The 288,358-nt window shown below is 39.9% G+C and overlaps 1 pseudogene; it reads left to right on the top strand.

The window, feature by feature from the left end:
* The first annotated feature begins 102,564 nt into the window (after positions 1-102,564).
* Positions 102,565-102,683, top strand: LOC148543188 (5S ribosomal RNA; annotated as a pseudogene).
* The last annotated feature ends 185,675 nt before the right edge of the window (positions 102,684-288,358 follow it).

Raw genomic sequence — 288,358 nt, 5'->3', positions numbered from 1 at the left:
ACCCTGCCCTTTACAAGCACCTGTGTTATGCAATTAAGCTGATCTGAGCAACTACCATTTCTTTTGCAAGTTTGGAGAGGCATGATGGCTATCAGCATTAGGAGGATGTGCTGATGCTTATAGTGCCATGTGGAGGTTTTTTGGGGTACCTCCAAGGTAAGTTAGCTCCCAGCTTTTATATGTACTGTTATCATGCAGTACATCAATTGTAATTATATGACCCAGAGTGGGTGCTACGATTATGTAGCAATAATTATTTTGGGGTGAGCATTTGGGAGTGGGGCCCCATGGGGTTCTGACTGGGCCTTTCTCATGGCATCACCACTTAATTCACATAGAATACTTTTAGAACTTTTCTATTTGTTTGTATATTTTTTATGTCATTTTAATTCTTTCTCATTTCATTAACACTTATTGATTTATACTTACACATCTTTTCTTTATACTTCACTATCACCTTTTTCCCTTTTTCGTGTGATGCCCTGGGGATGGCCCTTGGTTGGAATTTTTTTCGGGTGCCTTGCTTCTCGGACGTGAACCCCTTAATGCTAGGGACACCAGTATTGAGGAGCCTTGATGATTGGCCTGGCGCTTATTCATATATTTGCAAATGTATGTAACTAATACCTCTGAATCGCTATTATCATGTAGGATTTAAGTATTGTTTTTGCTGCAGTGTGCTGGGGGGCAAATCTCTTTTTTTTCTGTGTTCAGAGTAAACCCCGCCCTTTACAAGCACCTGTGTTATGCAATTAAGCTGATCTGAGCAACTACCATTTCTTTTGCAAGTTTGGAGAGGCATGAAGGCAGTCAGCATTAGGAGGATGTGCTGATGCTTATAGTGCCATGTGGAGGTTTTTTGGGGTACCTCCAAGGTAAGTTAGCTCTCAGCTTTTATATGTACTGTTATCATGCAGTACATCAATTGTAATTATATGACCCAGAGTGGGTGCTACTATTATGTAGCAATAATTATTTTGGGGTGAGCGTTTGGGAGTGGGGCCCCATGGGGTTCTGACTGGGCCTTTCTCATGGCATCACCACTTAATTCACATAGAATACTTTTATCACTTTTCTATTTGTTTGTATATTATTTATGTCATTTTAATTCTTTCTCATTTCATTAACACTTATTGATTTATACTTACACATCTTTTCTTTATACTTCACTATCACCTTTTTCCCTTTTTCGTGTGATGCCCTGGGGATGGCCCTTGGTTGGAATTTTTTTCTTGTGCCTTGCTTCTCGGACGTGAACCCCTTAATGCTAGGGACGCCAGTATAGAGGAGCCTTGATGATTGGCCTGGCGCTTATTCATATATTTGCAAATGTATGTAACTAATACCTCTGAATCGCTATTATCATGTAGGATTTAAGTATTGTTTTTGCTGCAGTGTGCTGGGGGGCAAATCTCTTTTTTTCTGTGTTCAGAGTAAACCCCGCCCTTTACAAGCACCTGTGTTATGCAATTAAGCTGATCTGAGCAACTACCATTTCTTTTGCAAGTTTGGAGAGGCATGAAGGCAGTCAGCATTAGGAGGATGTGCTGATGCTTATAGTGCCATGTGGAGGTTTTTTGGGGTACCTCCAAGGTAAGTTAGCTCTCAGCTTTTATATGTACTGTTATCATGCAGTACATCAATTGTAATTATATGACCCAGAGTGGGTGCTACTATTATGTAGCAATAATTATTTTGGGGTGAGCGTTTGGGAGTGGGGCCCCATGGGGTTCTGACTGGGCCTTTCTCATGGCATCACCACTTAATTCACATAGAATACTTTTATCACTTTTCTATTTGTTTGTATATTATTTATGTCATTTTAATTCTTTCTCATTTCATTAACACTTATTGATTTATACTTACACATCTTTTCTTTATACTTCACTATCACCTTTTTCCCTTTTTCGTGTGATGCCCTGGGGATGGCCCTTGGTTGGAATTTTTTTCTTGTGCCTTGCTTCTCGGACGTGAACCCCTTAATGCTAGGGACGCCAGTATAGAGGAGCCTTGATGATTGGCCTGGCGCTTATTCATATATTTGCAAATGTATGTAACTAATACCTCTGAATCGCTATTATCATGTAGGATTTAAGTATTGTTTTTGCTGCAGTGTGCTGGGGGGCAAATCTCTTTTTTTCTGTGTTCAGAGTAAACCCCGCCCTTTACAAGCACCTGTGTTATGCAATTAAGCTGATCTGAGCAACTACCATTTCTTTTGCAAGTTTGGAGAGGCATGAAGGCAGTCAGCATTAGGAGGATGTGCTGATGCTTATAGTGCCATGTGGAGGTTTTTAGGGGTACCTCCAAGGTAAGTTAGCTCTCAGCTTTTATATGTACTGTTATCATGCAGTACATCAATTGTAATTATATGACCTAGAGTGGGTGCTACTATTATGTAGCAATAATTATTTTGGGGTGAGCGTTTGGGAGTGGGGCCCCATGGGGTTCTGACTGGGCCTTTCTCATGGCATCACCACTTAATTCACATAGAATACTTTTATCACTTTTCTATTTGTTTGTATATTATTTATGTCATTTTAATTCTTTCTCATTTCATTAACACTTATTGATTTATACTTACACATCTTTTCTTTATACTTCACTATCACCTTTTTCCCTTTTTCGTGTGATGCCCTGGGGATGGCCCTTGGTTGGAATTTTTTTCGGGTGCCTTGCTTCTCGGACGTGAACCCCTTAATGCTAGGGACGCCAGTATAGAGGAGCCTTGATGATTGGCCTGGCGCTTATTCATATATTTGCAAATGTATGTAACTAATACCTCTGAATCGCTATTATCATGTAGGATTTAAGTATTGTTTTTGCTGCAGTGTGCTGGGGGGCAAATCTCTTTTTTTTCTGTGTTCAGAGTAAACCCCGCCCTTTACAAGCACCTGTGTTATGCAATTAAGCTGATCTGAGCAACTACCATTTCTTTTGCAAGTTTGGAGAGGCATGAAGGCAGTCAGCATTAGGAGGATGTGCTGATGCTTATAGTGCCATGTGGAGGTTTTATGGGGTACCTCCAAGGTAAGTTAGCTCTCAGCGTTTATATGTACTGTTATCATGCAGTACATCAATTGTAATTATATGACCCAGAGTGGGTGCTACTATTATGTAGCAATAATTATTTTGGGGTGAGCGTTTGGGAGTGGGGCCCCATGGGGTTCTGACTGGGCCTTTCTCATGGCATCACCACTTAATTCACATAGAATACTTTTATCACTTTTCTATTTGTTTGTCTATTATTTATGTCATTTTAATTCTTTCTCATTTCATTAACACTTATTGATTTATACTTACACATCATTTCTTTATACTTCACTATCACCTTTTTCCCTTTTTCGTGTGATGCCCTGGGGATGGCCCTTGGTTGGAATTTTTTTCGGGTGCCTTGCTTCTCGGACGTGAACCCCTTAATGCTAGGGACGCCAGTATAGAGGAGCCTTGACGATTGGCATGGCGCTTATTCACATATTTGCAAATGTATGTAACTAATACCTCTGAATCGCTATTATCATGTAGGATTTAAGTATTGTTTTTGCTGCAGTGTGCTGGGGGGCAAATCTCTTTTTTTTCTGTGTTCAGAGTAAACCCTGCCCTTTACAAGCACCTGTGTTATGCAATTAAGCTGATCTGAGCAACTACCATTTCTTTTGCAAGTTTGGAGAGGCATGATGGCTATCAGCATTAGGAGGATGTGCTGATGCTTATAGTGCCATGTGGAGGTTTTTTGGGGTACCTCCAAGGTAAGTTAGCTCCCAGCTTTTATATGTACTGTTATCATGCAGTACATCAATTGTAATTATATGACCCAGAGTGGGTGCTACGATTATGTAGCAATAATTATTTTGGGGTGAGCATTTGGGAGTGGGGCCCCATGGGGTTCTGACTGGGCCTTTCTCATGGCATCACCACTTAATTCACATAGAATACTTTTAGAACTTTTCTATTTGTTTGTATATTTTTTATGTCATTTTAATTCTTTCTCATTTCATTAACACTTATTGATTTATACTTACACATCTTTTCTTTATACTTCACTATCACCTTTTTCCCTTTTTCGTGTGATGCCCTGGGGATGGCCCTTGGTTGGAATTTTTTTCGGGTGCCTTGCTTCTCGGACGTGAACCCCTTAATGCTAGGGACACCAGTATTGAGGAGCCTTGATGATTGGCCTGGCGCTTATTCATATATTTGCAAATGTATGTAACTAATACCTCTGAATCGCTATTATCATGTAGGATTTAAGTATTGTTTTTGCTGCAGTGTGCTGGGGGGCAAATCTCTTTTTTTTCTGTGTTCAGAGTAAACCCCGCCCTTTACAAGCACCTGTGTTATGCAATTAAGCTGATCTGAGCAACTACCATTTCTTTTGCAAGTTTGGAGAGGCATGAAGGCAGTCAGCATTAGGAGGATGTGCTGATGCTTATAGTGCCATGTGGAGGTTTTTTGGGGTACCTCCAAGGTAAGTTAGCTCTCAGCTTTTATATGTACTGTTATCATGCAGTACATCAATTGTAATTATATGACCCAGAGTGGGTGCTACTATTATGTAGCAATAATTATTTTGGGGTGAGCGTTTGGGAGTGGGGCCCCATGGGGTTCTGACTGGGCCTTTCTCATGGCATCACCACTTAATTCACATAGAATACTTTTATCACTTTTCTATTTGTTTGTATATTATTTATGTCATTTTAATTCTTTCTCATTTCATTAACACTTATTGATTTATACTTACACATCTTTTCTTTATACTTCACTATCACCTTTTTCCCTTTTTCGTGTGATGCCCTGGGGATGGCCCTTGGTTGGAATTTTTTTCTTGTGCCTTGCTTCTCGGACGTGAACCCCTTAATGCTAGGGACGCCAGTATAGAGGAGCCTTGATGATTGGCCTGGCGCTTATTCATATATTTGCAAATGTATGTAACTAATACCTCTGAATCGCTATTATCATGTAGGATTTAAGTATTGTTTTTGCTGCAGTGTGCTGGGGGGCAAATCTCTTTTTTTCTGTGTTCAGAGTAAACCCCGCCCTTTACAAGCACCTGTGTTATGCAATTAAGCTGATCTGAGCAACTACCATTTCTTTTGCAAGTTTGGAGAGGCATGAAGGCAGTCAGCATTAGGAGGATGTGCTGATGCTTATAGTGCCATGTGGAGGTTTTTAGGGGTACCTCCAAGGTAAGTTAGCTCTCAGCTTTTATATGTACTGTTATCATGCAGTACATCAATTGTAATTATATGACCTAGAGTGGGTGCTACTATTATGTAGCAATAATTATTTTGGGGTGAGCGTTTGGGAGTGGGGCCCCATGGGGTTCTGACTGGGCCTTTCTCATGGCATCACCACTTAATTCACATAGAATACTTTTATCACTTTTCTATTTGTTTGTATATTATTTATGTCATTTTAATTCTTTCTCATTTCATTAACACTTATTGATTTATACTTACACATCTTTTCTTTATACTTCACTATCACCTTTTTCCCTTTTTCGTGTGATGCCCTGGGGATGGCCCTTGGTTGGAATTTTTTTCGGGTGCCTTGCTTCTCGGACGTGAACCCCTTAATGCTAGGGACGCCAGTATAGAGGAGCCTTGATGATTGGCCTGGCGCTTATTCATATATTTGCAAATGTATGTAACTAATACCTCTGAATCGCTATTATCATGTAGGATTTAAGTATTGTTTTTGCTGCAGTGTGCTGGGGGGCAAATCTCTTTTTTTTCTGTGTTCAGAGTAAACCCCGCCCTTTACAAGCACCTGTGTTATGCAATTAAGCTGATCTGAGCAACTACCATTTCTTTTGCAAGTTTGGAGAGGCATGAAGGCAGTCAGCATTAGGAGGATGTGCTGATGCTTATAGTGCCATGTGGAGGTTTTATGGGGTACCTCCAAGGTAAGTTAGCTCTCAGCGTTTATATGTACTGTTATCATGCAGTACATCAATTGTAATTATATGACCCAGAGTGGGTGCTACTATTATGTAGCAATAATTATTTTGGGGTGAGCGTTTGGGAGTGGGGCCCCATGGGGTTCTGACTGGGCCTTTCTCATGGCATCACCACTTAATTCACATAGAATACTTTTATCACTTTTCTATTTGTTTGTCTATTATTTATGTCATTTTAATTCTTTCTCATTTCATTAACACTTATTGATTTATACTTACACATCATTTCTTTATACTTCACTATCACCTTTTTCCCTTTTTCGTGTGATGCCCTGGGGATGGCCCTTGGTTGGAATTTTTTTCGGGTGCCTTGCTTCTCGGACGTGAACCCCTTAATGCTAGGGACGCCAGTATAGAGGAGCCTTGACGATTGGCATGGCGCTTATTCACATATTTGCAAATGTATGTAACTAATACCTCTGAATCGCTATTATCATGTAGGATTTAAGTATTGTTTTTGCTGCAGTGTGCTGGGGGGGAAATCTCTTTTTTTTCTGTGTTCAGAGTAAACCCTGCCCTTTACAAGCACCTGTGTTATGCAATTAAGCTGATCTGAGCAACTACCATTTCTTTTGCAAGTTTGGAGAGGCATGATGGCTATCAGCATTAGGAGGATGTGCTGATGCTTATAGTGCCATGTGGAGGTTTTTTGGGGTACCTCCAAGGTAAGTTAGCTCCCAGCTTTTATATGTACTGTTATCATGCAGTACATCAATTGTAATTATATGACCCAGAGTGGGTGCTACGATTATGTAGCAATAATTATTTTGGGGTGAGCATTTGGGAGTGGGGCCCCATGGGGTTCTGACTGGGCCTTTCTCATGGCATCACCACTTAATTCACATAGAATACTTTTAGAACTTTTCTATTTGTTTGTATATTTTTTATGTCATTTTAATTCTTTCTCATTTCATTAACACTTATTGATTTATACTTACACATCTTTTCTTTATACTTCACTATCACCTTTTTCCCTTTTTCGTGTGATGCCCTGGGGATGGCCCTTGGTTGGAATTTTTTTCGGGTGCCTTGCTTCTCGGACGTGAACCCCTTAATGCTAGGGACACCAGTATTGAGGAGCCTTGATGATTGGCCTGGCGCTTATTCATATATTTGCAAATGTATGTAACTAATACCTCTGAATCGCTATTATCATGTAGGATTTAAGTATTGTTTTTGCTGCAGTGTGCTGGGGGGCAAATCTCTTTTTTTTCTGTGTTCAGAGTAAACCCCGCCCTTTACAAGCACCTGTGTTATGCAATTAAGCTGATCTGAGCAACTACCATTTCTTTTGCAAGTTTGGAGAGGCATGAAGGCAGTCAGCATTAGGAGGATGTGCTGATGCTTATAGTGCCATGTGGAGGTTTTTTGGGGTACCTCCAAGGTAAGTTAGCTCTCAGCTTTTATATGTACTGTTATCATGCAGTACATCAATTGTAATTATATGACCCAGAGTGGGTGCTACTATTATGTAGCAATAATTATTTTGGGGTGAGCGTTTCGGAGTGGGGCCCCATGGGGTTCTGACTGGGCCTTTCTCATGGCATCACCACTTAATTCACATAGAATACTTTTATCACTTTTCTATTTGTTTGTATATTATTTATGTCATTTTAATTCTTTCTCATTTCATTAACACTTATTGATTTATACTTACACATCTTTTCTTTATACTTCACTATCACCTTTTTCCCTTTTTCGTGTGATGCCCTGGGGATGGCCCTTGGTTGGAATTTTTTTCTTGTGCCTTGCTTCTCGGACGTGAACCCCTTAATGCTAGGGACGCCAGTATAGAGGAGCCTTGATGATTGGCCTGGCGCTTATTCATATATTTGCAAATGTATGTAACTAATACCTCTGAATCGCTATTATCATGTAGGATTTAAGTATTGTTTTTGCTGCAGTGTGCTGGGGGGCAAATCTCTTTTTTTCTGTGTTCAGAGTAAACCCCGCCCTTTACAAGCACCTGTGTTATGCAATTAAGCTGATCTGAGCAACTACCATTTCTTTTGCAAGTTTGGAGAGGCATGAAGGCAGTCAGCATTAGGAGGATGTGCTGATGCTTATAGTGCCATGTGGAGGTTTTTAGGGGTACCTCCAAGGTAAGTTAGCTCTCAGCTTTTATATGTACTGTTATCATGCAGTACATCAATTGTAATTATATGACCTATAGTGGGTGCTACTATTATGTAGCAATAATTATTTTGGGGTGAGCGTTTGGGAGTGGGGCCCCATGGGGTTCTGACTGGGCCTTTCTCATGGCATCACCACTTAATTCACATAGAATACTTTTATCACTTTTCTATTTGTTTGCATATTATTTATGTCATTTTAATTCTTTCTCATTTCATTAACACTTATTGATTTATACTTACACATCTTTTCTTTATACTTCACTATCACCTTTTTCCCTTTTTCGTGTGATGCCCTGGGGATGGCCCTTGGTTGGAATTTTTTTCGGGTGCCTTGCTTCTCGGACGTGAACCCCTTAATGCTAGGGACGCCAGTATAGAGGAGCCTTGATGATTGGCCTGGCGCTTATTCATATATTTGCAAATGTATGTAACTAATACCTCTGAATCGCTATTATCATGTAGGATTTAAGTATTGTTTTTGCTGCAGTGTGCTGGGGGGCAAATCTCTTTTTTTTCTGTGTTCAGAGTAAACCCCGCCCTTTACAAGCACCTGTGTTATGCAATTAAGCTGATCTGAGCAACTACCATTTCTTTTGCAAGTTTGGAGAGGCATGAAGGCAGTCAGCATTAGGAGGATGTGCTGATGCTTATAGTGCCATGTGGAGGTTTTATGGGGTACCTCCAAGGTAAGTTAGCTCTCAGCGTTTATATGTACTGTTATCATGCAGTACATCAATTGTAATTATATGACCCAGAGTGGGTGCTACTATTATGTAGCAATAATTATTTTGGGGTGAGCGTTTGGGAGTGGGGCCCCATGGGGTTCTGACTGGGCCTTTCTCATGGCATCACCACTTAATTCACATAGAATACTTTTATCACTTTTCTATTTGTTTGTCTATTATTTATGTCATTTTAATTCTTTCTCATTTCATTAACACTTATTGATTTATACTTACACATCATTTCTTTATACTTCACTATCACCTTTTTCCCTTTTTCGTGTGATGCCCTGGGGATGGCCCTTGGTTGGAATTTTTTTCGGGTGCCTTGCTTCTCGGACGTGAACCCCTTAATGCTAGGGACGCCAGTATAGAGGAGCCTTGACGATTGGCCTGGCGCTTATTCATATATTTGCAAATGTATGTAACTAATACCTCTGAATCGCTATTATCATGTAGGATTTAAGTATTGTTTTTGCTGCAGTGTGCTGGGGGGCAAATCTCTTTTTTTTCTGTGTTCAGAGTAAACCCCGCCCTTTACAAGCACCTGTGTTATGCAATTAAGCTGATCTGAGCAACTACCATTTCTTTTGCAAGTTTGGAGAGGCATGAAGGCAGTCAGCATTAGGAGGATGTGCTGATGCTTATAGTGCCATGTGGAGGTTTTATGGGGTACCTCCAAGGTAAGTTAGCTCTCAGCGTTTATATGTACTGTTATCATGCAGTACATCAATTGTAATTATATGACCCAGAGTGGGTGCTACTATTATGTAGCAATAATTATTTTGGGGTGAGCGTTTGGGAGTGGGGCCCCATGGGGTTCTGACTGGGCCTTTCTCATGGCATCACCACTTAATTCACATAGAATACTTTTATCACTTTTCTATTTGTTTGTCTATTATTTATGTCATTTTAATTCTTTCTCATTTCATTAACACTTATTGATTTATACTTACACATCATTTCTTTATACTTCACTATCACCTTTTTCCCTTTTTCGTGTGATGCCCTGGGGATGGCCCTTGGTTGGAATTTTTTTCGGGTGCCTTGCTTCTCGGACGTGAACCCCTTAATGCTAGGGACGCCAGTATAGAGGAGCCTTGACGATTGGCCTGGCGCTTATTCATATATTTGCAAATGTATGTAACTAATACCTCTGAATCGCTATTATCATGTAGGATTTAAGTATTGTTTTTGCTGCAGTGTGCTGGGGGGCAAATCTCTTTTTTTTCTGTGTTCAGAGTAAACCCCGCCCTTTACAAGCACCTGTGTTATGCAATTAAGCTGATCTGAGCAACTACCATTTCTTTTGCAAGTTTGGAGAGGCATGAAGGCAGTCAGCATTAGGAGGATGTGCTGATGCTTATAGTGCCATGTGGAGGTTTTTTGGGGTACCTCCAAGGTAAGTTAGCTCTCAGCTTTTATATGTACTGTTATCATGCAGTACATCAATTGTAATTATATGACCCAGAGTGGGTGCTACTATTATGTAGCAATAATTATTTTGGGGTGAGCGTTTGGGAGTGGGGCCCCATGGGGTTCTGACTGGGCCTTTCTCATGGCATCACCACTTAATTCACATAGAATACTTTTATCACTTTTCTATTTGTTTGTATATTATTTATGTCATTTTAATTCTTTCTCATTTCATTAACACTTATTGATTTATACTTACACATCATTTCTTTATACTTCACTATCACCTTTTTCCCTTTTTCGTGTGATGCCCTGGGGATGGCCCTTGGTTGGAATTTTTTTCGGGTGCCTTGCTTCTCGGACGTGAACCCCTTAATGCTAGGGACGCCAGTATAGAGGAGCCTTGACGATTGGCATGGCGCTTATTCACATATTTGCAAATGTATGTAACTAATACCTCTGAATCGCTATTATCATGTAGGATTTAAGTATTGTTTTTGCTGCAGTGTGCTGGGGGGCAAATCTCTTTTTTTTCTGTGTTCAGAGTAAACCCTGCCCTTTACAAGCACCTGTGTTATGCAATTAAGCTGATCTGAGCAACTACCATTTCTTTTGCAAGTTTGGAGAGGCATGATGGCTATCAGCATTAGGAGGATGTGCTGATGCTTATAGTGCCATGTGGAGGTTTTTTGGGGTACCTCCAAGGTAAGTTAGCTCCCAGCTTTTATATGTACTGTTATCATGCAGTACATCAATTGTAATTATATGACCCAGAGTGGGTGCTACTATTATGTAGCAATAATTATTTTGGGGTGAGCATTTGGGAGTGGGGCCCCATGGGGTTCTGAATGGGCCTTTCTCATGGCATCACCACTTAATTCACATAGAATACTTTTAGAACTTTTCTATTTGTTTGTATATTTTTTATGTCATTTTAATTCTTTCTCATTTCATTAACACTTATTGATTTATACTTACACATCTTTTCTTTATACTTCACTATCACCTTTTTCCCTTTTTCGTGTGATGCCCTGGGGATGGCCCTTGGTTGGAATTTTTTTCGGGTGCCTTGCTTCTCGGACGTGAACCCCTTAATGCTAGGGACACCAGTATTGAGGAGCCTTGATGATTGGCCTGGCGCTTATTCATATATTTGCAAATGTATGTAACTAATACCTCTGAATCGCTATTATCATGTAGGATTTAAGTATTGTTTTTGCTGCAGTGTGCTGGGGGGCAAATCTCTTTTTTTTCTGTGGTTCAGAGTAAACCCCGCCCTTTACAAGCACCTGTGTTATGCAATTAAGCTGATCTGAGCAACTACCATTTCTTTTGCAAGTTTGGAGAGGCATGAAGGCAGTCAGCATTAGGAGGATGTGCTGATGCTTATAGTGCCATGTGGAGGTTTTTTGGGGTACCTCCAAGGTAAGTTAGCTCTCAGCTTTTATATGTACTGTTATCATGCAGTACATCAATTGTAATTATATGACCCAGAGTGGGTGCTACTATTATGTAGCAATAATTATTTTGGGGTGAGCGTTTGGGAGTGGGGCCCCATGGGGTTCTGACTGGGCCTTTCTCATGGCATCACCACTTAATTCACATAGAATACTTTTATCACTTTTCTATTTGTTTGTATATTATTTATGTCATTTTAATTCTTTCTCATTTCATTAACACTTATTGATTTATACTTACACATCTTTTCTTTATACTTCACTATCACCTTTTTCCCTTTTTCGTGTGATGCCCTGGGGATGGCCCTTGGTTGGAATTTTTTTCGGGTCCCTTGCTTCTCGGACATGAACCCCTTAATGCTAGGGACGCCAGTATAGAGGAGCCTTGATGATTGGCCTGGCGCTTATTCATATATTTGCAAATGTATGTAACTAATACCTCTGAATCGCTATTATCATGTAGGATTTAAGTATTGTTTTTGCTGCAGTGTGCTGGGGGGCAAATCTCTTTTTTTCTGTGTTCAGAGTAAACCCCGCCCTTTACAAGCACCTGTGTTATGCAATTAAGCTGATCTGAGCAACTACCATTTCTTTTGCAAGTTTGGAGAGGCATGAAGGCAGTCAGCATTAGGAGGATGTGCTGATGCTTATAGTGCCATGTGGAGGTTTTTAGGGGTACCTCCAAGGTAAGTTAGCTCTCAGCTTTTATATGTACTGTTATCATGCAGTACATCAATTGTAATTATATGACCTAGAGTGGGTGCTACTATTATGTAGCAATAATTATTTTGGGGTGAGCGTTTGGGAGTGGGGCCCCATGGGGTTCTGACTGGGCCTTTCTCATGGCATCACCACTTAATTCACATAGAATACTTTTATCACTTTTCTATTTGTTTGTATATTATTTATGTCATTTTAATTCTTTCTCATTTCATTAACACTTATTGATTTATACTTACACATCTTTTCTTTATACTTCACTATCACCTTTTTCCCTTTTTCGTGTGATGCCCTGGGGATGGCCCTTGGTTGGAATTTTTTTCGGGTGCCTTGCTTCTCGGACGTGAACCCCTTAATGCTAGGGACGCCAGTATAGAGGAGCCTTGATGATTGGCATGGCGCTTATTCATATATTTGCAAATGTATGTAACTAATACCTCTGAATCGCTATTATCATGTAGGATTTAAGTATTGTTTTTGCTGCAGTGTGCTGGGGGGCAAATCTCTTTTTTTTCTGTGTTCAGAGTAAACCCCGCCCTTTACAAGCACCTGTGTTATGCAATTAAGCTGATCTGAGCAACTACCATTTCTTTTGCAAGTTTGGAGAGGCATGAAGGCAGTCAGCATTAGGAGGATGTGCTGATGCTTATAGTGCCATGTGGAGGTTTTATGGGGTACCTCCAAGGTAAGTTAGCTCTCAGCGTTTATATGTACTGTTATCATGCAGTACATCAATTGTAATTATATGACCCAGAGTGGGTGCTACTATTATGTAGCAATAATTATTTTGGGGTGAGCGTTTGGGAGTGGGGCCCCATGGGGTTCTGACTGGGCCTTTCTCATGGCATCACCACTTAATTCACATAGAATACTTTTATCACTTTTCTATTTGTTTGTCTATTATTTATGTCATTTTAATTCTTTCTCATTTCATTAACACTTATTGATTTATACTTACACATCATTTCTTTATACTTCACTATCACCTTTTTCCATTTTTCGTGTGATGCCCTGGGGATGGCCCTTGGTTGGAATTTTTTTGGGGTGCCTTGCTTCTCGGACGTGAACCCCTTAATGCTAGGGACGCCAGTATAGAGGAGCCTTGACGATTGGCCTGGCGCTTATTCATATATTTGCCAATGTATGTAACTAATACCTCTGAATCGCTATTATCATGTAGGATTTAAGTATTGTTTTTGCTGCAGTGTGCTGGGGGGCAAATCTCTTTTTTTCTGTGTTCAGAGTAAACCCCTCCCTTTACAAGCACCTGTGTTATGCAATTAAGCTGATCTGAGCAACTACCATTTCTTTTGCAAGTTTGGAGAGGCATGAAGGCAGTCAGCATTAGGAGGATGTGCTGATGCTTATAGTGCCATGTGGAGGTTTTTTGGGGTACCTCCAAGGTAAGTTAGCTCTCAGCTTTTATATGTACTGTTATCATGCAGTACATCAATTGTAATTATATGACCCAGAGTGGGTGCTACTATTATGTAGCAATAATTATTTTGGGGTGAGCGTTTGGGAGTGGGGCCCCATGGGGTTCTGACTGGGCCTTTCTCATGGCATCACCACTTAATTCATATAGAATACTTTTATCACTTTTCTATTTGTTTGTATATTATTTGTCATTTTAATTCTTTCTCATTTCATTAACACTTATTGATTTATACTTACACATCTTTTCTTTATACTTCACAATCACCTTTTTCCCTTTTTCGTGTGATGCCCTGGGGATGGCCCTTGGTTGGAATTTTTTTCGGGTGCCTTGCTTCTCGGACGTGAACCCCTTAATGCTAGGGACGCCTGTATAGAGGAGCCTTGACGATTGGCCTGGCGCTTATTCATATATTTGCAAATGTATGTAACTAATACCTCTGAATCGCTATTATCATGTAGGATTTAAGTATTGTTTTTGCTGCAGTGTGCTGGGGGGCAAATCTCTTTTTTTCTGTGTTCAGAGTAAACCCCGCCCTTTACAAGCACCTGTGTTATGCAATTAAGCTGATCTGAGCAACTACCATTTCTTTTGCAAGTTTGGAGAGGCATGAAGGCAGTCAGCATTAGGAGGATGTGCTGATGCTTATAGTGCCATGTGGAGGTTTTATGGGGTACCTCCAAGGTAAGTTAGCTCTCAGCGTTTATATGTACTGTTATCATGCAGTACATCAATTGTAATTATATGACCCAGAGTGGGTGCTACTATTATGTAGCAATAATTATTTTGGGGTGAGCGTTTGGGAGTGGGGCCCCATGGGGTTCTGACTGGGCCTTTCTCATGGCATCACCACTTAATTCACATAGAATACTTTTATCACTTTTCTATTTGTTTGTCTATTATTTATGTCATTTTAATTCTTTCTCATTTCATTAACACTTATTGATTTATACTTACACATCATTTCTTTATACTTCACTATCACCTTTTTCCATTTTTCGTGTGATGCCCTGGGGATGGCCCTTGGTTGGAATTTTTTTGGGGTGCCTTGCTTCTCGGACGTGAACCCCTTAATGCTAGGGACGCCAGTATAGAGGAGCCTTGACGATTGGCCTGGCGCTTATTCATATATTTGCCAATGTATGTAACTAATACCTCTGAATCGCTATTATCATGTAGGATTTAAGTATTGTTTTTGCTGCAGTGTGCTGGGGGGCAAATCTCTTTTTTTCTGTGTTCAGAGTAAACCCCTCCCTTTACAAGCACCTGTGTTATGCAATTAAGCTGATCTGAGCAACTACCATTTCTTTTGCAAGTTTGGAGAGGCATGAAGGCAGTCAGCATTAGGAGGATGTGCTGATGCTTATAGTGCCATGTGGAGGTTTTTTGGGGTACCTCCAAGGTAAGTTAGCTCTCAGCTTTTATATGTACTGTTATCATGCAGTACATCAATTGTAATTATATGACCCAGAGTGGGTGCTACTATTATGTAGCAATAATTATCTTGGGGTGAGCGTTTGGGAGTGGGGCCCCATGGGGTTCTGACTGGGCCTTTCTCATGGTATCACCACTTAATTCATATAGAATACTTTTATCACTTTTCTATTTGTTTGTATATTATTTGTCATTTTAATTCTTTCTCATTTCATTAACACTTATTGATTTATACTTACACATCTTTTCTTTATACTTCACTATCACCTTTTTCCCTTTTTCGTGTGATGCCCTGGGGATGGCCCTTGGTTGGAATTTTTTTCGGGTGCCTTGCTTCTCGGACGTGAACCCCTTAATGCTAGGGACGCCAGTATAGAGGAGCCTTGATGATTGGCCTGGCGCTTATTCATATATTTGCAAATGTATGTAACTAATACCTCTGAATCGCTATTATCATGTAGGATTTAAGTATTGTTTTTGCTGCAGTGTGCTGGGGGGCAAATCTCTTTTTTTTCTGTGTTCAGAGTAAACCCCGCCCTTTACAAGCACCTGTGTTATGCAATTAAGCTGATCTGAGCAACTACCATTTCTTTTGCAAGTTTGGAGAGGCATGAAGGCAGTCAGCATTAGGAGGATGTGCTGATGCTTATAGTGCCATGTGGAGGTTTTATGGGGTACCTCCAAGGTAAGTTAGCTCTCAGCGTTTATATGTACTGTTATCATGCAGTACATCAATTGTAATTATATGACCCAGAGTGGGTGCTACTATTATGTAGCAATAATTATTTTGGGGTGAGCGTTTGGGAGTGGGGCCCCATGGGGTTCTGACTGGGCCTTTCTCATGGCATCACCACTTAATTCACATAGAATACTTTTATCACTTTTCTATTTGTTTATATATTATTTATGTCATTTTAATTCTTTCTCATTTCATTAACACTTATTGATTTATACTTACACATCTTTTCTTTATACTTCACTATCACCTTTTTCCCTTTTTCGTGTGATGCCCTGGGGATGGCCCTTGGTTGGAATTTTTTTCGGGTGCCTTGCTTCACGGACGTGTACCCCTTAATGCTAGGGAACGCCAGTATAGAGGAGCCTTGACGATTGGCCTGGCGCTTATTCATATATTTGCAAATGTATGTAACTAATACCTCTGAATCGCTATTATCATGTAGGATTTAAGTATTGTTTTTGCTGCCGTGTGCTGGGGGGCAAATCTCTTTTTTTTCTGTGTTCAGAGTAAACCCCGCCCTTTACAAGCACCTGTGTTATGCAATTAAGCTGATCTGAGCAACTACCATTTCTTTTGCAATTTTGGAGAGGCATGAAGGCAGTCAGCATTAGGAGGATGTGCTGATGCTTATAGTGCCATGTGGAGGTTTTTTGGGGTACCTCCAAGGTAAGTTAGCTCTCAGCTTTTATATGTACTGTTATCATGCAGTACATCAATTATAATTATATGACCCAGAGTGGGTGCTACTATTATGTAGCAATAATTATTTTGGGGTGAGCGTTTGGGAGTGGGGCCCCATGGGGTTCTGACTGGGCCTTTCTCATGGCATCACCACTTAATTCACATAGAATACTTTTATCACTTTTCTATTTGTTTGTATATTATTTGTCATTTTAATTCTTTCTCATTTCATTAACACTTATTGATTTATACTTACACATCTTTTCTTTATACTTCACTATCACCTTTTTCCCTTTTTCGTGTGATGCCCTGGGGATGGCCCTTGGTTGGAATTTTTTTCGGGTGCCTTGCTTCTCGGACGTGAACCCCTTAATGCTAGGGACGCCAGTATAGAGGAGCCTTGATGATTGGCCTGGCGCTTATTCATATATTTGCAAATGTATGTAACTAATACCTCTGAATCGCTATTATCATGTACGATTTAAGTATTGTTTTTGCTGCAGTGTGCTGGGGGGCAAATCTCTTTTTTTTCTGTGTTCAGAGTAAACCCCGCCCTTTACAAGCACCTGTGTTATGCAATTAAGCTGATCTGAGCAACTACCATTTCTTTTGCAAGTTTGGAGAGGCATGAAGGCAGTCAGCATTAGGAGGATGTGCTGATGCTTATAGTGCCATGTGGAGGTTTTTTGGGGTACCTCCAAGGTAAGTTAGCTCTCAGCTTTTATATGTACTGTTATCATGCAGTACATCAATTGTAATTATATGACCCAGAGTGGGTGCTACTATTATGTAGCAATAATTATTTTGGGGTGAGCGTTTGGGAGTGGGGCCCCATGGGGTTCTGACTGGGCCTTTCTCATGGCATCACCACTTAATTCACATAGAATACTTTTATCACTTTTCTATTTGTTTGTATATTATTTATGTCATTTTAATTCTTTCTCATTTCATTAACACTTATTGATTTATACTTACACATCTTTTCTTTATACTTCACTATCACCTTTTTCCCTTTTTCGTGTGATGCCCTGGGGATGGCCCTTGGTTGGAATTTTTTTCTTGTGCCTTGCTTCTCGGACGTGAACCCCTTAATGCTAGGGACGCCAGTATAGAGGAGCCTTGATGATTGGCCTGGCGCTTATTCATATATTTGCAAATGTATGTAACTAATACCTCTGAATCGCTATTATCATGTAGGATTTAAGTATTGTTTTTGCTGCAGTGTGCTGGGGGGCAAATCTCTTTTTTTCTGTGTTCAGAGTAAACCCCGCCCTTTACAAGCACCTGTGTTATGCAATTAAGCTGATCTGAGCAACTACCATTTCTTTTGCAAGTTTGGAGAGGCATGAAGGCAGTCAGCATTAGGAGGATGTGCTGATGCTTATAGTGCCATGTGGAGGTTTTTAGGGGTACCTCCAAGGTAAGTTAGCTCTCAGCTTTTATATGTACTGTTATCATGCAGTACATCAATTGTAATTATATGACCTAGAGTGGGTGCTACTATTATGTAGCAATAATTATTTTGGGGTGAGCGTTTGGGAGTGGGGCCCCATGGGGTTCTGACTGGGCCTTTCTCATGGCATCACCACTTAATTCACATAGAATACTTTTATCACTTTTCTATTTGTTTGTATATTATTTATGTCATTTTAATTCTTTCTCATTTCATTAACACTTATTGATTTATACTTACACATCTTTTCTTTATACTTCACTATCACCTTTTTCCCTTTTTCGTGTGATGCCCTGGGGATGGCCCTTGGTTGGAATTTTTTTCGGGTGCCTTGCTTCTCGGACGTGAACCCCTTAATGCTAGGGACGCCAGTATAGAGGAGCCTTGATGATTGGCCTGGCGCTTATTCATATATTTGCAAATGTATGTAACTAATACCTCTGAATCGCTATTATCATGTAGGATTTAAGTATTGTTTTTGCTGCAGTGTGCTGGGGGGCAAATCTCTTTTTTTTCTGTGTTCAGAGTAAACCCCGCCCTTTACAAGCACCTGTGTTATGCAATTAAGCTGATCTGAGCAACTACCATTTCTTTTGCAAGTTTGGAGAGGCATGAAGGCAGTCAGCATTAGGAGGATGTGCTGATGCTTATAGTGCCATGTGGAGGTTTTATGGGGTACCTCCAAGGTAAGTTAGCTCTCAGCGTTTATATGTACTGTTATCATGCAGTACATCAATTGTAATTATATGACCCAGAGTGGGTGCTACTATTATGTAGCAATAATTATTTTGGGGTGAGCGTTTGGGAGTGGGGCCCCATGGGGTTCTGACTGGGCCTTTCTCATGGCATCACCACTTAATTCACATAGAATACTTTTATCACTTTTCTATTTGTTTGTCTATTATTTATGTCATTTTAATTCTTTCTCATTTCATTAACACTTATTGATTTATACTTACACATCATTTCTTTATACTTCACTATCACCTTTTTCCCTTTTTCGTGTGATGCCCTGGGGATGGCCCTTGGTTGGAATTTTTTTCGGGTGCCTTGCTTCTCGGACGTGAACCCCTTAATGCTAGGGACGCCAGTATAGAGGAGCCTTGACGATTGGCCTGGCGCTTATTCATATATTTGCAAATGTATGTAACTAATACCTCTGAATCGCTATTATCATGTAGGATTTAAGTATTGTTTTTGCTGCAGTGTGCTGGGGGGCAAATCTCTTTTTTTTCTGTGTTCAGAGTAAACCCCGCCCTTTACAAGCACCTGTGTTATGCAATTAAGCTGATCTGAGCAACTACCATTTCTTTTGCAAGTTTGGAGAGGCATGAAGGCAGTCAGCATTAGGAGGATGTGCTGATGCTTATAGTGCCATGTGGAGGTTTTTTGGGGTACCTCCAAGGTAAGTTAGCTCTCAGCTTTTATATGTACTGTTATCATGCAGTACATCAATTGTAATTATATGACCCAGAGTGGGTGCTACTATTATGTAGCAATAATTATTTTGGGGTGAGCGTTTGGGAGTGGGGCCCCATGGGGTTCTGACTGGGCCTTTCTCATGGCATCACCACTTAATTCACATAGAATACTTTTATCACTTTTCTATTTGTTTGTATATTATTTATGTCATTTTAATTCTTTCTCATTTCATTAACACTAATTGATTTATACTTACACATCTTTTCTTTATATTTCACTATCACCTTTTTCCCTTTTTCGTGTGATGCCCTGGGGATGGCCCTTGGTTGGAATTTTTTTCGGGTGCCTTGCTTCTCGGACGTGAACCCCTTAATGCTAGGGACGCCAGTATAGAGGAGCCTTGACGATTGGCCTGGCGCTTATTCATATATTTGTAAATGTATGTAACTAATACCTCTGAATCGCTATTATCATGTACGATTTAAGTATTGTTTTTGCTGCAGTGTGCTGGGGGGCAAATCTCTTTTTTTTCTGTGTTCAGAGTAAACCCCGCCCTTTACAAGCACCTGTGTTATGCAATTAAGCTGATCTGAGCAACTACCATTTCTTTTGCAAGTTTGGAGAGGCATGAAGGCAGTCAGCATTAAGAGGATGTGCTGATGCTTATAGTGCCATGTGGAGGTTTTTTGGGGTACCTCCAAGGTAAGTTAGCTCTTCACTTTTATATGTACTGTTATCATGCTGTACATCAATTGTAATTATATGACCCAGAGTGGGTGATACTATTATGTAGCAATAATTATTTTGGGGTGAGCATTTGGGAGTGGGGCCCCATGGGGTTCTGACTGGGCCTTTCTCATGGCATCACCACTTAATTCACATAGAATACTTTTATCACTTTTCTATTTGTTTGTATATTATTTATGTCATTTTAATTCTTTCTCATTTCATTAACACTTATTGATTTATACTTACACATCTTTTCTTTATACTTCACTATCACCTTTTTCCCTTTTTTGTGTGATGCCCTGGGGATGGCCCTTGGTTGGAATTTTTTTCGGGTGCCTTGCTTCTCGGACGTGAACCCCTTAATGCTAGGGACGCCAGTATAGAGGAGCCTTGATGATTGGCCTGGCGCTTATTCATATATTTGTAAATGTATGTAACTAATACCTCTGAATCGCTATTATCATGTAGGATTTAAGTATTGTTTTTGCTGCAGTGTGCTGGGGGGCAAATCTCTTTTTTTTCTGTGTTCAGAGTAAACCCCGCCCTTTACAAGCACCTGTGTTATGCAATTAAGCTGATCTGAGCAACTACCATTTCTTTTGCAAGTTTGGAGAGGCATGAAGGCAGTCAGCATTAGGAGGATGTGCTGATGCCTATAGTGCCATGTGGATGTTTTTTGGGGTACCTCCAAGGTAAGTTAGCTCTTCACTTTTATATGTACTGTTATCATGCAGTACATCAATTGTAATTATATGACCCAGAGTGGGTGCTACTATTATGTAGCAATAATTATTTTGGGGTGAGCGTTTGGGAGTGGGGCCCCATGGGGTTCTGACTGGCCCTTTCTCATGGCATCACCACTTAATTCACATAGAATACTTTTATCACTTTTCTATTTGTTTGTATATTATTTATGTCATTTTAATTCTTTCTCATTTCATTAACACTAATTGATTTATACTTACACATCTTTTCTTTATATTTCACTATCACCTTTTTCCCTTTTTCGTGTGATGCCCTGGGGATGGCCCTTGGTTGGAATTTTTTTCGGGTGCCTTGCTTCTCGGACGTGAACCCCTTAATGCTAGGGACGCCAGTATAGAGGAGCCTTGACGATTGGCATGGCGCTTATTCATATATTTGCAAATGTATGTAACTAATACCTCTGAATCGCTATTATCATGTAGGATTTAAGTATTGTTTTTGCTGCAGTGTGCTGGGGGGCAAATCTCTTTTTTTTCTGTGGTTCAGAGTAAACCCCGCCCTTTACAAGCACCTGTGTTATGCAATTAAGCTGATCTGAGCAACTACCATTTCTTTTGCAAGTTTGGAGAGGCATGAAGGCAGTCAGCATTAGGAGGATGTGCTGATGCTTATAGTGCCATGTGGAGGTTTTTAGGGGTACCTCCAAGGTAAGTTAGCTCTCAGCTTTTATATGTACTGTTATCATGCAGTACATCAATTGTAATTATATGACCTAGAGTGGGTGCTACTATTATGTAGCAATAATTATTTTGGGGTGAGCGTTTGGGAGTGGGGCCCCATGGGGTTCTGACTGGGCCTTTCTCATGGCATCACCACTTATTTCACATAGAATACTTTTATCACTTTTCTATTTGTTTGTATATTATTTATGTCATTTTAATTCTTTCTCATTTCATTAACACTTATTGATTTATACTTACACATCTTTTCTTTATACTTCACTATCACCTTTTTCCCTTTTTCGTGTGATGCCCTGGGGATGGCCCTTGGTTGGAATTTTTTTCGGGTGCCTTGCTTCTCGGACGTGAACCCCTTAATGCTAGGGACGCCAGTATAGAGGAGCCTTGATGATTGGCATGGCGCTTATTCATATATTTGCAAATGTATGTAACTAATACCTCTGAATCGCTATTATCATGTAGGATTTAAGTATTGTTTTTGCTGCAGTGTGCTGGGGGGCAAATCTCTTTTTTTTCTGTGTTCAGAGTAAACCCCGCCCTTTACAAGCACCTGTGTTATGCAATTAAGCTGATCTGAGCAACTACCATTTCTTTTGCAAGTTTGGAGAGGCATGAAGGCAGTCAGCATTAGGAGGATGTGCTGATGCTTATAGTGCCATGTGGAGGTTTTATGGGGTACCTCCAAGGTAAGTTAGCTCTCAGCGTTTATATGTACTGTTATCATGCAGTACATCAATTGTAATTATATGACCCAGAGTGGGTGCTACTATTATGTAGCAATAATTATTTTGGGGTGAGCGTTTGGGAGTGGGGCCCCATGGGGTTCTGACTGGGCCTTTCTCATGGCATCACCACTTAATTCACATAGAATACTTTTATCACTTTTCTATTTGTTTGTCTATTATTTATGTCATTTTAATTCTTTCTCATTTCATTAACACTTATTGATTTATACTTACACATCATTTCTTTATACTTCACTATCACCATTTTCCATTTTTCGTGTGATGCCCTGGGGATGGCCCTTGGTTGGAATTTTTTTGGGGTGCCTTGCTTCTCGGACGTGAACCCCTTAATGCTAGGGACGCCAGTATAGAGGAGCCTTGACGATTGGCCTGGCGCTTATTCATATATTTGCCAATGTATGTAACTAATACCTCTGAATCGCTATTATCATGTAGGATTTAAGTATTGTTTTTGCTGCAGTGTGCTGGGGGGCAAATCTCTTTTTTTCTGTGTTCAGAGTAAACCCCTCCCTTTACAAGCACCTGTGTTATGCAATTAAGCTGATCTGAGCAACTACCATTTCTTTTGCAAGTTTGGAGAGGCATGAAGGCAGTCAGCATTAGGAGGATGTGCTGATGCTTATAGTGCCATGTGGAGGTTTTTTGGGGTACCTCCAAGGTAAGTTAGCTCTCAGCTTTTATATGTACTGTTATCATGCAGTACATCAATTGTAATTATATGACCCAGAGTGGGTGCTACTATTATGTAGCAATAATTATTTTGGGGTGAGCGTTTGGGAGTGGGGCCCCATGGGGTTCTGACTGGGCCTTTCTCATGGCATCACCACTTAATTCATATAGAATACTTTTATCACTTTTCTATTTGTTTGTATATTATTTGTCATTTTAATTCTTTCTCATTTCATTAACACTTATTGATTTATACTTACACATCTTTTCTTTATACTTCACAATCACCTTTTTCCCTTTTTCGTGTGATGCCCTGGGGATGGCCCTTGGTTGGAATTTTTTTCGGGTGCCTTGCTTCTCGGACGTGAACCCCTTAATGCTAGGGACGCCTGTATAGAGGAGCCTTGACGATTGGCCTGGCGCTTATTCATATATTTGCAAATGTATGTAACTAATACCTCTGAATCGCTATTATCATGTAGGATTTAAGTATTGTTTTTGCTGCAGTGTGCTGGGGGGCAAATCTCTTTTTTTCTGTGTTCAGAGTAAACCCCGCCCTTTACAAGCACCTGTGTTATGCAATTAAGCTGATCTGAGCAACTACCATTTCTTTTGCAAGTTTGGAGAGGCATGAAGGCAGTCAGCATTAGGAGGATGTGCTGATGCTTATAGTGCCATGTGGAGGTTTTATGGGGTACCTCCAAGGTAAGTTAGCTCTCAGCTTTTATATGTACTGTTATCATGCAGTACATCAATTGTAATTATATGACCCAGAGTGGGTGCTACTATTATGTAGCAATAATTATTTTGGGGTGAGCGTTTGGGAGTGGGGCCCCATGGGGTTCTGACTGGGCCTTTCTCATGGCATCACCACTTAATTCACATAGAATACTTTTATCACTTTTCTATTTGTTTGTCTATTATTTATGTCATTTTAATTCTTTCTCATTTCATTAACACTTATTGATTTATACTTACACATCATTTCTTTATACTTCACTATCACCTTTTTCCATTTTTCGTGTGATGCCCTGGGGATGGCCCTTGGTTGGAATTTTTTTGGGGTGCCTTGCTTCTCGGACGTGAACCCCTTAATGCTAGGGACGCCAGTATAGAGGAGCCTTGACGATTGGCCTGGCGCTTATTCATATATTTGCCAATGTATGTAACTAATACCTCTGAATCGCTATTATCATGTAGGATTTAAGTATTGTTTTTGCTGCAGTGTGCTGGGGGGCAAATCTCTTTTTTTCTGTGTTCAGAGTAAACCCCGCCCTTTACAAGCACCTGTGTTATGCAATTAAGCTGATCTGAGCAACTACCATTTCTTTTGCAAGTTTGGAGAGGCATGAAGGCAGTCAGCATTAGGAGGATGTGCTGATGCTTATAGTGCCATGTGGAGGTTTTTTGGGGTACCTCCAAGGTAAGTTAGCTCTCAGCTTTTATATGTACTGTTATCATGCAGTACATCAATTGTAATTATATGACCCAGAGTGGGTGCTACTATTATGTAGCAATAATTATTTTGGGGTGAGCATTTGGGAGTGGGGCCCCATGGGGTTCTGACTGGGCCTTTCTCATGGCATCACCACTTAATTCACATAGAATACTTTTATCACTTTTCTATTTGTTTGTATATTATTTGTCATTTTAATTCTTTCTCATTTCATTAACACTTATTGATTTATACTTACACATCTTTTCTTTATACTTCACAATCACCTTTTTCCCTTTTTCGTGTGATGCCCTGGGGATGGCCCTTGGTTGGAATTTTTTTCGGGTGCCTTGCTTCTCGGACGTGAACCCCTTAATGCTAGGGACGCCAGTATAGAGGAGCCTTGACGATTGGCCTGGCGCTTATTCATATATTTGCAAATGTATGTAACTAATACCTCTGAATCGCTATTATCATGTAGGATTTAAGTATTGTTTTTGCTGCAGTGTGCTGGGGGGCAAATCTCTTTTTTTCTGTGTTCAGAGTAAACCCCGCCCTTTACAAGCACCTGTGTTATGCAATTAAGCTGATCTGAGCAACTACCATTTCTTTTGCAAGTTTGGAGAGGCATGAAGGCAGTCAGCATTAGGAGGATGTGCTGATGCTTATAGTGCCATGTGGAGGTTTTTTGGGGTACCTCCAAGGTAAGTTAGCTCTCAGCTTTTATATGTACTGTTATCATGCAGCACATCAATTGTAATTATATGACCCAGAGTGGGTGCTACTATTATGTAGCAATAATTATTTTGGGGTGAGCGTTTGGGAGTGGGGCCCCATGGGGTTCTGACTGGGCCTTTCACATGGCATCACCACTTAATTCACATAGAATACTTTTATCACTTTTCTATTTGTTTGTAAATTATTTATGTCATTTTAATTCTTTCTCATTTCATTAACACTTATTGATTTATACTTACACATCTTTTCTTTATACTTCACTATCACCTTTTTCCCTTTTTCGTGTGATGCCCTGGGGATGGCCCTTGGTTGGAATTTTTTTGGGGTGCCTTGCTTCTCAGGCGTGAACCCCTTAATGCTAGGGACGCCAGTATAGAGGAGCCTTGACGATTGGCCTGGCGCTTATTCATATATTTGCAAATGTATGTAACTAATACCTCTGAATCGCTATTATCATGTAGGATTTAAGTATTGTTATTGCTGCAGTGTGCTGGGGGCAAATCTCTTTTTTTTCTGTGTTCAGAGTAAACCCCGCCCTTTACAAGCACCTGTGTTATGCAATTAAGCTGATCTGAGCAACTACCATTTCTTTTGCAAGTTTGGAGAGGCATGAAGGCAGTCAGCATTAGGAGGATGTGCTGATGCTTATAGTGCCATGTGGAGGTTTTTTGGGGTACCTCCAAGGTAAGTTAGCTCTCAGCTTTTATATGTACTGTTATCATGCAGTACATCAATTATAATTATATGACCCAGAGTGGGTGCTACTATTATGTAGCAATAATTATTTTGGAGTGAGCGTTTGGGAGTGGGGCCCCATGGGGTTCTGACTGGGCCTTTCTCATGGCATCACCACTTAATTCACATAGAATACTTTTATCACTTTTCTATTTGTTTGTCTATTATTTATGTCATTTTAATTATTTCTCATTTCATTAACACTTATTGATTTATACTTACACATCTTTTCTTTATACTTCACTATCACCTTTTTCCCTTTTTCGTGTGATGCCCTGGGGATGGCTCTTGGTTGGAATTTTTTCGGGTGCCTTGCTTCTCGGACGTGAACCCCTTAATGCTAGGGACGCCAGTATAGAGGAGCCTTGATGATTGGCCTGGCGCTTATTCATATATTTGCAAATGTATGTAACTAATACCTCTGAATCGCTATTATCATGTAGGATTTAAGTATTGTTTTTGCTGCAGTGTGCTGGGGGGCAAATCTCTTTTTTTCTGTGTTCAGAGTAAACCCCGCCCTTTACAAGCACCTGTGTTATGCAATTAAGCTGATCTGAGCAACTACCATTTCTTTTGCAAGTTTGTAGAGGCATGAAGGCAGTCAGCATTAGGAGGATGTGCTGATGCTTATAGTGCCATGTGGAGGTTTTTTGGGGTACCTCCAAGGTAAGTTAGCTCTCAGCTTTTATATGTACTGTTATCATGCAGTACATCAATTGTAATTATATGACCCAGAGTGGGTGCTACTATTATGTAGCAATAATTATTTTGGGGTGAGCGTTTGGGAGTGGGGCCCCATGGGGTTCTGACTGGGCCTTTCTCATGGCATCACCACTTAATTCACATAGAATACTTTTATCACTTTTCTATTTGTTTGTATATTATTTATGTCATTTTAATTCTTTCTCATTTCATTAACACTTATTGATTTATACTTACACATCTTTTCTTTATACTTCACTATCACCTTTTTCCCTTTTTCGTGTGATGCCCTGGGGATGGCCCTTGGTTGGAATTTTTTTGGGGTGCCTTGCTTCTCAGGCGTGAACCCCTTAATGCTAGGGACGCCAGTATAGAGGAGCCTTGACGATTGGCCTGGCGCTTATTCATATATTTGCAAATGTATGTAACTAATACCTCTGAATCGCTATTATCATGTAGGATTTAAGTATTGTTTTTGCTGCAGTGTGCTGGGGGGCAAATCTCTTTTTTTTCTGTGTTCAGAGTAAACCCCGCCCTTTACAAGCACCTGTGTTATGCAATTAAGCTGATCTGAGCAACTACCATTTCTTGTGCAAGTTTGGAGAGGCATGAAGGCAGTCAGCATTAGGAGGATGTGCTGATGCTTATAGTGCCATGTGGAGGTTTTTTGGGGTACCTCCAAGGTAAGTTAGCTCTCAGCTTTTATATGTACTGTTATCATGCAGTACATCAATTGTAATTATATGACCCAGAGTTGGTGCTACTATTATGTAGCAATAATTATTTTGGGGTGAGCGTTTGGGAGTGGGGCCCCATGGGGTTCTGACTGGGCCTTTCTCATGGCATCACCACTTAATTCACATAGAATACTTTTAGAACTTTTCTATTTGTTTGTATATTATTTATGTCATTTTAATTCTTTCTCATTTCATTAACACTTATTGATTTATACTTACACATCTTTTCTTTATACTTCACTATCACATTTTTCCCTTTTTCGTGTGATGCCCTGGGGATGGCTCTTGGTTGGAATTTTTTTTGGGTGCCTTGCTTCTCGGATGTGAACCCCTTAATGCTAGGGACGCCAGTATAGAGGAGCCTTGACGATTGGCCTGGCGCTTATTCATATATTTGCAAATGTATGTAACTAATACCTCTGAATCGCTATTATCATGTAGGATTTAAGTATTGTTTTTGCTGCAGTGTGCTGGGGGGCAAATCTCTTTTTTTCTGTGTTCAGAGTAAACCCCGCCCTTTACAAGCACCTGTGTTATGCAATTAAGCTGATCTGAGCAACTACCATTTCTTTTGCAAGTTTGGAGAGGCATGAAGGCAGTCAGCATTAGGAGGATGTGCTGATGCTTACAGTGCCATGTGGAGGTTTTTTGGGGTACCTCCAAGGTAAGTTAGCTCTCAGCTTTTATATGTACTGTTATCATGCAGTACATCAATTGTAATTATATGACCCAGAGTGGGTGCTACTATCATGTAGCAATAATTATTTTGGGGTGAGCGTTTGGGAGTGGGGCCCCATGGGGTTCTGACTGGGCCTTTCTCATGGCATCACCACTTAATTCACATAGAATACTTTTAGAACTTTTCTATTTGTTTGTATATTATTTATGTCATTTTAATTCTTTCTCATTTCATTAACACTTATTGATTTATACTTACACATCTTTTCTTTATACTTCACTATCACCTATTTCCCTTTTTCGTGTGATGCCCTGGGGATGGCTCTTGGTTGGAATTTTTTTTGGGTGCCTTGCTTCTCGGATGTGAACCCCTTAATGCTAGGGACGCCAGTATAGAGGAGCCTTGACGATTGGCCTGGCGCTTATTCATATATTTGCAAATGTATGTAACTAATACCTCTGAATCGCTATTATCATGTAGGATTTAAGTATTGTTTTTGCTGCAGTGTGCTGGGGGGCAAATCTCTTTTTTTCTGTGTTCAGAGTAAACCCCTCCCTTTACAAGCACCTGTGTTATGCAATTAAGCTGATCTGAGCAACTACCATTTCTTTTGCAAGTTTGGAGAGGCATGAAGGCAGTCAGCATTAGGAGGATGTGCTGATGCTTATAGTGCCTTGTGGAGGTTTTTTGGGGTACCTCCAAGGTAAGTTAGCTCTCAGCTTTTATATGTACTGTTATCATGCAGTACATCAATTATAATTATATGACCCAGAGTGGGTGCTACTATTATGTAGCAATAATTATTTTGGAGTGAGCGTTTGGGAGTGGGGCCCCATGGGGTTCTGACTGGGCCTTTCTCATGGCATCACCACTTAATTCACATAGAATACTTTTATCACTTTTCTATTTGTTTGTATATTATTTATGTCATTTTAATTCTTTCTCATTTCATTAACACTTATTGATTTATACTTACACATCTTTTCTTTATACTTCACTATCACCTTTTTCCCTTTTTCGTGTGATGCCCTGGGGATGGCCCTTGGTTGGAATTTTTTTGGGGTGCCTTGCTTCTCGGACGTGAACCCCTTAATGCTAGGGACGCCAGTATAGAGGAGCCTTGATGATTGGCCTGGCGCTTATTCATATATTTGCAAATGTATGTAACTAATACCTCTGAATCGCTATTATCATGTAGGATTTAAGTATTGTTTTTGCTGCAGTGTGCTGGGGGGCAAATCTCTTTTTTTTCTGTGTTCAGAGTAAACCCCGCCCTTTACAAGCACCTGTGTTATGCAATTAAGCTGATCTGAGCAACTACCATTTCTTTTGCAATTTTGGAGAGGCATGAAGGCAGTCAGCATTAGGAGGATGTGCTGATGCTTATAGTGCCATGTGGAGGTTTTTTGGGGTACCTCCAAGGTAAGTTAGCTCTCCACTTTTATATGTACTGTTATCATGCAGTACATCAATTGTAATTATATGACCCAGAGTGGGTGCTACTATTATGTAGCAATAATTATTTTGGGGTGAGCGTTTGGGAGTGGGGCCCCATGGGGTTCTGACTGGGCCTTTCTCATGGCATCACCACTTAATTCACATAGAATACTTTTATCACTTTTCTATTTGTTTGTATATTATTTATGTCATTTTAATTCTTTCTCATTTCATTAACACTTATTGATTTATACTTACACATCTTTTCTTTATACTTCACTATCACCTTTTTCCCTTTTTCGTGTGATGCCCTGGGGATGGCCCTTGGTTGGAATTTTTTTCGGGGGCCTTGCTTCTCGGACGTGAACCCCTTAATGCTAAGGACGCCAGTATAGAGGAGCCTTGACGATTGGCCTGGCGCTTATTCATATATTTGCAAATGTATGTAACTAATACCTCTGAATCGCTATTATCATGTAGGATTTAAGTATTGTTTTTGCTGCCGTGTGCTGGGGGGCAAATCTCTTTTTTTTCTGTGTTCAGAGTAAACCCCGCCCTTTACAAGCACCTGTGTTATGCAATTAAGCTGATCTGAGCAACTACCATTTCTTTTGCAATTTTGGAGAGGCATGAAGGCAGTCAGCATTAGGAGGATGTGCTGATGCTTATAGTGCCATGTGGAGGTTTTTTGGGGTACCTCCATGGTAAGTTAGCTCCCAGCTTTTATATGTACTGTTATCATGCAGTACATCAATTGTAATTATATGACCCAGAGTGGGTGCTACTATTATGTAGCAATAATTATTTTGGGGTGAGCGTTTGGGAGTGGGGCCCCATGGGGTTCTGACTGGGCCTTTCTCATGGCATCACCACTTAATTCACATAGAATACTTTTATCACTTTTCTATTTGTTTGTATATTATTTATGTCATTTTAATTCTTTCTCATTTCATTAACACTTATTGATTTATACTTACACATCTTTTCTTTATACTTCACTATCACCTTTTTCCCTTTTTCGTGTGATGCCCTGGGGATGGCCCTTGGTTGGAATTTTTTTCGGGTGCCTTGCTTCTCGGACGTGAACCCCTTAATGCTAGGGACGCCAGTATAGAGGAGCCTTGATGATTGGCCTGGCGCTTATTCATATATTTGCAAATGTATGTAACTAATACCTCTGAATCGCTATTATCATGTAGGATTTAAGTATTGTTTTTGCTGCAGTGTGCTGGGGGGCAAATCTCTTTTTTTTCTGTGTTCAGAGTAAACCCCGCCCTTTACAAGCACCTGTGTTATGCAATTAAGCTGATCTGAGCAACTACCATTTCTTTTGCAAGTTTGGAGAGGCATGAAGGCAGTCAGCATTAGGAGGATGTGCTGATGCTTATAGTGCCATGTGGAGGTTTTATGGGGTACCTCCAAGGTAAGTTAGCTCTCAGCTTTTATATGTACTGTTATCATGCAGTACATCAATTGTAATTATATGACCCAGAGTGGGTGCTACTATTATGTAGCAATAATTATTTTGGGGTGAGCGTTTGGGAGTGGGGCCCCATGGGGTTCTGACTGGGCCTTTCTCATGGCATCACCACTTAATTCACATAGAATACTTTTATCACTTTTCTATTTGTTTGTATATTATTTATGTCATTTTAATTCTTTCTCATTTCATTAACACTTATTGATTTATACTTACACATCTTTTCTTTATACTTCACTATCACCTTTTTCCCTTTTTCGTGTGATGCCCTGGGGATGGCTCTTGGTTGGAATTTTTTCGGGTGCCTTGCTTCTCGGACGTGAACCCCTTAATGCTAGGGACGCCAGTATAGAGGAGCCTTGATGATTGGCCTGGCGCTTATTCATATATTTGCAAATGTATGGAACTAATACCTCTGAATCGCTATTATCATGTAGGATTTAAGTATTGTTTTTGCTGCAGTGTGCTGGGGGGCAAATCTCTTTTTTTCTGTGTTCAGAGTAAACCCCGCCCTTTACAAGCACCTGTGTTATGCAATTAAGCTGATCTGAGCAACTACCATTTCTTTTGCAAGTTTGGAGAGGCATGAAGGCAGTCAGCATTAGGAGGATGTGCTGATGCTTATAGTGCCATGTGGAGGTTTTTTGGGGTACCTCCAAGGTAAGTTAGCTCTCAGCTTTTATATGTACTGTTATCATGCAGTACATCAATTGTAATTATATGACCCAGAGTGGGTGCTACTATTATGTAGCAATAATTATTTTGGGGTGAGCGTTTGGGAGTGGGGCCCCATGGGGTTCTGACTGGGCCTTTCTCATGGCATCACCACTTAATTCATATAGAATACTTTTATCACTTTTCTATTTGTTTGTATATTATTTATGTCATTTTAATTCTTTCTCATTTCATTAACACTTATTGATTTATACTTACACATCTTTTCTTTATACTTCACTATCACCTTTTTCCCTTTTTCGTGTGATGCCCTGGGGATGGCCCTTGGTTGGAATTTTTTTCGGGTGCCTTGCTTCTCGGACGTGAACGCCTTAATGCTAGGGATGCCAGTATAGAAGAGCCTTGACGATTGGCCTGGCGCTTATTCATATATTTGCAAATGTATGTAACTAATACCTCTGAATCGCTATTATCATGTAGGATTTAAGTATTGTTTTTGCTGCCGTGTGCTGGGGGGCAAATCTCTTTTTTTCTGTGTTCAGAGTAAACCCCTCCCTTTACAAGCAACTGTGTTATGCAATTAAGCTGATCTGAGCAACTACCATTTCTTTTGCAAGTTTGGAGAGGCATGAAGGCAGTCAGCATTAGGAGGATGTGCTGATGCTTATAGTGCCATGTGGAGGTTTTTTGGGGTACCTCCAAGGTAAGTTAGCTCTCAGCTTTTATATGTACTGTTATCATGCAGTACATCAATTGTAATTATATGACCCAGAGTGGGTGCTACTATTATGTAGCAATAATTATTTTGGGGTGAGCGTTTGGGAGTGGGGCCCCATGGGGTTCTGACTGGGCCTTTCTCATGGCATCACCACTTAATTCATATAGAATACTTTTATCACTTTTCTATTTGTTTGTATATTATTTATGTCATTTTAATTCTTTCTCATTTCATTAACACTTATTGATTTATACTTACACATCTTTTCTTTATACTTCACTATCACCTTTTTCCCTTTTTCGTGTGATGCCCTGGGGATGGCCCTTGGTTGGAATTTTCTTCGGGTGCCTTGCTTCACGGACGTGAACCCCTTAATGCTAGGGAACGCCAGTATAGAGGAGCCTTGACGATTGGCCTGGCGCTTATTCATATATTTGCAAATGTATGTAACTAATACCTCTGAATCGCTATTATCATGTAGGATTTAAGTATTGTTTTTGCTGCCGTGTGCTGGGGGGCAAATCTCTTTTTTTTCTGTGTTCAGAGTAAACCCCGCCCTTTACAAGCACCTGTGTTATGCAATTAAGCTGATCTGAGCAACTACCATTTCTTTTGCAATTTTGGAGAGGCATGAAGGCAGTCAGCATTAGGAGGATGTGCTGATGCTTATAGTGCCATGTGGAGGTTTTTTGGGGTACCTCCAAGGTAAGTTAGCTCTCAGCTTTTATATGTACTGTTATCATGCAGTACATCAATTATAATTATATGACCCAGAGTGGGTGCTACTATTATGTAGCAATAATTATTTTGGGGTGAGCGTTTGGGAGTGGGGCCCCATGGGGTTCTGACTGGGCCTTTCTCATGGCATCACCACTTAATTCACATAGAATACTTTTATCACTTTTCTATTTGTTTGTATATTATTTATGTCATTTTAATTCTTTCTCATTTCATTAACACTTATTGATTTATACTTACACATCTTTTCTTTATACTTCACTATCACCTTTTTCCCTTTTTCGTGTGATGCTCTGGGGATGGCTCTTGGTTGGAATTTTTTTTGGGTGCCTTGCTTCTCGGATGTGAACCCCTTAATGCTAGGGACACCAGTATAGAGGAGCCTTGACGATTGGCCTGGCGCTTATTCATATATTTGCAAATGTATGTAACTAATACCTCTGAATCGCTATTATCATGTAGGATTTAAGTATTGTTTTTGCTGCAGTGTGCTGGGGGGCAAATCTCTTTTTTTCTGTGTTCAGAGTAAACCCCGCCCTTTACAAGCACCTGTGTTATGCAATTAAGCTGATCTGAGCAACTACCATTTCTTTTGCAAGTTTGGAGAGGCATGAAGGCAGTCAGCATTAGGAGGATGTGCTGATGCTTACAGTGCCATGTGGAGGTTTTTTGGGGTACCTCCAAGGTAAGTTAGCTCTCAGCTTTTATATGTACTGTTATCATGCAGTACATCAATTATAATTATATGACCCAGAGTGGGTGCTACTATTATGTAGCAATAATTATTTTGGAGTGAGCGTTTGGGAGTGGGGCCCCATGGGGTTCTGACTGGGCCTTTCTCATGGCATCACCACTTAATTCACATAGAATACTTTTATCACTTTTCTATTTGTTTGTATATTATTTATGTCATTTTAATTCTTTCTCATTTCATTAACACTTATTGATTTATACTTACACATCTTTTCTTTATACTTCACTATCACCTTTTTCCCTTTTTCGTGTGATGCCCTGGGGATGGCCCTTGGTTGGAATTTTTTTGGGGTGCCTTGCTTCTCGGACGTGAACCCCTTAATGCTAGGGACGCCAGTATAGAGGAGCCTTGATGATTGGCCTGGCGCTTATTCATATATTTGCAAATGTATGTAACTAATACCTCTGAATCGCTATTATCATGTAGGATTTAAGTATTGTTTTTGCTGCAGTGTGCTGGGGGGCAAATCTCTTTTTTTTCTGTGTTCAGAGTAAACCCCGCCCTTTACAAGCACCTGTGTTATGCAATTAAGCTGATCTGAGCAACTACCATTTCTTTTGCAAGTTTGGAGAGGCATGAAGGCAGTCAGCATTAGGAGGATGTGCTGATGCTTATAGTGCCATGTGGAGGTTTTTTGGGGTACCTCCAAGGTAAGTTAGCTCTTCACTTTTATATGTACTGTTATCATGCAGTACATCAATTGTAATTATATGACCCAGAGTGGGTGCTACTTTTATGTAGCAATAATTATTTTGGGGTGAGCGTTTGGGAGTGGGGCCCCATGGGGTTCTGACTGGGCCTTTCTCATGGCATCACCACTTAATTCACATAGAATACTTTTATCACTTTTCTATTTGTTTGTATATTATTTATGTCATTTTAATTCTTTCTCATTTCATTAACACTTATTGATTTATACTTACACATCTTTTCTTTATACTTCACTATCACCTTTTTCCCTTTTTCGTGTGATGCCCTGGGGATGGCCCTTGGTTGGAATTTTTTTTGGGTGCCTTTCTTCTCGGACGTGAACCACTTAATGCTAGGGACGCCAGTATAGAGGAGCCTTGATGATTGGCCTGGCGCTTATTCATATATTTGCAAATGTATGTAACTAATACCTCTGAATCGCTATTATCATGTAGGATTTAAGTATTGTTTTTGCTGCAGTGTGCTGGGGGGCAAATCTCTTTTTTTTCTGTGTTCAGAGTAAACCCCGCCCTTTACAAGCACCTGTGTTATGCAATTAAGCTGATCTGAGCAACTACCATTTCTTTTGCAAGTTTGGAGAGGCATGAAGGCAGTCAGCATTAGGAGGATGTGCTGATGCTTATAGTGCCATGTGGAGGTTTTTTGGGGTACCTCCAAGGTAAGTTAGCTCTTCACTTTTATATGTACTGTTATCATGCAGTACATCAATTGTAATTATATGACCCAGAGTGGGTGCTACTATTATGTAGCAATAATTATTTTGGGGTGAGCGTTTGGGAGTGGGGCCCCATGGGGTTCTGACTGGGCCTTTCTCATGGCATCACCACTTAATTCACATAGAATACTTTTATCACTTTTCTATTTGTTTGTATATTATTTATGTCATTTTAATTCTTTCTCATTTCATTAACACTTATTGATTTATACTTACACATCTTTTCTTTATACTTCACTATCACCTTTTTCCCTTTTTCGTGTGATGCTCTGGGGATGGCTCTTGGTTGGAATTTTTTTTGGGTGCCTTGCTTCTCGGATGTGAACCCCTTAATGCTAGGGACACCAGTATAGAGGAGCCTTGACGATTGGCCTGGCGCTTATTCATATATTTGCAAATGTATGTAACTAATACCTCTGAATCGCTATTATCATGTAGGATTTAAGTATTGTTTTTGCTGCAGTGTGCTGGGGGGCAAATCTCTTTTTTTCTGTGTTCAGAGTAAACCCCGCCCTTTACAAGCACCTGTGTTATGCAATTAAGCTGATCTGAGCAACTACCATTTCTTTTGCAAGCTTGTGAGACCAGAAAGTCTGGGTGCACCCATACAGACTCTGTCCTCGACCCTCCTGGAAAATGGGGGCAACACACCCCTGTTTCTGGGAACGCTGACAGGGAACATCCCCGATCCACCTCCAAAACACCACAACCTGTCAATCAGGCTGTGTCCGGGAGACACTGCAAGCGGACTCGCAGTCAGAGAGCTGCACATGCTCAGTACACCTCCTGTGCATGTGCAGTCCTCCCACCATCAGAGATGTGCGCTCACCATCGGGTTAGCGTACATCTCTTAATCAGGCCCAAAGAGACCCATTTTGAGGGAGTGATATATGTGGGACTATACATACTGTAAGCCTCCATAAAATAAACATAAAATAAGCATGATTTCAGAAGTTTATTGGTGTTTTATATGTTTAAGCATCTACAAGGACAGTAGTTTCCTTTAAAAATTGGAAAAATTGGTTAACATCAGTTAACATTGATGTTTCAGAAGATATGTTTAGGTCTAAACAATGTTTTGTAATTAATGTTAAAAACATTGGTACAGTGCTTTCAATGTGGTCTTCTTATGTCCTATCCTTAGTGCACACACTCCTAGCAGCTCTTCCCCTCCCCACATCCCTGATAACAGCATCACTGGCTTTGTGTGCCCCCCTCCCCCACCCACAGCAGTGTAACAGCAGCAGCTCACCTCCTCCTCCTACTTTCCCCTCTATGAAGACAGCAGTGGTGGCTCTGTGTGCCAACCTCACCCAGGGCCAAATTAAGGTCTGTGGGGGCCCCTGGGCAACAAACGTGTGGGGGCCCATATCAATACATTTTTTATATTTATATCTCCCTGCCTGCCCTGGATCCCTCACCCAAGGCAAAAACTTGCGATCCCACTGTCGGGTTGTGAGGTTTTGTATTGAGCAGGCTCTTAGCCAATCAGTATTAAGCCCATTTAATATGCACACAGGAATCAAAAGAAGATGGCACCCACCATCCCCGCTGCCTGACACCACCTGCACCCCCTGCTGCTTACACCACTGGCACCTCAACTGACAGCATGCCCAGCTGCCGACACCACCACTGCCAACACTGCTGGCTCCCCTGCACTACTGCCCCACATACTGAGGACACCGTCAGTGACCCCCACATTGCCAACACTGCTGGAAAACCCACAATGAGGACACCACAAGCACCCCTGTACTGCTAACACTGTCAGCACACATGCACTGAGGACACTGCTGGCAACTCTGCTCTGCCGATATCACCGGCACCCTGCATGGAGAACACCCCTGCACTACCAACACAGTCAGCTAACCTGCACTGAGAACACTGCTGTCACCCCCTCATTGCCGACATCGCTGGTACCCTTCACTTAGGATACAGCCAGCACCGCAGCACTGCCATTCCATGTACTGAGGACACCATCAGCAACCCCTGCACTGCAGACACAGCCAGCAAACCAGCACTAAAGACACCACTGGCATCGCTAACATCACCAGTACCTTACACTGAGGACACTGCCAGCACTGCAGCACTGCCATTCCATGTACTGAGGACAGCGCCAGCAACCCTGCACTGCTGACACAGCCAGCAAACCTGAACTAAAGACACTGCTGGCACCCCCGCTCTGCTTACACCGCCATTACCCTGCACTGAGGATACTGCCAGCACCACAGCACTGCCATTCCATATACTGAGGACAAGTTCAGCATCCTGCTCTGCCGACACTGCTGTCATAGTAAGAGCACTATTGGTGTATCCAACCCACAATATATAACACACTGTATCAATGTTGGAAATTGGAAGCTGAACTGCCACATGTTAGTGCCACCCACTGTGTCACTTAGCTTAGTCAGCCAGCTAGCTGCATGCAACCTGTTGGTCTCAACTAGATGAAAAAAATAATATTGTGAGGTGGTCAAGAATTGATTGGAAATGACTGTAAATAAATGTTATTGAGGTTAATAATACTGTAGGAACAAAAACAGGCCCATTTTATGTGATTTTAACTGTATGATATTTTAAGAAAAAAATCCAGATCCGAAACCAAAACATGAGAGTTGGCACACATCTCTACTATCTCTCTGTATATATATATATATATATATATATATATATATATATATATATATATATATACAGAGAGAGAGAGAGAGAGAGAGAGAGAGAGAGAGAGAGAGAGAGCACACTGACATACTGTGTCTAGCTATATTACTGGTCAAATAATGTACAGTGTAACTATGGAAAATGAGTACTATTTTGGGAAGAAGGGATGGGCCAAATGTACAAAAGTGTGTCAATACAAAAAGGGCAACATTAATGAGTAGTAACAAAACATAGGGGGAGGACTAATGAAAACTTGATTTGTTGTCTGTGGAAAATGGGCAGCCTTTACAAATGAATTCCTCCTCCCCTCTGTGTTAAGACAAGCAATGGGTTAATCTGAAAAAGGACATTAACATACTGTAAATTACTGATGGCCAGTTTTTGAAATATTTTCAGGGGAAAATTTCTACACTAAGAAATCACAACACACAAATGCCATCCTCACTGACTCTGATCCCCACATAGTGTACACGGTGTTCACAGCCTCTAGATGAAATATGATATTATTCTAAAAAGTTTTATTGTTATTACAATAATATTATTGATATGATTATATTATTGAATTACAAAAATTTATTTTTGGAGCAAAAAAAAAAATGTTTACACTGGAATTCAAACTCTAACTGGTAAGTGTGATTGATGTGCAGTGACTTTACCACTACACCACAATACCAGTGGATGGGAAGTACAGAATCAGTCTTTTGAGGAACTGATGACAGTTTCCTAGTGACATTTTTTTTGGTGCTAGTACAGTGATTCAGCGGTTAGTACAGTGATTTAGCTGCAAATGCATATTGCACCTTAACATAAACACTCCTCAAAACTCCTTATTTGCCCTCTATTAAAATCCACTACTGTATCTTTGCTACATAGGTTGAACACTATTAAGTGCTACATTACATTATACACTGGCTACCCAGTGGTGAAAGTGTTAATTGCACCTTTGCTGCACCACATATAGCATGGCACAACAACATATGATAATTGATGTCATGCCAAATTGAGAGCCATGCCACAATTTTCAGAAAGGTGTATGTGGACACATCTGTACAATGTGAGTTGAATAGCCAAATGGTTTAAAGTGGGTGTAAATAGTTACAGGACATCAAAAGGATCTCATAATTTCAATCATGAACACAGTATCACCATATATAATGAACTCTAACATACATAAAGAAAGAACAGTATTGAAAACATCATAAAATAAAACAGATGAATATAAATTTTCAAAGGTTAGAAAATGTCTTTTTTGCAATATAATCTTTTATGAATGAGGGTATTCTGTTATAAATGACACATTCATTTCCCATCCTTTTTATTTATCTCTTTCTGATTTCTGTAACTTAATAAACTCTGAATGTCCATGTACTTTATCTATATTTAGGTCTTGATCTACCACCCTTTATGAACTCTTTGTAGGAAAGTAGCACATAGTTTACAAACTAATTCTTTTCTCATACAGATTCTCCTAATCCTTCCAAATGAGTTATTATTCTTCCAGTCTCTTAAGTGACAACTCAATTGATCTTTATAGCTATAACTAGCCAAGGTATGTCAAGGAATAGGTCCAGAAATGTTATCCTTTCTTTATCTGTTTAAAATTAAATTGTAATCATTAATAATAATTTATGAAATTAAGATTCATATTTCATCCTGATTACCATTCCAAATAATACAAATATTATTTATATATCTGCATAGTACTATATTCCTAGGTGTATTTTATTTATCCAACTACACTTCTATAAATTTGCATAACTGGATGCAAGGGAACCATCCATAGTTGTACAACATACTTAAATATTAAAATTTGTATACATACTGTACACACACTCTGTTGTAATTCCCAATATAATATGCCATCTGGGTAATTTACAACATCTCCAGAAGCTAGTAAATTTGTGGACATTGTTGTTATTTTACATAAAATGAATTCTAATTTTATTATTTTTTTCTATATTTAGTGGTACTTGATTGATCTTTTTAGGTTGATCTTGTGATTTTTCTATCATTGGTATCTCACTCCAAGTGATAAGTGAATTGGTATCCATTATTTATAAAGTTTATTTTAGAATACCTAATAAAAGCTCGTAATCATCCTAAGGTTCATATATTGTGGGCTACTTTATATAAAATTCCACTGTTTTAGGTCTGTATTCCAGGGGCAGAGAAAAACTCATATTTCTTGCTGCAACATTTGGGACTATTTGGAAATGTTCTTAAATATCATAGGCTGTAGGATATGTATATATCATCTCATAAGAAAATAAGAATACCCTATTATGAAAATCACTCTTGGGGCACCAGTCAGAACACCCCCCAGCATAACTTCTGATTTACCTTGGTTAATCAATATTTAAGAAAATCTTTATACATTGTTTATAGAAATCCATGTTTGAGCAATGGCCATTTGTATATGAAAATCCACTTACCCAAATAGCCTAAAGTTCTTATTCACATATTTCATCTGTCAAGTAATATGATCCCCAGTAAATTATCTGCTGGTTTAATAATTGAATCCTCATTGGAGACTAATTTATTGACGTTCTTTCCTACTATTTCACTATTTCACATTTAATATGTTATACATTGTGGCAGGTGAACAGTTATCATTTTAATAAGTAAATGAGTGTACAAGGATACACTACAAAAGGTGCTTAAAAAATCTGTCAAATTAAAAAACAACAATATCTACTTTTGACTTTATCCTACACACACACTGACATCATCGCGGCCAAAAGGAGAGAGGGCAAGACTCAGTCAAGTAAAGACTTTCGTGTATAAACATGTTTTTTCTGAGACATACGGGTATTAGAATCATTATGATAGTCCACCACTGGATCCTATACACAGTGTTCAGTGCACAATAAGGATGTTTGAGCTCGAATATGCACCTTCCTTCTGATATTGGGGATTTGTATACATTGTTTCTATTCCCCATTCACTAAGATAAATTGGAACCTAAACAAGACATTTTTTGCCACATGTCAAGATAACTTGATACATTTCTCATATTTCTACCAAACACTGTCTACAAACTGAATTTTGTGGCTGCAAGCCAGAATGACTGGATAACCAGCTTTTTTATAATACTCTTAAAACACGAGGAAACATTCCTCTGAACATTGATGGCTTGTGTGAGGGTATAAGTATCTGAGCTTAAGATCCCGGACTCTAATTTTCAGTGTATAACATGGACACATGATTACATATATCTTTTTAATGCTGGATAGCTTAAAATATATTGCATTTTGAATTGAGATTTGCTGCTACATGCCAGAATGACTGGATAGATGTGTGTTATTCCTCTTTTATACACAAGAATACATTGTCTTCATAAGTAAATTGTATTATTGTACACCAGGATACTCTGTTTTAATGTGTAAGATCCAGAATCCAGAATCTTGGATTGTATCTAATTTTTATTTTTCACTTTTTTTTTCTTGACCATATCTGTGATATATGCTAATTAGCTATTTAAAAATAAAGCATATTGTTTTTTATATATAATTTAATACTTTTTCATTATGACATATTAGACTTTGTAGCACTTCTCTTAATATTTTAATATATAATATTTTTTAATAAACTATTGTACCTCTGCAAAATGTTGTGGTTAGTAGCAATTACCAATAAAAATAGAAAATGGGTTATGTGTGTATATTAGTAAGCAGAAACCTACAGTAACTAGTGACTACCTCAGGTAATAATGATAGTTATATACATCTGCTGATGTGAAAATGCACTGTAAAACACCACTCCTTATTTTAAAAGGTAGCCACTAGCCAGTACTACATAACACCTAACATGACAAAAGTTGAATAATGTATTTTTTCTTGATGACCTGCAACTTTTGACCTGCCAGTGTGATTGCGCTGTCCTCATAGATCAAGACTTAATACACCACAGAGCGCGGCTTACCTGGCATGAGTGAGCTACCAGGTCCTGCACTACTCTTCAAGTGTTGGCCATCTTTTCAATTGAAAATACATCTAAGTTGCAATGCGATGTGTCTTGAAAGCACCAGCAGTCTGTGCTGATTAATTTGATATGCTACACTTGTATATCTGTGTGCAACTAGATGTATGTATGTATGTATGTATGTGTATAAGTATGTATGTATATGAACCACAATGTAACTTGGAATGATAAAAGCTGGGGCTGCTACATTGTAGCACTTCATATACAGATTCAGAGGCTCAGCTGCACAGAAATATAGAAGTGTTGCATATTAAATTAATGAGCATAGTCTTCTGGTGTGTCCTAGTTACATCACATTGTGACTTAGATGCATTTTTGGCATTTGCAGAGTCCCACATGCAGCAGGTCAGGCATACAGTCACACATGCAGTGTCACACATACAGTAGATCATACATGCACACAGACATTGAGACACTTACACACACATAATGTACCTACTGGATGGTTAAACTCTCTTACCTTTCAGGCAAGGTACTAGTTGTTCAAATTGCCTGTCAATAAGGAGTTGGGAGTGGAACTCTAGCAGCTCTGCCCTCCTATCTCCCATGATGCCAGCAGCAGGCAGTGGACTGTACAATGTTCCAATTAGGCCTAATCCTTTATAGGAATATGACCCCAATCTAACCTCCTGCTTAGAGCACCACAATGTTTATTAATGATTGAGGGGAGGTCCTGAATAAAAGGGGCCTAGGTCCAGAGCCGGCTCTATGCATAGGCAAACTAAGCAAATGCCAAGAAAATTTGGAATGCCTAGGGGCATCCAAGCCTGTCTATGGCATGCTGAGGTTTGGGGCAGGCACAGCTGGGGCACCTGTTGCGGGTTGAGTAGAGACTCTGGCAGCTGCTACTGCCACAGTGCAGCATTCATGATCATAGCTTACCTGACACCTCCAATTAGGCCCAGCAGCAACAAACAGTGGGGGTTATTCAGACCCACTCGCGAGTGGCAGTATGCTCACAAGTGGGTCGATGTTCACCACTGCGCATGCGCACAATGGAGGGAGCTCTGTCATGCGCATGCGCGAGACCCGGGGAGCGATGGGCTTCCCATCGCTCCGGGTCTCGCACCAAAGGGGGCATGCTGTCGATGTTGATTGACAGCACGCCCCCTTTGATGGGCGTGCCTGGGGCGTGCCTTCCAGACAGAGGCATTCCCATGGGAACGCCTACTGTCTGAAGCCGGCCCCACTGACATCACTAGTGATGTCAGTGGGAGTGATTTTGGCTCTGATAGAGCCAAAATCACTCCAGGGCATGTGGCAGGGAGACTCTACCGCAGGGTCTCTGTCGCAAGTCCGATGGTCATGATGGTCAATACCATCGTGACCATCTTTTTGGACGCTCGTATATGCTGTGGGTGGTGACCCACAGCTATACGAGCGTCCAGGAGGACGCTCCATTTTCATGGAGGAGGGCCCTGATTCAGAGCGAGTGCTCTGGTCAGAGCTTCCAGCTCTAAATCAGGCCCAGTGAGCGGGTAGCAGCAGTGGTTTGAGGGGGCAGGGCACCTGGATGATGACTAGTGGTTAATGCAAGTGCTGTGCTGGGAGAGGGGTGATGGGTGCTGTGATTTGTGCTGAGCTGGGTGAGGGGTGCTGTTATATCTGCTGTGCTGGGATGGAGGTGCTGGGTGAGGGGTACTATGCTGTGATCTGTGCTGGGAGAGGGGTGCTGTGCTCTGTGATGGGCGCTGTGATGGGTGAGGTATGCTGGGAGAGGTGTGCTGGGAGCATAGTACAAAGGGGGAAGGGCCACAGCAAGTGAGATCATGCAACTTCAGTAAGGCTACACCCCTTTTTTAGGGTGACAGGAGGGAGGGCATCACCCAAAATCTTGCCTAGCATACTAATTTGGCTAGGGCCGGCTATGCCTTGGACACTTGCCTCTCTGTGCCTTTACCCTTATGGTTTGATATTATCCTTACTCAATTTTGGAATTTTGGTATCGCCTCCCCTCCCTGTCCTCCTTCTGCCCCTCTTGCATGCTCCATATTTCCACCTACTTTCATATACTCTATCCCCACTTCAGTAAATGAGTTGATCTTGAAGGGCATACACAAAGGAAATGGGGGATAGGAGTATGAATTTATAATCTGTTTAAGCATCTGTTTGTGATGCCTCTGGGCAAATGGTGAGTGAGCATCTTACAGTTCTAATGATAAAATCTTAATATATAATAAATAAATAGATGGTTTTATTGCAGCTGAATCAATGTATATACACAACTTAAAAACAATATATATGTTAGAACCATTCCTTGTGCAATCTATCAAATTATGAACTTCATGTATGGAAAAAATGAACAGGTACCTAAAAAATCAAATATATCAGATTTTGAAAAAAATGAAAAGTGTATAAAAAATATATATACAGTAATATTAGAAAAATGAGAATAAAGACTAAAACATAAAAATAAAAATAGAGATTGTTTAGCAATATGTATGTGTGGTAGAGGAAGGTTGATGTTTGTGCTCTGAGAGGGCTACAAACAGCGCATCCAATGTTGTTGATGGCAATAATGTTTCAGTCCAATTTAAATTGTGTATAAACAGTCTGCTGTTTTAGTGACTTTTTTTTTCCATTTCAATGGTTGTGCTTGATTTGAGAGTCTGTGATGAATCTTCTTAAAAAATTTGCATGATTCATATATTGCAATATTGCAAAAAAAGTAAATTCAAGAGGTGCTCGCAGGAATCTGCAGTGGGTCACGGGTGGGTGGGGGTCAGGGCCAATTGTTGATGCTCCTGCTGTGTGTATGTTAATCAGTGCTCAATCCTATGAACTGGTCAGAGCTCCTTCTCTGGGTGTTGGTGGGTGTAAAGGGTTCAGGCTATATGCGCTAATTAGCACTCGGTCCTGTACACTTGCTGGAGCTCCATCTATAGGTGGTGATGCATCCACTGAGTCCGGGCAGCATACATACACTAGTTAGCCTTGCCGGCAGAGCTTATTCCTACAGAGCTGAGTTTGCACAATGTCCCAGTGTATGCTGCTTCTTCTCGGTTCACTGCATTCTGTGACAAGTGTAGAATGCAGTGGGTGTACCCTACGCGTTTTTCCCAGTCGGGTCTTGTCAGGGACAATAGTGGTCTTACTTTTGTGCATACTACTAAGTGATCAAGATGAGGATCACACTGGGATGTGGAAGCCACAAAACTAGTGCCCCCCCACTCGACCTCCCTCCCCCCCATAAAATAGCGTGGGTATAACTCCATTTTATATCCTATCACCATTTCATCTAGCTCTCTTTCACTTCAACTGTTTAGTTTGCATCTTATCTGCTACACACCAGGACCAATTAGTGTCTTTTTAATGTGTTTTTGATGTCCTTTTAGCTGCTATTTTTATCATTAGCACCTCACTCTAAAATGTAAGCTCTCAAGACAGGGTCCTCTACTAGATGTATCCTGTCTGTTCATCTCTGTTATCGTGTTTGTCACTGTCACGTCTAAAGCTGGGTACACACTATGTGATCTGTCATACGATACACTGTATTGTTCTGTAGTGGAATCAGAATGCTATATTGTGTAAATTGTTTAGTGTGTATGCCTGATCAGGCATGCATAGTGGTCGGTCACCATATCGTCCCATATGCTGTGCTGCTCAGCAGAAGGGAAGATGGAATGAACAATGTCATGCTGATAAATTCAGCATGGAATGATATAGTATGTCATACAGGCAAACACTGCATGTAGATTGAATGGCACATGCATTATATATTGTTCATTTGTGTCATGCCATTGGTAGGTACACACATATTATAATGTTTACCCAGCTTTACTGTATTCTGATTTATTCCTGTATTTGTTCGTTTAACCGCATCAATACATTTATTATACAATCCTGTACCCATGTTCATGTTATTATGTTTCTGTTTTAATGTATGTTATTATGGAATCAATTGTGCCATACAAATAAATGATGAGAGTGGTGAGTCATAGTGATATGATATGTGTATTTTATTAGCTGTTTGGTCTATATATGTGGTCCATAATAAAAGGTTTATTTTAAAAGAGTCTTGAAAAAAGTATTGACATTGTCTATGTTAGAAGATATATTATGGGAGAGTTTCTGATTCTAAAATCTTTAGACTCAGAGTCACTTGGTTCTGCAGGCAAATCCCAATGATCATAACTCAGAAGTATTCTCCTCACACTGTTTGTGCTTTCTAAAGCACTGAGCACAGAAATAGTTTTTAAGTGCTGTGGTTAGATTACTGGGCTCATCAATTCCACACACACAGCCTGATTCAGCGGTGGACACAATTGCATCTGCGATCCCAGGACTGTGACTGAGGTCGCAGCCTGGGATCACTATCTTGACCATCGGTTGTAATGTTGGATGGTGCTGGCTAGCTGAGTAGACCTGAGCTTATGCAGAATGGTCGGCAGTATATGAATTGTCCATGGGTGCAGACCCTGGCCTACGCACTCCAAGAAAATGGGGGCATTATGCCACCATGTCAGGGAACACAGGCTGTCCCTGACCCTGCCCCACCCTATAAATGCCTCTGCCTGTCCATCAGGTAGAGGCATAAGAGGGGCTGTAAGTGATCTCGCAGAATGCATTCTGCACATGCGCAGGTGCATTTTCCCTATAATTGGGAATCAGAATCCAACAATAGTTTATCCTCTGATGAATCAGGCACATAGAACTTAAACCCTGACTAAGTAATGATTAGTACACTAAGGGGTCTATTCATCATCACATAATTTCTACAAAAGCAGGAGATATCACAGATACCTACTGCTTTCTTTTCTCTCCCGGAATAGCCTGCGGTCCCCATACACTAGTATGGGGACAGAATTCATCAACCTCTGAAAATACAATATTTTCAGAGCTTGACTGTGGGATTATTTGCTATCTTCAGATGGCGTTTACTCACAGGTTGTCCCGGGTTGTTAAGAGGGTCCCTTTTGGCTTCTTCTGCCGGATGCAGAGGCTTTTGTGTGCATGCATTGACCTGTAGGTGGCGCATGCGCTCCAGTTTCACTGCTCCGAAAGGAGCAGTGAAGTGCTTCTGGGAAACAGCTGATTTTTATATCAGCTGTCTCTGCACCGGAGCAATGATGAATTGCTTTGGCGCTTGCAATATTAATTATTGTGGTCCGTTCTGACCCATATAATCAACATAATGAAGAGACCCCTAAGTCCTACAACAGAGGGACTGAGAGTATTATGGCAATAGACTAAATAGGATTTCAAGTATGAAATAAGAAAGCTTTTAGTGATTACAATTACATCCCGCTGTCATCAAATGCTAAAATTATAGATCTGATGTAACAAAATGTGTTATACTCATTTTTCATGTTCAGACATAAATATATGCACTTTTTAAAAATGAATACCTGTTCTGCATTCATTTGTTTCGTTACATTAAATCATATGAAATAAATTATATTACATTTTGAAAGCAGACTGGGGATAAGGAATGCCCACAGCAAAATGGCAAATGTTATACACAAATTGTGAACAATTGATGGAAAATTATCAACAGCATATACAGTTATTTATTTCTAAGGTCTCTGATCTGTATATCCAAAAATCAAAGATGTACACAGATGTGACATTTTTAGTAAGGATCTGTGATATCTATGAAATGATCTCTCTGATACTATTCAACTAATGGATTACAGCTGAAGTTAGATGCATAATAGCTGTGTGTCCAGTCCCTATTAGAAGGAAAGAAATTATATATCCAGGGGAAAATTATTTATTATTCTTTTATACTTAGTAGCACCCATGGGGCTACTAATATAGTAGTTTTAACTCCAGTGGATGAAAGGATGGATGTTTAGAATGGCATAGGACACATTCCACAGAAGTCTCTGGGAGAGAGGGGGAGATCTAAGAGGGCCTACAAAATTAATGCCCTCATTCAGAGCCATACGCTCTGAGCAGAGCGCACGCTCTGAATGAGGGCCGCCCTCCATAAAAATGGAGCGTCCTCCTGGACACTCGTATAGCTGTGGGTCACCACCCACAGCCTATACGAGCGTGCAGTTTGATGGCCGCGATGGTCGTGACCATCGCGACCATCGAAACTGCGAGCCGGAGCCTGCGGTTGAGGTTTTCAACCGCAAGCCGCAGAGTGATTTTGGCTCTATCAGAGCCATAATCACTCCCACTGACATCACTAGTGATGTCAGTGGGCCGGCTTCTGACGGGAGGCGTTCCCGTGGGAACGCCCCCATCAGGGAGGCACTCCCCCGGCACGCCCACAAAAGGGGTCGTGCTGTTGATGTTGATTGACAGCACTCCCCCTTTGGTGGGCGTGCCTCCCTGATGGGGGCGTTCCCATGGGAACGCCTCCCGTCAGAAGCCGGCCCACTGACATCACTAGTGATGTCAGTGGGAGTGATTTTGGCTCTGATAGAGCCAAAATCACTCCGGGGCTTTGATCAGACACAACGAGCGAAGGAAAGTCCTTCGCTCATCGCGTCTGGCGCATGCGCATGACGGAGCTCCCGCCGTCGTGCGCATGCGCAGAGCACAACATCGACCCACTTGCGAGCGGACAGCCGCTTGCGAGTGGGTCTGAATCCGGCCCTAAGTTCACAAATAAAAATGGATAACAGATGACAATTGTTTGTTTAAATCATTGTTGCATCCATAGGGCATGTGGAGTTATTCAAAGCAGAGAGTTAGCTACAAGTGCTAGCCTAACCATCATTGCAAGGAGAGTTTATAAAATTCTGTTTTATGCTTACAAGACATATAAAGGACAGAGACAATTCATCTAAGTTTTCTAATTATTTTGAGAGACTACAAGGATTGTTGGGACCAAGATACCCTGAGCAGTACTAGTCAAAAATACATGAGCTCTACCGCAAAGTGCACTATGTATACTGAATGGTCATTTAAGTGCTGCTGGTGTGTGGCTGTTATTATATATAAATTGCAAAGTGTCTATATTTACTGCTATAGTGAGATATTTCCAGTCTATTAGGAGAAGCTAAAGTGCCAGCTGGTACAGTATATTGTCAAGTGAAAAATTGTTATAACTTATTATCTGTATTGCCAGTCTATGCCAATTGATTATCCCATACTGAAGGATATTGCTGATAGTAATATTGCTTCTACCATTATTACTGTGTTACATGACAATAAAAACACTCTGATTTGAGGGGCTATTGGCTTTATATATAAATCCAGAAAAGATGCAAGTCAATTTTTTAAATAAAAGTGCCAGGGTGGCTTCTGCAGTACATATTCTATCAGAGTGTTATAGTGGTTGGCATGGGGTAACCCGGATATCCTCCTGGTGTTCATTGTCCTGGACTCTTCCCAGAAGAGAAAAGCCAGAATTCGGGTGGAGTTAATGAATAAGATTAAAAGGTGAGAAATCCTTGCATTATTCCATCTCCATACAGCTTTACACTGCAAGTCACAGTAAGGGGATGTTCCAATAATTTCAACAGTTTTTTTGTGAAGTGACATCAATAATTTGTTTTTCTGTTTTGTATTTATTTATGACATTATTATTGTCAAGCATCTGGTACCATGTATAACATGGGCAGAGTATGGGCATATTTATTTCATGTCTTTGTTGAATAAAATTAAATGCTTAGATTTTTTGGCGCCCTGAGCAGTGATGATACAGAAAAATAATGCAGTATAATAACTCCCCAGCTGTAGATGTAGGAAAGCACTGGTGAAGGTGCACCAGCAGTGGGATTTGTCAATCAGAACAGATGTGCACAAGCCATGGAGCCGGCAGTTTAGATTACTAGCTGAAGGAATAGAAAGAATGTTGCTTGTAGTGTATATGCACCAAATATCAGTGGTGGGTTCAAATCCCAGATATGACAGTATTTTAAAATCCACAGAGGAGAATGATCATAAACAGAAAATTGACAGGTGCAAGCAAACATTGCCCTCTACCCTCCAGGGCCCTGTGCTGTGGCACATGTCACACCACCCTAGTTTCACCCCTGGCTTGTTAGGTTATATTACACTGCATTTGGGGCCTGATTCATTAAGGACCACAATTGCAAAGCTGCCTGTGTGCAGCTTTTTAATTACAAACCTTTCATTCATGGAAATGCAGCAGGAGGCATCATGCTTCCTGCTGCATTATGTATCTGAGCTTTGTTGTCCAACGCAGCATCGGATACTCTGCGGACCATCAGCTGGCTGGATGATCCATGGCTACCCCCCATATGTACTTCTTAAATTTCCCCCATCTCCATGCCTTTCTGTTTCCCCCATCCACACTGCTTTGTCTCCTCCCCATCTACAACACTCTTATCTCATCTGCACAACTCTATATTTTGCTGAGACCTCAGTTGCATAGACTACATTTGTATATTCCAATTGGCACACAATTTTGTGAATTAGCAGTTTCACCATTTTGTGAGTGACAGCAATCTCACTCTGTGAGAGTGCTGAATCTGCAGTTAACCACAGGGTATGATGGCACATCATATCTGTATTGTGCTAGGAACATGTCAATTAAGGCATCAGCCTTAATGATTGGAATTTCATTGCTTATGTAAGATTGACTGGCAGAAATTCAGTAGGTTTTGTGAAATTTCAGGTCATGTCTAAGAAGCCTTAATGGGACATGTAAAACTGTAAGGTTTTTTATCTATGGAATTTCATTGTATTTTTATAATTTATTAACCATCAAGAATGGGAGCAGAAAACTGGGCCACCTGCTGGATCGAAGGACAACAAAATGGTACACTGGTGCTGGTGGTGGTGGGAACTGCACACAGGAGGTGTTTTGGGGGTGCTGAGGGAGACACGACTGTGGGGGCAGGCTGCAAACATGTGGGGCAGTGGCAGCAGTGGGGCAGTGCTGAGGTAGCAGTGGGGGTGCAGAGCAATGGCAGCAGTGGGGCAGTGCACCACACAGTAGTAGGGATTGGGGAAGATAGAGCAGCATGGAGGTGTATAGGGGGAGAAAGTGTACATGCATAGACAAAGTATAATAGTTTTAGTAATTAGGGAGCTAAATGTGTATTCTGAATAAGATGGATGAATGGAGTGAGAAGGATGTTGGAACCCAGTGATATTGTTGTGGTGACCAAATTGGGATATTGTGGGCACTAAGTGGTATGTGGGTGCCACATAGCTGCTCAGACCTCAGTTGCATAGACTGCATGTGTGTATTCCAATTAGCACACAATTCTATGATTTACCAGTTCCACCATTTTGTGAGTGGCTCTGTGAGAGTGTTGAATCTGCAGTTGACCACAGGGTGTGATGGCATACCATATCTTTATTGCGCAAGGAACACGTCCATTAAGTCATCAGTCTTAATGAATGGAATTTCATTGCTTATTTAAGTTTGAGTGGCAGAAATTCAGTAGGTTTTGAGAAATTTTAGATAGTGTCTAAGAAGCCTAAATGGGACATGTAAAACTGTAAGGTTTTTTGCCTATGGAATTTCTTTGCTTTTTTATAATGTATTAACCATCAGGAATAGGAGCAGCAAACCAGGCCACCTGCAGGGTCAAAGGACAACAAATTGGTACACTAGTGCTGGTGGTGGTGGAAACAGCACAGAGGAGGTATTTTGGGGGTGCTGAGGGAGAGATGGCTGTGGGGCAGGCTGCAGGAATGTGGGGCAGTGGCAGCAGCAGGGCAGTGCACAGAGGCAGCAGTGGGGGTGCGGAGCAGTGGCAACAGTGGGGCAGTGAAAAGGGGCAGCAGCAGGGGACAGAGGAGCTCACTGGCACTGATGGTCCCAGCATTGAACTGCTTCTTAAGGCCCGTACATGTGGAACAATGTGCTCACAATGCAATATCATGAACAATTAACTTTGAACTCTCCCCGTAACTTCAGGACAATATATGATGCTTAAATAACACATTTTGACATAAGAACTATCAGACAAGATCTAAAGATAGCTGACTGCATGCACAGATCAGTGAAAACTGTTGTGTAGGCATCTGTGTAAAAAATTATTCTGAGATGCACACACAGATCAGTGTAATCTGTGCGGCATGCATTTAAGGAAAACAAAAATCAATAAGACACAGATGGATGGATGGATCAGTAAGATCCATCTATGCAACTTTGTTAAAAAAGATTATAAAAAGTGAATAAAAAAAAAAAATGTCATTCCCCCCAAAAGCACAATGAGCCCTGGGCTTTACACAGATGGTCCTGGTTGTGAAAATGCATGTAGCACTATCAACACCTGCCTTTTCAGAGCCAGTCCTGCTTGTCAAAATACAGGGGACTAAAGACATAGGGGTCCTCTTTATTTAGCACAACCAGCACTGGTCTCAGCTTAGCCAGTCCTGGTTTTGGTAATACAGAGGACAAAAAGCATAGAGGCCAGGGCCATAGGGAGGGTGGTGCTGCCGGTGCCTCCGCACAGGGCGGAAGCTGCCAGTGTCACCAGCCACACACACTTCCTGGCATCGGAGGTCTGAAGGAAGAGACCTCCGGCAGTGGTGAGCTATGCAGAAGAACAACGGTGGAAGATCCCGCCCACCCTCCATCACCTGGATGGCAAGGTAGGTGCTCATGGGGAGTAGGGGGGTGGGGGGAGTGAGAGGGGTGGCAGTGCTGCACAGGGTGCACTGCTGTCCAGATATGGCACTGATAGAGGCCCAATGTATTAACCATAACCAGCTCAAGACCCTTTCTAGTGGGGAATAATGCCATAGCCAGGAAAACCCTTTTACCAGTTCCCCCAGCCAAAGCATTACCCCTGACCACTAGTCAGCCCAGGATGGGGATCCCTGGGGAGGTTAGGACCCCTCCAAATAAAGGGGTCCCAATCTCCAGGGCACCCCAGGCCTATGCAGATAGCACAGGGCTATCCACAGCACTCCTGGGCAGTGGGTGCCAGGTTGATTGTGTAAAGTGTAGTGTAGAATTAGAAAAATATTGTCATGCAGTAGAACTACAGGTCCCAGCAAGCCACCCCTCCATGCTGGTACATGAAGAACCACAAGTACCAGCATCAGGGCATTACTGGTCTGTTGGCACCTGTAGTTCACCTGCAAAATAAATATTCTAGTGGGCTTCAGGTGTCTTTACCTGGGGTGGCAGCACCCTTTAAGCTCTTTTTACATGGCCGCCACCATACCGCCTCACCAGGGCTTCTAGACTTCTTTCTTCAGGAGCTCTTCATGCTCCTTTCCCACAGGTGGACTGCCCACTGCTGCCTCGCTCTCGATTATATAAGCCAGCTGAGGTGGCAGTGCAATGACTTCATGAGCCATGATTGGCTCACAATGGCCATTTCGAATTTCAAAAATGGTGCTGAGGCATAATTTTTTAAATTGTCACCTCTGCCATACCCTGCAGAAAGGCTGGCAGGGACTGGATCCTCTAGGAGCAGGCCTGCTGTCTTGGCAGCTACCTTTGCCAGGTCCCACCACCAATGCATGCTATATCCATTTGGTGTACTGCTGCCGCCATGCCTGCTACCTCCGCCGGGCCCGCCACTGCAAGTGCCCGCACTACCGTTGGGTCCCCGCCATTGCTAATGCCTGGCACTACTGCCGGGTTCCACCACTGCTGCGAATGCCCCCTACCACTGCTGCTAATGCCAGCCATGTAAGTGCACCCAGGTGAAGCCACTGTACAGCCCCTGCAGGAGGCACCTACTAACCATGTGCAGCAAGTTGACATTCCCTGTCTATATTATGGGGCATTTGTGGGCTAATACTAAAGAAACTGTAACTTTCTCAATTAGCTGAACCCCAAAAGCCCCTACACTGGAAAAAAAGCTACCTAATAGATCAAACCGCAAATCCTAATTCATCCTCTGCCCTGAGTTATGACTTCCCAAAAATCCCCCATAGACTAAATCAGAAAAGTGGTCCTAGCTGAAAGTTGCAGAAAAACTGACCGTTAAACTTTACATTGTTCCCAAATACAAATTTATTATTTTTCTGCCCTAAAATTTTGCAAGCAGCACTGAGCAACAGTTCTACCCATCCATGCCAAATTCCAGCTCAGTACATTCAATAACCTTTATAATATATCAACATGAAAAATGCTGTCTTAGTAGAGGGTGTAGAAAGTATCACTTGCATTGCATCATGTTTAACAGTTATATAGTGTTTGTAGTTGATTTAAATTATTTACCATTTATACCAGACTATCAGAGCTTTAATAGGTCATATAACCAAGCACTGACGCAAAAGGACCCACCCAGCCACTTGTATGTGCTCATGTACTGTAGATGCAATGCACATAAGCAATGCACTGTACGTAAGTAAAACAAAGCAGTTCAACAGACTTGCCTGAAAACACTTTATTAACATTCCCTACACTAATACATGGAAAAAAAGTGGGAATCCTAATTACAAAATTACAAGAGGTGCTACCATGCTGTTACCTGTAGTTCTAATGCAGAAAAAAATTGGGGGAGGTTGTTGCACTCTCTAAGTACTAAGAATAATAAATCTCAATAATTTATATAATAAACTTTCAATAAACATGGTTTTATATAGAGGTTCTTGGTACATGTTTGGCAAAGATGTTTGGCCACCTACCACTTCATGGTTACCTCATCAGGTGGGTCCCTAACATCCCTAATACTGACACATTGTATAAATTTATCTAGGACTTACCTGAAATAGTGCCCACTACATGTGTGTACTGCAATGCTCTGGACCAATACTAATTAAAATCACCTGGGGCAGGTAGACGGACTGCTAGCCCTGAAGGGCTCTCACACCTTCAAGTGTACCTTAAATACACAAATACATGGACAAAAGGGGGGATGGGCTGCACATACTAATTACAACATTATAAGAGGTGCTACCATGTTGAGACCTGTAGATCTAATGCAGTAAAAAAGGAGGGGAAGCTGATACATACTCTAAGTAATAAGAATAATAAATCTCAAAAATATATATAATAAACTTTCAATAAACATGGTTTTATATAGAGGTTCTTGGTACATGTTTGGCCAAAGATGTTTGTCCACCTACCACTTCACGGTGACCTCATCAGGTAGGTCCCCTTTTTTTTGCATTATTCCTTACTCTAGTCAGAAAACCAGCATCATGGAGGTTTCTTGTACTCATATTAACCAAAACTTACGATGGCAAACTATGATTGTTTGTATCATCGGAAAACTATAAATGTAATATGTAACCCCATAGAGAAACTTTAACATAAACACAGTTTCATACACATTCCACACCATCTTGACTAGAGAATCATTATTAGAAAGACTGCAGTAGAGTTTAACAAATATTTAGGGCCCTATTTATCAATCATCTTTTTAATTTTCACCTATATGTATGACAGGGCAATCGAAGTAGTTTTACTTGTAATAGGAAATGTGATCTGCTTTAAATGTAGTAAAGTGAATTGTAAAAAAATACCTGGGGGAGCCCTGCGATGATAACTCCATCGTGCACATGCACGAGACCCGGATAGCGATGGGCAAGCCGTCGCTCCGGGTCTCACACCAAAGGGGGTGTGCTGTCGATGTTGAGTGACAGCATGCCCCCTCTGGTGGGCGGGCAGGGGGGGTGGCAGCCCATATGGAGGCGTTCCCATGAGAATGCCTACTGTCTGGGGGCGGCCCATAAAAAAAAAAAAAAAGACATCATGATTCAGAGCGAGCGCTCTGTCAGGGCGTCCGGCTCTGAATCAGGGCTAGAGTTCCAAACTGCTGGAAGATCCAAACCGTAACTATGTCCGACTTTGACTCGGAACCCTTAAATTCAGTTTTTATTGGTTCTCTGGAATACAAACCCACACATCTCTGATATCTATATAGCATGTGACTAGACCTACGTGTCCACTGCATTTTCTGGGTCGCAACATTTTTACAGTCCACAGAAACGTGTTCTGTATGTACAGTTTTAAAAAGAAAAAAATAAGTACAAGAACATTTTGGAAAACATTTTTTTTTAAAGTTTAAAGATTTTCATTTTAATTAATTTTTATTTGAAAGCCTGCCACTTCTGCAGTATACTGAATCGCAAAATAAACATGATAATTTATTACAAGTCCTTATACACTTCATTAGTGGATATTTAGCTTGTTTCTTTCTGGGGTGTTTTTTATCAGAATGTCTGGAATTTGCAAAAGAATAGTGCAATGATTGTTTTTATGCTATACTATAGTGTGTAATTGGTTTGTACAGTATGTCTTGTTGAGCAAAGTGTTGTTATCAGTAGGTGAGCTGCTTATTAGTTTTAATGAGTGCTATGCTAACAGTGGAAGATTTCTGAATTGGTAGTTCTGTCACCCCTGGACTACATGTGTTGGGAGCACTGCTTGTTTTATTTGTATAATATGGTTTAATTTGCAAAATACAACTGAAGTGATTCATAGTTCTGGCTGCAGTTATCTAACAGAGATTCCATAATTCTGTCCATTGTCTTTAGAATGTATTTTTTTTTGTCAGCAACACTTCCAGGGGTATTCAATATGGGAGCAATAACATCGTTTTTGCGTTAATATTGCACTTTTGACATAATTATCGCAGGTTTGACTTTTACACCGTATTCAATTTCAAAGACTTATCGCAGTTTTGAAAAGTCTTTGATAAAAAACGGGGATAACTTTTCAACATTGAATAGGTGTCAAAAAAAAGTGCAGAATTGGGGTTTAGGGGTGCAGGCTTAAAAAAAATAGCCTGCACCCCTGGGAATGACATTTAAAAAAGAACTGTGTCAAAAAAAGTAAAAAAAAATAATAGGGACACCCCAAAAAAATAATGTAAAAATTGGGGTGAAAAAAAAATGGGAAAAAATTGTTTAAGAACAGGGAAATAGGTTCAGGGCTATTCTGCAAGTATGCGGCAGGTGTTTTGAAGAATAGAATTATAGCGGCAGGTGCACAAATGCAGAATTTTTAAAAACTTACTTTAGGGACAAAAAAATATGCTAGTACCCATTTTCATGTACGCCAAATTTGATGGGACCACTTAAAAAATTAAAAAAATAACCTAAGTGCTCTTCTGCATCACTTCTTCAATGTCGGGAAAAAAACACCTGCTGCGGCTATTTAAATCCCCGACTTTAAATTAAAGGCTAAAACGGGGGTACCAATAGTGGTCCCCCATGTTTTTACTACTTTATGGGGGTCTTACAATTTTTTTAAGGCAAAATTCGTAACTTTACGCAAATCCAACTTCGGAGTTTCCTGTTTTCATTAATTTTATATTGAATAGAGGTATAAGCCCGATACTTTAACGCAGGTAAAAACTCCGATATGAAACGTTAACTTCGATAGTGAAGTTAACGTTTCATATTGAATACCCCTGTTCATCTCATGTCTTCTCAGTTTCAAAATAATTGAGGCTGCAACAACCTGGATAAAATGTGTCATCGTAGCAGCACAAAGCACTTAATGAGATTAGTATGCTGATTTTGTGTGAGAGCAGTGTGGGATTGGGGCCTGGAGGGCCCACAAGGGGAATACAATAGTAGGGCCAATGAGATAACATGTTTGCCAGAGCAGCATGGCCAGCCAGGGCCATAACAAAAGAATATATACTGTCCCAGTCACCTTTACTTGTGTGATCTTTCTTCTTTTTTGGAATAGTGTCAGAAGCAAAAAAATTTACTCTGGTGACCGGAAAGTAATTCTTCATTCCTTCCAACATACTGCATGAATATATGGTGGGCTGAGACAGGACAGTGACCCAAAATCAGTAATATCCTACCGCAATCAGAACAGCTGCCAGACTGTGCAGCTTTCTCCTACCAGTTCATGCAGCTTCCACTAACTGATTCTGGTGTATTAAGCTCAGCTGCTGCTTGTCTGGATTGTGGAATGTTGGGGGCTTATTTGACAATGGGATAGGTAAATTAAGAGCTTTATGTATACAGCAGAGAAAATAGTGGATAAGCTGCCCATAGCAACCAATTGTCACACCCTGGTGTTTAAGCGCTTCTATAGTTGGAACACAGACTGGGGGGCCAAGGGCAGTGGATGATAGGAAATGAGAAGGCAATATATAAGTCCTCTTTATACATCTCTCACAGGTGTTGTGAGACCTACCCCAAGATGCAGAGTCTAGTCCACCTGATGGTCTTTACCATTGACCCTTCCAATCAAGATGTGGGTTTTGCTGAACCAAGTAAACAGAATGCAGCCCATGGGATAGGTACCTGGAGAAAACACGGATATATATATATATATATATATATATATATATATATATATATATGGGAGGACTATATAAGCACTGACAATGTTGGAAGAATAGTTATAATAGATCTCGAAACCAATGTGCAGAGATAGGTACTTTGGAAATTGATATGCTAGTAGGTAGGATAACCAGTACTTGATATTAGATGCTGAATAGCAATGGTAAGCTGTTCCTGATATGAGATACTGAATGACAATGGTAAGCTGTTCTTAATATGAACACTGAACAATAATGATAGCCAGTACTTGATATGAGATGTAGATTAGCAATGGTAAGCTGCACTTGCTAGGAAACATTGGGTAACAATGGTAAGCTGTATTTAATATGAATACTGAATAACAATGATAGCCAGTACTTGATATGAGATGTTGATTAGCAATGGTAAGCTGCGCTTGATATGAAACACTGGGTAGTGATGGTAAGCTGTAGTTGATATGAACATTGAATAATGATGAGAACCAGCTTTGGATGTGAGGCACAGAGTAGCGGTGATAACCAGCACTTGATTTGAGACTCTGAGTAGCGGTGATAACCAGCACTTGATGTGAGATGCTGAGTAGCAGTGATAACCAGCACTTGATGTGAGACACTGATTAGCGGTGATAACCAGCACTTGATGTGAGACACTGATTAGCGGTGATAACCAGCACTTGATGTGAGATGCTGAGTAGCGGTGATAACCAGCACTTAATGTGAGACACTGATTAGCAGTGATAACCAGCACTTGATGTGAGATGCTGAGTAGTGGTGATAACCAGCACTTGTTTTGAGACACTGATTAGCGGTGATAACCAGCACTTGATGTGAGACACTGATTAGCGGTGATAACCAGCACTTGATGTGAGAGGCTGAGTAGCGGTAATAACCTGCACTTGATGTGAGATGCTGAGTAGCAGTAATAACAGGCACTTGATGTGAGAGGCTGAGTACCGGTGACAACCAGCACTTGATATGAGAAGCTGAGTAGTGGTATTAACCAGCACTTGATGTGAGATGCTAAATGGCAGTAATAACCAGCACTTGATATTACATGCAGAGTAGCGGTGAATACCAGCACTTGATGTGAGATGCTGAGTAATGATGATGAATGCATACATGAGAGAGTACTCAGGAAAGGTACACTGTGGAGCCTGGGATGCAGACACAATCGAAAACCACTATAGGAGCGAAGTTGTACAGGCAACTTTCTATTGCAGGAAGTGCCCTAAAATACCCCTTGATAGCTGGTCATTCTCCAGTGACAGCAGCTGACTGACTGCAGAACTACCATAGGAGAATACTGATTAGATGATGCAAACCAACATGGCCGCACCCAGGGCCAACACGGCAATGAGGATGCACACCAGAAGACTCTAGCAGACCCTGGGCAGAATACTCAGCCATCACTTGTCTCTACAGCTGACATCCGGACTCTTTAAGAGCCCAAAGATGCCATCGCAGACATGAGTAACTGATGATCCCAGGCTGCATCCTGACACCAATCAGCTTCTATCTATAATTTTATAGAATATACATGATCAATGCTACCTGGAAACTGGTTGATTGCTACTGTATGGGTATATTCTCCACTGGTCCACTTCTTCATTCTATGTACAGCTTGATACATCAACCCCAAATTATGGAAAGCCAAGTACCTCATTTGGGTAGGGTACGGGATGTTGGCAATCAGGATCCCAGCAGTTTGAATTTGCAATGCTGGCATTCCAACAGGGTTAGGATACCAACACCTGTAGGTAAGTATCCTACCCCTACCCCTAAACCTAACCCTCCATTCTTATAGCCAAAACTTAACCCTTCCCTCACAGCCTAAACCTAACCCTCCCCCCCATAAACTTACTCTAACTTGCCCCCTATTGCCTAACTGTAACTCCTAACCCTAACCCTCCCCCTAACCCAAATACTTACCATCAGGGTGCCTGTGGTCAGGATGCTGGTATCAGGACTCTGACTGGTGTCAGCATTCCAGCATCATCATTCTGAATGCCGGCATCCCAACAGCTGGGATTTAAACTATATCCCTTTAATTTACTTCCTCCTCAATACTGTCAGCAAGTTAAAGGCTAGTAATAGAGTAATAGGTATTGGTATGGCAGAATGATGTAATCATGCCACGTTAATTACTAAACAATAGCACAACATTTAATAAAAACAAATCACACAACAAATAACAATAAGATTTATCACATAAATATCAATATATATATATATATATATATATATATATATATATATATATACAGAAAACCCAGCACTCACCATGTTTAAACACTCACAATGATGTATAAATAAGTAAGTAAAGCTGTCTTTTTGGTAGTGTGATAGAAGCTATGTCAGGTGCCTTCCCTTTAAAAGCCATTAGCTGGCAGGTGAGCTTTAAACCAGGTAACATTTTTTCAGTCTAAACTATGTGATAGCAGCTAACAGGTTTCCATCAGTGTGACGGATAGTGTAGGACCTGCAGAAAGTGGGGTCCCGTGATGAGGGCTGCGGGCTTAAATGCATTGATGAATCCATGAACTAAATCCCCATTATTTGTTTACTTATTTATACATCATTGTGAGTGTTTAAACATGGTGAGTGCTGGGTTTTCTGTTTTTATTTATTTAGGCAATGTGGTCACAGGCCACTTGCACCCCAGTCCTGGGAATGGCGAGTGCAGGTCTGCACCCCAGATCTAGGAGTGGCGAGTGCAGTGGATTTCTGAAGTTGTTTATGCGGTTAATTTTTATTAACCTTTTGTGATCATAGCTTTCTCATGCACCCCATGTGCATACTCGTTTATATTAACCTGTGTCAGCTGTCTTTTTGGTAGTGTGATAGAAGCTATGTCAGGTGACTGCCTTACCTTTAAAAGCCATTAGCTGGCAGGTGAGCTTTAAACCAGGTAAAATTTTTTCTGAATAAACTATGTGATAGCAGCTAACAGGTTTCCATCAGTGTGACGGATAGTGTAGGACCTGCAGAAAGTGGGGTCCCGTGATGTGGGCTGCGGGCTTAAATGCATTGATCAATCCATGAACTAAATCCCCATTATTTATTTACTTATTTATACATCATTGTGAGTGTTTAAACATGGTGAGTGCTGGGTTTTCTGTTTTTATTTATTTAAGCAATGTGGTCACAGGCCACTTGCACCCCAGTCCTGGGAATGGCGAGTGCAGGTCTGCACCCCAGATCTAGGAGTGGCGAGTGCAGTGGATTTCTGACTTTGTTTATGCGGTTAATTTTTATTAACCTTTTGTGATTATAGCTTTCTCATGCACCCCATGTGTATACTCATTTATATTAACCTGTGTCAGCTGTCTTTTTGGTAGTGTGATAGAAGCTATGTCAGGTGACTGCCATACCTTTAAAAGCCATTAGCTGGCAGGTGAGCTTTAAACCAGGTAACATTTTTTCAGTCTAAACTATGTGATAGCATCTAACAGGTTTCCATCAGTGTGACGGATAGTGTAGGACCTGCAGAAAGTGGGGTCCCGTGATGTGGGCTGCGGGCTTAAATGCATTGATGAATCCATGAACTAAATCCCCATTATTTATTTACTTATTTGTACATCATTGTGAGTGTTTATACATGGTGAGTGCTGGGTTTTCTGTTTTTATTTATTTAAGCAATGTGGTCACAGGCCACTTGCACCCCAATCCTGGGAATGGCGAGTGCAGGTCTGCACCCCAGATCTAGGAGTGGCGAGTGCAGTGGATTTCTGACTTTGTGTGTGTGTATATATATATATATATATATATATATATATATATATATATATATAAAATAAGAAAGGTATTCTATAAATTGCTGTTTAAAAATAATCAGATCAGTAAATGGAATCTCTGTCTTTATACTCAATAAAGGCTGTCCTTATACCTGCCACACGTGATAAATTAATCAAGTCTTAAAGTTGCTTAATGGTTAAATATGCTCCAAAATGGTGTACTTGTATAAGTCTCATATTACCATATTATAATATCCAGCTTGTATGAAGATGGTTCTGTAGTAGGAATCCAAGCAGTGCACAATCTCTGCACCTGCACCCCCTAAGGAAATAGATTGTCTTGTAGCGAGCTCACAAACCAGTAGCAGAATCCAAACAAGTAGCAACAGGCTGTTCTCTGGGTCCAGTGTATAGTATGGAGATGGTACAAAAGGACCAAATAACAGATGAAGTAGTCATCTCACTAGTTTCACCTCTAGGGAGTTTTTATGTTGGGGGTGTGGCATCAGCTTTTGGAGGGCTGTGATATCATATTAGGAACTTGTGAAGGGGCTGATGACATACAAATAGCATGTGGGGGGAGCAAAGCAAACAAGGTACAAGTGTAGGAGTTTGATGGCTTATAAGGGGCATGTCACTGAGTAACCAGATTTCCACAATTTACCACAGAGTGATAAACCTAAATCTGGTTTGGTCAAAGTAGGGAAAATGTGCTCAGAAGGCATTCTGGTAGGAAAACAAGCAAGATCAGTGCTAGTGATTATAAAGAAAGATAAGTAGAGATCAGAATGGCTTTCACCTCATCATCCAACCTACTGTATTTAGATTTAAGAAAAGCATAATGTGTGACATACATTTGCACAATTGTATGAAATGCAAAGCAACAGCTGTTTACAGACCCCCAGGGACACAACCTCACAAAATATAACTACACTATATAATATATTTTCTAAATCTGTTTAAGTTGTATTTAGTAGTTATGGTAAAAAAGAACATAATTAGACAACTTGATGCAGCTGCAATTCAGCAAGTATATAAAAGTATAAACAACAAAAATCTGTCCAATTAACAGCACCTGAGAAGTATAATTCACCACTTTCCAACCTACAAAGGGAAAAAAATTATACTGTGAAGAAAAGTTATATTTATTGAAGGCTTAGAAAAGAAGTGATGAAAAACTTTCAGTGTTAAGAATGCTATCAATTAGAAAAATAAAAGTCAAACATTATATAAAAGGCCAGATGCCATTGCAGGCCTAATAACAAGAAAATGATGACAATAGAAGTGCATAGTACAGTACAGTATGTTCCCAAATGGTCATTCAATTTTGCCTGATACCAAATATCTTTTGGGAGAAGCATGCAAACATTGGTAAAACCATTTTTTATACTTTAAAAAATAAAAATGCGCACATTAATTGATGTCATAATATCTGTTGAAAGTCAAATATTGCTTGTAAGAATTCCATGGTATTATTCCAAGCTAGCTATGGTTATTGCTGCCAAGTATGCTGGAAAATGAGGCAGATGGCAAAAACATTGCAGGACACATTTGAGAGCACTCTCCCTAAATGTTTACTTAGCAAAATCATGTTTTAAAAAATTACACCTTTCAAGTATTAGTTACTTTTACTGAACCAAAGATTTTAGCTGATTTATAAAAATGGACAGGGTGCTTCAAATCTAGAACCTTGCAAATTCAAGCAAATTAATGAAACATGAAATTTGCAAGCAAAATAATATTTCTACTATTATTATTATTATTATTATTATTATTATTATTATTATTATTATTATTATTATTATTATTATTATTATTATTATGTTGTTGACCCTGGGATATGCCTGGCAATGCTATCCTGCCCTCCACTTTGTCAGATACCACCCTTCTCTCTCTCTGCTCTTCTTACTCCCAATAACCTTGTTTCCAGCTTCCTCAATTCAAAAGTCTTTTCCATATCTCTCACAGTGGGAGCTATTGGAGTTTGCACCCATTCTACCACTGTTTGTGCATTGAGGAGATGGGGCAGACTTCACACTATTATTATATAGATTATTATGTAGATTATTATGTAGATTATTATTATATTTTTTTCACTTATATTATTCTCGTTGCACTAAAATAATGTTGTGTTAAACAAAAAATACTTTTTTTTAGTAAATTAGTATCAAATAATTTTATAATATTAACAATGCATTATTCTGAATAATAATTTGGGTAATCTGAGTTACAGGAGGGCTCTATGTCATTCTACATGTTTGCAATCTAAATAAATTAATTTATAATTTATAAATCCTCAAAAAGTATAAAATATAAATTTACATTAATAATCAGTAGAGTTTAATACACACTACTACTACTACTACTACTACTACTACTACTACTACTACTACTACTACTACTACTACTAATAAAAATAATAATAATAATAATAATTAATAGGTCCTATTTTTCTTTATTATTTTCTGATGTTCACTCTGTCAACCCATAAAATCCATTAACATAGCTGAAAAGCAGAACATAAAGTTAATATTTTTTAGAGTATTTTATTTTCCTTTATCTTTTACTTTACCTTGGCCTCCACTTTTGTCAATATCTTCAAGTGCAATATTGACTGGAACACCTTGCTTTAACCTTTTTACCACTTGCTCTAAATGATTATATCACAATGTGTGACTGTGTAATGTACCACCTCAAGGCAAAGCAATTTTCACAGAGAACTGAATTTGTTAAAAGGAAATTACTGATAGAAAATGTTCTCTTTAGAGGCTAACAATTTGTCATATCAGGTTTGACAAATCATCTTAAGAGTGATAATGTACTAATTGTCTACTTTAACTTTTCTACTTAGATAACTATTTCATACTTTGTAGTATTGACTTGTTATGTATAGGTTAAGAAGTATGTGTACGTATAGTTTTAAAGTGCACACTACTTCTATTGAATTTGAAATTATTGAATAATGGAGGATAAACGTTTTGGTATGCTTTGGATTTTGTTGGTTTGCTCAAATCAACATCTAAAACAAATAGTAGCATCTTTACCCACAAGGAAATATTAAAGCTAATTAGGTAAATAACTAAAATTGCTAAGCATTGTAGTTTGAAATAAAACATTTAGATGGTAAGCTCACATTAGCCCAGCCATCATGTGCTTTTCCTCACTTAAACCATATTTACATTCCCTCCAATATCCAAATATCCAATATAATGTGCGATCAAGCTATCCATAAAAAGGCTATCCAGTGTTCTGGGAGCTCCTTCTATGCACAGTTCACAACCTACCTATGTGAAAATTGCTGAGGCTAATGAGGGATTTTGGAGGAGTAACCAGGATCTGATAACTGCATACTGCTATTAAAGTGCTTTTCTAGTATGCATATTGAAATCCAGGGCCAATCCCACCACTTGGAATCCCCGTGTGGAATCTCAGATAACCTTTAAAGATTTTATATTTGGTATGCACATTTATTTATTGAGCATGTGCACTTAGTTTGAATCTACTACACTATCAGGCACATGTTCTTTCCAACCCCCCTATCTATACAGATCACATTTATCCGCCTGCTACATGGAAACACGGAATGACTGCCACCACCTCTACCTGTAGTACTTATGTGTTTTAATTTACACACTTGAATTCAAGTATTACATTACGCTATTAGCGCAGAAAAAATACTTGGAACTAGAAATTGTGGGCCATCCCAAAACCTCCATCTCCGCATATATATATATATATATATATATAAACAAATTCCAGGGATCCAGCACATTCTTTTTCAAACAAATTGTTTGACCTGGTTGCCTGCTAATTTGCTGCACACCTGTTATGCTACGCTGTATGTATACATGCAGTCAGAAGCGACACTCAGGGGATTTAAAAAATATATACACAATGTCTCAGACGGTCAATGTTTCAATGTTGATACATTTTGTAAGGACAGAAATAAAATGCTATACTCACCCAGAATTTAAGTGCTCCCCCACACCATGCAGGCACACCTCCTTCCTCTGGTCCCACTGGTGGGTGCGCTGCTGGTGACATCACCACTGTGCACCCATCACCATGGTCACTGAACAAACTGAGTTACAATAAACTTACTAAAATAAATAAACTCTAACAATTTTAGTACAAATTAGCCTCCGCAAATCAACAGGTAATGGAAAAACATGGGCAATATAAAACAAGCACATTTTGTTAAAGAGAAGCAATCAGTATTTGAAACCTCAAACAAACCAATATTGAGGAAGACAAAAGCTATGATTGGCTAAATAATCTGGAGACTTAGATCATAAAATACAAAGGCAATTTAATTAAATATAAATTAGAGAAGTTGGCCAAAGTTAACTAAGACTACGAGACCCATAACATCTATGGTTGGTTGAAAGGGGGAAATAAAAGTGATCAGCCCTGAACTGTATATAGAATACATTTTAAGAAGGACCGATTTGATACATTGGCTAAATCAGGCACTTTGGCTAGCGAGACAGAGCAGTCTCAATGCAGCACCATTAAAACAAATTGATTTACCCCTATAGGGATTACTACTTGTGCCAAAAAAACAACAGCATGCAGGCGCACCTCTTACCACTGGTCCCACCGGTGGGCAAGCTTCCAATGATGTCACCACTGTGCACCCATCATCACGGTCACTGAACAAACTGAGTTACAATAAAGTTGACTCAAACATTTACAGTACAAATTAACCTCCTCAAGGCAATAGGTACAGTGCCTAAGGGAAAAACATGGGCAATATAAAACAAGCAAATTTGGTTACAGAGATGCTGTCAATATTTGAAGCCTCTATCAGACCCATATTTGAGGAAGACAAAAGCTATGATTGGCTAAATAATCTGGAGACTCAGATCACAAAATACAAAATCAATTTAATTAAATATAAATGAGAGAATTTGGCCAAAGTTAACCAAGACTATGAGACCCATAATGTCTACAGGGGGAAATAAAATTTTTCAGCACTGAACTGTATATAGAACATGTTTTAAGAAGGATCAATTTGATATACTGGCTGAATAAGGCATTTCAACAAGCGAGACAGAACACCCCTTTAGGGGTTACTACTCCTGCCAAAAAAAAAACACAGCAGGTGCAAATACACCAGGAGAGTGGGGCAGTTGAGGAGCAAAATCCACAAAGAAACCAACACTTCCCAGGAAGTAATTTTTAATCTGTCCTCAACTCCATTAACTGACAGTGAAACCAAAGTTTTACAAAAAGGTTTAATGTTTAAGTTTTACCTTTTTTTGTGGAAGACATAAACCTTTAAATTAAATCATCAACTTAAATTACAATATTTTTATGAGGCTCATCCAACTATATATATATATATATATATATATATATATATGTATATATATATATATATGTATATAAACAAAAGGCATTGTTCCACTGCACTAACCAGTCCTAGATCTAGTGTACATGATCACATTGTCTGAATAAAAATCATACAGGCTTTGCACTTACTGTACCATGCTTTTTATATGGAGTGCTTGCTAATATTCTTGGCGGAAGTCTTACCTTGAAATGCCTTTGTGCTGGTGAGCTTCAAAACAGGAAGCATATGTAATGTAGTAGCAATTGCCATGTTTATAATTAATAATATTTGTTGTGTTTTTGTTTTGGCAAAACCACCCTTAAGTGTTTTGGTTCAGATTTAGTTTAGGCTTTGGATCTTTTTAAATGTTTATAAAACAGCTAAAATCATGTAACTTGGACATGTTCTTGTTCCTTTAGTAATACTGTATTAACATCAATAACATTAATTTTCAGCCATTTCCAGTCAATTTTAAATTTCTCACAGCACCTGCAATCATGAGGGAGGGACTTAAGTGCATTCCAAAACACACAAGATCCTTTTTTTAAATCCAAGTTCCAAATTACGAGAAGACTTGCCTAGGGTCTCAATTCCGAACTGGCACATGATTTGAATTTTTTAAGTTTGTGTGTGTTTTTTTTCCTCAAAAATACACATCTCTAATAAAAATATAATGTAAATCTCCATGCTTTATGCTGATAACTGCAGAGTCGCTATCTCTCTCTCTCTTTCTATATATATATATATATATATATATATATATATATATATAATGAATGATGTAGCCAGTGCCACAGTGCAACAGTCTTTATCACACAATTTAGCAGAACTCAGTCATAGTTGACACTCCCACTGGATATATTGGGCATCAGCTTAACCGTAAGTAAAAATAGGTGATGGTATGTAGCCAATATTAACAATTGGCACTACTAAAAATAGGGTGACAGCGACTTCTGGTGTCCCAAACACATAAAATTATGACTGAGAAGTGTGTTTAAATATAACATTAGTTTTATTTAGTAGAAACAAATCAGGCATAAAATATATTCCATAAAATATCACTGCAAAAGTAGGCTTGAAATAGGCAGAAAGATAAAACAGCACTAAAATCAGACACTGTTGCTCTGGTAGTCAAATAAAGCAGTCCTTTTAGAAAAGAAAAATATATTTTGTTTAAAGATAAAAAACATAAGTAGTAAAATATGGAGTAAGATGCTAATCTTTCAGGATAGGTACACTCTGGGAAGGCCAAAACATTTTGTCAGATAGACTATATCAAGGGTGTGCTTGTGTGAGGGGGACAGATCTCATCTTTATACCTAGATCAATTTGTTAGGTAATTGTGATATCATTTTCTGTTTGTTGAATGTGTGAAATGGATTCTGTATAAAAACAGTGGTAAAATACAGGCAAAGATTGGAGTATATTAATAAAGTCCTGATGAATTAAAAATAAAGTGAATATTTGTATATGAACATATAAAAAAGACGACTTCCTGTCCTCAATTTCAGGAAGCTGTATTTATCATTCGGACAGTGCGGCTCTAGTGGCAGTGGCCATCTTGGTGAAGTCTACAGTCAGAGCCAGCTTTTCTAAAAGTACTTATCTTGCTAGTGGCATTCCTTGGGCATCCCTCAATAGTGAAAGTGGGCTCCCAGCAATATATGTAATATAGAAAACAAAGTACTAGAAAACAACAGTGGAATAAGGCTAGCCATTATATTTATATATATATATATATATATATATATATATAAACTACTTCAGAGTATTATCCATCACCTGGGATTCCCAGGTGGTCTTCCATCCAAGTACTTACCAGTCCCAGCACTGCTTAGCTTCCAAGATCAGATGAGGTGGGGCATAACCAGGTAAAGCTACACATGAGTAACAGCAAAACATGACTAAACTTAGGCTCTACTCTTAAAGCTATAGAAAGGGAGCTATTTCAAAGCTTTCATTGAACTCATTTGGATGCAGTGTCTTTAATTCATTCATGGATAGATCACCTCCTCATTCCCTATGGGTCACCATTTCAATTCCTTTGAAGGACAGTTCTTCTGGATCTGAGTTGTGGTGTGACAAAAAATGTTTGGACACTGCATGTTCTTGGATCTGTAATTTGAGTGGTATTTTAGTCTTGCCTGTGTACTTTAGCTTACAAGGGCATTCAAGCAAATAAATAATGGAGAATGTGTTGTTTATAAATTGTTTAATCTTATATTCCTTGGTTTGATCACTTTTGTAAAACATCTCCCTGACAGGGTGTAGAAACCTGCAGACATGTCATTTGTGCACTTTGTTAGAAAAGCTGACTGTTCCAGAATGGTTTTGATCACACTGGGTGACAAAATATGTTCAAAGTTCATGATTTTCCTAAATATAATTTGTGGTTGTTCTGGGAGCGAGTTTTTCAGAACAGGATCCATTTGTAGGATGTTCCAATGGTCTTGAAGGGATTTCCTAATGCTATGTTTATGCCAATTGTATGTGGTGACAAATTTAATACATTCTTCTGTCTCCTCCTTCCCCTATAGTTCAGCAGCTCAGATCTATCTAATTGCCAGGTTTTGTTAATAGTTCCATTTAGTACATGGGTAGGGTAACCTTTCTCTTTAAATCTATATGTGTATACTTGCAGTTGTTATTCACAGTACTCAGATTTCTTACAGTTTCTCTTTATCTGGTGAAACTGTGACTATGGGATATTTTGTTTCCATTTCTTGAGATGATTTCTCTTGTAGTGCATGTAGCTGTTCATGTCAACTTTTTTAATGATATTTTTTGTGGTCACCTTTTTCCCAGATCTCATGAGTACAAGATCCAGGAAATCTATGGATTCAGTGCTTGTGTTTGAGGTAAAAACTAGGTTCATGTTGTTGTCCACAATATATATTAAAAATTGATTAAAAGAATCGGGCATGCATTCCCAAATTATTAAAATATCATCGATATATTGTCTGTAAAAAAATATATCTTTCTTTAAAGGATGATCATTGTAAATGTGTGCATTCTCCCAATAGCCCATAAAAGGACAGCAAAACTGTGTGCAAAAATAGTCCCCATCGCTGTTCCACAAGTATGAAGATAAAATTGATCCAAAAACTTAAAAAAATTATTTTTAAGAATAAATAACATAAGATCACATATAAAATATGTATGGGCTTCTGACATAGTAGCATCATCACCAAGGTAATTCATGCAGGCTTCTACCCCTTTTGAATGTTCAATGCATGTGTACAGCAATTCAACATCTATTGTGGCCCAGATATCTGTGTCTTTCCAAGTCAAATTTTCACTCAAGTTCAGTACTGTTGTGGTGTCTTTGAGACAGGAGGGTAGACAAGTGATGTATTTATTTAGGTAAATGTCCATGTATTCAGAAAGATGTGATGTCAAATAATCTATTCCAGCTATATATATATTTATATTATATATATATATATATATATATATATATATATAGTGTGTGTGTGTAATAGATATACCACACTCCTAGATGTGTGATCATGCTCTAATATACACATGCCTTTGTGTGCGTTGTGGCCATATATCAGAGAGCAACTCCACACCCAAGAGTGTTCTCTGTGTGCAACTGCACACCTAAAAATGTTCCCTGCTGTAATAACGTAGTTCTACTTGGAGAATGATGTATGGTGAAACAGATTCAGAATAGGAGGAGAAAATAGTTCAGAATAGGCTGTTTAATTTGAATATTAATGTAAGTGAATAAAACAGTTGAATATTAATGAATAATGTTAATTGGTTAATTTTGGAAAGAAAGCTGTGTTGTATAGTGAATTGTACTGGCATGGAGTGCTTAATGCTTTTTCAGGTGCAAGGCTGGCATGCCTACTCACTGTTCACTGTGTAGGATTTTGAAGTGGCTGCTCAGTTATGTCCTGTTCAAATTCTTTGGTGAGTTCTGTAAGTCCTGTTCAAGTTACTTTCTGTCAGAAAGGTGTATTGGACATTGAGGTAGTGCTACTGCCAGTGAGGCAGTGATATGCTGCTTTTCTATGAACAATATCTCTGTGACAGATGTTATTGTTTAAACTTGTGGAGTGATACAGGAATGGATTTGTGATGAGGTTAAGTTCAAAGTAGGAAGCAGAGATAGCAGACCAGGTCATAAGTGTGTGGTAAATTGGAAATAATGCATGGTCATGTGATCTAGTGTGTCCATACATGTTAGATTTAACACTGTCAATATACCACACTGTTATATATATATATATATATATATATATATATATGTCTCCAAATTGGTCCACACTCACGTCTAAAGTCCACAATGTGCTGGGGTGTCTACCCAAATAGGGCAAAAAATGTCCTTTTAAAATAGCAAATAAATCCAGGGGTGCACTCACCAGTCTTCATACAGAAAAATATTTATTGCGTCCACAAAAACACATAGCAGCATCAACGTTTCAGTCCCATGTTTGGACTTTTGTCAAGACAAAGGTCCAAACATGGGACCAAAACGTTGATGCTGCTATGAGTTTTTGTGGATGAAATAAATATTTTTCTGTATGAAGACTGGTGAGTGCACCCCTGGATTTATTTGCTATATATATATATATATATATATATACCACAAAAAAGCAGCACTCCTGGACCTGTGAGGCAAACAAAACACTGAAGCTTTTACTATGGACATTGATAGTAACAGCACTGCTGTTTTGTTTGACTTACAAGACCGGGAGTGCTGCTTTTTTTGTGACCTATGTTGAGGTGGCTAAGGTCCCCAGGGTGAGCACCCTGGCAGGTACTCTAAGTGTTCCTCACCATTCTGAGTGTGGTATAGGGATTCTTTAAAAAAATAATATATATATATATATATATATATATATAGATATATAGAGAGATAGATAGATATTGCTAATTTTCAGCAGTTCCTGAATCTTTCTTTAATTATGACACATAATGTCCTTGGCCAAGGTTTATTTTTCTCAAAATAAGTTTTACTTTAAAGTCCATTGTGAGTGCCCCCTTCTCTACATACTCTATATATATATATATATATATATATATATATATGTATATATCCACAAGAAAATGAAAGCACTGCTCCTTAACTCCAATGTCTCTTGTAAAGTTCTTTTTTAGCATTCACCACCCAGTGAGTAACACCATTACAGTATATATTCCAACAATCCAAAAACAGTAAACGCTGTCCAAAACATGCATCTTAATTTTCTTGCTTGTCATGTTTCTCGATACTCATGTATGTCTGTCGACTTCGGTCCACTCAGGGCCATTCAAGACTTCCAGCAACCCAACACCAACATCACAGCATGGCTCACAAATCTGAGCCATACTGGGATGTTGGTTTTGGGTTGGTGGAAGTCTTGAACGGCCCTGAGTGGACCAAAGTCAACAGACATGAGTATCGAGATACATGACAAGCAAGAAAATTAAGATGCATGTTTTGGACAGCGTTTCATGTTTTTGGATTCTTGGAATCTATACTGTAATGGTGTTACTCACTGGGTGGTGAATATTAAAAAATAACTTTGCAAGAGACATTGAAGTTAAGGAGTAGTGCTTTCACTTTCTTGTGGATATTATAAGGAGTACTAGGCATTGGCACTTACAATTTGAAGTGCACCTCCGTGCTGATACATAAAGTGTGTGCATAAGCCTTATTACTAAGTATATATATATATATATATATATATATATATATATCTCCATAGACAAAAAACCTTACATTCATATGTCCCATTAAGGCTGCTTAGACATGATCTGAAATTTCACAAGCCTATGGAATTTCTGCCACTCAAACTTCAAAAAGCAATGAACTTAATATGAAGGCTGATGCCTTAATGGACGTGTTCTTTGTGTAATAAAGATATGGTATGCCATGACACCATGTGGTTAACAGCAGATTCAGCACTCTCACAGAATGAGATTGCTATCACTCACAAAATGGTGGAGCTGCTTATTCACATAATTGTGTGCTCATTGTAATACACACATGCAGTCTATGCAACTGAGGTCTGAGCAAAACATACTGCTTCACAGATGGGATAAGAGTATGGTGGATGGGGGAACAGAGTGAAAATTGAGGTACCTGCCATCGGGTGCCAGCACTGAAGATGCACCTCCTCCATTGCTCACAATATATGCACTCTGCTTAAGGCTATTTTATATTAGTGTTTTTGTGCTTATGTAATAGATAGATAGATATGCACAATATAGATTTTCCCTATTTTGAAGGGGGTTCACCAAATTAAAACTTGCCTCCGGGCATCTGAGATGAACTTACGTCACTGTGTGGGAAGAAGATAGAATGGTGTGAATGGGGTAGACATAATGGTGTGTAGAGGGGAAGATTAGGCAGTACAGATGAGGGCGAGCCAAAGTGATGCAGATTGGTGGAAAACATTGCACATGGGGGGAGACAGAGTGGCATGGTTGCAACATGAATGGGGAGTACAGAGTGGCATGGATGCGGGAAGACAAAGCAGCACAGATGGGTAAAGCCAGATTGGTGTGGATGAGAACTACAGACTAGTACAATGGGAGAACACACACCAGAAGGGATTGGAGAATACAGATTGGTGCAAATGGGTAGGAAGACAGAATGGTATGGGTGGGAGGGGAAAGACAGTGTGGCACAGTTGGGGTACAGAGTGGTGCAGATGGAGGAATAAAGTGTGGCAGAGATTAGGGGAAGACATAATGACATGGCTGAGGGCAAGGCAGTGGTGCAGATGGAAGGAAACACAGTTGCAAGGATGCAGGAAGACAGGGTGGGGCACATGGGGAAAGACAAAATGGTGTGGATTAGGGCTTGCAGACTAGCGGAGTTGGGAGAACACACAGCTGTAGGTATTGGGGAAGTTATAGCAGCACGGAGTAAAAGATATTGTACATGTATAGACAGAGTATGCTAGTTTTAGCAATGGGGAAGCTGAATGTGTATCATGAATTAGATGGATGTATGGAGTCAGAAGGGTGTTGGAACACAGTTACATTTTTGTGGTGACTGAATGGTAAGATTGTGGGCACTGAGTGGGATGTGGTAGCCAGATAACTGCTCAGACCTCAGTTGCATAGACTGCATGTGTGTATTCCAATGAGCATGCAATTGTGTGAATTGGCAGCTCCACCATTTTGTGAGTGACAGCAATCTCATTCTTTGAGAATGCTGAATCTGCAGTTAACCACATGGTGTCTTGGTATACCATATCTGTATTACGCAAGGGACATGTCCATTAAGGCATCAGGCTTAATGATCATAATGTCATTGCTTTTTGAAGTTTGAGTAGCAGAAATTCCATAGGTTTTGTGAAATTTCAGATCATGTCTAAGCATAATGGAACATGTGAAACCGTATGGTTTCTTGTCTATGGAATTTCACAGCTTTTTTAAAATTTATAAGCCATCACAGTTTTGACAAGCAAACTGGGTCACCTTCAGGGTAGAAGGTCAACAAATAGGTACACTAACAAAGGTGGAGGATCAAACAGCACACAGGAGGTGTTTTAAGGGTGCAGAGGGAGATATGGCTGTGTGGGCAGGTTTCAGTGTGTGGGTCAGTGGCAGCAGTGGGGGTATGGATCAGTGGCAACAACAGGGCTATGTGCAGAAGCATCAGCAAGCCACAGAGGGACTCACTGGTGCTGGGCATGCCCTGCGAAAATCAGATCACTAAGACACAGATGCATGGATGTATCAGTGAGATACATCCTTGCATTGTTTTAAAAAATGAATGTGTAATAAAAAAACAAATTGATGTGCCCTCACAGCACAACCAGCATCAAGCTTTGGAGCCACAGTGCTGGTTGTGCTAAACACAGGGGACAACAATCCAGGGGTACCCTGTATAAAGCACAACCAGAACCAGGCTAATCAGAGCCAGTCCTGGTTACCAAAATACAGGGGACAAATGACATAGGGGTCCCCTAAAAAAAACAGAATTCTCCCATAGTGAATTTTGGAGAGAAGGGGCATGGTGTTTAAAGGGCTACACCTCAAAAGCTATTGGGAGGTACGGAGCCAAAAGTTAGCATGAGCTGGTAGAATTGTCACTCGGTGCTGCATGCCAAATTTCAAGGCAAAAACATAAAAATTGAGGATTTCGGAGTAATCTAAATTACCAACTGTCAGTTTTTTCTGACACTCAATTAGGACAACTTTTCTGCTGTTCTCTATGGTGGATTTTTGGGTAGGGGCAAATTTAAACTTGGGGGGTTGTTTTATTACGTAACTATTGTTCAATGGTAGGGGCTTTTGGGGTTTAGGTAACTTAGAAAGTTACACTTTTAAAACTGTTACCTCAAGAATCTGCCATTATAGAGATAGGAAGTTTCAACTTGATACTTAGCCTCAGTAGGAGCCTCCATCAGGTGTACTCACTGTGGCTTCACTTGGGTGCACCAAGACGGCAGGTCAGTGCGGGCGGTAGCAGTGGATGGGGTTTGGGGAAGAAAGAAGCTGTAAGTTACGGCAGGAACCCAGGGGGGCAGCATATGTTTGCTGTGGCCAGGACCCAGGGCCGTTAGTGGCAGCAGTGGAGCAGGCAGAAGGATTCGGGGGAGGTACCAGCAGACAGAATCAGGCTTGGATATGAAAGATCCATGATACCTGCATCTGTGTATAAACAAACTCAAAAGCACGGATGGGATCAGTGAGACCCATCTATACTTCTGTGATTAAAAAGAGCAGTGTAAAAAAATGGCATGCCCCCTACCAAAAAACAGCAACCAGCACTGGGCTTTAGAAAGCCAGTACTGGTCGTGCTAAATACAGGGGACAAGCAACGTAGGGGTCCCCCATAATAAACACAACCAGCTTCAGGCTTTTCAGAACCAGCCCCTGGTTGCCAGAATACAAGGGTCAAATGACATAGGGGTCCCCCGTATTCAGTGCAACCAGCACTTTGCTCTGAGCCAGTTCTAGTTTAGAAAAATAAAGAGGGAAAAATGCCCCTCTGTATTTCCCAGAACCATCACCGGACTCTTTATAGCAGGGGAGTAATGCCACAGCCAGGGGAGCCCTTTCACTGGGCCCCCCAGCTGAAGCATCACCCCTGACCGCTAGTCAAGCCAGGCCAGGAAGCCTTGTGGGAGCTGAGGACCCCCCAATAAAGGGGTCCCCCTCCTCAGGGCACCCCAGGCCCAGGCTGATAGCCCAAGGCTATCCCCAGCATCCCTGGACGGTGGGTGCTGGGTTGATTTTGTAGTGTAGTGCAGATGCAAATATAAATATTGTCTTTTGCTGTAGTACTACAGGTCCCAGCAGGCACCCCCACACACTGACACTTGGAGAACCACAAGTACCAGCAGGTGGGGAACTAAGGGTCTGCTGGTACCTATAGTACCCCTGCAATAGAAAAATTGAAATTAAATAAACAGACACAGTTTTTAAAATTATTTTCCTTAGCTGCACCTTCACCTGGGGAGCGGCAGCCTTTAATCTCTTTTTCATGGCTGCCTCTTCCCCCAGGATTTCTACGGGGTCTTCACCTGGATGTCAGCAGCCTTTTAGCTCTTTTGCATGGCTGCCACCCATCCAGGGCTTACACGGCATCTTCTGTCTTCAGCAGCTCTTCTCTGCTGCCTCCTGGCCAATGGATTGTGAGTGGCCGGACCTCGTCCTGGCTGTATATAAGCTAGCCAATGTGGGCAGGGTAATGACGTTGCAAGCCATGTTTTGCTTGTGGCGGCCATCTTTGAATTTCAAAAATGGCGCTTAGGTGCCACTGAAGTCAATGGTGAGAACAGCTCATTGGCACAAAGGCAGAAGTCTCTCCTCTGACAGCCAATGAGCACTCCACACTGGGATTTCTGAACAGAAATGCTGGGCAGAACAGTCATACAGGTTGTAGTGTTCTCTAAGAACACTACTAATGTGCGAGGGTCCGTGTTTTTTTTTTTTGCCAAGACCCTGAATTGCTTTAAAGAGGAAAGATTCACCCACAGGAGGAGGTGAGTATAGAATTTTTATTACAGGTGGATTGTCTACTGGAGAAGAGGACAGAATGGCTTCAGGGATACATAGGTGAGTATCTGAGATAGTGTATGCATGTGTGAACACATTTGTGTGTGCATGTATGTTCTAATAAATTTTAAATTTCTAAGGTGTTTGTGTTGTGTGTTTATTTAATATTTCTTTTGCTGTGGTAGTACAGGTACCAGCAGGCCCGTAATGCCCTGCATGGTTATACTTGTGGTTCTTTAAGTATCAGCATGCAGGGGAGCTTTGCTGGGAAAAGAAGTTTCACAGCAAAAGACAATATATTAACTTTACTTGCACCACACTTTACACAATCAACCCGGCACCCAATACTCCAGGGATTGCCCAGGGTATCAGCCTAAACTTGTGGTGCCCTGGAGAGGAGGACCCCTTTATTGGGGAGGTCCACAGCTCCCCAGGGATCCCCAGCCTGGGCTGACAAGCGGTTGGGGGTGATGCTTTGGCTGGGAGGTCCGGTGAAAGGGCTTTCCTGGCTGTGGCATCACCCCTCCTCTAGAAATGGTCCGGTGCTGGTTCTGGGAAAAATAGGGGGCCCTACACATTTTTTCCACCTGTATTTCCAGAACCAGGGCCGGCTCAGAGCCCAGTGATGGTTGCGCTGAATAAGGGGGACCCTATATCATTTGTCCCCCCTTTTTTGGCAACCAGGACTGGTTCTGAAAAGCCTAGTGCTTGTTGTTCGTAATACAGGGGACCCCTACATTATTTGTCCCCTGTATTTATCACAACCAGTACTGGTTCTCCAAAGTCCAGTGCTGGTTGTTTTGTAGGATGTGGGGCCACCCCATTTTTCTTACAGTTTTTTTTTAAACACAGGCAGACAGTCCTGGTTGTGCTTAAATGCAGGGGACAAATGACATAGAGGTCCCCCATATTTAAGCACAACCAGCAGTCAGAAGTCAGAACCTGCCCTGGTTGCAAAATATGGGGTACAAATGATGTAGGGGTCCCCCATAAGTTGCGAAACCAGCACTGCACTCTGATCCAGTCCTGATTCTGAAAATACAGGGGAAACATTTAGAAGGGTCCCCCTGTATTCTCCAGAAGCAGAACCAGACTATTTCTAATGGGGGGCTGATGCCACAGTCAGTGGAGCCCTTTCACCGGGCCACGAAGCCACAGCATCAAACCTGACCATTAGTCAGTCCAGGCCAGGTATCCCTGAGGAGCTGGGGACCCTCCAATAAAGGGGTACACCTCCTCAGGGCACCCCAGGTCAAGGCTGATAGCCCGGGGCTATCCCCAGCACCCCTGGATGGTGGGTGCCAGGTTGATTGTATGATTGGTGCATTTTAAAGAATATTTTCTATTGCAGGTGAACTATAGGTCCCAGCATGCCTCCCTGCATGTTGGTACTTGGAAAACCACAAGTACCAGCATGCTGGGCATTAGGGCCCACTGCCACCTATAGTCCACCTGTAATAAAAATTAAAATAACACAACACACTTTAATATTGTAATATTTTATTTTAAAGGGTCTTCATCTGGGGAAGGCAGCCTTTAAGTTCTTTTATGTGGCCGCCAGCACCCCAGGGCTTAGGCATCTTTGCCTGGTGGGTGCCAACCTGCCAGGGCTTCTGCATTTTCGCCTGGTGTATGCCAACCTGCCAGGGCTTCTGCATCTTCACCTAGTGGGAGACAGCCTGTCAGCTCTTTTTCATGGCTGCCACCCACTAGGACTTCCAGTGTCTTCGCCTGGCGGGTGACAATCCACCAGGGCTTCGGGTCTTTGCCTGGTGGGCACCAACCCACCAGGGCTTCAGTGACTGTGACTGGTGGGCGTCAGCCCACCAGGTTCAGAGAGAGGTGGCCATAGATGAGTCAGGGGCACAGAGGAGAGGGGGTGCAGGGCTATAGTGGTAATGGTGAAAGGGGCACAAAGGAGAGGGGGCCATAGATGAGACATAGGCAAAGAAGAGAGGTGTAGGGGTATAGAAGGGGTAGGGGCACAGAGTAAGGTGTGGATAGGGGTATAGAGCAGCTATTGGGGGCAGGGGCACAGAGGAGAGGTGGGGTGGAGGGGGCAGGAGCACAGAGGAGAGGTGTGTGTGGCCACACATAAGTAATCTCTACTGTGGCATGAAAGGGGTTAACATTATTGCAAAAAACAAATGGCTGCTCTGTTCTCCATGCTGTGTGCCAGGAGCCTGATTGCCGGTGCCCAAGATCCACGGGGACACTGCTGATCCTTCCATGCCAGCTGCTCACTGTGGCCAGGCAGTGGAGGGCAAGGCTGGATGCCGACTGCTTGGGGATGGGAGCTCAGCTCCTGGCTCCCCAGCTAGGTGTTATGCACTGGAGATCTGTGTCTTGCAATACAACCCCCAGGCCACCTCCAGAGATGGCATGGCTTTGTGCTGGTGACAGGGAGCATGGCCATATAGTGGGAGCAGCACTGCCTGTCTCCAGAGGAGACTTCCTGCAGTGCTGTGTGCTATGAGGTCCGTAACTGTACCTCACACAGATGGATTCCCAGCTGCGGCTTCAGGAATGATGCCAGAACAGCATCCCCTGAATGTCTGCACAACCTGTCACTCAGCTGCTGCCTTACTTACTGGTCTGAGTGAATGGTATTTATGCCCCCTGCTGGAAATACCTACTGAGCATGCGCAACAAGTTGAAAAGTCCTATCTTTATAATGGCACATTCTTCAGGGAATTTTTTAAAAACTGTACTTTTCTAATGTACCTGAACCCCAAAAGCATGTACACTGGCACAATAGCTATATAGCTATCTAGATTCACCAACTAACCTGAGTTTTGTCTTCCCAAAAAAACCCATAGACTACAGCAGAAAAGTGGTCCTATTTGAGAATGGCAGAATTTTGTTTATCTTGTCCTGAAATTTTGCATGCTGCACTCAATGACAGTTCTATTTGACCATGCCAAATTTCTGATGTTTATCTCTAATAGCTTTTGAGGTGTAGCCCCTTGAAAACCATGCCCCCACTCTTTGGTATTCTCTATGGAGAAATTTGTTTTTTAAGATACAGCCCTAATATAAGGGCATGACTGTTTATTTATATATATATATATATATATATATATATATATATATAAAGATAAAAAGGGCGCTTGTTTGACAGTGTAAATTTGTATATATTGTAGAACAATCGATAATAGCAACAAACTGCGTGCTTTAGATAAAGTCTAGACAATACTATCAGCAATCTTGTTACTCCATTAATCAGTCCTTGATGCACAGACAGATAGTGGGTTTTCTTTCCTTTTCCAAGATATTTTAGAATTGGGAATCTTGTCAATCTTTGAATGTTATGGAATGATGAAAACAAAATTTTTCAGGATATATGTTCCTTCCTTCAATCGTGGCTGAAAGATACCCTCACACCAAAAATACACCCAAGAAAAGGCCAAACGGCCACTATCAGTGATGGATAAAACACTTCCACAACTGTATTAAAATTAGGTAATATTTATTTTATAAAAATGATGAATTCCATATGGAGTAGCTTACAACAATAGTAAAATCACAGAAAAAGATGAAACCCAACGTGTTTCTTCCTTGAGTCAGGACTTCATTAGGGGTATATCTTAAAAATGAATGGGTGTACATAAGTGAGGGATGACTAACATCAAAACAGCTTAAATGCATTTGGCTTTTATGTTTGCAAAGCCTATAAAGACATATTACATACATACCATCATATGACTGAGTCTACAGTCAAAATGCTAACTAAAAGGGCCGCAGCATAGTACTCAGCTAGTATACATAATATGTATAAATATTCCCTCAATCAACTAGTGGAATTAATTTGAACATAGCAGTCATCCTCCTCTATTGGCATAATTTCCTAACTAATCTCCATTACCCAGCAATGTTTATATACAGCTGATGTTTTAATTAACATAACCAATATGGTTTAATCACATATAGAATATCAGAAAAAGAAGACAGATACATGTCATAGCTACATGTCCATTAATTAACACTTTGGATGGCATCTCAAATCAGCATTATAACAAGATGGATAATAGTGGATGTAGCTGAAATTATATATTAGAAACCCAAAAGAATAATCCCTATAGAAATCCACCAAACATAGGTGGCAACACTATATTTATGTATAAATTAACACTTAATTGTTACCAAATCTCATAAAAAATCCTTATAATACATAACAAGTGATGTGGGGGATTGTTCCATAGACACAGTCTAACAGAGTAAGTCTAATCAACCTTAATGGTACAGATGGATCAATATTAAATATTAAACAACTAAATAGTATTATATTCATTTATACATACAATCTACAGAGTCTATTAACAGCAAACAATCATATTGAACCTAGCTGAATCCTAAGTAGGGAGTCTCAAAGTAAAGCAACAAGATGGTATAAAACTTACTTACATAACACTCCTTTGGAAAGCTGCTAATGATAGCTAGCATGCAGCAAGTGAGGCTGGCTATTTAGACTATGGATATTTGTACCCTTTCTCAGGAAGTGATGTCATCCAGCCATTAGAAATTGTCGGACACTATATATGTCAAACAAACTAGAGTATGCGATAACCGTTTTATGGGCACCTATATAAATAATCACATAAAGACCTCCATATGTATGGACTCAATAAAATCTTAACTGAGAGCTTCAAAACAGAGATAAGTAATAACTACCCAGAAGCCTTGGGACCTTTCCTCTCCTGTGGCTAATTGTAAGAGTGTATAGTCCGCCTCCGTTCACTATATCAGCTCACTTTCATGTTCCAACTCGTGGAACGCATCCAGAAGTAATGAAATTCACTTGGTCAGTGTGCCACTGCACACATCCCACCCAGGCAGCTTGCAACCACCACAGGTGACCATCTCCCTGGCAAACTCCTCCAGCATTCAAACCACAAGCCGGAAGCAGACTGGTCCATTGGCCGCCTGGCTTTAGGGAAGATGATGTGAATAAAGCAGCCACTAGAGCCTTGAATCTCAATAAAGAAGATCTTATAAAAGAAAGGATGAAGACCCCTGATGACAGGTTCTCTAAATACAGACCGTTTATAACACAATTCAATCGACAGAACAGGTTAATAAGGAAGATTTTAGATAGGCATTGGAACATGTTATTGAAGGACCCCATTTTGGGTGCAACCCTGCCACAAAAACCTAAATTGGTTTTAAAAAAAGCTATAAATATGAAAAATATTCTGGCGCCGAGCAAATTTAAATCTAAAAATAACCAACCGACCATTCAAATTAATCAAGGTTTCTTGTCATTTAGAATGGATTTCTTTCCCTGTAGGAAATGTATTTGCTATAAACATATGGAAAGATCACCTTTTTATTGGTTAGACGATAAGGGCAAAAAGTATGAGATAAAGGAGAGAATAACTTGTGATATAGATTTTGTAGTATATAAAATTACATGTGGATGTAATAAAATATACATAGGGAAAACGACAAGATGCCTTAAAATTCGCATTCAGGAACACCTTATAAATATCAAAAATAAAATATGCACTCATAGTCTACCAAGACATTTCCAGGAAGTACATGAGTCTGACACTAGAAGTTTTATGTTTACAGCTATAGAACATATTAAACTAGATCCCATGGGCGGCAATAGAGATAGAGCACTTTCCAGGAGAGAATCCTTTTGGATCTATTCATTAGACACTCTTGTTCCCAAAGGTCTTAATGAAAATATTGATATTGTATCCTTTTTGAACATCTGATGAAGGCCATTGATGTGGATCTCTATAATTTTTCCTTTAGAGACTTATGCTTACTATTATTGATAGCCCAGGGATATTATATTCCATTATAAATAGGTGGTTATGGGTTTATTACTTATTGTATTATATAGTTTTTGTAAAGCTGTGATTCTAGATAGGGAGCTCTTCCATATGCACATGCACGTCACTATATATAAAGTTATCATTATTTACAATTCACTGATTCATCTGTATTATAAATATGTATGCACTATAACTCAATTTTGGATTATGTTTAAATAATTTCACTCCACGATAAGGGTAGTATAATTAGTAATCCGGGCTATTTAGATAGATCTAGCCATATATTTTAGTAGGTTTCTTAGAGTTTATCTTATGTAAAAAAAAAAAATATATATATATATGTTTCTATGTTGTTCCAAATTAGTGGTGGTTGCAGTACCATGTGATTTGCATTCCATTAAATGGAGCACAAGCACTGGTTGCTAGATAGCCAGTAAACCAGCCCATGGCAGCCCTTGTATATAGCTTAAAACCAGCAGTGATTGTGTACTTCCTGGATTTGCATACCACAAGGTGGAGTGCAAACCCAGGTTGCCCGGCGGCCAATGGAGCAGTCTGCTTCCGGCTTCCGGTTTGTATGCTGGAGGGGTTTGCCAGGGAGATGGTCGCCTGTGGTGGTTGCGTGCTGCCTGAGCAGGATGTGTGCAGTGGCACACTGGGCGAGTGAATTTCATTACTTCTGGGTGCGTTCCACGAGGTGGAACGTGGAAGTGAGCTGGTATAGTGAATGGAGGTGGACTATACACCCTTACAATTAGCCACAGGTGAGGGTAGGTCCCAAGGACTTCTGGGTAGTTAGTAATTATCTCTGTTTTGAAGCTCCCAATTAAGATTTTATTGAGTCCATACATATGGAGGTCTTTATGTGATTATTTATATAGGTGCCCATAAAACGGTTATCTCATACTCTTGTTGATTGGACATTATATAGTGTCCAACAATTTCTAAAGGCTGTATGACATCACTTCCTGAGAAAGGGGTATAAATATCCATAGTCTGAATAGCCAGCCTCACTTGCAGCATGCTGAGCTATCATTAGCAGCTTTCCAAAGGAGTGTTATGTAAGTAAGTTTTATACCATCTTGTTGCTTTACTTTGAGACTCCCTACTTAGGATCCAGCTAGGTTCAATATGATTGTTTGCTGTTAATAGACTCTGTAGATTGTATGTATAAATGAATATAATACTATTTAGTTGTTTAATATATTGATCCATCTGAACCATTAAGGTTAATTAGACATACTCTGTTAGACTGTGTCTTTGGATCATTCCCCCACATCACTTGTTATGTACTATAAGGTTTTTAATGAGATTTGGTATCAAGTAAGTGTTAATTAATATATAAATACAGTGTTATCACCTATGCTAGTTGGATTTCTATAGGGATTATTGGTTTTGGTTTCTAATATACAATTTCAGCTACATCCACTATTATCCATCTTGTTATAATGCTGATTTGAGATACCATCCAAAGTGTTAATTAATGGACATGTAGCTATGACATGCATCTGTCTTCTCTTTCTGATCTTCTATATGTGATTAAACCATATTGGTTATGTTAATTAAAACATCAGCTGTATATAAACATTGCTGGATAATGGAGATTAGTTAGGAAATTATGCCAATAGAGGAGGACGGCTGCTATGTTCAAATTAATTCCACTAGTTGATGGAGGGAATATTTATACAAATTATGTCTTTTTTAGGCCAAATTGGTTTTAGATTCACCTGGTCAGTGGATCTGCAAGCTAAGTTTGCTTACTCATTACATGCCTTACTAGCTGAATACTGTGCTGCAGCCCTTCTGGTTAGCATTAGGACTCAGTCATATGATGGTATGTATGTAAAATGTCTTTATAGGCTTTGCAAACATAAAAGCCAAATGCATTTAAGCTGTTTTGATGTTAGTTATCCCTCACTTATGTACACCCATTCAATTTTAAGATATACCCCTGATGAAGTCCTGACTCAAGGATGAAACGCATTGGGTTTCATCTGTTTCTGTGATTTTACTATTGATGTAAGCTACTCCAAATGGAATTCATCATTTTTATAAAATAATTATTACCTAATTTTAATACAGTTGTGGAAGTGTTTTATCCATCACTGATAGTAGCCTTTTGGCCCTTTTTTGGGTGAATTTTTGGTGTGAGGGTATCTTTCAGCCACGATTGAAGAAAAGAACATATATCCTGAAAAACAATGTTTTCATTATTCCGTAACATTCAAAGATTGACAAGATTCCCAATTCTAAAACATCTTGGAAAAGGAGATAAAACCCACTATCTGTCTCTGCGTCTTGGACTTATAATTGGAGTACCAAGATTGCTGATAGTATTGTTTCTAATTTATCCAAAGCACACAGTCTGTTGCTATTATTGATTGTTCTACAATATATACAAATTTACACTTTCAAAACGAGCTCCCTTTTTATCTTTTTTTGGTGTTTATCTATTGTATATATGTCTTAAAGTGATATAAAGAGAAAGGTGCAGCCACCCTTCTTTTATTCTGTATTAATCTGAATCTCTTTCATAGTTGTTAAGAAATTAGCGCATTTGTATGTCTCAAATATATATATATATATATATGTATAAAATAATTATAAAATGCATGGATGATTCAGTGAGATCCATCTATGCATACAGTATGTGTTAATATTGAATTGTGAAAGATAAATTTACAAAAGGGACCCCCCACCCACATACTGGTACTTGGAGAACCACAAGTACCAGCAACTGGCTGATTAATGGCCCACTGGTACCTATAGTACCCCTGTAAAAATATATAAAGAAATACTCCATTTGTTTTAATATTATATTTTTCTGCACATTCACCTGGAGGCCTATAAGCTCTTTTTCATGGCCACCGCCCATCCAGGACTTCCATGGAATCTTCTTTCTTTGGCATGCCTTCTCTCATGCCCCTCTGCTGATGGACTGTCATGTTATGTGCTCATATTGGCTTACATAAGCCAGCCAATTGAAGGGGTGATAACACCATGAGCCATGATTGGCTCATGACAGCCATCTTTAAATTTCAAAAATGGCACTTTGGCTCCAATTTTGAAATGGGCATTGTGGTTCTTACCATTGAAGTCAGTGGTGAGAACAGCTCATTGGACGAGAGTTGGGAGGCTCAGCCAATGAGAGCTTACTGGCGGGGTTTCCATATTCCACCGCTAAGCTCTCATTCACATAGTACTGTCCTTGGACAGTACTGATGCCTGTGGGTCTGTGCTGTTCCTTTCTTTTTTTTGCCAGGCCCAGGGATTCCCTATGTTGTTTTCCTCATGTATTTAGCACAACCAGTACTGGGTTTCCAAAGCCCGATGCTGTTTTCTTTTTTTTGGTAGAGGGGCAAGCCATATTTGTTTTTTTTACACAATATTTCTTTTTTTTAAACACAGAAGCACAGACATGTCTCATTGATCCCATCCATGTTTGTTTATTTATACAGAGATGCAGGTATCACAGATATTTCAGATCCAAGCCTGCATCTTTGTGCTGATACCTCCCCCGGGCCCTGCCACCTACACCACTGCTGCCTGCACTGTTGCTGCCTGCACCACTGCCACTAATGCCTGCTACCATCCCCGGTTTCCAGCCACAGCTAATGCCTGCTACTCCCCTCCCCTGTGTCCCAGCCACAGCTAATGGCCACTTCCTTCCCCCAAGCCCACCATCACTACTGCCCACACTGGCCAGCCATCTTGGTGCACCCAAGTGAAGCCACAGTGAGTACACCTGCAGGAGGCTCCTAATGAGGCTGTGCAACAGTTGAAACTTCCTATCTCTACAATTGTGGATTTGTTATGTAATAGTTTAAACATTTTTTAACTGTCTGAATTACCTAAACCCCAAAAAGCACCTACAATGGAGCAATAGCTACCTAATAAAACAAATCTCAAGTCTAAATTCACCCCTTACCCTGTGTTATGCCTTCCCAAAAATCACCTATAGAGAACAGAAGAAAAATGATCCTAATTGAGAGTGTCAGAAAAAACTGACAGTTGGAAATTTAGATTACTCCCAAATCATATTTTTTTGTTTTTGCCCTAAAATTTAACTGGCAACACCATGAGACAGTTCTACCCACCCATGCTGAATTTCAGCTTGGTACCTCCAATAGCCAATAAACACCATGCCCCCCCTACGGGAGTTCTCTATGGCAGAATTGTGTTTTTTTAGCTTCAGCCTTAATTTAAGGGCATGACCTGTTTTTCTGAAAAATATCCCTGCATATATATAATTTATTTATACAGTACTGTGCAAAAGTTTTAGGCAGGTGTGGAGAAAATGCTGCAAACTATGCTTTGAAAAATAGAAGTGTTAATAGTTTATTTTTATCAGTTAAAAAATGCAAAGTGAATGAACAGAAAAAAAATCTAAATCAAACCAATATTTGGTGTGACCACCCTTTACCTTTAAAACAGCATTAATTCTTCTTACTACACTTGCACAAAGTCAGGGATTTTGTAGGATTATAGTAAGGTGTATGGTTTACCAATCATACCAAACAGGTGATAATGATCATCATTTTACTCAGTAACTAAAACCGAAACTGTAGCATTGGAGTCTTAAAATTGGGTGAGAAACAGCCAAACTCTGATACAAATGTAAGGTTGTCGAATATAGTTTCATATCACAAGTCATACAAAAAGCAAGACAAGCATAGCAACAAGACACAAGGTAGTTATAGGTCTCTCCCAGGCAAAAATTTCAAAGCAGACTGGGGTTTCAAGATGTGCTGTTCAAGCTCTTTTGAAGAAGCACAAATAAATGGGCAACATTGAAGACCTTAGACACAGTGGTTGGCCAAGGAAACTTAGTGAACCATATGAAAGACACATATTTTTTTCTTCCCTTCAAAATCGGAAGATGGCCAGCAGTGCCATCAGCTCAGAACTGCCAGAAACCAGTGGGACCCAGGTACACCCATCTACTGTTCGAAGATGTCTGGCTAGAAGTGGTCTTCATGTAATAATTGTTACTAAAAACCCACACCTTTGACATGAAAGCAAGGCCAAGTGACTAAATTATGCATAAAAACATAGGAACTGAAGTGCAAAAAATGGCAGCAGGTGCTCTGGACTGATGAGTCAAAATGTGAAATATTTTTTCTGTAACAGAAGCCAGTGTTTTTGCCAAAGGACTGGAGAGCGTTACAGTAATGAGTGTCTGCAGGCAACAGTGAAGCATGATGGAGGTTCCTTGCAAGTTTGGGACTGCATTTCAGCAAATGGAGTTGGGGACATTGGTTAGGATTAATGGTGTCCTCAATGCTGTGAAATACAGGCGGGCACTTATCCGTCATGTGATACCATCAGAGAGGCATCTGATTGGCTCCAAATTTATTCTGTAGCAGGACAATGACCCCAAACATACAGTTAATGTCACTAAGAACAATCTTTAACGCAAAGAAAAACAAGGAGTCCTCAAAGTAATTATATGGCCCCCACAGAGCCTTGATCTCAACATCATAGAGTCTGTCTGGGATTACATGAAGACACAGAAGGATTTAAGCAAGTCTACATCCACAGAAGATCTGTGGTTAGTTCTCAAAAATGTTTGGAACAACCTCCCTGCCGAGTTCCTTTAAAAACTTTGTGCAAGTGTACTTGTATGAGGAAGTGTGCTCATACAAGAATTCAAAAAGTAAATTTGTAGTCATGTATTGATATCTGCAGTTAAAAAAAACTGTATAATCAGAAACACATCATGCATTTTTGTAGTACAGTGTTTAGTTTAACTTTGCTTGAGTACCACAGAAGATTCTGCAAACACAGTGCAAAAAAAATATATAATATCAACCTGGTAATCATCTCCACTGAAACATACAACTTTAACTTATGCACTTCTGTTTGCTAAATATGTGTATTTATTTTTAACATTTTTACACTTTGCAAATTATTGTTGCTAGCATGTGGATTCATTTGTCCACTTCTATGACCTGTACTATATTGTAAAATAACAGCTTATTATAGATTGCACATCAGTAGTATCCTATCTTATTTTCTATAGTTGTACCATAATCAAGGAACACACAGTAGTAATCGGAATAGAATTTAGAACAGATTTTGCTGTATAATCTTCCTTGGAATGCTTTTCTTTTTAATCCTCTTGCAATCTGTTCTTCTATCAGGGAAACATCATGTGATGTTTTGTAAACTGTTTCTATTAAATCTTCCCAGATGCATGAGAACTTAACCCTTTTTCTCTAAACAGTGAATAAACTAAATTATACAATAAAATTACCATTTCAATCCATATGTCACTATGAACATATTAAAAATTGTTAAATGTACAGTAAATATATGCAATGATAAACACCTTCACTTCTACTGCCTAAATAAATTTAATACACATTTAAATAAAAGGTCAGTTCAGTTAATGACTGATACAAATGAAGCAGAAGTAAAGAGATAATAATGTTGAAAAAGATGTAAAAGGGACCATGAGGGTTCATTCCTAGAAAACAACAATTACACCTATACAGTACATTCTGTATCTGTTTGCCACTAACTGGCCTCAGTGTTGCTAGGATTTGAAAAGCTTACCTACTTATACTGTATAAGAAACAATTAACTCATTTGTTTGCTGTTGGAGATGTGTTAAGAAGTCGAGCACAAAAAATTTAATGTAAATGTTATGTCCTGTTAATTTGCATTCATATATAATGTGCTTAAATGCCTTCTCCATATTGTATTGTATTAGTGACATTTTATAGCCAATTAAATGGAAAAAAAGGTTTTATATAGTCTCCTACATACAGTAAATACACATTACATACACTGAAAAGGAGGACATTAAACCTTCCAAGAATTTTACCCAGTAGCATATCTCAAGTGCAAAATCCAAAATGGCCCACTATTCATAATCTGCCAACACCTCCAAAACTCCCACCACACTGTTAACATCAATTATGTCTACACCTATACATTTGACTATGCTGTCTGTCTTTAAGGGAGTTTCTAAGTGCTGTCCTATTTTATATTATCTGCAGCCTTTCCTGGTACTTCTTGTCTCTTCTCCCTTTGCCCCAATATGGAATAGCCACTCTCCCTGCATGTAAAGACAGCCCTGCTTTTAGTAATACTGTAGGTTATAGCCATGACCCTGCTAGCTTCACCATGTCTCCAAGTAGTGGACCCTGGCAAATCTCCTGGTGGCTCTGGAAAGAAGGCCCAGAAAACGTCCAGGGAAGAGTCTCAGCAATGAGCTAATGAGATGTCTCAAAGAGAGACTTGCTGGAGATATTTTCTGCAGGAAAAAACAGCCAGGGCAGGGAAATATGTCATAATGTCAAATCAGTACTAGACTGGTTAGCCCAGGGCTGGAATCCATAGAAATGTAGTGAACCCCCCAAAACTTGGATTTACCCCTTACTAAGGACAAACAGCCCTGGTGTGGTGACTACAGAGATAAATAATAATAATAGTAATAATAATCTTTACAGGTGGTCTACTGGTCTCAGCAAGTGTGACAGAACATGATACCACTTGGACTACTGCAAGTGCAAGCATTCCAATGCATTAAAGGCTCGCTGGCATCTGTAGAATAAATTAAAATAAAAGAAATACAGAATTAAAGTAAAGCCTACATTTTTTTAATTAATTAAGAAATGTCTAATAAAAAGGGCTTTTAGTGACTATAAGTTAAGAATACATGTACTTTGTCTTCCAAATGCCATATTACAAATACAATGTTTCAGGGAATGGAACATCTATTGAAGGTTGCACTGAATGAACAAGGAATGTACTGGTCCTCATATTGGGACAGCAATATCTTATGCTAGAACACAAACCTCCCTACACCACTATAGGTGGTGGACAGCTATCTGTCACAAACTCTCCCCCCTGGTTAAAGGGAAATAAAACAGATCCTGTAATACTGGCCAAATGTGAACATCTAATGTAATTGTTGAGTTTTCAGCTCTAGAGTATGTGCTTTTCTCCTTTTTGCCACCTAACTGCCAGAGGGACGGGTTTAAGAGCTATTGAGTAACTCCTGCAGACACAACAAAAGGCTAATCTATAATAGGTTCTCTACTCCTCTTTTCTAAAAATTGTACTAAATTGAACTTTTTGGAAAGTTCATTTGCACCCAACCTAACACATCGGAATTAAGGTATTTATCCCTATCACTTATGATGCAGTTGAGAAAAGTTGATATGAACAGTCCACAGATTGGGGGAGTTTCCATATGTTTTTAACCCATATCCACATCAGAACAATATGGTTGATCAATAGAACAATAACTAAGTGGTTGGGGATGGAGGTATAATATTTGTATCTGCCATCGCCTACTCTGCTGGTTATGGGAAATCATACTGTACTTTCCACATAAGTATATTTATTTTATTATCACCTAGGCATGCAAAACATGAGGTGCTAATGACTGTATGTGCATGGTTTGCTGTAGGTTTATTGTACAGCCCCACAAAATAGCAAGGGTGCAGTAAGACTTAGCACTTCTGTTGTAGGGTTTTCCTAGCCAAAAATACTTTTTCAACTTTTCTTAAAATTTCCTGCCATCTGATTTCTGAATGTTTCCCAGATTATAATATGTGTGTTAACTAGTGGCTTACCTCAGAGCAGTTTAGTAAACTATCCAGGGTGGGCACAGCAAATGGCAGCTTCATGCAATAGTTTTTCTAATGCACTGGTTCAGAGATTCCCAAATGCGGTCCTCAAGGCTCCCCAACAGGTCAGGTTTTAGAGATATCCATGGTTGAGCACAGGTGGTTAAGTCAAATTGACTGAGGTACTAATTAAACCACCTGTGCTCAACCATGGATATATCTAAAATCTGAACTGTTGGGGAGCCTTGAGGACCACATTTGGGAGCCTATGAACTGCATAGTAACCACAATATAATGCAGGGAATTTCATATCCAGTCCCCAAGTATTCCCACTAGGTCATGTTTTCATGACTACTGTTATCATGCACAGGTGAATTAACCTATTATGCTGGGTCAACAATCATCCCACAACCCATCGGTGGTACTTGGGGACAGTATTTAAAAATTATCTCTCTAGTGCAGGATTTTTAATCACAAATCTCTAGTACCACTAACAGGTCATGTTTTATGTATATCTGACTGTGGAAACAGGAGGGTTAATTACTGAGCCAACAAAACTTCACCTGTGCATGATTAAAGACATCCAAAAAAAAATGACATGTTGATAGTACTTGGGGATTAGGATTGATAACCCCTGATCTAGTGCAATCTTCACTTAGTAGCAATTGGTCGATAATGTCTGAAAAATGTATTGAATCAAAACAAATGCAACCTTTACAAATGATCTAGCATTAAACATATATTTATAAATAAAAATAATGAAGAACACACTAGCATGAAAAACAGGTTTTTACTCTATATGCATTGGTGTTTTACAATTTTTACACAAATACATTTCAGAATAATGTGTTTCTTTGTTTTATTTGGTCTCCACTACCCACTAGAACTAAAATATTCATTGTGATCTTAATCTAATAACAACTGGCATTTCATAGTAACTGACATGTCATATACTGAAAGTTGCTGGGCATGAGTTTTTCAAAACAGCTGTGACCTGTGTATGTGGCAATGCTGTGTTTACGAGGATGTTGAGCAGCATAACCAAAGTGATTGTGACTTTGACTGCAAATGCGTTTCTCATTGTGACATCTATGTCACTGTTAACATCATTGCACCTCTTAGTGGAAACAAATCACATATTCTGAGTTTAGAAATTCATTTTGACTCATTGACCTGTAGATACTTGCAAAAACAATTATCTCTTCTTCTGCAGGAGAATGTACTGTTGCATCCTGTTTTTGGAGAAAGTCTTTTGTTCTGGGATCTTTTCCTAGCCGTTTTTTTTCTAGTAACATCTTTGTATGTAGTACCTGTGGCAGTTTTTTGTCTTTTTTAGTCATTGCCTCTATGTCTTTACTAATTGCTTGTAATCTCTTTGTTCCACTCTTTCCGTTATTCTCTTAGGGTGTATGTGACAAAGAGCTGAATGCATTGCTTAGTCTTCCAAGGCCAACAATCCTAGCATTTTTTAAATACACATGTAGAGTTGGATTCCCATGTTGTCTGTACAGCTTAAATACATAAAGCCTGCAATGATGTCATTGAGACCTATAAATCTACAGACAAGCTTGTGAATAGTTGAGGTAAAGGGAGCATTTGGAGAGATTCCAGCCATACTTATTTTTTATTTATTTATTTATCCATCTATCCTCATCTCCCCTCTGCACATGAGGGAAATAAGTGTAGCATCCAGTTACTTTCTGGTGTTACCTTTTTTATACCAGCCCTTATTGTGCAACATTAAAATTGTTTATCAGGCTCAATCAATTACAAGTGCTGAGTTTGAAAAATATCTAAATACAAATAGAAAAATAATTCCTTCAAATTAAACATGAAAGAGGGAATTCAATTCCATTACTAAACAAGTGTTAAACAGAAACAATAAAATATATGTTTAAGTGTAATTTGTCCATTGATATTTTGAGTTTCAGAACTGAGTAGGCAAAAAACATAATGCCTCTCAAGTAAAGGCTATTCTGTTGTCAAAAAAGAACAAATATTGATCATCCAAATGACATATATTAATTCACAGGTCAAACGAGCTTAATCTGTTTTATAATACATTGCTGACTCAATTAATCTCAGCAGTTATTCAATTATCGATTTCGCAGATGGAGTATTTCCAAAGACTGAATTGCCTTAATTGGTAACAGCTATCAAACTAAATTACTGATCATATTTGATGAATACTGTAAGGCCACATTGCTGCTGTTTTGGTAACCATCTGGTTAACCAAGGCTATTTGAAATGAAAAAAGCTCACAACTTTCATTATACATAATTATATTGTTTTAGCTGTCTTTTTCTCATTTATATTTTAATATGTGGTTTTATATCAGCCTGTTAAAGCTTTATTCAACATTGTAAACTACATAGAACTGCACTTTACACTGATATCCTTACTGAAAATTACAAAAGGAATAAAGAAAGTGGTGTAATTGTAGAAAGCTCAGAACTAAATAGAAGTTTCAAATAGATCACCTCCTGAGGTGCATGTTTTGCTGAAAAATACACAGATCAGTGTGATCCGTGTATTTTTCTGCATCTATATATTGTTTTAAGTGTTCATTTAAAAAACACATTATGTAGGGTCCCCCCCAAAAAAGCATAACATGCTCTGGGCTGTTCAGTCAGTCCTGGTTCCTAAAAATATGGGGAAAAAAACAAAAAGGGTTTCAGTCCTGGTTTTAAAAATAGGGGGGAAATTGCATAGAGTTCCCCATTTTTTAAAACAAGCTCCTGACTCAAATCCAGCTGGGATATAATGCCACAGCCAGGGGACCCTTTCACCAGATCTCCTTGGCCAAAGCATTATCACCTCAAGCTGGTCAGCCCAAGCTGGGAATCTCAGGGGAGGTGTGGACCCCACCAATAAAGGGGTCCTCCCTCTCTTAAGCACCCCAGGCTTAGGCATTACACCCATCCAGAATTGAGTCCAGTGCTGGTTATAAAAATAGAGGGAACCTTATGTAATTATTCCACCCTATTTTTAAAACCAGGACTTGCTCAGCAGCCCAGTGCTGGTTCCTAAATTATGGGGGAATGCTACTTGTTTTTCCCATCATATTTTTAGGAACCAGGACTGGCTGAGCAGCCTGGGGTTGGTTATACATTATGGGTGGGGGTTATGTCATTTTAAAAAAATAATCCTTTATTCACATTAAAAGACAAAAACGGCCTTCACATATCTCACTGATATGTGCAGGCTGCATGTTCGGGAGTGTTTGGCTGCGGTCATACACTGCAAACTGGGGTGAGAAAACTGAATCACATTCACTATCAGAAAACACAATTCTTAGTAAATTTAAGTGTTTCAGAAGCCTAAAATCACCCAGGTTTCAGTGAGGCAAAACAAGTTTCAAAATGGCAAAATGCGACCAGACATGATTCTTAGTAAATTTACCCCTTAGAATCTGAGGGGTCTATATACTAAACCTTAAAATGGAGTTAAAGTGAACAGAGGTAAAGTACCAGCTGCCATGTCACAGCATGTGTTTGAAAAATTACAGTTAGTAGCTGGTTGGTTGGTACTTTATCTCCGTTCACTTTATCTAAATCCAAGGTTTAGTAAATAGACCCCTGAGTTGGCAACTTGCAATCAATGTGTGGTGGGTTATGAAGCCACACATTGCTGTCATTCCAGTGTATTTCCAGTATGTTTGCTGGAAATAAATAAATTATTTTAGGTATAAAAATTTGTAGGGCCCCCCACTAAAAATTACCAGCCCCTCTAAATAGTACCAGTACTAGTGTGTCTGTCTAGGTTGGTTTTGTTTTGACAAAATTGCTAAGGCATAAATTGTGGAGTCCAACCACATGTTTCCTTTACCAGCAGTAAGCTTGACCAGTTCCAAAACACTGACCCATCAGAGTAGCCCTATTCATTCCTATGGAGGGAGTCTGCAAGTAATCTCTAAGTAGCGTCAGGCTGCTATAGGAAAAAGTCACATATTTTTTTTTATTTTGTCAAGTACTCTTGGATGCCTACATGGACTGAAATTGTAATTTCATATAGGATTTTATAGGCAATAAATGGATAAAGGATGGGTCTTTAAAATATTTCCAATTATTAAAATTTCTCCAAATTCAGTGTGTAAGGCCTGCAGTTTTTAAATATTTATCTTACAGATGCACCACAGGTACCAGCAGACGCTATCTGTCATTGCATGCTGGCACTTTTAGTTTTCTAACTGTAGGCATGCCCTGTCAGCGCTTACAATTGGGCATGGCAGAGTTTGCTGGAAATCGTAGTGTACCTGTGAAAGACAATATTACAGAGAAGACCCCCTAGTGCAATTGGCATTAGGGTTGTTTGTGCCCAGTGGGAGGGGCTTGCACATTTTTTTTGTCCTGCCCACTCCCCTGGGGAAACCAGCTCTTGTGCTAACTGGCCAATATTATCTCTATGCTGATGATACACAGATCTACCTCTCCTCTCATGACCTCTCCCCCTCTCTTCTCACTCATATCTCCAAATGTCTCTCTGCTACATCTTCCTGGATGTACCATCATTTTCTTAAAATTAACATATCTAAGAATGAGCTAATGAGCTTCTCTCCCTCCCGAATAACCCCACTTCCCACAGTGTCATTATCTGTTGATAGCACCACCATCTTCTCTAACCTGCAAATGTGCTATCTTGGAGCTATCCTTGACTCCTACCTCTCCTTCAAACCACACATTCAATACCTCTTGCAGTCCTGCCATATCCATCTCTGGAATATCTCCAGGATCAGACCCTTTCACACAAAGGAGGAAACTAAGATCCTCATCCACTCACTGGTCATCTCCAGATTATACTACTGTAGCCTCCTCCTATCTGGTCTACCTGACTCACAACATTCTCCACTCCAATCTGTCTTCAGTGATGCTGACCAGCTCATTTTCCTCCCCAAACATGCATCTGCCTCAAAACTCTACTAAATTTGGCACCTAGTGTTGTAGAATACAATGACAGGTTAATAGCAAAGGAAGCACATTGTTGTCATCTTAGGTCTGATGCAAAGTTGAAAATAAATTGTGTGCCTTATATGTTGCTCCAAAACTGCATAAACTGAAAGAAAATACTCATACAGTATTCATGCATAAGCAGACTTGAATGCATTTTGCATTGCAAAGTCCAATATGTGTACACCTGGCTTGGTTCTAGTCCACTTACTTGCATATGTAAAAGCTACAGATGGAAATAGGCATAGTTTTGCTTACCTGTAGCTCTGCATATCCCACAGTTGTGTTGACACATCCTTAATGACTCTAGTAAAACATATTTGCAAACATTTTCAGAGCATGTACAGTGCAAAAATGCTCAAGATACACACCTCCATCAGATGTGCATACAATTGAGCATCAGTCCCTTAATGAGCATATTATTATTGTATTTTTTTATGCATATGTCAATTTCATAAAACTATTGTTTTATGGAAAATTTGCTTTTGTTCATTTTATTGTTATGAAAATGTGCTCTAGTTATGGAATTTATTTAAACTATACATTTTCTTCAATTACTCTCCATGATGTACCTGTTCTCTCTGTATATGATTAACAAGTTTGTTATATGCATAGTACAGTTTGACGATTATGTACCAGTAAAGTTTATTTTACATACTGTTTTGTTATGAATAATTTAAAATTATTAATAAAATTGTAATTCTTTAAATTATATGCTCCACTACTCTATGCTATTTGGTAGGCTATAACATCAGAAAATATAAAGCAGGAGTAATTTACTTGTAACATTTCTGACTTATGATCTTGAGATTTGTTTTGATAACCATAATACAATCTTTACAAGTTGCAAAATGTACATGGTGATAAATGAACACAATTTAACAAGGACATTTAGTTATTACATTTACCATATATTTCTCAAACAAGTGAGGAAACATACAGAGGTTAATAGCCATATTTACATAATCATATCAAATGTTAGTACCCAAGGTTTAAGTTATATAATTGATTTAAATTAATGTACACATACTTATATTAATTTTCATTTATCATTTGCAATTACTAGACAGTTTATGTGGTAGACTTGACCTCACAATTTGGATGATCAACCACTAAATGTAATTTTATAAATGTTGCTTTGGATGGGATAAAGATGTAGATGCTAAAGAGTATATGCTAATTTAATAAACCATACAGTATATTTATGCCATTGTAACATACATTGTGACATTATTAGATCTTAGTTGATGAATATGGAAACAATTCAAACCCATCTGAACAAATCTACACCAGAATTTCTCCACCATAGGACCATGACAGCTAAATATTTTAATCATCCATTTAATTCATATAGTTTTTTATAACACTGGGGATGCACTACTTAATGTAGCTGTGGATAATCATGGAGCATTGTTTGGGGGAGTTTGTGGAAGTGTTTTATAGATGCTCAGATCTGTCAATATTGGATTGAGGAACATGATCGTATGCAGATCCAGGAGAAACAGGAGTAGGAGGTAGAAATGTTAAAGTACATGATAGGTAAGAGCTCCAGGTTTCTTATGTTTTAGAACTGAGATTATGAGCAAGGAAGCAAGAAAATCTGTACACAGGGTTGAGGGGATAGGTTTGGGATAAAGTTAAGATGGCAGTGGACATAACAGCAACAGGCAGAGAAGTGGAAGGAAAGTAAGGTTTGTGTTGTAACAAGTTAGGGTTGGATCACAGGCTATGGTAGAATAGAAATAACATGTAGCTTAATTTAAATTGGTATTGCTGATGTTTTAGAATTGTACATATATGTCAAGATTTTGAGTGGATGCTTTAATTTAATCAGTGTTACTGTACATTGTGTTGGATCACTGCATCAATATGTTTGTACTGTTTACTCTAGTTGCCTTGACAGTAGTTGACTCAGGTACTATTACTAATCAGTTCTGTGAGGACTGGACTGATTACTACTTGGATATTTCACTACTGAGTACATTAGGTTATCTACAAAATTATCTTATTTCCCGGAATAGCATTAGCTTGCATAGACATGTGTTTTGACCCTGCTTGTTTTTATTATTGTTGCCAGCTGCAAGCTTTGACCCTTGCTTGTTTATGATATCCATTGTCTACCTGGGAAGGCAGTTAAGGGTTAATGTTATCTATTAAATGAAAGTGTTTTCCAGTGTTTTGATCACTGTTCTGGATCTCAGCTATTTAACAAAATTGCCTGTCACTCCACACAGAAGTTGTCAAAATTATTGCACATGTGCACAGCAATTTACAGTACAGTTAAAACTTGTCAGTGACATCATCATCCTGTGCCTTGTTCTCCAACCTATTTAAGTGTATAAATTCCAACCATCTGTGCTTGATAATTGTTAGTCTTAACCAGGGTACACACTTGTAGATATATCATTAGTTTGAACTGCAAACAATATCTCATAAGTGAATTGTCAGGTGTGTACAGTACATCCAATATGTCTGTGAACAACGTCGATCACAGTTATATCAAGTTGGCCATGCAGCACAGCTGATTCCAATATTTCATGCAGAAAGATTGTTGCATCTGCATGCTTGTAGGGGAGACCCACTGACCACCTGTACACTGGCTGCAGGAACCACCAACAATGACATCACTTCCGGATCCTGTGGCCAGGCATGTCGGGTGGTGGATTGGTAAGTGTATATGCACAAAATGTTAGTGCAGAATCCTTACCAAATTGGAGGATTGGATGGCCCATCGGGTCGCCATCTGATCCATCACTCAGGTGTGTACCCAGCAATAGTTTCTGTCTCATGGTCGCAAGCTATGAAAATGTCTCCTGCTTTTCTGGTATTCTGTTTTTATAAAAACAATCCTGACCACAACTTTTTCATTCTCCTTATCTATACCTTTGTCTAACCCTTTAACCCTTGTCTCATCAGATTTTTGTCATGTGCACTGAACTCTGGATTGTTTATTTGACCATGATTACTATTTTACTCCTTTACCACCTGCAGTATATCCAGTCACCTTATCACTCAGCCATTGGAACCTACCTTGACAAACAGTTATTAAATTACCTTATTCTGTAACATGCAGAAGGGGAGTATGATAACTTTTGTATCCTTAATACTGAGCAGCATATATCTCTGAGCTCCCAAACATGTTTAACTGCTCTAGTATTCTGCCTGCTCACACTACTCCTAGGGGTATATTTACTAAGGTGAGAGTTTTTAGAAATGGAGATGTTGCCCATAGCAATCAGATTCTACTTAACATTTAGCTAGCACCGTCTAGAAGATGATAGCTAGAATCTGATTTTTTTGCTATGGACAACATCTCCACTTCTAAAAACTCTCACTTTAGTAAATACTGTATACCCCTAGTATTCCTATGTGAGGGGAGTGAGGAAAGCTAGTTATAGATAGGTTTCTGTCAACCACCAAATTCTGCACTTACCTGTCCAATATTATGGCAGAGCAACACAACAATGGAAGTTCACACTCAAACATACTCCCAGAATTCCCAGGCTTCAGCTTCACCCATAGTAGCCGCAATATAATCAGTTGGAAACCACTCCAGTGTGAACAACCTCTCTATGAAGCTGTTTATTAAATTAAATTAATACAGGAAATTAAGCTGGCAGATCATATAATGGCTTCTGTCATCAGTTAAGAGTAAAATAAAGAAAATATACATATAGTGGAGGGGGAGTTGCTGGGACTAGGAATGGATCTGATGTTACTGAGGGAGCAATAAACTCTTTTTGTATATGCTGCCCCTATTTGGCTTCAGCTATGCATAAATTAATAAATTAGTGATGCTAATGTGTTGTTAGTGGCAACCATGATTCCCATGTAGCTGCCTATGGCACTGGATGAACCAAATTAAGCTCTTTAATAAAATGCATCATGGTTAATACTGTGACCTTGCAGCCCCAACACATTCATCAGCCCCTCTGTATGGCACAAATATGTCTAATTTGAAAATAAAATCTGTATGCTCTCAGGAACAGTCTCTTTTGCAAAGCCAAATCACAGAATCAAGAAATAACTTTCTTTATTACTGTACTTTTCAGTTTATTCCAGAAAAACTGGAGTTAACATTAATTGACTGTGGTTCCACCTACAACATTTTGGTGTTGTTACACCCTTTAAATAGCAAACTCTGGGCCACAAATGCTGAGTGGGTGCAACCGGGTCGATGGTGGCCCAGAGCGCATGCACACGACGGAGCCGGCTCTGTCATGCGCATGCATGGGACCTGGATAGCGATGGGCAAGCCATCACTCCGGGTCTCATACCAAAGTGCGTGCTGTCACTCACTTTGGTGGGCGGGCCGGGGGAGTAGCTGCCCAGATGGAGGCATTCCCATGAGAACAAATACCATCTGGGGGCAGCCCCACTGACATCACAAGTGATGTCAGTGGGAGAGCTTTCGGCTCTGTTTGACCCGAATGCTCTCTGGGGCTTGCAGCAACGAGACCCTACCACAAGGGTCTCGTCACAAGCCCGATGGTCGCGATGGTCTTGACCATCGCGACCATCATCATGGCCGCTCTCTATAGCTGTGGGTGGTCATTCAAAGCTATGCGAGCGGCCAGGAGGCCGTTCTAAATAAAAAAAAAATCTGTCCCTGATTCAGAGCAAGCGCTCTGTCAGAGCATCTGGCTCTGAATCAGGGCCTTTGTATTCTGGACCTCATTCCGAGATCTACAGTATGCTATAGCACAGCTTCTGTGTCTTTGCACGCAGTGGCAGTTCTAAAATATGCAAAGCTGCACGAGGCATTTTAAGCAAAAAGATGGCAACTGTTGGCTTCTGTGATCCGATGCCTGCTTCCAGAGATGCAACATTGAATAAACTGCATGACTCAGGATATCTGGCAAAATCCCGTTGCCAGGGCCAGTGAAGCTGCATCAAAGCACGCAGTTACTGGTTTCAGTATGCTCAGAACATGGGCCTGATGAACGCTTTGGAGATTTACGTGAATATTGGAGTTACTAAAATCTCTCGATCAGGCCCTCTGCAAGGTGTGGGATTATCAATTGTCATTTGTATGCTGTGGGCTAGGTATGTCAGTATTGCTAGCTGCATGTCTCCACTCTACATTGTATTCTTTGTGCTCTTGGTCTCCCTGTGGGCCAGATTCATAATCGGACAGACTAAAAACATCAGGCGTTAACACCCAATGTTTTGATTTTGCGCATTCGTCTGAGACGCACTGTACATGCATCTCAATGGTTACCACTGGGGAACGCAGATCAGAGTTCCATGGGGTTGCTTTTGTTTGCAGGCATTCCGGGGGCATACTAGTGTCAGGGACTGTGGACCTGATTCAGAGGCACTCGAAAAAAGCGAGCGCTTGCTCTGAATCAGGGTGGCCATTTTTTTTTTTTACCTGGCCTCCTGGCCGCTCGCTAAGCTGTGGGTGACCATTCATTACAACATATAATGCACAAGAGGGAGATATCAATAAGCATTGGAAAATCCTCCTAATGGATCCAGTCCTAAAAGAAATTCTACAACCTAGACCCCTCATTGTATTCAGAAAGGCAAGGAATCTTAAAGACTCTCTAGCACCTACTATGCTAAGGGACATCAAGGCTTCAAAATCCAACATCATCCATAATTGTCCAGGGAGTTATAAATGTGGCAAGTGCAATATATGCAAATTTTTACACCGACAGAGAAAAAGCTTTAGTAATTCCACAAATAGTAAGGAATATAAAATGAAACAACATCTTAATTGCAACTCAACCTCAGTCATCTACCTCTTGGAATGTTCATGTGGAATAAAATATGTGGGCAAGACCAAACGACCCTTAAAACTTCGCATACAAGAGCATATAATAAATATCAAGAATAAAGTGGAGACTCATATGGTGTCAAGACACTTTATTTCACACCATAGATCGGATCCAGATGAACTAACGTTTAAAGCCATAGAACATGTGGAAGTGGGAGACAGAGGAGGAGACCTTGCGAACAAATTATACAGACGTGAGATGTTCTGGATTTTTGAATTGGACACTATGACTCCTGGAGGATTTAACGATAATTACGAGATAGCACCCTTTCTTTAATGAGGATGAAGAAAACAGTCTAAGGGGTTTCATATTATGTCCTAATAATACCTACCGTCATACCTGGGTTAGAGCGCCCAATCTCATCTGATCTTGGAAGCTAAGCACCATTGGGCTTGGTTAGTACTTAGATGGGAGACCTCTAGCGAAGACTGGGTACAGTAGCTCTTGATGTGACATACACATATGAATCCCTCATGAAAGGCGACTAAAGAAGAAATCTCGGATTTTTAATTTGAAGATGGGAGCAATAATCTCCAGAATACAGCAATACTGGTTCTATGTTTCAAGATTCATAAAAGAACTATTTGACTCTACAGTTTGAAAAGACTATACGTTTATATATATCAATTCCAAAATAATGTGTGATTTTAGGATTTTATAATTATCCACACACACTCCACGTTACTCACTATACATTAATATACATGATATTTATATGTTAGATTTTCAGTTCTGATTTATTTTTTAGTAGGTGTGAAGAATAATTAGAATTTGTTAATATTGTTTTATAATAATTTTATTTTACATCCCTAATACATGGTTGGTTATATATATTCGTACTAATAGTGTTTCCATTGTATTATATAGGAAACATTAATTAAATTGCTACCTCCAGGACTATAAACAAAAGGAGATAGATGGGAGTATAAAGATGGCAGCGAAAACGGAATATATGAGAGCTGTAAGATGGCCGCAAACAGTAAAACAATTTGGAGTACCAAGATGGATGCGGCTAGATATTGGAGATGCCCGGGAAAGTAAGGACGCAGGACGTGGTATACATGTGATAGCAGCTAACAGGTTTCCATCAGTGTGACGGATAGTGTAGGACCTGCAGAAAGTGGGGTCCCGTGATGAGGGCTGCGGGCTTAAATGCATTGATCAATCCATGAACTAAATCCCCATTATTTATTTACTTATTTATACATCATTGTGAGTGTTTAAACATGGTGAGTGCTGGGTTTTCTGTTTTTATTTATTTAAGCAATGTGGTCACAGGCCACTTGCACCCCAGTCCTGGGAATGGCGAGTGCAGGTCTGCACCCCAAATCTGGGAATGGCGAGTGCAGTGGATTTCTGACTTTATATATATATATATATATATATAGCAAAAGTTCCTGCACTCACATCATAGAGTCCCCGCAGCAGAGTGCAGCCTCCCAAACTAGTAAACCAGTCCTTCTATAAAGTCAAGGTATTCCCCTATATAGGAGAAAACACAGGGCACTCACTGAAGTAGTGACTCTTTTTCATTTAATCATATAGAGACAATCCAAGCAGCATCATATCATCTAAGTTTCATACCTACAACTTCATTCAATAAGTTAGATTGGAAAATAAATCGATCCCTCTTACATTGGCAGCTTAAACAATAATAATTTTTTCAACAAAGACAAAGTTGGGGGAGTAGCTCAGACAGACAAACATTTTAAAAACAAATCATCATTTGAGCCCAATATATCAATTACATCATTTATGAAAGCACTGGATGTTCAGGTGACAGAAGCTACTAAGAAACAGAGACATATGAGACAGGAAACTATCTAGGAATGAATTCAAGGCATTAAAGGATTTACAGTAAGCTCCTATGTTGATGTGGTGTTCCACCCAGCAGATAAGAAAGGAGTTATAGTGGTACAACATGTAGCACACTACCGTGAGGAACTGGAAAGACAACTTGCAGACATTGAGGTGTACCAAATACTTGATATGAATCCAACATTTATATATAAAACAGAATTGGACTCTGTACTTAATAGAGCAGTAACAGATGGGTTTATTGATTCAGATACTTGCCTCTATCTCAAGACAGATTTTCCTAAAGTCCCACTATTATATAGTTTCCCTAAAATTCATAAACAATTAGAGAGACCACCAGGATGACCTTTTATCTCAGCTAGGGGCTCTCTTTCCAGCTGTGTTTCAGAATACCTTGATTTTCATGTTCAGCCATGCATTCAAGCTCAAGAAACGTATCTCAAGGACACCACTGCACTTCTTAATGAATTGGAAGAATTGGACCCAATTCATAATAATACTTGGATGTGCACTTTGGATATCGTAAGCTTGTATACGAACATCCCTCATCGTGAAGAGATTGAAGCTATGCATTTCCAACTGAGTGGCAATAATTTGTATGAATGTCCTGATTTGGTATTTTTCTTGTCATTATTGGAATTCATTTTTTATAAGAACTGTTTTTACTTTGACAGTAAATACTATTTGCAGCGCAGTGGATGTGCGAACCGCATGTGGCACCCGCTTATGCAAACTCATACATGTTCGTGATTGAAAGAAGGCTCTTTTTCAACCGGGATGTTAGAGATAACATACTTTTTTATTCAAGGTATAATGATGACTTTATCCTATTTTGGCGTGGAGATTATAATGGATTTGTCACATTGGTGGAAAATATAATTTACGTACACTATGAGTTTAGAACAAATAGGGTACTTGGATGTCCTGATTTTGGCGGAGAATAATATACTTACAACAAAAATTTATACGAAATCAACAGATCGAAATACTCTGCTATTGGTAAGTAGCCACCATCCTCTGGCCACCATTAGAAGCTTGCCATATTCCCAGATGCTCCTTATAAAAAGCATCACTATTAAAGAGGAAGATTTATCTGCTGGGTTAGAATCTATGGCCAAGAAATTTAAAAATTGGGGCTATCCAGATTGCTTACTTAGAACCTCTTTGGAAAAAGTCAATAGAATGTCTAGAACTGATCTTCTAACCAAATCAAAAAATAAAGATGCAGCTAATAGACTTCATTGGGTGAGGAAGTTTGACACCTCACATAAAACAGTTGAGAGAACGTCAACACTTTATGGCCTAGTATACAGGGAGACAAAAATTTAAATCTTTAAAACAATCAAAGGTGATGTCATGCCTAAAAAGAGGAAAGAACATTCGTGACTGTCTGGTGCATTCTGATATCACGGAGAAGAGTGAGGTATCTATTAATACAATATCCAAGAGTGGTGGTTGTTATAAGTGCCTCGCATGCACTACGTGCTGACACATGATGACCAGCAAACCATTTTTCATCCACATACAGGGCGCAGCTACAGTATAACATCAGATATGTGCTAACCTGTACCAGCACTTACGTGGTGTACATGGTGAAATGTCCGTGCAGTTTGTGTTATATTGGCAAGACCATGCATTCTATTAGAGAATGAATGGCCCTGCATTGGTCAGCTACCCAAGCTGCACTTGGAGGTAAAACATCTGACCAACCTATAGCCAGACAATTTGCCGAGGCAAGGCATAGTTTGTCAAGCTTTAGACAAATAATTATTGAACACATACCAGAGAACCCGAGGGGAGGAGATTGGCATAAGACTCTGTTACAGGCTGAAGCCAAATGGATATTCCAACTAGACACTGTGAAACCGAGAGGACTTAATGACCACTTATCCTTTGATGTTTTTCTTTGATTATGATATTAGTCCAAACTGCTTATAATATTTACTTCTGCTTGACCATGCGGTCGGTTATATTTGTTAATTCTTTATGGTAACCTATTTAGATGCCTTTTTTGGTATTACTGGGTAAAATATTCATTGCATCCTTTTTAGATATTTTAACATACAGTGCATCCTGTCAGTTCATATTAGGTTATGACTCAAAATTATGATTAGAGTTTGCTTATTATACATATATATTGTCTTATAAGGTGCTAAATGTATACTATTTAGATATAATTCTGCCATTTGCTATCTTTTGGCTTATCTTTGGAATTATTGCTATAAGGCAATTATAGCCTTTGATATGGTTTATAGTTTTTTTTCCTTCATGCTGCTATTTATACCTTTATGTCAACTTTTAGTCTATCTATTGTCCATTTTATCTATATATTTTGCTGTGTATGATATATATGCTATTATATGATATTTTTATATGTATGCTGCTAAACATTCATATGTTGTTTAGATTTTTGTTTATCTTATGAAGGGAGAAGGTATGCTGTTTAGATACATGCTGCAATTTCATGCTTATGTTTTATCACCTTATGTGGATTTTGTTGTTCCATGGACTAAAGGTGCACACACACTAGGCATTCAGGTCACGATCCGATTTCTTGTCAGATTTCTCCCCCTGCAGTCGTGGGCATGATTTGGTGTTAAAAACAATACAAATTGACCCACGATCTATCGTGCATCCTATACTATTCCAGTACATCGTGATAAGATTTTCAGATCTTGCCTGCACAGATGCATGGACTGATCAGTGAGATCCATCTGTGCTGCAGTGTGAAAAAAATAAATAAAACTTGTGTAAAAATAATTAATAAAAAAACTGTTTTGCCAAGACAGGGTATTGCCTAAATGGACCTAAGAGTATGTGATCCATGCATAAGAGGAGGTGAGTATGGAATTTTTTTTACAGGTACCCTATGGATTCTACATGGAGAAGAGGATGCGATGGGCTTAAGGGATTCATAGGTGAATATGTGAGATAGTGTGTGCATGTGTGTGTGCATATATGTTTTAATAATAATTTTTACTTTCAACAGTGTGTGTGTCATGTGTTTATTTTAATACTTATTTTGCTGTGATAGTCATCCGGTAATACTCCAAATGCTGGTACTTGTGGTTCTCCAAGTAACAGAATGTGAGGTAGACTTACTGGGACATGTAGTTCCACAGCAAAAGAAAATATTTTTACTCTTTCAAATGCACCACACTATGCACAATCAACCGGCCAGGGGTGGCGGGGATAGCCCCGGGCTATACGCCTAGTCCTGGGGTGCCCTGGAGAGAGGGACCCCTTTATTAGTGGGGTCTCCAGATCCCTAGGGATCACTGGCCTGGGCTGATTAGCGGTCCAGGGTAATGCTTTGGCCGGAGGGTACACCTGGTGAAAGGGTTCAACTGGCTGTGGCATTGCCCCTTCCCCCGCTAGAAAGAGTCTGGTGCTGGTTCTGGAATTTACAGGGGAACCTTACAAGTTGTCCCCCCTATATTTTCAGAAGAGGGCCAACTCCGAGCCCAGTGGTGGTATAGCTAACTACAGGGACCCCTATGTCGTTTGTCCCCTTAGCACAACTAGTACTGGGGCTCCAAAGCTTGGTGCTGGTTGTTCTTTTGGGGAAGGACACACCATTATTTTTTTACACGTGTTTTTTATTTTTCTAAACACAGCAGCACATATGGATCTTACCGATCTGTCCGTGTATCTGTGTTTATTTTTATTAAACACACAGATGCAGGCATCATGTATCTCCCTGATCTGAGTCTGCGTGACTTGATTGGCTACAGGGATACATAGGTGAGTATGTGTGATAGTGAGTGTGAGTGTGCATGTATGTTTTAATAAACTTTTAGGGGCATATTCAATTGTGTGCGAGAATAGCAAAAAACCTGCACCTGCGAGGTTTTTCCTGCAGGTGTTTTTTTTTTGCTATTCTATTAGGAGCGAGTTTTTTTTTAAAAACACGTACCATGAGGGTTTTTTTCATGCACCTCCTGAGCAAGCGTGACTTTTCCTAAAATCGACGATTTTAGGACAAATCACTGGGACTTGCTCTGAGACCCCTGCGGCACCCTCCTGAGGACTAATTAAGTAAGAAGTATCCAATTAGCTTAATTAGTCCTTAGTTACTCAACTACTGAAGCGCTGTCTTCTGCATCTTCTTCTGCATCCAGCGTTGGGAGCTGGCTCTTCTGCAGCAGGGTGAGTATGTCAGTGTTTGTGGTGTATGTAAGTGTGTATGATTGAGTGTGTGTGTGTATTGGTGTGCATGACCCCCAGTGCAGTGTGTGTGCCCCCCCATAATGGGTGCTGGGTGAACTACATCTCCCAGCAGCCCTTGCTCCTCCCATCAGCCCCAGGGACTCCCAGCAGCCCCCTCTCCAGTAAGAAGAGAGAGGGGAAGCCACTGGTGAGCCACAGAGACCCCCTGCCAGGTAGGTGTTTTTTTGATTTTGTATTTCAATTTACATGGTGCGGGTTTTTCAGAGCTGAAAACCCCACAACCACAATTTTTTAAATTGAATATGATGGGTAGTGGGAGCGCGCATGCCCGTGGTATTCTGGAATTGGGTGCGAGCTGCGCAAGGATTTTAACTCGCTAAACCTCGCACCCAATTGTATATGCCCCTTACTGACATGCTGTGGTTTTTTAAATAATTATTTTTGTTGTGGAACTACAGGTACCAGAAGGTACATAATGCTCCCCCATATGCTAGTACTTGTGGTTCTCCAAGTACCAGCATGTGGGGTAGGCTTACAGGGACCTGTAGTTCCACAGCAAACAAAGCAACAAACATTATTTTTATTACTATCAATTGCACCACACTACATAATCAACCCAGCACCCACCGCTCCAGGGGTGCCGGGGATAGTCCTGGGCTATCAGCCTAATCCTAAAGTGCCCTAGACAGAAGGACCCTTTAATTGGGGGGGTCCCCACCTCCCCAGGATCCTTGGCATGGGCTGATTAGTGTTCATGGGTAATGCTTTGGCTGGGGGACCTGGTGAAAGTGTTCACCTGGCTGTGGCATTACTCCCCTGCTAGAAAATGTCTGCTGCTGGTTATGGTTAATACATGGGGTTCCTATGATTTTTGTCCCCTGTATTTCCAAAACCCAGACCTCCTCAGCTGAGCCCAGTGCTGGTTGTGCTAAATACAAGGGACCACTACGTCTTTAATCCCGTGTATTTTGACAACTTGTACTGGCTCTGAAAAGCTTGATGCTTGGGACCCCTATGTCATTTGTCACCTGTATTTTCACAACCAGGATTGGCTGTGAAAATCCTGGGGCTGGTTGTGCATTAGGGAGGGAGAGAGAGTGACACACCATATTTAAAAAAATAATGTCACTTGTTTTCATATTTTTTAACAGAATGACCCGTCCATGCATCTGTGTCTTATTGATTTTTTTCTCTCAGATGCATGGCGTATGGATCCCAGTGATCTGCGCGTGCACCTTTGAATAATATTATTTGCACGGATGCCTGTATCATGGATATCATTGATATGTGCATGCAGTCAGCTATCATTAGATATTGCATGATAGTTCTTATGTCCAAATGTGCTGTTTAAGAACCATATGTCCTGGAGTGCCAGGGAGAGTGCAAGGGAAATCTTTCATGATATTGCATCGTGAGCACATTATTCCATGTGTTGGGGCCTTAAGAAGTAGTTCATGGCTCTGATGATTAGTGCCATTGAGCCCCTCTGTCCCCTGCTGCACTACTCCATGCCTCCACTGCTGTCTCTATGCACTGCCCTCTGCTGCCACTCCCTAACATGCCTGCAGCCTGCCCCCTCAGCCATCTCTCCATATGCACCCCCGAAACACCTCCTGTGTGCTGTCCCCACCACCACCAGCACTAGTGGACCATTTTGTTTCCTATCTCCCCTTAAGTGGCCTGGTTTTCTGCTCCCATCCCTGTTGGTTAATAAATTATAAAAAAGCAATGAAATTCAATAGACAAAAAACCTTATGGTTTCACATGTCCCACTAAGGCAGACATGATCTGAAATTTCAAAAAACCTTCTGAATTTCTGCCACTCAGACTTAAAAAACCAATGAAATTACAATCATTAAGGCTGACGCCTTAATGGACGTGTTACTTGCACAATACAGATATTGTATGACATCACACCCTGTGGTTAACTGCAAATTCAGCACTCTCACAGAGTGAGATTACTGTCACTCACAAAATGGTGGAGCTGCTAATTCACAGAATTGCGTGCTCATTAAAATACACATATGCAGTCTATGCAACTGAAGTCTGAAGCAGAAGATACAGCTGCGTAGATGAGATAAGAGTGGTGTGGATGGGGGAAGATGACAGAGCAGTGTGAATGGGGAAGACAGAAAATCATTTAGAGGGGGGAAGATTAAGCAGCACAGATGGGGGGAGCCAAAGTGATGCAGATAGGTGGAAAACAGTGGTTCTGATTAGGGATGAAAAACAGTGGTGTGGATGTGGGGACTACATCAGCATTGATGGAGGAAGACAGAGTGCACAGTTTGGGAGAACAGAGCGATGTGGATGGGGGGTACAGAGTGTCAATGATGCGGGAAGACAGAGCAGCGCAGATGGGTAAAGACAGATTGGTATGGATGAGGGAAAACAGACTAGCAAATGGGAAAAAAATATACCAGTATGGATTGGGGATGGGGGGGAAGACAGAGTGGTGGAGGAGGGTTTAAACACAGAGTGCCACCATTGGGGGCGACAAATTGGTGCAGATGGAGGAAAAAAGAGTGTCACAGATGAGGGGAAGACAGAGTAGGTGTGGCTGGGAGGAAGACATGGTGCAGATGGAAGGAAACTGAATGGTACAGATGCAGCAAGACATGATGGCATGGATGGGGAAATACAGATTGGTGTGATGAGGGAATAAAGACTAGCACAGTTGGAGTCCACACAGCAGAAAAGATTGGGGAAGATACTGCAGCATGGAGACATATAGGGGAAGAAAGTGTACAAGCATAGACAGGGTATGATAGTTTTAGCAAATAGAGAGCTTAATGTGTAATCTGAATGAGATGGATGTATGGAGTGAGAAGGATGTTGGAACCCAGTGGGATTGTTGTGGTGAATGAATGGGAAGATTGTGGGCACTGAGTGGTATGTGGGAGCTATATAACTGCTCAGACCTCAGTTGCATTGACTGCATGTGTGTATTCCAATAAGCTTCACGATCTCATGGACAGGTTCATGCACGAGCACTGTGATGCATACCCATGTGCACATTGCAAACATCGGCAGGCTATGTGTGACCGTAGGCTAGCAAACGGGTCTGGATCAGGCCCTGTGCTTCAAGAATGATCTTGCTGCCATGTAATTGCCTCTTGTAATATCAGCCATGCAGCCAGCCCAACAAGAAGCCTGTGGTTAAGAAATGACAATATGTATTTACCACTATTTTTGGTAACAGTTGTTAGTTGTTAACTTGCTATAATGACTGTATATACCTTATGCTGAAAATAAACTTGTCATTAAATATTCAAGTAGCAGAAAATGTAGAAATAAAAACACATATCCAAAGAAAATGCAGAATAAAATATAAATGTTTTACTTTACGTTGTGGTTTACAGCGTTTCTTTATAATCATCTTATGCATCTGCTTAAGGTATAATGGAACTTGTAAAAACAAGCTACAGGAAGTAATAATCTAGGATAATTACATGCAATACTAAAGGACAAACACTGTAGCACATGCTGAGAAAACCAAAGGACAAATTTCTGCCACAGTGTGTGGACATTTGTATGTAGGCAATGGCCTGCAGTGAATGTGAGGCTTCATAAGACAGCTCAAATAGAAATGCTGTACCTGAAGCAAAGCACTACACAAAGAAATTCTAAACATTAAAGTCCAAAAAGCTTGACAGAGAAATAGGTCACAAAAATGTGTTTCATAATTCATAAATGTTTCCAACTTTTAAACATAATATACTTTTGGTTGATTTTGACTTACACAAGTTTGCGTAGTGTAAATTGCATACATTTGCTCAATGCAATTCCTGAAAAGAATGGGGGCAAGAGTAATCATGCATGAGTAGATATAATTGGCACTTGTATTTCCTTATGACTGAAAAGGAAGAACAGAAGGCTGTGTACAGTAACAATGTGTTCATGCAGCAGTGTCAATTACTATGGTGACACCTGGTGCGGCCTACACTGCAGGACTTCTTGCGCATTCCTCTAGCATGCACAAGGGGTCGTGACTTCGTGATGTGCAAATCTTGGGGGGGTGACCGCATGACATGCCCCTCATTCTCAGCACAGCCACACACAGTGGGCTTGCTTTACCTAGTGCTTTGTTAGCTGCTGGGGGTAGCCCACATCCTCTCCTCTGTATCTCTCTGAGGTAGATGTATGAAGCAGTAAAAAGAGTAACCAGTGGAGAAGTTGCCCATGGCAACCAATCAGCTTTGAGTTTACATTTATCAAGCACATTCTATGAAATGATAGGTAGGGGTTGATTGGTTGCTATGGATAACTTCTCCACTGGCACACTTATCTGCTCTTTTCACTGCTTCATACATCTACCTGTCTGCTTGGTGACACCATCTGAGCAGCTCTGCTATTTTGGTGTCACCCCCTTGGATGATGTCACCCATGTGGCCCGCACTTCCCTAGTGAAGCCAGAGTATTCATGCAAATACTGCTTATGCAGACTGTAGAAAACATGATTATATATTGGAAAGGTGACATATATTTTGCAAATGCTAGAGGGTAGGTGCAAATACATGCTGCTGCTGATAACCATAAAGCTCTGTCCCTGCGACTCCACTTCGGAGCCTTATCACGGTATTTTTGCAAAAAATACCGTGACTAAGTGCCCACGCATGTGCCGACTGGTCGCTGCTGCTACCCCCCAGTGCTAAGCCCCGCCCACCAGTGCTATGCCCCGCCCCAATGATTGCAGACTCCCCGTGACCCACTCTCCCTTAATTACACTTACCTGCATGCTCTGGGCCTCCGGTGATGTTCTCCATTCCTCTGGTCAGGTCATCTCCCATACTGCACTGGGACCCAATCACCTGAGGAATGGGCAGAAGTGCACCTTGGGAGGCCAGCTGCCTGGAGGGGAGTCATTACTGGAGGCCCAATAACAGGTCCATGGAGTCAGGTAAGTCAAATTTTTTTTTTTACTAGTTTTTACAGTAATCAGCTTGTGGTCTGTTTAGACCACACAGCTGATTACTGGGACTGACTCCAGGCTCTGCTCTCCCCGTTAGAACAAAGCTGGAGTCCAGTAACTGGGGGAGACCCAGGATAATGCCACCTCCAGGTGGCGTTATTATCACAGGGCTTTCCCCAATATTTTTTCACATTTTATTTTTAGTAACTCTGGTAGGATCACATTTCCCATTAAAATTATGGAAAATGTGATCTGATTACTAAAAATAAGTGATACTTAGGGGTTGGAGTAGAATTTTACGAATTCTACTCCAATTGCCCTGTAATAACTATAGGTGATACTAAAATAATGTGAAAAGGGTGTGAAAACACCCTTTTTCACTTTATTTTTGTCAAAATAATGTTAATAAATAGAGCCCACAGTCTCATTTTAATGTTAATGCAAGTACAAGCTTCTGTCTTTTCACATTCAAAGTAAATTTCATTGAAAGGGTACAATTTGAGATTATACAACTGTGTGTAATTACACTTCTTCTACTCTGAGGCTTATACTTGAACCCTTAAATACAAGTCAGTGTTTGATTTTTTGAACTATGCATTTGTCTTACATAAAAATACAACTATGATATACTTATAGGTATAAATGAGCAGGTTTAGATCTCAGAGATCCGAACCCACCCGGATTTCGGAGATCGGGCGATCTGAGCCAAGTTTGGATCTCCCTGCCTGCCCCGGATCCCTCATCAAAACCTTGCAATCCCACTGTTGGGTCGTGAGGTTTTGTATTGAGCGGGCTTGATGCTCATTGGCTGAGAGAGCCATTTGTCATGGCTCTCAGCCAATCAGTGTTAAGCCCATTTAATATGCACAGTTGCACACAGTCAGGAAGCAAAAGAAGATGGCACCAGCCATCCTCCAAACCTATCACCGTCGGCACCCCCCGCTGCCGACACTACTGGCACCCCCACTGGCAGCATCCCCTGCTGCTGACACCACTGCTGAAAACACTGCTGGCACCTCTTAACTGCTGCCCCATGCATTGTGGACACCATCAGCGACCCCCACACTGCCGGCACTCCCACACTGAGGACACCACCAGCACCCATACAGCTGCTGACAATGTCAGCAAACACGCACTGAGGACACTGCCAGCACCCTGCGTTGAGAACACTCCTGCACTGCCGACACAGTCAGCAAACCTGCACTGAGGACACTGCGGGCACCCCCACTCTGCTGACACCGCTGGCACCCTGCATTGAGAACACCCCTGCACTGCTGACACAGTCAGCAAACCTGCACTAAAGACACAACTGGCACTGCCGACATCGCAGGTACACATCTCTGAGGACGCTGCCATTCCAGGTACTGAGCTCACTGTCAGCAACCCCCACACTGCCAACACAGTCAGCTAACCTGCGCTAAACAAACCACTGGAACTGCTGACATCGCCGGTACCCTTCACTGAGGACACTGCCAGCACCACAGCACTGCCACTCCATGTACTGAGGACACCATCAGCTACCCCTGCACTGCCAACACAGCCAGTAATCCTGCACTGAAGGCACCGCTGGCACCCCCGCTCTGCTGACACCGCCAATACCCTGCACTGAGGACACTGCCAGCACCACAGCACTGCCACTCCATGTACTGAGGACACCATCAGCAACTCCTGCACTGCCAACACCGCCAGTAATCCTGCACTGATGTCACCGCTGGCACCCCTGCTCTGCTGACACCGCCAATACCCTGCACTGAGGACACTGCCAGCACCACAGCACTGCCACTCCATGTACTGAGGACACCATCAGCAACCCCTGCACTGCCAACACAGCCAGTAATCCTGCACTAAACACACCACTGGAACTGCCAACATCACCAGTACCCTTCACTGAGGACACTGCCAGCCCAGCAGCACTGCCATTCCATGTACTGAGGACACCATCAGCAATCCCGCTCTGCCAACACTGCTGTCACAGTAAGTGCACTATTGGTGTATCCAACCCACACTGTATAACACACTGTATCTGTGTTGGAAATTGGAAGCTGAACTGCCACATATTAGTGCCACACACTGTGTCACTTAGCTTAGTCAGCCAGATAGCTGGATGCAACCTTTTGGCCTTAACTAGATGAAAAAAATAATATTGTGCGGTGGTCAAAATTGATTGGAAATGACTGTAAATTAAATGTTATTGAGGTTATTAATACTGGAGGAACAAAAAAAGCCCATTATATGTGATTTTAGCTGTTTTTTTAATTTTTTAAGAAAAAATCCAGAACCAAAACTAAACCGGAAAACAAAACATGGAGGTGAGGTTTTGGCAAAACCGATCCAGATCCAAAACCAGGGAAAATTCAGATCCAAAACCAAAACACGGGGGTAGGTGCACAACCCTACTTATAGGTTATTTAGAGTTGTACTCATATCAGTCACATCCAGGGGCGGATTGGCCCTTACCTTATGCGGGAAGAATCCGGGTGGGCTGATTGGTCTGTTGGGCCACTAGTCAAATGTACATATATATCTTATGCCCCTCTCTCTCACCCTGTCTCTATTCACTGCTCTACCCCTCCCCCCACCTCCTCTGCCATTCTGGCTCCAATATACAGGGCCAGGGTTTTAGACCAAGTGGAGCCCAGAGTGATATTTTTTTCATTGCTACCCACTTCGTACAAACTCTACCTTAAGTCCTAAGCTGGGTACACACTATTTTTGACAATTTGTTGTGTGTGGATGAATTGAAATGACAAATCATCCACATCATCCAGTGTGTATGCACTATTGCATGCTCCTGTGTGTCGTTTGCTGCATCTTCAAATCTGCCTGCAGCACAGGCCAATCTGAAGACCTGGAGGCCATCACCATGGTTCTGCATGTGGTGGGGGAACAATATATTGTCTGGTGGTACAACAGATCGTGCCGTGTGTTACGGACTGCACAATATATCATGCTGTCTCCAGGTACACACATTGTCTAGTGTGTACCCAGCATTACACACACATACTGCCCCATAGTCACACACACACATACACTGCCCCATAGTCTCACACATTCTGCCCACATAGCCTTACACACATTGCCCTTATAGCCCCACACACACAAGTTGCACCTTTGCCTCACACACGCCCTGCCCCATAGTCTCACACACATGCTGCCCCCATAATCTCACACACATGCTGCCCCATATTCTCACACACACTCACTGCCCCCATAGCCTCATACACATTGCCCTATAGTCTCTCAAACTCACTGCTCCATAGCTTCTCACACTTATTGTCCACATAGCCTCACACATACATGCTGCCCAGTAGCCTCACACACACCTCTTTCTGCAGCTGCTCCATGTTCATCCAGTGGCTTGGGGTGCATCGTTGGCCTGTCAGTCCGTGCCTTGAAGTGTCCCAGCCAATATATTTGTTTATATAAAATATGTATTAAAAAAGATGGGCACTTGTATAATCCAATGTTCAAGGGTTAGGGACAGAAGGTCCCCATTTGCTATAGCATTCTTGTCAACATGCTGAATGTTTTGGATTCTATTTAAAGGTACCCACGTCGGCGCCATTTTCTCACTCGGCTGTGGACAGTGAAGAGGGAGGGTGGGAGTTAGGGCTGGCTGAGCTGTGTAGTGTAGTGCAGTGTAGTGTTGTGCTGTGCTTTGCTGTGCTGTGCTGCTGTTGTCCATAGGGGCTGTGTCCACTCCTCCAAAGACCATAGTGGCTGGCTGTGTTGTGCTGTGCTGCTGTTGTCCATAGGGGCTGTGTCCACTCCAAAGTCCTGTGCAGTGTCCCAGTCATAAAGGGGTGCTGTAGTGTTATCCAGGGGGTGCTATGTCCATCAGGGGTGCTCCCCCCAAGTGCACAAAAAAAAAATTTCTGTGTTTGTGAATTGTGTGCGCAGTAGCCGCACGAGCATCAACAAAGTAGTGCCAAGCGTGTGCCTGTGTCATTAGTAAAGGGCCGGCTGGCTTGACCATTAAAGGGTTCTGTAACTCCCAAAGTGCACTCCAAACAAAATAAAAAAAATATTTTCTGTGTTTGTGAATTGTGTGCACTGTGGCTGCACGTGCATCAACAAAGGAGCAGCGCCTGTGTCCCATAAGTAAAGGGCCTGCTGGCTTGTCCACTAAAGGGTTCTGTAACCCCCAAAGTGAACTCCAAACAAAATAAAAAAATATTTTCTGTGTATGTGAATTGTGTGCACTGTAGCTGCACATGCATCAACAAAGCAGCAGCGCCAAGTGTGCGTCTGTCTGTTAAAGGGTGGTGTAACCCCCAAAGTGCACTCCAACAAAAATAAAACATTTTCTTCTGTGTTTATGAATTGTCTGCACTGTACATGCATCCTCAAAGCAGCAGCGACAAGCGTGCGTCTGTCTGTTAAAGGGTGGTGTAACGCTCAAAGTGCGCTCCTCAAAAAAAAAATATATTTTTTTTTTCTGTCTTTGTGAATTGTGTGCACTGTACCTGCACGGGCATCAACAACGGAGCAGCGCCTTCACATGATGATGGAAGCCCTCCTCCCGCTAAAAAAATCAAACGAGTTAAGCTGGCAAAAGCACAGTGAAGAACTGTGCGTTCTAAGAAGATATATCAAATCCCCAAGGAGAGTCCAAGTATAGTGGCGGTTGCGATGCCTGACCTTCCCAGCACTGGATGGGAAGAGGTGGCTCTTTCCACCATTTGCATGCCCCCTGCAAGTGCTGAAAGGAGTGCCCACTGTCCACTTGCTGATATGCAAATTGAAGATGTCACTGTTGAAGTACAACAGGATGAGGATACTGGTGTAGCTGGCGCTGAGGAGGAAGTTGGTGAGGAGGATTCTGATGGTGATGTGGTTTGTTTAAATCAGGCTCTGGGGGAGACAGTTGTTGTCTGTGGGATGAAAAAGCCCATCACAGTCATGCCTGGGCAGAAGACCACACAATCCACCTCTTTGGTCTGGCAATATTTCTATCCAAATCCGGACAACAACTGTCTTGCCATATGTACCATATGTAAAGGTGAAATAAGTAGGTGGGTTGCGAGCATCAGCAAGTGCATACATACTTGCCAATGCTGGGAGCAACAGCTGGGGCACATTATAGGCACATCATAAATTTAAGCTCCAGGCCTATGTAAACCTTAATCTGGCACTGACCTGGGGAGGTGACAGCATGGAGAGGAGATAATCAGGGCTGGCTGACTGTCAGACTCAGGCAGGTTTAGTTCAAAACTTCAACTTCATGACAGAGAAAGCCGGAGTGGAGACAAATGGGGCTGGACTGGTTGCCTGGAAGACAAATGAGTTTGAGTGATTGTATTGCATTGGCACCTGCTGCAGGAATCAGGATATTTTTCTGTTTATAAAGACTGGCTGATATGGAGATGGAGATCAATATGTCTCATGTGGATGGGGGGGGCTATTCTGTACCATATTTGCAAAATCTCCCTGAATGTCAGTGAGGCTCCCTGAAATAGTAGCAATCTTCCTGACTTCCTGAAGAGTAGCATTCTTCCTCATTGCACCTTACTCCCATTATGAAGCAGTTATATAAAAAGAAAAATCATAGATATATACATTCAAATTAGATAATTCATATAATTTCCATGCATTGGTTATAAGGCACAATGATCCCTATTGCCACATGCATTTTTTGAAAAGTATCAGTGTGTTTTCATCAACTTGTACATCTTACTAACTTCTTTGAGTTCATTTACATTTGGATGTAAGAACATTTTTTTGTCACTCCTACATTACTTTCATGGTAGCAGTACACACCCACTTTACTTTCATGGTGATATGTGCTGCTGTCACAATCTCCCTGAAATGCTGTTTCAAAAGTAGGCAGGTGTGTTCTGTACTAGAGGTGGTGGAGAATGATGATCTGTCTGTCTAAGGGAAGGGGAGTATTATTCTACACTAAGGAGAGGTGATCAATCTGTGGGGGAGGGGGGATCTGCTGTACTAGGAATAGATGATGATCTGTGGGTAGGGGGGCTATTCTATGCTAAATGAAGATGATCTGTTTGTGGGGGAGGGAAGCTATTCTGTGCTAAGGGTAGATGATGATCTGTGGGGGAGGAGACTAATCTATGCTACGGGGAGATGAGCTGTCTGTGGGGGAGGGGGCTAGTTGGTGCTAAGGGGAGATAATGATCTGTCTAAGGTGGAGGGGGCTATTCTGTGGTAAGGTAAGATGATCTCTGTTTGCGAGAGGGGGCTTATTCTGTGCTAAGGGAAGATGATCTGTGGAGGGGTCTTTTTTGTGCAAGGGCAGGAAGATGTTGCTGGGGAGTTGCAGGATAATGGTGCAGGGGAGAAGCAGGATGATAACATTGGGGAGACACAGAAGGATGGTGCTGGATTGAAGCAGGTGCATGGTGCTGGAGAGACACATAGGGAGGATGGGCTGAAAACACACAAAGACAATGATGCAGGAAACACAAAGGACAATAGGACCACTGATACTATTAGAAGAAAATACTGGAGCACAGTAATCTTCAGTAAGACAATAATTCTAATGAAACCATATTACTGATGCAAATGGTACCAAATGAGCAAATATATTAAAAAAATATAAAATTGTTTATTGTGGGAAACTATTTTGTCCTGTCCCAAAACTTCTGTTACTATCTGGTTGAACCTCTGTTGCATGCTGATGACATTGGCTTTATTGTGACATAAACAAGCAATTTCCAGACCATGTTATCTCTTGCATGAATAGTGAATACCGACTGAAGACACTGCCTGTCCAGGGGGAAACAAGTTCTTCAGAGGTTCCTTATTGCCAGAAACCATATAAAAATCATGCATGTAAGAAAATATTCATTCACATGTTTGCTTTGTTTATTCACTAGAGAGAGGGATTGTGGCCATGACTACATAGGGCCATTTTCAGAGTTTTTTCCAGGGCCACTTTAAATTCCCAATCCTCCCCTGGTCAAATCTTGCAGCTGAATTTGTGTAATGGGCATAAACAGCACATTCACACATAGGCTAAGTTTTCTCAGGGCTTGTCATTAGCATGTATGTGGAATGCAGATGTGAGTATATGCAGGGATCAATCTGATCTCACATTGATCTCTTGTACCAAGTATAGGGCTGGAGCAAATGTGACCTATAGTAATAAAGACTACTTTAACAAGCAGCTAGGTGAGAACATTGCATAAAACTTTAGATAACTTTACATTTTTTTCAAAGGCCACAAAGCATCCACAATTGCTGCTGATTTGCATACAACTTTGAATAAGGTCCTCAGCGTTATCCTTGAATGGATGGTCAAAAGTTCTGGAAATATAATTTTGCTACTATAATGAACCACATTTTCTTTCTCTGGGAGGTCAATGGTGTCAGTGACTGAACATCGTCAAGCTTTCACAGCAGCAATTAATTTAATGAATCCACTCTATAATGTGCAGTTAGTCTGCTTAGTAGGCTCTCTCAAGACTATTGTCTTTTAATCACTATCCTCATCTCTGTGTTAATACTCTTAGCATGACTTTGTCTAACACACAAATGACCCACTCAGCTCCCTGCTCTTTGTATTCCAGTCTGATATGACAGACTCCCTAGCCATTTCTGTATGTGGTGCAGCGAGTCCTTTTAAACATATGGAGAACCAGACAGGCAACTATATATGTTAATCCCCGATGCACATTAGATATGTGTACATGTGCAATAGATAAGGGGCTGTGCTATTAGGTTTGATTATAGAGCCACTCCCAGATCATAGAAGCACACAGCTTCAGACTGTGTGTGGAAATAAAGAAAGGGATCTAACACCTATTTGCCCATGTCACGTCCACTGTCCAGCTAATCATTATAGTGGCTGAAGGACACAGCACAGTGCCACATGGGCAGGTATGACATCATGTCAGCTCACTTGAGATGGTGAGAAAGTAGGTCGTTGGACGTGCATACTCACCGGACTTACAACAAAACAAATGAATGCCCGACCAACCAGCCCGTGATGCAGTTGTCATCATGCTAACCAAAATGTGCCTAGGGGCATGTATAAAATGGGCTGCTCCCCAATGGGAGACAAATTGAAAATAACTGGGCAGCATATTGCAGTCTCTGGGAAGAGACAGTTTCTAGGAAGACAGAAGCAGGGAAAATTGGGACAAGGAATCTTGCCCAAACCAAAGTAAGAAAGATAAAGAAAGATGAGGAGGTAGAGTAGGGAAGAGGCTAAAATAAAAAAGGCAAAAAGCATGAAAAAGCACAAAAATTAGAAACAAAGGGAAAAACAGTTGTGGGAAACAGTGCAAAAACAAGCATCATACAAGTACACAGTATAATCAGGCAAAAACAATGTAATAGTTCCAACCCACAACAATACAGCATACAGTACATCTTCCTGGAAATTCAGGAATCAAATAAGGAAATTACCAATCATCTATTAAAAACTTACAAACAATACACATAGACCTAGGCTAAACAATCTGACACCATAAACAATCACAAAATAGAAACAACAAAGTAATGACATTTTACACACAACCTGTCCCAGCCTTGGGATTTATATGCCATCATGATTATATCACTGTTCTGTTATTTTTATTACAAACGTAGTTGTACATTTTAATTGTTTAATGAAATGTCATGGAAAATTGTAGTGCAAGCTTCATATTGTTCTGTAGAGGCACAAATGCGTCTACTGTTTTTCCTTTTTTTACCATACAATTTAGATGAACAAGACTTAAGGGCAGACTAGATGGGCCAAGTGGTTCTTATCTGCTGTCAAATTCTATGTCTGTTTCTATGTAAGCCAATTCCTATCTATACTGTAGATGGCTATGACCTACTGTATATCATTTATATATTTCATGTGTGTCTGCGTCTCATAATTTCTCTTACAGTTTATTAACTGACAGCACAAGTAAAATAACTGGAAGTGATACAATTCCTTTGATAGATTACACTAATTATTTTGATGTGTGACATTTGTACATTTGTGCGAATGAGTCTGAATCTGTATACAAAGGGGTGCATTTACTAAGAATTGATATTGGGCAAGATTAAACTCACCATGTTTTGCATGAACACACTCAAGTTTTTCCCGACTGATTACATTAAATTACTAAGATGCGAGTTTTGTCTTTTTGAGCTTTTTCGATGGTGAATGTATTTGAGTTTTTTTTGCATGAAACTCTCACAAGTCCAAACTTGTGTGCAAATGTACCTTGTTTTTAAGTATCTGTGCCAGTTAAAATAATTTGGAAAACAGATGTGAGTTTGTAAAACTCGTGTGAGAATGCATGCATTTTCCTCACAAAGTACTCTGATTGGTTGAATCTGTCACATGTCAAATACAAACTGGGGAAGCATATAAAAACGTCCCAAACAGACACATTTGAGGGTTTTGGAAGGAGTTTCCAGAGGCACAGTGAGGAGTGTGTCTAGTGGTATTGGTATTTTTTGTGCATTTGGATTTGATTGGTGATTGGTGTGTGGAAATTGTTTTGTGGTTATTTGTTGTTTAGTAAGTTATCTGTTTGTCTTGATTTTCAGTATCCTTTGTGTTTTTTTGGGGTACTATCAGTGCTGTGTGTGTGTGTGTGTGTGTGTGTGTGTGTGTGTGTGTGTGTGTGTGTGTGTGTGTGTGTGTTTGTGTGTGGTGTGTGAGGGTAGTAGGAGAGGAGGTTTGTGTTTGTTTGTTTTTTTCTTTTTATGTGTTCTGTATTTGTGTAAGGAGGTGTTTGGGATTATGTCCAGGCAGAGGATAGGCTGGGAGAGAGTGAGGTGGAGGTGTTTGCTGCTCAAGTAGCCAGAGTGAGTAGTTCAGACAGCAGTGATGAGTATCCCAGGCAGCGGGGCAAGACAAGCAGAGGGGCAATATTAAGTTTATGTGGGAGGAAAACATGGCCCTAGCTTAGGAGGTAATGAAACATCACCACCTGCTGTTTGGCTGTTAGGCTGCAAACACATCTGCCCATCACAAGTATGCCATCTGGGCATCCGTGGAGAGTTCTATAAATGCATAGGGGACCACTTGTCACACTCTGGATAACATTAAAAAATTATTTATCAAAATAAAATGTTGTGTGAAAGATAGGATGGCGAACGAGGCACAGGCAGCCAGAGAAAGTGGGGGAGGCTCACTCTACCAGGCAAACTACATTGACTACGAGGAAGTAGTTAGACCCATGATACCACCAGAGGTTGTTAGACTTTTGAATATCCGGGATACCGATGCCCCCTGGCACAGTGGTAAGTTTTTTTGGTTTTTTAAATGTGCAAAAGTAGTTGTTTGGGTTTTTAGTGGTTTTTTCTTTGGACTGTTTTTCAAATACATTTTTGGTTTGCTCACTATTGAGTTTGTCAAATTTTTTCTATTTTTTTTTTTGGAGTCGGTGACAGTCTACTTTTTTCAAAGTGTCTCGTTGTTTTGCTTTTGTTTGTAATTTCCCATTGCAAAAGAGTCATATTATTGTGTGGAATTACATATACCAGCATGGCATGCTACTGTGTTGGCATGCCCTCATATGTTATCTGTTGTAGACCATGCTGGGATGTGTAGTGCCACAGCAGCTGGAGGTGGCCTTTTTGACCAACACTTTTTTATTTTTGCCGTAATGTGTCATGTTTTATTTTTTTAATTTTAGATTTTTTGGGGGGGCAGGGTTGTGTTTTTTTGGTTTGAAAATGTAGACCCAGCTTGCCATGTCTGTTTTTTCATGGGCCAACACATTAACTCAGTGTTTAAAAGCTAATCACACTACACTTGCTTTGCCACTTCACGCCCCACTATGGCTTGTTCTTGTTTTGTTGTTGTCACATTTTAAAGTAGGTGTCTCACATGGAGCAATATGTTGTAAGATCACTTACCTGCTCTATTATTACTCTGATCTTTGATTTGGTGCTCTATAGACTTATGTTAAGGTTTTACGCTTGTGGTGTGGTTATTATTGTGTATGTAGTTAAATCATGTGTATACTGAAAATGTTTGCAACATACATTTAAGTGTAGTTCTTACCTATTTTAGCCACAGACAACTATACTAATGTACATTTCCAAACATAAGATAATGTTTTATTTTAAAGCCACAAAAAATGGGCTTTGACTTTTCAATGTTTGGTTTGTAAATTACAAATTCAACCATGATAAACAGAATACAAACACAAACTTTATAATGTTAATTTGCTTTGCATTTTTAAACAGGCAAAAAATCAGCTGCAAAAAAAAGAAAACTCAGGCAACAGGAGGATACAGATTTGGAAGAGGCCGGTAAATAAATGCATGTACACAACAGTAAGAATAAACCTTGTAAAATAGATAACTGTCATTCTTTCAAGGCCAAAAACAGACAAATCCAAATTATTAACAATATATAAATGCAATAACATTTTGCAATCAATAGAGGTTTTTAGCATAATCTTGGCCAAGGTTATGGGCCTACCCACCATATCCAGGTAACCTCTGTAGGGTAGGTCCCTAACATACTACGATTCAAATCCAGAGCGCAGGACACCCCCAAACTAGCCCAGCTAAGCCGCCCCAGGGAACCGCCATAGTAAGAAAAGTGCAGTGTGAAAGAGATAGTTAGGAGCAGCTACTGCTGCATATAAAGAATGAAAATAAAAAGTGAGGTACATGTATAATAAACAAACAGTGAAGGGTTAAAATGTGTTATAAAAGAAAAATGTGTTATAAAGCGGTGCCCTGAAACAGATCAACACAGGCAATCCAGGGGGACCCACACCCCAAAAATGAACCAAAGTTGCACTACAGTATATAAAACTTGTAGGAAAGTTGCACTACAGTATATAAAACTTGCAGATTGCCTGTGTTGATCTGCTTTTAGCAGTCCAAATGTATGCTCTATCACAGATCGAGTGGCCTTATGTGCACCATTATAATTATACTCAGCAGGAGAGTGCCAACAGAGTCAGAAGCCGACTAAAATCCATAACAGCATCACCTGAAAGTAAAACAGAGTGAAAAATAACCATAGACATAAACAGAAAAGAGACACTGACAAAGGTACTGACCCAACAACCATCCCTCTGGAATTTGACCACGCATGAAGGGATGATTGCCTGAGGATGAAGGCATCATGACATGAGTCAGGGTAGCCAACTACAACACTCATGAATTTCATTTTGCATCACAAACCACCTGTACATTTGTGGAATGTCCATGATGCCTATTGAGGTAAATGTGCGCACCCCCTCTAGGTGGTCTCAACTCAATGTATATGCAGTCAATAGCATCCAAGACATTTGGCATGTCTGCCATGTTATAAAAAGCTACCCTGACTGCATGCCACTATGTGTCATGGCTAGTGAAGCAGATACAGGAATCAATTAGTGGTTGGAATGCCACAGTACCTGTTTGAGGTATCTTGAAAATGTGGACAGGGATACACCGAGAACTCTACTAGAGACAGACTGAAAATTCCCAGTAGCCACAAAGTGCAGCACAGGCAGAAGCTTATGCAGGCCTGAAACAAAGTGTGAATGTGCTGTGTCAGGGTCTAGGTCGTGTTTGACTCGGTCATACAGATGGAATATGATTCAGCCGGAACATCTGTATGACCTCAACATCAGCTAATGCATTCAGGTTCAAACACCTGCTAAAAACGTGGCCTGGGCAGCCTTTCAGGTACCTGCATTACCTCCTGCACCTGCTTCTCTCAAAAGGGCCCCCGGGACAATAATTTCCATCCATGTGCCTTCTTCTCAGATAAATTTGCTGCAAGTTAGGCTCTACAACTGCAGCCTGAGCAGGAGAAAGTCAAGTGTCCTAGACCTGGAGTAACAGTCCTTGGACTGCTTTGAGGACTGGTGTGTACTTGACTGGAGTGTGGCCTGATGGCCAAGTTGAAGTCTTGAGAGCTGATGTATTCTTGGCTGGAGTTGTGGTCGAGTTGCAGCTTGAGGATTGATGTGTACTTGGCTGGGATTTGTCCATGTGGCCAAGTTGCAGCCTTGAGGGCTGATATGAACTTGGCTTGGATGTGGCCCTGTTGCTAAGTTACAGCCTTGAGGGATGATGTGCACTTGGCTGTGATGTGGCCTTATGACCATGTTGCAGCCTTCAGGGTTGAAGAGTTCTAGGCTGGGAAGTGGCTGAGACAGCCATGATATAATAACTAAAGTCCTCTCAGATGCAGCGGTGCGACTGAAACAGTAGTAAAGTTGGTAACAAATAGTCCAGTCAGAGGCAGCATTGCAGCTGAGACAGCTGTAGGTTTGAAAACAAATAGTCCATCTAAACACTGCAGTGAGGCTGAGACTGTCGTGATGACTAGATATTAAGTCTCCTCAGATGCCACAGTACGATAGTGACAGACAAGATACATGCTAGACAGGAGAAACTGGAACACACCACAAGAATAATACTACACATGGAACCGGAAGCCATTTAATGAACGCTATTGCTGCCATCCTAGTAGAGACTCAGCAATCAGGTCAGGATGGAGATGATGGAGAAGCTAGATAGGAGGACCTCACGGAGTGATAACCCAGCGCCCTGGTCTCTTAGCAAAAGGCCTGAGAGAAACGCCAAGAGCACTGCTGTCAGACAAGACACAGTGGTGGCTTGTGCTTCCTTTCCAGCATGATGTTCCTGCTCAGCCACATGCCCTCCGTGAACATTAAGCACCTGTCATGGCAATCAGGGCTGTTCTAGGACAGGGGCACCATGGCAAGGAAGCTCAGCAGGAAGGCCAGAAAATATTAGTACATTGTGCAATGAGGACATTTCTCATCATCATATTCAACAACTGGGAGGGGTGCACATGGAGGCTGCAGGAACATGCACAGGCGCCCCAGCCCTGAGGACATACTGCTGAAAAAACTTATGGTATAGTACAGATGTGTCCTGCTACATCTTTGCTGCATACACAGCAAATCACACCACTGTTGTGAGATGCAGGGGGTAGGAGTATGAAGCAGGAGGCTGTTGTGTGGTGCTGGGACTGTGGTGACATGGCATAGGCTGTTATGAGATGCGGGGGCCTTGGTCAAGATGAAATTGCTCCCATGCAAAACTGGGTCACTTGTACATAATATAAAATAAAGTTCCTGGTGGGCATCTGTATGTTTGTTCAGGCTAATTTTGAGAACCGCTCAACGGATTTTAATTTTGTCGAGGAAGGTTTAGGTTAATGAAATACCGAGCCATAAGTAGAAATACAGAGCTGTAATTAGACATTTTGGTGCCCTGTTCCAAATAGAGCATTGGTGCCCCTCCCTGATATTGTAAACAGAGACTTTAGGCACCACAAAAAAAGGCATGGTCACATAAAGAAAGGTTGTGGCCACATTATAGTACCCCTATTTACATTACGCCACATGGTAGTGCCGCTTATTCACATTACACTACATAATAGTGTGCCTTATACAAATTACATTACACAGTAGTAGTGTCCCTTACACATTACGCCACACAGTAGTAAAGATCCTTATGATCACACAGTAGTAATGTCCTTCACACATTATACCACACATTATACCCATACCCCATTACACACTGAGGGAGAGTTACAGGGAGGGTGAGAGCTGGGACACTGAGGGGGCGTTACAGGGAGGGTGAGATTGGTGACACTGAGGGAGGGTTAAAGGGAGGATGAGGACAGAGACACTGAGGTGGAATTATTAGGTCCTGCAGCTGTTGCCAGCACCAGCTGAAAGAAGAATGTGACATCCTTCATATTTTTAATGTTAGTTGGTACAATAGTGCCCTCCATGGCCAGGTGCATTAGGCAGCTGCCTAAAACTGCCTAATGGTAGGATCGGTCCAGGCCACAACCACAGTAACAGACAGATTTCAGGTCTTCTTTATAGTCCTTTAACTCCAATGAGCTGGAAGTTGAGCAATTTGGACTAACAGTGGTATGTCTAAGGGTCTGATTCAGCAAGGAACACAGATGCTAATACGCACGCAATCGGATGATGTTTGTGCTCTGTGCATGTGTATACATTGCAGTGCATGTGCATGAACTAGCAATTGCGATGGGAAATGCGATTTCTGAGGCTATGCAGACCCAGAGCACAGTGATTGACAGGAAGTACCATTTGTGGGTGGTGTCGGAAGGGTGGTTGGGTAAACACAGGCATGTCAGTGCATTTCAATGCTGTTGCAGGGGTGTGCATAAATTAGCCACTGCATGGCTATAAGCAGCCAAAGCACTGATAGCGTGCATGGCTGTTAGCATAAGTAGGGTCTGGGCTTGGGCAAGTGTGCATATGGGTCCGATATGGGTCCGATGTTACTGATTGTTTTGCTATATTCCCATAGTATACGGATGTGAGTAAGGGGAAGTGGGAGTCCTTATGTTAGGATGTGATCTCATTATGAATGCAAGCATTTAAATAACACCACTGATATTAGCAACTGCGTATAAGCAGAAAAAGCAGAATAGCGATTCATAGTGAATCAGGCTCTATAATATCTTTCTGGTGGTTTAATGTGCGTTTTTGCTTAATATATCTGTGATGTCAAAATAGAAAGTTTCAAAAACATGGTTTTATGTAAATCGCACATTAAATTGCTCCATATTTTAAGAATGCTATAGTACATAGACCCCTAAATCTTATTCATCATACTTCAAAAATATTTGAATATTATTAGAATTTATGGTAAACAATACTGCCAATTTAATTGTTCTCTTCTAATTGAACTGTCCCACTTCAATTGATTTTTTTCATTTTCTTTCTGCTTCCTTGATGCAACATAACCATAAATTGACTTAGAAAAGGTAGGCATCAGAACGATGAATAAAAGATGCGATGGGCATACCTTCATCCGAGAACAAACAATATACCTGTAGAGCATGCCTGTGGCGCCGGTGGCTGCGTGGAGGATAAGGAAGGATCATTAAACAGTCCAGTCATCGGTACTCGTCCGATGACTGGACCAGAAAAGCCCTCTACCTCCCACCTGCATGGCAGCCCGACAACAGTGCAGCAGCGGCCCTTGTGCTGCACCCTGCCCCCCGGCCCAGTCCGCTCCTGTACAGCACAATATATCATGTCTGAGCATTGTATACAATTAATCTATTCTCCTGTACACACTATGCAATCATTGTGTAGATCACTGGAAGTTCAAGTGTTATCTTATGCATTAAGAATGGAATAATATATTTTGTGGTCTTCCAGTTGAGTACACAAACTGCATGATTTGCACCAAAGCATACATGAAATCTTCCAGATCTGACATACAACACATTAGATGTGAAGATGTGAAGAATAACCTACACTATGCAATGTGAAAGATATGCTGTTCCAGGTTTTCTCAAAAATACACATTATATATTGCCTAATGTGTACCCAGCCTAACGTATCTGCAGCAGGCACATTTGTTAGATATGGCAGAAACATGTTAGATTTATATTGGTGCCTATGGAATTGCAAAAAAACCAAAACAAATGCAGAAAATTGGAGTCAAAACATGTTTTATGACACCACATGTCCAACACCATAAGTGTTAAGCTTTTTAAATTGGCTGAGTCTTCTTAACCATACTGTACATAATTTTTCAAGAGATATAATCCCCAAATATTAAGAGCTTTACTACAGGAATTATCCAACTCTAGCTGAGAGGGAGGAAAGCCACAATTACAGTTTAGTTTCAAATCAATTTAAAAATTTGCCACTAATAGAAATACTGTATTTTGTGCTGACTATACTTATAATGAGATACAGTTTGCACTTCTGTGAGAAAGTGTCTGTTTAGGAGCAACTTCAAACAAAGACTTAAAGCTGCATATTCTTTAATTTGTTAGTCCAAATTGACCTGCATTTTATAAGAAGAAAAACATTTTTGAATGAATGAAATGTACAGTCCTAAAACGGATGTTGATTGTGACACTTCAGCTGTTCAACCCATGAGCATTTTTCTGCAGAATCTTCAAAATCAAAAAACAATGGCAAGAACTGAGATACTGTAACTGAAGTTTTGAAAACTGAAAATTGGGCCTTAACCTTGATCTCACATAACCATCTATTATGTAAATAGCATCTAGAAAGAAGCATTTCTAGCGGTTAAAGAGTTGAACATGGCGGAATCTGAAGTATGATCTCCAGACTATACTATCCATGTAACTGTCTAAATTATAAATTAATAATGAATGTGTGGTGAAGTGGGCCCATGTACTATGATTGTAAAGAGGACTTCTGCTTTTTATGTCTACAACTTTTGGTTCCCACCAATGGCCTGGGAGCTTTTGTTTTTGAGGCAATATTTAGAAATAGAGACTCACTTGCTTTAGGACCACACATATGAAAAGCAATTGGATTTGGAGCCATTCTCATATAGTGCCACTGATCTTGGGGTAACACACATACTGTAGCATTATTAGATTACTAGAACCAATCAGTTTATTTGTGCCTGGAAACAGTGTTGTGGTCACAGGATCTGTTTCCCTTCTATTAAATATATGCTTAAAATTCTGGAAAATCTGGTAAAGTGGACTGAGAGCGAAATACAACAGGACTCCGGAGTATTGCAAAAACAAGTTATTACTAGCAGGAGACATAACAAACATGGCCATTTGGGCACTTCCTGAATTACAGTGGATGGCTGTGATGTAAGTTCAGCCAACCAGAATACCATCACATAAAATATGCACAGATTTTAATCCTATCTACTTGTCAAATTAAGACTGCTTAAAACATTTCCCAATATTGTCACTCTCATTGCAAGTTCATACTATTTAAAAAAACTTAAAACTAAACTATTTTCTGCAGTTATGTGCATCCCATCACTACATTAAAAAAATGATGTATAATTTGCATAATTACAATAGCTTTCATACTCTGCTCTGGTTTTTACAATTGTCACCAAATTGCACAAAATAAGAATGGAAAAGTCCAATTCAGTCACATACTGTACAATAAATGTGCCGAGGTCATTAGACATAGGGCAAAGGAGGTCTCAAACTAGCAATTGTAATTGACATAGTCACTCTAAAAGATTCAGTGCTGATAGGAAAAGTATATGTTTGAAATTTGCAATGTCATCTGACAAATTCTCCACAATTAAACTGCATTTTCTGAATTAACTGCACTTAGTGTCGAGCACAAAGTGATTTAACATAAAAGAGCCAAGGAACATACATAAAGTAAAAGTATAATGCAATAGTTGGCTTTCATGCTTACAGTCAGGAAGAAGATAACAATGGTTTGGGGATTATATTCCCTACTCTTAACAGAAGGATATATAAACTGTGAATTTAATTAGAAGTTACTCTTCTATGATGCCTTGATATATACTATGTAAAGTCATTTAATCTATATAAACACTACGTAACCCCTATTCATATAAAGACACACACACATACATATATTGTAAATCTGTGCCGGCCCCTGTGTTTTGGTTTTGGTTGTGGATCTGTAACTCCTTTGTGCTTTGGATCTGGATTTGGTTCTGCCAAAACTGCCCTTGTGTGTTTTGGTTTTGGTTTTGGACCTGTATTGTTTTCTTTAAAATCATAAAAACAGCTGATAAACATAATTTGAGCCTGTTATTGTTCGAACAATATTATAAACCTCAATAATATTCATTTCCAGTCAGTTTTTACCACCTCACAGCTCACAATATTGATTTCATCCAGTTTAGGGAAAAATTTTGCACCAAGCTAGCTGGCTAACTAAGCTAAGCAGTGGGCATCACAAACATGTGGCAGTTCAGCTTCCAACATGACACATCTAGGAAACAGAGTGGCACTGCAGTGGCAGATAGTATGCCAATTTAATAACCTTTATGACCCCATAGAAAGAAAGCAAGAATGTTTGAAGGCATGGAAAGGAAGGAAGGATTGATTCGTTTGTAAATATAATTAAAAAATGTTATTCCTAAGAAATTTTATGAGGAAGGAAGGGGGAAGTATGGACCCACAAATTATATTAGGCATTTATATCAGTCCTTACCCAAGTAGAGCTTACAATCCATGTTCCCTATCACATGTACACACACAGATATTTTATGTTGGGAGCCAATTAATCTACCAGTATATTTTTTTGTATTTTCATCAGGATATACAATATAAAACAAAAGTGAATAAAGTGCTTACCTAAACACATCAGTGTATCCAATGAAGTTCTAACACTCACTGTGCTTTGCCGCCATCACCATACTGTGGAGTGCAGGGTCTGTGATGTCATTGCTCTGCACTGAATTGCACCATTGTTTCTGAGAACGTAGTCTAGGAAACCATATCAAGATGGGATAAACAAATAGGCTCAGCACACACAATGTAAATAAAATAGATTTGGCTGTCACAATCCTTTGCTACAAGGAGAGAGGCTAAATAGTGAGATAAAAAGACAAATATATGTGCTGATCACATATTTACTTAAAATAAGGGCACTCTGTAAGAAAATATTGTACATAATGCAAAAACAATGAATTTTATGTAAATCACAGATAAAGAACATAGAGCATTTAGACTACTAATAAACATATAGGAGAAATAGTAATGTTATAGAGAACTCCACAATGACATTTCTTCTAAGTAGCTATACTTATAGAGACCCAATTCTGTCCACAAATAGGCTTCATAAGCAAAGTTCCAGGAGAGTTGTTAATTGAATTCCCCAGGGGATACAGTAGGCCCGATTCAGACCACTTGCTAGATGCATTTGCATGCAGAGAAAGTATGCAAATCCCACGATCGCACAGGAAGGCATTAGCACACCCACTATGTCTTGGCATGTGATTGCGGTGTGTATGCAGACACCCAGCAGCCTGTCTTAAGATGCTCAATTATACACGTCATCTCCAGGATGTGTATGCAACCATCGGTAACATCGAGTACCATCGGAAGGGTTCACAGCACTTGTGGTTTACCATTCCCTACGTGCTTCAGTGTAAAATACAGCCTAGTGACTTGTACTATGACCCTGTGTCTTAATTATGCATGCCTCGTTCAAACCACCACTACCCCGTTTACTTCAACCATCCCCTGTCACCACCCACAAATGCCTCTTCTATGCACAAGGGGTGATCGCTTTGCGATTGCATTGACTGGTTTGCACACGCGCACTGCGATACGTATGCATGTGCAGAATGCAAATATCATCAGGCTGCTTGCGAACGCATCCTAGCGAGTGGGTCTGATTCGGGCACAGTGTTCATAGAGGAGATCCACCTTGATTCCCTTTTTAGATAAGTTTTGCCCTGTCGCCACCTCTGCGCAATGGTGGTATGTGATCTATAATTTTATTGCTCAGATCTTGTAGCTAATGGTTAGGTTCCTTAAAGTGACGTGCGACTGGTTGTTCCCTGTCTTTACCTCCTAGTGCATATATTATGGCTGAGCAATAGAGGGCCAATATTTCTTTAAACATTCTGATTGTTTTGACCAGTATAGCATAAACCACACTGGCAGTTTATCATATATATCACATATCGTGTAGTGCAAGTAATGACATGTGATACAGTAATTTATATTCATTTTAGTGTGTGGATTTTTGAAATTTGACCAAGTTTCTAAATATTTGCAAGTTGTACAAGAGATGCATTTATAGCATCCGGGTCATTTTCTTATTACTGGAATTTTACCTTGTGTCAGTGGGGTGATGTCACTTTTTACAAGAATATCTCTAAGCTTTCTTTATGTTTATAGCTTACAAATGGAGATTTCTCACACAGGCCCGGCAGTTCTCTATCGCTTCTTATGATGGGCCATAGCGCTTTTGAAGCTCTCGGAATCACTGAACTGGCTAAAGTATATGCCATCAAAAGTGGAATTTTGTTCTGTATAGTGCTCTTTATGAAGTTATACCTTAACGTCTCTCTAGGTATCTGCATAACCTCCCATTATTGTAGTTGCATGTGTTTATTATAGCCTCTTTTTTTAAATGTATCCACTATCTTCTCAATTTGTTTTTCTACCTCATTGCTAGTACTCGTGATATGGGCTACCTGTATCATCTGAGATCTGGCTAGACCTTTTTTCAATGCTGGGGGTTGAAGCTTCTTGATACCATCAGGGTCTATTTCTTTGGTGTAAACAGATATTTTAATTTTATTATTGATAGCTTTGATCTCAACATCCAAATAATTAATAGAAGAGGCACTGTATTGGAAGGTAAATTTAATAGGAGAGTCAAACTGATTAATTCTTGTTACCAGCAACTCTAAGGAAGATTCACCACCTTTCCAAATAATGAGCAGATCATCTATATATCTAATGTATAGAATAATGTTATCAACTATTTCAGTATCAGTAAAAAAGAAGCATTCCGCTTGGGAAAACAAGATATTTGCAAAGGCCGGAGCCACATTTGAGCCCATTGCACATCCGGTCCTTTGCAAATAATATATTCCATTTAAGAGGAAATAATTTCTAGTTAAAGTAAGCTCCAGTAATTCAAATTAAATTCCATGTATCTAATACATCAGAGGCCACTTTTTTCAAAAATTGCGGCTTTTATGTCATCATCATGAGGTTTGACTGTGAAGAGGTTTTTAACACAGCAAAACATAGTCTGGAAAATACGTGAGATTAGAGAGTTGTCGTAACAGGGAAGTTGTGTTCTTTAAAAAGGTTTTTTGATACATGACATAAGGCTCAATAAGGCTGTCCAGAAAGTGTGAGATAGGTTGGTATAATGACCCCCTGGCAGAAATAATAGGTCTTTCAGGGGGTTTGGCCTGATCTTTATGTATTTTAGGGATGGTATATAATGGGGGACCAGTGGATACATTTGTATTAATGCTTTAGCCAGCTTGGGTTCCAGTATTTTTACACCTTGAGCTTGGTGTAGAATTTCATCTTATTCCTTTTTATAACATTCAGTGGGATTACCACTGAGCTATTCATATTTTTTAGAATCCGCTAGCTGTCTATCAATTATTGCACTAGCTAGCCTTTCTCCTTGTAGCGGAGGATTGTGACAGCCTTAGCTACAGTATTTGGTTTACATTGTATCTGCTGAGCCTGTTTGTTTATCCCATCTTGATATGGTTTTGTAGACTACGGTCCCTAAATCCATGGTGCTATTCAGTGCAGGGTGATTACATCACAGACCCTGCGCTCCACAGAATGGTGATGGTGAAAAAGCACAGTGAGTGTTAGAACTTAATTGTATACACTGGTGTATTTAGGCAAGCACTTTATTCACTTTTGTTTTATATTGTCTATCCTGATGAAAAGACTTTTGTCTTGAAACATTGATATTATGGAACAAATCACATTTGACTATGCTGTAAAGAGTGTAGCGTGCCACCTTATCCTTATCTATGGAGGGATTGTGGACTGTGCATTACATTACTGGAAGGCATCGTGGCATTATTCTAAAAATGTGAGTGCCCATCTACATGGTAATATATATATATATATATATATATAGATATATATAGATATATATATATATATATATATATATATCCGTAGCACAAACAGTTGCACTCCAGAAAGAACTGGTGACACAAATACTAGTACTGTGAGTGTCTTTGATGTTTATTTCAAACTTTCATCAGGACAAATTGCATGCACACACAATTATGTTCATTGAGTTAGCATCACAGGACTGCCTTATGATACATTGAAGTAGTGGCAACCAACAAATGTGGCTCCAGACCAGTGTTCACTGGAACATTGTGTTTCCATCTTCAATGTACTTCTAAATGTTTTAGGATGGAGAGGAGGAACAAAGTAGGCAGCTTACAAGAACAATACAGTATATTGAAATCCAGTACAGTGTTTGCCACTGCATCACACCGAACAATCTGTTTGATTCTCTTTGATACAGTAACAGTTTGATGCCAGATAGTATCAAATTATCCCAGAGTGCCTCTAAGTACCTCCATCTTATTTACTAAGCTGTGATGACCAATGATCAGACCTACAGTACTACAGTATATAAGACTCTGCTGAAATTTAAAGAAGAAAAAAACTTTTTTCCTATGTTTGGACTGCAAAAATCCCTTTAATTATTCCTAGGGTCTTTAGCCCACTCTATAGAACAGTGTTGTTGGTCATTTTCAAATAATAACTAGCTGTGACCTAGGTGCAAATGTTTCAAATCATGTCAGTAGGTCAATTACTGTAATGGCATGTTTCTGCAATTGTAAATACTCACAGACTTAGAAAAAGACACACATACACCTGAGAAAGATGTGTTATTTGAAAATTTTCAGGAGCTGGTACACACAGCGGATGATGATGATCTCCATCTGTAATTAGTTTTTTGAAAATGCTGTGCTGACACAGATTAGTGCTTTATTTTTCTTTTGAACATAGTTCATGTTTTTGTGAATATGTTTTAATAAAATATTTTTAAGAGATTTTGCACGGGGAATTTATAATAGTTTAATTGGTGCCTAACTGTAAAAGCATTTGTTGCACATAAAATAAATGATTTACAAATTGGGAGCAAGTGAAACATGTATGTTATATGTGTTTGGCATAAACCAGACACAAGTTATTTTTGACTACTGAATGCATCTCTAGCTCTGCATATGGGCTGTCTTAAGCTATTTATGTGTGCAAATGTTTTATTCATGTGATGCTCATTTTGCAACAAACTCTGTATCAACATCATTGTGTCTATTAAGCACTTTGGTATGTGGTATGTGAATGTCATTTTCTCTTTTCTTTATATATATGTGGGCATCACAGTGGTGCAATGATTAATTTGCTTCCTCACAGCACTGAGGTCCTGAGTTTGATTCCCAACATGGCCCTATCTGTATGATGTTTGTGTGCTTCCCCAGTGTTTGCATGTGTTTTGACTGGGTTCTCTGGTTTCCTTCCACAATCCAAAATTAAACCTAGTGCATTTGTATGTGCACAGGTGATAGTAAATACAGATTGTAGGCATCACTTGGGTAGGGTTGATTGAACAACTAAATATTCTCTGTATAGATTGGCAGAATAAGTATGTGCCATATAAGTAACTGTTGATAAACTTACAGAAACTTTCATAAACAGAAATCATATGAAAACTTTTTGAATTGTAGGATGTGTATTCTTACATTTATTTAAAAAAATTACACCCAGTAAATTGGTTAAATATTGATTTGGTGGGTTCATTACATACTGTAAATAAATTATATTGTTTTTTTCTAAGGGTCCCATATTTTTATACAGGTCCCACAACTGAAGTTCTGCAAGTGAAGCATCCTAAGAAATCCTTTAATATGTTGGTACATACTCATACTTAATTGATACCAGCATACCTAATCAGTATTTACTGTAAGGCCTTGTTTCAATTATTAGTTTGGGTTTTAGTAATTGGGCACAATTAGAGTTCCATAGAGCTTTACCAGGAGATAAAACTATCAACAAGAAAGTACAGACAGTTTATATATTCACAAAGAAACAAAAATAAAGTGAGAATTTAGCATAATTATATAGAGAAGAAAAAGGAGAGAGGGCCTTGCTCAACTGAGCTTACAATTTATATGGCATATGGGTTGATAGGGAGAAGAGGGCAGAGACTGCAGAGTTAGGAGAAGTAAACTTGAATGAAAAATTAAAAAAAATTGATTTAAGGGCATGGTTGAAGACTGGGGGTCTGGATGAAAGTCAAATGAAGCAAGGGAGGGCATTTCAGTGGTTAAAAACTGCCCATGAGAAATCATGAAAACAAGAATGGGATCAGGGAAGAAGTGAGGTGACTATCATTAGCATTTCAACCCTGGTAACGAGAAGGGTTGAACATGTGTTCAACCTGTCTCACAGCACAGCAATGATCTCATCTCCAAGCACCAGCTTGGAACGTGATGGGGGTGACATAATCGACCCAGCAATAAGCCTGGTCAGGCCAGCAGTCTGAAACAGGTCTCTGCCGGGTCGCACCAAGGATAGATGCATGAACAAAAACCTGGATGCGACCCTGCATTGTGAATTCAAAGGGGGTGTAAATGAGTCTGGAGATTTAGGCAGAGTTGCCTTCACACTGGTGCACAGAGCAAATATGTTAGTGGTGCTTGAAGTGCCAAAACCAGGGAAAAACTGTTGTTAAGGTAAATTGAGAGGACATCAAATAATTGCATTTAGGTAAACAAACTGTTATAAAATATTCAGGAAATTTGTTCTGAAGAAGGTTATGGCCAGATACTTATAAGGATCATTGCCAGTATTTAAAAAAATATCTAGTTGTCTCCATATTTAAATAGTAGTAATAATAATAGTAATAGTAGTAATAAGTAGATCATATACACACGTCATTGAAAGGAACAATATTTGGAAGTCAATTATGGAGGCTATTGTTTTTATGGGCTATGATATTCATTGTATGACCTTAATGGACAGTCTTTTTGACAAAGAGCACACCAGTTCAAGTGGGCATATTGAGGCTTTATTCTCAAGTAATGCAAGATGTTCTATCCAGCCTCAGGGAGGGGATGTACTGGGAATCACATAAATGGCACCATATTTATGTAAGCTATTGTAACAGTTTTTAATTAGTAATATTTGTTTTTTGGTGAAAACTAATGCAATTTTTTAATTCATGTGATCTGAGATGCCAGTGATCAATGATGTACAATTTTTAAAATGTTATATGCAATTCCTTCAGGGGCATAATTAATTATGTTGTTTATCATGTGATTTTATAAATTTCATCAGAAAATCTTGACAGTGGCTTCAGATAAAGTTGTGCTTTTTAGATATTGAGAAATATATATATACAGTAGTTGAAACAAATTGTAATGCATTTGTTTAAAAAAAAATTTCTCTGCAGGATGTCCAGATTCCATTTGGATACAGTAGCTTATTAATAGAAGATAGCTATTTATTACATTCTTCCTTTTTATACTATAATTGTAATGGATAGCATACAGTAGACATTCTTTTTATACATTATAAGCTGCAAGAATGTACATATCTATAGTTGCTCAATCAAATTAAGGGCTTTGAAATTGTACAATACATAAATAACAAAAATACAAACTATATTCTCAAAATTATCATTACAATTGTATAAAAGCAATTCAATGGATGTGGTTGGTTTGTTGATGGTGGCCCATCTCACACTGCTGTTTCATACATTTATATCCTAGCTTAAGATCGCTGACATCTGTGAGCTTTGGACTATCATTGGGTCTAAATACACTTTTATTAGTACTTTACATGCATGCTGTAATTCTGTCTCAATTTTGTGTGTGTGACCATGTGGTAGAGCAGTGTTTCTTAAACCCATTCCTCATGAAAACCCTCACAGTGTATGTTTTACAGATCTTCTAACTGGAGCAAAGGTGTGTTATTTAAATAACATAATAGATAAAGACATTGGTGTAACTACCATAGGTGCAAGGGGTGTGACTACTATGGGGAGCCAATCTTCCTTGTCAAAGTTGCATGTGTTATGTTGTAAACTCTCTGTGTAAAGGCCATACAGTGGTCCCTCAATACAATTTATGTTTCAACTTTTGAGAAAGTGTTAGAATGAAACCACTTTCTGTATCAAGGAGAATATTTCATTTAAGTCACAGGCACTGCAATGGGTTTGGTGAGCAGATTTTTTCTATAAAAGGTTTATAGACAACATTTTTTTAATCTGGTTAGGTAGTGAGGAGTATTTCAACACCATGGTTTTGTGCCTAAATAGTCTATCGAGCCCAATTTGTTTTACATCAGCAATTAGCTGTAACTCCACTAATTTTTTAGATGTCACAATATTCAGAAACACTGGTGGTTTGGAATATACCTTGTTTGGAAACCCACCGATAGGAACACTTTGCTATGGGCAACTAGTCTATATCCTGACTCATTGAAATTTAATCTGCCGATCTTGCAGTGTTTACATATATTGAGAAATTATACTATATTGGCTGAAGCACAAATACGAGAGTGCTGTGAGTGGTTTAAGGAACGTGGTTATAAAGATTCAATTATAAGGAGATCCCTCACCAGGGATAAAAGACAGTTTCCTGGTAGACAACCGGCATCAAGAGGTAAAATGTTTGATGATAATTGACTTATTATGAACACGAGATGCAATACAAACCTTTAAGATATCCTTTAAGAAACTAGGGAGAGCACCACCCTTCTTAGTGGGAGCAGAGGTCATATTTTGAAGGATATCTTACTGCAACCCAATATGCAACCAAGGGGTACTCTTGATAATAACTGGTTGACCCACAGAAATGGGTTTTATAGGTGTTTGGGGTATACCACCTCCAGATCCATGATTACAGAAAAATAATTTTGTCATCCACATGCCAACTTGACCATGTGGGCTAATTTATGTTGGCAAAACTGTACATATCTTCCATGAATGTATGAACCAACAGCGGTCTTCAATCTGCTTAGTATACTCCACTGGTGTTTCAGATTAGCCTATGGCTATGCATTTCTTAAAGTGTGGGCATCAAATTTCCTCTCTAAAGTATATGATAATTAATTGGATTCCAACCTTAATGAGGGGAGGTGACCAAGGACTGATACTATTGAAAGATTAAGCCAAATGGATACACCAGTTGGAGACAATAGCTCCTAAGGGAATTAATTAACTTAACTCACCTTCCTATGTTCATCTGAATTTTGAGGCTATAGAGATGGCTCCCATGGTGTATAGACTCAATACTCTAAAAGCTAGTGGTTTTCTAGCTATTATGTAAAATGTATTTGATAACCTAATTACATATTTTTTATATCAAGAATATGTTTTTATAGGTTTTTTAATTGTCTTTGTAGAGACAGTTTCTATATGTGATGTGTACTATAAGAAGGTTTTCATTTATACAAGCACCCTATTTGAACCTTTAGATTTACATTATATGTGTTTATATGCAGTATGAGGCTCACAGGGTGGAATGCAATTCATTCACTAGAGGAGATATTGGTCCTCTAGTGTTTAGTCTCTGGATGATGTGGTCCTCTGCCAAATGTACTCATCAGTGTAGGATGATTGGATGATGCACTTCTGGTTTATGGACTTCTGGCTACCACACTTCTGGTAGCAGCATTATGGGAGTCTGATCTTTGCGATACTTAGGTCGGATCACCAATGGGCCATTTGTTTAATGAATTTAATAGTGGGTTTTTGCATAATATTCACATAAAGAGCCCTGTGTATATTATATGATGATCTATTTTGATAGGGATGATGTAGGTTGTAGATAACGTGATGTCACATCTGATGACATCCCACGTTGGAGCAACCTTGATTTGGGAATTTGGGATAAATAGCTCCTCTTTTGCACACAATATGCTCTTTTGTCTGTGATTGTTTGAGGGTTTTTCTAACTGTCTTGACAAAGGCTTTTGTGTGATCAAAAAACGTCGACTATATGGACTATGTATTTGTTCTATGTGAAACTATTAAACTTTTTGGAATTTTTGTCATATAATTAAAAAAGACTGGTAAGTGCTCTCCTTACACCCATGTTTATACATCCGGGAAGGCTGGAAAAGAGATTATGCATTCCAGCAGATTCCAAGATGAAGGGCCTGAGAGTGTGGCTCTATCCTTCGACTATATATATATATATGTATATATATAAACTAAAAGTAGTGGGAGATGGCGGCACTCCATTCTATGGAATGAGGCTCAGGAGGCTTAGGTGTGCAACATTTCAGTGCTGTAATGCACTTTTGTCAAGCAATACAATAGAAGTAAACAAGTGTTACTCACTGACATATATATCACAGTCTTCCCATGTTGCTGGATGCTGCTTCTTTGTGGTCCACTAGCTCAGCTGGTCACTTCGGAAGTGACCTCATAAAGGTACATATCTAGGCAACAGGAATGAAACAATACAATACCTGGTGAAAAGACAAATGTGACAGCAAATAGATCACATCTATATGAACATTAAAAACATGGAACAATACATAGTTATACAAAATACTATAATATAATATGCTATATCAAAAATTACTGTAATAGTTATCCCTGTATATATCCAAAAAAATGAATATTAGCACATAAAAGCATCAAATTGAATGTTGTATTAATAAAGAAATATTACATAATGCATAGAAGTACTTCATAGCAGTCTGTATTGCAGATTCTACACTTGAAATAGAACACTATAGTAGAGATATTGACCAAGGGAACCATATAAAAAAAACATTGAAGACCAAGGGTCTCATTAAAATATTTAGGGATGAGAGAATCAAGCCTTTCAATCCAGGTGGTTTCCAGTTGTAATAATTTTTTGGATCTATACCCCATCAAATTAGTGGGGGGAACATAGTCAATAATGTGGTACCTAAGTGTAGATAAGTTGTGTATCTCTATAGTAAATTGTCTTGCTACTGGTTGGTCACTAGTCCCCTTGAGGAGGGCGGCTCTAATTGCTGACCAATGTTGGGTCATTCTTTCTTTGAATTGCTGTTCTGTTTTACTGATATATATTTTAGCAGAGGGGCAGGTAATTGTATATCCCACATACTTACTGGTTCATGTGAAGTGATGGCGAATAAAGTATTTGCCCCTGTGTATGGATGGAAAAACATATTACCAATTTGCAGATAGTGGCACGTAGTACAATTAGGGCACTTAAAGCACCCATTTTTGGGCTTTCCCAGAAAATAAACAGTTTGGTCTTTATCAAAATAAATTATATCGGTGTGCACTAAGTAGTCTATCAGATTTCTACCTCTCTTGTAGCAGGAAATTAGACTAGTATTACTAAGTAGCTTAAGATACGGATCAGTTGTAACTATTGGCCAGAGTTTTTTGGCCTCTCTGTTAATTTGTGGATTCATGTGATTAAATGTGTTTACCCAAATGTGTCTATTAGTCTTCTTTTTGGTAACTTTGTATATCAGTATTTTATCCTCAGGAACTTTGGTTTTACCTGCTGTTAATTTAGTCAGAGAGTAGCCCCTTTGTAAAAACGTATTGTATATTACATTGATTTGACCAATGGCATAATTTATGTTACATAAAATGCATAAAGGACATACAGTATGAATTGTGAGTACAGTAGAGCCTCCTTGAGAGGTTTTGAGTGCATGCTACTGGTTAAAATGTGTTTGTTCTGGTTGGTAGGTTAAGTAAACAAAGTGGTTTGAAGGTGCTTACCTACTCTGGTAATAGTGACATCCAGGAAATTCACCTTACAACTATCAATATGTAAATGTAACAGGACTAGCAGTATAATTATGGGTATCAATAAAGATTCAAAAGGACTCTTCTGACCCTTTACATACAAAAAGAAAATCATCAATGTAGCAAAAAAATTCTAATATTTCGCTTGCAACAGTGCAATTATTGAAAAACAATTCTTGTTCAACTGCAAACATAAAGGCATTGGCGTACAATGGGGCCACATTGGTCCCCATCGCAATACCTGACAGTTGAAGGTAATAATGCCCATCATAATAATAATTGAGGGTTAATACAAGTTCTAATAATACCAGAAATAACATTAAATCTTGACCACTATAGTGCAAATTGTTAGTCAAAAGCATTTTTGTAGCCATCATACCCATGTTATGTGGGATGAATGTATATAAATTACAAACATCACCTGAGCATAAAAGACAATTTGCTGGTAAATCAGGTACAGTAGTTTAGCTAATGACTGTAAAAGTGTGTTAGTGTCCAATAAAAATGATTGTTTTGCTTGTACACATGGTTGCGTAAACACATCCAAAAAACCGAGATAAGCTAAAACAAATACCCCCTGGCTGAAATGATCGGATGTCCAGAGGGTTTGGTGGAGTGTTTGTATATTATAGGGACTGTGTATAGCAAGGTCTAATGGGGTGAACAATTTCTAATGATGGCTACAAAAATGCTTTTGACTAACAATTTGCACTATTATTCCAATTTTTAGAAATATACTAATTGGCCACCTAAGTGTGCTCTTTTCAGGGTTAACTATTACAGTAATTTTTGGTAGAGCATACTATTGTATTTTGTATAACTATGTATTGTTTCCTGTTTTTAATTTTCATATAGATATAATCTACTTCCAGTCACATTAGTCTTTTCACCGGGGATATTGTATTCATTCCTGTTGCCTAGATACATGCCTTGCTGATGTCACTTCCAGAGTAGACCACAATGAAGTAGCATCCAGCAACACAGGAAGCTGGGGATATATATGTTGGTGAGAAACACTTGTTCACTTCTATTGTATTGCTTGACAAAAGCACATTACAGTGCTAAAACATTTCAGACCTAAGCTTTCTGAGTCTCATTCCATAGACTGGAGTGCTGCCATCTCCTTTTACTATTTCCTGCTTATATATGGGCTAGTGGACTGCTGTCCCAAATGGAGAGCACCTGGCAAAGTTCATGATATACTATATAAAAATAAAAATTTGTCCTTCTGTCCATCTGTCATTCTGTCTCTCTATACAATTCCTCAGTGAACAAGCCAAGATCGTGAAGTTTTACATTTGAGCATATTAAAACACGGCAGAGGCAACTAAAAAAATGTGAAATCAAAATTACTGTTAATTTTTAAATAATGAAAAAACAAATTTTTTGCATAGCATTCGCCCTCTACAGGTCAGGTACGGAAATAGAAAATGATTTAGCCCACAGTTTACAAGCCAAGATCTCTCATGGTTCTACACCTAAAACATCAAAGAAGAATAAAAGTATTGTCCTGTTTGGTTTATTGTTAGATGAAGATTTGGACACCATTCTTCTTGGGCCATCTGCAAGGTCAATAATAAAAATATTAAAATGTTATTTTTGTTTCTTTTCATAATTTGATTTTATAACATGCATTTTGCTACATACTAAGGAATTATGGAATTTTATTCTGTAGCATATAATCTAAGTCTCTGAACATCATTTACTTTGGCTCTTGCATTGAGTTTACAGTATCTTTTAAATCTGTATGAATTTATTAGGGATGAGCGGGAACCAAACCCACCCAAATTTCAGGGATACGGGGTGATCCGAGCCAAGCTCGTATCTGCCTGCCTGCCCTAGATCCCTCATCCGAGGCAAAACCTTGCGATGCCGCTGTCGGGTCACGAGGTTTTGTATTGAGTGCGCTTAACGCTGATTGGCTGAGAAAGCCGTCTGTTACGGCTCTCAGCCAATCAGCATTAAGCCCATTTAATATGCACACAGGAAGCAAAATAAGATGGCGCCCACTATCCCTTGCTGCCTGACACCGCTGGAACACCCTGCTGCCACCACGTCCTGCACCTCCACTGGCAGCATCCCCCGATGCCGACACCACAGCTACCAATACTGCCGGCACTCCTGCAAAGCTGTCCCACATACTCAGGACACCCTTAGTGACCCCCTCACTGCCGACACTGCCGGAACTCCCACACTGAGGACACCACCAGCACCCCTGCACTGCCGAAACTGTCAGAACACATGCACTGAGGACCCAGCAGGCACCTCTGCTTTGCTGACACTGCCAGCACCCTGCATTGAGAACACCATTGCACTGCCAACACAGTCAGCAAACCTGCACTGAGGAACCACTATTGATATCAAGCCAGGCTTTTTAAGAGTCTGAATATGGTAAAAATGGATATCTGTATCCATGAGGAGAGATCGATCTGATTTACAGCAGTCAGGCCCATAAAGATTCAAAAACCTTGTTATGTTAGGCACTAGTGCTACAGTGTTTCCCACTTGTGAATTTTGACCATGCACTGTTGATATGTCCTGCATCCATATATAGGTGTTTGTTTCGATATACATGTCCATATTTGCCTGTGACTTTATCCCTATCTGTCTTTGTCCTCAATATTTTTTCTAATTTGTTTATAGTGTTATATTTCTTCTGTATTTTTGGTAATCTTTGTTTAGACTCCTTATGTTTATTTTGATATTTATTTTGTTGATCTCTCAGAATTTTTTGATTTTTATCTTTTTTAATTCATTTTCTTTGTTTGTCAATCTGCTTTTATAAAAATTTTCTAGATCTGAATACCTCGGATCTCCTTTGTAGGGGTCTAGTAGTACATTTGTGGTTTCTATTTGAGCCGCTAGGGTTTCTAACTCCTCTATATGTTTTTTATTGATTAGCTTTATTAGTTCATTGAACAATCATGCAGTATATGATTCCATTTTTCCATGAATGTGTCATCCTCTATATGGTGTGTTGGTTTCTTTTTGATCCTAAATCATTTAGGTATAGAGTCATGTGTTATATAACAGTCTAGTATATGTCTGTCCCACCATACTCATGTCTCCTTATGTATGAGTTTTTCTAGAGTGGTAAAGTTTTCATAGCAGATTGAGGGAGGTATTAGTGGTAAATTTTGTTCAAGTTTCCATAATTCCAATGTAGCTCTATCGAGACGAGTATCTCTAATGTCTAGTATCCCCATATGTAGTGAAGTGATGTCAATTGGTTACACAGTGCTGCTGGTGCTTAAATGGACTGTGGTGGACTCAAAAACTTTGTTACGGTAGGCACTAGCACTACAGTATTCCCACTTGTATATCGGAAGCCTCTGGGCACACACATTGTCCAGACTTGTCAATTTTCCGAATTAGAAAAAAGTGGGGGTGGTGTTGAGCGCTAACCTGCAAACTGAATTCCTTTATGGGATGTAATATGCTGGTGTATGTACTGAACACAATGATAAATTATGAATTTTAAAACATATTTATTTTAGATGTTATAACCTAAGTAAGTGCAGATATATTACGAAATATATAAACAAATGTGGTATTGATGAACAACTGTTCCTGAGTGTGGGCTCTTATTAGGTGAGGTCAGATGGCTCCTTTAGGGTGCCTCTTTCCATAGGGTAGAGCTGTGCCTACATTTCCCTTTGACCCAATGCACTAAAATTTTTTATAATTGAGCTAGCACCAATGGCTCAATTCAGTCTATTGTCCTTATTGCACCCTGGTTGCAGGTAACATAAGTGTACTCCTTTAGGGTGTAACTTTCCGTATAGCAATATAGCCTATGTCTGCCTATTAACACTAAAAAGTGACAACACTAAGGGTGTGTATAAGTCCCACTTATGCTCTCAATATGTCCTATGCTCTTTTCAGTAGCAAGGGTGCTCTGATCTGTAACCCTGCAAATCTCCTGTGTAAATGAGACACTGCGGAGGTCCAGTGGAACAGGTACAGTGAGGTGTCTTGGTCTGCCCTTGCTCAGGGGTGACCTTCCGTATGATTAGCTAAATAATACTTGCCCTCACTGAATGAATGTAGTATGGGGTAATGAGTGCAGTGTCTCTGCAAGTAACCGGGGGCGGCATCCCGCACACCCAGTCTTACCAGCGGTGATGTCCTGTGTTGCCAGCTTCATAACGCAGTTTAATCAATCAGCCAACATAATTAAACAAAGTCTCAAAAGACATTTGGAAATTCTTTTACAGGACAATGACCTCCAGGATATACTGGGTGCTACTCCAGATGTTGTTTTCAGAAAGGCCTGGACATAAAAATTCAATTGGTAAAAAAAATATAAAACCCACTTCATATGTACAAGCTTTGCTATCAATTGGGGAGCATCCTAAGGGATTCCTCTATTGTGGCAAATGCACATGATGGAAGAACATGAAAAATAAAACCACCAAAAAAGGCCCATAAAGATGTCAACTGTACTGGAGTGAAAAACGCAGCTCTGCAGCACAAATTTTTATTTATACTTGCTCATGCATCAGCTTACACAAATAAATGGTGTCAACAGTGGTGACCAAACTTTTTGGTCTACGGTACCTCCTTGATTGCTGGACCGCACTATGGAACGCACAGAGGCTACTTCCGGTTCATTCCTTTGTCAGCCCCTGAAGGGTAAAACTGATTGGATGAATCTTATACACCATGGAGACCCTGAATGCCGGAAACAGCTGCACAAGAAACTGGAAGTAGTTGCTGTGCATTTCATAGTGCGATCCAGCAACCAGGAAGTACAGTCATCCTGGTATCAGAGCAACAGAAGCTCTTGGCCATATTTACACTGTACATCTGACAAATTTTGAATGCTTCTATCTCCAAAGTTTGCTTTACACCATTACAGGTCCTACTTCCTTCAAAGACCTTAGGACTGTGGATGGGGAAGTTTGTCATACTTTTCGTGAGGCCTGCCTAAGGAGAGGTTTGTTGGAGGATGATGTGTTAAGAAACATTCTTAAAATCCCGGGCAAAGCAAGGTACTCCAGCTAATATAGAAAGGTTTTAAAATCAGAGCATATTTAAGCATATCTTGACTTGGTGACAATTAAACTCTGTATTTTAAGCTTAACTCATTTTAATATGTGTGCATCTTAAAATAGACACATAAGAGTGTAATTTATTATTATAATTACATACATATCACTAGGCTTAGAATGGAATAATTAGACCATTAGCATAAAAAAGTTATTTCATGTACAGTACTGTAGGTTACATTTAAACAAAAATATTTTTAATAGTTCATGTCTTTATATATATTAACATTTTTTTACCACTTTGGGGTAATCTGAATAATTCTCCAAATTGCTGCAATAAAACATTGTATTTATTTTTTAATTGCTTAACTCCCACACCACAGACGGTATCATAATTTAAATATGCAGACATTTCATGAACATTCTCTGAAAACAACTGTCTTTAGGCAAGCTGGCAGAAGAGTGAAGAAAATATTGTCTTTCATTATATTTAATTATTGTTTTATTCATGGTAATATCTGGTGTTGTTCATATTCCTAGCTCAAAATTTGTTTCTCCATTACATCATCATCATTGCATTATTTTTGTTTATGCAAAGTATTTCTCATAAGCATATAACAAATATTTACAAAATATATGTTTAAACAATTATGATGCCTTTAACTTAAATAAAATATATTATCAGGACCAATACTATTAAAGATGCATTATATATTAATAAATACTTTAGTAAACAAAAATAAAGCCTGGGCAAATTCGATTGAATTAGTAAAGACCCACAATGTAGGTTTCTCTTCATAGATGATAGCCAGAACCCATAGTGGTTATCATGGGACAATTGAAAAATATTGTCTACTACTCCATATAAAACACAACCAGTCCTATTGCTGTCAAGTGCAAAACCTCATATTTATTTTCAGCAGCAACTACACTAACCTACTGTAGCTGGGTTGGCTCAGAGTGTAAAGAAGATAATAAAATAAGATATGGTGTAGCTTTGATTCATTAGAACAATCTTTGGAGAGGGCTGTTTTTAGTTTGTGATATATCTCTTGTACAGTATCATTATTATTATTAGCATGTATCTATATAATATCATATATTAGAATTTTAAACAAACAGACTAAAATAAAGAACTGGGGACTAACAAGACAAAATGGAAGAGTTGCAAATCATGAACCCACAAAACAACTTGTGCCTCATAGGTTTAGCTGAAACTGTACAGCAGAGAGACCTTGAGCATTTTGTCACTCATTGGCTTGCTAAAGAGCTGGGATGCCCTCCCTCTCTGCAACCACTGGTGGTGGAGCGTGCACATCGAATAGGTCCTGACCACTCTTTGGAACAATGATAGCCCTGGCCTGTGATTAAGGATTCTTAATTATGCTGATAAGGTGCACATTGTAGAAGCCTATTGCCAGAGTGCAGGACTTCCCTATAATGGTGTTTCAAGACTTCCCCAAACAGGTGGTGATTAAACTATGGGGATTCTCATTGGTGTGCAGTTCCCTATTCAGGAATGAGTCTGCTTTGCTCTTTTACCCTGGAAATCTGGGAATCTCTCACAATGGAAAACCTTACTACTTTGACTCCCCATTTGCTGCAAAACCATTCCTGGACTCTCTTCCTATAATACCTGCTTCTTATATGGATGTGGTTGGTTTGTCATTGGTAGCCCATCTCACACTGCTGTTTCATATATTTATATCTTTACATAAGATGGATGACATCCATGAGCTTTGGACTGTCATTGGGTCTGAATGCTCTCTTATTAGTACTTTTCACGCAAGTTGTAATTCTGTCAATTGTAGGTTTTTCCTTTGAGGCACCTAGTTATATTTCACAACCCTTCTGGTTGTGCTCTTGGGTTCAAAATATGTTAGAAAAAAGAATATTTTTTCTGGTACACTTAATTTCATGACTTTTCTATGCTACAATTTGTTATTCACACTTTAGCCACTAGGTACTTTTGCTTGCAGAAGGTATGTTTTTACTGTTTTCTGGGACATTTGAGAATGCCCCATTATCTACTACTGTCTGTTTCACAATAGAGAGGGTAGGGGTGGGTTAATATGGGGACCATGTTCAGATGTCATGGTACAGTGGTGCTTGAAAGTTTGTGAACCCTTCAGAATTGTCTATATTTCTGCTGAAATTTGGCCTAAAACTAACTCAGATTTTAACACAAGTCCTAAAAGTAGATAAAGAAAACCAAATCAAACACATGAGACAAAAAATTTAGACATGGTAATTTTTTTTGAGGAAAATTATCTAATATCCCATATCTGTGAGTGTCAAAAGTATGTGAATATTTGCCTTCAGTATCTGATATGACCCCCTTATGCAGCAATAACTGCTTCTAAATGTTTCTGGTAATTGTTTATTAGTTCTGAACATCACCATGGAGGAATTTTACCCCATACCTCCATACAAAACAGCTTCACCTCTGTTATGTTGGTGGGTTTCCTCCCATGACCTGCTTGCTTCAGGTCTAGACTTTAACTTAGTCATTCCAAAACATTGAATGTTGAATTACATTGAACATTGAATTAATTATTCTTTGACCATTCCTTGGTTGAATGACTTGTGTGCTTTGGTTGTTGTCTTGCTGCATGACCAATATTCTCTTGAGATGCATCTCATGGTCAGATGTCCTGACATTTTCCTTTAGAATATCCTGGTATAATTCAGAATGTATTGTCCCATCAATGATGACAAGTTGTCCTTGGCCAGATGCATCAAAACAGGCACAAACCATGATACCACCACCACCATGTTTCACAGATGGTATGAAGTTTATATGCTGGAATGCAGTGTTCTCCTCTCTCCAAAATTAATGAATCTCATTAAAAACAAAAAGCTTTATATTGGACTGATCTGTCCACAAAACATTATTCAAAGTCCAGGTGATCTTTAACTAACTTCAGCTGGGCATCAATGTTCTTTTTGGCGAGTAGTGGCTTTCTCCTTGCAATCCTGCCATGCACACCATTGTTGTTCAGAGTCCTCCTGATGGTGGACTCATGACCATTAACATTAGCTAATGTGAGAAAGGCCTTTAGTTGCTTAGAGGTTACATTGGGTTCCTTTATGACCTTGCAAACTATTAGACCCCTTGCTGTTGGCATGATCTTTGTTGGTTGACCACTCCTCATGAGGGTAATAATGGTCTGGAATTTCCACCATTTGTACACAATCTGTCTGACTGTTGATTGGTGCAGTCAAAACTCTTTAGAGATGATTTTGTGACCTTTTCCAGCCTGATGAGCATCAACAACTCTTCTTCTGAGGTCCTCAGAAATCTCCTTTTGTACGTGGCATAAGATACTTCTACAAACATGTGTTGTGAACATCAGACTTTGATAGATCCCTGTTCTTTTAAAAAGAAGTCCACTCACACCTGATTGTCATACCATAGATTGAAAATACAAGACTCTAACTTCACCTTGCTAAACCTAAACGGTCACATATTTGCCACTCACGGATATGTGATATAGGAACATTTTCCACAAAATAAATTGAACATGTCTAATTTTGCCTCATTTGTGTGATTTGGTTCTCTGTATCTACTTTTAGGACTTTTGTGAAAATCTGTGGCATTTTCAAGCCAAATCTCAGCAGAAGTATAGAAAATTCTGAATAGTTCACAAACTTTCAGGCTCCACTGTATATTAAAAATTCTGTAAAGTTTGTGTTCTGGAATATGGAAGGTTTATCTCTCCAGTAAAACTGTGAAAGATTGTAGCTCACCTGAAGCGTATGAACCCTGTTGTGTTTCTATTACAGTAGACCCATAGGAAAGAGGGGATCCATAACACACATAGATATTCCTGGATATGTAAAACAGAGAATACAGTATTGGAAATAAACAGTGCGCTAATTGGCAGCCATCTATAATAGTATCCTAAAGGTACACCACCCCTTCAACAAAATACTTTCTACCAACAAACGGGTACTATATAACAGATGGCGCCAAACACAAAACATAAATAGGGCAAGTATTACTTAATGACAGGACTAGGAATGATACATATACTCATAAATCACTTCCAGACAGTCATGTAGAATGAAATCTTCCTCCTTTAAAATTTCTGGAATGTATGCCTCAGATGCAGTCACCGAAAAGACAAAAGAATCAAATAAAAGTTCATAGTGTAGTATATTTATAGCCACTGGTTTCCATGAACCCAACACAATCAGGTCCCTTTATTTATTACTGAGTGAGAGCGTACCCCAACTCACAGTTTGGATAGTATACAGGACCTATAAAGGTATATTTATCCCGTTTCCGCCCTCTGTTAGATCATTATAAACGTACCCCACTTACAGGGATCAATTTCTGTTGAATCCTATAATGGTTTCTTTACAAATTCTGTCCCACCATTCTCTCCCCTTCACACCGGATTTGGGGAACCTCGGCCAAAAAAGAGATAGAAGAAGGTCTTGGTACTTCTTAGTTGTGTTCAAACAATTTTATTGCAGATCACATATATATATATAAAAAAAAAATTCCTTTATAAAAAGTATGTCAAGAATCCTTTAAAGTGGAAGAAGTACACCTGACCTGGATGTAAGATGTCAAATGCAGTCCGGACTTCAGGTCAGTATAGGACTCGCCACCGTTGGAATTCCAAAATGAATACACAAATGGTCCTCCCCCACCAACGCATTTTGATACACTGTATCTTCCTCAAGGTATGGAGAGGACCACTCCAATCCCACATTATATAGCCCAACCTTAATGATCTAAATTATCCCTAAAACTAGACATGGATCAACTAATCTGACCCTCTCCTATCGATTCCAATTAACATCTCCACTTGATACAGTCCTTTCCTGATGTTGTATACACCTTCCTTTAATAATCTTCCCGCTTTTTTCAACTTTTAAAAAACGCAGTCCGCGTGACCGGTAGTGACCTTTGCCATTAGTCACCGGAAGTTACGCGACTTCCGATCACGTCACCGGAATCTCCGGTGCACCTGGACACCGCCGGGTTATGTTCTTGTTTCTTAGTTCCTAGCTCATCTCAGTTCCTACACAGCTCCAGTGGCCATTTTGTTGTAGTCCAAATCTATTCACCAAATATAGCGGTGGCCATTTTCTTAAGGATATTTTGAAGAATAGCGGTGGCCATTTTCTGAGAGATATATATGATTCATAAATCATTACAATAATCTCTCTTTCCACTTCATAAATAGTCTAAAAATAAACATAAAAAAGTAAGGCCACACTATATACATTCAGTAAAATACATTATAGGCGAAAAAAATCTAAAACCATAAATTATAAAAACCATTTGAGTTCAAAGTCAATATTAAGACCCTGCGGGACTAAAGTGTTAAATTCAAAAATATATCTCATCTCTACTTTTGCCAGTTTATTCATAGTATCCTTACATATAATGGATTCTCCTATTTTTCTAATGCCATAAAAGTTCTTAATATCTTGTATTGAACAATTGTGTACACTTTTAAAATGGGCCGATAGAGAATCTGATTCCAAACCTTTTTTTATGTTATTTAAATGTTCACCTATACGGATTTTTAGACTTCTTGTAGTACGTCCAATGTAGTATTTTCCACATTTGCACTCTACTGCATAGATTAAATTTTTTGAATGACAAGTGATAAAGTCTAACACCTTATGTGTCCTACCATTTATTATAATTTCATCAATCTTCCTTTTGTTCGTATTTTTTGGAATATATCTGCAGCCTATACACATACCACATCGGTGGAAGCCAGTAGACTTATTTTTTTTATTTTTTCCCATCTTCATACTCCTTGAAGAATGGAGACTTTTCACTAATTTAGTCCTTAAATTACCAGCTTTCTTGTAAATATGGATAGGTTTTAATGGTAGTACTTTACCCAAAATGGGATCTTTCCTTAGAATTGACCAGTGGCGTTTAAAACTTTTTTCCACTTCCTTGTATTGAGAATTATAGTTTGAAACAAAGGCCCACTGGAATTTGTCTTGCTCTTTCATTTTTGATTTTGGAATAAGCAACTCCTCCCTATTCATTTCCAATGCTTTATGAAAACCTTCCCTTACACTATTTTCCTCATACCCACATGCCTGAAATGACTTTTCCATATTAATGGCTTGTTTTTTAAACACTTCCAGATCTGTGCAGTTCCTATGTAATCTTTTAAACTGTCCTCCTTTTAATATCAGCACTGTAGAGATGAATTTTAATATCAGCACTGTAGAGATGAATTTTTTAGATATCACCATATATGTTGAGGAGGGGAAAGTTTTAACCAAACCCTATCAGAAACCCACAGATTCACTAACTTTTATTCAGAGGAATAGTTGTCATCATATGAATTGGCTGGAGTCCATACCAGGAGGACAGTTTAAAAGATTACGTAGGAATTAAGTAATACTTGCCCTATTTATTTTTTGTGTTTGGCGCCATCTGTTATATAGTACCCGTTTGTTGGTAGAAAGTATTCCTGGATATGTGATTATGTAACTGCTTCCTCCACCAGAAAAATGGGCGTTCTCATTGCCTTTAGCACTAGGATTCACTATGTAATTTTAGATAGTTTAGTGCATCTGGAGGGAAGATTATTTTTTATAAATTTGGAATTGGAGGTAGAATGTTTCACATTTGCATAAGTTTATGTTCCTATAGGTCCTAACAATGATTTTTTTTCAGATATATATGTCTGTCTGCAAGGAAGAATGGAAGGAGAAGTGGTCCTGGGCAAGGACTGTGTTGCCGCCAGCACTGGACAAGTCAGGACCAAGAGGTTGGTGGCAAAGTAGTACACCAGATGCACTAACAGTACTACAAGATTATTTTTAAATATTAGATCCCTAGAGAACATCTCACGTCTAGAGAATACACCTTTAGTTCACATCCCCAACACGTTTCTTCCACAATAGATTTTTGGATATTTTTTTCTGCTTTCCTACGTAGACTAGCAGACTCTGGTTTTGGTGACATTGCCATTTTAGGTAACACCACAACATGTTTCACATTGTCATTGATGAGTCTTATATTGGCCCCATATTGGCCTCCTTTGAATATTTATAATTATATTAACAGTTTTCTAACCATGTTGACGACAATAGATGATAGCAATCTATTTTGGGCTGCCTACAAGCCATTGCTCATGTTACTGTATCTCATATTTCACATAAGTAAAAACTATTCCAAGAATTATTTCAGCTAAATCTACTCTACTTAACCTACATACAATAATGCCCCATGCTCAATCATCCATATTTGGTGGGAGTGCAGAAAAGTATCCTCTTTTTGGAACAATGTGATATCTCTATCAAAATAGATTTTAGTGATTGTTGTGCTGACTGGTCCTGATTTCTGGTTACTCTCACATTCTCATCCAATTTCTACATACAAAAAATATCTGCTCATGCATTGATTCCCGCTCAATGGCAGTCGCTCCAGTCTCCTTCCATTTGAGACTGGTTCATTGTATAGACTTTATATGTCAATAGAGGCCATTATCTTGTCATTTAAAAGATGAATTCTTTGACTTCTCAGAAACTTACAGTAGTTCTCCTGTATGTATTTAAAGTTGCTGCACTCATATTCTTCTTATCAGGGTTCCTTAATCCGAATTCCACATGGATCGCTGCACAGACTAGTCATACCATATCAGGTAATTTTTGTCCTTTGCATACAGTTATTCAAATATTCAATTTTAGGGCTCCTGTCCTGGATAGCCTGGTTCTCCACATCCTCTCACTGATTCCCTCCCTCTGCTGGGGTCTTTCCTCTTTTTTTCCCTTATTTCTAATTTCTTGCTTTTTTTCTCATATTCCATTTCTGCCTTTTCTACTATGTTTAACGCCATCTGCTGTATACTGGTCTGGTGACCAGTTGCTTTCTGTGCATTGTAGCATGTAGTATGTTAACAACTTATTGTTTTATGTTATACAATGCACTACCTTGATATCTCTTATAAAGCATGGAAAATTATAAATAAATAATAAAAAAAGAAATACACTAACTGCAGGACTAATATTAAGCTAATAATATAGAGATGTGATTCTGAACACACATATACTGTTTTATATTGTATGAGAACTTGCAACACCTGAATGTGTTGTATGATATTTTTAAAGATTTGGGACAGAAATACTGTATAATTGATAGTAAAACAGCATGAACAAACACATATAGATATGTCCACTGTATTCCTAACCTTAAATACTGTAGCACCTAATAGCCCTATTTGGCATGACATGAAAAATGCTGCATCTTTTTTTTAAACAATTAACTGAATGTATGTCTTTTTTGTATTGCCAATGGTATAAAAGTACAAGCTACATGTACCCTGTACACCACTGGTTGATTTGCATGCTCTAATAATAGAAAAAAAATGTTAATCTGAGAAAAAGGCAATAGATCTTTGTACAAATTTGTGCAAATTTACACTTCTAAAATTGCAGGAAAAATGCAAATTAAGTCTTTAGTACACTACAAATCTGTTGGTAATATAAGGTGTGAAAAATAGTTTCTAAAATATGAAAGTTCCAAGCTAGCTAGCCCAGACTGTGCATCTAAGTCGCACCACACATCTTGCACCATATGCTAGTTAATTGAAGACACATGTGTATGCAGAATTACCTCCCCCTGCAACAGTAGGCAGTCATACAGTGTCCTTTATGTGATCTGTTAGTAAAGAGATGTACAGAGTGATAAAGCTCTTTCTTGATACTTCTTGCTTAAAATCCAAAAGTCAGACAGTTCATGAGGCCCCACTTTTTAACAGTCTGATCTCAAAATGAAGCTTAAGCTAACTTTTGAACTTCTACTTAAAGGGTGTGTCATAATTATATGTGAACCCAATCATGATTTATTAAGATTTCTTATCAATGTCTATTTATGTATCAAAATATGTGCCCTGTAGTTGATATCCTGTAGTTGACCGGTTTACTATATTGAAGAGGCGATCATTTGTTTAAAGAACAGTTATGGCCCCTGACTTTTTTGAAGCTCAGGACAGGTCAGAAAGAGAGATAACTGTATAGGATCAGTTATAAACAGTTATGTATAGGCTCCCTCTTCATTGTTTGACCCCTAAAGTCAGAGTGTCTTGGATTGTATATTCCCCTTTGCAGTATATGTAAAGATGATAGATAAAACCTATGAGAGGTTATTAAATGTAGAAAGTATAACCAATTCCATGAATTATTGGTTAAAACCCCAGAACATCACCATCCCTCATCTGTAGAAAGCCCGACACTAGTAAAATAAACTTAATTTGCATTGACAATGAAAAGGTGGGAGCTAGGAGTGCACTCTTAAGTATGACAACACTCAGATTCTCCCAACACCTATTGTCAATTTCCTGAGAAGAGCCTGGAATGTACTGACCAACTTTGAATGTGAGCTTTTCTCGCAGCAGTTTCATAACTCATAATTTGTAAGTTAACAATTATTTTTTATTTCTCTTTTATTTCTTGAAACATTAACATATAAGTTGTAATTTTTGTAACCTTTTTTTTATAACATTTAGGAATTGGAGTACTTGTGCAAGTTATGCACATAAATAATACAATTGGAAGTGACAAAACTACTTTGCAAAATTACACTCATCAATTTGATGTGTGACATTTGTACATCTGTGTGTAAATGATTCTGAATCTCTATATAAAGTAGTAAGGTGCAGCGGTCACGGCTTTTTCTCACACCAAGTTCAATTATGCTTCATCTGCTACTTTTTAAGTGTTTAAAATAGGGGTGTGCAGGCTCGGATAGGTTCAATGAAGGTTTGTCCATGCAAGATGACGTTTAGCCTCTTTCTGAGTTCCGATTTTTTGGAGGGAAAAATCCGAACTCGGCGTGCAAACTCGAACCTATCCGAGCCTGCACATCCCTAGTTTAAAACTAATTACAGTGTGGTTAAAGACACAGCCAAGCATCTATAGAACACTTTAAGTGGTGTTTCACTACATATGCAATGTGAATAAGTCCCAAAAGAAAAAGATGATACAGTACAACTCTCTTCCAATTTGTTTCCTTGTCTGGTTTAGACCCAAATGTGAGTGCTCAAGAATGTAAGTTTATTAAAGACTATTTAGCTGATACTTTTCTAATATACACAATTTATGTTCTCAATTTATTCATATTGTTTTTAAATAGGTATTTGGACACTAATACTAAACTATGGATAGCTTCATTTTAGCATAATAACTCTTCTGGCTGACTGTTATCTATGAGCTAATTTACACACTATAGATTCCACAGTATCTTTTTGACTATATTCTATTAATACTTATGTAGTTATAATATTTAAGTTTCCATATAAGAACTGATTTTGCATCTGCAAGTCATACAGTATACTTGTGGTGTTTTGATTGTAGTTTGTGTTTTTCTATTTCTATGTTTATTTATACTTTTTAGTTAATGTAATAAATGCTGAAATCTTTGACTCCAATATTTATCCTTTAAGGAAGATTGGACTTTTGTTAAATGTATATATACCCTATACCAGTGCAGTGGAAATCTTTATAGATTATGTTGTTTAGAACCATAAAGAAAGGCAGAGAAGTGATATTAAAGAAAAATCAGATACTGTATGTGAAAGTGTGAGAAGAATAAGAAAATAATAGATATCATAAATACAAGAATTTAAAATGCAGCAACACCCAAAGTAGTCGAATAATAACAGTAAATCTCACATTGCTGAGTTCACAAAGGGAGAAAGGTATTAAGTAAACAAGGCTAGATTCCACCCTCTAAGTTGCAAGTAATTAATTCAGCTGCTAAAATTGACAGAACCTGAGTTCTTATATGTTTGAAGATCTGCTTTCTCCTGGTATGCCAGGACAGTGAAGCTTGGGGAAGAGAGTCATCAACACTGGCACAGTGAAAAATAGTTTACAGTGGCATCTTTTGTCAGAGTTTACTCACACCAACATACCATGATGCAATGCATTCCAGGGAGATGTGGCATGTGACCTCCTCATGAGAGTGCCACTGAAGGTTTAAGTACCTGCATAGGTTCCCAAAGTAATCAGGATTTGAGGAGCTAGGATCCCTTTGTAGACAATTGTATCCCAGGTGACTCAACAAGTCATTCTCATGGACATTGACACATTCAAGAAGCTCCAATGGCATGATTCTGCTCAGGATAGATAGTATGCAATGAGAGCAGTATAACTTCCTGTGGCTTTCACAGTCCTATTTTCCAATTGAAATTTCTCCTTCAGATACATTATTATTATTATTAGTATTATTATTATTATTATTATTATTATTATTATTATTATTATTATTATTATTATTATCCTTTATATGTCACCACAAAGGTTCCACAACACCTAACAAAGTACATAACAGTTGAGCAGTGAAAAATGAACAAAGAGCAGTGACTTACAGTTCAAGACATTGCAGGACAAGTACAAAGTATATAAACAATGCTGTATGAGTGGTCATAATACTCAAATAAACAGCAGGGCTGCAGAATCCAAGTTACCATGGTATGGAGAAGATATTAGTATAAGTAAGAGAGGGGTAAGCACATATGCAAAAGGGGCCCTGCTCATGAGAACTTACATGCTAAATAAGAGGGGCAGACAGGCAGGGGTGACACAGATGGGTTAGACAGTGAGCACTGGACAGAGGGTTAGGATCAGAGATGGATGGCTTTGATGTAGAAGTGGGTCTTAAGAGCCCATTTGAAGATTTTAAAGAGGTGGAGAGTCTGATAGGGAGAGGTAAAGAATTCTAGAGGTAGCAGATGCAAAATCTTGGAGGAGGTCGAGGGAAAAGTAATAATTTGGCAGGAAACACAACATTAATTTGCAGAGCAAAGAGGATAAGCAGGAATGTGAAGGGAGATAAGGTCAGATATGTAAATAAAAGAGGAATGGATGAGCACTTTGTAGGCGAGTGTGAGTAGCTTGAATTTGGTTCTAAAGGGGAAGGGGAGCATTTGCATGGTTTTTAGGAGGGAAAAGGCATATGTAGTACATTTCTAGAGGAAAATGAGCCGGGCAGCAGCATTGAGGACAGATTGGAGTGTTACATGTGAACCATACACTTAAACAAACACTGCATTAAAATATTTCTCAACCAAGTACTATGTACTCTAAAACACTCTCCCTCCCCACAAGATATATACACCATTGTATACTAAACCCAAATAGATCAAGGTTGCACCCCAATTTTTTATTGATTAAATATTGATTCCCAATATTATGAGTGTCCCATGGATCCACTGCTGTACTCTAGCAGCCAACCAACAGAAAAACAAAATGCAAGATAATGTACTAATACTTCTAAACAAACCCTGTTGCACTCGGTCTGTTAATAACTCCTATGCTGGATCTGCACACTGACAGTATACTGCTTTACAGTACTTTATTAACTTTTGGAAACACAAGATCATTATTCTAATCTTTGGTACTAAACATGTTCTTGGTCTCTGCTGCTTCTGCCACCTTAGTTATCCTGCTACTGGAGTCTAATGTGTACAGAAAATGTTAGTTCTTTCTCATTTCTGAGTTCTTAGTCTTAGGGGCATATTCAATTAGACGCGAAAAGTCGGAAAGGTTTCACCTGCCATACTTTTAGCTGACTTTGCGTGTTTTGGAGGCAAAAACTTTTCATGCGTAGCCCCACTATTCACCCTATTCAATTCCAAAGGACGCGAAAATGGGACACGGTGAAACTCAAACAGGTGAAAAGTGCTGTCAGATTTCGGGAAATCAGCCTGACACCCCTCAAAAGATGCACTGACATTGGGGATCAGTATAGATACCCCCAAATAGGCCTGCTGATGCTATTTTGGGTACTTAAATGCTCTCAATAGCAGCTAATTAGCATCTTTGCACAAGTGATGAAGAATAGCATTTATCAGGGAGTTTTTTTGTGAAAATAACTAGTCCCAGCAAATTTGGGGTACATGAAAATGGGTGCAAGCATGGCTAATAATCGCAAAAGTAAAGTTTTAAAAAAATATTAAAAATGCACCTTCAGCAAGCACATGCAATATAAAAACACCTCCCCCATACTTGCAGAGCCCCCAAAAGCTTATTTTGCTAGTTTGTACTTTTCCACCCCCTTTTTCAAAGTCATTTTTGGGGTGTTCTTCAATTTTTTTTAGGATTTTTTGATGCAGTTAACCTTTACGGCCATGTCCCAAGGGTACAGGGTGATGTCCCCACCTTTGCACGCCAAAACCGCAATTCAGCACTTTTTTCCACCTGCTTTCATAAGCAAATCTTTTTTGCCTATACCAGTACATTGACATTCCGTTTACACGAAAAGCCTTTGGAATTGAATATGGAGATAAGTTTCAGCCTGGTGAAATTACGTCATTGGCAAAACGTTTCAGCCGAAAACAGCTTATCACGGCTAATTGAATATGCCCCTTAATCTATCATGCATGCAATATAGATAAAAGTACTAAAAATACATGCTAATAATTAAAAAAACTAGAAAAATAATTTTAAAACAGTATTATACATGATAGCACACAATAAATGCAATACAGACAGGGAAAATATTTCTTATAATAAATAAAATAAAAGTACAAGCAACACAATAACTATCAGTTATTTTGCTACATGTTGGAAATTGTATGTTCCATTAACAATACCTTCAATAAATTACAGTGAACGATACATAATAGCTTCTATTTTAAGAATCACTGTACATGAATTAATTTACATTTTAATGCAATATGAAAAGGCACTTAGGAACTTATACGTATATTATTAGCCATTTCAGGAGCTGATTGTTTCTTGACAGTACACAGTATTTAATTCATAAATTCAGGCAGTCTATGGTATAGTTAAAAAAAAATATTACCCCACAATAAAAAAATGTTTGTATTTACTTTTTTTTTGTATTTATATTGGTAGATTTGTATAAATAAGTTGCATACAGTATTAGGCTTTATGATCTTTTAGGAAGGGCTTTATGTGTACTCAATTTAAAGGGTTATGAAGGGTGCAATCTTATCAACATACTTAAACAATCTTTAGCTATAATTATTACAAGACGCAACATGATCCGAATTTTAAACAGATATTTATACATTTTGGACCAAACATAATTCATATTTTTCCTTGAAAATGCTGTGCAGTGAATACAAAGTTCTTAATATTCTTGACATTGTGAATATATTTTAATCATTTATCTGCAGTAACCCTGAGGTGTTATTCACTATGTAGCTATTGACTGTACCATTTGTAAAATACTTTGATTTAATTTTTTTAGTTCCCAAAGTGCATTAAGTGAGGACAACTTTTGTACATGTAATGCAATCTACCATTTATATGAAACATGAATTCTGATAAAGTATTTCAGTAACTTCATGTATAAACTTTCACAGATAGTCACTTTAGTTTTCAGGGCATGACTAGGGCCTGATAAAATGCATAAAGTAGGAATGTAACCCTTATTATAGGAACTGTGGGCCTAATTCAGACCTGCTCGCGAGTCGATGGTGCCCTAATGCGCATGCACACGATGAAGGGAGCTCCGTCGTGCACATGCGCGAGACCCGGCGAGTGACGGGGTAGCCGTTGCTTGGGGTCTCACACCAAAGGGGGTGTGCTGTCGATGTTGACTGACAGCATGCCCCCTTTGGTGGGCATGCCAAGGGCGTGGCTTCCAGACGGAGGCGTTCCCATGGGAACGCCTACTGTCTGGGTCCGGCCCCACTGACATCAGTAGTGATGTCAGTGTGAGTGATTTTGGCTCTGATAGAGCCAAAATCACTCCAGGGCTTGTGACAGCGAGACCCTACCGCAGGGTCTCGTCGCAAGTCCAATGGTCGCGATGGTCTTGACCATCGCAACCATCATCATGGACGCTCGCATAAGCTGTGGGTGGTAAACAACAGCTATGCGAGTGTTTAAGAGTCCGCTCCAAGTTGAGGTAGGAGGGCCTTGGTTCAGAGCGAGAGCTCTGGTTAGAACGTCTGGCTCTGAATCAGGCCCTGTGGGTTGAAATATGGAGATATATGTAAATATCCTCTGTTTAAGAGCTGAGAAAAAAATATGTATTAATTTCTCTGCTGTTTTACTTACATTTTGTTAATGTGATTCTGCTTAATTTAAACAAAGACAAGCTGAAAAATAAAGAAGGGAAATATTTCTGAAAAAAGTGACAATGCAATCAAAGGCTGTACCAAATGTTAGAAATACCCAGTGATCCATGTAGTTGCATATTTTGACTAAATCAATGTTGTAAAATAAAAAGAAAACAAAAACAGATACTACAGGCAACAAACAGTCATATACAGAGACATGCAACGTTGGGTGAATGGTACACTGGCGCTCCACCTTTTTTTATATAGCCATACAACACCAGAAAAGGGATGAAAATAAATTCACTTTAATAAACACAACAACCCTGCAATAGGGCAAACAATCTTAAAAATTAAAAAATTATGGAGGTCAAATATGTAGATAAAAACATGAATGACATACAATCATAAAAACAAACAAATATCAGACATAAAATATTTAATAAATACCAATTGCTTCTATTCCTTAAAGTGCTGGTTACGGATTCACTGTATAATAAAGTGTCCGTGCATACAGAATACTCAGATTTCAATTCTGAATAGAAAATAATTTTTTTTTTCACCAATCAGGTTACTGTTATCCTTTCAGTATTGTTAACTCTGGGTCCACTCTATGAATAAAGTGTCCATGCGTATCAGATAAATATCAATCAGCTAGATTCATAACATCAGGAGAATGGGGCCCCTTGACCTTCCGGACCTAGGAACTCCGGAGGGCTGGACAAGGGGAAATATGTAATTGGTCCCAAAGCTAGTACCAGATGGATCCAATCCTCACTGCAGCCAATGCATTTCGACCATCTCCTGGGTCTTTATCAAGGCTTAACTGACCTGTGACTGAGATGGGTTTCAGTACCCTCCTCGTGATTTACTTCCTGTTTAGAATATTACCACCGGAAGTGGTGTTAAAACATATGAATATAAACATAAGCTGCTAAAGCTTCCCCCTATCCATAACATCCTGTATTACCCTATGTTGAGGATAAGTTCATATTATATATATACATGTACATAAAATGCCATAAGTTCTATAAAAGTAAAAAACGGAGCGATAAACCAGAAGTGACCTCATTTCCGGTGAACGCGGTTGTCCGTCACTCAAAAAGATCCCCTCTTGTGTTTTTTGCTGGTAAACCATCGGATCTCCATGGCAATGGGGAAAACAACCTGTCATCACCACGTCGGACTACTCTCTTTCTCCACACTGCCGCCCAACTGATTGGGATGTGCATTCCGCACCACGTGGTCCCGTCGCTCACCGGACTTCCAGTTTCTGTCAGAAGTGACATTGTGCATATTACTCAGCTGGTTTACAGGGATGGACCTCCATATTACTTGTGGCCTGATTATAGCTTGATGGTTCTCTTTACAAGTAGTAGTACCGGTACAGTCCGGATATACATGGAGATAATAAAAAATAGAATGTAATAAAAGGAATTAGTACAGTTAATAGTGGAAAAAGATTAAGAGCATGAAAATGAATGTTGCTCCATGAACAAGGAACAATATAAAATATCTTGAAAACAGTCTCCTTAAGAAGAACAGACCTCAACATATTAAAAATATAAATAAATTCCACGGCACAAGAAAAAGATCACATATAAAATAATGAAATCACAAGAACCACTTAAGTTCAAAATCAGCATTGAGGCCCCCCGGTATGAGGGTTTTTAAATTAAAAATCCAATGTATTTCCTCTTTAGCTAACCTTATTTCAATATCTTTATGTCTCCAATTTGGTCTAATAATCTCAATTCCAATAAAATATTTGATCCCTCCCACTGAACAATTATGCATTTTTTTTAAATGTTCAGGTATAGAGTGTGGTACTGTTCCCTTTTTTATATTTCTCAGGTGTTCACCCATACGGGTTTTTAGCAATCTCGTGGTTCTACCCACCTACCTAAGATCACATTTGTATTCTTGTACAAATGGAAAGGAAGTAAAAACAGCTGGGTTTCTAGTTCCAGGCCTATCTCTTTATACACACACAATTGTCCATTATTTTTTTTTGTATTGCTGTACCAACTATACTGATATGATTGTGCATCACATGTTTTCTAAATTATGTTCATAGACATTGTGCAATAATTACTATCTGGGAGAGCCACACTTCTCATACAATGCTGCTATTATGATTGAATAGCACACAGACCACACAACATATGGTAACTTCACTGCTGACACATTGAAATATTTTTGGTTGTGCAGTACATGTTTGCTGTTGAGCAATATGCTTTCCATGTGGTGCCAGATTTTTTGTGCAATTTTTAAAAACCCTGATGATGCTGCAATGACTGTGCATTACATGTTTTCTACTGTGCAGTACATGTTTTTCTATCCTGCAATATACTTCCCACATGATGCCGGGTTTTCTGTGCAATATTTAAAACAATTGTTGATATTGCAGTGACTATGCAGTACATGTTTTCTATCTTGCAAACACATGTTTTGTATATGAAGCCTGGGTCTTCTGTGCAATATTTAATATAAAATGGCCACTTTATGCTACAATAAGTGATGTTGCAGTGAATGTGCAGTAGATGTTTTCTTACACGATGCCGGGTCTTTTGTGCAATATAAACAGTTATTTCATGCTGCAGTAATTATGCAATATATGCTTTCTATCTGTGCAGTAAAATGATCATTTTTCTTGGGACAAATGCTCTAAATAATTTGTAGAGCTTACTTTAAGAGTAGGGGGTAAATTTACTAAAGTGACAGTTTTTAGAAGTGAGTTTTAAAAGAGATTTACCCAAGGCAACCAATGTGGTAGGGTCGGGTAGCATGGTGCTGCATGCCAAATTTCAGGGCATAAACATAAAAATGAGGATTTGAGAGAAATCTAAAGCTCCAACTGTAAAATTTTTCTGACATTCTCAGTTAGGACCACTTTTCTGCTATAGTCTTTGGGTTTTTTTTGGGAAGGCAAAACTCAGGGTAGGTGGCGAATTTAGACTTGGGGTTTGTTTTATTAGGTAGCCAGGGTATGTGCTTTGGGGTTCAGGTAAATTAGAATGTTACAGTTTTAAAATTATTACCTCAAGGATGCGCCATTGTAGAGATAGGAATTTTCAACTTGTTGCACAGCCTCAGTAGGACCCTCCAGCATGTGTAGTATAGTTGCTTTATGTGCAGGGGAAAGCCAATCACGGCTCGCAACATCACCACCCCACCCCCTCAGCTGGCTTAAATACTGCAAGCATGAGTTGCCATGCACTCAGTCGGTGGCGGGGAGGCAGCAGAGAAGAGCTGCTGAAGACAGAAGATAGAAGATGATGCCGAAGCCCTGGATGGGCGACAGTCAGGAAAAAGAGCTTAAAGGCCATCGCACTCCAGGTGAAGACGTAATAGAAGTCCTGGGGGAGCGGCTGCCATGTAAAAGAGCTTAAGGCTGTCACCCCCCAGGTGAAGGTCCAGCTGAATAAAATATTTTAAAAAACAGTGTGTGTCTGTTTTATTTTAATATTTCTTTTGCAGGGGTACTATAGGTACCAGCAGGCCCTTAGTGCCCCACCTGCTGGTTCTTGTGGTTCTCCAAGTGCCAGTATGCATGGGAAGCCTGCTGGGACCTGTAGTACTACTGCAAAAGACAATATTTGTATATTCATATGCACCACACAACACAAATCAACCCAGCACCCACCACCCAGGGGTGCTAAGGATAGCCCCGGGCTATCAGCCTGGGCCTGGGGTGCTCTGGAGAGGGGGGACCACTTTAATGGGGGTCCCCCCCTGGGATCCCCGGCCTGGGCTGACTAGCCATCAGGGGTGATGCTTTGGCTGGGTGGCCTGGTGAAAGGGCTCCCCTTGCTATGACATCAGCCCCCTGCTAGAAAGGGTCCAGTGCAGGTTCTGGGAAATACAGGGGGGTCCTATGCATTTCCCCCCTGTATTTCCAGAACCAGGACTGACTCAGAGCCCAGTTGCGCTAAATACGGGGGACCCCTACATCATTTGCCCCCAGTATTTTGGCAACCAGGACTGGTTCTCAACAGCCTGGTTCTGGTTGAGCTTCATATGGGGAACCCCTAGGTCATTTGTCCCCTGTGTGTAGCACAATCTGTACTGGGCTCCAAAGCCTGATGCTGGTTGTCTTCTAGGGGGTGGGGATATGCCTTTTTTTTTACACATTCAACAGATGCGTAGATGGATCTCACTGCTGCATTTCTGCATCTGTGACTTATTGATTTGATTTTCTCATGTGCATACGCACTACCAGTGAGCCCTCTGTCACCCACTGATGCCCCCTTTGCACTGCACCGCTGCCACTGCTCTGCACCACCACTGCTGCCGCTACCCCACACGATTACAGCTGTCTCGCACTCTGCACCTCCCAAACTAACCTCCTGTGTGCTGTCCCCTCTTCAACCTGCATTAGTGTACCATTTTGCTGCCCTTCTCTCCTGCAGGTGGCCCGGTTTGCTCATCCAAACCCTGATAGTTAATTAATTTTAAAAAAGCTATGAAATTCATAATACAAAAAACCTTATTGTTTCACATGTCCCATTAAGGCTGCTTAGACATGATCTGAAAATTCACAAAACCTTCTGTATTTGTGCCACTCAACAAAAAAAATGAAATTATGATCATTAAGGCTGATGCCTTAATGAACATGTTCCTTGTGCAATACAGATATGGTATGCCATCACACCATGTTGTTAACTTCAGATTCAGCACTCTCACAGAATGAGATTGCTGTCACTCACAAAATGGTGGAGCTGCTAATTCACATAATTGTGTGCTCATTGGAAAACACACATGTAGTTTATGCAACTGAGGTTTGAGCAGATATGTGGCTCCCACATCCCACTCAGTGCCCATAATATTCCCATTTGATCACCAAAACAATCTCACTGGCTTCCAACATCCTTCTCACTGCATACATTTATCTCATTTAGAATACACGTTCAGCACCCTTATTTTAAAAAATATCATACTCTGTCTATGCATGTACCCTCATATGCCTCCATGCTTCTTCCCTTACATGCCTCCATGCTGCTATATTTTACACAGTACCTACTGCTGTGTGGTCTTCCAACTGTGATAGTCTATGTTCCTTCATCTGCATGAATGTTTTTCCCCAGCCACACCACCCTGCATCCATGCCTTCTTCACAGCCACATTGCTGTCTTTCTATAATCTGTGGCACTCTTCCTCCATCTGCACTACTCTGGTCCACCAACCATGTAACTCTGTCTCCCCCCACCACCCAAAACATTCTGTCATCCTCCCCATCCACACCAATCTGTCTTCCCCAATCCCTACAGCTGTGTGGTCTCTGAACTATGGTAGTCTGTGTTCTCTCATCCACAACAATCTGTCTTTCTCCATCTGAACCACCCTGCATCTGTGCAACTCTGTTTCCTTCTGCACCACTGCCTTCCCTAAGCCTCACTGCTGTCTTTCTTTCCTCTGTGGCACTCTTTCTTCTTCCATCTGCACCACTCTGTCCCCCCCAACTGTGCAACTCTGTCTCCTCCCCCCACCCGCACTGCTCTGTCTTCCTACCCATCCACACTAATCTGTCTTCCCCAATCCCTACTGTTGTGTGTTCTCCTATTTGTGCTAGTCTGTATTTCCTTATCTGCACCAATCTGTCTTTACCCATCTGCACTGCTCTGTCTTCCCATGTCCATGCCACTCTCTAACCCCATCCACATTGCTGTCCCCCAATCCATGATACTCTTTTTCCCCCCATCCGCACCACTGTTTTCAACCCATCTGCATTACTTTGACTACCCCCCTCTGTACTGCTTAACCTTCCCTCCTCTAAACACCTTTGTGTCTCACCTACCCATACTGCTGTGACTCTTCCCCATATCCACACCACTTTTATCCAGCCTGCACAGCTCTACTTTCTGCTTTGACCTCAGTTGTATAGACTGCATGTGTGTATTCCAATGAGCACACAATGCTGTGAATTAGTAGCTCCAGCATTTTGTGAGTGACAGCAATCTCATTCTGTGAGAGTGCTGAATTTGCAGTTAACCACATGGTGTGATGGCATACCATATCTTTATTGTCCAATGAACACATCCATTAAGGCATCAGCCTTAATGATCGTAATTACATTGCTTTTTAAAGTTTGAGTGTCAGAAAATAAATAGGTTTTGTGAATTTTCAGATCATGTCTAAGCAGCCTTAATGGGACATGTGAAACCATAAGGTTTTTTGTCTTTGGCATTATCTATATGTATCAGAACCTAGACATAAGAGTATATAGATATAAATATTTTTGCCTGATGCACAAATACTGACACCAATTTTTCAATTTTCTTATATTTGAATATTATAAATATCAATTAGGGAGCAGAAAATGTAATTATTCCACTCTATTAGAGAGAACACTATTGTGGACATAATTTATATATACATATCTTTTAAATAGACATCTAAATAGAAGTAATATTTTAACAAGAAAGGGTGCCCCCAAAAATAGGTTTTTCTCTTCCTGTTCTGCTGTCTTGTGGGACAATCTCCCTGTTATTTCAGCTACAAAAGTGTGTTCATTAGAGTTCTTGTCTGGATCAAGAATAATACCATATATCCAGGGCCTGTGCAAGGTCTATCAGCATCCTAGGCAAAGCTTCAGCCTAGTGCCCCCACTCCCAAGAGTATACATGTGGCCACTAGGTGGGCTGGGATATATATTTAAAGAAAGGGCAGCACATATATTTAGACACATATATTTATATGTGTGCTCCTCAATGTGCTCCGTCCCCCATCTGTAAGTTCTTTGCTGACTCCCTCCTCCATGCTCTTCTGTGTTTTTTTTCCTATCATTCTGTTTAAGAAGTGCACCCCTCTGCAGAAAGCCCCGTAAGTTACTTATAGTACTTAGCTGTTTTCTTGTTTACCCTCCTCTACTTATCCCAGCTTTCCTTCACCATCTATCCAGTGGCATCCCTACTGGTGCAGTGTGCTGGCAAATAAGGGGGTGTGGCCTCTTGGTTAAAGGTGTGGCCTCTCTGGCCTCTCGGGTGGGGCATGGCCTTGAGGCCCATGCACCAATTTGTTTTTCACATCGGGGGTGCGGCAGGTGCAGGCTGCCACACCCCTGGTTAGGGGGCGGCCACGGTGAAGCCCTGCAGGACTTCTATTTACAAGCACAAAGGAAGCGCTGACACTGTGGCACTGGCCGGGCTCATAGCAGCGGCTGCAGCTGATCAGACCATCAGCCAAAACCATTTCACTGTAAAAGAAGGATGTCTCGTACAGAGACATCCTTCAGTTCCTTGTTTGACTGATGGAGTGTCGCCCTCCAGGGTCCGGCGCCCTTAGGCAGCTGCCTAAAGCTGCCTAATGGTAGCATCGGCCCTGCATATATCATACACAAGAAGAGAAAACTCTTCTTTGGTGCACTGTTAAGGAAAATTAACATATGATTAAAATATAACTATGATTAGTATTGTATAAAATAAGGGTCCAATATCTATTAGAATTTGCAGATGTTCTGGCCTTTGGGGAGTGTCATCTGAGGTAATTGTGTGAATTGCTGCATAACTCATGATAAGTGCTGTATTGATCACCATATTGAGTGATGCTATTTCCTCTATAAATACAATAACTGCTTTGGTTAATTAGAATATCAGACACATATAACATGTCATTTATATTATAGTGTACGCTCTTAAAATATTTCCCATACTATTACTAATCCTTCACTGTATTTTATTACCCTATATTGATGGAATATTCAGTATTAAAGAAAAAAATAATATTGTTATTATTTAACCCTTGTCCTTTATAGGACAATTTACTTTACTATCTGCATCCCTAGCATTTGTAGCAGAACATATCCAGGAAATTTTGAGTCACTTTCTAGACTTATCTAAGTTTTTTATCTTCATTTACCCCATACTCTATCCTATGAGGTATAGAACCCTTATTTTGTACAATACTTGCAAATAAAAAAAGTTATATTTTATAATAATAATATGTTCACTTTCAATAAAAGTGCAGCAAAAAGAGTCTTCTTTCTTCTCTTTTTGAGTATGATATACAGTACTTACTGACTCTATGGTGCACCACCAAGAAAATACACTGAGGTGATATGCAGTAACTGATAATCCATGTACTGTAAAATGTTGTTTTTTTCTCCATCATTAATTGAGATATACTTCTGACTGGTGCAGAACCAAACCCAATCACTTGTAAGTTGTAACCAAGAGAAATTGCTCAAGACAATAGGCAGAATTGGAGTTTTATATTCTGGAGTTTCCTCTCCAGTTCCAGCCTTGGCTACCAACAATATCCTTTCCCACAAAAGTTCTGACTCTGGATTATTGACTAAAGCTTGGGCAGAATAATATTGTGTCCTCAGTTCCCACTCCACGTAATCATTTTAAGTTCACCTCTAATTTTCCCCCTGGCCTTCAACCAGAGGCTTTTGCTGTGAGGACTCAGGAAGACACACAACTGTTTGATCAACTGGTGTTCCATGACAAGTTACATTTCTTCTTGGATATGGAACAGGAATGAGTAGACTCGGGTAGACAGGTCAGACAATTCCCATGGACTAAAATATACCAAATGACGCATGGTTATTCCTTAGCCTCATCTATGGAGGAGATGCATTATAAACTCCTTACCACTTTTTATACCTTGCAAGTGACAATACACAAATAAACCCACACAGTTTCCCCTGTTTGCTGGGAATGCAACAGTGGTACTTTGTTCCATATATGATGGGTATGCAAAGTAATTAGATATTTTTATAGTACATGGAGGTTGTTAGTTTGCCACTACAGCTGTAGAATTACCTGTCCCATATGACCCTAAGTTCTGGATTCTCTCCCTTTCTGTTAATCCACTTATTATTAGAGCTTAGAGATGAGCAGTTTGGTTCTGGCTTGGTTTTTCCTGCCAAATTCGGATCTCAGAACAAGTCACTATTAGTGTCACTTCCTTTCCTTTTATTGTTCCTTATTCCCATTACTCATACTTTAAACAAACTGAACTAGTACTTGATTTGGTTTCTTGTGTTTTACACTATATTAATCATGTGTAGATTCCTGTTTACCTTACATTTGCATCTGTTCCAATTTTTAAATAAAGGTTATATAAAAGTAACTTAGCACAGTGAAAACCATGTTGCAAGAAAAGGGGTGCAAATACATTTATTCTATTTACATGCAGTTTAAATTCCCTTAAGCTTTTGCATGTAACTCAAACATTTGTGACAACTTTATTTTTATGCTGCGTTAGAATTGAGTTTGGACACATTTTTCCCAAATTGAAATCTATCTGCACATTATAAAAGTTTGTAAGTCTACCTATCTTATTTTTTGTTATAGTGGATCAATTAAGGTTTTTTATTATAAATCTTATACTACAATATAAAATATTGTCTGTTCATTTAAAGTTCTAAAGCTAAATTATGATAACCTTTATATCCAGTAGTTTTAAGTGTCCTACTTACAATTATACTTTGCTATAGTTTTCTGTTGTAGAACAATTTCTAGTAACCACTTTTTGTATGCAGATTACAAGTGTTTTTAGCTATTTTTCTTTATATGCTTTACAAATGCTGGTTTACTAAAGAAGTGTTTTTTGAAGTATTATTATTATTATTATTATTTTCTAATCCTGTCTCAGAATCATATAATTTTGGGAGTTGTATTTGCAGTGTCACTCTAAAACAGTGGTTCTCAAACTTGGTCCTCAGGACCGTACACAGGGTCTGATTCAGACCTGGAAGCAAGTGGCTGTTCGTTCGTACGCCGTACGAGCGAAAAAATTAAAATTTAAGCGCTCGCTCGTATGTTCGCTCGTAGCTAACCTTCCGCCCCATATTCTCCCAACCGCTCCTCTAGCTAGCGAGCGTTCAAAATAGCGAGCATCCATCTCCTCTTTGGTTGCATTGAGCGCTCGCACAAGTCAATTCCGGAAGTGGCCCTATCAGTTTTCGATTGCCTGCTATTTAATTCTGCAAACATACTTGAATTGATTAATGGCAATCACTATATTAATTACCTTAATTGTTATTCACATGTTTGCAATCCTGTTTTTTTTTTCACTGTCAATAAACTTTATTCTTGTTAGTGTGTGTCATTTCTTCCGCAGAATACGTATGGTTTGACCAAGGGGATGGTTTTTCGAACTTAATAGTTTGTTAGAATGCTGGTATTGTTTTGCATTTTTTTTTATAGGCATATTTAAATACTTTAATTTTGATATTTAAATTAGCTTAGGCATGTCACTGCATCAAGCCTATCATAACTCACATTATATTTGTGAGGGTGTAGGTCACATGACTCATACAATAACCAATAAATTTGTTCCTGTTAATTTACAAAGTACATTAGCCAATCAATTTTTTTCTAGGACTTTTATTAAAACTGTTTTGTGTAAAAAAAAATCATTGCCATCATGAGAGCCGCCGCTTTTGTCACTGTGAACTCCTGGTCCTCACTGAAGTGATGGACCAGAGATTCACAAATTACCCGAACCCCATCACTAACCTCCGCAAGTGGCTGGCCTACGCGGAGGTGCGGCGCCGCCTATGTTTGATCGGCTACCGCAGAAATATCGGCCAACTTGAAAGAAGGTGGTCTGATCTGAGGCGCAGATCCCCATGCCTGCTGGCCCGTTTGCATCTCCAAATAGTTCATAGTAAGTGTTGCTGTATATGGTTATTTTTTTATTTGTGTTTTTGTATTCTCATACCTGCGTGTGCATGTTTACAGTATAGCCCTGTTTGTTTTTGGATTCTCATACTTATGTGTGCATGTTTACAGTATAGCCCTGTTTGTTTTTGGATTCTCATACTTGCATTTGCATGTTTACAGTATAGCCCTGTTTGTTTTATTTGGACATACTTGCGTGTGCTTGTTTACAGTATAGCCCTGTTTGTGTACAAATTTTTGGGTTAAAATCAAAAGACTAAAAGGCAAATTCTAATTACTCATGTTTTTCTCCATCATTTAGGGGCAGAGCGGAGACTCACATGGCGCAGACATTTGTCTCGACCCCTATCCCCCACTCCCACCCAAACATCCTCTGCCCACTCTGCCCCAAATTCCCCCTCCACCCCAGACCTTGCCGCCCATCAGTCCCCTCCCTCTCCTCACATTAACATCCCTCCAACTTCCCCCTCCACTCCAACCCCTCCTCTATTTTCCTCACCCTCCACTTTATCCCACATTACCCCTCCTCCTTCCCTCAGCCACTGGCCCACCTCTGATGAGGAGGAATTCGGCTCTCCAGGCCCAGTCAGCAATGTTCCTGGTATGTTTACCTTTTAAACTATGGGTTTTGGTTCTGTTTCTGTTATTTTGGTTGATGTTGTCCTTTTGCCTGTGCAGTTCAAAATAGTAAAGTAGTTCCAATGTTTTTTAAATATATCTTTGTGAAACAATGTCAAGGATGTTTTCCCCTTACACATATGACACATGTCCAAACACTCACACTTGTGTAATTCTTGTTTACGCTACCAACAAATGTCGTAGTTTTTTTTTTAAATGAATTTCTTTATTCTTTTTGGGACCTTATTTGTTTTAAAGCTTTTCTTTTTCCATTCCTTTTGTTTTGGACATGTTTTGGTAACTGTTTTATTTTTTTGTTATAGTCTGAAATTTTGGTTGGTTGTTATAATCTAAATGAAGGTGTCATTTTAGTAATCCTCACATTTTTTAAACCCACAGAGGAACAGAGGCGTAACAAGGCCATTGCTGCAGGATTAATCGAGATACGGGGGCATGTCATTGCCATGCTGTTGGCAATGGACCATCTTTTGGCCATCCTGCGCCACTAATTTTTTTCACTTTCCCCCCCAAAAAACCCTAAAAACCCTAAAAATAAAGTTTATTTTGATTTATTTAAGTCTCATTCCGGTCTGTAAATCTTAGATTGTTGAACCTTACATAAGTCTACTGTTTGTCCCTGAGTTTTTAAGTAATGTACATTTGTTTGTTTAAAGCTCAAGTAAGTCTGTAAGCTTGCACATTAAACACATAACAATACCAATAGGTTTGTAGAATTAAACTCAAAAATAGAATAATTTTTTTGGTTCCTAATGTAAAAATTAAAGCTACCTGCTTAGGCCTAGAATGGAAAACATACGATTCACCATAATACCTTTGATGTTTGTTTTGAGCAACAAAGCAGGGTAGTAAAGTTTACAAATTATGAAATTACAGTATTAGGCTTTAAGCAACTTTACATTTTTTGAAACAAGTTACACTTGTTTGTAATTTACGATGGAAATGGTTGGGTAAAGTTTTAAAAAAATTTAATGCACACAAATAATAAACACCAAGTGAATTGACACAATAAATTCAAACATTGAAAACACACACAAAAGTCCAAACAACACCAAAACCCCACAAAAAATATAAAATCAGGAACTGTTTGAAGAAGTAGCATGCCAACATGAATTCACAAATGAGGAGAAGAATTCATTGTTCCTGAAGTTATATCCAATGTGTCCACATAAAGTCATTTGTGTTGATCAGGTAGTATGCATGGATTTTTATGGTCATTTTAGGAAAAAAAAAAAAATTTAAAAGTGTACATTAAAATATTACATGTCTGCATTGTGTCAGTTAAATAAATTAATGGAAATAATGACCTAAAAAATCATGCAACAACTTGATTGCGTATGGCCCCCCACATACTGACCTCTGACCAACCTCGGGGGGGACCATCCTCATGCAAGGCATCCTCTGGCTGCATTGGGACACCACTCCTTATGGCGATGTTGTGAAATATCCCACACAGGTCCACAATTTTGGAAACCATAGCCGGCAAATACATGAGGTCGCCACCAGTGCGGTGGAGGCATCTGAATCGGCCTTTTAAAAGGCTGATACAGCACTCCACCACCTGCCACCTGCCTGACTTTGTGGCCCTGGTGTGGGAACCAAATAAGGAGTGAGCAGCCAGGGCGTGCAAGGGTAACCACTGTCTCCTGTGAAAAAATATTTAAAAAACATCAGGACCATTGTGTGCCAAGCTTTGCATTGGTTTCAACAGAAGGTGTCAACTTACCCAGAAGCCATGCATCACCAGCTTGTAGGTTGTTTAATTTGTGCCAAATCCCTGATTGCCGGATGACGAAGGTATCATGTGCACTGCCTGGGAATTTGGCATTCATGGACAGGATCTGGAGGGAGGCATCACATACCACCATTACATTCATCAAGTGAAAGTGCTTTTGGTTCCTAAATATAGCCTCCAGCATTGCTGGAGGCTGAAGTGGTATGTGAGTGCCATCCACAACCCCTATGATGTGTGAGAAGCCAGAAATTTGGTAAAAATTAGCCTTCACCACAATAAGGGAACCCATATCCAATGGCATTTTAATAAAATGATGGAGGTGTTTAAAAAGTGCCTCCATCACTGCCCTCGGGATCCTTGAAAAGGAGGATAGGGATATTCCTGCCACTATTCCGATGGTCGTTTGAAAGGATCCTGAGGCACAAAATTGTAACACTGACATTAATTGCGTAAGTGGTGGTATTGCTGTAGGACTGACAATTTGCTGTTCAAGATCACTCTCTATTAATGAGAGAGTGTCTATGATGATTTGTGGCGGAAGATGGTATCGCCTTAACACCTCATCATCTGGCATTCCAAAAAGGGTGACACATGTTCTATATATCTGGGGCCTTGCACGCCTACGAGGCCTATGCCTGGGATGAAGTTGTGGTTGGTCGGGTTCTGGAACCATGGCCAATATAATACAACCAACATCAACCTGTAATGTTAAGCCAGGTTGTTATTGTTTTAGACAAATGTGTTCAGAAAAATATACTTATCTTTTCAAAGCAAACCAAAGATTCTTACAGGCCTGGGTCGTGTCATGTGAAAAGACACCTACATTACAAAAGTCGAAAATATTTTTAAGATTAATTTAATAAACTAGGAATTAAGCCAAATCTACTTGTGGAAAATTTAGAGAAGGGAGCACACATTAGTTTGAAAAATATTACGCTACATATAAAGTTAAGACATGATTTTACACTGAAAAGAACACACATAAGTTCGCATAATAGTACGCTACATATAGAGTTAAGACATGATTTTACACTGAAAAGAACACACATTAGTTCGCAAAATAGTACGCTACATATAAAGTTAAGACATGATTTTACACTGAAAAGAACACACATTAGTTCACAAAATAGTACGCTACATATAAAGTTAAGACATGATTTTACACTGAAAAGAACACACATTAGTTCGCAAAATAGTATGCTACATATAGAGTTAAGACATGATTTTACACTGAAAAGAACACACATTTCGCAAAATAGTACGCTACATATAGAGTTAAGACATGATTTTACACTGAAAAGAACATACATTAGTTCGCAAAATAGTATGCTACATATAGAGTTAAGACATGATTTTACACTGAAAAGAACACACATTTCGCAAAATAGTACGCTACATATAGAGTTAAGACATGATTTTACACTGAAAAGAACACACATTAGTTCACAAAATAGTACGCTACATATAAAGTTAAGACATGATTTTACACTGAAAAGAACACACATTAGTTCGAAAAATAGTACGCTACATATAAAGTTAAGACATGATTTTACACTGAAAAGAACACACATTAGTTCACAAAATAGTATGCTACATATAAAGTTAAGACATGATTTTACAATGAAAAGAACACACATTAGGTCGCAAAATAGTACGCTACATATAAAGTTAAGACATGATTTTACACTGAAAAGAACACACATTAGTTTGAAAAATATTACGCTACATATAAAGTTAAGACATGATTTTACACTGAAAAGAACACACATAAGTTCGCATAATAGTACGCTACATATAGAGTTAAGACATGATTTTACACTGAAAAGAACACACATTAGTTCGCAAAATAGTACGCTACATATAAAGTTAAGACATGATTTTACACTGAAAAGAACACACATTAGTTCACAAAATAGTACGCTACATATAAAGTTAAGACATGATTTTACACTGAAAAGAACACACATTAGTTCGCAAAATAGTATGCTACATATAGAGTTAAGACATGATTTTACACTGAAAAGAACACACATTTCGCAAAATAGTACGCTACATATAGAGTTAAGACATGATTTTACACTGAAAAGAACATACATTAGTTCGCAAAATAGTATGCTACATATAGAGTTAAGACATGATTTTACACTGAAAAGAACACACATTTCGCAAAATAGTACGCTACATATAGAGTTAAGACATGATTTTACACTGAAAAGAACACACATTAGTTCACAAAATAGTACGCTACATATAAAGTTAAGACATGATTTTACACTGAAAAGAACACACATTAGTTCGAAAAATAGTACGCTACATATAAAGTTAAGACATGATTTTACACTGAAAAGAACACACATTAGTTCACAAAGTAGTATGCTACATATAAAGTTAAGACATGATTTTACAATGAAAAGAACACACATTAGGTCGCAAAATAGTACGCTACATATAAAGTTAAGACATGATTTTACACTGAAAAGAACACACATTACTTAACGAAACATATACTAAGACCAACACATTGAATTTGTTAATTCTTAAAACCAAAAACACTTACCAAAAACAGACAAATATCCCAAAGTTAGAAGTGGTGACTTGGTCACTGCCAAAATAACTGGAAAAAAAAACATGAAAAAAATAAAATGTAAACTATTTATTATTAAATTTTTAGGGGAATTGTGGAAATACTTACTAAAAAATATAACTAAAAATAGTAAAAAAAAATGCAAAAATGCTAACGTAAAGAAACAAAGTAAGAAAAAAACTAAACATCAAAAAAATACAAACTACTCCTTCCAGAAATGCCACCTCGAATGGAGTCACGCCAAGCAATACATAGGTTTTATTTTCCCGCTCAAATTAATGACGGACAATAGGAGCGCACAAGGAATGATGCGGCCGAATAATGCTGACGCATGTCGAAAAACGTCACTGATGACCTAAATCGGTCTGCAACATTGCGAAAACACAATGAGTACAGAGCAGCAAAGTACTAGCCAAGAGGCGCCATGTAAGTATTTTCAAAATTATGTGAAAATGCCTATGTTTAACAATACATTTGGAAACATTTAACTTTTTAATATTTTCTACCATTTAAAAAAAAGGTTTGGAGGATGCATTGGAAGAGGCTGCTGGGCCTAGTAGGCAAACTAGGGCCAAAAACAAAAGACAGCCACAATTCACAAGGAAGGAGATGGAGGTTTTGGTCCAAATGTGCAATGACAACCTGGCACAGGTACCAAGGAATATGGGTGCAACCCAGAGATGGAAAGTGTGGGACGACATAGCCAGTGCTGTCAATGGTGTGGGTGAGTTTGAACGTTCAACCCGGGAGGTCAAACGCCGGTACGTCAAAACTACATTTGAATCAAAAATGGTTACAGGTCCAAATACTGCAGTAATAATGCCTACTTTTTAACCAACAGATGGAGCGACTTCAAATATCGGCTTAAACAAAAAATGGCTGATAGGGCTAGGCATGCAGGGGGAACAGGTGGGGGTCCCACCCCTGTGTCACTTGAGCTCACAGATTTGGAGGAGCTGGCCTAGGGGTGTGTACAGGATGAGGAGGTGTTTGGCGTGTCTAACATGGATACCGGTATGCCAGACTTTGTGGCTCCTCATGTTGCCCCAGGTAAATGTTGTAATGTTAACAACTCAGAAATGTGTTTAGTAAAATATCTAGATTATAATTTTACCCTTTTCTCTTTTTTCTCACAGAGACACAGGCAGATGAGTCTGCTCCAGAAGTGAGCTTTGGCCACAGAATTTCTTCTGACTCTGCAGGGGAGGAAGCAGTAGATCCTGTGGCAGACAGTCCAGGGCATTCCCCCTCGCATGCAGTGGCCCTCCTCACTGATCTCAATTTTAAATCAGATCAGCACACCGAGATTCTACTGAGGCTGGATACCAATCTGCTATGGGTGGCGGACGCCCTGAAGCAAAGTGCTGCGGCCAGTATGACCATTGCTAAGGCCCTGGCAGAAAATACTGGGGCCAACGTGCGAATAGCAAATGCCCTGGAGCAGCTCATTCGCCAGCACATGTTGGATCTGGCCTCCCTTCCTGCCGGAACATGAGGACCCTCCACATCTGGCACAACAACAGCCATCCCTCCAAATGTGCCTAGCCCTGGGCCTAGTCCAGAGGCCACAACATCTGCCTCTGGCCAGGCCAGCCAAAGGACTTCCCGGACCCATTCAGGCTCCCTCCAACCCCTGGCCAAACGGCCTAAAAGGCGATGACAGCACTGGGTAATTTCCCCACAATCCATCTCTGTGTTTGCCCCATATTCCTGCATTTATTTTATTTTATTTTATTAACAGTTTCTTATACAGCGCAGCATATTCCGTTGCGCTTTACAATTGGAAACATTGATAGAACAAAACAGGGTAATAACTGACAGACATAGAGGTAAGAGGGCCCTGCTTGCAAGCTTACAATCTATAGGGAAATAGGCATTGCATGCCACAAACCTCCCTCTCCTTTCTTGTGAATTGTTTTTATTTGTTTTATTTGTGTTCAAATGCCACTTATTCTGTTGGTGTGTGGCCAAAATGATTTCTACATTTTGTTCCCTGAAAAAAAATATGTTTACTTTTAAAAAAACTTAAAAAAAAAAATAATAATAAACTTTGGAACCAAATTTGCAAAATTCTATTGTTGATTTATTCACAAACTGGTCAAAAGGTAATCCCTCTAACAAACTTACAAACAATACAATGGAAATAGAAACACTTAATATTTTGATAAAAAAACAAGGGTTAAAAACAATTTATGAGTTTTAATTAACAATTATCCAAAAACAAATGGACGATTGGTTTCTTGGTCAAAAAATTAAAATGATAAAAACCTAACATGCGTACAATATTGTTTGCCTAAAAAATAAACACTTACAAATATGTAAAAAGCACACAAAAAACACAAACATTTGTTAGCTAATTGATTGTATGCCCCAGAAATTAGCAGCTGAGTAGTTCACCTGCGTTCGGTTTTTAGCTACTAAAAAAGGTCTATTTGCTAAACACCTTACAAGCTGTTTAGCAATTAAAAGTTAATTGTTTTTGTTGCCTCACTTGATTAATCGCAACACCATCAATGAGTCCAGGGAAGTACGAAGAGACCATCATCACTGCGGTAGACTATACCAGACCACAAGCTGAGTGAGCAGTCTTAATGAAAATTGGATCACACAGTGACGTGTACAAAATAGCGTCCACATTGGATGTTCGCACAAGATAATACATGTACACCCAAAAAACACCCTGCCACGCCTGTGTTTTCTCATCTCCATCCCTGTTACCACCCATAAACGTAACATTCTGTCAATCAAATGACATAGGTCACTTCCTGTTCGCTGTGTATACGACCGAACGAAAAATTACCGCAATGATCCGGCCGCACATCCACAATGAGAACCGGATGCGTGCGTGGTTTAAAACAATCGAATGCATACAAGCGAACAGCTGATAGCGTCTGGCTCTGAATGAGGTCCACAGTTCATATTTCCCAGGTCATTCAGTGTGTGCACAGGTGTATTCATTGCTCAATGACACATTTTAAAAGATCCACTTGAAGATATATTTATTTCTCTTGTGATTCTCTGAGGAGACCTCAAAAACATGCACTGTTTGTGATCCTGAGGACTGATTTTGAAAACCTGTATTCTAGAAAATTTTATTTTTTTGTACCCCAGGACCCACATTTTAGAATCAATTTTTGGGTCATTATTTAGCAAAAAATACATGTTTCCTTAAAATTATTTTGCAAACTAGATTTAATTATGTTATTTTGTAGATTCCTAACTATTAAACAAATTGGGGACAAAGAATGCAGGTACACACTAAAAATACTAAGAACAATGATAGTCAAAATAATCCTGGTATACTCTACAATTAAAATGGAGTATAAGTGAGGTTCTTAGTACATGTTTGGCCAAAAATGCTTGCCCATCCATCGCATCAAGGTGAACCCCATAAGATGGGTCCCTAACATCCCTAATACTAACACATTATTTCAACTTATCCAAGACTTACCTATATTATTGCGAATTCTGTAGAAAGCAATGTTGGAACCTGTGCAGCTCATTAAAAACACCTAAGGGCAGATGGGATTGTGATAGTCTTAGCTTTGTAGCACCTCTTATTATGTTTAAAATTAGGTTGTGCAGTCCAAGCTCCCTTCCCATTTTCTATTAAAAAATTGGTTCAGGTACAATATAATGCCAAAAAAAATATGAATAAGTTTGCTACAGTATTTGGCTATATCCTGTAGTTTTTCAGGATAGGCTCATAATTATACATACTAAACAATAAAGTAGCTTGCACATTTTGCCACACCTCAGATGGAGACGTCTCTTTGTATTATCCACTACTATTATGTACAAAACTTGATCAGTGTTAAAATTAATATTATATTTAAAATTTGCCAAGGTTATTTGTAAATTACACAAGGCCGACATATTTAAAATCTATAGCTTAAAACTTTATTGCTGTTGTGCATTTTTGCAATACAGTATGTCTTTATTTAAACTTATGAAAGCATTGAACAGCTTAAATCATCGCTAAACCTAAGGTTTATGTCATAGTTTGAATCATACTGTACAAACACTGATTGTTAATTACTGTTGCCAGACCTGTCTTATTTACATTTATACTTATTTTAGTCTACACCTAATTAACAGTTCTTAGTGCATTTTAGAGTAAAATATTGAGGCTGAGTTGTACCAAAAACGTAAAATATTATTTTTAGTATACATCCATTTGAAGATAAAATTTTCTACCACTTAAATTGTTTTTAAAGCTAAATTTATCTGGACCCTAGACACTTAGGGCCAAATTCAGTTATCTTTGATATATTACCACCTGAGGTAAAGGCTTGTAGCTTTGAGCTTTAACATCTGGAGGTATTCAATTAGAAACTCTGTTTTTGTGTGGTATATATGCGGCTAACATGTGTTAACTGCTAGATGAAGGAATACATAACTGGAGTTATGGGTTATTGCATTCATGACAGCAACAATAAGGGCAGTAAGCCCAATTTAACACAGATTTTTGCTCAAGCCTCTGGAGTAGGTGAACAGAAATCTACATTAAGTGCAGCCTGTGGGCTTATTCAGGGCTTCCATGGGCTGTAATTTAATAGCCCCAGGGCACTGCATCGCGGCTAATCCTCACTTCGAGGATTATTGAATTTGGCTATTGAACAGATAAGTGGTATTAGCACTTTCTAACAACTTTATTATTGTAAGACTAAATAGGAAAAAAGCAGATCCATATTTTTGTTGCCATGGTGCTATACTAACATAATTTATGACTTGATCATAGGATAATGTAAACTGTTAATACATATAATAATGAAGACACTTGGGAGCTCTCTATTCATTCTAAGCATTATAAACTTCCCATATTTTTACCATATTTTCTGAAAATATTGTGCCATTCACATGTATTGCCTATAACCTTTTATTGTCTGATACCCTTATCATTGTACTATTTTACAATTACTTCTGTGCTAACAAACATGCATGTAAGTGTATTTTGTTAGTAACTAGAAATAAATAAATATTAAATGTGTTTTACCATTTAAACAGATTTCTGCTAATTGATACTAAATGAATTACTAGGAATGAAATATAACACGGGCTGCTTCTTAAGTAAGCACTCAGCATGAAAATAAGTGCTGCATTTACAGATAAGGGAAGAGCTTTAATTCTATTATTTTATTACCATTTTTAAAGGTAGCAGAAGTATGTGCCAGCCATCATAATTATTGTCATAGGTTGGAAGGTTACTTGAGGGCAAGAACATTTTTATAGATTAACAGTCTCTGGAGACTGCAGAGGACCAAATGTGTTTCTTCTTACTAGGAAAAAATAAAGCTGAGAAGATTAAATCTGAACAGTTCTGCTCCAGCATGGAGACCCTATCAAGGAAATGAGATTGACTGTCTTAAAACTCATTGTGCTCAACAAAAACAGTAAATATATTTTTTTACCAGCTAAACCAAATTTTCTTCACTTTCAATTTATAGAATAAGATAATAATCTCAAACATTTGTATTGTTGTTGTTGTTCTTCCTCTAATTATTATTTATATTATTATTTTTAAAGTATAAATAGTAAATTTAGAATAAAACAATTTATCTATTTCCTTGCATATTTTTATATATTATATTTTCTGAAATGTCACTTTAAGGAAACAAGTGTTGATATTTTGAGTTATTGTACAACATGTGAGAAATATATAAGATAGATCGATACATAGATAAATAGATAGATAGATAGATAGATAGTGAGATAGGGGTTAGGTACGGGTTGCTAGCACTCGGGATCCCAGTGGTCAGAATCCCAATACTGGCATCCTGACAGGGTTATGATACGAACACCTGTTGGTCAGTATACCAACCCTACCCTTCTTCCCACCCCTAATCCTCCCTACCCAATGCCTAAACTTAACCTCCCCCTGAATCCTAAACCAAATACTCCCCTGTTAGTGCCTATCCCTAAGCCTCTCCCTAGTGCCTAACCCTAACCCTAACCCCCCCCTTTAACCCCAGTACTTACTTTTGGGATGACAAAGTTGGGATTTTAATAGATGCTGGGATTCCGGCACTGACATTCTAAGCTCCGGCATCCCGACTGTTGGTATTATGACCGCATCCCGATTGATTGATAGATAAATAAATATAAAGATTACTATTAACAAGGGTACATTGGGGATGCTCCCAATTAAATTTTTCATATATCAAAACCAATACTCGGAAAATTAAACTGACTTTTCAGTAAACAAAGATAAAAACAAATTTGTTTAAATACTCTATTTATGTAGAAATGTAATTGATCAAAATTTATTAAACATATTCTGGAATGGAAATCTGCCATAGAAGGATTTTTAAATCTAACAATAAGCTTCTATTGCTCAATACTGTACAAATGTAAAACAATGTTAATCACAAGATTAGAATTCCAAATACACATCAGCAAATAATATATACTGGTATTTAAAATCAAATAAATTTCAATGTATACAGTAGTTATTGTAACTTGAATATAATGCATAATATGTAATCCCTATAAATGGTAATTTAAACAAGGTGTTATTATGTAATGTATTACTATTAATGAACATAATTATCTCATTATTACTATTGTTAAATTATCTACCTATCTATCTGTCTAAATATAGTACATTTAATTGTCATATCCTGAGATTTTTTTAAACATGTGTAGTATTATTAGTGATATTTGTAAATGTGCAATTTATTAATAACTAGAGATGTGCAGTTTGGTTTCCATGTAATCGGAACACATAAACATAGGGGTTCCAAATCAAACTGAGCAAGGGCTCAGTTTGACTTGGAACCACCATGTTCGGAATGCAAACCAATGCAAAATGTCATCTTCCCTGTATTGGATCTTGTGTGTTTTGAATTGCATATAAAAGTCCCTCCCTCATGATTGGGTGCCATTTCACACAGGAGACCAGAGGGAGAGGGTGTGGGACTGTGGGCTGCAGTACAGTGAGGCACTAAATGGCCATTATGACTGGAGCACTGTGTTAAAGCCAGTAAAAGGGCACTGTGTCATTAACAAACTGTTCAGGCACTATGTTAAAAAATATAATAAAACTATTGTGTGTTCAGAAACTGTGTTAATAAAATCCCATTAGGGTGCCATTACTAGCTGTACTATGAAGCACTCTGTTGTGTGTTCAGGCACCTTGTTAAAACATAACATCATTTGGGTGACATTACTAGAAGCACTGTGAGGCACTGTGTTGTGTGGTCAGACAAGATTTTAAAAAAAGAAAAAGAAAACACTGTGTTGTGTGTTCAGGAACTGTATTAAAATAACGTCATTAGGGTGCCACTACTAGGAACAATGAGTTGATATGGATCAGTTGATCGAAGACCAGGAGCAGCAACCCTGTACTAGTGCTGCGACTATCATGATAGAACTTCAACATCTACTAAAGCTGATGGTCAAGGGAAAAGAAGGTTTAAGAAAAGGCACTGATATTCTAAACAATATTTCACAATGTTAAAGAAAACATCACAGTCAATCATGATTCAAACTGATACACTAGGTATCAATAGTATTGTAGATGATTATTTTGATGACAATTTATAGGGCCTAATTCAGCTTTGGGAATAGAGTCAGAAATAGTACTTAACTGTGAACCTAGACAAACCATATTGCAATGCAAGGGGTTTAAATACATACATTTTTTGGCATGTGGGGTAAATACTGGCTGCTTTTGAATGTAGCCCACAAATACTGCACAGCTTTATTATTACTCTACAATTTAGATGTCAGTTTTGACACCTCTCTCCCAAATCGAAATCTATCTACACATATTAAATCTGCCACACCTGCAGTGCAACATGGTTTCACCAAGATGATCAGTTGAGTGAGATATCTCACTCTATTTCCAAAGCTGAATCAGGCCCACAGTTCCTTTGAAAACTGATAGGTAAAATGGCAATTTGGCACCCCTTGTACAAACTAGCTTTGCTTTACTTATGCTGCCTGCCATTTAGTGTGTACTCAGAAAGAGTGTTTAGCTCAGCTGGGAACCTTGTGTATATTTGGTGTAGGAGGCTACTTCCTCAAATCATGGAAACACTGGTGTACATAAAAATGAACTACACATTCTATGAGGAAGATCTTTGCCACCAATTACAAATAAGTACAGAGACTTCTATAATGGTTGATTCTAACGGGAATAAGCTAATATTGTGGGATGATGATAATACTATTGATGAGGGTGAGGATGATGTTGACTTCTTAAAACTGTGGAAATGATTAACAATGCTGGTAACTGCCTTTAGACCATTGGTAGCTTATTTTGTTTGGCTCCAAACAAATTAAGCACTTTTGCTACAAAAGTGACAGTCCCTGTTGCTGAAGTTATTGTTTTGTTAAACTGTGCCTGCTTTTTTAAATATACAACATAAGGGTGGGAGGACCGAAGGACAATTTTATCATGTGCCACATTTCTTTTCATTGTACTTTACCTTACTGGGCTGTACTTTACTAGGGCTTTGTTGATGGTCATCTGGTTTGCAAGGTCCATTTCTCTAGTTTTTTCTTTTCTTTACAGTTGTAATTAATCAATGGCATGTTTTACCTAAATAACACAATACATGTTTCCCAGGCCCATGTCTCTGTTTTTATTCCTTATAGTGATATCTGCTTTTGTTTGTATAATCATTAATAAATCAATCAATGGCTTGCTTTACCTGGCTTTATCACTACATGTTTGCCAGGCCCATATCTCTGTTATTCTTTGCTTTATAGGTACAACTGCTAATCTGTTAGTATAATAAATCATTAAGCAATCAAATCAAACCAATATATTACATACTCTATTCATATTTCAAGCATTAGACAGGGTATGTGCTGTTTTTTGATGTTTTACAAATTGTATCCTAAAAGTGTATGTAGTACTTGATTACTAACAACAGCAACCAGTATTGCTTACCATACCATATTTTTCTATATCAGGGGTAGCCAACCTGGTCCTTTAGAACAACTAACAGTTTACATTTTCCAGACCACCTAGTTGGTGCACAGTTGTAGTAATTAATGTCATATTTTTAAACATGTGATGTATTAATTCCTAACCAACACATTCTACAGAAACACAGGTGGCCTGGAAAACATGAACTGTTGGTAGCTCTTGAGGACCAGAGTTGGCTACCCCTACTCTATATGGCAAGCACAACCTCCACCCCCCCCCCTTTGTCTACAATGGCAGGTTTTATCTGTCTAACACACTACATGTTTTCCAGGCTGTCTCTATTTTTCTTTATAGTTGCTTCCCTGTTTGTATAATCAAATATTAATCAATTAGTTAATCAATTAAATCAATTACATGCTTTACCTGGCTTCCACACTATATGTTTGCCAGGCCAATATATGTTTTTTATTGTTATAACTGCTTCTCTGTTTGAATAATCAATAAACCAATCAATTAATAATTTAACGGAATTCACATGCATAATTAGTATTAAATACTCTATCTCCATTTTCTTGTACTGACATCAGGCCTCTGATCTAGTTCCTGATTGATGAAAACATTCTATAGTGTTGTATAGTTTTATACTAAGTTGCCATTCTGTCTGCCACTGCGGTGTCACTATGTTTTCTAGATGTGATATATTCTTTTAATCTGCCATTAGTTTGTACCGCCGCTCTGTTACTTAGTTTTGCCAAGCAGCTCATTGCAGCCTTTGACAAGTTTTGGTGAAAACAATATTGCGTGTCATGAGGTGATCAACATTGACTGGAAATTACTGGAATATAATATTATTTAGGTTAATAATACTGTATGAACAAAAATTTGCCCAAATTACATGATTTACATGAGACAAAACTAAAACTAAAACACTTGAGGGGAGTTTGGGCAAAAGCAAAACTAAAATATGACAATAAATTGGAACCAAAAAACATGGGTCTGTGCACATCTCTAATAATAACACAGCAGCAGTGTTGCACAAATCACAAGGAAAATGGTAATGACAACCATATTCCCCTTGATGTGCACATGCACAGTAGACTCTGGCACAGTGCCAGAGTCTACTGATCTGTGCTGCTGGCTAGAGAGGTGGGGGCCTACATGGAGACTGAACACAGGCCCCATCCTCTCTTAATTCTCCCCTGATTTTATAGTGTGTTTCTATTACATTTTACAATCTTGCTATTTTAGTGGTCACTAAAATGTATTTGATTATATTATTTTGTGATTTTTATTTTAAGTTTTTATATATTTTTGAAAACACTGCAGGGGTGCTTGGGGATGATTCTGAGTTGGAATCACAGTAAATAAAGCAAGTAGCCCTATATTTAAGCAAAACCATGTTGCACTGCACGTGTGGGATATATAAAATTGAGAGGTACATGACTTCAAATGCCATATTTGGATAGTGTTTTATTGCCAACATTTGATGATCTTTATTTTAAGACATGTTTAGAAGTCTATAAAGATAAACATTTAGTCCACTGTATCTCCTCTCTCGCTCTGCTCATCTCTCGTATTCTCTCTCGCACGCTCTCTCTCTATCTTCTCTTTTTTACTCTTCCTCACTTTCCCTCTCTAGCTTTCAAATAGAAGTTATTGTGAAGCCTCATATATCTCTAAGGGTTCTTTTTACTCTATAAATATAAGTATAAAATTAGAAAAAAAATATTTGCTAAAAATTTAAAAATATATATTTTAATTAACATTTTTTTTAAATCTACAGCATCTCTTCTGTAGCCATTCTTAGATAGCTATAAATATCTAAGACAGCAAAGTATTCATGTCACTATTGCTCTTTTTAAGAATGCAATAATTAGCTTCCCATACTTTCCAGTAAAGTCCCAGTGATGGCTGTTGTTGGTGAGGCTCAGAGATGGCCAACACCAATGGTGAGGCTTGATTAATAGGGGGAAGTCCTGTCTTTGGTGAACACAAACATTTTTGCTGGGTTTAGGCTTTTATATATTCTCCTATTAATAATAAGACCCATTAAATCACATACATTACCAATGTACAAGATGGATAACACATATTGACTTTTGGAGCCAATGAAAAAAATGTCTTCCATACAAAATTTATATATGAGCCCTAAATGTGAGACATTTTGAAAGGAAAGCAAATGCAAATAAAAAAATCACAGGAGTGACCTGTGTACATGTGTACAGGTGTACATATAATTGTGTACAGGTGTACATATAATTGAAGGTTTATTTTTACTGATTACTTTTCTTAAAGCATGTACACCATTTTCATTCATTAAAACATAGCAATGCCCGTTTAAGGTAATGGTAATTGCTCAATTTTGAATGTTATCAAATGCTAAACATCAAGACCAGAAATGAGCAAGTATGTAATAATGAGCAATTATGTAATATAATAAGAAGATTTTTATTTTGCTGATTTACATGTACTTTTTTGTTCTTGCTGTGTTTTTCTACATCAAGGGGTATATTTGCTAATGTGCAGGTTTATAGTAGTAGACATGTTGCCCATAGAAATCAATCATATTCTACTTATCATTTATCTAGTTAATTTTAGAAGATACTAGCTAGAAACTGATTGGTTGCTATAGGCAACATCTTCATCTCTATAAACCCACACTTTAGTAAATATAAGATTAAACCCCTGAGTATTTGATTTTTGCTAAATCATCATATAAAGGTAAAAAAAAACTTTGGTGTAATTTAAGGGCACATTTAGTGCAAGAAAAGATACATGATTTAAAACACTATGTACATGTATAATAATGTATTAAAGTGTCATCTACTTAATACAGACTATTGCCATGACAATATTTTTATTAAAGATGAAAGGTACATATACAATATAATTAAATAGAAACAAATCCAAAATTTGAGTTATTAAATTAAATTAATAGATAGCTATAACTTCATATAATATAGCAGCTACACCAGGGGTATTCAACATGCGGCCGTCCAGCTTCTATGGAACTACACATACCAGCATTTTCTGCCAGTCTTGCTATTAGGGCATGCTAAACTTGCTTGCGTATGCTGGGATGTAAAGTTCCACAGTAGCTGGAGGGCTCCATGATGAATACCCCTGAACAACACTAATGAATTAAGTACTAGCTGAATGGGTCTATCTACAATCAACCTATTAGTGTATCTGATCATCATCATCATCATCATCATCATCATCATCGCCATCAGCACTTCAGCACCAGCAGGAGATACACCTCCTGACAGGTGTAATTATTTCTGCATCCAGGTCTACTTTGTTTACAATTACATGATGGCAAAAACAATGACCTGGGTCTATTCTTGAGAGCACCTTCTTATCACCATTTTATCTCTACAGTCATAAGAGTCCATAAGTGTAGTATGCACTTAATACCACTTTCACACTTACATCTAAATTCTGTTTTTTGCATGTGAATGCGCATTGATCCAGGATTTAGGTAAGTGTGAATGCATACAACCCAGAAGAAGACCCAGGTCCCTGACCCTGCTCTTTACCTTGATTCAGGCTTTATTTACAGATATTTGTTTTTCTGGTGTATCTGGGGAAGATTACAATGCGCTGACTGTCAGAATATATTATAAGAATATATTTTGGAAATTCTGTGTGATTTATGTTTTCATAATCTGTACCTATTTTTAACCAGGAACTTGCATATTCAGTTTAGTAGGTATGATATTAATATTATGTTAAGAAATTGTCTTCATCATATTTTATTATTTACAGATTTTTTACTGCTCAACTTTTGCATACATTAGATAAAACAAAAATAAATGCAATCATATGTATAATTATTATCTAAGGTTTGAAGAAGTTTGTAAAGTAAGAATATTGTTTATCCAGTCACCAAGAATATAACATTCTGAGCAAACTATATAGTTTTTCCATAAACCAATAACTGCTACAGTAAATTACAAAGGGTGAGTTTAAAATGAACATTGATTAGACCAAGAGAGTGAAGTTTTGATACAGGAGACAGGCTTAGATCACACAAATTAAGTTGCTATAAATTTGTGAACTGTACAACCTGCTAGGACATGATAAGTGGTCAAACATTTAACCATCCACTCAGTTAAAGAAAGATCAGGACACATCATAAGCTGTCCTGTAAAAGTGAATATGTGATCTACATTTTAATATGCCCCTGTGTCCTAGTTTATGTTGGGGTAACTATGAGGCCTTTTAAACAACAAATGACCAATCACAGATCCATGATTACACTAGTTCTGGCAACTCATGTTACCAACAAAACAGTATCACAACATTTTCTGGCAAAAAGCAGCATCCTGACCTCACAGTACTGTATGGTCATGGACTGGAAGCCTCTAAATAGCTAAGGAGATAGTTCATGAATTTTCTTTAAAGAAGAAATAATTCTGATGGATTTAAAATTTGGACACTGTCTCTACATGTGGTTTTATTTTTTGCAGTAGGACAGAGTGCTCATTTTGTACTCTCATTTCTAGGACAATAGACAGTATTGATAAAAATATGTATTAAATTGCTAATTGTCACTGTCTATTATGGACAATAGGTTTTATGCAACCTGGTTTTTGTTCTTTATTTTGTCCTTATATTTTATTTATTTTTTTATGTCTGTAGCTTATTTAATTATGTTGATAAGTTTCCTTATAGTGGGCACTAACTTAATGCTTTTAAGTGTTGAAACATGTAAACTTGTGCATGTGATGCACTATAATATGTCTCATTCAATATAATAATTAGAGATGAGTGGAAAAATCTGACATAATTGATTTTGTGGGTAATGAGTAGCAATGTGTCATGACTCAAATGTTCTTGCCAAAATCAGACTTTGTCACTAGGCAATATGCACAGAACTCATGTGTTTTTGATCACATTATTCAATCTTAAGGTGTATCAGGTTATGTGGAATTTTCCCATAGTTCTCTGTGCTCACATTTTTTTATCACATATGAGGGCCCTGTGAGAATGCTCATCTGACATTTTGACACTTGTGTGTATAGGCAAAGGATCAATGTCAGTAATTACATGGCGTCCATGGGCTGGCTGCTCTGCAAATCTGACACTTGTGTTGGAAATAACATTAGTTTAAACACCAAAGGTTGCAGTGATCTTTAAAATCTTCTTCACAGTCAGGATCCAAAAACATCAGCAACTCTGTCCTACATACTGGTCTGTGGGTCACCAGCAAATAATCTTTATATAACCAGTATTACATATGTAGCCAGCCTCATCTTTGCTGCGATGTGCCCGCACATGAGCACGCATCGCGGCTCAGCACAGCATTTGCCATGCTTCGAGCACTCACAGCCGATGATTACCACATTGATATCTATGGTGTGTGCGTGCTTAAGCACATGTGTGCCATAGACGTGGGTATTCTAGTTGTGCCATCCATGCCACAATGCACTCACATTGTGGAATAGATGAGCGTGGCTACATCTGTACCGGTTACTTTGCTAACCACTGTAACCAGGCCTGTCATTAAATTATAATTATTACAATAAACTTGAAGTTGATACTATAGACTTATTGTGCAAACACACTAGACGATGTGCTCACGATGTGATATCATGAGCTATTTCACTTGAACTCTCCCCGGCTGCTCCCCGGTACTCCAGGACAGGATATGATGCTAAAAAGTGTCCAATCTGATCTATCATGCACAAAATCTATCTATTGCACAAAATCATGTATGAGGTTGGCAAATCTTGCCTGCAGTAGGCAAGATCTAAAGATGCAATGTATGACCAGCGGGTGCACGCATTGACATTGTGATTGTGAATGGACAACTACACATTCAACTTCACTTCCATTTTGATTAATATTTTCCAGAGACAATTCCTCCCTCTGACAAATCCTTTGTCATACATTATTCCCACTTTCTCATATACTTCTGCTTGACTTCCCTCTGGACCTGGGGCAAAGTTCACAGAATATACTTATTGTGGAGGTGCTTCCATGGGCAAGAAAAAATGTCTGTTGGGCAGTACTCCTCGATGCAAAGGAACATAGTTAATTGATCTGCTGCCAATTTAAAATCATTCTGACACATCCTATTAATGCAATTTGGAACACATTTGATACATATATGCATGACTAGTACTATAACAGTAAACAGGACAGTATATTGTAGGATTCCTGCCAACAGTACATACATCCATGTTCCTAAAAATCCAAATGGATCTCAGCCATCTTCTCCTATCTGGCTTACTTCCTTTTTCATCTTTTCCACTTCTTGAATGTGTCCCTCAATTACAGCTTCATTATCAGAAATGAAAGTACAATATTCCAGTACTATCAATGCACATGTTCCTCTCTCTGAGGCTAACACCTGATCTAAAGCAAAACTGTTCTGCACAGCTACCTTGCGCACCAGGGCTAGTTCTTCATTCAAATCCATTATGTCATCACTTGTCTCATTTACTATTTTGTCCATGTACTGAGTGTAGGCATCTAATCTTTCTTGATAATATGCCCACCTCTACTTGTGGAAAGAGTGAATAAAAAAACTGTTCCCATTCTCTAGTGTATACCACCCCTCTGGTGACTCTGTAGAACACCTGTCTATCATCTACATTATGAGGGCTCCCATGAAGATCCTTAGTGATTCTTACAATTGTAGCTACTTTATAAAGGACACAGTAGCCTGACCCACCTACAGCCAACCAAGAATAAGCATTTCTTCCACAAAACCATTAAAATCCTTGAGAAAGTGTTACCCCTGCTAGTTTTGTATTGACAGTAGTGTGATTAGGGAGGCTTGTGTATTATTACCTTCTTTGCTATATGGGTTGGAGCCATGTATGTCCCTAAACTGTGCTTTTATTTTTATCAAATAATTATTTATACTGCCATAACAATCTCTAAACACAGACCTTACTAATTTATGTCATTTCAGACTAAAAATACCTGGGAGCAATCAGTGTCCCCCTTCTGTTGTCTTTCAGTAATATGCAAGTATTTTCTAGTCCCTGTTCCAGAAGTTGGTACGGCTTGCGCAGTAGAATCATTATTCTTTACACATATAGATGGGGTACCTATCCTGGCTACAACTGCTAGTGGAAGTGAGTTTATCTTTCTCTCTGGGCAAGTCTTCTCACTTTGTTAGATATTAAATAATTCTCCTGCCAAAATATTCCCAATCAATTTTCATTGTTTCTTCCCAAGTTAGAGAAACTGCTACTAAAGGTATTCTTGATTCAGATGTCATAGGTAAATGAGTGCGCACCCAACAAGTAGTCTCATTATTAGTTATAGCCAGCGTCTTATGTATAGTCAGAATTGCATTTTTTTTCCTTTAATCTCATGTCCATAGTCTGTAATATGCAGGTTTAGCATTACTGGTGTAAACAAGGCAACCAGTATCCACAACATCTTCTCTTCTTAATGGGTTGAGGAGCTTGGGACATGGTGTGTTGCCACAAGGGGCATTTATTATGTCCCTTCTGGCTGTCACAGATTCAGGCATAGAACAAACCAGAATGTCAGTAGAATATCCTCAGGTTCTTTTTAAGGCTGCTAAGAAACTACAGCTTCATGTATCTGCTTGATCTGTTTGCTCATGGTGATTAGATATTTAACTGTGACATCTTGTACTGTAGAAATGTCTGGTGCAGGAACCATCATAAGGTTAGGTCATTTTCCAAATACAATTTCATAAGGTGTGACATGTAAGGGTCCTTTAGGTGTGGTTTGGACTGAGTGCAAGACTAGTTGCAAGGCCTCAGGCCAAAGAAGTCCAATCTTTTTCATGCATCTGATTAACTATTTCAAGTTTGTCACTAGATGGAAGATGGTATGGCACGTGGAGACTTTGCTTTATGCCAATCATGTTGCACATTTCTCTGAATACCTTTCCTTTAAACTGTGTACCTTGGTCAAAAGATATGACATATGCTAGCCAATATGTATACACTAGCTCCTGTACTATTTTCTTAGATGTTATGCTGGCTGTTGCTTTCACCCACCCACTAAACAAAACCACACAAGTCAATATGTACTGCAGCTGTCTTACCTTTGCAAGCTGAATGTAATCAATTTGTACCACCCGAAATGGTTTCTCTGTAGCAAGAAGGTGTGATGATATTTATACATCATTCTCCATGGATTGTAGTGTAAACAAATTAGAAAACTCTGACAAATTTTAGAAGCCATAGTGAATAATCCAGGAGCATACCAGTAGGCCTTGACTAAATAAGTCAGAGCAGTTTTAGATGCATGGATCAGACCATGTGTGACCTGGGCCAATGCAGGTAAAAGTAACTTAGGTGCTACTACTGGCTTGCCCTCTTTGCTGTGACAAAACCTATCAGCATCTGCCTGGCATGCATCCCTCTACCAAGTGGAGGTTTCCTACACTTGGTACAATAAGATGATTGCATATAGATTAGTGTTTGCGCATCAGGTATACAAGTTATAGACATTAAATTAAATAGTTCTTTTGACATTGGTGTTTGTTAAGGCATTTTATAAGCTCTGGCATTTTCTTTAGTAACTTCATCTTTACCAGTGGTATGTGCTGACACTTAATTATATCTATTTGTTAAAGTTTCATTAGTGCCTTCAAAAGTTATTGTACCACTTCAGCATGTGGAATAGGTATACCATTAGATGTTAAAAAAATTTACATTTTCCAAAAAGTCCCAAAATCTTGTGCTACTTTTATTCTGAGATAGTTCACAGTATCTTGTCAGAGATACAAGTTCTGCTGCTTGAGTTGAGTGAGGGGTGGGCAGGGGTCTGGCTTCCAGAGTGTCAGTTGTTGTGCATACAGCAAATGCAGATCCAAGACTGCCATCCTCGTGCCTCAGCAGCTGCCATCCACAAACAAAACTAAGGCCCTGATTCAGAGCCGGACGCTCTGACCAGAGCACTCGCTCTGAATCAGGGCCCACCTCCATAATTATGGAGCGTCCTACTGGACGCTTGTATAGCTGTGGGTCACCACCCACAGCCTATACGAGCGTACAGGTTGATGGTTGCGATGGTCTTGACCATCGCGACCATCGCCACTGCGAGCCGAAGCCTGCGGTTGAGTTTCTCAACCGCAAGGCCTGGAGTGATTATGGCTCTATCAGAGCCAAAATCACTCCCACTGACATCACTAGTGATGTCAGTGGGGCCGGCTTCTGACGGTAGGCGTTCCCTTGGGAATGCCCCCGTCTGGGAGGCACGGCCCCGGCATGCCCACCAAAGGGGGCGTGCTGTCAATCAACATCGACAGCATGCCCCCTTTGATCAGACACAACGAGCGAAGGAAAGTCCTTCGCTCGTCGTGTCTCATGCATGCGCACGATGGAGCTCCCTCCGTCGTGCGCATGCGCAGTGCACACCATCGACCCACTTGCGAGAGGATGGCCGCTCGCGAGTGGGTCAGAATCAGGCCTTAAGTCTGGATTTTGTATAGGCTCATTAGTGAGACCTGGATGGGGAAAAATGTTGTACTAAAATTGAAAGGCAATCATGTGTACTCCCATCTCCAGCCTCCTCCCTTTGATTCTGTAAAGACTCATCATTCAATGGCAGAACTAGGGTAGCAGGATTTAAAGTGTTGCAATGCTGAATGATGAAATTACTGGGTGCAAGCAATGCCAGTTTCCACTTGGTGATCCTTGAGGTGGTTAGGTGCTGAGTTTATTTGCATTTAAGTAAAGTAGCTAATAGGGGTGAGTGGGTTTGGATTTCTAAAATCAGAACCCCCCTGAGCCCCCCCGATCCAAGGGCAATCCAAGTCAGGCTCGACTTTTCCCGCCTGACTCAGATCTGAAATCGAAGCAAAACATCATCATCCCGCCTTCCGAGTCTCACGGGTTTTGGATTCTATGTAAGGTACCTGCGTCGGCGCCTTTTTCTCACTCGGCTATGGACAGTGAAAAGGGAGGGTGGGAGTTGGGGCTGGCTGGGCTGTGTAGTGTAGTGCAGTGTAGTGTTGTGCTGTGCTGCACTGTGCTGCTGTTGTCCATAGGGCCTGTGTCCACTACTTCAAAGTCCATAGGGGCTGGCTGTGTTGTGCTGTGCTGCTGTTGTCCATAGGGGCTGTGTCCACTCCTCCAAAGTCCATAGGGGCTGGCTGTGTTGTGCTGTGCTGCTGTTGTCCATAGGGGCTGTGTCCACTCCTCCAAAGTCCATAGTGGCTGGCTAGGCTGTGCTTTGCAGTCAGTTGTCCATAGGGGCTATGTCCACTCCAAAGTTCTGTGCAGTGTCCCAGGCCTAAAGGGGTGATGGAGTGTTGTCCAGGGGGTGCTCTGTCCATCAGAGGTGCACCCCCAAGTGCAAAAAAAAAAAAATTCTGTGTTTGTGAATTGTATGCACAGTAGCCGCCCGTGCATCAACAAAGTAGCACCAAGCGTGCGCCTGTGTCATAAGTAAAGGGCCGGCTGGCTCGTCCTTTAAAGGGTGCTGTATCCCCCAAAGTGCACTCCAAATAATATATATTTTTTTCTGTGCTTGTGAATTGTGTGCGCAGTAGCCGCATGTGCATCAACAAAGTAGCGCCAAGCGTGCGCCTGTGTCAAAAGTAAAGAGCCAGCTGGCTCATCCATTAAAGGGTGCTGTAACCCCCAAAGTGCACTCCAAAAAATATAAACATTTTTCTGTGTTTGTGAATTGTGTGCACTGTACGTGCATCCTCAAAGCAGCAGCACCAAGCATGCGTCTGTCTGTTAAATGGTGGTGTAACCCCCAAAGTGCGCTCCAACAAAAATAAAATAATGATTTTTTCTGTGTTTGTATGTGAAATGTATGCGCAGTGACCGCACCTGCATCCTCAATGCAGCAGCGCTAAGCATGCGTCTGTATGTTAAAGGGTGGTGTTACTCCCAAAGTGCGTTCCACAAAAAAAACCAATTCTTTTTTTTCTGTATTTGTGAATTGTGTGCACAGTAGCTGCACGTGCATCAACAAAGTAGCGTCAAGCGTGCGCCTGTGCCATAAGTAAAGGGCCAGCTGGCTTGACAATTAAAGGGTGCTGTAAACCCCAAAGTGCACTCCAAACAAAATAAAAAATTATTTAGTGTGTTTGTGAATTGTGTGCACTGTGGCCGCATGGTTATCAACAAAGTAGTGCCAAGCATGCGTCTGTGTCATATGTAAAGGGCCAGCTGGCTTGACTGTTAAAGGGTGCTGTAACCCCCAAAATGCACTCTAAACAAAATAAAATATTATTTTCTGTGTTTGTGAAATGTGTGCACAGTAGCCGCACATGCATCAACAAAGTAGCGAGAAGTGTGCACCTGTGTCATTAGTAAAGGGTCAGCTGGCTCGTCTGTTATAGGGTGGTGTAACACCCAAAGTGCACTCCACAAAAAAAAAAAATTCTTCTTATTTTTTTCTGTCTTTGTGAATTGTGTGCACAGTAGCCGCATGTGCATCAACAAAGTAGCGTCAAGCGTGCGCCTGTGTCATAAGTAAAGGCTGGCTTGACCGTTAAAGGGTGCTGTAACCCCCAAAGTGCACTCCAAAAAATATAAACATTTTTCTGTGTTTGTGAATTGTGTGCACTGTACGTGCATCCTCAAAGCAGCAGCACCAAGCGTGCGTCTGTCTGTTAAATGGTGGTGTAACCCCCAAAGTGCGCTCCAACAAAAATAAAATAATGATTTTTTCTGTGTTTGTATGTGAAATGTATGCGCAGTGACCGCACCTGCATCCTCAATGCAGCAGCGCTAAGCATGCGTCTGTATGTTAAAGGGTGGTGTTACTCCCAAAGTGCGTTCCACAAAAAAAAAAAATTCTTTTTTTTCTGTATTTGTGAATTGTGTGCACAGTAGCTGCACGTGCATCAACAAAGTAGCGTCAAGCGTGCGCCTGTGCCATAAGTAAAGGGCCAGCTGGCTTGACAATTAAAGGGTGCTGTAAACCCCAAAGTGCACTCCAAACAAAATAAAAAATTATTTAGTGTGTTTGTGAATTGTGTGCACTGTGGCCGCATGGTTATCAACAAAGTAGTGCCAAGCATGCGTCTGTGTCATACGTAAAGGGCCAGCTGGCTTGACTGTTAAAGGGTGCTGTAACCCCCAAAATGCACTCTAAACAAAATAAAATATTATTTTCTGTGTTTGTGAATTGTGTGCACAGTAGCCGCATGTGCATCAACAAAGGAGCAGCACCAAGCGTGCGCCTGTGTCATAAGACTTTTAAAGGGTGGTGTAACCCCCAAAGTGCACTCCACAAAAAATAAACAATTCTTTTTTTTCTGTGTTTGTGTGCAAAATGTATGTGCAGTAGCCACACGTGAATCAACAAAGGAGCAGCGCCAAGCATGCGCCTGTGTCCGTTAAGTCTGTTAAAGGGTGGTGTAACCCCCAAAGTGCACTAAAAGAAAAAGAAAATAATTTCTTCTGTGTTTGTGAATTGTCTGCACTGTACGTGCATCCTCAAAGCAGCAGCACCAAGTGTGCGTCTGTCTGTTAAAGGGTGCTGTAACCCTCAAAGTGCGCTCCACAAAAAAAATATTTATTTATTTTTTTCTCTTTGTGAATTGTGTGCACTGTAGCTGCACGTGCATCAACAAAGAAGCAGCACCATGCGTGCGCCTGTGTCCCATAAGTTAAGAGCCAGCTGGCTCATTTCTTAAAGGGTGGTGTAACCCACAAAGTGCACTAGTCTCCAACAATAATAAAAAATTATTTTATGTGTTTATGTGCGCCTTAGCCGCAGGTATATATCAATATAACATAAATGGAGGACCAAACTTTCTCCAATAAAAATAAAATAGGCAAAGATCAAGAACCACTTCCTCCTAGTGCTGAAGCTGCTACCACTAGTCATGACATAGTTGATAACATGCCATCAACATCGTCTGCCAAGGCCGATGCCCAACATCATAGTAGAGGGCACATACAATCCCAAATGACAAAGTTCTGGAAAATGACCTTAAAAAAACATTTAAATCATCTGAGGAGAAACGTATACTTGCCAATATGCCATTTACGACACGGAGTGGCAAGGAATGGCTATGGTATTTCCCTATGTACATGACTAGTGGTTCAGCTTCACATGACGATGGAAGCCCTCATCCCACTAAAAAAATCAAACTAGTTAAGCTGACAAAAGCCCAGCGAAGAACTGTGCGTTCTAAGAAGATATCACAAATCCCCAAGGAGAGTCCAAGTGTGGGGGCAGTTGCGATGCCTGACCTTCCCAGCACTGGACGGGAAGAGGTGGCTCTTTCCACCATTTGCATGCCCTCTGCAAGTGCTGAAAGGAGCACCCACAGTCCACTTGCTGATATGCAAATTGAAGATGTCACTGTTGAAGTACAACAGGATGAGGATACTGGTGTAGCTGGCGCTGAGGAGGAAGTTGGCGAGGAGGATTCTGATGGTGATGTGGTTTGTTTAAATCACACTCCGGGGGAGACAGTTGTTGTCCGTGGGATGAAAAAGCCCATCACAGTCATGCCTGGGCAGAAGACCAAACATTCCACCTCTTTGGTCTGGCAATATTTCGATCCAAATCTGGACAACAAATGTCTTGCAATATGAACCATATGTAAAGGTGAAATAAGTAGAGGTATGGACGTTAACCACCTAGGAACATCCTCCCTTATTCAGCACCTGCAGCGCATTCATAAAAAGTTACTGTCAAGTTCAGAAACTTTAGCTAAGACCATAAGCAGTCCAGGGACACCTAAATCCCTTCATCCTGTTGTATCCAAGCACCTGCAAACCACACCGTCAACTCCCTCCTTGTCAATTTCCTCCTTAGTCAGGATCGGAAGTAGTCCTGCAGGCCATGTCACTGGCATGACTGACTCTCCTTTCCGGGATTCCTCAAGAGGATCCTGCATTGGTATGCCTACTGCTGCTGCTGCTGCTGTTGCTGCTGGGAGTCTTTCATCATCCCAGAGAGGAAGTAGGAACACCACTACTTTTACTAAACAATTGACCCTCCAACAGTCCTTAGCGAGGAGGCTGAAGTACGACAGCAGTCATCCTGAAGCAACTCGTCTAACTGAGGCCTTGACTGCTACGTTGGTGTTAGATGTGCATCCGGTATCTGCCATTAGTGCAGTGGGATTTAGACAATTGATGGAGGTAGTGTGTCCCAGGTTCCAAATCCAGTCTAGATTCCACTTCACTAGGCAGGCGATACCGAGACTGTACAGAAACGTCAGAAAAAGTGTACTCAGTGTCCTGAAAAATGTGGTTGTACCCAATGTCCACTTAACCACGGACATGTGGACAAGTGGAACAGGGAAGACTAAGAACTATATGACTGTGACAGCCCACTGGGTAGATGTATCACCTTATGCAGCAACAACAGCAGCGTCACCAATAGCAGCATCTCAGAAATGCCAGCTTGTTCCAAGGCAGGCTATGCTGTGTATCACCAGTTTCAGTAAGAGGCACACTGCCGACAACCTCTTAGAGAAACTGAGGGAAATCATCGCCCAGTGGCTTACCCCACTAAGACTCTCCTGGGGATTTGTGATATCTAACAATGCCACCAATATTGTGCGGGCATTACATCTGGGCAAATTCCAGCACGTCCCATGTTTTGCTCACACATTAAATTTGGTGGTGCAGAATTTTCTGAAAAGCGACAGGGGCGTGCAGGAGACACTTTGGGTGGCCCGAAAAATTTCTGCCCACTTTCACCATTCAGTGACTGCGTGCCGAAGACTGGAGTGCCAGCAAAAACTCTTGAACCTGCCTCGCCATCACCTGAAGCAAGAGGTTGTGACGCGGTGAACTCAACCCGCTATATGCTTCAGAGGATGGAGGAGCAGCAAAAGGCCATTCAAGCCTATACATCCACCTATGACATAGGCAAAGGAGGGGGTATGCACCTGACTGAAGCACAGTGGAGAATGATTTCCGTTTTGTGCAAGGTTCTCCAGCCCTTCGAACTTGCCACACGTGAAGTCAGTTCAGACACTGCCAGCTTGAGTCAGGTCATTCCCCTCATCAGGCTTTTGCAGAAGCAGCTGGAAAAAGTGAATGAAGAGCTAAGATGGAGCGATTCCGCTCAGCATGTGGGACTTGTGGATGAAGCCCTTCATTCACTTGCCAGGATTCAGGGTGGTCAATCTGTTGATATCAGACCACTACATTTTGGCCACTGTGCTTGATCCTAGGTTTAAAGCCTATGTGGTGTCTCTCTTTCTGGCTGACACAAGCCTGCAGAGGTGCAAAGACCTGCTGGTGAAAACACTGTCAGCTTAAGCGGAACGTGACACGTCAACAGCTCCTTCTTCATTTTCTCCCTCAACTGGGGCTGCCGGGAAAAAATTTAGGTATCCTAAGCAACTCACTGGCAGTGATGCAGGGACAGGCAGGACCAAGTTTGGACATCTGTTCCGGACTGAAGGACCTGGCAACAATTTCTGACATGTCTACTGTCACTACATATGATACTGTCACCATTGACAGAATGGTGGAGGATTACATCAGTGACAGCATCCAAGTAGGCATGTCAGACCGTCCATACCTGTACTGGCAGGAAAAAGAGGCAATTTGGAGGCCGCTGTACAAACTGGCTCTATTTTACCTGAGTTACCCCCCCTCCAGTGTTGTACTCTGAAAGTTTAGTGCAGCCGGGAATCTTGTCAGCGAAAGGCGTAGGAGGTTGCTTCCACAAAATGTGGAGAAGATGATGTTCATAAAAATGAATTATCAACTCTTCCAGGGAGACCAGCCTCCAGAACGTACAGAGGGACCTGTGGTGGTGGATTCCAGCAGGGACGAATTAATACTTTGTGAGGATGAGAATGTACACAACACTGAAGAGGGTGAGGAAATGGTGGATGAGGAGGATGAGGATGACATCTTGCCTCCGTAGAGCCAGTTTGTGCAGGGACAGATTAATTTACCAGCTTGTTTTGTGGGGGCCCAAACGAACCAATCATTTCAGCCACAGTCATGTGGCAGACCCTGGCGCTGAAATGATTGGTTTGTTAAAGTGTGCATGTCCTGTTTATACAACATAAGGGTGGGTGGGAGGGCCCAAGGACAATTCCATCTTGCACCTCTTTTTTCTTTGCATTATGTACTGTTTGGGGCCTAGTTTTTGAAACTGCCATCCTGTCCGCCACTGCAGTGTCACTCCTAGATGGGCCACGTGTTTGTGCTGCCCACTCGTGTCACTTAGCATAGTCATCCATCTACCTTGGTGCAACCTTTTGGACATAAAAACACTATTGTGAGGTGTGAGGTGTTCAGAATAGACTGGAAATGAGTGGTATTTAAGACTATTGAGGCTAATAATATCATAGGAGCAGAAAATCCCACAAATTCTGTGATTTTATCTGTTTTTATGCTTTTAAAAAAAAAAAAAAAATACAGATCCCCATGACACTGATTTGAGACTCCTGCAGCATGGCCCATAACTTCATGAAAGAAAAGGAGAAAAAAGTTTGTTTTAATTAGGAATTCATAGTGCAGGTGGTTGCAAAAGTAATTCCTTTAATGCTTGGAAAGCTTGTTTCGTTTTTTACGTGTTCTTTAAAGGTTCTGGGATAGCACGTTTTGTTAAGTTATACAAAGGTGCTGCTAATTCTGAAAAATTAGGTATCCATTGTCTTCAATAACCTGTCATTCCCAAGAGTGTTTCTTACTCTTGGGCAACTGCACCTGTTGAAATGCTTCAACCCATTTTGTAGTTACTTGCAAATGACCTTGGGAGATACAATGAACCTATGTATTCAACTCTGTGTGAGCACAAATGCATTTTGTCTTTTGAGACTATATGTCCTCTTTCTCACAAAAAACACAACAAAGCTTTAGTGCCTTGTTCAGAAACTGCAAGTGATGATGAGCAGAGCAAAATATCATCCATATATTGAATGAGAGTGGATCCACCTGGTGGTATAAAATGACTCAAATCTTCACTCAATGCATGACTAAAGAGTGTGGTAACATTCATATAACCCATAGGTAACCTAGTCCAGGTGTACTACTGGCCCCTATAGGTAAAGGCAAAAAGGTATTGACTGTCTGGGTATATTGGTATATAAAAGAATGCAGAACATAAACCAATCATAGAAAAGTGGGAACTGTCTGGTGGTAATTGCATCAGAATGGTGACAGAATTTGGGACCATGGGTAACAAATGGAGCACCACTGTATTAGTGGCCCTCAGTTCCTGTATGAATCTCCACCCCCAGAAATATCGGAGTATTATACCCATTTTCCACCTAAATTCCGGGTCTGACCCGGAGTTGGAACAAAGTTCCTATCCGGATCAGACCCGGAATTTTGCCGGCGCTGACTCGGGATATTCCCGAGTCAGTGCCGCTCACACCGCAGTCGGGTCTGCATAGACCCGGCTTTTGCGGAGTGAAAGTGGATGCTTGGAGATGATGTCATCTCCAAGCGCCACTGAAGCCGGACCAATCGGCCGGCTAGCAGCGCACTCCAGGTCTTCGTGACCCGGAGTGCGCTGTTCCCATAGCAGGGTTTCACGGGCTACGCCCGTGTTAAACCCTGCTAATTACCTGGGTTGGATTGCTGGGTCACTCGACCCGGCGATCCAACCCTCTGCCCTTTTACACCAGGGAGCTGCCCGGGTTAACCCTTCAAAAACCTGGGTTTTAGCTCCAGTGTAAAAGGGGTACAGGTGGGACTTAAGACTTCAACTATCAACCCCTGCTCTAGACACTTCTGCAGTGCCAGAGAAATGCCTAGCTCTGCTTCTGGTTTGAGTGGATACTGAGGTAGTTTGGGGGGCTGTTTGTGAGGTTTCAGGGAGATGCATACTGGATCTACAAATTTTATCAGTCCTACATCTGCATTGTCTGTGGTCCACAATTGTTCAGGGATTTGCAACAGCCAGCTGGGTAGTATCTGTGAAACAGGCATTTGTCTACATTTGTCTGGCTGCCATTAGGCATCCTGTGCCATGTCATCATTTTGATCTGGCACGTGCAGGTAGATTCCATGAGGTAAACATCTGAGCTTTGTTAATATGTCTTGACCCAGCAGGCTGACAGGTGAACTTGTGGACAACATAAATGAATATGTCACTGTGAGGGGACTAAGTGTAACAGTAAATGGTTCAAAAATTGTAATTTTAACTGGATTTTTGATACCCCTACTGCTGTGATTGTCTTTTTAGTAACAGGAAAGTTTAGATTTCCTGCAAGTACAGAGGAACTGGCTCTAGTGTTGATTAGATGGGGAATTACTTTATCATTTACAGTTAAATTTACCATTGGGTCATCACTGTCTGTAGTTAATACTGGACAAACAGAAACCAGACTTCTGTCAATTATTACTTACTCCAGTTTGGTTAACATTCCTTTCAAACCATCGTGTCCCTTTCCCTGACAGTTGAAACATATTATCTCTTTCTGGAAAGTTGATCTCCTCTCACTTGGGAAGTGTCTGTTTGCCTGTTGTGCTGTCACTTCAGCTGCTTTAATCTGTACTTTCATAAGCTTATGTTGTCTGTTTGTGTTTTTTTTTTAACAAATTATTCTCATGGTGCACTCACCATTCAATAATGGTGTTCAAAGTTTTAGTTTTCCAGTCTGGTGCTCGTCTCTCTTAAGTCTATACTGTATAGGTTTCTTTAAGCCTTCTACATAAGATGTAACTAGTAAAGGAGTTAAGTCCTGGTTTCCCTAAATGTCTGGAATTCCACTTTGGCATTGTACAGTCTTAAAGAATCTAGCAGTGTAATCCAGTACTTATTATTTTGGATGCTAAGCAATGCTCATTGTCTGTCTCAGGTCTATTATAGCAGGGAGAGTCTTGTTAAAAGTTGTTTCTAATTCTGTCCACTTAGTTTCTATAGCTCTGTTGTCCACAATGTCTGTAGCCTGCCAAGTCAGATGTTGCTTTAAAGAGGCATAGTTATTTGTTTTTAATAATGCAGATAACAATTTAACAAATCTTCATAACTTGGATCATGTATATGTTTTGTTAAGACTATGTAATACCATGCAGCTTTAGGATTTTTTCGTGAATCGGTCATTTTTTCTGCTAGGGCTCTAAGATCAGATACCGTCCAGGGAACAAGCATGGAATAAGTAACTGCTTGTCCTCTGACCGCTGCCAAGGGAGCTGGGATATGTTTCACGGGGTACAGTTAGTGCTGTGACACATCAGGTACTAATGTGTGGAGGTGAGTGGTATCATTCTCTGACCTCTTCCCTCAGATAGAGGTGTTATGACTGAATCTAGAGTGTGCATACCAGATGAATCTGGTGAATGAACACAGCTTGGAGATGTGTTTAGTGTGGTGTCAGTAGGAGGAGGGGAAGGAGCACTGGCAACCAGCTGAGAAATGGCCGCAGGCTTTGCACCTTCTTCTGGGTTAGCCAGAATCTGATGGAGGTAGGGATACAATGCCTCCTCCCTCTTGTCGTCCTCATCTGCAGTTGTTTTTAAAGCTATGGTTTGTTTTGTAAAGGGCGGGGAACATGCAGAAGGGGGTATCATTGAAGCAGATTAAGATACCCATAAACAAAATGATTTCCATTCATTACAAGTTTTCAAATCATTTCCTAGATTATTTAAATTTGCTCTGTCAAGTGCACCTGTAAGGGGAAACATAAGATTATTCTGTTTTTGCTTATAACATTTTTTCAGATATTTCACTGCAATCATACCATGCTTTTGATACATATCACTAGCTGGGGTGTTCAGAGGATATTTCACCTCAACAGATTGCCCCTGTTCCATTATTCCTCATCACACTCCTAGTGCACACTAATCCTCTTACCCAGCTTTCCCCAGAAAAATGGGACCCCCTACAGCAGCAGGATACAGGAGCAGTATTTCAGTACTTTTGACCCCTGTCATGTCACGTCTGGCTGAGAATGATTCCTTAAAGCTAAATCTCTATATGAGATGAAGCCCGTACCCTGTTTTTTCACAAGTGTGTGTGTGCTTAATAATTTTAGAAAAAGGTCCTCATACCTAAGTTTCATTCACAACTGCAAAACACACTTAGCTGTTTACAAGCAGAGGTCTATTTCACTCTCTACACTTCTCTATTATTTACAGCTCCTCAGTCATTCATACATTAAAATAACACAAGATTTTAAAGCAGCAATAAAATCCTTTTTCACCTTGGTATTCAATGTTATTTAAGTAATGCAGAGATCATGCAATAATTATGAAATATAAGAACCTAAAAACATGATATATGAAACATGAAATTCACAGTTCAATAATTGCACAATTCACTAATCAATAATAATAGGAAAAAGTATGCATTCACCTGATCCTTACACCAAAAAAGGAGTACGTTTTGAAGTTAACTTTGCTACACAGGTCTGACCCACTGTACTATTCCATTACAGAAAATGAAATGTAAAATGAAAAGTATCTCACCTGCACCTAGATCATTTCTGTGAAAGATAATCAAATAACCATATTGGCCTGTGTAGGCAAAGATTCCAAGCAGACAGGAACACCAATTGTAATAGAAAACAAATCGATTTGCCTGGATTAGATTAAAAAGCATAACTCATTTATTCACATGCATGTGCAGGGGTATCTTAAGAGAGTAGGGGGCCCATGTGCACTCCCCGTGCGGGGCCCCCTCCTCTCTCCTCAGAGGCCAGCAGCTTACTGATGTGGCTGGCCAGCCACCATAGCATTAGTAGACCCTGGGGCACTAGAGTGTGCCGGGAGTCTACTGCGCATGCGCAGAATGCTGGGAAAATGGCTGCAGCGGCCATTTTCCAGTGTTCTGAGCAGCGCTGACACTCACCATGGACCACAGACAGGTAAGTTTAAAATAATATGGCTGTAGGGTGTGCGCACACACTGCACCCATTATAGATATGCCACTGTGCTAGCAGGTGTCTCAGCATAAGGGTGGCTAAGAGACAATTTGGTACAAATATTCAACAGCTTAAATAGGCAGTGTCCATTCAACATATGGGAACAGATGTAAGCATAACTAAGTACAAGTAATTCCCTAATAAGACTTATGGCTTTCTTGCAGAACACATCAGTATTTATAATTTAAGCATGGTGAAGCATGTATGATCATTTAAGATTCACATGTCAAAAGGGAGATGTTATCCATCATTTTCAATGTTCGTGACCCCTCCAAGTATACACTTGAAAGTCTACCATAGATTGTAGATACAGCATAATGTCCCAGACCCATGTAAGTGATACCAATGACTAAAGGGTGCGGGATAGATAATGGAGTCAATTACAGGTCTCTGCAATACAGCTCAAAAAGAATTAACCCTCACACATTCAGCTTCACTTCCATTTTGATTAATTTCTCACTGACAATATATATATATATATATATATATATATATTGTGACACAGTTAGGTTAGGGGGTCCCTCTCCTGGGCAGAGGACTCCTTCCTTATACACACACACACAGCAGCAGGGAAGCAGCACACCAGTCTGGATGCAAGTACAAGCTGGTCGGCGCCAGTCTTTATTGGACAATGTCAGAAACATAAAGAAAACATAAATATAAATCCTAGCCCTGTCGGGGCACTAACTTCACAGGTAGTTCCCTCACTACCAGAACCTGGCAGGGCCTAATGCCCTCACCAGCAACAAAAGCACAGCACAACACTCACAGTTAGGTATCCAAGTGTCTCTGAGCAAACTCCCTGCCTGCTCTCCCAGGTGAGACACTCTGCCCTAAACACACTAGGCTTATATTGGCCACTCTCAGGTGGAAACCCTAACAACCTGTTACCAGGCTGCGAGAACCAAAACCTGGAGTGGCCATGGGTGGAGCCCTCCCTCTCCTCTCACCCACAACCCCCAGGTCCCAAACCGGAATTCAAAAAGCCGAAACTCAAGCCTGCTACACTGCAGACTTTCTCCTGGGGGTTTAATACACAAAAGACAGGAATCTGGGACAAATGTACCTGCCACAGGCCACTTTACCAGTGATCCTATCACATATCCCCCCCTTTGTTTCGACCTGTGGGGCGGAACAACTGAAGCCCCCAAACAATGAACGCGTGACAACGCGTCAGCATTGGCCAGCTGGCTTCCTGGCCTGTGTTCCACTGAAAATTTAAACGTTTGTAACGCCAAGAACCATCTTGTAATTCTCGCATTACTGTCCTTATTTTCAGACATCCACTTCAGAGGGGCATGGTCAGTGATCAATTTGAACTTTCTTCCTACCAAGTAGTACCTGAGAGCCTCTAACGCCCACTTTATGGCCAACGCCTCCTTCTCCACTGTGGCATAGTTTCTCTCATGTACATTCAACTTTCTGCTAAGATAGAAAATAGGGTGTTCCTCACCCTCCTTGTTCTGGGACAGAACCGCTCCTATACCTACTTCTGATGCATTGGTTTGTACTATGAATTCCCTTTCAAAATTAGGAGTCATCAGGACTGGTTGGGAACACAACGCTACTTTCAACTCCTGAAAAGCATTCTCTGCCTCAGGACTCCATTGTACCATGACTTTTTGTTTGCCTTTGGTCAGGTCAGTCAGTGGGACTGCCATGGTGGCAAAGTTGGGTATAAACCTCCTGTAGTACCCCATAATTCCCAAGAAGGCTCTCACCTGCTTCTTATTCAGAGGCCATGGCCAGTTTTGTATGGCATCAACTTTATTGAGCTGAAGCTTTATCAGGCCTCTGCCAATGGTGTATCCCAGATATTTTACTTCCTCCATGCCTAGACAACACTTTTTTGGGTTGGCTGTCAAACCTACCTTATAGATGGAGTCCAACACTGCTTGTACCCTGGGTAAGTGAGACTGCCAATCAGGACTATGAACGACCACGTCATCCAGATAAGCAGCCGCATTCCATCTATGGGGCCTTAGAATCCTGTCCATCATTCTTTGGAAGGTAGCAGGTGCCCCATGTAGCCCGAAGGGCAACATCTTGTACTGAAACAAGCCCTCTGGCGCTGAAAAAACTGTCTTTTGTTTGGCGCTCTTGGTTAACGGTACTGCCAATACTCTATGGTTAGGTCAAGAGTGGTTAAATACCTTGCCATCCCTAGTCTCTCAATCAGTTCATCCACTCTTGGCATCGGGTAGGCAATGAATTTTGAAACACTGTTCAACTTTCGGAAGTCATTGCAGAAACGCACACTCCCGTCGGGCTTTGGAATCAAAACAATGGGACTTGACCATTCACTATGTGATTCTTCAATAACCCCTAACTCTAGCATATTTTTAATTTCTTTCGACACCGATTCTCTTTGTGCTTCTGGTAACCTATAGGGCTTTAGATTAACTTTAACCCCTGGGGCAGTGATGATGTCATGTTTAATGACCGAGGTTTTCCCAGGTACGTCAGAGAACAGCACCCTATTTCTAATCAGAAACTCCTTGACCTCTTGTTGTTGAATTGCCGACAGGGTTTTTGCCACTGTCACTTCAGGAACTAAGGGCCCTGGACTTACTGGAGGGTCTCGGACGGCCGACAGTACCGTTCTATCTTTCCAGGGCTTTAACAGATTTATATGGTATATCTGTTCTGGCTTTCTTTTCCCCGGCTGGTAAACTTTGTAATTGACCTGCCCCACTCTTTCTAAGATTTCAAAGGGCCCTTGCCATTTAGCCAAAAGTTTATTTTCCACAGTGGGAACCAATACTAACACTCTGTCCCCAGGAGCAAAGCTGCGTAACCGAGCATTGCGGTTGTATACCCTCTGCTGTGCCTGATGAGCCTGTTCCAGGTGCTCTCTTACTATCGGCACTACCGCAGCAATTCTCTCCTGCATTTGAGAAACATACTCAATCACCGTTTTGTAAGGACTAGACTGCCCCTCCCATGTCTCTTTGGCAATGTTTAGTAACCCCCTTGGGTGTCTCCCATACAACAAGTCAAAGGGTGAAAACCCGGTGGGGGACAGGGGAACTTCTCTTATGACCAACAATAAATACGGCAATAAGTAGTCCCAATCTCTACCATCCTTGTCGACCACTTTCCTAAGCATGTGTTTTAACGTCTTGTTAAACCTCTCCACCAGCCCATCGGTTTGGGGGTGATAAACCAAAGTTCTTAACTGTTCGATTTTGAACAGGCGGCATAACTCTTTCATGACTTTGGACATAAATGGTGTACCCTGGTCAGTTAGTATCTCCTTAGGTATACCAAGCCTGCTAAAGACATGAACTAGCTCTCTGGCAATGGTCTTGGTTGACGTATTGCGCAACGGGATCGCTTCCGGGTACCTGGTAGCGTAATCCATTATGACCAGAATATACTGGTGTCCCCTGGCAGACTTCATTAAGGATCCAACCAAATCCATCGCTATTCTTTCAAACGGCACCTCTATGATAGGCAATGGAACTAGTGGACCCTTAAAATGTGGCCTGGGAGCATGATATTGACACTCAGGGCAGGATGTGCAAAAGTCAGACACCTCTTTATGAAGCCCGGGTCAGAAAAACCTCTGCATTATTCACTCAGTGGTTTTCTCTACCCCTAGATGGCCTGCCATTATATGACCATGGGCCAGATCCAACACTGTTCTTCTGTAGGCTTTGGGAACTATTAGTTGTTCCACAACATCTTCCCCCTTCTTAGTCACCTGATATAACAAATCCTGACACATTGCAATGTGGGGATAGGACAAAGGACTATCAGGGTCTACGGGTTTACCATCAACTACTTTTACATTCTCCCTGGCTTTTACCAAACTAGGGTCATTCAACTGCTCCACGGCAAAGACCTCTCTTCTGACCTCTAAATCAGGCAGATGATCACCTGGCCCAACAACACTTCCCACCTCAATGGGAGGCACATCAGGTGGCGGGCCACAATCACGTTCCGCATTCTCTAGTTCGCCAACCATAGTAGAAAAAGGGAATAACTCTGACTCAGAAGAAACTCCCTCCTCCACTACATCGACAACCTTCTCAAATGGATCGGGGTTGTTCACCTTTGGAAAAAAACGGCTTTCCCACAACTTCCAGAAGTGAGCAAAGTCTCTCCCCAATATTGCATCGTACACCAGACCATGCACCAAACCCACAGAAACTATAGCAGAGCCACATGGTGTCACAATGTTGACCTCGGCATAACATAATATCGAGTATCACCATGTATGCAGGTCACACCAACAGTTTTCCCTGTATGCCTCAAGGGGTTCACCAGCTCAGCTTTTATAAGTGTCACCAAGCTACCAGAGTCTAACAGTGCCTCTACTCAGTTGCCATCTACAGTGATTACACACATGTGCTTATCAGTCTCTGCCTGCCGGTCAGCTGTACAGGCTATCTGTGCAAAGAAAGACCCCCTGCGGTAGACATGAGCAGTATCACATTGCATAGGTTCAGTTGTAAGTGCACAATTAGCGGCAATATGGCTGAAGCCACCACATCGGAAACACTGAGTCATATTAATGTCTAGTCAGTTATGGGGCAAGAACCTTCCCGGCCTGGTAGGCCTGTCTCCAGGTTCTACATCCTCAGTCTTAGGTACATTCCTCCGCCCAGCACCCTTCTCCCCTGGAACAGTCTTACCAGTGTTTCTGGGAGTTCGCCGGTGTGCCATCGGGGCTCGGTGGGGCATACTCCTCAGCTCCTCAGCCACCACGTACCTCTCCACCAGCTCGACCAACTGGTCCACGGACTTAGGGTCTGCATGGCTCACCCACTTGTGCAGAGTCACAGGTAATGATCGCAGGTACCGGTCCATCACAACGCTTTCCACGATCTGTGGTCCCATCAGCATCTCGGGCTGTAGCCATTTTGAGGACAGATGGACGAGGTCATGCATCTGTGAACGTGGAGGCTTGTCCTTATGGAACTCCCAGCGGTGGACCCGTTGGGCACGAACAAAGGTGGTGACTCCCAAGTGAGTTAGGATCTCCTGTTTTAGTTTTTTATAGTCCTTGGCATCAGCCAGGCATAAGTCGAAATATGCTTTTTGTGGCTCCCCAGACAAAAAAGGTGCCACCAGACTTGCCCACTGCTCCAGGGGCCAACTCTCCCTTTCGGCCGTTCTTTCAAATGCGGCGAGATAGGCCTCCACATCATCGCCCGAAGTCATCTTTTGGCGGAAGTGACTGGCTCGTACGGAGTGAGTGGTGGTGGGAGGACCAGTATTAACATCTCTGGGCCGGGCGACCAGGTGCTGTACCACCTCTTTTATGGCCTGGCTGTTTTCCGCTAAGGCCTGGCGGTTTTCCGTTAAGGCCTGGCGGGTTTCCTCAATGGCGACCTGTTGAAGTCTGTTAGATTCCTGCAGAATTTTGTTTGTCTCCAGCTGAGCTGCTGTAGCTTGAAGCAAGGCCTTAATAATGTCCTCCATTTTGTCCTGGGGTGTAGGCTGGAAGCTGAACCTTGCCTCTCTGAGCATTGGCTGATGCCTCCTCTATGGGACTCCAAGGACACAGTGTTATTTCCACACTCACAAATTGGGTGTCTGTCCCTTTAATTTTTAAATGGAAAGTTTTCCTCTTGCTGCAACTTCAATGTGTGTGGGTGCCCGCATTTTCCACCATATTGTGACACAGTTAGGTTAGGGGGTCCCTCTCCTGGGTAGAGGAATCCTTCCTTACACACACACAGCAGCAGGGAAGCAGCACACCAGTCTGGATGCAAGTACAAGCTGGTCGGTGCCAGTCTTTATTGTACAATGTCAGAAACATAAAGAAAACATAAATATAAATCCTAGCCCTGTCAGGGCACTAACTTCACAGGTAGATCCCTCACTACCAGAACCTGGCAGGGCCTAATGCCCTCACCAGCAACAAAAGCACAGCACAACACTCACAGTTAGGTATCCAAGTGTCTCTGAGCAAACTCCCTGCCTGCTCTCCCAGGTGAGACACTCAGCCCTAAACACACTATGCTTATATTGGCCACTCTCAGGTGGAAACCCTAACAACCTGTTACCAGGCTGCGAGAACCAAAACCTGGAGTGGCTGTGGGTGGAGCCCTCCCTCTCCTCTCACCCACAACCCCCAGGTCCCAAACCGGCTTTTCAAAAAGCCGAAACTCAAGCCTGCTACACTGCAGACTTTCTCCTGGGGGTTTAAAACACAAAAGACAGGAATCTGGGACAAATGTACCTGCCACAGACCACTTTACCAGTGATCCGATCACAATATATATATATATATATATATATATATATATATATATTGAAGTGAAATAGTGTGTGGGGACAGCACACAAAAAAGATAATTCCCTCAAGATGTACTATAAAAGGATAATGTAGATATGATGTGGTCAATAAATTAATAAATAGTCACTAGTCATGCATTAAAAGGTGGCAGCAGTCTTCTTAGTGTTCCGTTTGGCCAGAGGATATGGTGATTTCTGAAAAAGGGGTTTAAAAAGACAAGCGCCTGATAGTGTAGTAAATTAAATAAGGTGAAAGTTGGTGTTCAAATATCATGTGCATACCAGAGAAAAAAACTTGAAAGCTTATATGCTTTCCAATGATGTAGTTCATAAAGGGACGAGTGAATGGGATGTCATCTACTGGAAAACCTTTGAAAAAGGCTCCTTTCAGAATGGTACCCAGTCCTCTTAAATTGTAAGTATCCAATGTCTAGAGAGCCTGTGTCAGGGTGCCTCTACTTGTTTTGTCCAGTTGGCTTTGACCCAGGGCACTCAATCACCTGTGGTGCCACTGTTATGTGACCACACCATTAAAATAAAAAAAATCATACAAACCCAGCACTCACCATTATATAAATTGACAAGCTGTATATATATATATATATATATATATATATATATATAACAGCACAGGACCGGCACTCTTTACGAAAATACCACTCAGCCGGGTGCCCCCACAGTAGGAAAAGTATTGAAGCAGAAGGTGCGGCACTCACGAACCAAACTTAAAGTATACAACGGTGAACCAGGTAATAACATTTCAGTCTTTTATAACTGTCTTCAGAAAATGCAAACAAGTACAAAACACGAACCTTAAATAGCCGCTGACCAATCACCAGGTGGCCAATTACCGGCGTTACTACAGTGTGGAGATCATCACTCTTCCTGCTGTGTCCGGCCGTAAGAGATGACATCACAATGATCGATGCACACCACGTGACTCCCCCAACCAGCATTGCTAAGCAACCATATAACAAATAGTCAGATGACAGAGAACTCAAACATATTGCATTATATAACAGGCAAGGCATGATCATAAAGTAATAACAATAACGGTAACACTCACGCACATGTGGAAAAGACACTGCCATTATAACACTGCTAGCTAGTAAGAAAATAACGCTAGTGAGTGCCTAATTTACATAAAGAAAACAATTTCCCAGTCAGAGATCATAAATAGCATAACGCTACTCATTTGTAAATGACAGAGTAGTACTGTACCTACTCCTTTTACACTAATGCACACCATAGAGAGCTCCTCTGTAAAGGTAGAATAACAAAACTACAGAAGCAGATTACATTCATACTAGTACACTGAATGGAAGAATAACATTACTATCACGACCACAAACAGCTAGATCTAATCAATAATAGTACCAGGTGGCTAGACCCTATTTTTTATGAGAAGCCAACAAAGGAAATATTATCATTCAAACCTTTGGGATGTAAAATATCTAACCTCAGAATCCACTCCGCTTCTCTCCTTAATAGTAATCTACCATGATCTCCACCTCGAATTAGAGGTGGGATATGGTTGATCATCCGATATTTTAATGATGTTAAAGTATGTTTAGATTGCTTGAAGTGTCTTGCTACAGGCTGGTCCCTTGTTCCATTGGCAATTGCTGCCTTGATCGCGGAATGATGTGCAGCCATCCTTTCCTTAAATTTGCGCTGCGTTTTCCCTATATAAGACAGACCACAGGGGCACAATATTTGGTAAATCACAAACATTCTATTGCATGTAAGATGGTGTCGTATTACAAATTTTTTTCCAGTGTCTGGATGGTAAAATATGCTGCCTGGAATAAGAAACTTACATGTAACACATGAGCATCTAAAGCACCCATGTTGTTTATTTGCCAAAAAATGAAATGGGCCAGAAGTATCTTTGGAACTATAGCAAGTTTTCACCAGCAAATCTTTGAGGTTTTTTCCCCTAGAGTAGCAGGGCATGAGTTTCACAGTGCCCAAGTCAAGGTCTGGGTCTGTCGCCACTATAGGCCATAATTTTTTTGAAGTATTATTAATCATTGATGAGTGCACATTGTAACAAGTTACCCATGGGAATCTATTTTTTATGTCAGAATCAACTTTAGTACATAATAATTGATCCCTATTCAATGCTAGGACTTTCTCCTTAGTTTGTAACAATTGTTGTTTATTGTAACCTCTCTGGGTAAATTTTAATACCATATCATCCAACTGTTGGGAGGCTCTAACCTTGTCACTATTAATTCTGCATACTCGAAGCATTTGAGAGTATGGAAGACCTGCTTTCAGTTTTAAAGGATGACAACTTTGAAATTGTAGCAATGTATTGCGGTCCGTAGGCTTCGAGAATAAAGTTGTAATAAGCTTATTACCTTCCCTGATTAGTCTGACATCCAAGAAATCAATACTCTCTTGGTTCATTTTGTATGTGAGTTTCACGGGACTATCGGTGGCATTGTGATTCTCAATCAATTGAACAAATTTTTCCTCAGTACCTCACCAAAAGATAAGAAGATCGTCATTGAAGCGCGTATAAAATACGATATCATCACTGAAGATCCTATCTTTAAAAAACAACTCCTCCTCTACATTGAACATATAACAATTGGCATACGCCGGAGCCACTGAAGACCCCATGGTGCAGCCTGTAATTTGTTGATAGAATACATGGTCAAACATAAAGAAATTTTTTGTTAAAATTAATTCCAACAACTCCAAATATATCTCAATTTGATGTACAGTAAAAGATCCACACACTGTTAGCATCTGTTTTACCACATCTAAGCCTTCCATTTGGGGTATGATGGTATATAAACTAGACACGTCAGCTGTAATAAACCAAGTATTCTCAGACAAAACCTCATATGACTTCAACTTATTGAGTAAGGAATTACTGTGTAGAAGAAAATGGGCATGTTTTTGTACTAGAGGTTGCAATATTGAATCCAAATAAATGGATGTCGGCTGGAATAATGACCCCCTTGCCGATATAATCGGACGCCCGGGTGGTGGTAAGATTCCCTTATGCATTTTAGGGAGGGTGTAGATCACCGGTATGATTGGGAACTGTGAAATTAAATATATTAAACAGCTCCTCATCAATAACAGAATGATCCCTAGCAGAAGTTAAAATATTCATAAGTTCCTGTTTAAACTCTACAGTAGGATATTTACTAAATTTACAGTAGACTTTACAATCACTAAGTTGTCTATTGATCTCCCTAACGTAGTCCACAGTGTCCTGTAGGACAATTGATCCCCCCTTGTCCGCAGGACAAATTGTGAGGTTCCGATTCTTAGACAAAAAACTTAGTGCGCCTTTTTCCAATTTGGTTAAGTTAGGGAGCGAGCCTGCGTGATTCTTCAATTGTAATGTCACCTCATGATCAAGTGACCTCATGAATGTCTTGATTGAGGGGTTGTATGAAACCGGATCAAACTGAGATTTCTCCCTTAGTTTTTTAATATTCGTTGGAATGTCCATAAATGACGATGGTGATTCCTGTATATTGGAATTTTTGCGAAATAATTCTCTCAGCTTCAGTTTCCGTTGTAATTGATATTGTTTAATCTGCCAATTCACCTACTGTAATGGATTCGAATGAACAAAGGACAAACCTTTCTTTAATAAACTAATTTCACTGTTAGTTAGTGTATGAGAAGACAGATTAAAAATTACTTCCTCCGTGGCAGCGGTGGTTTGTTGCCACGTCTGACCCCACTGATTTTGGCCCCCTCGTCTGGTATGATGTTTGTAGCGGTGGTCATTCTGGTACGAGTGGTAACCCCTAAAGGGCCAGTAGGCTGACGTCTAGCACCTCCCTTAGGTCTCTCTGTGTCACTTGCTGTGCTATAAAGCTCCTGGGATGATTCACTATCCTCAATTGGATTGGGAAATTTATGTCTCCTGAAAAAAGGCAATCTCCGTTCATAATTCTGCTGTCCACCATCTAACCATCGATATACCTGGTGCCTCTCATAGTCCAATTCAACTTTGCATAATTTTTCTTTCTTAAATTTTATTAAGTCCCTTTTGTAAACATTTAGTTGATGGGTTAATTTCTCCATCCAGTCCAAGTCTTTGTCTGCTTGTAACATAGGTAAATGTATAGTTTCAAAACAGATGATTTTATCAATAATAGTTGACAGTTCTTTTTTGGACTGTTCTATCACTAAGAGTAGTAAGTCATAAGAACATTTATTTAAAATGGCGACCCATTTCCTGCAAAAGGCAGGATCATTCAGGCCAATGGTCGGGCAGTTTCTAACTCGGAACCCCCTAGGTATTTTCTCTGTTTTAAAGTAGTCGCTAAGAGAGATACCGAGTAGCTTGAAATCAATCTCTTTTTTCTTTAATCGTAACAAATCACGATAAATGACCTCAGGTGTACAAGACACAGCCTCATCGTCCAGAATTTCCTTGTACAAAATATCCTCCGCCTCAGATTCTGAATATGTAAAGGCATCACCCACCGGATAATTGCTTGGGTTAAATGAATTTTCAGGTAACTCCACCTGAGATTCCGCCATTGACACAGCAATAAAAAGTTTACTAACAGGGTTGGTCACAACACAGTGAGAAATATATCAAAACGTAAAACCCACAGTTACTGTGTGTATCCCAATACCATTAAAACCACAGAGAGACTGGAGATGAAGACAAATAATTCTAAATGTATATATATATATATATATATATATATACATACATTCAGGTGCATAATATTGGGATATTGACAGAATTTTCATATTTTGGCCTCTATTCACCACCACAATGACTTTGAAATGAAACAAGAGAGATGTGCTTGAACTGCAGACTTTCAGATTTAATTTGAGGGTAATTACATCCAAATCATGTGAACGGTGTAGGAATTACAACAGTTCCTATATGTGCCTCCCACTTTTTAAGGGGCCAAAAGTAATGGGACTATCAACTCAAAAGCTATTTCATGGACAGGTGTGGGCTATTCCCTCATTATTTCATTATCAATTAAGCAGGTAAAAGGTCTGGAGTTGATTCTAGGTGTGACATTTGCATTTGGAATCAGTTGCTGTCGACTCTCAATATGAGATCCAAAGAGCTATCACTATCAGTGAAGCAAGCCATCATTAGGCTGAAAAATCAAAAACAAACCCATCAGAGAGATAGCAAAAACATTAGGGGCTTCATTCAGAGGCGGCCGTACGGTCTACAACCGGACGACCACCTCGATGTTTGTCCAGTGCGCATGCGCATGAGGGAGCCAGCTCCTTCATGCGCATGCATGTGACCCGCTACGACCGACAGTGCCGGTCGTAGTGGGTCTCTTTCCAAAGGGGGCGAGCAGTCGATGTTGATTGACAGCTCGCCCCGTTTGGAAGGCAGGCCGGGGGTGGCAGCCCAAATGTAGGTGTTACCATGGGAAAGGCTGCCTTTGGGGGGAGGCCCCACTGACATCACTAGTGATGTCAGTGGAGAGCTTCCAGCTCTGACAGAGCTAGAAGCTTTCTGGGGCTTATGACAAGTGAGACCCTACCCTAGGTTCTCGTTGTAAGCCCGGATGGTCGCGATGGTCTATGACCATTGTGACTATCACCCTTGCGGTCATTATAGCTGTGGGTGTAAACCCACAGCCTAACGACCGAAACAGAGGCGGCTGGTCAGGATGCAAGCGGCCGCCCAATTTCTGAGCGACCGCTTGCATCCTCCGACTGCCTCTGAATGAGGGCCTAGGTGTGGCCAAATCAACTGTTTGGATCATTGTTAAAAAGAAAAAATGCACCAAAGAGCTCAGCAACACCAAAAGACCCGGAAAACAACTGTGGTGGATGACAGAAGAATTTTTTCCCTGGTGAAGAAAAATCCCTTCACAACAGTTGGCCAAATCAAGAACACTCTCCAGGAGGTAGGTGTATATGTGTCAAAGTCAACAATCAAGAGAAGACTTCACAAGAGTGAATATAGAGGGTTCACCACAAGATGTAAACCATTGGTGAGCCACAAATACAGGAAGACCAGATTAGAGTTTGCCAAACAACATCTAAAAAAGCCATTACAGTTCTGGAACAACATCCTATGGACAGATGAGACAAAGATCAACTTGTACCAGAGTGATGGGAAGAGAAGAGTATGGAGAAGGAAAGGAACTGCTCATGATCCAAAACATACCACCTCATCAGTGAAGCATGGTGGTGGTAGTGTCATGGTGTGGGCATATATGGCTGCCAATGGAACTGGTTCCCTTGTATTTATTGATGATGTGACTGCTGACAAAAGCAGCAGAATTAATTCAGAAATGTTTCGGGCAATATTATATGCTCATATTCAGTCAAATGCTTCAGAACTCATTGGACGGCGCTTCACAGTGCAGATGGACAATGACCAAAGCATACTGCAAAAGCAACCAAAGAGTTTTTTAAGGCTAAAAAGTGGAATGTTATGCAATGGCCAAGTCAATCCCCTGACCTGAATATGATTGAGCATGCATTTCACTTGATGAAGACAAAACTGAAGGGAAAATGCCCCAAGAACAAGCAGGAACTGAAGACATTTGCAGTAGAGGCCTGGCAGAGCATCACCAGGGATGAAACCCAGCGTCTGGTGATGTCTATGGGTTCCAGACTTCAGGCTGTAATTGCCTGTAAAGGATTTGCAACAAAGTATTAAAAAGTGAAAGTTAGATTTAGGATTGTTTAGTTTGTCCCATTACTTTTGGCCCCTTAAAAAATGTGAGGCACATATAGAAACCATTGCAATTCCTACACCATTCACCTGATTTGGATGTAATTACCCTCCAATTAAATATGAAAGTCTGCAGTTAAAGCACATCTTTTTTGTTTAATTTCAAAGCCATTGTGGTGGTGAATAGAGGCCAAAATATGAAAATTCTGTCAATGTCCCAATATTTATGCACCTGACTTTATATATACTGTATATAGCATTAATCCATACTCATGAAAATCGGGGGTGCACATGGTATGTGTCCATATTGTCTGAATATAAAAAACATAGAGATTCTGCAGACACCAAAATAAATCATGGGTTTTTAAATCCTATTTTGATAAATTAAACTTTTAAGCTTGCAGCTCACATCAAGGGACCCCACTTTTCTGCAAGTACCTGCTCTACTACTCAGAATCATAAATTTTATAGCTGCTTCATATCAGAATCAAACTTTAAATATGCCTCCTGGTGTAAATCTCACCTGTACACTGGCCTTTAAAGGTGAGGCAAACATATAAGAAAAAAAAACTCATAGGAAAGCAGCTGACATAAGTTTGGATTAAATTAGCTAACACTGGGGTGTATGAGAAGACATGATCATAAAAAGTTTAATTAAGAAAAAAATCAAATAAACCAAAGGGATTTTGATTCTGAGTGATAGAATAGATACTTGCAGAAAAGTGTGATCCCTTTACGTGGGCTACAAGCTAAAATGTTTTGATCAAAATATGAAATAAAACCACATGCTTTATTATGGCGAGTGCAGGGCCGCTATGTTTTTTATATTTAAACAATATTGTCACATACCACGTGCACCCCAGATTTTGGTGCGTGGGGTGTCCTAATCCTTTTTGTAATATGCATAGTGTAATACCATTCAGGCTAAACATATGCTTTCAGTATTGTATAATATTATGTGTACATTCATAAAAACATTATGTGCTTATATTTATATACACACACGCACACACATCCACACATGCATACTGATGCATAAGTGCTGATAGCTGAATAGGCAGTGGCCGAGCAGCTCCCATTATGGTTTGGATGGATCGCAGCTGAAGCAGAGACAGAGACAATGCTGTATCCATCTCTGAAAAAAAATGGTTTGTCAGGGGGGTTTCTGGGTACTTAGAAACCCCCCTGCATGCGCTAGTGACAAACATGTTGAAAAGAAGGATCACAAGAAAATAAAATCTCAAAAAGTACTTCAAAAAGAGTGAGTTCCAAAGTTCTGTATCTGGGACAGATGAGAAACTAAAGATTGTAAAAAATATAGATGACAATGTTCAAAGAATGAAAAAATGGAAAAAAGATAGAAAAAATGCAATAATAGAAAAAAACAAGCTGGAAACCCGGAAAAAAGTATATGGGGTCTATTAGATCCATGCATGGTGATAGGGTCAAAAACAAAAATGTATACCCAACATAATGGTGCCTATAGAGCTAAATGAACAACACTCAACAATGTGTGAGGAAAGTACAAATGACAGAAGCTAGGGAAAAATGATAGCAGAGGAACACCTGGATAGGTCATGCTAGCCTCATCATGAGGGCAAAGGATTGTTTGCAAATACCCTTCCATTTAATCATAAGATCTAGATCTACCCTAAATATACCATGTCAGACACCAGTATACAGCACCAGGTATTCCAAACAAGTCTCCCATTCATGTAGTAGCCGGGCCCACATTGCTTAGCTTCCAATATCAGGTGGGATCAGGTATACCCAGTGAAATGGGACTGTAGACAAAGCAGTCAGAACACTACTGACACTTCTGGTGACCCAACAGACCAACATGATGGCAAATGTACAGGAAGAGGGAAAAACCGGGATGAAAAATTTGGGTACAGTGACACCTATGCTAATGTTTGAGTAAGTGGTAAAAAATTTAATGCAATCCATAATGGAGAGACCAAAGGGAAATTGAAAAATAATGTGGAGATACTTCATGTCACGCAGAACTGAAAAAGCTGAAAAAGATCCAACCTGTGTGAAGATATCCCAAAAACATAAAATGTTCTAAAAAACAAGAAAAAGGGAAACTGTTCATTAAATTCGAGCAGAGATATGGTATTCATCCCATGGATCCAGAAGGTCTCCAGCTGAAGTAGTTATCCCTTTACATATGTTATCATGTTGGTCTGTTGGGTCACCAGAAGAGTCAGTAGTGTTTAGATTGCCTTGTCTACAGTCACACTACACAGGCCCACCATTTGTGCTGCTCTGTCTCTACCCATTCTGTGCCACCCTATCTCCCCACCTATCTGCATCGCTCTGTACTGACTATTTGCACCACACTGTCTTCCCCTGTAACTTTCTAAAAATCATTACATCTGTAAGGCCCTATACTGGAACAAGATCTATCTGACAAAACAAACTCCTAGTCTAAGATTATCCTCAAATCTCAATTATGTATACCCCAAGACACCTCAAAAAGCTGGAAAGTGACAGTGAAAGCTGAAAACTGACAGTATTTAACAAACAGGAAGTGCAAATAAACACTTTCATTTTCAACTATAGATTAGTCCAAAGTTTTATTTTTTTTAGTCCTGATGCAGCAGTGAGCAACGTTTCTATGCATCACTTTTAGCCCAGTACATTTAATGAATTTTGAGGTGTAACCCCTCAACCACCATGCCCCTCTCAGAAAATATGAGAATACTTTTTATTAAATTCAGCCTTAATATACAATAAAATGTAGATAGTATATATAGATCTAGCATTTATGTTTTCATTTAATGTATATGCAGTATGAAGAAGGGCAATAAAGCTCAAAAGGTTGCTTGAAACATAAAAGCTGTGAGAATTTTTTTTTAAAAGTCCATCGAGTGTCGCAACTGTACATATATATATATATATAAATATATAAATATATATATATATACACACTCTTAGATTTCCACCGAAGAAAGGATGCATGTTGCCACTTGTTAACTTCAAACTATTTTATTCATGATGTATTCTCACAATTATTTGGATGCATAATATTTCTGGTCGACGTTTCAGTTCTGACCCGAACCTTTCTCATGACCTCATCCAAAAAACCTTTTTAAATGTACATAGAGGAATAACATATCCTGTAAAAATATGAAAAACATGTTGACATGTCTATCAGGCTCCCAAAACCAATCATTAAAAGGTTAACATAACACCTGAAATTGGTGATATAGCTGTACAAAACACCACTGCATATGCACCTGCATATACATTAATGTATATAAAAATGTATCCAAAAAACACCAAAAGCCAATTCGCCCCAAAACAAAGAGACCTTGAGTTCAACACTGGACCACAAGCATATATCAGAACCAAGTACCATATAGTACACCTGCACCTTAACAACACTATTCACCATACACAATACAGCTGGGAAGGTGAAGGCTGTCATTGAAGTTCTTGAGAAGAGGGCTGTGAGACAGTAGGGAGGAGGACCTGCTCCTAGGAGCTTACAATCTAGGTGAGAGGGGAAAGAGATAGATTACATGAGGCATGAGTGTGTAGTAGGGGACCTGAGTGCAAGAATAAGGTAAGTTAGAGATGGCTGAGGTTGGAGGGAGAGTGACCTGGTGACACCTTTATGTGGTGGAAGGGTATGCTTTGATGAACAGGTGGGTTTTCAGTGCACAAATGAAGTTCTGCAAGGTTGGGAAGAGCCTGATCGAGAGAGGGAGCTCATTCCAGTGAAAGGGGCTGCACGGGCAAAATCTTGGATATGTGCATGAGATGAAGTATGTAAACAAGGGAACAAGGGAAGGGAAACACAATTGCACAGGAGTAAATTACACCACTCAGTATCAGAAAATAGGGATAAAAAGAAAAGAAAGAAGAAAAAGGATAAATAAGAAAATGAAGAAATCAGGGGGTGCTCCCTGGAGTATATATAATACTATATAGAAGAGAAAAGAAAAAAGAACTCCTTGTATGCGGCACACCCCGGATGATAGAAGAAAAAAATGTGCAGAAAGATATAGAAAGGAAAATATTATAAAAATTAATTTTTAATCAATTATACAAAATATAATACCTAGCATAGACCAACAAGCAATTATCAATCCACAGACAAACAATATTGAGACAGTTTTAAACCTGCAGATATATCTGCATAATGAATCTTAAATTCATGTACCATAACCAGCCCATATCATAATATTCGAGCTGATTCGCTCGCAAGCTGGTCGATATAGAGGTACTGCGCACGCACAGCGGCCGCACTGCGCGTGCGCAAGCCCTGTAGTAAGCTTCGGGGCTTACTACAAAAGGGGTGGCTGTCGATGGTGATTGACAGCTCGCACCATTTTGTAGGTGGGGAGGGAGGGTGGCTTGCCAAATGGAGGCATTACCGATGGAACACCTGCCATTTGGGGGCAGCCCACTTACATCACCCGTGATGTCAGTGGTGAGTTTCCAGCTCTAACAGAGCCGAATGCTCACTGGGGCTTGCGGCAGAAGAGACCCTACCGCAAGGGTCTCGTCGCAAGCCCCAATGGATGCGATGGTCTTGACCATTGCAACCATCGACCTGGCCGCTCACTAAAGCTATGGGTGGTCACCCACAGCCTAGCAAGCGGCCAGGAGGCCAGGCTGGAAAATAGATGCAGCCGCCCTCATTCAGAGTGAGCGCTCACATTTTGTGGGTGGCCAGTGAGGAGAAGATTGCAGTAGTCGAGCTGAGAAATGATTAGTGAATGAATAATCAGTTTCATAGCATTCTGGGAGAGGAAAAACCTAATGTGAGCGATGTTGAATTGCTGGAACTGACAGAATTGAGCCGGAGATTGAATTTGAGGGGGTAAAGGAGAGGGTGGAGTTAAAGGTGACACCCAAGCAGCAAAGTTGGGTGACAGGGGAGATGATGGTGCTGTCAACAGTGATAGCAAGATTGGTTGGAGTAGAGTTGCTATAAGGGGGAAAAATGATAAGATCGGTTTTATTCATGTTCAGCTTCAGAGAGTGCTCGGACATCCAGGAAGAGATGGCAGAGAGGCAGCTGGATATCTGAGAGAGGACAGAAGGGGAGAGTTAAGGAGAGGAGAGGTAAAGTTGCATGTCATTGGCATAGCAGTGGTATTGGGGCCGAAGGAGCTGATGAGTTCGCCTAGTGTAGACGTGTACAGGGAGAAGTGCAGGGGACACCAATGGAAAGGAGGGGAGATGGATCCAGAGGTATACACAAAAAAGGAGCAGTTGGTGAGGTAAGAGGTGAAAAAGGCATGGATGGTGTTAGAGATGCCAAAGGTCTGAAGTGTGAAGAGGATGAGGAGGAACGGATGATCCAATGTGTTGAATGCTGCAGAAAAGTCCAGGAGAATAAGCAGAGAGAAGCTACCCCTGGATTTGGCTGCTTGCAGGTTATTGGTGACTTTGGCCAGGGCAGTTTCAGGAGAGTGGGAGAGGAACTAGGATGGAGTTGTTAGAGAGATAGCTGTTGAAGCAGCTGTAGAAAAGCCACTTAAGTAGTTTGGAGGCAAAAGGGAGAAGAGATATCGGGCGGTAGTTGGTGGGTGAGGATGGGTCAGGCTGTGTTTTTTAAGAATAGGTGTGATGAGAGCATATTTGAATGATGAATGATGATAAAAAGATGACAGTGGATAGAGATAAGTTGAAAAGGTGAGCAAAGTGGAAGCAGGCGGTGGTGGAGTGGGAGCGTAGAGGGCAAGAAGGGGACAGGTGGAAGGGGGAGAGGACAAGATAAGGGAGTGGACCTTGTCACCGATGGTGGGGCTGAAGGAGCACAAAGTGGGGTGGCTGGGAGATGCAGATGGTGGGGGAGGTGGGGTTGCAGCAGGGAGATTGGAGGATATAATGTAATGGATTGCCTCAATAAAGAAGAGAAGAAGGAGGCACAGTCAAATGCAGCAAGAAGGATGGTAGGGGTGGAGGGGAGGGTGAAGGAAAGTGTTGAAAGTACCAAAGAGGTGGTAGGGATTGGAGGACTGAGAGGAGATGAGCAACTGGTTTGCTTGGCAAGGGAGAGGGCCGAGCTGTAGGAAGAGAGGACAAACTTGAAGTGAAGGAAGTCTGCCAGAGAGCAAGATTTCCTCCAGAGGCATTCGGCAGTGCGTGAGCATTTTTGGAGAAACAGGGTCAGTTTGGCATGCCAGAGTTGGGGTTTGGACTGATGGTGGGGAACAGAGGTGATGGGGATAATGGAGACAAGTACATAAGTGAGGGTGATGTTGTAGGAGGAGGCCACCTGGTAGGGGCAGGCCATGGTTGGTAGGGGAGAGAGGACAATGTCAAGTGAGGAACACAGGACAGCAGGGTCAAGAGTCTCAAGATTGCACCTGATTATGGTGGTTTTGAGTGAGGGGAGGAGTGGAGGAGTTGAGAGAGTAAAGGAGAGTAGATGGTGGTCAGAGAGGGGGAAGGGAGAGTTTGAGAAGTCAGAGAGAGCACACAGATGGGTGAAAACAAGGTCAAGGTAGTGGGCAAGACAATGGGTAGCAGTGGTGGTCCATTGAGAAAGACCAATGGAAGAAAACAGGGCAAGAAGATTGGTGGATGCAGGATTCATAATGTTAATGGTCACCAAGGAATATAGAGGGGTGGTCAGCAGAGAGGAAGTGGGAAAGCCAGGGAGCAAAGTTGGGTGGGGGAGCCTGGGGGATGGTAGATGAGTGCAACATGGAGATGAATGGGGTGGAAGAGACAGATAGAGTGGATAGAGAAAGAGGGCGCTCAGGTGGGATAATGCAAAAGGTGCAGTTTGAGGATATGAGGATGCCCACTCCGCCTACTAAGCAGTTGTCAAGTCTGACAGATTGGGTGAAGGAGAGGCCCCCATAAGAGGGGGCAGCAGGGAAAGCAGTGTCAGAAGAGGAGAGCCAGGTTATGGTGAAGGTGAGAAGATTTCGAGAGTGGGAAATAAAGAGGTTGTTGATAGAGGCAGTTTATTGCAGATGGATCTGGCATTCCAGTGGGCACAGGGGAATGGGAGGGAGGGGACGTGGGATATGTGGATGAGATTGGCTGGGTTGTAGGTGAGGGGAGGTTGGCTAGATCTAAGGGGAAGGTGTTTGCCAGTGGAGATGGTTGCAATGGGGCAGGGGCGAGGAAACATGGTGGCTGACTCAGGGTAGAGGTAGGAAAGCAAGAGCAAAGGATGGCAAGTGAGCAAATAGGAGTAGGGCAGGAAAGCACAGCAGAAGATGCAGACATTTAGAGGGGAGGCAGAAAATTAGACAGCATAATACATCGGTGTAATGGAAAAGAGTAGGTAAATAGTGTTGGAGTGATTTAAGTCAAATGAAGAGTAGTAGATATTAAACTGGCAGGAAGTAAATTCAGACAGGGCAATCATGTGTATAAAAATCAAAATCACATTGTTTGGGATGTGCATTAAGATGTTTCTCAGAAACTGAAATTTCAAATGCAAGTAGCTGCTGCTGAGGAGAAAAGTTTTGCAGTGTCCAAACCAGGGAGATCAGTGTAGAATGTGCAGATTATTGGCTTACTGTGTTGCTTTAGTGTAGTCCATCTGTGTAAGTGTTGGCTTGCAGTATGTTTCCTTTGGTTGAACGCCGATATAACGCTGACATTATTTTTAAATGCTCAACACACCTTAGAACTAAACACTGCAGACACTAAATGCCCTAACAGCCTAAATGACCTAGCAGCCTACAATATATATATATATATGTATATATATATATATATATATATATATATATATATATAAAGAGCTGTGCAGCTGGCACTTCATTGCAATAGTACTGTAATTGCAGACGGTGCCCTCCAATTACTTTGTCCAGGAATAAATATCCATTGTTGCAGCCGGCACTCAGACTGGCTCCAATAAATGACAGTTGGGTCCTGAAATAGAATCAAAATTTCAGAACATTAGTCGTTCTTTCGTCAGGATAACAATGTACAATGAAAGCTGGCTTACCTTAATTATAAAACACCTCATGCAGGTGAACGCCCAAACGCCTGTCACAGACGTGGCTCAGTGATGTCATCAACAATATGTGACTACCCATCACCATAGACATGAGTTAAAAACTAAGGAGACCTGTAGAATGCAAGAAGCATGTAGAGTCCAATTCACATTGAGACTGCACATGACGCTAGAAAATAATCACTTAAATATACTGCTATACTCAAACTACTGTGTTGAAAAGACTTAATGATGTAATGCATAAAAGTCTGTAATACTCCAGAATACAAGCTTGAGAGCTCTAACACTAACAAAATACAAACACAATGGTTTCCTCAAAAGACTACGCTTTACATTTATCTCAAAGATTCAGTTTATCATACTATGAAATAACAACTGAATGACACAATGTTTCTATTTCGGGACCCTACTGTCATTTATTGAAGCTGGTGTGAGTGCCACCCACAACATTGGATATTTATTCTTTGTTCTTTTCCTGGACAAGGTAATTGAAGGGCACTGACTGCAATTACAATACTGTCGCAATGAAGTGCCAGCTACACAGCTCTTTATCTATTTTTTGGACCTGTCATGCCGGACAGGATTCCAAACAGCAAGGCACCCAGCAACTGTAATTTGAACACTAAAGGTGAACATCAGTTGATATACTGTCACACCACTTCAAAGGATTTCTACAATTTTTACAAATGGAGACCAGCATACCAACTGGATATTACACTCTTACATCATGGATATCCTAGAGGATTCAAAATCATTTCTACAACTACAAATAGGAGACAAGTTTAGCTTCTCTGAAGCTGAAACAGAGGCAATCATTTTCAAAGTAAAATGATCAGAGAAGAAAGACATTACCACAGAAGATTTGTTTCGAGGATGGAATAAACTAAAGAAATGGGAAACAGATTAATTATGTATATCACGGAATTACACTGTCCGATTATTATAAAAATCCATAGAAGATTTCCTTTTAAAAATGTACCTACTATTGGCAGAAATGACAATAACTTCTGCAAGAAATGGACGGGCATCCTGAACAAATGTTCATTCGAATTTATCCTTCTGGTAATAGACGAAGCCACAAAAGTATTAAACACCACAAGAACAAGTATTTGGGAATTTGAAACCTTACACAAATCTGAACTGGTGAATGATACATCGACCAATTTGTTGGAGAAGTTGCATACACAGATGGATTTGTATACCAAAGAACTAATTAACTTCAAGAAAAACAAAGTATATAATGATTGTAACAAACAACAGGTATATACCTGGCTCACTGGCTCTAAGGATGTGGATCACAGGCAAGGCTATAGAAGACAAAGACAATGTACAACATATACAGAATCATCTATTGAATCGAATATCACGTTGAGTGACCAAGATGATCCCACAACAATATCCCAATCCCAGAAGTTCCCTTTAGGGGTAGCTACCAGAGCCCTCACATCAGAATGAAGAGAAGGCGCATATGCTGGGCCAAACAGAACCAGAGACAGGGGTTGCAGACAACCGCTGCCTTCCAAAGTCTAATATTTAATTTGTCTGATACAATTTTTACATCAATTGAAGAAAAAGTTCTCAATTTGGGACTTTTGTTTGTTCCTATGACCAACTTTAATACCTTTCAATGGCAAATTGAAACCTTTAAGATAGACAGAACATTAAGATTAAAGGAACAATTTAAAAAAAATTCAACAACCTCTAAACTGCAATTAGAAAATATACCTGAAAACCTAAGGGCATTACAACCAGTTTCACAATTTGATCCTTTGTCTGTCATTGATTACACAGAAGTGCCATCCAGGCAGCGCTAGAGAAAGGCCAAGTCATAATGAAGGGTTCCATAGAAGCCTTGATTGAGTTAGATGTATAACATCAAGACCTTTATACAAGGCATCCACTCTGATTATGTACAACACCCTCCTCTAACTGGTCTTACAGGTGACAACATGAGATAGCAGTGAGTACATGTGTGGGAAGCCACCTATACTACGTAGAAATCACCTTTCCTATCACCTGCCTAACTCTCACTGTTGACTGCATAGCAGCTCCCTTGGAGGACATAAGATAAAAGACTAAAAGCAAAGATCATACGGTGAGCCAATCCATGAAGGAGATGCTGACACCCCACAGTGAAACAAGAAGAGAGGTATTTACATGTTAATTCACTGAAGACTGCATAGCACCCTTTCAGGGAATGTATGAGAGTTGCATAGAGCACAGGTCATATGGAAAGTTTGTCCCAGCAAGATAAACTGACCCCCCACAGTGAACAAGGGAAGAAGCCCGATACAGATGCTAAACACACCTATCTGGGTATATATAGAGATTCAGATGTTTTATTAGTCCAATAAATTGGTTGTTGTTTTTACATTATTGTGCAGTCTAATGTTATACTTTATAAAACATACCCCAGTCAGTCGGGCGTACTTCTTATTTGCATTTATATATTGTTTAATAGAGACCCCTCTTTATAAAGTGTTGCCATAGACTGAGGACACATTCCAAAAAACTCTGAGAGCACAGTTGTATTTTTGTAGCCTAAAGACGATGAATTAAAACATTGAAATGTTAACAGCAATTTTCCTGCCTGAGTGCACATTATTTACTGGAGTGCCACTGCTGTCGGTGCATGTTTGGAAGCTAAGTTGTGGATTTCTGTGGAGGGCACCCAGGAGGGCTAATATATTAATTTGAGTGCCTTCCAAATGGAATATATATATATATATATTTATATATATATATATATATATATATATAACAGTACAAGACCCAGCAGCAGAACGTCTGCACCCTCCTGCGCTGTCACACTGGCTCAACCCTGCATAGGAGGAAACACCTGGTCAATAAGAGGGGACCAGTCCAGATTATGTCTCCAGGTGGAGGCAGGGGGAAATTACCAAAACTACACCTCCAGGACTTCAGTAGATGAAAGAGAGCAGCAGGGGATAGCCAAAAGTGGGCATCAAGAAGAGGCAGCAGCACATCTTACAATCTCTATTCATCACACCAAAACTCCTGCTGCCTCTGTGTGTGATGCCAATCTCCTGGAGTGATGCCCCTGTGCTGAGCTGCTTGTGTCTGCCCACAGGAATAATTTTCCCATCTGGCTGTGACTGGCAGCAAGCGCTCTCTCCCTGGTGCACATTTCTGTTGCCATCTACCAGATATTTCACAAAGCTGAACCCACTTATGTAACATACAGTACACCAGTCAGGGAACGATCCCATACTTCCTGGAGACCATAATGCCCAGTATAGAGCAGCATGTGGGACCAGTAGGGGAAACATGGCATTTTATGTAGATTACAGTTTCAGACAGGCTATGAAATGAAGCCCCCAGCTGACTGAGGGCCTGATTCAGAGCTGGATGCTCTGACCAGAGTGCTCGCTCTGAATCAGTGCCCTACTACCTAAAAATGGAGCGGCCTCCTGGCCACTCGCATAGCTTATGCGAGTGGCCAAAAAGATGGTCGCGATGGTCTTGACCATCACGACCATCGGGCTTGCGATGAGACCTTGCAGTAGGGTCTCACTGCCACAAGCGCAGGAGTGCTTTTGGCTCTATCAGAGCCAAAAGCACTCCCACTGACATCACTAGTGATGTCAGTGGGGCTGGCCCCAGATGGTAGGCATTCCATGGGAACACCTCCATCTGGGCAGCAACACTCCCGGCATGCCCACCAAAGGGGGCGTGCTGTCACTCACCATTGACAGCACGCCCCCTTTGGTGCGAGACCCATAGCGACAGCTTGGCTGTCGCTATGCAGGTCTCGCGCATGCGCATGACGGAGCTCCCTCTGTTGTGCGCATGCGCATTAGGGCACCATCAACCTGCTTGTGAGTGAATAGCACTCGCAAGCGGGTCTGAATCAGACCCTGAGCCCTTAGGTATGAAATACAGGGTGGCTGTGTGTTGCTGTGTACCAGCTTTGACTGACAGCTCTCTGTGGGAAGTAAATGTAAACTATGGTCAGGGCAGGACTGGGAAGATGGCAGCATCTGTGGACACATCGAGTCAGATAGGTTAGGTTACCAGTCTGGATCATGTCTCAGCACAGAGGGCAATGGAAAATGCATGGATATCCCAGCAGCAGCAGTACTACCCAAGCTCAGCTAGAGACTGATCTCCAGGTGTTAGACCGAACTGAAACTATGGTCAGGGTGGGTCCGGGAAGATGGCAGCATCTGACATCATCATGTGTCCCCCTCTCCTTCCACTATGTCATATATGTATAATATACCATGTACATATTCTAACACTTCAAATATGTATGTCATATATACACCTACTAATATATACATGTCCTGTTATCCACACCACCTAATATATCCACTACATGTCCTGTCACCTCATATATATGTCATATACACCTCCTAATATATATTATACATGTCCTGTCATGTCATATATATGTCATTTACACCTGCTAATATATCCACTACATGTCCTGTCACCTCATATATATGTCATATACACCTCCTAATATATATTATACATGTCCTGTCATGTCATATATATGTCATTTACACCTGCTAATATATCCTCTACATGTCCTGTCTCCTCATATCGTACCTATGTACCATATGAGGAGAGACCAACACTGGGCACTACCATGTGTGTCCCCCTGCTCTGTGCCAAACACATGTTGGTGCATATAGAAGCAGCAGAAAGTCACTAGTGCTACTGGCAGTGGCAGCTCAGCCACTGGTACCCACCTGTAGCTGGTGGTGGCATTTGGGGATTTTCTCCTCCAGCAGCATGGCAAAAGAGAATGGGATGGGGGCATTGAGCTGGTTGTCACTGTCAGTGTCTCGGGTGTGAAGGGTACTGTAGTGCCATGAAGGATGTGTTACTCAGTTGAAGCCATTACTAAGCAGCATGCAAGGAACTTCAACTCCCAGAGAACATAGCGTGCAGAGCACTCAACTGTCCTGAATTTGTGCAGCTTTATTTATTTATTTATTAATTATTGTGTTGGTGTTGTGCTTGGGCACTCAGTGACAGGAGAAGGATGGAGAAATGCATGTATATATTATATTCTCTGTGCTTATTGTGAGGCTGGTGTGTAACTGGGTGTGTAGACGCTGCTGCTGATATACGGCTTGCACGGCCTCTTTGTGAGAGATTAATATGCATGCCTAATCCCATCCTATCCACATTCACCATCTGGCATAGTGTGTGCATGCAGTGTTTCAAATATACATCATGACTGCTCAAACTGGAATTACACTGGGGGTACATAAGTGATCTAGGAGTTCTCTACTCGGGCAAATTATGAATTATAACTGAGAGTGAGCTAGGTGGTTTATACTAGAGTAAATTAGGATTATACTAGAGGCACACATGATTGACATGGTTAATGGATACGGAATTGGTTAATAAATTCCATAGACAATAAACCTTATGGTTTCACATGTCTTATTAAGGCTTCATTAGACATGATCTGAAATTTCACAAAAAGTACTGAATTTCTGCCACTCAAACTAAAAAAAGCAATGAAATTCTGATAATTAAGTCTGATGCCTTAATGAATGTGATCCCTAGTGCAATACATTTGTGGTATGCCATCACATCCTGTGGTTAACTGCAGATTCAGCACTCACAAAGTGAGATTAATGTCAATCACAAAATTGAAGAGCTGCTAATTCACAGAATTGTGTGCTCGTTGGACTACACACATTCAGTCTATGCAATTGAAGTCTCAGCAGAAGATAAAGCAGCACAGATGGAATAAGAGTGGTATGGATGGGGGGAGGAGACAGAGCAGTGTGGATGGGTGAGACAGAAAGGCATGGAGAGGTGGTAGATTAAGCAGTAGAGAGAGGTGGTGCCAAAGTGATGCAGATAAGTGGAATACAGTGGTGCAGATACGTGGGAGAAACAAAGTGATGCAGATGGGGGAAAAACATGGTGCTGCTGGGGACGAAACAGCAGCGTGGATGGGGGAGACAGAGTGGCATGGTTTTTGGAGACAGAACAACATGGATGGGGTGTACAGAGTGGCATGGATGGGGTAAGACAGAGCAGTGCAGATGGGTAAATACAGATTGGTGCAGATGAGGGAATACAGACTAGCACAAATGGAAGAAAACACAACAGTAGGGTTTGAGTAAGGCAAATTGGGGCAGATGGGGATGAAGACAGAGATGCATGGTTGGGGGGAATAGAGTGGTGCAAATGTAAGAATAAAGAGTGCCACAGATAAGACTAAGACAGAGCAGCATGCCTGGGGTGAAGGCACTGGTGCATATGGAAGTAAACAGAGTGGCACAGATGCAGGATTAAAGGGTAGTGCAGATGGGGAAAGACAGAATGGTGTGCATGAGGGAACACAGATTAGCAGAGTTGGGAGACCACACAGCAGTAGGGATTGGGGAAGATATAGCAGCATGGAGGTGTATAGGGGAAGAAAGTGGGAGGGAGCTGAGTGTGTATTCTGAATAAGATGGATGTATGGAGTAAGAAGGATGTTGGAACCCAGTGAGATTGTTGTGGTGACCCCATGGGAAAATTGTGGGCACTGAGTGGGATGTGGGTGCCACATAACTGCTCAGACCTCAGTTGCATAGACTGCATGTGTGTATTCCAATGATCACACAATTCTGTGACTTAGCAGCTCCTCCATTTTGTTGTGATTAACTGCAATCTTAGTTTGTGAGAGTGCAGAATCTGCAGTTAACCACAGGGTGTGATGGCATACCATATCTGTATTGCACAAGGAACACTTCCATTAAGGCGTCAACCTTGAGTTTGAATGGCAGAAATTCAATAGGATTTGTGACATTTCAGATCATGTCTAATGAAGCCTTAATGGAACATGTGAAAATGTAATGTTTATTGTCTATGGAATATATATATATATATATTAGGGGTGAGCGGTATCGGATTACTGAAATCCGAACCCCCCCGAGCCCCCCCGATCTGAGGCAGATCCGAGTCAGGCTCGACTTTTCCCGCCTGACTCAGATCTGAAATCGAGGCAAAACGTCATCATCCCGCCTTCCGAGTCTCACGGGTTTTGGATCCTATATAAGGTACCCGCGTTGGTGCCATTTTCTCACTCGGCTGTGGACAGTGAAGAGGGATGGTGGGAATTAGGGCTGGCTGGGCTGTGTAGTGTAGTGTAGTGTAGCGCAGAGTAGTGTTGTGCTGTGCTGTGCTGCGCTGTCCTGCTGTTTTCCACTACTTCAAAGTCCATAGGGGTTGGCTGTGTTGTGCTGTGCTGATGTTGTTAATAGGGGCTGTGTCCACTACTTCAAAGTCCATAGGGGATGGCTGGACTGTGTTATGCAGTCAGTTCTCCATAGGGGCTGTGTCCACTCCAAAGTCCTGTGCAGTATCCCAGTCCTAAAGGGGTGCTGTAGCATTGTCCAGGGGGTGCTCTATCCATCAGGGGTGCTCCCCCCAAGTGCTTAAAAAAATAATATTTTTTGTGTGTTTGTGAATTGTGTGCGCAGTAGCCGCACGTGCATCAACAAAGTAGTGCCAAGCGTGCGCCTGTGTCATAAGTAAAGGGCCGGCTGGCTTGACCATTAAAGGGTGCTGTAACCCCCAAAGTACACTCCAAACCAAAAAAATATATATTTTCTGTGTTTGTGTGCGCAGTAGCCGCACGTGCATCAACAAAGTAGTGCCAAGCGTGCGCCTGTGTCATAAGTAAAGGGCCAGCTGGCTTGACCGTTAAAGGGTGCTGTAACCCCCAAAGTACACTCCAGTCCAAAGCAAAAAAATATATATTTTCTGTGTTTGTGAATTGTGTGCGCAGTAGCCGCACGTGCATCAACAAAGTAGTGCCAAGCGTGCGCCTGTGTCATAAGTAAAGGGCCAGCTGGCTTGACCGTTAAAGGGTGCTGTAACCCCCAAGGTACACTCCAGTCCAAAGCAAAAAAATATCTTTTTTCTGTGTTTGTGAATTGTGTGCGCAGTAGCCGCATGTGCATCAACAAAGTAGTGCCAAGCATGTGGCTGTGTCATAAGTAAAGGGCCGGCTGGCTTGACCATTAAAGGGTGCTGTAACCCCCAAAGTACACTCCAGTCCAAAGCAAAAAAAAAAGTATTTTCTGTGTTTGTGAATTGTGTGCGCAGTAGCCACACATGCATCAACAAAGTAGTGCCAAGCGTGCGCCTGTGTCATAAGTAAAGGGCCAGCTGGCTTGACCGTTAAAGGGTGCTGTAACCCCCAAAGTACACTCCAGTCCAAAGCAAAAAAAAAAATATTTTCTGTGTTTGTGAATTGTGTGCGCAGTAGCCGCACGTGCATCAACAAAGTAGTGCCAAGCGTGCGCCTGTGTCATAAGTAAAGTGCTGGCTGCCTTGACCATTAAAGGGTGCTGTAACCCCCAAAGTATACTCCAGTCCAAACCAAAAAAAAAAATATTTTCTGTGTTTGTGAATTGTGTGCGCAGTAACCGCATGTGCATCAACAAAGTAGTGCCAAGCGTGCGCCTGTGTCATAAGTAAAGGGCCTGCTGGCTTGACCGTTAAAGGGTGCTGTAACCCCCAAAGTACACTCCAGTCAATACCAAAAAAAAAATAATTTTCTGTGTTTGTGAATTGTGTGCGCAGTAGCCGCACGTGCATCAACAAAGTAGTGCCAAACGTGCACCTGTGTCATAAGTAAAGGGCCGGCTGGTTTGACCGTTAAAGGGTGCTGTAACCCCCAAAGTACACTCCAGTCCAAACCAAAAAAATTTTTTTTCTGTGTTTGTGAATTGTGTGCGCAGTAGCCACACGTGCATCAACAAAGGAGCAGCGCCAAGCGTGCGCCTGTGTCCCATAAGTAAAGAGCCAGCTGGCTCATTTCTTAAAGGCTGGTGTAACCCACAAAGTGCACTACTCTCCAGCAAAAATAAAAAAATATTTTCTGTGTTTAGCTGTACGTATATATCAAATCGATATAACATAAATGGAGGACCAAACTTTCTCCGATAAAAATAAAATAGAGAAAGATCAAGAACCACTTCCTCCTAGTGCTGAAACTGCTGCCACTAGTCATGACATAGACGATAACATGCCATCAACGTCGTCTGCCAAGGCCGATGCCCAATGTCATAATAGAGGGCACATACAATCCCAAATGACAAAGTTCAGGAAAATGACCTTGAAAAAAACATTTAAATCAGCTGAAGAGAAACGTAAACTTGCCAATATGCCATTTACGACACGGAGTGGCAAGGAATGGCTAAGGTCGATCCCTAGTATGTTCATGACTAGTGGTTCAGCTTCACATGACGATGGAAGCCCTCCTCCCACTAAAAAAATCAAAAGAGTTAAGCCAGCAAAAGCACAGCGAAGAACTGTGCTTTCTAAGAAGATATTGCAAATCCCCAAGGAGTGGCCAAGTGTGGTGGTGGTTGGGATGCCTGACCTTCCCAGCACTGGATGGGAAGAGGTGGCTCTTTCCACCATTTGCACGCCCCCTGCAAGTGCTGAAAGGAGCACCCACAGTCCACTTGCTGATATGCAAATTGAAGATGTCACTGTTGAAGTACAACAGGATGAGGATACTGGTGTAGCTGGCGCTGAGGAGGAAGTTGGCGAGGAGGATTCTGATGGTGATGTGGTTTGTTTAAATCAGGCTCCGGGGGAGACAGTTGTTGTCCATGGGATGAAAAAGCCCATCACGGTCATGCCTGGGCAGAAGACCAAACATTCCACCTCTTTGGTCTTGCAATATTTCTATCCAAATCTGGACAACAACTGTCTTGCCATATGTACCTTATGTAAAGGTGGAATAAGTAGCGGTAGGGACGTTAACCACCTAGGAACATCCTCCCTTATACGGCACATGCAGCGCATTCATAATAAGTTACTGTCAAGTTCAGAAACTTTGGCTAAGACCGTAAGCAGTCCAGGGACAACTAAATCCCGTTGTCCTGTTGTATCCAAGCGCCTGCAAAACACACCGTCAACTCCCTCCTCGTCAATTTCCTCCTTAGTCAGAATCGGAAGTAGTCCTGCAGGCCATGTCACTGGCATGACTGACTCTCCTATCGGGGATTCCTCCGGAGGATCCTGCATTGCTACGCCTCCTGCTGCCACTGCTGCTGTTGCTGCTGCTGGGAGTCGTTCATCATCCCAGAGAGGAAGTAGGAACACCACTACTTTTACTAAACAATTGACCCTCCAACAGTCCTTAGCGAGGAGGATGAAGTACGACAGCAGTCATCCTGAAGCAAAACGTATAACTGAGGCCTTGACTGCTATGTTGGTGTTAGACGTGCGTCCGGTATCCGCCATTAGTGCAGTGGGATTTAGACAATTGATGGAGGTAGTGTGTCCCCGGTTCCAAATCCCATCTAGATTCCACTTCACTAGGCAGGCGATACCGAGACTGTACAGAAATGTCAGAAAAAGTGTCCTCAGTGTCCTGAAAAATGCTGTTGTACCCAATGTCCACTTAACCACGGACATGTGGACAAGTGGAACAGGGCAGACTAAGGACTATATGACTGTGACAGCCCACTGGGTAGATGTATCACCTTATGCAGCAACAGCAGCAGCATCACCAGTCGCAGCATCTCAGAAATGCCAGCTCGTTACAAGGCAGGCTACGCTGTGTATCACCAGTTTCAGTAAGAGGCACACTGCCGACAACCTCTTAGAGAAACTGAGGGAAATCATCGCCCAGTGGCTTACCTCACTTAGACTCTCCTGGGGATTTGTGATATCTGACAATGCCACCAATATTGTGCGGGCATTACATCTGGGCAAATTCCAGCATGTCCCATGTTTTGCTCACACAATAAACTTGGTGGTGCAGAATTTTCTGAAAAGCGACAGGGGCGTGCAGGAGACGCTTTGGGTGGCCCGAAAAATTTCTGGCCACTTTCGCCATTCAGCAACTGCGTGCCGAAGACTGGAGCGCCTGCAAACACTCTTGAACCTGCCCCGCCATCACCTGAAGCAAGAGGTTGTGACGCGGTGGAACTCAACCCTCTATATGCTTCAGAGGATGGAGGAGCAGCAAAAGGCCATTCAAGCCTATACATCCACCTATGACATTGGCAAAGGAGGGGGTATGCACCTGACTCAAGCGCAGTGGAGTATGATTTCCGTGTTGTGCAAGGTTCTCCAGCCCTTCGAACTTGCCACACCTGAAGTCAGTTCAGACACTGCCAGCTTGAGTCAGGTCATTCCTCTCATAAGGCTTTTGTAGAAGCAGCTGGAGAAAGTGAAGGAGGAGCTAAGACGGAGCGATTCCGCTCGGCATGTGGGACTTGTGGATGAAGCCCTTCATTCGCTTTGCCAGGATTCCAGGGTGGTCAATCTGTTGAAATCAGACCACTACATTTTGGCCACCGTGCTCGATCCTAGGTTTAAAGCCTATGTGGTGTCTCTCTTTCCGGCCGACACAAGCCTGCAGATGTGCAAAGACCTGCTGGTGAACACACTGTCAGCTGAAGCGGTACGTGACACGTCAACAGCTCCTTCTTCATTTTCTCCCGCAACTGGGGCTGCCAGGAAAAAACTTAGGTATCCTAAGCAACCCGCTGGCGGTGATTCAGGGCTGGCAGGACCAAGTTTGGACATCTGGTCCGGACTGAAGGACCTGGCAACAATTTCTGACATGTCTACTGTCACTGCATATGATACTGTCACCATTGACAGAATGATGGAGGATTACATCGGTGACAGCATCCAAGTAGGCATGTCAGACAGTCCATAACTGTACTGGCAGGAAAAAGAGGCAATTTGGAGGCCCCTGTACAAACTGGCTCTATTTTACCTGAGTTGCCCCCCCTCCAGTGTGTACTCCGAAAGAGTGTTTAGTGCAGCCGGGAAACTTGTCAGTGAAAGGCATAGGAGGTTGCTTCCACAGAATGTGGAGAAGATGATGTTCATCAAATTGAATTATCAGCTCTTCCAGGGAGACCAGCCTCCAGAACGTACAGAGGGACCTGTGGTGGTGGATTCAAGTGGGGACGAGTTAATACTTTGTGAGAATGAGGATGTACACACTGAAGAGGGTGAGGAATCGGTGGATGAGGAGGATGAGGATGACATCTTGCCTCCGTAGAGCCAGTTTGTGCAGGGACAGATTAATTGCCAGCTTGTTTTGTGGGGGCCCAAACGAACCAATCATTTCAGCCACAGTTGTGTGGCAGACCCTGGCACTGAAATGATTGGTTTGTTAAAGTGTGCATGTCCTGTTTATACAACATAAGGGTGGGTGGGAGGGCCCAAGGACAATTCCATCTTGCACCTCTTTTTTTTTCTTTGCATTATGTACAGTTTGGGGCCTAGTTTTTCAAACTGCCATCCTGTCTGCCGCTGCAGTATCACGCCTAGATGGGTCACGTGTTTGTGCCGCCCACTCGTGTCGCTTAGCATAGTCATCCAGCTACCTCGGTGCAACCTTTTGGACATAAAAACACTATTGTGAGGTGTGAGGTGTTCAGAATAGACTGGAAATGAGTGGAAATTAAGGTTATTGAGGTTAATAATAGCATAGGAGCAGAAAAACCTACAAATTCTGTGATTTTAGCTGTTTTTATGCTTTTTTTAAAAAAAAATACAGATCCAAAACACAAAACCCAGAACCCAAAACACGGAAGGGTGGTTTTGGCAAAACCAATCCAGATCCAAAACACGAAGAAAGATCCAGATCCAAAACCAAAACACGAAAAGTGGCCGGTGCACACCCCTAATATATATATATATATATATATATATATATATATATATATATATATATATAAGTAAAGCCAGTGCAGCACTCAGAGGGTTTAGTATGCAAAAGAAGGATTTTAGTCCTGTGGTCTGCAGTTCAATGAATTCACTTTACATTCATTGAAACATTGACCACAGGAGTAAAATCCTTCTTTTGCATACTAAACCCTCTGACTGCCGGACTTGCTTTACTTCTACAATTGTGGGTCTGGAGTCCGGACGCATATGTGCAGGCAACGAGGTGCAGTTTATTGTTTCAGGGAGTGCCAGATACCTTTGGAATATATATATATATATATATATATATGGTGGTTCAATAAGTAAGCTAACAAGACCTCTCACATGTGTAATGTTCTCAATTTCAATATAATTTAGCATCAGGACAGAGCAAGTAGACAACTGCTTCCCTTCATAGCCATTAGACTGCACGTCATATCAGTCATATTGTCAAAACATCAGCTGTAAGATGGCAGGGCTGGCGGAAATATGGTCAAACATTAGGGTGCTTAGTATGAACAGAATTCTGCCTCTAAAGGGCACATCAGCTGCTGAAGGTTATCATCGACTTGTCGAAGTGTACAGTAATAATGTCATGTCATGAAAACAGGAATGGGTTTGGTGAACTGCCTTTGATAATGACAGGGCAGGCATTCAAGATGAGCAGCGATCTGGCTGGCCAAGCATGTCCACCACAGATTACAAGGTCTGATTCTGGAGGACAGATGCATTCCTATGATATTCCTGACAAACTGAACATCTCAGTGGGTACTGTGCACAACATCATTCATGAAGAACTGGTGTACAGGAAAATGTGTTCACGCTCGGTACCAAAGCAACTCACAGAAGTTCACAAAACCAATAGTATGGTATTGTCTCTCATACACTTGACGTGATATCTGGAGGAAAAAGTGAAGTTCATGCAGAGTATTGTTGTTGCACTGGAGACAAAGCAAGCATCCATGACATGGAAACATGCATCATCCCCTGTGAATGCTGTCCACTATTGTAAGACACATTGAGCTGGATGCTGAGGGCAATTCATCAAAATCGACATGGGTTGCTACGAACAGGAGTTGTAATGCTGCACAATAACGCAAGGCCACACTTAGTCAACAGCACAAGTGAGTTGTTACAGCACTATCAGTGGGAGGTACTGGACTATTCTCCCTACAGCTCTGCCTTGGTACAAAGTGATTTCCTTCTCTTTGGATCATTGAAGAAGCAGCTGGGTGGAAGGTGATTTGCAACTGATGGGGAAGTTCAGCAAGCCATCATGTCCTAGCTTCAGGTGCTTGACACTGATTTATTTTATGCCGGTAAAGATAAAATGCTGCTTAGCATGGTTCGCTGCGGCAATCTCCCCTCAGCTTCTTCAGAAGCAATATGCCTATCATATTGCTTCTGAAGAAGCTGGAAAGAGATTGTCCAAGTAAAACATGTTAAGTAGCTACCTACCTTTCTAAAACACTTATTTGCACCTTCCACAGACAACACAGTGACTCCTCTGGACACCAAAATTAAGGCTACATTTTGCCCAAACACACCACCATTGTCCATCTTCCATTTTTTCAACCACGCATCTACAGCCAAAACCACCGCAGGTCATCTTGCTTAAAGACTGTTTCTGACTCAAAGTCCAAGGACTGGTAAATGTCCCTAGCGGGAACTGGCCTATCTGGACTGATACATTATATTGCTGGGACCTTAGCAGTTCATTTATGTGGGTACAAACCAGACCTAAATTTAATGTTTTGCACTAGTATATTGCTGTGCATATTTGAATGTACAATATGCTTTTTGGATTATTTAACTGTAACTATTTATGTGGGAAATTTTATTGCTTTTTATGTAATAAATGTTGATTTATTACTCTTATCATTATATTTATTGAATATCTATATTTTTAATGGTAATATCCATTTGATTTTATTAGCAGTAACCCTTAATAGCACTGCATCTTTATTTCTACTATTGAGGTTGTGAGCCACCTAGTCGTGGAATAGATGTAAAAAACTACAAATACTAAAAATTACTAAAATATCAAAGTAGAGCTGATATGTAATGTGCATGCTCATTGCTGGTGCTGTTGTTACTGGGACACACTGGGTGGAGGCAATGTATGGGGCACACGACAGGCACCCAAAACCAATGGTTTTTATGTATTATGCATGAACCACATAATTTTTCTCCGCGAGATCGTGCACAGCCCCAGTAAGAAGCATTCCAGGCTGGAACACATAGGCATTATGCATGCGCCACCCAGCTCTGACTATGTAAATACATCACATTCTCTGACCATTTTTAAGCATACATATTTGTTTTGCATGGGCATAGTAGATTGCTTTAAATAAATGCAGACCTGCATAAGTGGATTTAACTACAAATAGAGAAGGTCACCAACAAGTGACGATGTGCCATTTAAGTCATGAACAGCAATAAGGTGCATACACACATAATGATTTTTTGAACGATTTGTTGATAACGACATCATTACTGTTAATTTGTTAAAAAAAATCGTTCAGTTTATGAGTTATAACGTGGAATGATAATCACAAATGAGCACTCCCGTTTGTAGTTTGTAGTTATCGTACATCGTCCATTTCAGACTGTCCAACATCACGATTTTTATTAAGAGAAGGAACATTATTTGTTCATCGTTCAAAAAATAGTTCATTATACTTAAAAAGATTGTTCACTTTTTCAGGGGAAACTCTGTCAGAAAATCAGACAGAAAATCATTGGTTACAAAATCGTTATGTGTGTATGCACCTATACTGTTAGCTATAAACAAAATAAATATTTGTCTGCAGTCATCTGTCTTCCGTTGATAGGGCATTGGTTAATAAATAAGTTTATTTTATTGGACAATAACATATTTCTTTTCTATATATGGAAAAAATATTTTCCACAATGCAAGTACTGATCAAGTACTTGCATTGTGGGTTTACAGACAATAGGAGTAAAATAGCAAGTTAGTAAGTTAGACAGGGCTGATAAAGATGATTTATTTCAGCTCTATGTTGGGATATTTTAGAAACTATTTATCACAGTACATTCTAAACATACATATGATTTAACATGATTATCAAATAGGCAAATGTAAGATAGAGTTTAAAAAAAATGTTTACAGTTTTTCCAATCTACCTATGTATGCAATTTAGAAATAAAGAAATGAGTTACTATTTCCTAGCATTTAAATCAGTTGTACAGCATCTGACTTTGTATTTTCTCACTGCAAAGCAAAGTTATGTAATTCATTAATTACATATCAAGTATATGTATATTTTAAATGCACAGAACAAATGCTTCAATCTTTTCTAATGCATAATGCTTCATAATAGCAAGTAAGCAGGAAAAATCAAAGACCTTTCAATTCAGAGATGGAAACAGTGGCACAACCATAATGTACTGTAAGCAGCAGCTGTGCTAATATATGCAACATTTTGTTGGGGGTGTCTTAAGTAAATAGATGCCCATTGCTGGCTTATCTGTTCCTATGCTGCATCCACAAACACAGCCAAAAGGACAAATGCCTCACCATAGGACATCTGAGTAACTCTTAGGTTACTCAGGATGTCCAGGAAAATCACTCTGCCAGGTCCAGTGAAGCTTCATCCAAGGACACGGCCACTGGCTTCAGCATGCCCAGAAAATAAGGTTGACATGCCCTTTGTTTTCTGGAATGTTCCCTGCCACCACACCTAAATGCCAGCAGAATATCACTGTGATTGACATTTCAGCACCAGATGTGCAGATCTAAAAACATTGGAGATGTGTGTAAATAGTGGGGTTACGTACATCTGAGCCAGGAGTTCTTAAATGTTTTCTAGTGAATACAATTAATTTTATATTTTTAAAAGAACACAAAGCATGACTCTTATTAAAAAGTGATTTAATATGTGCATAAAAAACCATAGCATATGCTTTGCAATAAATATTTCCTCAAGTTAATTTAAATATACAGATCTTTACTGTAAACCACTGCAGGGCTGGTACTGAGCTAACCATAAGCCTGTTAGCATAGTGCATCTTGCATTAATTTGCTTTGCTCATTATCAGAAAATAAGGGTTCACAAATGTGTTTATGCAGAGCAATACATTATATGGAAGGGATGGCCATTGAATGGTCTACCATTTTTGGTGACAATGGTGGTTTACTTCAATGGCAGGAGACCATTGATGGTTTACAACATCAACTACCATCAGCGGCTGGAGGCTTGACTAATCTCTCTCCAGAGACTGTAACACATGGGCAATCCCTTTAAATTTCTTCTCATATGGTATTATTAACCTCCTTATTCTCTTTACTATTAGTCCTATAGCTGGCTCTTTAATAATGATGAAACTGTGAAAGGCTCCATTTCACAGATATGATGGGAACAGTAAATTAATATCTATACTTGAGAGGATACAATTTTATGTTATTTACTTTTGGGAGATATCTTTATCTGAGAAAGTGCGTGGGGCTGCACTCACCTCTCCTACATTTTTCAGTCTACAGGCCTGAGGGCTTTATTCAGAGGTGGACGTACGGTCTATGACCGCATGGCCACTTCGATGTTTGTCTAGTGCGCATGCGCACGAGGGAGCCGGCTCCTTCGTGCGCATGCGTGAGACCCACTGCGACCGACAGCGCCGGTCGTAGCGGGTCTCTTTCCAAAGGGGGCGAGCTGTCGATGTTGATTGACAGCTCGCCCCATTTGGACGGCAGGCTGGGGGGGTGGCAGCCCAAATGGAGGTGTTCCCATGGGAACACCTGCCATTTGGGGGAGGCCCCACTGACATAACTAGTGATGTCAGTGGAGAGCTTTCGGCTCTGACAGAGTCAGAAGCTCTCCGGGGCTTACGACAAGTGAGACCCTACCCTAGGGTCTCGTTGTAAGCCCCGATGGTCACGATGGTCAATGACCATTGCGACCATCACCCTAGCAGTTGTTAGCACCCACAGCCTAACAACCAAAACAGAGGTGGCCGGTCAGGATGCAAGCGGCCACCCAGTTTCTGAGCGACCGCTTGCATCCTCCGACCGCCTCTTAATGAGGCCCTGAGTCTTTTGGGTAACAATGCACTTCACCCTTACAAGCTCCACCCCACTAGATAACTAGATGTCCAGTCCAGGCATTCACTGCTGCTTCAGGAGCCAGGTCTCTGAATCAACTCCTCCACCTCTTCTAGCTTAGCCTCAACTCCTTTCAGCTGGGTGACATCTGGTTCTCCGCCCCTCACAGTGCTGCTGCTGCTTCTGTCATTAGCTGCTAAACTAGATCTCATATGAACCACTCTGCCACACAGGGAGCCTGGAACTCTCTGGAACTTTTACCACCTCCAATATTTCACATATATACAGTAGATAACTACTCTACATATTATATAACTTATCTCCTATAAATATGAATATATTTAATGCATTTATTTAGAATGGATGTGTATGGATGTAACATTTGCAAAAAAAAAACAACAATATTTATTATTTGTTTTTATATCAATGAATTATTATCAATTTATCCCTTGGGGAATTATACAACTTGGCTTCTGGAAGAAATGACCCTGTTTCCTGTCACGTCATCTATATATGCTAGACATAAATTGATGGCTCTCATATTATTACTCCATAAGCAAGTGTGCAGACAAATTTCTGCATGTAAATTCCAAGCAAAATTATGTTATGAGGCCAATGTAATCCTGTGAAAGTGCAACATTTTGCACATGCAAAAATATTGCAAATTTTTACACCTAAAGTGCCATTAAATGTGCCAACTTAGTTACTCCTGATGCATCAATAATATATGCTAAGACTTATAGGAAAGATACAATGAAATAAGTCTACTTTGTGGGGGAGTGGTATATTGAGTCGACATTCTGAATGTTGATATTTAGAATGTTGACACCAGAATGTTGATATGATCAGAATGTCGACATTCAGGATGTGGACATGGACAGACTGTTGACCAAAATGTCAACCATGCAATTTTACATTCACTTTGCATATAAACCCAGAGGAGTAGAGTGGAACCATGTTGCCTGGAGAAAGTGCTTGTCTTAGCGTGCCCCCTCCCTGTACTGAATTATGCCAGTGGGGTATGGCAAGCCTGTGGGAGAATATTGAAGTGAAGAGAAAAACAGCTGTGGCAGTATCATGCTGTGGGATGGAGGTTCCATAGGGGGAATGGAATGCTTTGGTGATGCACTATCTGACATTAAGGGGAAACTCCTTTGGCACTGCTTTATTTATGTATAGCAACTAGGATCTGACTTTTATCTCCTCTGAATCATTGTTATTAGTCAATAGAGGAGTTTGTATTTTATATTGTGATCATTTCATTTAAATTGACAGAATAAATATGCTAGAGTGAAATTCCACAGATGCACAGCTTATGACTGCAGTTACTGCTCCAAGCAGCTTTCACTGGAGTGGGAACTTCACAAATATACATTGCACCTATATTAATGTGAGTACTACTAATCATATTCTGTCTACCACCACTTACATTATTTCAGGTCTCCTATTATTTTTTAAAAGACCTTTCAAACAACACTTTGTGGTCATGCCTGGGAACATCTTATTACTTTAAATAGCAAAGCAGTGACTCTTTTTAATCTCATACTTAATAATTGAAGTTTAGGACTTTACCTCAGATGTGTCACTTTTAAATCCATTGAAGCACAATGAATGAATGAGGAGATAAGGAGGGTGGGGATCAAAGAGGAGAGGAGAGGTGACAGAAGCCAATAATAAAGGAGAGGGGAGGGGCAAATAATTTATCAGAGAGGGGAGGTGATGATCACAGAGGAGGGAGGAATGGAGGGGAGGTAATCTGGGCATTTTGAGGGAGCTTAAAATGTAGAAATGGATCTCAGAACCATAACTTATTTAGGATATAGAGCAAACAAACCAAGATAAAACTAAGATGTGGCCGTCATACTGTGCAGCGCCCCATGAATTCCAGGACACTGGATGGCGCCCTCTGTCCATTTTGGTGCAGGAACCACCCTCACTACTCCCCTGTATAAACCTAACCCTGAAACTAACCCTACCAACCTTAACCCTTACCCTAAAATCATATTGACATTCAGGCTGTTGACATTCTGACAATGTACTGTAGACAGTATAAATTTTGAATGTCAACATTCTGTGCATTTTGAAATTCTTCCCATGTTGACATTCAGAATGTTGACAGTATGACTGCATATCTAGAGGGGACACTCCTAGTAATGTGTAAAAATATATAAGAATAAAGTATGTTTCAAATATAACTTTTATTGAATTGTTATTGAAATTATGAGTCCAACTACCTGTATTTTAAGATACAATCCTTAAACAACAATAATGGATACCCATGTAGCAAATACTGTAAATCAAGATATAAAGCCCATATACCAGGGGTGAGCAATAAACAGCCATCCAGCTGATGTAGAACTGCACATCCCAGCATGCCTTGCAATAGTTTTAGCATGGCAAAATAGAAAAACTGTGGCAGGGAATGCTGTCATGTGTAGTTCTACAATAGCTGGGGGGTGCTTTTTGGTTACCCCTGCTATGCACAATACTATAGTTAGGGAATTGTCTTCCAAATATATAGGTTGATTGAGTAATTAATATGTGAGTAATCCTTGAACCAAATTTCTCTTTATGGTAATAGTTTATGTGAATTTTTTTGAAAAAGTGATTGTGTTTATCGATTTTGAAATATTATCCAGTTGGGATAATAACACGATTACAAAAGGAGCTTTTGGTGATGTAAATATAATTATATGGCATAATTTTGTGAAAACAATATATAACTAGTTATCTATATACCTTATCTACATTCCTCTAAACCAACTCTAGATAATGTCATTAAAGATAGAGATCCTCAAATTAATAGTTTATAGATTTAGGACAAATATCAAGTCTGCAAATTTTATATAAATCTAGTGGGTCCTAAATGTATATCACATTGGGACAGTTGTATGTACAGTTATCTAGCTTCAAACAGTAAAGAATATTTTCCTATGATCACAAAGGAAATGCTGTTGTCAGCTTAGAACATACATAAGTTTAGTTGTTTATTATTAAAAATATATAATAAATTCAATAGAAGACAAACATCATTGACCAGAAAAACACACATAAATGTGAATATAATTTTATAGTATATCTAAAAACATGTAACATCAGATTTTCGAAAATAACCAATAAATATTAGTTAATATTTCAACGACTGACACTGAGGCGAGGTTGTTGGTTTATCCAAAACACCACAAATTTGGCATTAATAATAGATAAGACGAACCATGTAAAATGTCCTGACACTCACCAGTAAACACCGGGTCCCGTTAACAATGTGGTCCGCCCTCTTACACCGCATCCCGGCTTGAGACCCGTTATTATTGACAGTCCTATGTACACAGCTGGGGGGTGTCTGCTTAAGCTGTCTTTACCTGTGATAACCTGCTGCATTGTAATGGTGAGGTAGGGTGTCTCCATAAGACAGGATCCACTCAGTCTCCCCCCACATTAGCAGCTTGATTTGGCTATTGAAGAAACACCTGTTTCATCCCAACCGCTTATATCTTCAACTCAGTGAGATGACTGCTTTATCCCTATACTGACCCAAATCTGCTCAGATGGGTACAAGTTAGTGGAGACAAGTGCTGGATGATAGTGTCTCGCAGTGGTGATCAGAAAACACTAATACAATTCCCTAATGTGTTTCTTCCCAAAAGGGATTTCATGTAATAACAGTAAACATAGAAAATATCACCATCTGTCATTGAGCCAATCACAACATGGAATAAATTCAGGTAAATTGAGCCTTATATATTGAACCTTATAGTTCACTTATGAAGAGTTAACCTGCATGCATAGCAAAATGTATTTTAATGTACATTGAATATAAGGAATCAGTATGATTTACCGCCGGCCACATGGCCGGCAGTTCAAATCCCGACAGCTGCAGTCCGACAGAGGAGGAAATCCCAAACGTCCTAAGGTAACTACTAACTAACCTAATTCTACCCCCTAACCCTAATCCTCCTTAGGGGTGACTAACCCTAACCTCCCCCACAAGTGCCTAACCCTAAACCCCCTCTAAGTGCCAAAACCTAACTCCCTCTTCCCTGCTACCTAAACCTAAGTCTCCTGGGAGGGTACCTAACCCTAACCTTCCCCTGGGGGTGCCTAACCCTAACCCCTCCTTCCCCTAGCCTAAACCTAACCTCCCAGGGTGGTGTCTAACCCTAAATCCATCCCAGGAACCCTAAACTTAACCCTCCCCTCCCGTGGCTGTCCACACCCGTCGCCTGGCTTACCTTCGATCGGTAAGCCGGGTGTTGGGCTCTCGGCATTGGTCTAATGACAGGCATCAGGATTTTGACACCTGTCATTAGTGCCTTGATGGGATTAGACAGTCAGTAAGCCGATGGTCGGGATTATGTCTTCGGCTTCTCGAATGCTTTCCAAATATAATAGTCCTATAGATACTCCTTCTGTGTCTACTGCACCCCTAAATGTTGGGAGCAGTGTACAGGGTAGTGAGAGTGCAGGACAAACTCAATCTTGATGGAGAAGAAAGAAAACAAATACTAATCTGCTGTTGGGAGTAACCTGGATAAGGGCCCTGTTGGGAGATACCCAGCACAGGACTAACACAATCAGAATCTCGAGTTTGTTTTGAATGGGAAATTTAAAGAGGACAGATATAAATGAGTGTAAACTGCAATGTCAGAAAAATCACATAAAATAATTGGAAATATGTGATATACAGTTAACACAGGGTACACTTGGTATATCTGGGGTTGGGTATCTGTCGGGATGCCACTATGTCAGGATGCCATCTACATCCCATCTGAATACTATGCAAATAATGCACCAAAATTGCACTTCACATTGAGATGGCTTGTACACTGTTTCCAGTGAGAAGTGTGCTTGCCCTCCTTTAAGTAGCATATATCCAATTTGATAATTAATAGGCAATATGAGAGGCCAATGAAAAATGGCCTCAGATGGTTGCCTATATTCTAGTTTGACTAGAAATTTAGCCAAAGGCCCACCCACAAAGTGCTTGCTTGGAAACTAGTCTGGTTAATTAATCAACTGAGGTCCTGTCCACTACATGGTTGCCTGAAAACTCATTCACCTGGCCTGTCATAGGATGACCTGCTGGCTAGATAGTTTGTCTAGATACTCAGTCAGCTAAGCAACAAATCAGTTAGCATGCCTGCTCCTCAACACAATGGTCCACACTGATAACTGGCAGTGCTTACAGTCAATTAGGGACACATTTTTTTTCTGAGAAACAGATGTAAGCAATAGGATAATGACAGCCATAGGTGTGTAAATAGTGAATCCAAATGTAAACAAAGTATTAATTAAAAATAGTGAGGGAGACATCAATAAAACGGTAGTGGAAACTTATGACTATATGACTGTACATTGTGCATTATGAGTCCTTAAAGCACCCTATACTAGTATTACTAGCATAAAACAATAATATTTTGGATATTTAATATAAAGTAATGAGATGTAAAATGGTATTTATGACACCTTGTAATAAAATTGTGAAAGGCCAGGTGTCATTTTAACACTTGGTACATTTGAAAACTATGCAGAAAATGGTCGTTTTCTTTCTGAAAAACTTATGCAATGGTGAAAAATACTTGAAATAGATTTTTGTTTTTGTATTGCTATGTTTGAGAGATATAATATAATAATGTTCAGTATTTAGTTAAAATTTTACTGTATATTATTTTTGTGGGTTCTAAGTGCTGTCTTCCCAGTTTATGTTGATGATATTAAGTGATGATTTGGCCAGAAGCACTTCATATTACAATTACAATCTAATCCTAATAACAGCTGGAAATCTGTGCAATGCTTGAAAAAAGCTACACTCTCTAAATGAAAAAGAGAACATCACACTACCAGAATTAACTAGCTCTCCACAGGCTAATTATAGTTTAGGGAAAGGTGCACCCTTGTAATATGAAATAGAGAAATTTGTTAGAGCTTTAACACAAAAAAGATAGACAGATGAAATGCTGGAATATATGACGATTGTTCTATTTTTTATTTGTATTTATGCATATATTTTATATTTGTACAAAGATAAATGTACTTTTTTGGTTTAACTAAATAGTGATGAATTCCATACATAAGTGCACATATACCCCATTGCCCCATATCTACTAGTCAACAAATCACATTTTTATCCTGATTTCTTTAACTTGGTCCAAACTGAACCATAATTGCTTAAAGATTGCTATTTTAAAAGTGATATATCTGTAACTTTGCAGATTTTATGGGGAAGCATGCATTACCTTATAAATATATTTACATCATTTCTAAATATTTTGTTACATGATTTGCAGAGATGTCCTAATATAGGTGTTCAATGATAAAAAAAACATTAAAATTAAACAAAAACATGTACCTTTTTAAGTACTACTGATAACTGATTTAATGTGATTCACTTTGCCAAAGCATCTAGACAGTCAGTTTGAGTTTTGGTGCTTATGGTGGGCCTTTTTTCCACAGTTTTTCCACACTCCAAATGATATTAATTTGCTATTTCTACAATTAGGTAAAGTAGAGTTAATAAGTCCAGTGTAGATCCTTCTATATTTGTATTTTTGAAACTTTGTGTTTGTTATACTAAAATGTATTTCTTTGTCTGGAGTGGTGTCTTCCAATCATGTCATGCAGCACATGGCTGTACAATTCTAGTATTGGGTGGGGGTCTAGCATCAACCATGAAAATTCTCACTTGATTATGTGAATCTTGTGATATGGATAATACTTAATTAAGATCCACAGAGGGCAACTCCCCTAGTGTGCCTCTAGGTTGGAAAAATATTTTATTTTACACTTATTTTGCTTAGAAAGATATAACCATACTTAACAAATACACACATACAATAATAAAGAAATATATGAACAAAGCCCACACTTACAATATAACATTACTGACAAACTCAGATAAAATTTTATTTTTTCATTATTATTATTATTATTATTATTATTATTATTATTATTATTATTATTATTACATTTTATTTATAGGGCACCACAAGTGGTCCACAGCACCGTACACACAGTAAAGGGTACACAGAAAATTACATTACAATACAGTAACCAAATTATAAACAGAGCACAAGTAACAATTAGCAACACAATTCTCCATACACAATACAGCTGGGAAGGTGAAGGCTGTCATAGAAGTGCTAGAGAAGAAGGCTGTGAGATAGTGGCTAGGAAGATCCTTCTTCTAGGAGCTTACAATCTAGGGGAGAGGGGTGGCAGACAGATGACATGAGGCATGAATGTGTAGAGAGGGACCTGAGTGCAGGAAGTAGGCGAGGAAGAGATGGCTGAGGCAGAGTTCAAAAATTGTCTGTGCTTTAAGCCATCCAACAATGCTTTAATCTTTAATATTAGTAAACGAATTTTCTCATTCAAAAACCCCAACCCTATAAAAAAGTGAGAATAAAAACAGCCATACTTTCATTGCTCACTAATTCTGATATGGACATAATTAAATATGGATTCCCTCTTGATCAATCTTGTTTATTTTATTCATTTTGCAATCATTTTTTAGTTGGTTTGGTCAAATATGTCAACATTTCCATGTTGACTTTTATAATGTTGTAAGCATAATTTTGACATGGGGAGATTTATCAAATCCTGGAGAGAGATGTAGTAGAGAGAGATAAAGTTCCAACCAATCATCTTCAAACTGTCATTTTTCAAACACAGTCTGTAAAATGGCAATTAGAAGCTAATTGGTTGGTACTGTAGCTGTTTCCACCTCTCCAAGGTTTGATACATCTCCTGCAAAGTCAACATTTTGTCATGTTAGGCAGGTTGACAAGCAATGGGTTGACATGATGAAATGTCAACAAGCACTTTTAACCCTTATGCTTGCCCTAATTCTAACCCAAATGGTAATTCTAAGCCCATTGTTAACCTTTAAGATTTCCATTGTCAACATTTTCACTATGTTGACATGTCATAAATCAACATTTTTAACTCTGATGACACGATGTCTGCATGTTATACCTAAATTCCGGGTCTGACCCGGAGTTGGAACAAAGTTCCTATCCGGATCAGACCCGGAATTTTGCCGGCGCTGACTCGGGATATTCCCGAGTCAGCGCCGGTCACACCGCAGTCGGGTCTGCATAGACCCGGCTATTGCGGAGTGAAAGTGGACGCTTGGAGATGACGTCATCTCCAAGCGCCACTGAAGCCGGACCAATCGGCCAGCTAGCAGCGCACTCCAGGTCTTCATGACCCGGAGTGCGCTGTTCCCACAGCAGGGTTTCACGGGCTGCGCCCGTGTTAAACCCTGCTAGTTACCTGGGTTGGATTGCCGGGTCACTCGAACCGGCGATCCAACCCTCTGCCCTTTAACACCAGGGAGCTGCCTGGGTTATCCCTTCAAACACCCGGGTTTTAGCTCCGGTGTAAAAGGGGTATTAGATGTTTACATTTTACATAACATTTGCCTATTTGGTGTTATTTTTATGACTGTCGACATAATGAATGTTGACGTGCTGACTGCATATCCTTTATCGTATTTTGCACTACATGCATACAGTAAGTAAAGGGATGTATCCCATTGTTTGGCCCCTGTAACAGTGAAAGACACTCATTTATTGATGTATGCCATTCAATAATGACTGGGCCATATATAGTCTCTTTTCAATGCTTATTGCCATGTATACTGCATTCATGGATGAGAAAATGGCAAAAAAAGCTTTGTGATCATAAATATTTAAACAAATGAAACATTTCATATATATAAGTTTAATCAATCATTATTATATATAATTATATTATATGATATAAATACAGTAGTAGGCTTTCAGGTTATCTTAATTAGACTGTTGTACACAAAAACAAAAGATTTACATAGCTCTACAATATAGAGCAGGCAAGTTTGTCCCAGATAAAAAAGAACTCTGCATTGAAACTACTTGAACTCATTAGGGGCTGTTTCAAGCTGTGATTCTGTTGTGGTTTATCAACCGTTGCATATCACTGCATATCAATGGTAATTAGTGTATAATTGTCAGTCTGCTGAATATATTATCCTCTGGTTTAGAGCATAAAAACCAAAATTGCCATACAAGTTTCTCAATGTGTGGTGTTTTGCAACCTGCCCAAAAACCTCCAATCATTGGCAGTTACACTTTAAAAAATAAAATAAAATCTGATTGGCTTGAAGCTAACCACAGAAAAAAGAGATAATTTTTATATAAAAGCTCTATATACTTCCTCATATGAGTTGATAGTTGTTTTAGAACCTAGAGAAAGTAGTGGTGAGTGCAGGAGATTGGTGTTGTTTTCTGTAAGCTTAAAGGCATATGTACTGTACTGACTCAACATTTTAACTGTGTCTATATTTTAGTTGTCAATCCTATGATTTGTCTATATTTTAAATGTTGACATTTTGAATGTATCTACATTTTGGTTTTCAACCTTATGATTTTTCTGTATTTTAACTGTGTTTATATTTTGACTGTTGACTTCATGACCCAGTTGACCTTTTGCTTGTTGACATTTTGACCATGTTGACATTATGACAGTTGACATTTCGGTGTTGACCTGTTGACTGTTTAATCTAGGTTGGATCTACTTTGCTCTGATTGTATAGATAAATTAATCTGTGGCAGCAATTCATTCATTAGAGTTGTGTCCACCTCTTATGTAAACAGTAATTTAAAGAAAGAAATGCCCTCAACTAATCAACTTTGTTGTGTATGTGTTTTGATGATTATGACCTTGATCCGAGGATTTAAAATAAATATCAGTGTTTATTAATAAAATTTTCATCAATCAGGTTTTGCCTCTTATTCTAAGTCACATGCACATTTAATGATGATGCTGGTAACTCTATCCCTTAGTTACTGCGGGGTGTCAGCTTCTCTTTCAGGGATAGCTTTCCGTATGATTTCCACTCTCAGGCGGCTATCATATGTTCACCGAAGGGACGGCTATGCAGTCATCAGTGAGGGTGTATCAAGTATATATATATATATTATTTACCTCTGTCAATAATTCACTGTGGGGGTCCAGCTTCTCCTTCAGGGATTAGGTCTCTGTATGATTTATGCTCTTGGCTTTTATCATACATTCCCCAGGAGACTGATGTGCAGCCATAAGTGACAGATTTGTAAACAGTAGGTGGTGAGTTCTTTAAGGGCTCGTACTTCTGTTGTACTGATGTTGTTATGTCTTGTTGTCTGTAGTTCAAGTTTCTCTATAGCTTAGGTTACACCCTGAAAGAGAAAGTGACACCCCGCAGTGACTGAGGGATAGAGTTACCAGCATCATCATTAAATATGCATGGGACTAAAGGTCCCCATACATCAGATATTGATTGCAGCAATCGTGCAATTTGCAATCGATTGTGTATAAAAATCTTTCCCTTTTTCAATCGATTGCAGATTGCAGAATTGCCACAATCGATTGAAAAAAGGAAAGATTTTTATACACAATCGATTGCAAATTGCACGATTGCTGCAATCAATCTCTGATGTATGGGGGCCTTTAGAATAAGAGGCAAACCCTGATTGATAAACATTTTATTAATAAACACTGATATTTATTTTAAATCCACGGATCAAGGTCATTATTATCGAAACACATACACATCAAGGTTGATTAGTTGAGCGCATTTCAACCTTTATATAACTTTTGACTGTTTAAGTTTTTAACAACTATAATTTTACTACATTCCATATATATTCTATATATATATATATATATATATATATATATATATATATATATATATATCAACTAGTTGGGTGTGGCAACTAGTATGTATAAACTTTTACTTTGAAAAAGACACGTGCATATAAATAAATAATCACATTTAAAAATACAGTGTTGCTATTTAGAAAATAAAAAGTTTCTTTATATTCAAACAGGTTCTCAAGTGTGCTGTCTTTCTGTTTGGCACACTGTACAAATATCCAAATGACAATGTTATGTAGCAGTCTTTTGTACCTGTATATAGGATGAATCCTAATATCAGTGTAGGTGTCCCAGCACAAGTAAGGACTGCCTCATTCAGCCACACCTTTTGGTTTGTGAGTCCTCAGAACAGGCTTCCCATGGGATTGTAACTCCCGCATGAGTCTTAGTTCACCGGTGGGCTTCTGGTGGTAGCAGCTGCTGGCAGTCGCTCTCCCTCCTTTGGGTGCACCCAATAATGCTGTGCCACTGCAGGAGAGTAATTGGTTAGGCCCCGTTGGTGTGGAACTCCGCTCTCTCAGTTCAGCAACAAAATCACTCTGGGAGTGCTCCGGGCAAACAGGTATCAGACTGCTACTTCAGGATAACACAGCTATTGATGACATCAATGTATTTAGTCTCTGATACCACAGAGACTTTTCAAGGCAGTCTTTACAGTCAAGACAGTGTATACTCTTTTCATCTTTTAACAAACCTTTTTGATAGAGGACCAATGCAATGCTATTCATTCTTTCAGCATGTGTATGGTTTTTCAAAATAAATGCAATTACACAGTCAAACAATGATCGATCTTGTATGATCTATTGGACCTATGAAGCTGTTACCAGTTAACATAAATCTGCAATTATTACAACATGAGCAGAAAAATGTCCCATGCTCCAGTGCTAACTACCCAGTGGGTCCTTTAGCCCGTATGTCAGTATTTGTAATGATGTTTTAAATGTTGCTACTAAGCTTGTAGCAAAACATTGGTAGTTCTTGGCACAACTGACCCAAAATTGGGTCAGCTTGCATGTGCAAGTGTTGCAATATTGCACATTTTGTGAAAAGTTAGAATGTACTGTGATTTACCACTGAAATTATCACATTTTAACAACACTGTGGTGAACAAATTATAACTCACAGTAAATTCCAACCTTTTTCACATATCTTTCTACTATTTTTAAATGTATTGTGCCAGATGACATACACACTTGCCGATGTTGGGAGCGACGTCATGGCAGCAGGATCCATGCTGCATTCAGCAGTATGGGCCCAGCTGGCGATGTTGCTGACAATGCATTGGAGCACGCATCGTCAGTGACATAGTCTGTACACACGGGACAATGTAGGCAGGTCCGCCATCAGGGGGGGACTGCCGGGCCTCGAGTCCCGGGCCCAGAGAGACCAGAGACAGAGGGGGGCCCAGCTGGCTGTGGTGCTGCACCGGCAGCCATAGAGTAAGGAGCGGAACTAACGCCGATGCCAGCCAACCTGGTCCCAGCTCCCCATTACTTAAATGGTTTGAGCCAGAGTGGGCCCGCTTTGGCCGCTCCGGCTCCTACAAGACAGACACCCAGCCCGGCCCCTTGTTATGACACAGCGCATGTGACGTCATCACATCACGTGCGCTGTGTCATAACAAGGGGCCGGGCTGCTGGAAGGGATCGAGAGGAGCCGAAGAGGAAGTTGCAAATAAGGTAAGTAAGTAGTAGTAGTGGTGGTTTGGGGGGGAGAGAAAGAGGCTGACACACATGCTGGGGGTGATAGGGGCTGACACACATGCTGGGGGGGGAGAGGCTGCCATGCTGACACGCTGGGGCTGGGACACGCTGGGGATGAACAAGGCAGAGACACGCTGGGGATGGAGGGAAAGTGGCACAGAGACGCTGGGGCTGGGGGGGAAGAGGCAGAGACATGCTGCAGATGGAATGAGAATGAGGCTGATGGGCTACCCTCTCCTCCCCTCTCTGCGCTGAGCCTCCCCAGCTAGTTCAGCCAGCCTTCCCTGTTCCTCTCTTAGTCTAGACAGCATTCCCTGCCATGCCCCACTTCCCAGTCCAAACAGCCCCCCTGGCCCTGTGCATCTCCCCCTAGTCCTGCCAGCCATCATTGTCCTGCCCCCCCTCTCAGCCCTGAGCCTTTCACCCCCACCTCCCCAGTCCAGTCAGACTTTCCTGGGTTTTTATTATGTGGGTCTAGCTTTTTCAACATATTTTATATGGTTACGGCTTAGTTATATATATAAATCCATCCCCTCCCTCACCCCGGGGGGGGGTGGGCCCTGTGTACTTTGTCAGTACCGGGCCCCACAATTTCTGATGGCAGCCCTGAATGTAGACATAAGTCGTCTGAGTATCTGTAGGCACTGCATGATCTGATAAAGGGGTATTGTGCAAGCGCTCTGAGGTCTTATTGTTATTTTTATCTATATTGTTTTTTAATATATGTGATAGTAAGGTTCTTAAACAATGTTGTTTGATGTTACTAAATTAATTGAGAATTGTGTAAAGTCCTGTTGTGAACCACCTAGTAATTATGTGGGATGGATGTTCTGAGAAAATAAATGCCTAAATTATTAAAAACTGGTGTGTAAAAAGGTATCAGGTACTGGTGGGCACTATTACACAGTGTGCTAGGTAAGATGTGTAGACTTACCAGGGTCTTGCCGCTTTGCTGCTTGTCCACCATACATTCTTGCTATGGTTGATGTGTTTGGGTGTAGGGGCAATTACACTAAGGTCCAGCTAGACCTAGTAATACACTAAATGTGGAGAAATGGGTAAAAAACTATTTTATTCATCTTTCCACATTCCAGCTCTGGCTCATGTACTAAGGTTAGGATCAAAATGGGCTAACAAGCATTAATTATAGCATTTAAAATAGACACAACTGTCAAGCTATACCAAAGTTCATGTTCCAATGTCTCAACATGTCCCAATGAGTTTTGTCCTAAATGAAGACTTTTTTAAGGGTAGGGTAGAAAGGGAAATAAGGGTAGTAGCAGTAAAGTAGCAAGTCTGTACATCTTACCTATGTAGCACACTGTGTAATAGTGCCCACCAGTACCTGATACCTTGTTTTTTGTTAATTTTAAGGCGGAGTGGCGATATATCAACATTGATACCAAGCGGATATTGGGAAGACATGTTATACTATGACATAAATCCATCAGTGACTGTCTGCTACAAATTACCATTAGACTGTATTGAGACACAGATGAAAATTCAACCTAAAGTTTTTGCACTCAGGTTTTTTACTAAAATGGACATTTATTTTCTCAGAACACCCATCCCACAGAATTTCTAGTTGGTTCACACCAGGACTGTATAAAATGATCAGTTAACTTAGTAACACCAAACAACATACTGTACAATAGTTTAAGAACCTCACTATCACATATACTATAAAAATCTGTATAAATACAAATAACATTTGGACCTCAGAGCATTTGCCCAATACCCCTTTATTAGTATACAATTTGGAAAAGTTGGGATACGTACCTCATGTCAAGCAGCTAGAAGTACAACATAGACCCTTGTAGCATGAACCCCTTAACAGACTGAATGATCTGAGCCTGATCACACTCTTGCTTCTCACTGGTGTTTTCAGAGAGTGTTTAACTAGTGCAGCCTCATCGCACATGTTGTAATGTCAATAGTATTGCATTTTCTCAGTTGCTGCAAAACAAGGCCAAGTTTCAATTTGAATTTTCTTAATCAATCAATCATTTACCTCTCTTCCACTACATAGTCATACATATTCTACCTCCATTTTCCTGTGCTATCCTTAGGCATTTAATCTAGTTCTTGATTAATGAAATATTCTTCTATAGGGTTGTATAGTTTATTAAACTGCCATCCTGACTGCCAGTTGTATGCCACAACAATGTTTCATAAATGTGCCATATTCTTTTAAATTACTGTGTGTTTGTGTCACTATATTGTTGCTTAGTTTAGTCAGCCACCTATGGCCAATATTTGTGAGGTGGGCAAAATTGAATGGAAATGACTAGAAATTAATGTTATTGATGTTAATAATCCTGTAGGAACAAAACAGTGCCAAATTACATGACTTTAGCTGTTTTTATATTTAAAAAAAAATCTAAAACCAAAACATGTGAAGGAGGTTTTAACAAAACCATAACACAATGATGAATTAGAACCAAAACCAAAACACAGGAGTCCACGTACATCTCTACTCTAAAAATACACAATCATATCAGTCTACAAAAAAATCATTATTTTAATATACTTGTTATAATGTAAGAACAAGATAATTTTTCTTGAATTGTGCTAATAAAAAATGCATTCACTATTCTGTCTGATTGAAATAAAAAATAAGACTATAAGAAAGCATGAATAAATATCCTTGTTATATATGAACATTTTAAAAGTATGTCCACTGAATCTGATAATATAGACATGAGCAGTAAAGGAAGCACAATCAGTTTGAGAGGTTAATTCACAAACCTCCAATCAAAAGTGACTAGCCAGTGCTGTTGACCCTCATCAATGTGTACTGTATTTGCCTTAGCCCTCATACACCTGTCAGTGATATGACTCCTGTCAACATTCTATGCTTCCTTGTAGGTCTTCCTTATACACAAATACAAGGAATTGTCCTTACTTTACTTGAACTAGGTTTTCCTGCAGCTTACTTCCTCCATTCTGCCTCTCTAGTTATAAGAAGTCAAAAGTTTGAAATATGATCAAATCTGCATGCAGAAATAAGCATATTATACTTTTTATAGTGTATATGCTCTGCATAGAAAATAATATTTTAAGCCATTAAAAAAAGTCTAACTCAGCATGAAGTCCTAATTAAAAGAAATGAAATCTTTAAAATGCTAGTATTCTTATTTTTGGCGCTGTTAATTTTCAATAGCATAGTCACTGCCATTAGATTATTGGTGCTTTAAAGAGATTGTGAACTGATAATATACCTAAAAATGCATATTAGAAACAATACACAACTTCTCACATGTACATGGAACTTTTGGTTTCATTGGAGGTATAATCTGATGACAAAATTAATTACTGTGAAATATCTTTCTTTGCACAGTTGTGCTCTCATGTATTATTCCAATAGGTGACTTAGCAAAACAATTAAAAGTGATAACCTTTATTGGCTAACAAAATAGCCAAATTGAAACCTTTAAAAGACTAGTTAGATCTTAACATCAAACTCAGAATCAAAAGCTTACATTCTGAATCACTAAATTTTACTACCTTAATATTACTTTTTCCTACTTTAATCAAATGCTGACAGGGTAGAATACTTTGATGCCACTGAATAGGTTATTTCAATTATATTCCTAACTTACATTTGACTAAAATTACTGTATGCTGTCTCAATCTATTAAGAACCATGTGTTGTTTTACTATGGCACATCCAAGAGTGAGGTTCCTGTGGACTGGAGAAAGGTTGTAAAAAGTAAGGTGTAAGTTGTTCCTACCTTTTCAAGTCTCTGTGATGAGATTTAGATGATATAAAAGTGAGGACAATGACAATTGTATAATATATCCTTGTATGGAATACCTTGTTCAGTGTTTGGCCCTGGCTAGGAGCAAATACATTTATAATGATGAAAAGTTACCAGTAACTAGATTCTAAAATGCATTTCCTCTATTCAACACACAAAGGCTCCTTGTCCAAGACATTTAATATTTAAAATTGCTAAGAAATATGTGTGGGTAATAGTAGTTGCCAAATTTCACTTTGCTTGAAATATATCTCTTGTCGAAAGACAATTTCAAATTTAATAGACCAAAATCAATGCAAAACCTTGGAGCATTTATATACTATGTTAACGCTCATAGTTATACATGATTTAATTGAATTAAGTATATTTATTTTTTGTGTACTATTTATAAACATTTATAATAAATATTTATAAATGTATGTATTTATACATATGTATATTGTGCCAATGTAGTGTAATGTAAAGCATATGTATACAGGAGTGTAGTGTAATATAATGTACTGAATATGCAGGTGTTTGATGATTGCAGTGCTGACAATGGGATCATTTAATTGGAGGACTGTGAACTAATGTAGTATGCCTGGCACTGAAGGGTGCAGTTGGTAGTATGCGCAGTTTCAGTTGGATCTGGCAGTTTAGTGGTTCTCCCAGGGCTCTCTGGCTGATGGTTACCTGAGGAGAGGAGGGTGCACCTGGCGTTGGAGAGCAGGAAACTGGTGTTCGACAGAACAAGGGACACTGATGGATACTGCTGGAGGTGAACACTGCTAGTTGTGGGAGTTTCCAGAGACTGAGTGCTGCCTTTAGCCCAGTTTTGAGGAGGAGAAACAGGAGAGTCAGCCAACCAGAGGGTCTAAGACCCAGCTCCCAGGAAGAGACTAGTCAGCGCTGATGTGCCTGTCGAAAAGATAGAAGAAGACAGAAATAAATCTAAAATGGTGGTAAATAAATCTAAAATGATGGCTTAATACACTAATACTATCAATAAACACCGTGTTAGTACAGGAAAGAAGTTCAACAGTCCACAGGGTAACATCGCAGAACAATAAGTGTCAAAGGCACTGAAGTGGATAGGTTAGGTCATTAGATTAAAGACTAAATTGGAAGTAAAGCTTTACTGCATTCTCTGAAGTCACCAATATATTAGAAAATTACAGTAAAAGCTATTTGATAACACAGTCAATATCTACATTTAAGAGTTTGTCACACTAATATCCAGAACCAGCTCAACATTATTATTCTTGCCCTGAGAAACCATAGAATCTGGCCTATTTATTTATATTCAGACACAATTGCTAGCAATGCACCAAATATGATAATGATTAACTATATAGGCAATTCTCTCCACAGCAGTACAGAGCAGTTATATTGTATATGACAGAACACTAATGGATGGATTCAAAGTTTCACTTACAGTAAGTCCTCTCTGTGTATAGATCTTGTAATATTTAGTAATTGCGGATGCATCAGAACTAAGTTTATGTATTTGTGAGGAAATATATACCCAGCATTAAACCAGCAGGAGGATCAATTAATAGTGCAGCAGTAAGAAAAAGAAGTGATTGTCAACATCACTTAAAGAACAAACAAGAAAATAACTGCACTCTAATACTTGAGTTGGGACATTAGTAAGCACAAGTGGAATATATAAAAATGTTTAATAAACACCAATACCAAAAGAATAATAAATCATATACAAATAATATGGCTACAAGGTTGAAAGCACATATATGAAATTACAATTACCCATAAAATGTAACTAATCAAACACTGAGACAGCTTGAATTGTATATAAAGTAAAAAAGAGAGTTGATCAGTCTCTCTATTAAATAGTGTAGATAGACACATTGAGTCCCATATAAACAGCAAAATCTTGACTGAATGTAGCTGTTTAATATAAAGTGATTCTGGATTGCAATTTAGTATAAACAAATAGCGGATGTAATTGCAATAACATCTGTTTTCCCTGGAGATTCTCTCTTAGAGTGTATGTATATTCAAACACACTAGCTCTTCTTTAAATGGTATACCTTGAATTGAAGTGTGGCTCATCACAAATGATATGGCAGTAGAATGGATTAATTGACCACAGAAATTGGTGTCCATTTGACTTAACTGTTGTAGATGGATCCATATAGGTGCCTAGCAGTGCACTTTATATTCATACAGTACATAGTCACTTGTAGCTCATAAATAGAGTTGTACCTGACAAAGTGCCCTGCACAATGCTGAATGGAACAGCCTAGTGTTGTAGGCTGCTGTGAGGGATAAGCTGCACTTGTCTTTATTTGGTAGTAGTGGTGCAAAATGCAGGTATCAGTATGTAGGTCCCAGTCAGCTCCCGTCTCCACATCCCAGCAGTAGAAGACTGTAGCAGGTGCAGTGCTTAATAGTGGTCATTTGCCAATTGCCGGGTATAGTCAGGGATAGTGGCTGAGGTAAGAGAGATCTCCGGTATTCCAGAAAGGAGTAGCAATGCCTTCCGGTTTCCTCTGTAGCCTTTTTCAAGCTTGATAAATATAATCTCAAAGGTGTATATTTTTCTTATATTTGCCTATAAGTCCCATTATATTGCAATAATATATGTTTATTCCAGTTGCAAATATTTGAAAAAACATCTGGTACATGTGCTACAAAATACCTCTGTTTACTAAGTGATGAATACCATACCATTGGAAGCTTATTTTGAAAGCTCAAATAAATGAAGGTTTTAATTATATTTTGTTTTTTAAGTATTCAGTAGATATTAAATTCAAACATAACAAAATGGTACACTGTTTAAGTATTGTTGGTAGGTTATCAAGTCTTTGAATTTGGTTACAATGTAAAATAATATTTACTATTGGATTAAAGCTCAATAGTTATCAAAACTTTTAAGATCAGGAGCATACTCTTGCAAAGGGGGGTTCCATTATTGTTTTTCCCCAATGTGTGTATTTTCTACATACTGTACATTTATTTTTATATTCTTTATAACTTTTTTGAATTAGTACAACCATATCAAGCACCTTTAACATCCCCTTCAACTTTCCTATTAATTAAGCTTTAAGAACAATTAAATTGTCTCCTAAACTCTTATCCTGCCATGGCATAAAATAAACTTTATTTTACCTTGTTTTTACTATGCAATTTTCGGCTAACAGTATGTTCACCTGAGGAAATAGGTTAATTTGGGGATTATAAATTATTGTCCAAAGCATTCAGATATAAATTATTAAATATCCATCTTAGAGCTGGGAAGTAATAATTAAAATAAGTTTACCTAATGCTAAAAATAATCACCATGAAAGTGATCCCACATGGCACTCATAGATCAGACTGCTGATGTCCCACATGTCTTATTTTTGGAGGTTGATAAAAACAAAAAAACAAATAAATGAATTTTTAATAGAGATTTGCCAGGGCCTAATGTGTTTACTATTAGTTTTTTTGAAAGTTTTATTAAGTCCTATATAACTATTAGTCTAATTGTATGAGGCATTAATTGCTTTACTAGCTTTTTCGCCACTGGACCTTTGTTCCCTATTATTTTTCAAATTTGAAATAGATTATGTATCTGGTGATATTATCTTCTATACAGTAATTTCTGGACTCAGATGAAAAAATAAAAAATGTTAAAAATTTCATATAATTACATTTTACATGATAAAATATATTTTTTTAAGTAATGCATCTTACCTATTCACACACAATTATTTTGCTGTAGTAATATTGTAGTATTTACTATTGTCTTGTTGTTAAGCTTATTTGCAGCAGATACAATGAGATACAACATCTGCAAATATAGTGTGTTCTACTAATTGGACCAGTTTCCTCTCAGCCTGTGCCTTGCTTAGTGGTCTTCTTCTCCAGGGAGTTAGGGGGTCATTCAGACCCGCTCGCGAGGGAAGTTCGCTCGCAAGCGGGTCGATGTTTGGCAAATGCGCATGCGCACGATGGAGGGATGGTCACGATGGTCTTTGACCATCGCGACCATCATCATGGACGCTCGCATAAGCTGTGGGTGGTAACCAACAGCTATGCGAGCGTCCATGAGGACGCTCCAAAAACAGGTAGGAGGGCCCTGATTCAGAGTGAGCGCTCTGGTCAAAGCGTTCAGCTCTGAATCAGGCCCTTAGTCCCATCGCTATGATGGGGCCTTTGGTGGAGTTGCAGGAATGCAGCTCCCACTGTGCATGTTGAAAAGTGGGAAGACCATCATTGATTAAGTTATAGATTAAATAATTAAATACAAAATGAAATGCTAGGTAGTGTAATTCTGAAATATTGCCAAAACTGCAAGTGATTCTGATGTGCTATAATACAATAACTTAGTGTGTCATTGACCTTAAGTATTTTTTTTTGCATGGCCCACTTACACTACTACTTTCTGTGCAGACCATATGTTATGTATTATACTTATACAGTGTAAGCAAAATTTGAACATATATTTCTAACAAAAACAATTTATTTTATTTTTGGTCAAATATTTAATACTTTTATGTGTTGGTTTAAAAATTATAGTTCAGAAAGATACTATATTTATACATTCATATGTTTCAGATATGTTTTATTTAAAGTGTGCAAGTATAGCTAGCATTATCCCAAATTGATATTTCAGATAATCCTCAATATATTTAAATGACATGCTGAACTGCATTCTTTATTGAAATTATAACATTGTGTATCATGAAAAAAATATATTTTTTTGGAATAATGTACAGTAGACTAAAATAATTTTCTTTTTATATAACTGTAGTTTGCTCTGTATATGTCATTTAGTTTTAAAAATATAACTATAATCACATAGTCTGAATATAATCCTAGTTGTGATATTAACATGTAGTAAGTTTTCACAACACCTGGGGGTAAATTTACTAAAGGTAGATTCAATCTAAATCGATCAACATCAATGTTGTTTTCAGAGGCCAAAGCACTAATTTACTAACACATAAAAATAAATATATATATTTTTTCCATTAGTAAATTTGTGATTTATCCCCTGAAACACAACATTGATTTTGATCAATTTAGTTCAATTTTTATTTTATTAAAATTGACGTTTAGTAAATTTACCCCTAGTAGTTAAACTATGCTCATTTCTTGCTTTGTGTTTCTGATATACTGCTTACATTGTTGATAATACCATTAAGTACTGTAACTAAGTGCACCTAATATGTTATTCTAGGTTTGATACTTTCATATAATAACATAATTAAGACCTCTAATTAATATGTATATCTTAATATTACTTTTAGATAACAGAAGCAAAGTTTTTGCAGTATTTTTAAAAAGGGACCAATGATTACTTGAGATTCTGCTTGGTAAAGTGTTCTTAGCAATTAATAAAATACAAGTCTACATAAAACAAACTCATAAAATATTGAACCATTTTCAAAAGGTACTAGTTATATCAATAATTATATGAGCTGTTAAATGCTGATTTGCAACATCCTTTATGTCTCTAAAAATATAAAATTTATAAAGCTGACATATGAAGGATATTTTGTCTTTTTTCTATGTGTATGCAATGTGCAGGTTTACGTTTTGTGATTTTGTTTAACCAGTTATAATAGAAAAAGCAATGTGGACAACCCACACATTTATGCAGTAGTTACAGTACAATAACAGTATGAATTTGCTCAAAACTAAGGATGTTCTATACAAGTGATGAAAGTAAGTACTGTTTCATAAGGGATTACTTTGGCTGAAAGTTTGGTTAGGGATGTATATACAGTATGAGTGAATAATATTAAATGCAGTAAGTGTATGGATTAAGTGAATGTTAATCCATAATACATATTTTACGTACTGTGTGGAGTGGCTGGTGTCTTAATAGTGTATTATGTAAATTATCTCCTCCTTTACATCAGCTAATAGAAAATGTAAGATCAATAATGAAATAGTTTAAATAGAGTGGATACAATGTTTATTATTATTATTATTATTATTATTATTATTATCATAAGAAAATACCTTTAAAACTGAGGGAGAAAAATAAAATAATACTATAAATGACATGACAAAAGATATCCCTATTTAAAAACATTTACACATAAAAAATGTATTTCACATTTGTAAGCACCAGTCAAACTTTGCTTTTTTGTTGTCAAGGAGATTTTTTTTCTTGAAAAAACATGTAAGTATATAATGGAGCCTAGCAGTGCACATGATTGAGCTCTGAGACATCTGTATCTTCATGGCAACTAATGTCCCCTCTAGTTACATATATTTGAATGCAACAGTGTTTGGGAACAATAGAGACCATCATGGTCCTGAATAAGCACAAAGAGCAGCACAGACAGTGTAAAATAACAACCTGTGTTTTACTGCCTCACAGCACTGAGGTCATGGGTTTGATTCCCTATGGCCCTAACTGTGTGAAGTTTGGATATTCTCCCTGTGCTTGCATGGGTCTCCTCTGGGTACTCCGGTTTCCTACCACACTCCAAAAATATACTGGTAGGTTAATTGCCTCACAACAAAAATTAACCCTAGTGTGTATGTGTGTGAGTATGTGGTAGGGAATATAGCTTGTAAGCTCCACTGGGGCAGGGAATGATGTGAATGGCTGTATATTCTCTCTGTAAAGTGCTGCAGAATATGTGTGCACTATATAAATAAGTGTTAATAAATAAATAAAATAAATAAATAAAAACTACATGAACAATTTCATTGGAAACATAGAAAAGTAAAAAAAAGTCAACACTTTACATATTCACTAAAACAGATCAACACATACATTACAGACATAGAAGTGAAAACTGACCATTTTGAGCATATTACATTGTTTAAGTCACATATCAAGAGACTAAGAGATTGCCTACCCAGGCTTATTATTTCTTGAGTGTAAAGTAAATGTTTGTTCCTCTGTTACATTTGTAGATGCCTCTGCACCCCCCAATTTTTTATCTTCCCTTTGTATGTAGTGATTTGTGTTTGCTACCACAGTCTGAAAATAAACTGGTTGTGCATTTGGCTTCTGACAAATTTAACTGCAGGTTATGACCTCTTCAAATGACAATTTTGCACATACTGTATATGCCATCTGAATTTTTTCAGGTAAAAACCAACTACTAAAGCTTATCTCAAGTCTTCATAAATTTGGGATCCCATGAAAATCAATGTACTGTACTTTTTCCCTTTGCATATTATAATTTACAACTACAATAATGTGGCCACTAATACTGCCAATAGAAGTAAATTGATCAATTATCAGTTCAATTTCATAAAGCTGCATAGTCCCTGTGTGTTGGAGGCTGCACACTAAAAGTTTTTATCTTATTCAGAAAACAACACCAATATTTATCTATAGGATTATGTGCTGATATTTTAATGAAGTCTAAACACATATATTCAAAATAAAATAGATTAAACATAATAATTTATTAATATTTGTGCTAGCAACCAGTTGCCAATTTAATACAGAATCACAATACAAAAAATAGTTATCTATATAAACATAAAATTCAAGTTAATATAATCTTTAAATAGACTTATTTGCTGAAAAACACAAAAATCAAAATACTTCTTTCTCCTCCATGGGTAAATCTATAACTATCAGGACTTATGTCATGTGCTGCTAGTGCCGCCATAAATACCCAAAGTGTCAAACTCCCCCCTTCCCAATATCTACAAAACTCATCAGAAATTATTACATGGATTTTGCAAATTCCAGATTCTTACTTTGCTCAATGAAACTGGGAGCCAGTCTAGTCATAAGCCCACTATAAAATATATTTGTAATCAATAATAAAGGGCCTTTTCTCAGTTTTGACAAACAATGGTGAGACAAAAAATATTTGAGACAACCTGAGTATCACAGTTGGCTGTGACATTAATATGCTAAGATAATAATGAGAGGAGAGGAGTAGACAGGTAGACAATAGGATAACACATGAGGTATGGGTGTATAAAGTACCATAAGATATAGAAATACAATGAGAAGTAAGAGGGATAACTCCATACAGTCTCAAAACTACTGGTTTAATATAGATTCTGCACATAAATACAGGTTCAGTTATCCACTGAAGATAAATTGAATCTTCTGAACATAAAAAGAAGTCATACTAAGTAGAGTTTGACAGTAAATGATGGTAATGGTACCAATTAGTCATTTTAAAAATGTGAGTTTGAGTAAAGACATCTAACTTGTCTATATAAAGACACCATTTATTGTAGATTTTTATACTCTCTTGTTTACATTTAGTAGGGTTCATTGCATGTCAAAATATAATAATTGAAGCATTTTTTGCTTTACCTCCATAAGGGAAGGGGCTGTGCGAGTGGTCCATTGAATGAGTATAACCTTTTTTGCAATCGTGACTAAAATGGTAAGAAGAAGGACTAGAGATTTCTTTTTGGATCCTAGATTCCAATTTACAAGGTTGGAGCAAACACAAGCCAATGGGCCAGGTCTAAGAGTAAGACCAAACAGATTGTTAATATAGGACAAAAGTTTATTCCAGAATTTCTTCATTTTTCCACAGCTCAAAAAGCAACTCATACATTTTGAATTAGGTGTCTGGCATTTGTTGCAGTTACAGTACCTGTTTAATTTGCTATCATGTGTTTACATTGTGAAGGTGTTGTATAGGCTCTATGTAGTGTACGTGTGTGGACTTCTTGTAGATATGCTAATTGGAGAGTTTTAAAGTAGATTCATAATGAAACGTTAGGTCAGCTATTGAAGTGAAGGAAGGAATGTTGTTTTTCCAAATCTGAAATATTTTGTTCCGTTGTACGCTAAAGGGGAGAAATATAGAAATGGGTTTGAGGAATGTAAAATGTTTTTTTGAAGGTCAGAAAATATTAGTATGGCTTTATCTCACCATAGCTGGAAATTAGTGTTGGTTAGTGAGGGGGGAAATGAGGTATCACCCCAAATAGAGAAGTATGGTGAGTTGTGGTGATCTCAGCATAATTTTTGTTAATTTTGATCCAAGAATAATAGGTGTCTGGAAACATAACATGGGTAAGTCTATCCAGGGGAATATCTGATATTTTGGTGTGGAGGAGAGCACATGGGGTGAATGGGAAAAAAAGAGCTTTAGTTAACTTGATCTATTCTCCTTTAGCCAGTGTCTGGTAAGCATTAGTTTTTTCATGGAAATTTTAGGCTTCTTTCCTAGCCATAGAAAATGAGACATGAGGGAGGTAAGGGTCTGATTGTCTGCATTTGAAATTGCAATTGGCAACATCTGCATTATGTAGAACATTTTTGGAAACATGAGGAGTGGTTTTCAGTTGTCAAATTTAGTTGTAATTTTGGAGATAACTGTCTTATAATTGGCTTTATATAATTGGGAGAGATCAGAAGTTATTGACTGATGTTTGAAAGTATTGAGAATAGGTAAGGATTGAGTTATTGATAAGGAGCCCAAAACCAACATAAACTATGTCTTGTCAAAGTTGACTTTGCAGCCCAAACAGCTGACAAAGGAAGAGATGAGTTCCATAACTGCTGGAATTGAGGTAGCAGGATTAGATAGAAATAGCAGCATGTAATCAGCAAAAAGTAGAAAACCTTAAGGGTCACAGTGCCAATTGAGAGTCCCGAGATAGTTGGTAAAATGCATAGTGCTATGGCTAAGGATACTAATGCTTTTGCAAAGAGGAGTGGTGAGAGGGAACATCGCTATCATGTACCCCATTTAATGGCAAATGGCAAGGAATTAAATCCATTATAGGATATTTGTGATTGAGTGTTAGTATAATGTATTGTAAGAGAGTCAATTAATAAGTATGGGAACCCAAAGTCATGTAGTGTCTGAAAAAGATGTGGCAAAATAATAAGGTCAAATGCCTTTTCAGCATCTAAGGATGGGACGACATTGACACAGGTTGGCAGAGTTAGTTTGAGAATGTATTGCAGATATTACTTCTCTAACGTTGATTACTGAGTGACGTCCCCCGATTAAACCAGGCTGATCTGGTGGATTATGTAAGGGATGATTATTTTAAGTCTTTCTGCTAGAATCTTAGGTAGGAATTTGTAATCCTGTCTGAGGAAGGATATTGGTCTGTAAGAACCAGGTAAGGATAAATCTCTTCTGGGTTTGGGTAGCACTTTTAGGATAGCAGAGGTAAAGTAAAGAGGGAGTGAGTTGTATCTGATTATATGATTAAAGACAAATACTAAAGTATCTCGAGTATTAGAGGCAAACATTTTGTAGAAATCACAATTCATACTGTCCAACTTGGGGCTTTGGCAGGTTTAAGTAATTGAATAGCTTTGATAAGGTCTTGGTGGGTAATAGGCACTGTCAATGAGTGTGCTAATTCAGATGAGATTTTGGGAAAGCGCAAATTGTTCCAGGGTGGAGAGGGAGATTAATTATTTGTAGTAAAAGTTGTAATAGATGGTTGGGAGTATAGTGTTTCAAAAAAGGATGTAATGACATCCGCAAATTCACCATTATAAGATGTGATAGAGCCCTGTGATGTCTTATTTGCAAATTTATGGAAACAATAATGAATTGTAAATAGGTATCTATCTCCCATGGTGTTAAGGAACTATTCAAAATGAGTTTTTGCCATGTAATACGCTTTTTTTGTGGCTGGTTCAAGGGAAATCTAGAACTTTTGGTAAGCCTCTGAAAGCAAGGATTGGAGATCAAGATAAGAAGTGATACATTTCTTAATAGTTTTGGATGGGTTGGGTGTGAAAAGCCAATACCGGAAGCATGAAATACCAGATACCTGACAGGGCAGATAAGTAAACCAACCCTACTCTTATCCCTCCCTAATGCTCCCTTACAGGTGCCTAACCCTATATTTCCCAGTGTAGTGCCTAATCCTAAATCTCCCCGGGAGTGCCTAAACCTAAGCCCCCCTTCTTGCACACTAAACCTAACCCTCCCAGGGAGGTGATTTGAGGATATGTGGCTGGCGCTGAGTTTCATACAAAAAGGGATCCAATTGGATATGCAGCCATGAACAACAGGGGCTTTTCAACAGAGCTCCTCAAACAGATGATAGAAAATAAGGGGTTGGTTCCGATGCTTCTGTAGGATCTATGGATATCTTGGTGTTCCCCTCATGGGATAAAGAGAGAAAAAATATATATAGTGTATATCTGTAAAGATTAGCAAATAAGAAATAGTGATGTAAGAATCGCACTCACCCTTTTTTGGTGAGTGTGTCACGTTGGACACAATAATCACCGTGGTCCTACCATGGTTGCCGATTGCAACAATGACTTACATAAAGTCCTGGAAAATCTCATTAACAAAGCCCTGAAACACGGCAGGGGCATTGCACAACCCAAAGGGAATCACAAGGTATTCAAAGTGTCCATCTCTAGTATTAAAGGCGGTCTTCCATTCATCACCAGCGTGAATACAGATGAGATTATAAGCCCCTCTAAGATCCAACTTTGAGAATATGATGGACCCTTTAACTCTGTTATCAGGAGAAGAGGATATTGGTTCTTTATCATTATATCATTAGGGCCCCGGTAATCTATACAAGGTCTTAGGCCACAGTCTTTCTTGCCGATGAAAAAGAAGCCAGCTCTGGCAGGAGAGGTGGAAGGATGAATAAACCCTTTCGCTAGGTTGTCCTGGATGTATTCAGACATGGCTTGAGTCTCAGGCATGGATAGAGGATAGGTGCGACCACGAGGTGGCATCTTGTCAGGCAGCAGCTCGATTGGACAGTCCCATTCTCTGTGGGGAGGTAAGACATTTGCCTGTAGTTCAGAAAAAACATCAGAGAACATCTGGTACTCCTTGGGAATAGCTGGATATATTAATGAAGCTGTCTTTCTTACAGGTCATATCTTGGGAAGACAGGATTTCTGACAGGCAGTTCCCCATGAAAGAATCTGAATTGAACACCAGTCTATCCTGGGATTATGCTGGCATACCCAGGGTAGTCCTAAAATGATTTATTATGAAGCCTCTGGTATCACTAAGAACTTTATAGACTCGTAGTGAAGTGCCCCAACACGAACTAATACTGGTTGAGTTTCCTTGGTGACCATTACTTTAGCTAGAGGCTGTCCATCTACAGAAGTCAGGGAAATTGCATGATTGAGAGATGAACAAGGAATCTGCTCCAGAGACTAATAGAGCATTGTGCAGCATTGTGACTGGCTGGAAAGAACACATGACCTAGCAGGATTGGACAGCTTGAATCACATGGCCACAGGCAAGATGGCGGCACCCATGCCAAACAAAACGGAAGCACCACCAGACCTCACCAGGCCTAATAACAATGTGCCCGCACAGAACCACATGCAGCCAATGCCCCTCGCCAAACACCAGAACCACTGCCAGACACCCCCCACCACAATGACCTCATAGGTAATACCCGGTGACCACAATGCCAAGAAACCCTGGCCATGACAGGTGGTGCCTAACTCTTCCCCTCCCTTCCCCTAGCCTAAGGTTAACCCTCACTCGGGGTGCCTAACCCTATGTCCCTCCCGTGGGTGCTGAAACCTAAAACCCTATGGCTAATGCTAATCCTGTCCCCACTGGAATGCAGTCTGTTGGGATTCCATCATTGGGCTAAAGATAGGTGTCAATATTTAGATGCCTATCTTTAGTAATAAGTTGTTATTTCAATGCTGGGATTCCATCAGATGGCTTCCCATGCATTGGTATTTTAACTACATCCCGTTGGGGACACATTATTATAGCCCCTGTAAGCACTGAAATTGTAGTTTGTAAGACAAAGGGGGGATTAGATTTGGCATGTTGCAGGTTATTAATTTTGCACTCTTCTTAGGCTACTTCTAGTCCATTGCAGAAGTTAAGGGATTGTGTCGGGTGGGAGAGAAATCGCCATAAACACTTTAGGCCCTTATCATCTGGCAAGTGAAGATCAGTCCACACCAGGGCATGATCTGAAATTGTTATTGGTTCTATAGATGTTTCACAAACCATAGGTAATAATGCATAAGAGATTAGAATATAGTCTATTTTAGATAGACTATTATGGGCTGTCGAGAGACAAAGATATACCTTATCTGTTGGATGTAAAGTTCTCCATGAATCTACTAGTTGGACTCTTTTTTAAAAAATATAGAGGAGCCCCTAGTGTTGGTCTTTGTATCTGTTTAGATGGAGGAGTGGATCTATGTAAATAAGGGGAGGATATAAAATTAAAGTCTCCACAGTCTATTAGGGGGTTGTTACTTTGGATTTTTAGTTTAGCTAGGAGGTTTTAAAATAATCTCTTTGACTAGATATTTGGGGTGTACACATTGCATTGTGTTAATAGTTTACCTTGAAGTTGTATATAGATGCAATGACAAATTGACCACCAGGATCCACTTTTATAGACATAATCTCTATCTGGAGGGATTTCTTACAAAGGCTAACTACACCTCTTGCCTTAGACGTATATGTAGCTGTGGCCATTAAAGACTAATTAAGCATTTGGAGCTTACTCTCTTCTCTTGAAACTAAATATGTCTCTTGTAGGAATGCCAGGTCTGTCTTCTGTCTGGCAAGGTATAGTAGGACTTTCCATTGCTTTTCAGGGGAGTTTATCCTACCAATATTCCATGAACCAATCCTAAGAGCAGACATGACTCATCAGTAATGAGGTTAAACATAGCATCAAAAAAGCACTCATATCATAAAGTACATCATGGGTAGTATGCGAGAGTAGAGATACAAGAGGATAGGAACAAAACAAGACAATGATGGGAGGAAGACAAATACTGAGGGAGGAGGTGAGCACACCATGGAATGAAAAAAAATAGAAATAAGGAAATAACAATACCAATTAAAAGGGGGAGCAGGTAGTCCCTATAGGGAGATCCATTGAAGCAGAGGTGTAGCATGAGGCCAGGGTGCCCGAAGCATGAGTGTGCAAGCGCGCCCCCTCCCAAAAAAAAGTGTGTGTGCTATATAATATAACCACTATATACAGTATATACACATACATACATGTCATGGTCACACATACATACATACTGTGATATAGTTGGGGTAGGGGTCCCTCTCCTGGGGTAAATGGATACCTCCATACACACAGCAGCCAGGAAATAGCACACCAGTCCAGGGTTTTCATGCAAGCTGGTTGGAACCAGTTTTATTGTGCAATATATACAACCTAAGAAACAACACATAAAAATAGGTCCTAGCCCGTCTGGGCACTAACTAGACAGGTTATTCCCTCTCTACAAGTGGCAGGGCCTACTGTCTTACCACAAACACAAACACAGTACTTTCAAATATCACAGTTTCTCAGAACAAACCTCAGTGTTCTGTCCTCCCCAGGGTATGTGAGACACTGAACCAAAACCTAACACAGCTTATCTGAGCCACTTCCAGGTGCAACTACTAATCAGCCTGCTCTCAGACTGAAAGGCCCAACACCTGGAATGGCCTGTGGATGGAGAACACCCTTCTCTTCTCACATTCACACCCCTAGGACCCATTATCCAGCTTTTACCAAAAGCCGACACTTTTGGTCTGTTTGGCATAACAGACTTTTCCTCTGGTTTTTAAAACGCATATGATAGGAATCTGGGACACACATATATGCCATCCCAGACTTCTCCAGAGCTTCTATCACATACCCCCCCTTTTATTTCGACCTCTGGGGCGGAACAACTGCAACCCCCAAGCAATGAACACATAACAAAGTACCTGCATTGGCCAGCTGGCTTCCTGGCCTGTGTTTGACTGTAAAATTAAAATTCTGCAGTGCCAATAACCACATTGTTATTCTCCCATTGCTCACTTTGCTTTCTGACATCCATTTCAAAGGGGCATGGTCAGTGACCAGCCTGAACTTCCTTCCCATCAAGTAGTACCTGAGAGTTTCTAATGCTCACTTTATGGCCAATGCTTCATTCTTGACCATAGCATAGTTTCTCTCATGTACATTCAACTTCCTGCTGAAGTAACAAATAGGGTGTTCTTCTCCTTCTTTACTCTGGGACAGGATCGCTCCTATGCCTACATCTGATGCATCAGGTTGCACAACAAACTCCATGTCCAAATCAGGGGTAATCAGAACTGGTTGGGTACACAATGCAATTTTTAACCCCTGAAAAGCCTTCACTGCTTCAGGACTTCATTTAACCATGACTTTCTGTTTGCCTTTGGTTAGGTCAGTCAGTGGGACTGCAATGCTGACAAAATTGGGTATAAATCTCTTATAATACCCAGTAATCCCTAGGAAGGCTCTCATCTGCTTCTTATTCAGGGGTCATGGGCAGTTTTGTATTGCCTCAATTTTATTAACCTGTGGCTTTATCAAACCTCCGCTAATGGTGTATCCAAGATACTTTACTTCTTCCATCCCTAGGCAACATCCTTTTGGTTTGGCTGACAAAAATCCCCTATAGATGGAGTCCAACACTGCTTGCACTCTGGGCAAGTGAGACTGCCAATCAGGACTGTGAACGACCACACCATAAAGATAAGTAGCAGCATACTGTCTATGGGGCCTTAGAATTCTATCCATCATCGTTTGAAAGGTAGCCAGTGCCCCATGTAACCAAAAGGGCAACAGCTTGTATTGGAACAACCATTCTGGTACGCTGTCTTTTCTTTGGCATTCTCAGTTAACAGCACTTTACAATACCCTTTGGTTAATTCTAGAGTGGTTAAATACCTGGATGCTCCTAGTTTTTCAATTAGTTCATCCACCCTAGGCATAGGGTAGGCATCGAACTTTGACTCCTGTCAGGCTTTGGAATAAGCACAATGGGACTTGACCACTCACTATGCGATTCTTCAATTAGACCCAATTCCATCATTTTTTAAATTTCTTTAGATACAGATTCTCTTTGGGCTTCAGGTAACCTATAGGGCTTTAGTCATACATACACATGCAGGCAGGGTCACACATTCATACATACATAGACACACACATACAGGCAGGGTTACATACATACATACATACATATGCAGGTAGGGTCACACATTCATACATACCTAGACAAATACATACAGGCAGGGTCACATACATACATACACACATACATACAGGCAGGGAGGGTCACACATACACACATACAGTTCATACAGGCAGGAAGGGTTATACATACATACACACATACAGTACATAAACGCTTGAAGGGTCAAACATACACACATACAGTACATACAGGCAGGGAGGGAGATAGGCATAACTACTGCGGTATAACCTCTCTTATCTTAATGTGAATACTGCAGCTTCTTCCTCGACATGCTGCTGTAGCTCCACCCCCTGCTGGGGTTAGATGAACATGTGCTGAGCTCCACCAATCAGGGCTCAGCACAAGCTCCTCTAGTGACCCAGAGTTTCTCACTAGAGCAGGAAGGCAGGACAGGAGCTACTGTTGCTGCTGTGGACCTGGCAGGCTGTCAGCTACTTGACAGCTGCTCCAGAGTCTGATTGCAGGGAACCCTCTGTTAAGTAAAGTGCCTGGAGCTCACGCTTCAATGGAACCACCCTCCCTACACCCCTGCACTGAAGTCTTGTGAATCAGGGACTTCCATGTCATGTTCACATGAACACTAAAGTACTAGCATATATATAGTTCTATAAACTATAACTATAAGGGCAGAGCTCCGCCTATGTTCCATTAGAATGTAGTATATGAGACTCGGTGTGTTTAACCATTAAACAGTAGTATAACATTGTTATTAGTAATTAGGAATAAGATAAAAAGGTATTGAGTATAATGACATACAAATTGAGGCTATATTGAAAGCAATAAAAATCAGAGGCCATAAAAAGATTAATCAGTAAAAGGTTACAGTGTTAAAGTCCATCATAAACAGGTGTACTGTAGGATTTGTTACTGGAAAACAATTGACCAATTCCCTTAAATTCCCAAGAATATCTTCTGTAAGGGCTGATACCAGAAAAACTATTGATAGAAATTCAGGTGGGGGTAGGAGTGTAGTCAGCAATATTATGAGCTGCAGCTTGTGCTTCTTCCAGAAGAAAACTTTTTTAGCCTCTTCCGGTGTCAGAAAATCTTTATGGATAGAGTCATCGAGTATGTGGAGCCTCGCTGGAAAAATGAGTGCAAATTTGCTCTTTTTCCTGGATTAATCGTGAGCAGATTGGGGAAATGGCATGGGTCAGCTAAACAGAGTAGTCCTAAAAAAAGTATAGCCACCTCCCCTCCCACATGATATAGTGGATAGAATGAGAGACAGTCCAAAAAAGCTACCTTGTGGAGGCAGTTTAAGTAACTAAAAAGTGTTACTCTTGGATGGAATGTAGGAGATGGAGGTGTAGTGCCAACCTTGTGTACATTTTCAATCACAAGGTCTCCACAAACCTCTTCAATATTAAGTAAGGATGGGAGTGTATTGCACACAAAGTTTGCCAATGCAGAGCCATAACTAGACTTTTTGGTGCCCTGTGCCAGAGAGAGCATTGGCCCCACCCATTTTTTAAACAGGGACATAAGAAAAATGAAAAATGGCCATGGGAAGAGATAGAGGAGGCCAGGAGATGCTGGGGGAAAGAAGAGGAAGCTACAAGTGAGAATGATATTAAACTGGAAAATTGACAGGCCCAAACAGTGCCCCCTGCCCTGCGGTGCCCTGTGCCATGGCACTGGTAGCACTACTCTGGTTATGCCCCTATACGTATGGTCATATCTTATGAAGTATATAAAAAATATCAAAATATCCTCTAGAATACATTTTAATTTTGCTTTATTATTCCTATTATTTAGTATCATTACAGTACTCAATTTTCCTTCAATTAAATATCTAGAACAAGCTCTAGAAGTCTAAGAAAAGCAATATGCTACTAGTTTCTTTTTCTAAAAAACTAGGCATAACATTTATTTTAATACACTGCATCCAAAAATATAATTCAAAAGCAATGTAATATGTTTCCTGAAGTGTATGCTCATGATAATTCAGTTGAAGAGTAGTTCAGACCTCATAACAGCTTCCAGAAGGATCGAGATCCCCTTTAGGATAAAGCAGGTGGTTTCATTTCATTCCCACAAGTGATGGATGAGATATTATTCATCTTTTTGTGCCTATTCCATGTTTTATTGTTCTTGTTTTATTGTGTTGAATTTGTTGTTTTCTTGCTTATTTATTTGAAATGTCACACGTATATCCCAGAGAGTTGCCATTGATGAGAAAGGGGATTATGCTTGGAGGCCTAAAAGTGAATTTCTATATCTTATTTTGACTCTGTAAGTAGAGGAAAAATCTGAAATAAATATGACTAGAGTGAATGCTATCAGATGTACTGTGTTCACATTGTCTGGTTTCTTTTTATATATGAGATATGTAAATCTACAGAACACAGATCATTTAAAACCTGAACATTGGGTCAGATAAAATGTACAGTAAGTATCATTTACAAAAAAGTGAGTCATATAAAGTGTTGATGCCAACCATCACTCTACTTACAGATAAACAGCAACAAAAAAAGTATATTACTTGCTTGTCATAAAAACTGATACGAGCAGAAATGGTCACATATTAACATTATTAAAATGTTTTTGGCACCCATCACTTCAGTAATTCTGGTATTAAGGAGGGATGTGAATTCCATATTCTCCTGTTTATGCCATTGTTGCCCTCTAGATGTGTCTAATTTACTTTTATATATGTTTTTATTCTATAAATAGCACAGAATGGTACTTTATCTCTCTAAACTTTATTTCTCACCAAGGCTTAGTATGTCTCCCCGTTTGTCTTTTAAAAGTAGTCTAATATGAGGTCCTACAAATAGCCCTTCCTTTAATTTGCATCACTCAATTTTGGAAATTGTGCTTTCAAATACTCAAAAAAACCTTTGCTATTTTGGTCCATAGACTTTGCTAATTTTTTCATGAGACCTAACTTATTATGTAATGGAGGGAGAGGAACCATTTCAGTTTCACTAAAGGTGCATACTTGATATTGTACTTTCTGGGCAATCTCCTCTCTGATGGGTCAGTCCTTCACAATGTAATGCTGCTGTGCTGCTCAACAATTCCATAAGCACAGAAAGCAGTACTACTTAGTAAAAACATTCTGCAACATGTGCCAACAGTTTGGTGCTCCTATTATGTAATTATGCTTTTAAACAAAATGTCTTAGGTGTGCCAGGTCCCATAAGACTCTGCTAGCGCCGGGCATCTTTTTTTTTAAATGAAAATGCATTTATATTGCAATGCAATGTTACTAGAATGCACCAGCAGACTGTGCTGATTAATTTTATATGCAACACTTGTATATCTGTATGCGACTGAGTCTCTTAATCTGTATATTAAGTACTAACATGTTGCGGCCACAGCTTTTTTCATTCCAAGTTGTAGTTTATATACAGACTCAGGTGCACACATATACATATACAGGTGTCCCATATCAAATGAATCAGCATAGTCTGCTTGTGTGTCCTAGTCGCATCACCTGACTCTAGCAGAGTAGCTCTCTCATGCCAGGCAAGTTGTGCTGTGTGGTGCATTGAGGCTAGATGTATAAGGACACATCTGTAGTTCATCCATCAAGCCATTTACATATTTGCAGATGCAAAGGGAACCTTGAATTTCAAAGAAACATGCAAGATTTTCATGTTATTTTCTAAACACAGAAATCTCTTTGTCTTTAGCAAGCAAATTCCATAGGAGCAATCTGGATCATAAGTATTTGGTCTGTTGCTTTGAACATTTTAAATTCCTAATTGCACACTGCTGCATTTTCTAAGGGTCAGACAATTTGGGGGCAGGCTGGATGATGAGTATGTGGAGGCAGGGTGATTGGGGGTTGGCCACATGACAGGTGGATGGGCCAGATGATGACTGGGTGCAGTGCTGATGAGAGAGGTAGGGTCAGAGGATTGTGGGTGGACCCTCTATCTTAAGTAGCCTGGGCCCCCCAAAAGCTTAATCTGACCCTGCCTGCCCTCCAGTTCACAATAATAGTGGTACATTGTGGTGAAGATTCTGCTGTCATGCCCCTCTCACCACTCACTTTTCTGTGCCATGCCTCTATCAGAGCCAACCAGGAGGGGGTAGTCAGTATCAGCAATTATGCACATATATGGTGCCAAACCTTTTATCTTGATTAACCAAACGGCAGCCCAAGGCAGGCTCTTGGGGTGTTCGCCAGTGCAGTCGAACAGGGGTGCCACCCCATAGAGTGCGCACCTCTCCCCAACATCCCAATTTCAGCAGGATAGTACTGTCCCACTGTTCCACCTGTGGGTCAAATTGTGAGGTTGGGGACCCCCACCACCACAGCTGTGTGGTGGTGCCGGGCCCCGGAGTAGCTGAATGGATACTGCATGCATGGGTTCAGCATCCATTCAGTGCTGGGAGAGGGCTGGGGGAAGCCCAGCTAGTGACGGAGTGCTGGGCTTACCCCCAGCCTGACATTATTTGGAGGCATGCCATGCGGCATGCTTCCAAATAATGTCACTTAGGGGATGTGGTCTATGGTAATTAGGCCACAGGGTGCTATTAACAAAGACGGCACAGGGTGCTGGAGCTGGCCTTGCGGCAGCCAAATTAAACATAGTAAGATTACATTAGCTTCTGCGTGATTGATTGAAGTTGTGACCTCTGTGTTAATTGTCCACACATTTTTACACTCCATTTTTAAAAATTTCACAAAACAAACTGCAATAAAATTAGACAACCTACCACTGCTGCTTATAAACCAAAGCTATCTCCTAATGTAAACATTTGAATCATGATTGGTTCAAATGTAGAAACATTTTATTGATTAATACTCTCCTTACAGCAAACACAGATGGGGATTGATCAGAAATATTACATGTTTTCACATAATAAGGATTTAACAATATATATGTTTGCAATACTGTAACTATCCCCCACATATAAACCAGAAAGTTAGTGTCCATTTTTAGAAATAAATTCAATGTAATTCAATTTCAGACAGATGGTACATTTTTAAGCATTTTCATATTATGAATCAGCGCATAAAAGTTAACAGAAACAACAGTTTTCATTTATATTGCTGAAACCTTGCTGACTAGTGTTATTGGGTAAGGTCATCACTGTTCTTTCAATGATTAGGACTCAGTTGGAACTTGTGTATGTTAATGTGTACATTAGTCCAGTTTGCATCAGCAAGCTTTAGTCTAATGATATTTAAATAAGTTCTCTAAGCACAGGTTAAAAGTATTCAAATAAACATTTTGCACAGTTCATTAACTTTGAGTTGCATGATCTCCTGTGAGATTCATATTTATGTGTTACATCATCACAAAGTTGTCATTTTTACCTTTAGTAGGAAGCAGTACTGTGCATAAGACATATGCAGAAAATCATATCTGCTTACACTGCAGCTATATCTGATGTCCCATCATTGGCAGTAATAAAAACCAATGTAATACCAGTCACCCATGTGTTATCCAATTCCAGTGCAAAATGGGCCACTTGCCCAAAGGTTTTATTAATCAAAGACAGTGTATATCATTCTTGACCGTGCAGCTAAAACACAGGGTTATCACTTATAAAATGCACTGACTGGGTATAAGCTTTACTTTGCTTTTAAAACATACTGTAGGACTTGGGGTCTACGCATCATCACTTAATATACAAAAGCAGGTAAAATTAACATTTTTATTTTGCATAAATTAATTATCGGGGCTATTCATTATAAAGATAATGCAGGATATATCACTGATATCTCCTGTTTACCTTTCAGCCCCAATCTGGCAAACTGTCTTCATACATCAGTATGGGGACCTAAATTCACCAAGCTTTAAAAATATAATCTAGTTTTGGAGCTTGACTGCGGGAACATTCACCATCTTCAGGTGGCTTTTCTTCCTGCACCCTGCTCTTTTCCTATAGGAAGGAGTCCCGGGTTGCAAAGATGGATCCATTTGGATCCCTCCACCTCTGCCTGGAATCTTCTGCCAGGGCTTTGTGCACCTGAGTGAATCCTAGTTCACACAGGTGCACTAGCACTGCCAAGTCGGACTCAGGAGTGCTAATTTTCACCACTACTAAAGTAGCAGTGAAGACATTCGTAGGGACAGTTAATCTCTGGATCAGCTGTCTTTGAAGCAGATAAATGACTAATTGCTCCAACACTCACAGTGAGATAGAATGTTAATTATCGTGGGCCACTTGGGTTCCTCCAGGTGTATTGGCACTCAATTTAGATATATTAATTTATGTGCTAATTATAATGTAGCCTAATAGTATGCAAACAGTACCCAAAGTGGGTGCGATTATCACATAGCATTAGTTATCTGCAGAACAGAGTGGCAGAGTGCTGAGGGAACATTTTTTCTTTTTATTATCATTGTTAAAATTTTACATTCATAAAAATAAATAAATAAAAGGATTTACAAAAGTTGCAATCAGTTATGTACCAAGCAGGGCCAGTGCCATCCAGAGGCGCTTTAACCACTTAACTGACAAATTATTTTTCCAAAAACCGCTCAGAAATTGTCAGTTTTTTTATGATTGAATTAGGTCAAGAACATTTTTTTTAAAACTTATCCAAAACAATTTTATTTATATTTGTTTTTTTAACTCAGTATACCATAAAAATAGCAATTTTTATGGTATCCTGTAATGGTAGCTATTGACAGGTGTTCCGTCGATGGTCAGTGGGGAAACCATCAATTAAAAAGTAAATGGATTATTTGAGATCGCAGTCACTGATTTTGCTATAACATCGGTGGGGCTGCCATCGATGTGCAGCATCACTGTCTGCCAGCAGGGCAAAACCACTTGTTTTGTTTGGTGTGTTTTTTTTACCAACAATGGCCCTCATTCAGAGCCGTACGCTCTGAGCAGAGCGCACGCTCTGAATGAGGGCCGGGCTCCATTTTCATGGAGCGTCCTCCTGGAATTTGCGAGCCAGAGCCTGCGGTTGAGGTTTTCAACCGCAAGCTCCAGAGTGATTTTGGCTCTATCAGAGCCAAAATCACTCCCACTGACATCACTAGTGATGTCAGTGGGCCGGCTTCTGACGGGAGGCGTTCCCGTGGGAACGCCCCCATCAGGGAGGCACGCCCCCGGCACACCCACCAAAGGGGGCGTGCTGTCAATCAACATTGACAGCACGCCCCCTTTGATCGGACACAATGAGTGAAGGACTTTCCTTCGCTCGTCGCGTCTGGCGCATACGCACGACGGAGCTCCCTCCGTCGTGCGCTTGCTCAGTCCATAACATCGACCCACTTGCGAGCGGACAGCTGCTCGCGAGTGGGTCTGAATCAGGCCCTATGTTTTGTAAAACATCGATGGTCAGTGGCCATCCCTAGTGTGTGTATATATTTATATTACACACACACACACATATATATATATATATATATATATATATATAAACATACACATACATATACCCACTATATATATATATATATATATATATATATATATATATACACTGCGTATATATATATATATATATATATATATTATATAATGTGTGTGAGTGTATATATATATGTATATGCATTGTATATGCAGCTACTGCTTGACTCTTTACTGCCAAATCACTGTGGCCAGCAGTGAGCGGCACAAGGCAGGCAGAAGAGGCGGAGCTGCCCCTGGCCGGAAGGAATGAGGAGGTGTGGTTGCTCCCGGCCAGGAGGATATAGCAGCCCTCAAGAAAGAGCAGCTGAGGGGGGGAGGCGAGGCCGGGTGGTCACAGCAGCAGCCGGCTTCCAGGAGCCGCAGCTGCTGCTTTCTTCGGAGGAGTGGAGGCTTCGCTTACAGCTGTGTGGAGCGATAAATGGTGCTGGTCGGAGACACATGGCAGTGCGGCCAGAAGCAGAAGGTAAGGGATCGGCTGCCCTGCAGCCGTGCCTTGGGGGGTGATGCCGGCATCCTGATCACTGCTGGCCACAGTGATCGGGATTCAGTAGCAGCTGCGGCTACAGGAGCCGTGGCTGCTGCTACTATGTATATTAGCGATGCTGGAAGGGGGTGGGTCCGGGTGCCTGATCACTGTGGCCAGCAGTGATCGGGATTTGCTGGAGAGGCAGCTGCGGGTGTAGAAGGACCAGTAGGTCCCTCTGATATAGGCGGCTGTGGGAAGATTAGCTTTCCACAGCCGCCCAGTGGGCATTTCTGACTGGTCGTATCAGATATGACCATGTCAGGTAAATCCCTGTCTGGTATGGTCGTATCTGATACGACCATGCCAGGCAAGTGGTTAAGAGAGAAGGGGACCCATGTGCAGGCCCCCTCCTCTCTTTGGCGGTGCAGTCAACACTATTATTATGCCAGAGTCTACTGTGAATGCATAGGTCTGTGGAAACATGGCACCTATGCATGCACAAATCACTGGGGAAATAACTGCAGTGGCTATTTTCCTGTGATATCTACAACACTGCAGCCAGCACAAGGCTGACAGAGAATTAAGTATATTTAATTGAATGCAGGGTCCCCTGGACCCAGGGGCCTGTGTGCACTGCACACCTTGCACCCACTATAAATATGCCCCTGGTGCTACCATTAGGTGATGTTACAGTAGGTGGTTGATTAGGCACTAAAACATAATGTAATTTTTCCTGTTAACTTATTTACACAGTGCTGACCATTGGTAAAATTGACTTTTACCACAGTAAAGCATCACAGGAAATCAGGATATCACCCCATATTCTGCGTGCTAAAGTCAGCAGCAGGGAAGGAAGTGCAATGTAGATGGCACAGAACACCATTTATGATGCTTAAGGTTCCTTAATGCTTGCACAGTGCCTGGACCCCAGATTAAATAAAACTCATTGTTATATCTAAAGTTGTTTTTCTAGAGATCCCAGTATGTTCATTAAATATGTATTCTTAATTAAGCAACTGAAATAACCATTAATTGTAACCTATAGATGTTAAAATAAACCAGTTGCATAATTTACATTGTAAACTGGGGTGGGAGAAAATGAAGAAAAAAAATAAGCATTTTTGTCTAGGTAAAGAGAAAACTTTCACTTTGCTAATGTGTTATACATAATACAGGAATTGAATCATGCTGAGCTCAGATGGTCTTTAATGTTCCAGATAAACTCTGAGATTTAACTGATTTATTTGCCAACTGAATCCTGCTAACAACCAACACAGCAGAGAGTATGTTAAGGATGAATGCTTTTGGTGATAACCTTTCATTAGTAAATATCTAGAGACAATAAAATGAGGCTATTTCATTTTGCTTTCTTGAATGTATTAAATAGAAAATAAAAACAAAAAAAGTGTTTACCTAAGCCATGTTCATATTCAACTTTCAAGTTTAAGAAATACATATGCTATGTTGTGTAATATTTATTTTATTTAAAAAGTACTGAACATAGATTTTAAAATAGTAATTGTGGTATATTTTTTTTGCAACAGTGTGTGGAAATGTAGCATGAAACACAAATGTATCTAAATGAATATGAGAGATAAGTAAATTCAAAACAATACATTTTTTAAGAAGGGTAA

The sequence above is a fragment of the Taudactylus pleione genome, unplaced genomic scaffold (genome assembly GCF_031769625.1).
Source record: "Taudactylus pleione unplaced genomic scaffold, aTauple2 ptg000005l, whole genome shotgun sequence".
Classification (NCBI taxonomy): Eukaryota; Metazoa; Chordata; class Amphibia; order Anura; family Myobatrachidae; genus Taudactylus; species Taudactylus pleione.
The sequence above is the reverse complement of the archived record's forward strand: the minus strand, read 5'-3'. Positions and strand labels throughout refer to the sequence as shown.